Source organism: Primulina eburnea, chromosome 1 (genome assembly GCF_022965805.1).
Source record: "Primulina eburnea isolate SZY01 chromosome 1, ASM2296580v1, whole genome shotgun sequence".
NCBI classification, from domain to species: Eukaryota; Viridiplantae; Streptophyta; class Magnoliopsida; order Lamiales; family Gesneriaceae; genus Primulina; species Primulina eburnea.
In genome coordinates, this window is record NC_133101.1 from 57,870,183 (window position 1) to 58,146,611 (window position 276,429).

The 276,429-nt window shown below is 35.0% G+C and overlaps 22 protein-coding genes, 2 long non-coding RNA genes and 4 pseudogenes across 51 annotated transcripts; 17 read left to right on the plus strand and 11 right to left on the minus strand.

Moving 5' to 3' along the window:
- Positions 1-5,336: 5,336 nt before the first annotated feature.
- On the plus strand, positions 5,337-9,390 carry LOC140833870 (cyclin-dependent kinase C-1-like). Its single transcript, XM_073198351.1, has 12 exons — positions 5,337-5,633; positions 5,978-6,059; positions 6,185-6,275; positions 6,366-6,395; positions 6,591-6,700; positions 6,824-6,896; positions 6,982-7,102; positions 7,203-7,320; positions 8,032-8,171; positions 8,255-8,312; positions 8,464-8,534; positions 8,633-9,390. The coding sequence occupies exons 1-12, from the start codon at positions 5,524-5,526 to the stop codon at positions 9,183-9,185; spliced, it is 1,557 nt and encodes a 518-aa protein (XP_073054452.1). The 5' UTR covers positions 5,337-5,523; the 3' UTR covers positions 9,186-9,390.
- An 8,706-nt stretch (positions 9,391-18,096) lies between these two features.
- LOC140808884 (uncharacterized) lies at positions 18,097-19,774 on the minus strand. The gene is made up of 3 exons (XM_073166218.1): positions 18,986-19,774; positions 18,315-18,857; positions 18,097-18,192 (listed from the first exon to the last, which is right to left on the minus strand). Exons 1-3 carry the CDS (start codon positions 19,772-19,774, stop codon positions 18,097-18,099), a joined length of 1,428 nt encoding a protein of 475 aa, XP_073022319.1.
- A 540-nt stretch (positions 19,775-20,314) lies between these two features.
- Positions 20,315-24,459, minus strand: LOC140833874 (transcription factor GAMYB-like). Of its 2 annotated transcripts, none has more exons than XM_073198365.1 (4): positions 23,805-24,459; positions 22,279-22,627; positions 20,790-21,746; positions 20,315-20,629 (listed from the first exon to the last, which is right to left on the minus strand). In XM_073198365.1, exons 2-4 carry the CDS (start codon positions 22,624-22,626, stop codon positions 20,555-20,557), a joined length of 1,380 nt encoding a protein of 459 aa, XP_073054466.1. In that variant the 5' UTR covers position 22,627; positions 23,805-24,459; the 3' UTR covers positions 20,315-20,554. The 2 variants fall into 2 exon arrangements, with proteins under 2 accessions (XP_073054466.1, XP_073054459.1); XM_073198358.1 differs by having other exon boundaries at positions 20,780-21,746; positions 23,805-24,458.
- Positions 24,460-32,131: 7,672 nt separating this feature from the next.
- On the plus strand, positions 32,132-34,238 carry LOC140812991 (uncharacterized). The gene is made up of 4 exons (XR_012113808.1): positions 32,132-32,182; positions 33,727-33,791; positions 33,873-33,933; positions 34,106-34,238. It is a non-coding gene; the product is annotated as an uncharacterized lncRNA (long non-coding RNA).
- A 1,109-nt stretch (positions 34,239-35,347) lies between these two features.
- On the plus strand, positions 35,348-37,688 carry LOC140833887 (F-box/WD-40 repeat-containing protein At5g21040-like). The gene is made up of 2 exons (XM_073198378.1): positions 35,348-35,498; positions 35,904-37,688. Exon 2 carries the CDS (start codon positions 35,911-35,913, stop codon positions 37,522-37,524), a length of 1,614 nt encoding a protein of 537 aa, XP_073054479.1. The 5' UTR covers positions 35,348-35,498; positions 35,904-35,910; the 3' UTR covers positions 37,525-37,688.
- An 11,638-nt stretch (positions 37,689-49,326) lies between these two features.
- Positions 49,327-53,832, plus strand: LOC140833895 (nitrate regulatory gene2 protein-like). 6 transcript variants are annotated; one of them, XM_073198429.1, is made up of 6 exons: positions 49,327-50,714; positions 50,745-51,477; positions 51,729-51,800; positions 51,917-52,131; positions 52,237-52,451; positions 52,871-53,832. In XM_073198429.1, the coding sequence occupies exons 1-6, from the start codon at positions 50,439-50,441 to the stop codon at positions 53,565-53,567; spliced, it is 2,208 nt and encodes a 735-aa protein (XP_073054530.1). In that variant the 5' UTR covers positions 49,327-50,438; the 3' UTR covers positions 53,568-53,832. The 6 variants fall into 6 exon arrangements, with proteins under 6 accessions (XP_073054530.1, XP_073054489.1, XP_073054497.1 ...); XM_073198388.1 differs by having other exon boundaries at positions 49,328-50,027; positions 50,405-51,477; XM_073198396.1 differs by having other exon boundaries at positions 49,328-49,971; positions 50,405-51,477.
- A 217-nt stretch (positions 53,833-54,049) lies between these two features.
- LOC140833919 (NDR1/HIN1-like protein 13) lies at positions 54,050-55,122 on the minus strand. Its single transcript, XM_073198444.1, is given in 2 exon segments — positions 54,050-54,864; positions 54,866-55,122. Coding segments are annotated over 2 exon segments (819 nt in total). The 5' UTR covers positions 54,998-55,122; the 3' UTR covers positions 54,050-54,177.
- A 3,551-nt stretch (positions 55,123-58,673) lies between these two features.
- Positions 58,674-62,531, minus strand: LOC140833927 (probable inactive receptor kinase At5g10020). Of its 2 annotated transcripts, none has more exons than XM_073198464.1 (4): positions 61,093-62,531; positions 60,027-60,935; positions 59,423-59,947; positions 58,674-59,321 (listed from the first exon to the last, which is right to left on the minus strand). In XM_073198464.1, exons 1-4 carry the CDS (start codon positions 61,994-61,996, stop codon positions 58,729-58,731), a joined length of 2,931 nt encoding a protein of 976 aa, XP_073054565.1. In that variant the 5' UTR covers positions 61,997-62,531; the 3' UTR covers positions 58,674-58,728. The 2 variants fall into 2 exon arrangements, with proteins under 2 accessions (XP_073054565.1, XP_073054558.1); XM_073198457.1 differs by having other exon boundaries at positions 59,423-59,956.
- A 15,488-nt stretch (positions 62,532-78,019) lies between these two features.
- Positions 78,020-81,160, minus strand: LOC140833939 (protein ETHYLENE INSENSITIVE 3-like; annotated as a pseudogene).
- Positions 81,161-84,033: 2,873 nt separating this feature from the next.
- LOC140833945 (uncharacterized) lies at positions 84,034-94,137 on the plus strand. 8 transcript variants are annotated; one of them, XM_073198495.1, is made up of 14 exons: positions 84,036-84,309; positions 85,184-85,858; positions 86,437-86,637; positions 86,746-87,054; positions 87,647-87,741; positions 88,012-89,112; positions 89,641-89,782; positions 89,858-90,017; positions 90,148-90,311; positions 91,614-91,675; positions 92,403-92,502; positions 92,746-92,807; positions 93,425-93,584; positions 93,757-94,137. In XM_073198495.1, the coding sequence occupies exons 1-14, from the start codon at positions 84,136-84,138 to the stop codon at positions 93,925-93,927; spliced, it is 3,576 nt and encodes a 1,191-aa protein (XP_073054596.1). In that variant the 5' UTR covers positions 84,036-84,135; the 3' UTR covers positions 93,928-94,137. The 8 variants fall into 8 exon arrangements, 3 of the variants coding, with proteins under 3 accessions (XP_073054604.1, XP_073054596.1, XP_073054588.1); XM_073198487.1 differs by having other exon boundaries at positions 84,037-84,309; positions 88,006-89,112; XR_012118617.1 differs by lacking the exon at positions 93,757-94,137 and having other exon boundaries at positions 84,035-84,309; positions 88,006-89,112; positions 92,437-92,502; positions 93,425-93,582.
- Positions 94,138-97,363: 3,226 nt separating this feature from the next.
- Positions 97,364-99,226, plus strand: LOC140808897 (uncharacterized; annotated as a pseudogene).
- A 390-nt stretch (positions 99,227-99,616) lies between these two features.
- On the plus strand, positions 99,617-102,974 carry LOC140833976 (uncharacterized). Of its 3 annotated transcripts, XM_073198548.1 has the most exons (10): positions 99,619-99,801; positions 99,928-100,183; positions 100,386-100,590; positions 100,748-100,838; positions 100,920-101,065; positions 101,159-101,402; positions 101,496-101,600; positions 101,674-101,856; positions 101,928-102,132; positions 102,211-102,971. In XM_073198548.1, exons 2-10 carry the CDS (start codon positions 99,949-99,951, stop codon positions 102,696-102,698), a joined length of 1,902 nt encoding a protein of 633 aa, XP_073054649.1. In that variant the 5' UTR covers positions 99,619-99,801; positions 99,928-99,948; the 3' UTR covers positions 102,699-102,971. The 3 variants fall into 3 exon arrangements, with proteins under 3 accessions (XP_073054640.1, XP_073054633.1, XP_073054649.1); XM_073198539.1 differs by having other exon boundaries at positions 99,617-99,801; positions 99,925-100,183; positions 101,159-101,600; positions 102,211-102,974; XM_073198532.1 differs by having other exon boundaries at positions 99,617-99,801; positions 101,159-101,600; positions 102,211-102,974.
- A 462-nt stretch (positions 102,975-103,436) lies between these two features.
- On the plus strand, positions 103,437-131,163 carry LOC140833994 (ubiquitin C-terminal hydrolase 13-like; annotated as a pseudogene).
- Positions 131,164-137,087: 5,924 nt separating this feature from the next.
- Positions 137,088-138,905, plus strand: LOC140808901 (strigolactones hydrolase CXE15-like; annotated as a pseudogene).
- Positions 138,906-149,117: 10,212 nt separating this feature from the next.
- Positions 149,118-152,620, plus strand: LOC140834027 (E3 ubiquitin-protein ligase RHF2A-like). 10 transcript variants are annotated; one of them, XM_073198657.1, is made up of 8 exons: positions 149,118-149,275; positions 150,363-150,498; positions 150,588-150,634; positions 151,098-151,160; positions 151,241-151,349; positions 151,460-151,824; positions 151,919-152,059; positions 152,275-152,620. In XM_073198657.1, exons 2-8 carry the CDS (start codon positions 150,442-150,444, stop codon positions 152,501-152,503), a joined length of 1,011 nt encoding a protein of 336 aa, XP_073054758.1. In that variant the 5' UTR covers positions 149,118-149,275; positions 150,363-150,441; the 3' UTR covers positions 152,504-152,620. The 10 variants fall into 10 exon arrangements, with proteins under 10 accessions (XP_073054758.1, XP_073054714.1, XP_073054733.1 ...); XM_073198613.1 differs by having other exon boundaries at positions 150,363-150,494; XM_073198648.1 differs by having other exon boundaries at positions 149,123-149,408.
- A 1,161-nt stretch (positions 152,621-153,781) lies between these two features.
- On the plus strand, positions 153,782-155,497 carry LOC140808911 (uncharacterized). Its single transcript, XM_073166259.1, has one exon. The coding sequence runs from the start codon at positions 154,205-154,207 to the stop codon at positions 155,495-155,497; it is 1,293 nt and encodes a 430-aa protein (XP_073022360.1). The 5' UTR covers positions 153,782-154,204.
- Positions 155,498-162,719: 7,222 nt separating this feature from the next.
- LOC140834071 (putative axial regulator YABBY 2) lies at positions 162,720-167,248 on the plus strand. Of its 2 annotated transcripts, none has more exons than XM_073198702.1 (6): positions 162,720-163,184; positions 164,995-165,114; positions 165,282-165,402; positions 166,350-166,398; positions 166,514-166,589; positions 167,163-167,248. In XM_073198702.1, exons 1-6 carry the CDS (start codon positions 163,101-163,103, stop codon positions 167,229-167,231), a joined length of 519 nt encoding a protein of 172 aa, XP_073054803.1. In that variant the 5' UTR covers positions 162,720-163,100; the 3' UTR covers positions 167,232-167,248. The 2 variants fall into 2 exon arrangements, with proteins under 2 accessions (XP_073054803.1, XP_073054795.1); XM_073198694.1 differs by having other exon boundaries at positions 162,729-163,184; positions 165,276-165,402.
- Positions 167,249-183,842: 16,594 nt separating this feature from the next.
- Positions 183,843-190,659, plus strand: LOC140812996 (uncharacterized). The gene is made up of 2 exons (XM_073171400.1): positions 183,843-184,611; positions 190,493-190,659. Exons 1-2 carry the CDS (start codon positions 183,879-183,881, stop codon positions 190,531-190,533), a joined length of 774 nt encoding a protein of 257 aa, XP_073027501.1. The 5' UTR covers positions 183,843-183,878; the 3' UTR covers positions 190,534-190,659.
- A 6,305-nt stretch (positions 190,660-196,964) lies between these two features.
- On the plus strand, positions 196,965-198,996 carry LOC140813005 (protein FAF-like, chloroplastic). The gene is made up of 2 exons (XM_073171406.1): positions 196,965-197,123; positions 197,249-198,996. Exon 2 carries the CDS (start codon positions 197,291-197,293, stop codon positions 198,758-198,760), a length of 1,470 nt encoding a protein of 489 aa, XP_073027507.1. The 5' UTR covers positions 196,965-197,123; positions 197,249-197,290; the 3' UTR covers positions 198,761-198,996.
- Positions 198,997-199,499: 503 nt separating this feature from the next.
- Positions 199,500-212,267, minus strand: LOC140834083 (serine/threonine-protein phosphatase BSL3-like). The gene is made up of 21 exons (XM_073198715.1): positions 211,519-212,267; positions 210,780-210,840; positions 210,575-210,653; positions 210,421-210,500; positions 210,211-210,305; positions 210,031-210,130; positions 209,663-209,732; positions 208,113-208,214; positions 207,910-207,991; positions 207,607-207,786; positions 206,769-207,021; positions 206,428-206,665; positions 206,155-206,325; positions 205,489-205,727; positions 204,143-204,227; positions 203,965-204,063; positions 203,686-203,885; positions 203,517-203,592; positions 200,527-200,662; positions 200,282-200,421; positions 199,500-200,181 (listed from the first exon to the last, which is right to left on the minus strand). Exons 1-21 carry the CDS (start codon positions 211,925-211,927, stop codon positions 200,098-200,100), a joined length of 2,979 nt encoding a protein of 992 aa, XP_073054816.1. The 5' UTR covers positions 211,928-212,267; the 3' UTR covers positions 199,500-200,097.
- Positions 200,719-203,510, minus strand: LOC140834089 (uncharacterized). The gene is made up of 2 exons (XR_012118654.1): positions 201,510-203,510; positions 200,719-201,204 (listed from the first exon to the last, which is right to left on the minus strand). It is a non-coding gene; the product is annotated as an uncharacterized lncRNA (long non-coding RNA).
- A 1,963-nt stretch (positions 212,268-214,230) lies between the features above and the next one.
- On the minus strand, positions 214,231-219,395 carry LOC140834094 (GTPase LSG1-2-like). The gene is made up of 7 exons (XM_073198733.1): positions 218,960-219,395; positions 217,833-217,937; positions 217,663-217,749; positions 217,234-217,327; positions 216,013-216,069; positions 215,639-215,718; positions 214,231-215,558 (listed from the first exon to the last, which is right to left on the minus strand). The coding sequence occupies exons 1-7, from the start codon at positions 219,181-219,183 to the stop codon at positions 214,397-214,399; spliced, it is 1,809 nt and encodes a 602-aa protein (XP_073054834.1). The 5' UTR covers positions 219,184-219,395; the 3' UTR covers positions 214,231-214,396.
- Positions 219,396-220,529: 1,134 nt separating this feature from the next.
- LOC140834105 (outer envelope protein 39, chloroplastic) lies at positions 220,530-224,297 on the plus strand. Of its 2 annotated transcripts, none has more exons than XM_073198745.1 (11): positions 220,530-220,944; positions 221,028-221,094; positions 221,217-221,261; positions 221,454-221,598; positions 222,003-222,161; positions 222,258-222,328; positions 222,421-222,499; positions 222,606-222,721; positions 222,997-223,144; positions 223,604-223,673; positions 223,872-224,297. In XM_073198745.1, exons 1-11 carry the CDS (start codon positions 220,911-220,913, stop codon positions 224,027-224,029), a joined length of 1,092 nt encoding a protein of 363 aa, XP_073054846.1. In that variant the 5' UTR covers positions 220,530-220,910; the 3' UTR covers positions 224,030-224,297. The 2 variants fall into 2 exon arrangements, with proteins under 2 accessions (XP_073054846.1, XP_073054855.1); XM_073198754.1 differs by having other exon boundaries at positions 221,220-221,261.
- Positions 224,298-225,404: 1,107 nt separating this feature from the next.
- On the minus strand, positions 225,405-227,702 carry LOC140834116 (glycosyltransferase BC10-like). The gene is made up of 2 exons (XM_073198767.1): positions 226,534-227,702; positions 225,405-225,790 (listed from the first exon to the last, which is right to left on the minus strand). The coding sequence occupies exon 1, from the start codon at positions 227,629-227,631 to the stop codon at positions 226,546-226,548; it is 1,086 nt and encodes a 361-aa protein (XP_073054868.1). The 5' UTR covers positions 227,632-227,702; the 3' UTR covers positions 225,405-225,790; positions 226,534-226,545.
- A 7,768-nt stretch (positions 227,703-235,470) lies between these two features.
- LOC140834121 (dnaJ protein homolog ANJ1-like) lies at positions 235,471-238,179 on the plus strand. Its single transcript, XM_073198781.1, is given in 7 exon segments — positions 235,471-235,756; positions 236,394-236,559; positions 236,655-236,796; positions 236,917-237,193; positions 237,288-237,410; positions 237,412-237,487; positions 237,589-238,179. Coding segments are annotated over 7 exon segments (1,254 nt in total). The 5' UTR covers positions 235,471-235,606; the 3' UTR covers positions 237,909-238,179.
- A 904-nt stretch (positions 238,180-239,083) lies between these two features.
- LOC140834130 (probable receptor-like protein kinase At1g49730) lies at positions 239,084-242,835 on the minus strand. The gene is made up of 7 exons (XM_073198793.1): positions 242,520-242,835; positions 241,363-241,618; positions 240,780-240,832; positions 240,641-240,708; positions 239,641-239,730; positions 239,485-239,554; positions 239,084-239,418 (listed from the first exon to the last, which is right to left on the minus strand). The coding sequence occupies exons 1-7, from the start codon at positions 242,590-242,592 to the stop codon at positions 239,114-239,116; spliced, it is 915 nt and encodes a 304-aa protein (XP_073054894.1). The 5' UTR covers positions 242,593-242,835; the 3' UTR covers positions 239,084-239,113.
- Positions 242,836-266,070: 23,235 nt separating this feature from the next.
- LOC140813010 (E3 ubiquitin-protein ligase PUB23-like) lies at positions 266,071-267,704 on the plus strand. The gene has a single exon (XM_073171415.1). It carries the CDS (start codon positions 266,438-266,440, stop codon positions 267,644-267,646), a length of 1,209 nt encoding a protein of 402 aa, XP_073027516.1. The 5' UTR covers positions 266,071-266,437; the 3' UTR covers positions 267,647-267,704.
- Positions 267,705-273,030: 5,326 nt separating this feature from the next.
- On the minus strand, positions 273,031-274,496 carry LOC140813020 (E3 ubiquitin-protein ligase PUB24-like). The gene is given in 2 exon segments (XM_073171425.1): positions 273,031-273,788; positions 273,790-274,496. Coding segments are annotated over 2 exon segments (1,212 nt in total). The 5' UTR covers positions 274,354-274,496; the 3' UTR covers positions 273,031-273,140.
- Between the last annotated feature and the right edge of the window lie 1,933 nt (positions 274,497-276,429).

Genomic DNA, 276,429 nt, shown 5'->3' on the forward strand with positions numbered 1-276,429 from the left:
AACAGAAATTTGTAGCTCTCAAGAAGCCTCTGCAATCGATGAACAAATATTCTTTTAGTAGTATTTCAGCTAGAGCTACGGCTATGAAAAACAAACTGGAAAATCTGCAACTTCGATTACTGAAAGATGGGATCAGAACAGATGAATATGCCGAAGTCACAAGACACACCGAAATCTTGCTAGAGGCGGAGAGAATGTTCATAGCGCAAAAAGCAAAGATAAATTATTTGAAGCAAGGTGACCGATGCACTAAGTTCTTCCATGATGTGATCAAGAGAAATCAAAAACGGAATGCTATCTTGACAGTTATGCGAAGTGATGGCAGCTCATGTACTGTACAAGAGGATATCGCAGATTGTTTTGTTCAACATTACAAGGGTCTATTGGGTACCAAAATAGACAGATCATATTTCGATCATGATATTCTCAATGAGGGTCAGTTTGTTAGGGAACAAGATTGGGATGGTCTCACCAAAAAAGTAACAGTAAAAGAAATCGAAGCGGCCTTGTATGATATTGATGATGATAAAGCACCGGGCTCGGATGGGTTTGGGGCTAAGTTCTTCAAGAGTTCATGGAATATTATCAAAGAGGATGTTTGTTCAGCGGTTCTAGAATTCTTCTCCTCCCGGAAATTACTAAAACAATGGAATCATGCAATCATTGCTCTAGTGCCGAAGAAAGTTGATCCAAACTATGTCAATGACTATCGACCGATCTCTTGTTGCACGGTCTTTTACAAGCTTATATCTAAAATTCTTGTCAACAGGCTGTGCGTGTGTATGGATGCTATTGTAGATGATGCACAAGCGGCTTTCATTCAAGGAAGATCTATTGTTGATAATATTCACTTAGCTCAAGAGTTAATGCGCAAATATGCTCGTAAGCGTGGATCGCCGAGATGCATTTTCAAAGTGGACCTGGAGAAAGCTTATGATACAGTTGACTGGGAGTTTGTGCATGAGGTTCTTTTGGCACTGAAATTCCCTTGCTTGTTTGTAGACTGGATTATGGAGTGTGTCACAACGACATCTTATTCTATTGCCATTAATGGACATTATCACGGTCTTTTTAAAGGGATGCGTGGTCTCAGGCAAGGTGACCCTCTCTCACCCTTATTGTTTACTTTATGTATTGAGGCGTTGTCTCGTATGTTGAAGCGAATGTCTAGATCTCAAAATTTCAAATTCCACCCTAGATGTTTGAATATTAGAATTACGCATTTGGCATATGCTGATGATTTGTTGCTTCTCTCTTATGGTGATCGAATTAGTGTCTCAATGATTATGCAATGCCTTAACAACTTTGGTAATACAGCGGGTCTTCGTGTCAATGCTTTGAAATCTAATGTCTTCTTGGCTAGCGTTGATGATAATATCAAGCAGGATATATTGGACTCCACAGGGTTCACGGTTGGGACACTACCGTTCAGATATTTGGGTATACCAATTGCAGCAAAGAGGCTTTGTGCGGCAGACTACGGAGATCTCTTGGACAGTGTGACAAGAAAGGTTAGTGCTTGGCCTCGTAACTCCCTATCTTATGCAGGGAAAATCGAGTTGATTAGATCGGTCATTCAAGGTATTGATTGTTTCTGGCTGTCTATTTTACCCGTTCCGAATTGTGTTATTAGCTCGATTCAGTCAATATGCCGCAAATTCGTTTGGCCTACAAAACACCCACCGATTGCTTGGTCGTTCTTATGCAAACCACTTGCAGATGGAGGTGGTTTGAAAGATTTAAAAGCTTGGAATCGTGCACTATTAGCAAAAACTTTATGGAATATACATTCTAAGAAAGATAGCTTGTGGATTAAAAGGGTTAACCACATTTACAGTTGCTTTGGTGGGGTATGGAATTGGAGTTTGAAAAAAGATGACTCACCCTTGGTCAAGAATATACTTCTCATCCGTGATGAAATCATTAGTGCTGAGGGTACTGTGGAAGCTGCTACTGCTCGGCTTCATAGTTGGTTCGGTAATAATGGGGGAATTGGGAGAGCATATGATTACTTTGTACATGCTAAAGGGAGGTGGCCGTGGAAACCTCTCTTGGCTAAGGCTTGCATTCTTCCAAAACACCGCTTTATCTTTTGGTTACTTGCCCATTCCAAACTCTTGACTCGTGATAGATTGGGCTACCTTGAAGATCGTAAATGTGTTCTATGTCACACCAAGGATGAGACAGCCTCGCACTTATTTTTCCAGTGCAAGATTTCCAAGCTCATTTGGGACAGTGTGCGCGCATGGTTGCATATGGATAGAGCAATGACTTCTCCCACTTCGATACTTCGTGCTTTCAGAGGAATTTACAGTGGGAACTCCATGCTCTCAAAGATGAGAATTAGGGCATTATCAGCAACTATTTATCATGTTTGTTACAGTTATGTTTGAGAATGAGAAGATGAATATTGATGCTATCGGCCTTAAGATCAAGATTCACACATACATATGTGTTCCAGGGGCGACAACTTTTTGGGTGTAACTTCGATTTCTCTATGTAAACAGTTTTATATGACTAGGTGTGTTTGTATTTGTTGATCTATGATCTTATTTATCTCCTGGGGATGCCCAGAGTATTTGTACTTCTAACTCTTTTTACCACTTAATTTGAATGCATTTCATTCAAAAAAAAAAAGTGATGATATCCAGATGAATTGGGGGCAATTCACCGGATAATGAAAATAATTTTATATTAGAAAATTTGAGCAAGGATCATGGCTTCAACTGTAACCTGCAAACAAGTAAATGAACTTGTGAATGGGCGTCGGAGGGATATCCGGCGTATCCACTCTGATGCTTAAGTTAGCATGTGAAAAGGAAAGTAAAGACGACTGTATATGTAGTAATATACATGAGTGTTTGAGAATTAAGAATTCCAGAATCTTTAAATTAAATGAGAAATAAACCTGCTATTTATAATAGTAAATCTCATAATTACATTGTTTTCAATATCCACTTGCTAAGTATTGCAAGTCGGCTGCCCATACTTTTGCTTCTGATGATTTCCAAAATACGGCAAACCTATTATATTCTTATAGATTAGATAGCTCATATCGATACACACGAGTGTGGTGCACTTCTCGAGGTAGCTCGGGTAGAAAGTACTCGGGAGCTTGCACAAGAGCTTGGGCTCGTGATTATTCGGGAAGAGAATAAATTCCGGCTAATGAGGAGAGTGTCCAGCATATTAATTCTTATTTGTGCTATCCATTTAATATCTCGGATCATCCATGACCCGGACTTTTATGAGGGTATCATCATTATTCATCAATATTACATGTTCATGAAAGAACTTCCAACAAGCCAATAGCCTCAGCTTCTCTGATCACCAGAGCTTCTTCTTCGAATATCATAGTCCCGCACGCTACAGACTCTCCATTATCACCCTTCAAAACTATGCCAATTCCAATAGATTTCCTGTCATTAAACACAGCTGCGTCCGCATGGCACTTGTAAAAATTGACAGCCATTTTATGCCAGAGGTTACAAACACTTGTTATTATTAGTTCATGACTAGCGAACTGGGCATTGTTTGAAAATAAGTGAAATTATAATATTTTTCTTGTTTCTTTGACTAAAAAATTATATAGATAATTTAATAAGAATTAATAATTGATTAAATTTTAAAAATGAACAAGGGACAGTGAGGTTAGAGGAAAAAATGTGATAACTTAGTAATTTGAATCTTAACTTAAAGAAGATGTGCTTTATATTTTGGGTTAAATGAGAATAAATTTTTATGTGATTTTGACATACCAAAAGAGTTATTATGAGTTATGCAACTATATTATATAAAAGTATAGATGATATTTTATTATTATTATTATTATTATTATTATTATTATTATTATTATTATTATTATTATTATTATTTAAATAAAAGAATATATTGGTATACGAATTGATAAATCAATAAATTGATACACAAACTATTATAAATATCTTAATCGGTACATGATTCATTTACTCTGGATCTAAATTAATTTAGGTCCATTTATTCTTCTTAAATTCAATTTGGAACAATTTTTTTCAAAGTTCTTTTATTGATTTTTTTAAAAAGATTATATTTATTTAAAATTATAGTATAATAGATAAATAGCATACTATTTATATTAAAATTATTGAATAATGCAAATATAACTCGATAGATACTTATGTACTCATTTATAATATATTTATTTTTTAAAATATTAATAAAATAATATTAATTTTATTTATCAATATTATAGTATTATAGATATATATTAATAAAATTACAACTCATCAAAAAATAAATATATATAAAATATACACTAATATATCAAAAATATAATAAAATAAATATATGTCGCTGAAGCTTAGAAGTATTGTCGTCGGACGATCTAATTAATCATAATCATCGTTTTATTTTTTCGAAATATGATATCGATATGTTAAGAATCTAGATAAATATTCAACATAGGCAAAAATTTGTGTGAGACGGTCTCACGAGTTGTATTTTGTGAGACGGATCTTTTATTTTGGACATTCATGAAAAATATTACTTTTTATGCTAAGAGTATTATTTTTTATTGTGAACATCGATAGAATTGACCCGTTTCATAGATAAAGATTCGTGAGATCGTCTCACAATAGATTTACTCTTCAACGTAACAGTTTTAAATCATAAAAATTCCTAATAAAATTGGTCGCATGTGGCGGCCAAAGCATTAACACGATGACATGTTATTCTCACACTTTGTCTCGATTTATATGATTTTAATGAATGTTTTTTTATGAGCTTGGTTGATATTTTGGGTAATTTTTTAGTTATTTGAATCGTATTTTAATTTGAATATAAGATAATTTTTTTAAGTATTTTATTAATTTTTATAATTATGATATGATAATCATTTAAATATAATCAAATTATAATTATAATATATAATAATTTAAGATTTTTTTTATAACTATGAATTTTTTAATATAAATTAAATTATATATAAAAAAGATTATTCTATATCTGTTGCGTAATTGTATAATTTGTTTATATATAATTTAATTTATATAAAAAAAAATGTCATAATCCATTTGAGGCTTGGAAATCCAATTGATTATTATACGTGATATTGTTAAACCTATCGACCTTGTTTTTAAAGATATATAGCCTCAAGACATACAGCTACGCAAAGTTTCCAGCCGATATATCATATTCAAAGAAAATCAGCTCAGAAAAAGAATTATTTAAATTTTAGAATAATAATGATTGTAAATATATATATATATATATGTATATATATATGTTTATTTATTTTTTATTAAAAAGGTTATTTTCACCAAATGAAATATGCAAAAAATATTTCCGAACATTTACATGTCGACTCCATTTTAGAAAATGAAGAAATAGAAAGTATTCGAAAACCCTTCTTGCTACTCAATTTCGTTATCGGTCCTCTTTTATTCCCAAAGAATTCGGATTCGATTACATCTGCTGAGTTTGATCGAAATCAGACTTTACTAGTCTTGTAAGGAATTAATTGACCGTTATTAGAAGTGGAATATCATGGCAATAGCAGCGCCTGAGCAGCTGAATGTAAGTGAAGTCCCGGCGTGGGGTTCCAGAAGTGTTGACTGCTTCGAGAAATTGGAGCAGATTGGTGAAGGAACTTATGGGTATACTCATCTATTCTCTCCTTTTGCAATCGCAATTGTAGTGATTTCTTTGGGTACTAGTATTGACATCTTTGCAAGCTACCGATTGTATCAGAGCCGAGTAAACGATTAATTTCATAATTCCATTGTGTGTAATACTCTTTTTATTGTATTTTTCCTGTCAAAGCTTCGATCTTTATCGTGTGGTTTTGGGCTTTTGGCTTTTGAAGTACATAAATTCTCACATTTCCTTGTTAAAATGCGAAAAGTAACTAGCTTGCACAATCCTTTTCTTGGATCCGATGTTTTATGAACTTTTCCTTATGTTGTTCTTTTGTTTAAACCGAGTTAATTTTTACTTGCAGACAAGTTTACATGGCAAAAGAAATTGAAACTGGGGAAATTGTTGCTTTAAAGAAAATTCGAATGGACAATGAAAGAGAAGGGGTATAATATTTAATTTTAGTCTGTTGACACTTACTGTTACTGGTTCTACACTAGCAATGGAAGGTCACCCCCATTACCGACTGTTCTTTTTATGGCTTTTGATTTAAAATCATCTCTGGTAACAGTTTCCCATAACGGCGATTCGTGAAATTAAAATATTGAAGAAGCTTCACCATGAAAATGTCATTAAATTGAAAGAGATCGTAACATCTGCTGGTAATCTTTCAAGTTTATGATAGCTTTAATTTAAATTCTCTATCCACTGAATTTAGATTATGTTATCTGAACTTTGTAACTGTTTTACAGGTCCTGAGAAGGATGAGCAAGGGGCATCAGGTAAATTGTTGATTTTCTTTGTGCTTGATGTGTATGCCTTCTGTTCATATGCATGCTCACAGCATCAAATCAACAATATTGTTCGTCCATAATAAAGTAACAAGAATAATTTGATATCTGAAGACGTTGATTAGGCTGTGCAACAAATTTAAGGTAGATAGTTTCACACTTTTTGCATTTCGATTGCCGCTACAGATGGTAACAAGTACAAAGGTGGAATTTACATGGTCTTTGAGTACATGGACCATGATTTGACTGGTCTTGCTGATCGTCCTGGGATGAGATTTTCAGTTCCACAAATTAAGGTAGCATAGAGCGTCGTAGTATGCAAGACCATTTAATTTAGTCGCATATCAGGTGCTTCTGATGGAATTTGGAAAAGAAGAGTGACAATCAAAATATTGATTTGCATTTTGCTCTCCTTTTAGTGCTACATGCGACAGCTTTTGACAGGGCTTCACTACTGTCATGTAAATCAAGTGCTTCACCGTGATATTAAAGGTTCTAATTCAAAATAAGTACTTAACTTAAATTTCTTTCATCATTTACGGTGCTGAAATTAGGTGTCTTATATCTTGATTTGCAGGTTCAAATCTTCTGATAGACAACGAAGGGAACTTGAAGCTGGCAGATTTTGGTCTAGCTCGGTCGTTTTCAAGTGATCAGAATGCCAATCTTACAAATCGTGTAATTACATTGTGGTATAGGTAAGCTTTGTGGGTGCCTGCCTCCATGTAGTGTCCAAACTTGGTTAATTTTTGAATCGTTTGATCTCACCTTGCTGGTGATATCGACGACATATTTTAGGCCTCCGGAGTTGCTACTTGGAACGACTAAGTATGGGCCTGCTGTTGATATGTGGTCGGTTGGTTGCATTTTTGCTGAACTTTTAAATGGAAAACCGATATTTCCCGGGAAGGATGAGGTTGGTCACTTCCACTGTTAGTTGATACTCTAAAATTTGTTGCGAATATGTGTCCTTTAGTATAACTAAGCCCTGGAAAATCCCAGACTTCGTAAAACAATGTGGCACTCCCTTTGAGATACACAGTATTTAGAATCAACTTAATGCAAATAGCGCTAGAGGATAGCAACAAGTGAAAACTCCCTCAGTTCATAAATATAGATGTCAAGTTTGCACCAAGCCACCAAGTCATTTTGTTTGTTTTTCTCCAGAATTTATAGCTGCTTCTTTTTTTTGGGCAGGTGGGTATGGCTGGTATAACAAGATGAAAATACCAACAATAATCAGATGTTTTAGATACAAAAAATTTGCATATTTTATAAGTGGGGCTATTGTTTGAGAAATTAGATCTTTGTTTCTGGATAAGTGTGCATCATTAGAAGGTTAGTTACAACCTTATTTTAATGAAGAGATTTCCTCGGAATTAAATTGCCAAAATAGTTTTATTGAATTTTTTACTTTTTAACATTTCTTGGGGTTTGCCGATAATGCTGAAGGGCACTTTCAGTTCTCTAATTACAGGAACAGCTACAACAGGATGAATTTAACACTTGCGAATATGTCATAAAAACTAGGACCTCATCAATTCACCCTCTGCATATTTTGTAATGTTTAATTTAATATCAAGTATTTGTGACTGTCCACTGTATTTGTCGTTGTTTACTCTTGAAGCCAGAGCAATTAAATAAAATCTTTGACATCTGCGGTACTCCTAATGAGGAAATTTGGCCTGGAGTCACAAAGATTCCTTGGTATAACAACTTCAAGCCAACAAAGCTTGTGAAGAGACGTCTTAGAGAGCATTTCAAGCAGTACGTTATAAATTTTGTTGTCCATTGAGGTTTTCTTTCAATTTTTCCATCTGAGTCTGAATTATGAATTTTTGATCTTCTAGCTTTGATCGGCATGCTTTGGATTTACTTGATCGGATGCTTACTCTCGACCCATCTCAGGTATATCACCTTCATTTTTTTGAAATATTGTGCGTACTCCGTTCTGTCTTGATACTTGTCTTGTACGAGCACTCTCACAGTCTCACATAAGCATGCTTCAAGAGATCAGAGTGCTCATGTTTTTGCCCAACTGCTGTAACCATGTATGCAGAGAATATCAGCAAAGGATGCTCTTGATGCTGAGTATTTCTGGACAGACCCCTTACCCTGTGATCCTAAGAGGTTCCCATCTGTCAACATGTCATTTATCCACTCTTACCTGTTTTCATCCGCACCCTTATTCTCACAACACCTTTATTAAAACTAAATCATGTCATCAGCTTGCCCAAATACGAATCTTCACACGAGTTCCAGACAAAGAAAAAGCGCCAGCAGCAGCGACAACATGAAGAAAATTCCAAGCGACAGAAACTACAGCATCAGCAGCAGTACTCTCGCCTTCCACCAATCCAACAGTCTGGTCATGGACACCCTCAGATGCGCTCAGGTCCGAATCCTCCATTGAATACCTCCCAAACTCAGGTAGCCGGGGCACCTAACCATCATCATGGGAAGTCACGTGGACCTTCAGCTGGGCCACGGAGATATCCACCCAACAACGGAAATCCTTCTGGAGGATATAATCAATCGAATCGTGGCCAAGGTGGCAGTGGTTACAACAATGGTTCATATCCACCTCAAGGTCGTGCTCCTCCATATGGGCCTAGTGGCATGCCCGGTGGTGGCCCTAGAGGAGCCGGAGGTAGCAGCTATAGTTCTGGAGGGCCTAATTATCCTCACGGTACTAGTCAGTATGGTGCTTCTGGAGCTGGTCGTGGCTCGAATATGATATCTGGGAGTCGTAATCAACAGTATAACTGGCAGCAGCAATGAACTTTACTAGTCTGCTTTGTGTATCATTGCATCCCCTTTGCGTTAATACTGGAAAATTTCACGATTAGACTGAGCTAGTCTGGCTGTTGTGTATTTGTCGAATGCATTGTACTGTTGCGCTGCCTGGAAGGAGTGTTTTGCTGATGCACAGACATACATATGTAAGACACTAATTATTGTATGATGTAAAATTACAAATTATTGTTGTATTGTGGGAAATTTAATGGTTCACCCTACAACTTTGTGTCTTTTCTTTTGAAGCATTCTGAAGAACTCACAGATTTGTTTTCTCGTATTCGAAATGAAACCAAACATTATTTATTGTCCTTATGTTCATTATTTTCCTCAAAAATATATTACCATACTGGTTCACATCATCTCGCGTAGACATTATTCGCAATCTGACTTGTTCTGTTGGTGCTGTGAAATGGCTACACGTCAAAAAATGATGGGAATATTTCACCTTACATGTCGGGGGACAATATTCCCATGTGTAGATCCAAGGTCCAGATTTAACAACAAGTATAAGAAGTCCACTATTTTTTTTTTTAAATCACAAATGTAGCTAAATTTGGACCATCTAAATCCTGTGAGGACAATGTTCTCACATATAGGATCGAACGAACCGTCAAAATGTTACTTGTTACGCTATTTGAACAAGGTCATAATTGCACACTTGTAAATCAGTTTAATATTCAATAACTGCTACTATTTATTCACAATAATTAATTAGTTAGCTGTAATAAGTAATTTTCCATTTTATTGCGAGCATAATATTAATGTACGATAAAGTTGTCTATCCACGATGGCGGTACTGGTGTTCATGCATGGATAAAAAGGTAGAGTTAAAGCTATCATAAGGTATTATTTTAAAAGTTGACGTGTCGTCACATTAGTGTTGGGAAAGCTCATAACTGCAGAATTCATCATGCTAAATCATCAAGAATTTGACTGGAAAACTTAAGCGAAACGTACTTGAAGCCAAATTTCTGAATTCTTTAGAATGTGCATTGATTTTCCAGATCTACACGCTTTTTATTTGAGAGAAATATTTATTTTTTCTTCTAAACTATTTTCTTAATGGGGAAGAAAATATAGAGTATGATAATGCTAGATCTGAGGACTATGACTCATATATATAGATAATATTTATCATTATCTTTTGATATTTCTGTCTATACAACCTATTAGATACATTAAAGCCTAATAACTCGAAATCCTTAGTTGATCACTTTATTTTTTAGTTTAACTTAATAGACAACCTACAATACATAATTATTCACATAGCTCGTATAAATAAAACTGACCCAACAATTAGCACTGTCAATATTAACATTACATATTTGACCATGTACTTTTTATTTTTGGTGATCTAATTATTATTTTTATCAATATTGTTGAAATGGTATAATACACGGTTTTGGATCTTTGTCAGATCGTCGTTGTATTATTTCATCGGATAAAAAAACTAAAATTGTATTAAAAAATAAATAAATAACAAAGATAACATACTAAAATTAAAATTTGACAATATATATAATCAAAGTCACAATGAGGTAAATATACAGTGCAAAAAATACAGTTTTCACCTATACAAATTAAAAATTTCCAAGCACAACAACTCACACATTATTTGACATATTCGTTATCACTGTTATATAACCATAGATTTTAATTACTCATATGGCTAGTAAATTATTTGAATGGTATAATTATTTTGATAAAATTTAGCAAAATGAGATAAAATATAAACGAGTAAGTCTCTTGAGAGACACTCTCCCAATTCTTTATCTGTGAGACGGGTCAACCCTACCGATATTCACAATATAAAGTAATACTCTTAGCATAAAAAGTAAAATTTTTTCATGGATGACCCAAATAAGAGATCCGTCTCACAAAATACGACCCGTAAGACCGTCTCACAAAAGTTTTTACCAATATAAACAATGCGATATGAATAAGAAGAAGGGTGGTATTTATTACATAAGAAGTTGAAAAAAAAACCTATAGACTTCACATACTATTTTCAACATTGATCACGTGAATTTATTTTATTTTATTTTATTTTTGAAGAATTTATCATTTTATTTTCGTTTCAAATATTCATCATTTGGTGACGATCAAGTTTATTTGAGGATTTTATTTAAATGGATATATACATTGACACTAGATTTTGATGGCTATGGTTATTGTTTATTAGTCACACACTTCAAATATGAATAATTATGAACTTTATCCTCAAACTAAATATAATGTGAAAAAAAAAAACATAAATATAAAAATCAACACAGTAGAATTTGAAAAATAATATTTAAAATTATATTTCCTCGTCTCAAATATATATGTGTTTATTTGTTTTTTCATATTAGTTGTTGAAAATCTTACAAACAAATTTTCAGTTTTTGGAAAGAGTTTGTAAGTTATTTTAAAAAATGTTTGTTTACCCCATTGTATAAATATCAAGCAGGTTAATTTCAAATCTTATCATTGTAATTATTATAATTAATAAAATAATTGTAATATTATTATCATAACATTACTATTATTAATATATAATTATAATAATTATTTTAATAAATATTATTATAATTATTGTGATTAATATTCTTATAATTATTAGAACTAATAATAATAAATATAATTATATATGTAATAATATAATTATTATAATTAATTTCCTTAAATAATTTTTATTATTATAATAATAATTATTACTATTGTAATATAGTGATTAATAATACCTAAGTAATATTAATAATAATACTAGTAAATAATATTGTTGGTTAATATTAATATATTTATAACTGTAATTATAAATACTTAATAGTGAAATCTTATATTATAAATCAGAAGAAGAAGAATAATAATAATAAAAAATATATTATTATTATTATTATCGTCATCATTATTTTAACTATAAATAATATTTTTAATATATCATATGTTAAAATTAATATCATATTATTTTGATGACAGTGTTATACCATTTTTGTAATGATTATATACACAAATCTTATAATATCAAACACATCAACATCTTTGAAATTCATTATCATATTTTATCCAAAGATTCATAATTTATTTTAAAATAACACTTTACAACTTATAAGCTCCTAAAACAGATTATAAACTATGAAATATTAGTTATAAATTGTTTTTAATAAGTTTATGTCGGCAAGAATGCATATGGCAGACATGCAATAAATGCATGTCTGTCAATGCGTAAAACTTTGAATTGCTCGTGCAGAAAAGATTGAATTTTGAAAGTTGACAAATACGGTTTCACACGAGAAACGCGTAAAGGACGCGTCGAGGGAGCTCTATTATAGAGCTCCCTCGACGCGTCCTTTACGCGTTTCTCGTGTGAAACCGTATTTGTCAACTTTCAAAATTCAATCTTTTCTGCACGAAATAGAGCTCCCTCCCCTCATTTCAATTTATCCCATTCTGAGTTCCTCTCTCAGTATACACATATTTGAGTGTGTTCTATAATATTTGTGAGGTGTTTTGTTCTCATGTATTAAGAGAGTTTGTGTTCTCTTTGGAAACACAGTGAGTGAGTTGTACACCAGTAAAATATTATAGTGGAAATCTTTTCATCTTGCCCGTGGTTTTTACCCTAATAATTTTTAGGGGTTTTCCACGTAAATCTCGGTGTCCAGTTTATTCTTTATTTTCGGTTTTTTACTATCTCAAATTCCGCACGTGGGACCAACAAGTGGTATCAGAGCCTTGGTTTAAAATTTCTTAAAATTCTGAGTATGCTCTGTGGTTGCAGCCTAGACTGATCTTCCACATCAGAAAAGATTTTTTTTAGATTTTTTATTTAAGGCGGGATTATTTTGTCCGGTCTACTAAAATTGTTGTAGACATAATGACGGGAAGGTACGAGATAGCAAAATTCAACGGAAGCAATTTTATGCTATGGAAAATAAAGGTACAAGCAGTTTTAAGAAATGAGAATTGCTTGGCGGCTATTGGAGATAGACCGGTGGAGATTACGGATGAAGGAAATGTGGCCAGTACTTCAGGCGGTGGTAAAATATTATTCAGCGAAGCGGCAACTGTTGCAGAAGGCAGACACAAATTTTGTGACACATGGATTATGGATTCAGGAGCGACGTGGCACATGACGTCTCGGAGAGAATGGTTTGATCATTATGAACCAGTCTCAGGAGGATCTGTATTCATGGGAAATGATCATACCTTGGAAATCGCTGGGGTCGGTACTATCAAAATTAAAATGTTTGATGGCACTATTCGCACCATACAGGAGGTACGACATGTGAAAGGACTGACGAAAAATCTTTTGTCCTTGGGGCAATTGGATGACATCGGGTGCAAAACTCGGATTGAGAACGGGATCATGAAAATTGTGAAGGGAGCGCTCGTGGTTATGAAGGCGGAAAAAGTTGCTGCAAATCTGTATGTACTTTTGGGAGAAACACACAAAGAGACAGAACTAGCTGTTGCATCAATTGGTTCAGGAGAAGAATTAACAGTGTTATGGCATAGAAAGCTCGGGCATATTTTAGAACGGGGGTTGAAAATTCTCTCAGAACGGAAGCTGCTGCCGGGACTTACAAAAGTTTCACTACCCTTTTATGAGCACTGTGTTACCAGTAAACAACACAGATTAAAGTTTGGCACTTCTACTGCCAGGAGCAAAAGCATATTAGAGCTGATTCATTCGGATGTTTGGCAAGCACCGGTTGTATCCCTAGGAGGAGCGAGATACTTTGTCTCGTTCATTGATGATTTCTCTAGGAGATGTTGGGTGTATCCAATCAAGAAAAAATCAGATGTTTTCCAGATCTTCAAAGATTTCAAAGCGCGGGTTGAACTTGATTCTGAAAAGAAAATCAAGTGTCTGAGGACTGACAAAGGAGGAGAATATACCAGTGACGAGTTTGATGCATTTTGTCTACATGAGGGCATCAAAAGACAGTTCACGACGGCTTACACACCTCAACAGAATGGAGTGGCGGAGCGGATGAACAGGACCTTGTTGGACAGAACAAGAGCTATGTTGAGGACTGCGGGTCTAGAAAAGTCATTTTGGGCGGAAGCAGTCAAAACCGCTTGTTACATTATCAATCGTTCTCCTTCAGTGGCGATTGATCTGAAGACTCCAATGGAGATGTGGACCGGGAAGCCGACAGATTATTCTCATTTGCATACATTTGGAAGTCCGGTGTACGTTCTGTACAATGAGCAAGAAAGATCAAAGTTGGATTCGAAATCCAGAAAATGTATCTTCTTGGGTTATGCTGATGGAGTAAAGGGGTTTCGCTTGTGGGATCCTACTGTTCACAAGCTTGTCATCAGCAGGGATGTTATCTTCGAGGAAGATAAAGTAAAGGGAGACAAAGGCACACAGAATTCAGAAACTACTACATTTCAGGTGGAGAATAAGACAGACGAAGGTCAAGTTTCTTGTGAAGCAGTACCAGAGCACGAAGAACAAGAACATGTTGAGTCTGAGGTTTCCAATGTGAGGCAGTCAACTCGAGACAGAAGACCACCAGGTTGGCTTTCAGATTATGTCACTGAAAACAACATTGCATATTGTCTATTATCAGAGGATGGTGAGCCATCCAGTTTCCACGAGGCTACTCAAAGTTCGGATGTATCCTTATGGATGATAGCAATGCAAGAAGAGTTGGAGGCATTAGACAGAAATAAAACTTGGGATCTTGTTACACTACCACGAGGGAGAAAAGCCATTGGAAACAGATGGGTCTATAAGATCAAGTGTGATGGCAATAACCAAGTGGAGCGGTATCGTGCTAGATTGGTGGTAAAAGGGTATGCTCAGAAAGAAGGTATTGACTTCAATGAGATATTTTCTCCAGTGGTTCGGCTTACAACAGTCAGAGTGGTGTTGGCATTGTGTGCGGTGTTTGACCTACATCTAGAACAGCTAGATGTGAAAACGGCGTTTCTTCATGGAGATCTTGAAGAAGAAATCTATATGCTCCAGCCAGAAGGTTTTGCGGAAAAAGGCAAAGAGAACTTGGTTTGCAGGTTGAACAAATCTCTGTACGGTCTCAAACAGGCGCCGAGGTGTTGGTACAAAAGATTTGATTCCTATATCATGAGCCTTGAATACAACAGATTGAGTGCAGATCCTTGTACGTATTTCAAGAGGTCTGGTGATGATTATATCATTTTGCTGTTGTATGTGGACGACATGTTGGTAGCAGGCCCCAACAAAGATCAGGTCCAAGGATTGAAGGCACAGTTGGCTAGGGAATTTGATATGAAGGACTTGGGACCAGCAAACAAGATTCTAGGGATACAAGTTCACCGAGACAGAAGTAACAGAAAGATTTGGCTTTCCCAGAAAAATTATTTGAAGAAAGTCTTGCAACGCTTCAACATGCAAGATAGTAAGCCAATCTCGACCCCTCTTCCTGTTAACTTCAAGTTATCCTCCGAGATGTGTCCTAGCAGTGAAGCAGAGAGGATGGAGATGTCTCGAGTACCATATGCATCAGCAGTGGGAGTTTGATGTTCGCCATGATATGTACAAGACCGGACATTGCTCAAGCAGTGGGAGCAGTTAGTCGGTATATGGCGAATCCTGGACGAGAGCATTGGAGCACTGTTAAGAGGATCCTTAGATACATTAAGGGTACCTCGAATGCTGCATTATGTTATGGAGGATCGGATTTTACACTCAGGGGCTATGTCGATTCAGATTATGCAGGTGATCCTGATAAGAGGAAATCTACTACTGGTTATGTGTTTACACTTGCAGGAGGAGCAGTAAGCTGAGTTTCAAAACTGCAGACAGTTGTGGCGTTATCTACAACAGAGGCAGAATACATGGCAGCTACTCAAGCTTGCAAGAAGGCAATATGGATTAAAAGGTTATTGGAGGAGATCGGGCACAAACAAGAGAATGTTTCTTTGTTTTGTGACAGTCAGAGTGCCTTGCACATCGCAAGGAATCCAGCCTTTCATTCCAGGACGAAACACATTGGAGTACAATTTCATTTTGTGCGAGAAGTAGTAGAAGAAGGAAGCGTGGATATGCAGAAGATTCATACGAAAGACAGCATAGCTGATTTTCTGACCAAACCAGTGAACACTGATAAGTTTGAGTTGTGTAGATCTTCCAGTGGTCTAGCGGAGACGTAAGCAGTAGGGATGGCGAGATTGAAAGGATGTGTGAAGATGAAGGAAGTGTGAAGATGTGTTTGATTCTCAATCAAATCTCCAAGTGGGAGAAATGTCGGCAAGAATGCATATGGCAGACATGCAATAAATGCATGTCTGTCAATGCGTAAAACTTTGAATTGCTCGTGCAGAAAAGATTGAATTTTGAAAGTTGACAAATACGGTTTCACACGAGAAACGCGTAAAGGACGCGTCGAGGGAGCTCTATAAATAGAGCTCCCTCCCCTCATTTCAATTTATCCCATTCTGAGTTCCTCTCTCAGTATACACATATTTGAGTGTGTTCTATAATATTTGTGAGGTGTTTTGTTCTCCTGTATTAAGAGAGTTTGTGTTCTCTTTGGAAACACAGTGAGTGAGTTGTACACCAGTAAAATATTATAGTGGAAATCTTTTCATCTTGCCCGTGGTTTTTACCCTAATAATTTTTAGGGGTTTTCCACGTAAATCTCGGTGTCCAGTTTATTCTTTATTTTCGGTTTTTTACTATCTCAAATTTCGCACGTGGGACCAACAGTTTAGGCAAACACCATATTAATTAATCGAGGTATATTAGTAAAAAGAAGAAGAAAAAACAACTAAAATTAGAAAATTGACTGTATATTTGATACAATTGGGAAAAAAAATACAAACAATATATTTGAGAAATAGTTCTAATATGCATTCATGTAAGAAGGGTAATTGTCTTTTATAGAAAATATTGTTCGTACAAATGCAGTAAAACCTCTATAAATCAATAATTTTGAGATCATGAAATTTATTAATCTATAAAGATATTAATTAATCGATAAATTGATAATTTATTATTTTAAAAAATATTTTTTGATTAGGCGAACATAAAAATTAATGTGTTGTATTATTGTTACTAGACATATTGTCTGGTCATCTCCTTGAATTAACGTAAAATTAAAATTTATTATACATATTTACAAAATAAGAAAGTGATATTTCATCGATGCAATAATTGTATCACTACGAGTATATATGCTTGGATCATAGTGCTTGGTTGTTATATAATTTAAAAGATTGAGGTTGTATCGTTATCATTAATTATATTTTTTGGTAAAACAACAAACAATATATTATATAAATAAATTGTTTATAATAAATTAATAATAAGAATATAATATCAACAATAGGGAATTAATTTTTTAAAAAAATAACAATACAATCATGTTTTATTAAATTACTTTAATAATGGTTGTAATTTTTTTTAAAATAATTTATTTATGATATTTACGGTACAATAAACTTATATAAGAATAATCTGAAAAATTATTACCTTATTAATTTATCGAGAAATTGGCCTTCAGTCTTCAGCCGTCGATTTTTTTGTGTTCAGTCCCTAAGTACTTTTTTAGTACCACATTTTCACATGAAGTGTACTACACTTCCACATGAAGTGTACCACATTTTGTATGACATAGTACCACAATTTTGTGGGTAGGGAGGGAGTAAACCCAAAGAAATGTTTTGATTGGGGATTTTTCACCAGCTTCCCCTTAATTTATCGAGTTATTAGTTTAACAAACTGCCCAAGTCGAGATTCAGGAAAAAAATATTCATTAATTAGAGATGTTATTAATTTACCGATTATTAATTTATAGATGAGTTAGTGTACTTCTTAATTAAAGTTGAAACCAATATTATTATTATTTTTCTAAAAAAAAGAAGTTAAAATCAATATTTAATTCGAACAAGAAATCTTACATAGATAGTAACTAAACTAAGCAATAATCTCGTCAATCCCACACTCCCGGAATTTGATATCTGCCTTGGAATCATCTAACCCTAGGATATCACAGCACTCGCTTCTATCCACCTGTGCAGGAAAATTAAATGAATAACAAATACTTGCATGAACTTAATTACGTTGAATGGTAAGATCACATGCATACGTACGTATATATTTATATATGTATGTATATGCACAAGTATACGTACCCGAAGACGTTTCTTTGCTGGCGAAAACACTTGGATCTTAAATATATAATCCGCAGAATGATTCCCAGTTGACGAACAAGCCGGCAATCCCCGAGGCGTGGCTCGCAGATAATTCGTAATAAATTCATCACCCGAAAAAGTCCTGTAAATGGACTCAAAGAAGAAAACATGAGGAGCTACACAAGGATCGCTCGATCTTGGCCTTGTGTTGAACATGAAAAATGGAGGCTTGGGACCTTTGGCTGATGGCCGAAACGTCTCGATTGGCAGTTGCAGGTAGCTTCGAGGGAAAATTCTTTCATAGATATGTGCCGAGTAGCCCCAAGAAACGGAGATAGACCAGTTGCTCCGGCGGTGGTAGCATATGGTTTGCTGCAGCAAGCGGGATTGGTCCGCATCAGCTGCCTTCATGAGGTGGTGCGTGGATTCGAAACGATCCTTGGACGGGAAGATGGGATCCATTGCATCGAAGTGGTGGAAGATCATTAGGGGTGCTTTTGGGTGTGCTGACAGATATCCGGAGAAGTCGCCCCGTAAATCCACCTGCAATCAAAAGTACGTAAGACTCGAGAATGTCAGATATTTGAAACCATAAAAATTGCATATTCAATAGAGATTAATTAACACCATAGTGTTTTTCAGATAACTTGGAACTAAATGCATGCATGTACCTGATGCATCCCTTTATGAGGAGTGAGATTGACTCCAATATCAGCAATACAAGTCATCGTTATCAAATCAGCTGAGCTACTCCCTGCGTACCTAATCAAACACCCATCCATGTCTCTAACCAAAGCTCTGGCCAAAGGAAAACTCAGCACAATCCCACCACCTCCAAAAGCCTGATCAAACGAGAACCAATAATTCGCCACAACACTTTCTGAATGCCACCCAAGATAATAATACTTCGTATGATCATATTCTGCAAGAACATCAACGATATTATCCACAAAAAAGATTGAATCGTCGTCTCCCATCACAATCCACCTCATGTTCTCGTGTTCCTCCCTGAAAAGCTCAAGAATCCCATGTACCATCCTAGGCATGAGCTCAAAACGAGGTTTCGTGTATCGAAATAGTTCAGAGAGGTTATCGACTATTCGATAAGGTGGGGAAGTTTGAGGCCATGGGAGAATATTAGGGGTCGGGGGCCTGTCTAAATAGACGTAGCCTCTTGTCTTGTTCGGTCTCCACCAAGAATCTATGTATCCTCTTCTGTGAGGCCATGTTTTCAAGGATCCCATTACCCCGAAAACTATGTGGCTGAGATTGGTCGGAGAGTAGTGCTGCTCGTTCGAGGTTGTGGAAAGGGGTGAAGAAGGTGATGCCCATTTGATCAAGAAGAGATGAGGGTTTTGTGTGTTGAAAAGAGAAATGAGGATTAGATAAAGAATCAGGAGGGAAACCAGTAGGGTTTTGGTGATGGTGAATAAATCACTGCTTAGCGTTGAAGAAGCCATTGATGATATTTGAATTGTCCGTGAATCAATGAGATTGGAATTTGGATGTAAATATATTTTAATGTGAATGGAAGTTGCCTTGCTTAATTTCTGAATTGATAATTCGTGTGACGCATCACATGCTGTTCATTTTCTTTCCCCATAAACTGAGACTTTTCATGCAGCAAGTTCGATTTAACTTGTTTTAAAGTCTTCTCGTGCAAGAAACATGATTTTCGTACTTGGAATGGCAAAACTAATATCATCTTAGACGTATATACGCAGCTCAAAAAAAAAATCTTCAAATGAAGCGATTAAAAGGAAGAAAACATAAAATTTATCTTTTTTCAACTAAGGGATACAATCGCGCCCCTTAACATGGAAGCTTTTATCAACTGCAAATGCAATATTATGTATAAAACCAGAGAAACTGTTGATTCCATTGAGTGACAAAGAATCACTAGTATATATACTGCTCACGTGAAACAAATAATTAAAGTGTAAAGATACGCAAACTCCAAACAACACAGAATTGTTCTGAATTACTAAGTCATGACTTCCCGAATATCACGATATCAGTAACTAAGGAAAGCAGAAAAACTGTCAAAAGGCATGTACAAGATGAGTGCATTCCAAGCACAAGAATTGTACACGTGAACCTTAATTACTCAGGTCGAGAGCTGATGAATCATTGCCAAGAAGCATCCCAATTGTATGTTTTAAGCAAGGAATGGTCCTTTATGTGGTTTTTATGAAGACCAAATGCATTTGAGGCGAGTAAGAAATCTGGCCTCGACAAAATCAAATCGCTTGTTCTCTGTCTGTAGGAATCGTGTGACATTGACGCCAGGTAGGACGCTTCTCTATCTTTGTATCCTTCAAATAAAAGAGCAATTGTTTTAGCACAGCTTAAAACCAAAATCTTTAAAAAGAAGAGAAATTGAAATGAAAACAGAATGTTTCCACAAGGAAATAAAAACTAATGTGAAGCAAAAGAAGTCTATTTGAAAAGTAAAGCATTGAGACCTGGCACGACCTCGATAGATTCCAATTCATCCCATGAACTCCCATTGATGGGGGTACTTTCAGTGAACATCGCAGGAGAAGAATGGCCTAAAGGAGAAACAGAATCACCATATGGTTCCCATCCCATCTTTTGGAGATCCTGAGATGAAGCATCCACTATATAATCGTCCATGCCAGAAGAATCTGAAGTCTGCTGGTGGTTGTTCTTCTTTGAGGTTTTCATAGCTCGTGATTCATACAGTACTGCATCCAGAAGACCACTGTTTCGCGGTAACAGATTACATGCCGGAGTGCATGATTCATTTGGAGGGGTTTGAATTAATGTGTCAACAGACTCAAGAGAAGGCAATGGGGTAGAGGGTGAGCTCCAACTACCCATTTCATTTTGGAGTGAAGGGAGCTCCAGCTTCGTTGCCCAAGCAGGCTCCGAAGAAGAAGGTTTGCCATTTAATATGGCATGGCTGCCAAGAAGTGCACTTGCGGATGATCCATTATAAGAATTTGAATTGTAATCATATGCAGAGGAGAATTGAAAAGAATGGGCAGTTGGCAAATAACCATCATAGTGATGTTGACTAACGTCTGGGGTGATGTTACTAACAACGGGATTTAAACCATGAAGCAAACATTCGGACCCTTGAGGATGTTTGGATTGATGAGATGATGAGAAACAAGACTCGTTTGGGAAAGAAAAGTATCGATCTTGTGCTAGCTGGCTGTCAACAGAATACACCTGCTGATTGAGGTCAAAACCATTGCATTCTAGAATCTCCAAGTTGTTAAATGGCAATAAGTCAAAATACGGTGCTTCCATAGATGAGAATGTATTACTGTCATCATTTTGTTGGTTCTCATTAAATGATTGCATATGCAAATCAGGTGGATAGATTGGTAACCCGGCTCGTTGCCTTCTTTTGATTCTTGTGTTCCAGTAGTTCTTGATCTCATTATCTGTGCGTCCAGGTAACTAAACAGAAAAGGAATGCGACAGGGCGAACGAGAACAAGAAAATCAGTAAAATAGCACCGAAGCTCTTCAAATATAATGGAGCCATCATACTCTACTCATTTAACGGTAAACGTTAGCATATCTATTGTATCACATATAAAGGTAGAGTATCTGTATGACTAGAATGAAAATACCATAGATAAATGGATGACAGGGCAACGTCACACTATAGCTCATCCAGAAGCACCGATTTATAATATATTTCGCTATTCAATGTAAACCATTAGCATATATGACACATCACACGTAGAGAGTAAGATATCTACATAAGTAGAACGAAAAGACCACGCACAAATAGAAAACAGGGTGCCATAACATAAACAGACATCAAATTAACATAGCAGCTCCTTTCTATATCCTTAACACTAAAATAATTAAGTAGAAGTATATGAAATACTACAAGTAATAAGTAGGACATCCAATCAGCGACAGATAAACCACCGGTAAATATTTCGTACTAAGTGAAAACATTACAGAGAACTAATGCATACCTCAGCTGCCATTTTAGCCCACTTATTTCCCATTTTGGCATGAAGTTCAATTATAAGGTTCTCTTCCTCTAAAGTAAATGCACCTTTTTTCAAATCAGGTCTAAGGTGATTTGCCCACCTCAAACGGCAACTTTTTCCACAGCGGGCAAGCCCCGCATGTCTCTGAATTGCATTCCAGTTCCCCTCTCCGTGCTTGGTAACATATTCAACCAAAATTGCGTCCTCAGCAGCAGTCCAGGGACCCTTTTTCAGTGAAACATTTCCTCCCACGTTTCCTCCATCATTTGCATCCTCTAATGGTGAATTTTCACCATTCATTGGCATCATGTCCTCAGTGTCACTTGTCATACTAATCACCAAATGTGAAAATATCAATAATAGTATGCAAGGCAGCAATTCATAAAGAAAGCTCAAATTCTTAAAGATAACATTATGCAACTGTTATAAACACGATGGGGAGAATAACAAAATCAAACAAGATTATATTAAAGACCATGAGAAAACTTTACTCCAGTAAAATGTAACACAGGCAAACATGTTAACAAGATACGAAATAGAAAGCAACAATTTCTAGTTATTTGACAGTATATAATGTACCAAGAAATGTAGTAAACTCATAAAAATAGCTAATGCATCACTCTTTAAATAATTAAGTCTAAAGAAGGGGGGAAAACAATAGTTTTCATGTATCATCATCCAAACTAATCCTTGGAAGTGAAACTCACTATAATGTGGTGTCAAACAAAAGGTGCTACCGGAATCAGAACAGATGCACCAGCCATAGAAACTTATCACCACAAACAGGTTAGGCAACAAAAAATCAAAGCATATTTTGTGTGTGAGACTACCAGTACATACATCATGAATGACGATTTAACTAGATAAATAAAAAAACCATCACTTTTAATCCTCAATTACACAGCATTACATAAATTTCACCAAGAATGATGCTTTACTGCTGAACTGCACCGTAACCATAAAACATGCACAATAATTTTGCAAAATAACTTGTACGCTTAAGAATATTAGAGATCACGTTTACAGTTAATTAGTTAGAACAGTTAGCTAGTTAGACAACCAATTAAATTACATGCTCTTGTAATCATAAAACATAAAAGAAAAACCCAGTATTTTATTTATTTTTCTCAGAGTTGATGAATGAATAATTTTCTTCTATACTGATATTCTCCTTAATAAAGAAAACAATAGCCTCCACCCTGCACAGTAAACTTGCATACCAAAAGACGAAGTCTCTCGACAAAACAAGGATCATCTACCAAAATGACATCGAACGATGAAGGAAAAAGATTGGACTACTCAAAATAAGCATATTAATACAGATCAGCCATGCCCAAGATCTATATCATAAAATTACAGTTCTCGAGAAATTGTTCAACTGCGGTACATAAACAAACCAATATGCACAACAAAAAGTATAATGTATTCAAAGCATGCAAGACTAATTACGGAAATCGAAAGAAGCAACCACGTAGATAACAATAACAAGTCTCGTTCATGTTCGTTACCTTGATAGCAGAACTCTGTTGAAGGAAATGCAACGCGCTTCCTTGCGACGAAATCCGTGAGTACAGGTTTTCAAAAATAATTTCTTAAATCAGGGGGAAAAAGGTACAAAAGAAGATAAATGTCTCAAACCTAAATCTGAGCCTGAATTAACTCTCTCTCACACACACAGAGAGCTGAAAATCTAGAAGGGCAAACAAATCAGAAGGATGTGAGAAAACAAAAACATCTTCGATCAATCTTTCTCGGTTCTAGATTTAGATTACCCATAACGAAGGAGAAACGAACTCCAGGAACAGGGGAAGACAACAATATAAACTTATCCAAAAATGTAGTCACTGATACTTAAACAAGCCAGTCAATCGGAAACAAAACCAAACTAGAAGATCACAAGGCGAAAGAAGAGAGATGAGAAGATTCGAGCATTAATCAAGAACCCAGTTGTAGATTCATCAGCAAAATCCAAAAAAACACACAGAAACTCAACAATTCCAGCTTGATCCGCCATTAGTGCATTGTTCCTGCTCTCTCCAGGTAACCTCGCGTGCCGTGTGTGAGAGGGAAAAGAAGAAAGCGAAAGCCAACTCTCTGAAAACTCGGAAACTTATACGAAGGCACGCAGAATATAGTCCGAGGAGAGTGGGAAGCTGGAGATTTAATTCTAATTTGCCTTTATCCAAGATTAGATATTTAATAGGCACAATTAATGAATTATTATTGTTAAATTCCATACAAAACTAATAATATTTGCCATTTCTAGTCAGTTTTATTAGTCGTCTTGTATGTATAATATTTTAATAGTATGTTTTTTGTGAGACGATTTTAAGAATCTTTATCTGTGAGATATTCACAATAAAAAGTAATACTCTTTAGCATAAAAAATAATATTTTGTATGGATGACCCAAATAAGATAGTCTTATAATAAAATACGATCTGTGAGACCGTCTCACATAATTTTTTGGCCATACTTTTATTTTATGTCACATAACAATTTTGTAAGATAAATTTCTTATCTGATCTAATTTTTTGAATTTTAAAAATAAATTGAATCAATTTATTTTATGAGTGAGTCTCATGTGAGACCGTCTCACGGATTATAATCTGTGAGACGGGTCAACCCTACCCATATTCACAATAAAAAGTAATACTCTTAGCATAAAAAGTGATACTTTTTCATGAGTGACCCAAATAAGAGATCTGTCTCACAAATAATACCCGTGAGACCGTCTCACACAAGTTTTTGCCTTATTTTATATGAAATTGGGAGAGGGGCCTTGTTGTTTCAAGAAATTGTCTTCCTATGTTAATGCATGTACGTAGGCTTGTAAATTTTGGATGTACCTTTTACCCACGTACTTGTAGTCTAATTCTACTACGGGGGGCCGTCCAACTGAACTAACTATCAGTCAAGTACTTCAATTATTTACTTTTTTGTCTTTTTTATTTTAATTTATTTTCTAAATTTTTACTTTATATTTTTCATTTAAAAATGAATGATTGGATCGACTTACTTTTCAAGAGATCGATATAATGTCAAAAAGAATGCAAGAGATTACTTACAATTCATAATTTTGGTGTACTGAGGTAGATTGACAATTATTATTTTGTTAGAATATTGAATATGAAGTGAAAACTTCACTCATTCTAGAGACGTATGATGAGACTCATAACTTTATATCGATACCCAACTTACGTATACGTAATACATAATTTGTCATGATTTTCGTAACGTCTCAAATTCGACGGCTGTTCTCGACATACCAAGACAAGTACCAACATTTACGTTCAATTTTCAAAGATCATATTTTTTTATTCCGGTTTTACATTATCGTTCAAAGTGGATATATTCACTGTAATTGTGGTGATTGGTTGGGCCCATGATATTCTAGTTTAGCACTTAATTTACTTACAAAGCAATGCCTAGTTTGAAACTATTTACATCGATAATTGCTTCATATGTATCTTAACTGGAATGAATTGTGCCTGGTTCTTTGAAGGTATCAAAATCTTTTTAATTAGCCTCAATTTTGCCAATACTTATTTGGGTCATCCATGAAAAAATATTACTTTTTATGCTAAGAGTATTACATTTTATTGTGAATATCGGTAAGGTTGACCCGTCTCACAGATAAAGATTCGTGAGACCGTCTCACAAAAGATCTACTCATCTTGGATTATATGTACCTCACTAAAAGATAAATTCATTTGAAATTTTTCTTATGGACGATTTTTTTTGTGTGTGTGTTATTTTAGTATGTTTCATCGCCAAGGGATGAATCTCGGGTGGTTTTTTAAGATTGTGATTATTGAGGTTCAATTTTGAAATCAAACTGATATTATCATGTTAACGATGGGGTTAACCAATTATTTGTGATTGATACCTAAATTAAGTTTTTTAAAAAACCGAATTTGATTAAATTGATATTTGTTATTGATATAATTGTATCGTAATTGCTTTAAATTGTGATCGATACCTAAATTAAGTTAGTGATGCTCACAAGTTTTGTTTATAATTCTCAAACCGAATTTGATCTAATTGATACCAATTATTGCCATTTTTGGTACCAAAATTGTGGTTCATTTCAAACCAGTGACGATGTTATTGTATGTATTTGTTGTATGATCGAGTCATCAAGATTGAATTTTTAAGTGAATGGAAAAAATTAATAAGAACATACTATAATAAATTTGCACTAAAATTTATTTATAATAATACCAAAATCCTGGAGGTTTTGTACTCATTTTCAAGAATTGATACCCAAAAAACTAGATGATGCTATAATCTATATGAATTTTACCATTACCACACAAATAATTAACAACTCAATTCAATTTTGATCATCCTAAAAATTAGGTACTCATTTTCAATGAAGAATTGGATTTCCAAATCCAACTTAGTATATTTATGTATTTAAATTAAATATATAAAGTGATTTATAAAGGCTTCAAAGCCTAGGCAAAAACTTATGTAAGATGGTCTCAGAGGTCGTATTTTGTTAGACGAATATCTTATTTGGGGCATCCATGAAAAAATATTACTTTTTTATGCTAAGAATATTATTTTTATTGTGAATATTGGGAGGATTGACCCGTCTCACAAATAAAGATTCGTAAGACCGTTTCACAAGAGACATACTCCAAAGTCTATTGGAAATTTGACATAAAAAAAGCAATTAGAAACTATATCATGAAATAAGATTACACAATTAAGTTTGATTTCTTTTCACTGTGGTTAAAATTGAATTTTCAAAGCAAATTTTGTCGAGAGCAAGTAACCGTCCCTGCTTGAAAAGTGATCGACACGTGATGTTCAGATTGTTATACGATTTAAAATATTTGAGTTGCGCTATTACCACAATCTATAGCTTTTTCTAAAACGACAATCACTCGTTCTTATAAAAGAAAGTACATGAATAGAAGAGATCGAACAATTGTGTGGGGGGGGGGGGGGAGGAAATGTCTTGAAATGTTTGATTTCAAAGTAGAAAAATGAAGAGAAGAAGATGAAAGAGATAGTACAAGGGTATTAAGGGGTTTCCAAATATTGAAAAGGTTAATTTGGTACATGTACAGGGTATAGGGATCTGAAACAAATTAATACTAAATGTCAGGGACTGAACACAAAGTTCAGTTTTGATTAGGGATTTTTTGTAAATTACCTTTATTTAAATTAAAGTATTTGACAATGTATTGGGCCAAAACAAGGCCCACTAACGATCTATCGGCTGGATGAATCTGGAGCGCTTGAGTAAATTTCAAGATTGGACTCATAATCATAAGGCCGTGTGCAGATCAGTGTTTAGTCCACAAAAGCCCGATGAGCCCAAATCCGAGGGAAGGTAAAAGTTCTCTAAAGTTCATTTTTAAAATTTTGTATTATTAATAATAATGTTATTTATTCCTAATACCAATTTTATTGTTTGAAAAAATTTATTTTGAAAATAAATTAGATGGATTGTCATAGTTTGATAAATTCCTTCATTTTGCTATTTTTTTTAATGATCATATTGTTATCACCCAATGAATTTTTAATCACATAATTATAAAAAATTCAACAATAATATTAATCAACTATTATTATTATTATTTAATTAAAGTTGAGGTCATGTTAAAGCGTTTACTACTAGGTTAAAAACTATAATTGTTAGATAAATCGCAAATTTATCTCATTATACTTGTATAATTGCATAGTGCCACCTACTTGAGTGTTATTGAATTGTTTTGTTAGACCATCGTTGTCCCACAATGGATTTTTAATCACAAATTATAAAAAAAATAACAACAACAACAATAATAATTATTGTTGTTATTAATATTATTTATTTCATAAAGTTTTTGTCTTTATACTAACTCATAGTATCTAATGAGTCTTATACTTTATTTCACCATAAGGCCAAAAAATTTCAATGGTGAGCCAAGGTGTAACTTTATTTTCTTATACTTGTAGTAGTTCATAGTGCATTTACTTGGATGCTAATGAGTTAGACTGTTAGGCCCATGAGTTCGAGATCAGTCTTACCATTTCACTCTTTTAAGGCTCACATATCCAACTAGATCAAATGGTGTAACGTCAGCAACTTAATGTACAAAAAACTCTTAGGATGTCACTCATCTTGATAGTACTCTCACTCATGCACGCTTAACCCAATACTAACTAGTTTTAATTTATTTGATGAAGCCTTGTTTAAAGTTACAATTATACTTTCATTATATAATTTTATTGATAACTTTTAATTTCCTAAAATAGTTTTTTTATAAAAAATTTCATTCATATTTTTATCTATATTTTTTAAAACATATTATATACTAGCTAGTACACCGACGCACGCGTTGCGTGTTTGTGCGATATTTTTATAATTTATTTGGTTTATATTTAAATGAGAATCAAAATATATTTATAAGAAATAGTGAGTGTCTAAACTGTAATTTTGATATATAAAATAAAAAAATAAATAGAAAAAAAGGAATAAAAAAACCCAAGTAGGAATTGAACCTTCAACCTCATAGTTAAGAAACAAAGGCTTTATTTCCTATATTACATGTGACTTCCATTAATTTTTTAACACTTTATTAATAGATATAATTAGTAAACAGACCATGACACCAAAAATTAGTTACTCTAAAAGTTTCTTACATAATAAGATCGTATAGAAGTATATATATATTTAAAATATATATATATATATATATATATATATATATAATATAAAAGCAGAGTTTTTGCCAAAAATAGTAATTTTCCGCCAAAATGTCATTTCTATAAAAGGAAAGATTTATCATCAATATTGAAATATGTGCACTGCAATAAATAATCAATTCAATTATTGCTTGCATTGATTATATCAATTCATTTAATTCAATTTTGAATTTAATTAATTTTTATATTAATTCAAATGTAATTTATGTATTAAATATTTTTTTTTATTTTTTTACTCAAATTAAAACTAAACTATTGAAAAAGTAAACTATATTAAAAATTTTTGAATTAATTATATCAATCTGTTTAAGTAAAAACTATATAAATAAATTTAAAATAAAAATGATTGCAATGTTCAGTATCATTCATTAAGTAAATCATCCAAAAATAAATTTTGCTATTTTAAGTAATTTATTTCTCAAAATACTTACTAAAAAAATACTATATTTAATAAATGTATTTAAATTTTCTAAAAATAAAATTGGTTGAGTTTTAAAATTATCATTACAACAAAGTATTCCAATGGACATTAATGTACTATTTAATAATTATAAATTTTTTATCCCAAATACATATTATTTCGAAATTACCTTAATTTTAAAGAATTATTGCATTGTAGTTTTCTTCCAAAATCATATGTATATTATGTATCTTGATTTGTCTTCTTAAAAATTCAAATAAGATAACACAAGAAAATTAAAAGAGATAGATTCAAAAGAATTTCAAATGGACATTAAATTACTTTCGATACACATATATATTACCCTCAATAATCAGAAATGTTTGACACCCAATGCATGCAATTCGGGATTTCCATAATTTGAAAGAGTTAATGTATGTTGTAATTCTGTCAAAAGCATCCGATGTATATTTTTTGTCCTTTGAGATGTCTTATTTGAATTTTAAATTATAAATAATGCAATATTGCATATTATATTAGAAACTAATTTATTAAAATTTATCTTATTAAATTTATCTATTCCAAAATTGAATTCTGAAATGACTCTTCTTTTCAACACCATATATGAGTTGAATCCTTTCAAGATGTAATGTTCATTTAAATTTAGATTTGTTCGTTGTTATGAAATACCTACATATGGAAACAACGAGACATTAAGTTTGAAATCTATCTTTCATGATCAAGAAATAAAAAATATTATTCTTCTATTTATACAAAATTTTAATTATTATTAATTACTGATGTGATAATTTTCTTTTATATTTCAAAGTTCACGGATACATGATAGTATAATGTCCCGTAATGGAAATGATTAAACCAATTCTAAAGAAGGCAAAAACTTGTGTGAGACGGTCTCACGGGTCGTATTTGTGAGACGGATCTCTTATTTGTGTCATTCATGAAAAAATATTACTTTTTATGCTAAGAGTATTACTTTTTATTGTGAATATGGGTAGGGTTGACCCGTCTCACGGATTAAGATCCGTGAGACGGTTTCACATGAGACTCACTCTCTAAAGAAAGCAAACATCTTATTAGAAGACACCTTTTAAAATTTGTTGACATATTTTGGAATACACATAGTAAATGTTAATAAAATAACTTTTCTGATTTATACATAATCTACTTATGATCGAATGTTTCATTTTTCTTTCGGAGTAATAGGCTGTTGTGTATATTACGAAGAGATTTTGTAAATTAAATCACAACCCATTTGGATAAAGATATTGATGAAAAAATTATTGTTATCATTCAAATGTGTCAAACACGTGTCATGTCACAAAATTGTTTGTAAATGTGGATTTAGACGAAATTACTGAATTTTTAAGAAAGTATTTTTTATTAATTTTATTGAATGTGATTTAAAAATATTTTCTTATCACATATTAAAAAATAATAATATATAACTTCTCGAAAAGTAAATAATTAAATATGTATTAAGGTCGATGGCCGACATCAATACACTAAACACGATAAACATCATGTTATTGCCTTAGGCTAACACGATCTAAAATTTTGATATATGATAGTGATTATTATCCAAAAAAATTAATTGACATGCGTTGTATGTAAGAAATTTTTTAAAATTAGTGAAAAAATAGTTTTTATTTTTATTTTTTATAATTGTATTATTTTTTAAAATTTAAATATCTATTCATTTTTCACTAATTTTTAGTAACATCATCCCGTGCATCGCACGGGTTAAATACTAGTTTGTAGATAATATCCCACTTTTAATAAAAAAAAATTAGAAGGATACCTGTTGATTGTAGGTACATGCATGCATGGCGAAATTAATTACGTCTTGATAACGATTCATAAAATAGAAATCACTCACAACGGGTTAGCAATGTTTTGTCATTTTTCTCTATGTACCAAGCTATGTTTAAACACCAGCAAAAGAAGATAACATTTCACCCGATAAAAAAAAATACAAGCACTCTAAATAATACTCACCACCAACCAGATTCGTCAGTTGCTTCATATTTTTGACAAGTATTGTTCAGATATCAGCATAGTGAAAGGGTAAAGTTCATCGCAGATCCATCATTTGTTCCATTCTATGTAGTTTGTGTGCAGTAGGTGAGTGATATTGTGTGCAAGAGATGAGTGATAATGCATAGGTGAGTAAAAATACATGTTAAATTTGAAGGTATGTTGATCAAAAAATTATTAATTATTAACTTATTCTACTATTAAAAATCAAACCAATTATTATCCATCTTTCTTCATCGACCACTTTATTAAGTAGTGTATCATTAAATTATCTCATCTAAGTATAATGTGCAGACTATAATTAATATTTTTCTTTCAAAACAAGATTTAATTTTGAAAATCCTAATGCTATTTTTCGGGCGATAATCACACAGATGAGCCCGTTTCATCTCTTTCAACTTTACTTTCTTCTTCTGTCATCATCACAAAATCACAGCCAAGATATTTTCGTATGCAGCTGATCTTCCTTGATTACCCAGAAAGAAGAGAAAATGGAAATGACCACCCGGTCTTTTTCGTATGCAAAGTCTAAATCTTTGTCACCATTCATAACACCCAAATAAACTGTTTTATCCCACAAGTCTCTCAATTTTGTTGGCTACAATTGCCTACTAAGAAAATTAAATGCAGTGCAAAAAAGATGAAAAGCTTCGGTGCTGTAAGTGCTTCTGATTCTGATACCAGTCCGAGATTGATGATTCTGTACGATGGCTTCTTCAGCCTGTAGGTAAGTAAGTTACCCAAATGGATTCTTTTACTAGATCGAGGTTTTATAGGTATGCATTTATGTGTTTTATGGGATGGATTTGGTGTTTAAGTTTCCAAAATAATGGGATGGTTGTGATACGAAGGCAATGCGGCCTGCCAGGCTGAGGTATATGTTCTGGCCAATATTTTGATTTTCTTAGCCATGTGATCTCCTTCATACTTTGAACTGTGAATTTTAGTCATGAATTTTGATGGGATTGATACAATGAATTGTAGCATTCATGCATGTAGGAATTACAAACTTTAGTTGATGCTGAAAGTGATGCACGCCATAATTTCATGAACAGATCAATGAAGGTTGATAGCATATATAAAGATTATGTTGGACATTTGAATCAAATTTAGAGTCTAAATAAAAATTATTCTCATGAATGTGATAATGTCTTTTGACTTTCCACATTCTTGAGTCAATTGAAGACTTTTGGTTTTTCATATTCTTGAGTTAATAGGAAGATTAATTAAGTTAATTAATCTTACATGACTCTTGGTATGCATTTTTGGGCTTATAAATAGTGTGTTCATTTACTCATTTCAAATATATGAAAATCTTATCTCTTTCGAGCATTATATTCTCTTGCGTTTCATATTGTTAGTTTTCCATTTGGTCTCCGTTAAATTCGGTGATAAAATAAAGGTACGTTTTTTAGTTTACTGTAGCAGTGCCTCATTCTAAGTCACCGTTGGTTGTTTCGTTGTATCTTGGAAAACAGACGTCCAAGACAAACCTCGAAGCACATACAGGAGGGGACAAATCTATTTTAAGGACACTGTACTTCGTACATGTATCGGTTTGGTTTACTTTAAGCTTTGCTCTACTGTGTTTTGTTCAACATTTAGTTCATTGATTTTACGAAAGTTTACTGTAATTTATCGTTCGATATATTGTACAACAGATAATGCTTGCGAGTTATAAAAGAGAGATATGGTAAGCATGAATGGAGGTCAACTACAGGTCAATGAATCAAGGGATAAAAAGAGATTTGATGACGATATATGTTCAAGTTTTGTATGAAGATCCAATAAAATAATGAAGTACAATTTAAGAGTTTATTATTCATAGGAAAATTGGCAATTTTAGTTTTGTGGTTTGTCAAAGCTTGGTTTTCACATTAAATTGTATTTGTTTTTATCTTTTTTTCCGAAATCATATTGAATATGTTAGTTACACCGATTCTATTTTACGTAATATAATTCAAATTAAAATTAATATGATAGAAAAGACAATGAGTTAATATTGTCAAGTTTGTATTCAATAGGAGATGTCAGATAAAATTGTGGAGGATTCATTCAGGCACTCCACGGGGATTTCGTCAGATGTTCTATGCAAATTTTCCCAGTAATTAAATACTGTGAAGAATAAGCCGCTGTTGGCTTTTCAAGGGATGTGCCGTACCACATTCTTTCAGAGAGTCTCCGGTCAAATTTGAATTATGTTAGCAAGTGTGAGCCCTAAGTTCACGCATTCATGTACTGAAATATGCTCTAATATTGTGAATGTTTCAGGTGATGGAGATACAAGCCACATTGGTTATAAGATTGCGATGCCTGGTGCATTCGAAATAGCTTCTGTAAGTATTTTAAGATTATCTTGAAATTGCTCAATCAAGATGATGTCGAGTAACAAATACCAGACATTTTACATGATTTAGAGTGCAGTCACTGTTGGACGTGTTCGTGAGAAAGCAGACATCTTGTTGCCTCTTCCCACAGGTACCCACTTTTATCTGATGATGATTCAGTTTGGATAGTCTCAAACCGCTTTCTGGATTGTTATTTCTTTGTTTGTTCGAGTTTCATGGTTCGGATTCACGGGTGAAACTGTATTCTTACGAGCCTGCAGTCATTTCTTGACATGCTTGTTTCTTCATGCAACTCAATACAGTATCTGCTGTGCATGCTCGAATTGAGGATAATCTCTTGATCACAGATTTGGAAAGCACAAGCGGCACATTTATTGGCGAAAAACGGCTTCAACCTGGAGTTGTATCCACTGCATTACCAGGAAATCTTGTTACATTTGGTATGGCATTGTACTATATACCTTACTGTTTAATGGGACGACTGCACGTATCAACCCTTCAATCTTTCCCGATTCAAATGAGGTTTAGTACTGCTATCAGCCTACTTATTTGGCTTCATCAAGGGACACGAATTCAGCGATTTTCAGAATTTATAAGCTCGAGAAAGAGGAGTTTAGTCCCGAATCCGAGGAATCTAGAGATAAACTAGAAGATTAGGCCCGCAGGAGATTAAGTTGCAAGTTGATTCTTGTATATTTCGTAATGAAGGTTTCTTGTAGCTCTACAGTCTTGAACCACAATGCATGTCATAAAATCGGCAATATTGTGCGCGTTTTGTTTGGATTTTTTTTTCTTTCCTGAATATACAAATATCTGTTTGAAAATTAAAAAATATATTAGTTAAAAATTTATTTAGTTTCTAAAAAGCGTGAAGCGCCCCGAAGCGCGGACGTCGACCTCCAAGCTTTTCAAGTTTAAGTGAGATTAGCACATGCTTAAGCGTCAAAAAACGTTTTTTATCTTCAGTGTAATTGTAATTAACTCAAACTAATAAATATATAAAATAATATACAAATATGAAAATTTAAGTCTGATGCATTAATTCTCATATTTATAAAAGCATAAAAATCTCAAAATTACAACCTTTATTTGTTTTTGCAATTATATCACATTAAAAAATATTAAATATTTGTCAAATTATTATAAAACATGCTTAATCATAATTGAAATTTAAAATATAAACATCTATATTATAAATTTATTATTTTAAAATAAAAAGACATACCTTCAAAATATAAAAATAAATAGATGTGATTAATTGTACTTAAGAACACTTAATTAAACGCCTTAATTACACTTAATTCGATCAAACTATAGTTTAACCGCTTTTTTTCCGAAACGGAGAGTTTTTGTCAAGCTTCAAGCTTAAGCGCTTAAGCGGGCTTTTTAGAACATCGGTAAAACCACAACAAATTTGATAATTATCATTTGTACATAAATAAAAAGGGGTGGTATGCAATTAGAAACCCTCGAGGGGTATCGGCTGAAAAGGTAGATACCAAAGGTCCAAATAAAATATACATATGCTCCACATAATTGACCCGCAAACCCGATCCACAACCACACCTGGGTCGTTCTTATATGCTTTTCGATTCACGCCCTACGAAATTTCCCATTTTCGAAAGAAGAAGTTGCTCATAAATCTGAATTTTTTGTTAGGTTTTCCTCAATTTCAATCACACCCTAACTACTGAGGTATTTTTATCTGAATCTTAGTGACACCTTAAATTTTCTGTTCCTTGAGCTTTAGGTTTTATCAGATTTCTTTTTAGGTGTCTATAAATTTCCTATTTTTTTCTCGAAAAATAGTTCCACTTTAGTTGAATACAACCGGGTTATCATTCTTTTATTTTCCCCCTTCTTTAAGCTGATAACTTTGTTTGATTGTTACTTTCGCGGATCTAGGGTTTGAATTGTTTGACTTGCTCTCTTGTTTTTGAGGGTGTGATTGAATTGGATTTTTCGTTAAATTTTTACCTGTATTTCTCCAATTTTGTCCCTGTTGTGCTGTCGGATTGTTTGTTTCTATCCTTGAGTAGCAGCAGTTCAGGGTTTGGTTCTAATAGTTCGATTTCTATCCTATTATCAAATTTGGGAAAGGTATTTTATGGCATTTGAATGCCAGAAGAATACAGAAATTTTGTTGAAAGACACATCTACAAATTGCTCGGATAATCCAGTTGTAGAAAAAAGTGGCTCAGATCAATTGGTCGATATTAAAAAGTACTCGGATGCTGTCTCAAAATCTAATACCAGAATTGAGACCCCTTTCAATGAAGCTTTGCTGTCTCATAGTGGTTCATTTTCAGATCTACCCCCGGCACTGATTTCTGAAATTCTGAATTTTCTTGACCCCAAAGAACTTGGGATTGTGGCTTGTGTCAGCACATCTTTGTACAGACTCGCATCCGATCACCAAGTGTGGAAGGATTTTTACTACGAGAGGTGGGGACATCTGATATCTGCCCTCAATTTAAGACCAGAATATTCAGATGAGAAATCATGGAAGGAACTCTTTGTGGAGAGAGAGTTCCGGAGCAAGACCTATATGGGACGCTACAGCATTGACACGCTGTATGGGCATGCTGAAGCTGTTAGGACTGTTTTTGTGTTGGTTTCTAAAAAACTCCTCTTCACCTCAGGATATGATCAGGTACTAAGAATGTGGGACATGGAAGAAGGCCTTTCAATTGCATCTTCTCGTCCTCTTGGTTGCACTATACGTGCGATTGCAGCTGATACTAGGCTTTTGATTGCTGGTGGTACGGATGGGTTCATACATGGTTGGAAGGTGGAAAATGGGAACCCTCACTTGTTTGATATTAGGTCACCTCAGAATCAAAATATGGAATTTCGAGTTTGGGAACATGAGGGGCCAATAACTTGTCTTGCTTTGGATTTAGTTAAGATGTACAGTGGTTCTTGGGACATGACTATACGCATATGGGATCGCTCTTCCTTAAAATGCGTGAAGGTCTTGATGCATAATGACTGGGTCTGGAGCCTTGCTCCTCATGATACTACAATTGGGAGCACTGCAGGTTCAAGTGTTTACATTTGGGACACTATATCTGGGTGCCAACTTACTGTCATCAGTAACACTCATGTTGGTAATGCTTATTCTTTGGCACGAAGTCACACAGGGAATCTTTTGTTTACTGGAGGAGAAGACGGTTCTATACACATGTTTGAAATTTACAGAAATGTCAAGTGCCGTACCCTAAAGGTTGCGACGTGGATTCCTCACACGGGGCCTGTGTATTCTCTTGCATTTGAGTTTCCTTGGCTGGTCTCCTGCTCCAGTGATGGTAAGATTTCACTTATTGATGTGAGGAAGTTGTTGAAGACAGGTAGGAATTCCTTTTCTGGGAATACTTCCAAGGGTTACTGTGTGGACTTACATAATGTAGAAGCCCCACAGAGAATGCTGCACGGGTTTAGGTGCAATCTATTCTCAGTAGGCATCGGTTCGGATCGTATTGTTTGTGGTGGTGAAGAAGGTGTCATCAGGATATGGAACTTTTCACAAGCCCTGGAGATTGAGCAGAGGGTCCGGAGTTTGAAGGGTTTAAGGCTCGAAAACAGAATGAGACGTCGTAAGCTCCAAACTGAAATTGGTGGTAAAGGTAACAAAGGTGAGCAATGTTCGATTGCTGCAAAGAACAGTGATAAAAGTGGTTGGCATAGCAAGCGTAGAGTAAGCGGGAAGTTGAAAGCATAGATGTAGATTGTAGTTTCTAATTGTTTCCCTTTCACTTCCACTTCTTATCATTTTAGTATTATTCGGTCTCGTGTATGGACTAATCCTGAAGAGCCTTTATTGTTCACATGAAATTTAGATATCAAACAAAGATGGATCTTGCTTAAAATGTGATCATTATTCTATTCAGCATTTTTATTTTTTTACCTATCACCTTTGTGCTCGTCTTTTGTCTCTTTGAATATGTGCAACTACATATCTCATCAAAAAGTAAAATTAAAAATTACTCTCTTTCTTACGAAATCTAAGAACTACTTTTGAGAATATACACATTTACCAACTTTTGAGGTTATGAAATTCTCTGGTATTATGAGGTTCTTGCAATTGAAAAGATGGTTTGTAGAATATATAATATATTATCTAAATACTTGAAATTAGTTTGACCTCGTAATCTATATTATCCATCCATCGATATCGCAGAGAATACTCACAAATAGCTCGAGATTTACTTAGCTACTTACTCATTGTGAGTCGAATATTAGTAAATTCAACATTTTATATATATAAAAAAAAGTACTCATAAAAGTTGATAAATATTGTCAAAAAAAACATTTAAACTTATTGGGAAAAAATCGAGCGTAAATTTTAAAAGACCTACAGTGTGTTTGGCAACCCAGATTTGACAGAATTTCACGGAATTTGGATTTCAAAATCCTATCTTTACTGTTTGACAATATAATTCAAAAAAAGATTCGGATTTGTTTAGAATTTTATGGGATTTCATGGGATTTCCATAAGTATATCCAAATCCCATCAAATTTGATAAGATTTGGTGGGATTTGGATTTAAAAACATACAATTATTTTTTTATCCAACACATCATTCTCCACCAAAAGTTTCTACATAAATAGACTTTTTTTACTTTTAACTTTTTTTAGAAGTTGAAAGATTTCGTTTAAATTTTATAAGTTTCTTGTGTTATTTACTTATTAATATAATAAAAATTATAGTAATTACCAAAACATTTTTTTACATTTAATAATTAATTTCATGTTAAAGTTTGAAGTTGTTTAATGATTTTTTAATTATTATTTTATGCGTGCTATGGTTAATAAATAAAAATTAATTTTTGAATTTACAAATACAAATAATAGAGAAGAATTATTAATTTCTAAACTTCTTGGGTTATTTATTTTTATATGATTTCTAAGCGTAGCTTTGTAAAATTTTAAAATTCCAAATTCGAATCTTTTTTTCTCAAAACAAGAAATGGAATTGTAAATATCATTTTTAAATTTTAAACCAAACACCAAATGGAATTTCAAACATTTGAATTTCCAAATCCAATTCCAAATCCCATGAAATCCTCTCAAATCCTGGTTGGCAAACACACTGCTAAGCTTTGACAATGTCAAAAACAAAATCGAGTTGTTTCAGGCCTAACTATCAATTTTATGTAATTAGAGAAATTTAGCTACTGGACAAGTTAGGTTGTTCATTGTTCTATCAGAAGTTCAAATTACAGATATAATAAGAAGATCATCTCTTGAATATCTTTCTAACAGAATTTGACCGTTCAACTTTAATCGGTCAGAGATTAACAGATCAAGATGGATATAACCAACTCAAGCTGGTCAAATATTATCAGATAAAATCACAAGCACATTATCCTACAAAATCCTGATCAACATAAATGTTTCTTAAAATTACAAGAGTCAATATACTTTTTAGAAGTTTAAAAAACTGAAGAGCGATAAATAAAAGAACATTAAACGAGCATTTAATTCAGTGTACGATGAAGAGAGGTTGACAATACCAATCTGTCGAGAGAAAGTTCAAATGATCGCTAAATTTTTCTTATCGTTGGAACTCTTCGGGTATAAATTTGCATATTTCATAACAATGAAGAAATCAATAAGTTTCAATATGCAATATACAAGATCTAGAGCACACTTATTCTTTCTAAAATATAAGCGGCTCACCTAGCACACACTTATTTATTCATATCGATCATTAAAGATCAACTCGTGCTACCCCTATCAATACTAGTCGTTTAAAGCAAACTGATGAAAAATTTTCTATTTACGGTGAATCAAGGGTTTTTAAATAAATCCGGAAATTATTGTGTTGAATTCATACTAAGAATTTCGACTTAGACAATATTATAAATCCTAATCGAAGTGAGTTTGTAAAATAATTGTATAAATCAAAGTCTTTTAGTGAATTCTTTATTAAGTAAAAAAAATATGTGAATTCATGATTATTTAAGTCTCCGACATCTATAAAATCTATGCATTCTTTGCTTCACTTTGAAATTACTTTATGTTCCATTTTGTTAAAATTTACCTATTGAGTATATACATTATCATTTAAGTCTAGGTGTACCAATTTTCACATTCAAAATTATTGCAAGAGAATCCTAGTCGTTCAAGAAAGAGCCTATTAAAGTCAGCTCAAAATTTTCAAACAAAAACTTCATTCAATGTGCTTAGGATTGACTGATCGGATTTTAATGGATGAGGAATTCGCTGAGTAAAATGTAATGGATTAATGAAACTGGGATTTCTTGATTCGAATTTTTTATGCTCGATAATTACTTTGTGCGAAGTTCGATTAATGGGGTTTGTGGTGGAATATGTGCAAAATTTATGGCCCTTCTCTGCGTTTGTATTCAGTGACTTGAGAGCATCAGATAGAATAGTTAGGAAGTTGCGGGTCCCCGAAACCGCCAAGAATTTTGTTTATGCGATTCCCGAGCCTTAATCTCAGGCTGTGATATATGTTCTGTCTGTTCAGAACTTGTCTGGAGGTCAGCTTTGGATGCTGAGTGTCTGATTAAAGAGATTAAACCTGACGCTGTTGTTGTTCAAGTAGGGCATTTGAATTGTTTAGGTGTTGATGGATTTCCGAATGGTGGGACCGAGTCAATGAAGAAGAATAGTAGTATTGGTGAGAATAGTGTTGATATTCCGGATGTTCCGGGCCATGGATAGTGTTCGGGTCAGGAAGATGGATTATTCCTGGGTCATGGGCGATCAGGGTCAGTAATCTGCGCAGAAGTCTGGATCTCGGGCTGCCCGAGACATTGAAGGTATAGCATGGCAGGGAGAATATGTGAAGAGGCCCATCAAAGGTCCGAGCCCGGGACATATTACCCTCAGACTATTGGATGCCCGGGCTCTAAGGCCAATTCATTTCGATATCAGTGCCACATTAATTATACCAACATTGTAGGGTGTGGGCGGCCGACCTATTTCTGACACCAATCCAAGTGGTTGATAAGATCAGGTAGGCTGGATGTGTCTAGTATGAGATTTGACATGTCAGAATAATATTGTATAATCAGCCGCCCTGCTATAATTAATGAGCAGCATAAAGAACGAGGTATAATTACATCCTTAGTATAAATATCAGGTTTTCTCTTTGCAATTACTCTTTGTTCAGATATTGAATGCACACATACATTACTTATTTTACCGCACACAGTAACACCAATCTCATAACCATCACTTGGTTATATTGGTTTCTTGCTCGAGTCTATCACTTACTTAAGCATCGGAGTGGCCATGCCGGACACCCCTCCGACGCCCATTCACATGGTTACCTTTGTATTTGCAGTTCTCCCCAGCTGTTCAAGAAAAGAAGCTTTTGATTCATATATCTTGCTCTTATTCCCTACATATCGATAGCAGATCTGATAGAGTATCTGAGTCGGCTCATCCATTTCATCTGGATCGCATTGATCATTGATGAATGCAGTGTCCCAACATCGTCAGTTGAGGTGTTACAGAGATGTTATTTGCATAAGAATAACAAAGAAAAGTACGAGGACATGGCAGGGATTGTGGTGTTGAGGGAAATCTTCGGGGTGAGTTTTAACCAGCATTTTGTGGCAGCCGATGAAGTTGGTTATTCATTTTTCATGCTTGAGTTACCTTTTGTAAGAAGCAGCGTAGGTGGAGTTGGCGAGTGGGATTTGGACACGGAGAAAGAGGTTGCAACAGATAAGTCCATGTTTGTGTGGACTAATATAGATTAGATTGTGAGTTGTGTTGGAATTTTGGTGCTTAATGAATGAAAATTAAGCAAATAAATCAATGTGTTTGATTTGGAAAAAATTCGAAACGAAGAACGAAGCTTAATGAACGAATATTAAGATCGTTGGTTCTGAATAAAACTCGAAAATAGTTCATCAAATGTTGAAAGAACTTAAAACGAGTAGTCAGAACATGTAAGGGACAAAAATTGGAAAAAAAAACTCGGCAGCGTGCGAGCGGGCGTGCGCCCCTGCGCGCACAGACGCGTCCCTTCGGATTTTTTCGAATTTTCTGATGGTTTTTCAATTCCTTTGGCAATGTTTGATACTTGTGATCAGTTACAATGGCCAAGGGACACCCCCTATGAATTAAAGTTCATATCTTTTCATTTGAAAATCATTAAATGTTTGATTATTCAAAATCAAACACACATAACATATCATCTTTTTGCATCTTCTTCTTTCTTCTTCAAGAGAGAGTTTATCCATTTCTTTGTGAAAGAACTTGAATATTTGAGTGCTCATTATTCAAGTGTTGTAGTTGTATCTTAGGAGAAGATTGCCACAAACTCTAGCACATTGTAAAGGCAAATTCTTCTTAAGGAGAAAGTGTTCAACACTTGCCTCTACAAAGCCATTCCTTTGATTTCTTCTTGCTTATCCTCTCAATTTTGAATACCCCAAACAACAATCTTAAGAAGAATTTTGGTTTTATGATCATTTGCAAGAAGATTTTCAATGGCATCATCATCTACAACTCAACATGCAACCATTGCACAAGGAGAGAAACCGGAGAAATTTTCTGGTGCGGACTTCAAAAGATGGCAACAAAAGATGCTATTCTATCTCACAACCTTGAGTTTTTCAAGGTTCTTGAAGGTGGATCCTCCCACCGTTGCTGAAAACGAGACAGACATCAACACGAGGGCCGCTTTGGATGCTTGGAACCAAAGTGATTTATTGTGCAAGAACTACATCCTCAATGGGCTTGACAATGCATTGTACAATGTGTATTGTCAAGTCAAGACCGCCAAGTAACTATGGGATATGCTTGATAAGAAATACAGGGCGGAGGATGCGGGCTTGAAGAAGTTCATTGTTGGGAGATTTTTGGACTTCAAGATGGTGGACTCAAAATCTGTGATGAGTCAAGTGCAAGAACTACAACTTCTCTTGCACGAGATTCATGCGGAAGGAATGAGTCTAAGCGAATCTTTCCAAGTCACTGCAATGATCGAGAAACTCCCTCCATTGTGGAAGGATTTCAAGAACTATTTGAAGCATAAAAGGAAGGAGATGGGATTGGAGGATCTCATTGTGAGATTGGGGATAGAAGAGGACAACAAGAACACCGATGCCAAGTCAAGTAAGATGGCACCAAGGGTGAACATTGTTGAAGCGAGTTTCAAGGGGAAGAAAAGAAAGTTTGAAAAGCAACCACAACAAGGCCAACACCCACCAAACAAGAAGAAGTTCAAAGGCACTTGTTATAACTGCGGAAAACCAAATCACATGGCTAAGGATTGTAGGAAGCCAAAGAAGGGAAATCCTCAAGCCAATGTAGTTCAAGAAAAGGTCGGTACCATTTGATTTTTCTGAACTTAATTTGTCTGCAGTTATTTTGGAAGTCAATTTGGTGGAAAACTCCAATGAATGGTGGGTTGATACGGGAGCAACTCAACACATATGCTCCATGTAGTGACCCGTTCCAGAATCACCTACTAATCAGAACTTAAGCATGCAAAATTTAACATTTAAACTGAATCAGGTAAACAGCGGAAAAACAGTAATACAACCCAATCGAATCTGTAAGTACAAAAATACTTAAACAACCAGATCGAACTAAATACCAAGAACAAATACCAACAACTACAGGTCAACCTCTGCCAGCTCCCTGTCCACTCCCTCCTGGACCGTCCAACCTGAGACCTGCCCCATCGAATAGGGTGTCCAAAACAGAGATAAACCGAGGACGTGAGCATAAAACGCTCAGCACCGAAAGCATGAGTATACAAGACTATGACATGCATGTATGCAAAATGTACTGGATACCAGGATCTGGGTATATCGAAATACTGCTCAGGTAAATGACGTCAAGGTATGTAGCACTCTGCGCCGTCGCACCAGGAGGTGGCTCCCATACCAAAATAAACCTGTGGATATACCGGTGACCTGACCACCGTCGGCCAACGGGGTCCAACCATCCACAACAAACGAGGGCTGAGCACCCTCACAACAGGCTATCTCAAAAATAGTCAGGCTCAACATGATTATGCAAATGCAGCATAATAAACCATGCATCATATGACAGATAATAATGCAACATATAAACATGCAACACATAGTAAAGCATACTCAATCCTGCTATCTCGGATAGTACTTTCGTACCTCAAACCAGTAGATCCTAGCAATCAGTCCTAGAATCAAGTCTGCGTCCGTAGTCAGCCCACTGATGCCGCTAGCTCCTAACTAGAGCACAGCTCCGCTACAAGACTAGTAGCTCCCCGCTAGTGCCTAAACCTCGGGAAAAGACTAGAAACCCATCAGAAACGACTAAAACGCTCTGGAACACTCGGAATTGGCCAGTAAAAAGTGAAACCTCACGCCTCTATTTATAGACAACGATCGGAAGATCCGATCCACTTCGGAAGATCCGATCCGGCACACTTCGGACGATCCGAACTCTGATCGGACGATCCGAACCTTGCATGTCTTCCACGTGTCCAGACACCTGTCTTCGGACGATCCGAACCCTGATCGGACGATCCGAACTCTGCATGTCTTCCACGTGTCCAGCCACCTGTCTTCGGACGATTCGAACCCTCTTCGGACGATCCGAACCCGCTTCGGACGATCCGAACTCTGTTCGGTCCTTCCGATCCCACCGAAATATAATTAATCCAATAATTAACTCAAATTAGGCATCGGGATACTACACTCCAACAAGTGGATATTCTCCACATACACTCCATCGACCGAGAGAAAACTATACATGGGGAACTCCGCTACATCTGAGGTGGTGGGCACCGGAAATGTGGTAGTGAAGATGACATCGGGTTTAGAAGTAACCCTTGTTGATGTACTTCATGTACCGGACATAAGAAAGAACCTTGTGTCGGGGTCTTTGTTGGTCAAACACGGGTTTAGACTAGTATTTGAGTCTAACAAGGTTGTATTGACAAATAATGGTGATTTTATTGGAAAAAGATATCTCGATGAGAACCTTTTCAAGTTGAATGTAATGGCTATACGCCAAAATGTTGTTGAAAATAATAAAGTAAAAATTTCTATTTACTTGCTTGAGTGTTCTCATTTATGGCATGTTCGTTTAGGACACGTAAATTTTAATACCTTGCAACGTTTAATGAAACTTGAATTATTGCCTAAACACAACGTCGATCCAACACACAAATGCGAGATATGTGTTGAAGCAAAAATGACCAAAGCGCCTTACCACTCGATTGAAAGATGTACAACTCCTCTAGAACTAATACACACCGATCTTTGTGATTTAAAGTTTGTACAAACTAGAGGAGAGAAAAGATACTACGTGACATTCATTGATGATAATAAAAGGTACTGTTACGTATATCTTTTGAGGTCGAAAGATGAAGCTCTTGAAGCATTCAAAAGTTATAAGACCGAAGTTGAGAATCAACTAGGCAAACAAATAAAGAGGGTTCGAAGCGATAGATGAGGCGAATACGGAGCACCGTTTGATGAATTCTGCACATATGTGGGTATAATTCATGAAACGACTGCTCCTTATTCACCACAATCGAATGGCATTGCCGAAAGAAAGAATCAATCTCTGAAAGATATGATGAATGTTATGTTAATAAGTTCAGGACTACCCCAAAACTTGTGGGGGGAAGCAATATTATCGGCTAATCGCATCCTGAACAAGATACCCCACAAGAAAAATGACAAGTCACCTTATGAATTGTGGAAAGGTCACAAACCTTCCTACAAATATCTCAAAGTGTGGGGGTGTCTAGCTAAAGTTGAAATACCAAAGCCTAAACAAGAGCGGATTGGACCAAAGACGGTCGACTGCATATTCATCGGATATGCACATAATAGTAGTGCCAGCAATCTTGATATATTGCGACGGTCAGTCGGCAATTGCAAGGGCACAAAACAGTATGTACAATGGCAAGTCTCGACACATTCGTCGAAGACATAATACTGTGCGACAATTGATCTCTAATGGAGTTATATCTGTTGATTATATTAAATCGAAGGATAACTTAGCGGATCCGCTTACAAAAGCATTAAATAGAGATCAAATGTACTGTCTGTCAAGAAGAATGGGCTTAAAACCTACCAAATAAAGTTTTCATAGTGGCAACCCAACCTTGTAGATTGGAGATCCCGAGATCTTGGTTCAATGAGACAACTAAATTATGAGAACTTGTGGAATCACTCCTCATTCCTAAGACGACGAGTGAAGTTGCCTACAAAGGTAGTGAGTTTAAGTATTGTACTTTTAATGATTACGTAGCTTGCAAAAGCGGGGTAAGTAGGATACCTTTTTTACAAGGAGATCATCTATGTACGTGTGAGGACGGGCCGCCTCGATGAAACACGTATGAAGCCAAGATGTGTTCCAAGGCCAAAACGGACACAACCGATATCACAAAATAGAAATGGAAGAAAGATTATCATGTGGGTACGGTTGTCTGGTTTTACATGAACCGCCAAGAAGTTCAAGACATCACATTCACTTCGTGGCCTAGTAAATCCGATTGTATTCCACTAGGGCAGGTTCAAAGCCAAAAGCTACATCTCCTGATGTGATAATTTTTCGTATATACTCTCTCTTATGCATCACGAGCATTCATGCATTACTTTCATTTATGTGGGGGATTGTTGGAATTTTGATGCTTAATGAATGAAAATTAAGCAAATAAATCAATGTGTTTGCTTTGGAAAAAATTCGAAACGAAGAACGAAGCTTAATGAACGAATATTAAGATCGATGGTTCTGAATAAAACTCGAAAACAGTTCATCAAATGTTGAAAAAACTTAAAACGAGTAGTCGGAACATGTAAGGGACAAAAATCGAAAAAATAACTCGGTAGGGTGCGAGCGAGCGTGCGCCCCTGCGCGCACAGACGCGTCCCTTCGGATTTTTTCGAATTTTCTGATGGTTTTTCAATTCCTTTGGCAATGTTTGATACTTGTGATCAGTTACAATGGCCAAGGGACACCCCCTATGAATTAAAGTTCATATCTTTTCATTTGAAAATCATTAAATGTTTGATTATTCAAAATCAAACACACATAACATATCATCTTTTTGCATCTTCTTCTTTCTTCTTCAAGAGAGAGTTTATCCATTTCTTTGTGAAAGAACTTGAATATTTGAGTGCTCATTATTCAAGTATTGTAGTTGTATCTTGGGAGAAGATTGCCACAAACTCTAGCACATTGTGAAGGCAAATTCTTCTTAAGGAGAAAGTGTTCAACACTTGCCTCTACAAAGCCATTCCTTTGATTTCTTCTTGCTTATCCTCTCATTTTTTAATACCCCAAACAACAAGTTGTTCAGCCTTGCTCAGATACTTGAGTTCGGTAACTTTCTCTGTAAATAACCCGAAGATATTATAGATTAGCTTGTGAGTTTCCTTAAATATTTCTGTTAATTCCATAAGAAATGGAATTTATAAATCATTTTCTTTTTCAGTCTTTCTTCTCAGAAAGTAATAAAAGAAGGGTTCTAAGCCAAATGTAGAACTCGGGGTGTGACAGTTTCATCTCAGAACGTAATAAAAGAAGTGTTCTAAGCCAAATGTTCTACAGTTTCTAATGCAGGTGGTTCTGAGGACTCTGTATTCCCCATTTTATACCAATCCAAAGTTTATCTATTTCTTGGAATCAACCCAAATTCATAACATGGCCAGTGATAAGTCCATGTTTGTGTGGCACATGTGATCTCTCTTGTCCTCCTAAAATAAAAACTAAACAAAAATAGTCCTACAAATTAGAATCATAACAAATGACCTACATATATCTCATGTGTATCTCATGTATCGTTATCATTCAATTTCTTATTATAATGATCACGACCCTTCATTTGGCTCATCATGTCAACCTAATGATATTTTAGAGGCGATGATTGTGTAAATTATACTATATTTTTTGTATGAATAACTCAAATAGAATATTCGTCTCACATATAGGGATGACAATAGGACGGGATGGGGGCGGGTTTGCCATCTCCATCCCCGTCTCCGAATTCCATCCCCGTACCCGTCCCCGTCCCCATCCCCGTTTTTATTATTAATAGGGATGACAATGGATTCAAAGATTTTCTCAAACCAAAACTTATTATTATTTCTTACTATTAGTGATAATATTAATATTAATATTAATATCAATATTAATAATAATAATAATATTATTATTATTTTAAAAATAATATTATTATTATATTATTGATATTAATAATAATATTATTTTATTATTGATATTATTTTCGGGCGGGTTCAGGGATGGAGACTATAATCCCAAACTTGTCCCGAACTACATCAGAAATTTTAAAAAATCTCCGAACCCGAACCCGAACCCGAATCCGGAAAAATCAGGGATCTCCATCCCCGTATCGGGTTTTCTTCGTGGGGCCTCAAACTCGTGGGGAAAATTGTCATCCTTACTTACAGAATTGATCTGACGGTCTCACATGAATTTTCGTAATATATCTATGATATTGAAGGAAGTTTATGATATTACACCACCAAAATAAACTTTTGATTTTAGTTGAATTACTTATTTAAGTCCTATATTCAGCGAGGAAAAAATGGATTTAAAATCAAATTTTTAGTTCATCTATTGCATTTTAGTTACTTCTTTATACTTTAATTACTGAAGAGCAGAAGTAATGTGTCGGCATGTAAAATAATTATAAATTGTATAATGACAAAGCAAATAAATTCGTCGGGATAACAAACAAATGCGCAAGATTTTCTGGTCTCTGACTCATCACTTTGCAACAAATTTGAAGCGTACGGAGAAATAAAAAGGCGCAGTTAATTATTACAAAAAAATAAACGTTAGACAGATGTTTGTCTTTTTTGTTTTACTTTCCTAAATGTAGTAAATATGAGGCTGAAAATCTGATAAAAATTTTAAGATCTAAAAGACGATATATCCTAATAACTGAACTTTTAGATTACTTTAACTTTATTTCAAAGTAAAAATTTGTGTGAGACGATCTCACAGGTCGTATTTTGTGAGACATATATTTTATATAGGTCATTCGTGAAAATTTATTACTTTTTATGCTAATAGTATTACTTTTTATTGTGAATATTGGTATACCGTCTCACAAATAAAAATTCGTGAGACCTACTCTTTTTTTAAATGCAATGGACAGGAACTAAGTATGAGCTGACTCGTATTTATTATAAATTACATATATAATAATATAAGTATATAACGGTCCAGCGTTTGGGGTAGCTCCATTCCCTGTAATACCAGAATGAATTCAACCATGGACTAACCTATTTATATCCATACATTTTGGGAGCCCGTTCATATAACAAAATATATTTTTCTTCTTGCTATGAGAAAAATATAGGTGAAAATCTCTCATTTTTGCTGCAAGAGCACAGCAAAATCAAGAACCATCTTGACAAAAACTTAACCAAACAAATCAAGATTCAATTTTTAATATTTGATACCCCGAAAAACTAGACAAATTCCATTACTTTTGCAAAGTCGTCGATGGCCCGCAGTCCACGCTACTGTCTTTTCTAATGTTAAAGGTATTCCTATCTTTTCATCGTTTGCATGCACAGCTCGGTGCAGATTCACTGTCACTCACACAAAGCGCAATCGTGCTTTATGTATATTTGTGTGCATGATTCCTTCTTTATTTTATATGTATTTCTGCAGTGAAATTAATAACTTCTCCTCCCTACCAATTTGATTCAGAAATCGGTAAAATGTATTGTTTTTTATCCAGTTAAGGTAGATATACAACTGAAACAGTGCGGCCAAGAAATATATTTTAGCCTAAGTTTGTGCAATCCTTTGGTTTACTTGATGCGGGTGGCCTTCTGGCACGCAGTTTTGTGAGTGAGTTTCTGAGTTTTGATTTGTCAGGGTGGACTGAAGTTGGACTGAAAGGTTGAGTTATCTGGTTGCTTTTGGAAAATTTCGAAACTTGAATCAAATTCCTGCCATTACTTGTTCTTTAATTTATGGGTTTTTTGTTTTAATGCTCAGCGTTAGTCTTTACTCTCATGACATTGGTTTCGTTGTGGTTTAAGATGTGTTGACTTCGCCTTGTTTTTCTCGTAGGAATTGAATGTCATGTTTTGTTTGAATTTTGTTGTGTTAATGGACCTGCTGCAATTTGGCTAGGAAGGTCGAGCTGGCCGGAACTGAAGGGGGGACGATTTAATATTTTTGAGAGGCAAAAAATGTATTTAGAAAATGCACACACATAATTAAATATAGAGAAAACAATAATGCCAATGGGTGAGTCCCCTGGCTAGATCTCCTCTATTCCTGGATAGACGTCCTTTTCTACTTGAATTTAAGTTCAATACTTTTGTGTTTGAATCTCTCGTTATAACCATATGTTCTTGGTTCAAATGATGAAAAGGGCATAAGTATCAAGAATTGTAATTTTCAAATAGCAGTATACGGTTTTCGATCTTGGGAGAATTGTAATTTTCAAATGGCAGTATACGATTTTCGATCTTGAGAAGGATGTTTACGGAAACTGCAGTTGTTTCTTGTAGCTTAAGATTATCTTAATTCAGTTGGGTAGTGTTATTTTAATTTGATCCATAGTTTAGTGATATGGATCTGATTTTAGATTTCCCTTGTTAAATTTCTGCTACATGGTCCAGGACATGCTAATGAAAGCTTGAAACTTGTATACTAATGGGAGCCTCAAGCTCCAGATTAGAAGAAGACAAAGGCCTGCAGCTATGTCGTGCACGAAAGAAATTTATCAAACAAGCACTTAACGGCAGGTGTTCTGCTGCAGCAGCTCATATTGCTTATATAGAAGAACTTAAAATATTGGGTGTTGCTTTAAGGAGATTTGTGGAACTTGTTGCACCAGTCGAATCTTTCGCCTATCCTTCGAGATGTGGGAATCCTGAGCCATCACAAACTGATGCCGCTGCGAATATGTCGCCATCTCTTACACCTCGAGTGTGGAGTCATTGCAATTCTCATCATAAGAAATTCAGTACGTCATTTTCCAAGAAAGTTGAAGAAAAGCCTCCTGCGGCTGTTTCGGTTACAGTTACTTCACGTTCCACTGATACACCTGAAATGTCTTTTGAAACTCCTCCATGGGATTTTTTTGTCCCTTTTAATCCGGTTGACAGTCACTTTTTATCTCAAGAAGGGTCGGGAATTGATCAGAGTTCAGATTATTCTGATTGTGTAAAAGAAAAATTTCCTTCTCCTCAAATAGAAGAGTCTCAAGAATCAGAAGATGAATTTGATGAACCCTCTTCGGCTACACTTGTTCGGAGTTTCAAAAACATAAACAGGGAAATGATAAATTATGTCCATCATGATTCACCCCATATGGCACCAGAAGTACCAACAATTAAGTTACCAAGTTTTGATGTGAACAAGGCCAAAGAATTCAACGTCAATGAGGATTCAACCACTCCATCATCAGAAAGTATGACATTAGAAACCAAGTTTATGAATGGAATGAATAACATCTCTCCTGATCTATCACAATATAAGCAGACACCTGCAAGATTTGACCATTTGAATGATGTGAACACAACACCTGTCAAAAGTGAAGTTGATGGCAAGATTGTACCCGGGGACATCTTTTCTAGCATAAAAAATATCGAACAACTTTTCTTTGTGGCATCTGAATCTGGTAAAGAAGTTCCCCGAATGCTTGAAGCCCATAAATTTCATTTCCGTCCAGTCTTCCCTGCAAAAGCAAGTAAATATTCCTGTATCCCTCTTACACATTTTCACATTTGCATGTTAGAGTGATAGTGTTATTTTAGGACAATAAGAAATATAGCAGCTTAATAATGAGACTTCGAAAGAGTTTTCGACAATGGAGCAATCATATATGCTGATCTTTGAGATATACTTGAAGTATAGAGGACTGTTAGTTCTTCAACTTTCTTAATGATTTTATCGATGATACAATGGTGAAATTCAATGAAAAATTCTTATGTTTTCCAGGTGGACCGGTTGCCTTTCCATTAATAAAATCTTGTTTCTCTTGTGGGAATTATCCAAATGAGATTCAAGAAGGTAGTTTTGTCCAACTTTATCAATTCGTTGTAATTTTTCAGGCATACCAGAATTAGGAATCTTGTCATTTTCAGTAACTTATGGAATCATTTTTCGGTTTTATTTCTTTTGTTCAGAGCCTCCTCAAAATTCCGTGAAGTACTTGACATGGCCCCGGACAGCATCATCTCATTATGCTTCATCGCAAAATCTTCCAGATGCAAACTCGTTTGATAATACCGCTGATCTTAGTAACAATCTTTTTGAAAACTTCTGTATGCTATCTGGTAGTCATGCCTCAACCTTGGACAGGCTTTATGCATGGGAGAAGAAGCTTTATGATGAAGTAAAGGTATGCTTTTCCATCACCATCACAATGTCTATTTTTCGGTGTTATATCTTACTGAATAATTGCTGCTGCTGCTAAATCTCTTAGAGGATATTCCACCTTTTTCAGGCTGGACAGGTGCTTAGAAGTAATTTTGATCGGAAGTGCAAGTTTCTACGACTGCAAGAATCACGAGGACATGGTACTGAGAAAGCACGTTCTGTAGTCAAGGATCTACATTCAAGAATTCGAGTTTCTATTCACAGAATTAACTCTATCTCAATGAAAATCGAAGAAATTAGAGACGAGGAGCTTCAGCCCCAACTCGAGGAGTTAATCGAAGGGTGAACATTTGTCAATATTTTCATTGATAATTTATAAGCAAGAACTTCCTCAATAGTGAAAGTCGTCCCTCCTTACCTTGGGTAAAAGAATATGCAAGTTTAATTGTCATTGTCTCCAAATGTCAAGTATTGCCCCTCCCCCATCATTTTCAGTTCTATGTTGAATCACATATAAATTCAAGACTACGCCTTTAGTCACCCAACTATCTGCTTTCTTGGTTCTGCCCCTACATAGGGAACTTGGGATGCAACAACGATTGCTACCTTGTGGTTATCTATATGGCATAAGGATTGAATCATGAGGCTTTACTATTCTACAATTTTAAATATTTTAAGGGAGGGGAAAACAGTTATATTTTTTGGTAGAATATAAAGCATTCGAGCCTCAGATAACTAATTGTTCTTGTTACCAATGACAGACTGACTAGAATGTGGGAAACAATGCTGGAATGTCACAATCTTCAATTTCACATCGCAACAATAACGCATCGCCCTGGAAGCACAGAACCCACAGTTCACTCAGATTCACAAAGACAGATTACTATTAATCTGGAAAATGAACTGAATTATCTATCTTCCAGCTTCACAAAATGGTTAGGCGCGCAGAAGATATACATCGAAGCAATAGATAAGTGGCTCTTCAAATGTGTTTTGCTTCCACAGAATACTTCCAAGAGGAACAAGAGAATGAAACCTCCACCCATAAGAAACTGCGGCCCACCCATATACAAGATATCTGGCGCTTGGTTGGAGATGATCAATGAATTACCGTGTAAAGGAGTCGTTGATTCGATCAAAGAGTTAGCAGCAGAAGTTGCTCATTTCATACCCCATCAAGAAAAGAATAGTGAGAACAGTGTGATTCGCTCGTACAAAACATCCTTGTCAGATGCACCTGATGGTGATCATGGTATCAATATGTCAAGAGACAAAGTTTTCGAGGATCATGTGGCTGTGTTTGATCGATTTTGTACGAGGTTGGTGGGTTTTCTTGGCTGTTTGAACAGCTTTGCAGAGTGTTCAGTGAAGAAGTTTGCTGAACTCCAGAAGGCCATCCAGGAAGCCAAGAATAATCATGAAACACTTGAAGTCCCGACAGAAGGGGATTTGGTCTGATTTTAGACACAGATGGCTCGGCCCCCCTGGAAGGAGGCCTTCTTGGCCTTCCACCTAAGCTGTGCAGGAAAGGCCCAAACCCAATCTCGGGGAACAGTGAGAGCTAAGGATGCAAAAATAAGTGATAAATAATGCCTATATGTAAAATGGTTGGTTTGTTAATTGTAAATTATGAGGCGCATAAATAAAACTGCAGGACAGGACAACTTCCCAATAGTGGGATTGGATTTTAAATGGAAGTGCTCAATATACGTCCATGACTTCATATGTGTTAGCTAAATAGGTTGATTCAAGAGCTAGAGGTGTTGCAATGGGTTATGAGTGCAAACAAATTAGGACGAGCTTTTCGAGATGGTTGAATTTAAATTTATCGAATTTGAGCCTTTCTTGGAAAAGTTAGATTTATCGAATTTGAGCATGTCTTGGAAAAGTCGATCTAGGAATTGTGTGAATAATATTTTTGAATATTAATCCAACCAAAATTTATGTAACAAAATCAAACCAATAGTATTTCATCGTATGTATTTATTCAAATCACATGAACAATGTAACGGAGTATACCATCAAAATTAGCCACACAACAAATGTATGTTCACTGTAAGCAAAGTATCTACCACAATCTCACACTATAGTCGCAGTTCGTAGACACGATTTTAGCATTCTCATTTAATGTATTTGTCACTATGTCGCATTTCACCTTGACTGTAAATTTCCAGGTCTTGGCCAACCCCACCTTTAGCTTCACCGGCGCCTTCAATCTCACCACAAACGGCACCGTTCCTTGATTCTGCTCGTTGCTTAACGCCGTTCTGACGGCACCGCCTATGACGACGTTGGATCCGGTCGGGGTTACGTGGATCATCGTAGTATTCTTCTTCGGCTGATAAAAAACCGGCAAAACGCCGTCGCTGAACTTCACGTCGTTAAAGAAAACGGTAACGGCGCTATCCTCCAAGTAATAAATCCCCACCTTCCCGTTGGGGTTCTCCGCTCTGATGGTGACGTTAAATCCCGGAGAAATAGGGGCGGGTGACGTCAGGTTCATCCCCTCAATGGCGATGTTCGTCACCGTGTATTTAGGAGATTTGAAACGGAAGACGAGGTAAAGCACTCCGGCTGAGACAGCTGCTGCTATAACCAGGAATAAAAGGAGGCAGAAAGTGAAGCAGCAGCAACGGCGGCAGCAGCTCTTGCGGCTTTTGCGCCGAGTGAGGGCTTCGAATTTTTTGGCATTCTCCGGCGGCGGATATCGGAATATTTGTTCCCTGGGGAGCTGAAACACGTAAGTCGCCGGTGGAAGGGGGGACCGGTTTCGACGGCGGAGGGTTCGGTGGCTTTGGATGCTCAGCGGATTGCTTGGGTGAAGTATCGGAGGATGAAGACGAAGGCGGCGGATCGGAGGTGGTGGGATGAACACGCTGATCAGCCATCCTGAATCATGCACTAAAATCAGATGAATAAAAATTCAAGAAATCGAAGCTTTCTTATATGAAAAATGGAGATTGAATACGTAGGCAGTGTGGATATATGTTTGTGTGCGGGAGTTGATAAATTCGAAGATAATTGTGTGTAATGACGCGTGAGACATAAGCCGCGTTAAATACAGTTGTTACACACTCCTCTTAAATTTTAAATTCAAGCGTACATCACACATATATACTAACGCATATATTTCATGTACATATATTCTTTATCGCTGACGGTTTAAATATGAGTAGGTTTTTTGTGAGACGGTCTCACGGATCTTTATCTGTGAGATAGATCAATTCTATATATATTTACAATAAAAAGTAATACGTATAGAATAAAATGTAATATTTTTTCATGAATGACTCAAATAAATATCCGTCTCACAAAATATAATCTATGAGACTGTCTCACACAAATTTTTGTCTTTGTTTGTTTTTCATATACGAGATATTTCTAAAACATAATTAATAAGAACATATTGGAAAATTAATCATAATAAAATAGTAATTGGACATTAAAAAAATGATATTTCCGATTAGTTCATATCAAGTCAGATATTGATCATTTCATAAAACTGATCAGTGAAACAATATCACGTAAGTTTTTGTTAAGTTTTGTTGTCGTAATACACTCAAGCTCTCACGTTTTATTAGAAAGTAAAGATATTGGTTTTATTATAACTGTTGTATCCATTATGTCTTATTTAGAATAAATATTACATGTGTCGTGCAAATGTATGGATTAATAATAACTCTTGGTGGTAAAAGAAAAAAAAATTACGTGGAATGATTAAAATTATGGTATTTCAAAATCAATGATAATTTAGTAGCAGACAAGATTGTCATGCAGTTTTAAAATTTAAAAAGTAAAATAATGATACGCAAAGTACAATTTTTCAAATTGTTGAGAATTGGTCACACACATATACTTACAGATATTATGGACATTTATATAAACATAGATGGACAATAAATTTAATAAGAAACTTTCGATGAATAAAATTTTAAAGTTACAATTATATAAACGCAAATATAAAGTGTTTCGTCATTTTATTGATCAAAGCAAATTCAACCAGTGCGATCAACCAATTAAATAAATAAAAATTTTAATTAGGTCTCTTATGAGACAGTCTCACGGATTTTTATTCGTAGGACGGGTCAACAGTGCTTATATTTATGATGAAAAGTAATATTTTTTTCGTGATAAAATATTTGTATCACAAAATTGATCTATGAAACCACCTCACATGTGATATTTTAAATGTCTTCTTCCTAGAAATAAGCTAACTGCTCCTAAAGAGTAAAGGGCATGCAAAAAAACAAGGGTGATTTAAAAAAATAGTATTATTATTCAATATCTCAAATTGGAGACGGGTTATCAGATTCTAGACTCAATTGTTATAAAAACATATCTCGACTGATTAAAAAAAAAGTGGTATTACTTGGATGAAAAGAGAAAAGTGTACGTTGGAATAGCAGAAATCAAGTGTTTTGAACCAAAACATATATATATATATATATATATATATATATATATATATATATATATATATATATATATATATATATATATATATATATTCATGTGATTATAATAAGCAAATAAGTAAGAAATGAAAGCACCTTTGAGTTAGTACTTTGCACAAGCAATCGACGAAACGAGAAATAAGCAAATAAGTAAGAAATGAAAGCACCTTTGAGTTAGTACTTTGCACAAGCAATCGACGAAACGAGAGTGACGGAGAGAAAGAGCCAACACCCTTTAATCAAAGCCTTTGAATTTGATACATTCAAGATTCATACATTTTCAACTTTTCATTATATAGGTTTGAATTAAGGGAGTTGTCATAATAAACAATTATACAATAATGATAATTCCAGTTCACATTAAGTTGTCAAATATTTTATACTTTTAGTTTGCATTTAAATTTTGAATCAAGGTTAGGCTCAAAAAATTAACTTGCATAAAATAATCAGATGCTAGTGTAAGAACTCACAGGTAATACAACAAAGATATGTCTTAAATATATAGATTTGGAGTAGGTCTCTTGTGATACGGTCTCACGAATCTTTATCTGTGAGACATGTCAACCATACCGATGTTCAAAATAAAAAATAATATTTTTTCATGGATGACTCGAATAAGATACATGTCTCACAAAATACGACCCGTAAAATCGTCTCACACAAATATTTGACATAGATTTGTTTGTTTTTCATAAAAAAATAAGAAATTCGTTAGAAAAAAAATGACAAGAAAATTTTATAATTTCCCAAACATAGCTAAACCTAAATATATAAAGTAGACTAATATTTAAACAACCAAAAAAGAATTAAAACTTATACAATTGAGACAGACGAAGTAATTATAAAGTGTAGGAATTAGTCAGCTCAAGTTCCTTTCTTCTTGTCCTGATCAAATATCTAAGTATCGATTAATAAACTTGGCCAAATGAGTGGTCTGTTTCATTAAGAAAAGGTCCACTGAATTAATTAAATGTGTCGATTATTGTGTAGTAAACATATGGAATCAAGGCACTCATCGATTTTTTTGTAAAAAAGGACAAATTTTAGCTTATTTTTAATGTGTAATATTTTATTTTGTCCGGCTAAGCAAATTTAGGGGGGTGATGTCCACATGTAAGGGATTATATTTTTTATTTTATTTGGGTCATGTAAACCAGACGATAATATCTAAGGATGTAAACGAACCAAATTTTTTGTGAGCTATTCGAAGCTCGATTCGATAAAAGCTCGTTTGAGCTCGTTTAATGAGGCTCGTTAAGCTAAACAAGCCAAACTCAAGCTTTACAGTATTCGGCTCGTTAGCTCGTGAACATGTTCGTTGGTAAGTTCATGAGTAATCTTTTAGATGAAAAAATAATAATTTTGATATTTGATTTATTGATTTTGCATATTATTTATGAAATATATAGAAAAATCTATTAAATTTATTTATTATAATAAATTTACAAATTTTAATAAAAATAATATATTTTTCTTTAAATATATAATTTAGTTTTAAATTAATTTAATGAAAATTTAAATGTATAATTAAGCTTGTTTAGGCTCGATAAAAGCTTGAATAAGCTCGCGAGCCATGCATATATTCGTTAAATAAAGCTCGAGCTTGGCTACAAACCAAGATCAAACATTCAAGAGTTCGACTCGACTCGATTACATCCCTAACAATATCAACCTATTAAAAATATCAAATACTGTCTATATTTTAAAGAGGTGATCGAAATCAAAGTTCTTTTAAGTGCAGAATCAGAACCATTTTTTTGGGTATGATGATTTTGTTACAATTGGATCATGAATTTTAGATATCTTCTTAAATTTAAATTTTGGTGTCGGATGAGTTGTGATCTATAAGTCGTCGACCCGGTCTATATTTGCAGTGAAAATTAATATTTTTGAGATAAAAAGTAATAATTTTCCGTGCAAGAGAGATTCTTTTAGCAAAATTGATGGTGAGATTGTGTGTACCTTGACGTGAACTGATGCACAAGGTCTCAAGTGTTGAGAAATGGTAGCTTTAACCATACACAAGAACATTTAATCTCTATTACAATGCCAGACGAAAAATGAATTTCAAACTACACAACTAGAAAATTATGATAAAGGAAACTTCAAACAAACTAAAAAGTAAACAAGAAATTTACAAATAAAATCTTATTTCAAAGTTTAGGCTATGACAGAGCTATGGTAGAAAGATCTTCAAAAACCATTTTCATGTCCGGCCGTTCAGCAGCCGGAAGAATACACTTCAGAGCAATTCGAAGCATGGAGGTTAGACCCTTTGGGACACTTACCACGCCCTGTGTCCCCATAATCTCCGCATCAAAGCATTCGTTTTCACGGTTCTCTTCAGCCATTTGACTAGCCCATTCTGATAAATCCACAACTTCAGGATTCCCTGGGATAATATCAACTGATCTTCTTCCGGTCAAAAGTTCCAGCAAAATGACGCCAAAAGCATAAACGTCGCTCATGAGAGATGGGCAAGGTTTGGTCATGTTCGCAAATTCAGGTGGCCGGTAGCCAAGAGCACCTGCATTCAGCACTTGCTCGGCCGTACCCGCTGACGTTAATAATCGGTGGAGACTGTAATCTGTTAGGAGTGTATTTGTGGTGGGAATTTCGATCAATATATTGGTCGATTTCAGATTTCCATGAGGTATGGCACTTTCGTTGTGTAGATAAGTGAGGCATCGAGTGATATCAATAGCGATCTTGAGCCTTTTCTTGAGTGACAAAGGAGGAAGTGTTGTTGGATCTGTCCCTGCAATTTAAAGCTTCAATATTTTTAGATTTCAAATTTAAACAATATGCATATAGGACCGCAGAACTTGGTAGTGTTATGAAAATATTTACGAAATGTACCATGAATATAGAGTGCCAAACATGGTGCGTCGATGTACTTAGTTATGATTAGTTTCTCGTGTTCCTTGGGACCCCAATAAAATCCTTGAAGAGAAACTAAATTGGGGTGTCGAATATTTCCTAGTCTCTTTGCCTCTCTTGCAAACTCCTTTCTCCCTTTCGCAATCCCTTCTTTTAGCAATTTTACTGCCAACACATGACATGAAGCAAGCACAGCCTTATACAGCGTTCCGTGGCAGCTCATACCAATCACTTCTGCAGGCGCAGCTGATAGTTCTTCTGCAGTAAATTTCAAGGAGTTACCATAAAGGTGTAGATCTCCTGCCAGTTTTTCTGGTGAGCAAACCTTTAGAGAATTTGAATTTTCAGGTTGGTGCCTAAGCACTGTAGGTGATGTGTTAGCAGATTGGGTGGTGGATACAGGACAAGGTACCACCACTTCAGTTTTTCTTGCTGATTCTTGAAACTCGCAGTCTTTCCTTTCGTCAACTGCTGAAGAGACATACCTCCGCTCATGGCCAGATTCTGCACCCACTGCACATAAAATCATAAGGAGACTGGACCATTGATGATGAATCAGGACAACGTTTTCTAAGATGCTCACCTTTTTTACCTCCAGTTTCCGTGGAGGTTGTAATAACTCTTTGTTGATGGACTCTGCAGAAGATCACTAATACCAGTATCACTAAAATGGATGCACCACCGATCACACCAGCAATAATGCCCGTCCGAGTTGCAGATTGCATGTGAGAACCATGTCTCCTCAAGCCTAAATTGTCATCGCCTTTCACCGAAGATGCCTCGTTCGGGAGTACCAGCAAGTAATTTCCAGGATGAAATGACGAAGAAGGGAACTTCTGTAAGTTTCCAGGAACAATCCCAGAGAGATTATTGTATGATATATTAAATTCTTTTATCGTATCTGGAAGATCATCAGGGATACCACCCTCAAGATGGTTGTAAGATAGGTCAAGATTTTCCATGAGATGAAATCTACCCAGTTCAGGGGGCAAAGAACCCACAAGTTCATTGTACGAAAGATTGAGAGCTACCAGGCTGTAATTTTGTGAGCTGACTTCATCGGTAGGTATCATGCCAGAAAATTTGTTCAAAGACAGGTTAATTTTAGTCAATTTTGTTGAGTTAAAAAGGATAGGAAGAAGGGAACCACCTAGTTGATTTAAGCTAAAATCGATAACTTCCAACTCCGGATATGTTCCAAGAACAGGTGGAAGAACACCGCCTATTGAGTTGTTGGAAATCTTTATTGAAATAAGCCTCATGAACTGAGATGTTTGGTTTGGTAGGAGTCCGGTTAATTCATTTGAACTCAAGTCGATTACTTCAATATAATTTCCCCAACTCTGAATCCTGGACAAGTCTCCTGAGAACATATTGTGACTAAGATCTATTATTGCACAGTGACCTACTCGTGAAGGCAAGGGGCCGGAAAGCTTGTTATACGATAAATTTAGAATCCTTAGATTCTCAGAAGTAAAACTTCCGATTGGACCTGAATAGAAGCAAACATAAGAACTTGAGCACTATAGAAACAGAGAAAAATAAACTAAAACACCACTCTTTTAACAGTAAAAGCGTGCCCAAAAGTTCACCCTTGAACAACTGCAAGAATAATGCAAAAATTTAATCAATGCCACTGGTACACGGACCTTGAAGATGATTGTGACTTAGATCTAATTCAGACAAGAGCATCGAGCTCTCTTGCAAAAGGCCCTGCGGCAATGAACCTGATAACTGGTTGTTGCTGATTTTAAGAACTCTAAGAGATACTACAAAACTAAAAGATGGAACATTTCCGACAAAATGATTATCAGTTGCATCAAACATCTCCAGACTGTCAAAATACGGTATTCCGTCGTGAGGGAAGAGTTCTCCAGTCAAGTTATTATGACTGATATTCAGATACCGAATAGACGAAATAAAATCGGGATTTCCTAATCCTAAGTCCAAAGTTCCCGAAAACATATTGCTGCTCAAATCAACATACAATGCGGAATCTAGTTGTCCTAAGAGGCCCATTACATCTCCTACAAAACCATTCGAGCGGAAGTCCAAGTACTTCAGAAGCTCCAGACTAGCAAAACCAGATGGAATTTCTCCTCCCATGCTGTTAGATGAAACATTAGCAAGAACCAGGTTTTTTAAGGTTGTAAATTGAGCAGGGATTGAACCTGTAAACAAATTGAGTGAAAGATCCAAACTTTGCAAAGATTGAAGCAAGCCGAGCTCTTTTGTCAGTGTGCCACTCAACTGGTTACTGGAAATAGTCAAGTTCTGAAGTTTTTTGAGCCCAGAAATAGCCGAAAATTGGAATTCTCCTACTAATCCTAAATCATTCAGTTTGATTGAGGTCACACTGCCATTACTGCAATCAATGCCATACCAATCTTTAGGGCAACCATCAGATTCTAAAGACTTAGGATCCCATGAAACAAGAACTTTCCCTGAAGGATCACTCTGAATTCCCTTTTTGACCCACAATAATGCATCTATTTCTAATTCTCCAACCGATAATTCTACCAGTAACAGTACCGCAAGACAAACGAACTGCATTCTTTTACAGAAGAAAATGAGGGCTGATAAAGTTATAGACAATGGCTAAGTTTATTATGAAAAATGAAGGAAATTGAAAGACAGGAATGCCGTGTACACAAAATTTTACAAGTTAAAAATTGTGAGCAAAATCAAAATGCAAATGCGGAAGAAGATTTCCTACAAAACTAGAGGGAACCATTAGCAATAAATGTGGAACAATGAAAGCTTTTCCTCACCTTGCTGCCAATCCGAGCACATTATAGCAGAATTTAAACCACTCCAATCATTACTTCTTATCATTCAACAACCAAGAGTCCCACAAAAAAAAACCCAACTTTTTTAGCTACCCAAAACAACAAATAGCCTAAAATGAGTTCTACATCTGCATGAGAGCAACACACTCCCACTAACCCAAAAACAAAACAAACCCAGAATTCCTTAACATTGAATTGTAAAAATCCCACCTTTTTATTGCCCGAGAATCAAGAAAAAAGAGGTACTGAAAAGAATCCCATAAAGGCTATCCAGTCTTTTTTGTCTATATAGACAGACCCCACGGCAGGGGCGGAGCCAGGATTTAAAATTACCTGGGGTTGGCTCCGTCCCATGCTGTATTTAATAAAATAAATAAATAATTAATTAAAAAAATTAAAATAAAAAATATGTAAACATTGACTTCATGAAAACATAGAACAAGAGTATTTAATATTTAATACCTTCAAAAACATGGAGCTAAAACACTACTGAATATAAATTCGAAAATCCCATTTACATAATTCTGAATTTTTCCAAAATTCCTACAAAATTCAATAAATTCGCATTTATATTTTCTATAACATCTAAACATCCAAATAATAAATAATCAACACTAAAAATCGACAATACTCAATATAAAATCTGGAAATTCGAAATAATGATCAAATAAATTCTAAAATATTATCAATATCATCAATCGGCTCAAAATAGTAACTACAATAAAAAAATTTAATATATATCAATTATCGGAATTAAAAAAAAAACCAAAATACCCAAATTTTGAAATACTAAAACATGAAATCACCTTTAAAATTCGAAATCTAATGAAGAACAACAAGAACGAGCGGTAGAAAGTCTAACGTTAAGATTTTCTCATATTTTCGGTGAAAACGACGACCAATGGGCGACGGTTGATTTCAAGACGACAAAGAAACTTCGAAATTTGGTATTAAAAAAAAGCTTATTCCGTGAGATTTCCGAATCTACAATCGATTTTTAAAACTGGCGACCGATTATGAAGTTACGGCAATTTGAAGTAATCAAAAAATTGTGATGATTTGAGAGAGAAGAATAGAGAATATAAAAAAAAAAAAAAAAAGAAAAAAATACAGATGGGGGCTAATCAACAAATTTTTTAAAATAAAACATATTTATTTTTTTTAAAAAAAAATTAGGGGGGGCTGGAGCCCAACCCAGCCCCCTTAGTGCCTCCGCCCCTGCCCCACGGTGTAGTGGAAGTAAATGGTATGCGGGTGGCAAGAAACTGAATGAGACATGGCCGTGTTCTCAAGGGAAAATGGTCAACAGCACAACAAATCACTACACTAAAGAAGAGTAGAATTTTGGTAGGTGGGTTTAGTAATTGACGGTAAAAATACGGCCGCCACAGGAATCGAGGGGAAGTGATTCACTGTCGATTGAGCAGTATGGACTACGTTCAAAGGCCGAGTCAAATCATGAGAATTTACTTTTAAACTTTAGAATAATATAATTTGATATTAATCATATATAATCATATGATTAATATATTGGGATACGTGAAAATTTATACTAATATAAATATATGAATTCATATATGAATTGAATTGTGAATTTACATAAATATCTTTACTTTCATTTAATATTAATCATTAATACATATTTTCATATTAATCATTAATACATATTTTCTTTTTCATTTTCTATTTCATAAAATTAAAATTAATTAATTAAAATCTATCTATATCTATATCTATACTATACTAATATAAATATATGAATTGAATACATGTTTTCTTTTTCATTTTCTATTTCATAAAATTAAAATTAATTAATTAAAATTTAAAATTAATTAAAATTAAATTAATCTATCTATTATATGAATTGAATTGTGAATTTACATAAATATCCTTACTTTCATTTAATATTAATCATTAATACATATTTTCATATTAATCATTAATACATATTTTCTTTTTCATTTTCTATTTCATAAAATTAAAATTAATTAATTAAAATCTATCTATATCTATATCTATACTATACTAATATAAATATGTGAATTGAATACATGTTTTCTTTTTCATTTTCTATTTCATAAAATTAAAATTAAATTAATCTATCTATTATATGAATTGAATTGTGAATTTACATAAATATCCTTACTTTCATTTAATACTAATCATTAATACATATTTTCATATTAATCATTAATATATATTTTCTTTTTCATTTTCTATTTCATAAAATTAAAATTAATTAATTAAAATCTATCTATATATATATCTATACTATACTAATATAAATATGTGAATTGAATACATGTTTTCTTTTTCATTTTCTATTTCATAAAATTAAAATTAATTAATTAAAATTAAATTAATCTATCTATTATATGAATTGAATTGTGAATTTACATAAATATCCTTACTTTCATTTAATATTAATCATTAATACATATTTTCATATTAATCATTAATACATATTTTCTTTTTCATTTTCTATTTCATAAAATTAAAATTAATTAATTAAAATCTATCTATATCTATATCTATACTATACTAATATAAATATGTGAATTGAATACATGTTTTCTTTTTCATTTTCTATTTCATAAAATTAAAATTAATTAATTAAAATTTAAAATTATCATTTAATATTAATCATTAATACATATTTTCATATTAATCATTAATACATATTTTCTTTTTCATTTTCTATTTCATAAAATTAAAATTAATTAATTAAAATCTATCTATATCTATATCTATACTATACTAATATAAATATGTGAATTGAATACATGTTTTCTTTTTCTTTTTCTATTTTATAAAATTAAAATTAAATAATTAAAATTTAAAATTAATTAAAATTAAATTAATCTATCTATCTATACTAATCTATACTAATATCTATATATGAATGTGAATTGTGATTATATTGACATCAAATTCACACAAAACCACTTTATTTTTTTTTTCAAATTCACAGAAAATCACTTTATTTTTTTATATTACAATTTGTCATATTAATAGTGTTATTTAAGTCATTTTTTATTTTAGTTTAATAAGATCATTAATAGTGTATTTAACTCAATCAAACTAACTATTATTTTAATTTACTTTAAATTTAATTTTAAATACTTAAATTTATACATTGCCGTCAAATAATAATAGGAAGACAAAAGAGATGAGTCGGATTGAATAAAAATAAAGTATTAATAAATATTAAGGTCATACAAAATTTCTTTCTCTCATTTAGAATAAAAATATTTTCAGACTCCTCATGTGTCAATAGAAATATACGATTGAGAGAAATATTTTTCTGTAATAGATTTCAAACACTGTTTTTAAGTTATTTAATCAATTTTTTTATAAATGCTGCTAAATAAATATTATTAAATAATATGCTATATTTGATCATTTTTTGTTCTTGCAATGAGAGGAGTTTTTTTACCCTAGCGTTAACATGTTTGATTGTTATATGTCATTTGTATTGATCATGTAATTGTGTTTGGATTGTTTTTGTTATTTGTTTGTTTGCACAAAGAAAAGAGAAAATAAATTCAAATATCCAACATAAATGGTTATTTTTCAATTTTTTATTATTAAGATATTTTGTTATTTTTTAAACACATAATGCATATTTTCTGTTTGCTTAGATTACTTAGTTTAAAGTGAGTTAGAAAATATTAAAAAATTGAAATATTTCTTCGTTTTTACCTTATGTCTCAGAATATCAAGGAATAATATTTTTTATTTATTGAGACAAATATATTTCCAAACTTCTGTCTATAAATCAATATTTAAATTTTTTACGACATTATTATATTATCTAATCAATTTTTTTTACTTAGATTGATAGAAGGCATTTTAATTTGAGTTTTTATGTTCTTGTTTATATTATTTTTGTAATATTATTTATTATGAAAATAATAGGTAAACTACAAAAATTGGTAGGTCTAAGAGTCCTCAGGTAAACGACAAATATGGATAAATTATTAAAATATATAATATCCAGTAGATTTTTGGCATGCGCTTTTGTTCTAATTCAATGATTATGCATGATTCTAAATTTTCATTATATCACAAGTTAACGCATGTTTTGTTGTTGCTACATATATTTTGTCAATAGTCTAATATTTTTCTATGGTTTAAGAAAAATTGTGTGACTTTGTATTATATTTTTACAGCTGCTTTTCTAAATAGTTTTATTATGATTTCAAGGCACCATTTTTCATTTGTGTTTTTTAAAGAAGTTGAATGAATATCTATAAAACGATGACATTAATAAGACGTCTTCTCTTTATTTAAAAAAAATATTGGAAAATTTATACAAATTGTAAATAATATGGGTTAATATTTAATTTGAGAGTGATTTATGTTTTTTATTGTTCGTATATACTTCAATTTCTTTGTTATTGTACTAAATAAATTATTTTTAAACTTTGAGTTATCATTTTTTTTCTTATCGAGATTGTTTGTGTTATGATTTTTTTATTCGTTTTGGTTAGTATTGTTGGCGGTAATTGATTTTTCTGATATTATATGATGTGTCTTGTTGTTTATATAAAAATAAGTATGAGACTACACCAATCAAACCACGTATTTTGGGTCTTCTGTTCTATGAAGAGAATAATAAATGATTTCTGTGAATTATATAATTTCTTGGTTTTTCATATATATAGTCTACGAAATGCGTCAAATTTTGAACAAAAAAGTTTCGACAAACATAGGATGAAAAAAAAAAAGACATGTTAAATAAAAAAAATATGTTGTGTGTTACTATGTTGGGTGCGATAATTGTCTCTGTTTGGTAGAGCGGTCGAACCGTGATGCTTGAGCTGCTGTGCAGTTTAACAGATTTGAGTTGCACAATTACTACTAGCTATAGTTTTTGGTAAAGCGACAAACGCTCAGTCTTACAATTGGTATCAGAGCCAAGGTCACGGATTCGATTCCCATTGATTGCAATGAGTGCAATTATAGGAGGAAGATTGTTGGGTGCAATAATTGTCCCTACTTGGTTGAGCGGCCGAACCGTGGTGCTTGAGCTGTTGCGCGGTTTAAAAGATTTGAGTGTACCATTACTACTAGCTATAACTTTTGGTAAAACGACAAGTGCTCAGTCCTACATACTATGTCCTAATTTCTGTATGATATAATTCAAGCACATTTTTTTATAGATATTTGAAATTAGGTCCAACTAAGTAACATGAAACATATACATATATATTAAATCATATTTAAAGCAAATTTTTAAGATAAAAAATGATTCAGATTTAAATTTCAATGAAGCACAATGAAGAAGAAATTGAAGAATTGTATGTGTACATTAAGTGTTATATAATGATTATGTTGCTACTTCATGGTTGTGCGACATATAAATGTCAATATTTCTCAATAAAATAGTTTTTCAAAAAGAAAAAATTCTTCATTCAGAAAAAAAATACATGAAAAACAAATTGTACATAATTTTCATTCTATTTATAATGGTATGAGAACAATTCTAAAGCTTTGTTGACACAATATAATAGATGAATTCTGTGCATTTCATTGAGACATCGAGCCAGTTTCACTTTATTTCCTCCAATATTATCTCAATATATTTCGAGGTGATACGAGATTGTTTTTGTCTTTTTTTTTAGTCAAAGTGTCTAACCAGCTAATTCATAACATATATGATGTAGCATAGAAAACTCCTTGTCAAGTAAATTCACTTAACCAAATACTGAAATTCAAATAAAATTCTACAATATTTCATCAAATTAATTTTGACTATCGTAAAATGCTCATGAAATCTAAATGGTTATATTATTAGATGAGATATTGAATAAAACAAATACTTTGACATATATTAGAATGATATCTCATATGCATATTTTAATTACATTATTCGTATCTATTCTCAAGATTTTTAAAATACAATAAATAATTTTGTATGTCGTTCTACAAGATAAAATATTATAAAACAAAATATAAACTCGCTAGAAGAAAATTTGTTTTGTTTTAATGAATAATATAATATTATGTTCTAAATGCAACAAATGAGATTGAAACTATATCATCCTCATGACATGATGCACGCAATCATTATTGCAAAGCTTCCAAAAAATGACGATCAAAGATGATTTTCTTGAATTGTGTCAAATTAAATGAGGACACAATTCTAAGATATAGTCATTTGAAGAGATTTCAAGTAATTTTTCTCACAGTGATTGAGAAATAGTTGTTGAAAATTTATTAATCTTATAGCTATAGACGATCAGATATTTGCTGAGCATACCAAAATAGTTATATGCATATTATAACAAACTACGACAAAGACAGGGGCGGATCCACTGTAGGGCCGGAGGGGGCCACGGCCCCCCTGAATTTTTTTAATTTTTTTTACTATGTAAGATATATTTTATTATTTAGTATATATATTATTTGACCCATCAAAATTTTAAGTATCTATAATTAGTCTAATGGTTAAAGACTTTCGAGGTTTACACATATGGTCCATGTTTAATTCTTTTTATACGCTGTTTTTTGACATTGTTCTGCAATTTTTTTTTTTGAAAACCTAAATAACGGGCTTTTACAAAGTCCCAACTTAAAACCTTTATAGTTGGTTAATACAAACACAATCAAGAAAGCCATTTGAAATAATAACCTTTTGCAAAACATCTGCTATATTGTCGACTGACGAGTGAAATATTGTGGGACGCGAGTTCGGAGACACATCAGAAGGAAAGACAAGGATTCTTGGAATTTTTTCTACGTTCAGGAATTGAGGTAGACCGGGCCCCCCAAACATATCATTCTGGATCCGCCCCTGGACAAAGAGTTGTTGAGTTGTCAAAATCAACCAAGAAGCATATTGGAAAGTGTGTCAAGTGGATAAGATAATTTCTCTGATTCATATACCGTCTATGGTCATGATTTTTTATTTTTTATGGCTTAGTTTGTTTTATTTGATAAATGTTATTAACCATGTTTTAATTCATTTAAATATTATCAAAATTTCGTACATATATTTTCAGCAATTTAGGTTTTTAAGTGCAACGCACGTGCATTTTTCTAGTTATATATAAAAAGTTATATACATGTCGAATATAATTGCAAACGAGTCGCACTGTAGAGTGTGTGTAGTGCGTGTCTCGGCATGTTCGTTTGTTTTATGTGCGAACAAGATTCATGACAGCGGAGGTTAGGTAAATTTGTTACAGGCTTTGTTCCCGCTAATTTTTATCAGTTATATTATATTCACACCTTCCCAAAATAAAATCTTTTCGTATTCAGTATAATTTTTCATATTTTTTAAATCAATTTATCTCATCAATAAATACATTAACCATCAACAAATTTTTTTTTATCATATTAATGAAAACATTGTTAAATAAGCATAAAATTAAAATTTTAATTGTAAAAAAACTTATTTTTTCAACAACTTTTTTCACAAATGTTAATGTCAGACCATCTTATGGATCAATTTTGTGAGATAGATGTACTAACTCTAGGTGCTGTAGGGCCTTGTGATAGTTTAAAATACATTTTAGACAGTGAAAAATAATGATTTCAAGAGATCATAAATTTGACCAGTATTTTTTCATGAAAGAAGGAAAATCTGAGAAACAAGACGAATAGGATGTGGGAATTTGACAGGGAAAGATGATTTAATTTACAAAATGTTGGTCATGTGATAACATGCATGGCAGAAGCACAGCTCATTCTTTGCTGACTGTGGTCGAGCCAGGTAGAAGATGGCTAACTTGAACTGTCATGTAAATGACATCGATCCACGGTGAGTACATTTTTAGTATTAGAACTGTGGGATGCTTAATGGGACAGGTTGAACCGAAATCGGTTCGGAACAGCCCCGGTTAATTCTGAGCGTCCGGTTACTATATAGGTTCGGGTAGGAATGCATATCAGACGAGTCGAGCTCGTGTATCATACTACTCGAGCTCGACTCGATTTAAATTTTATTTACACGAACTCGATCAATAATCTATTTCAAGTTTGGGCTCCACTTGTATATATATCGAGTTGCTCGAGGTCGGAAAGCTCGAACATCTGAATTCTAAAATATAGATCTTGAGTTCGAACTTGAGTTCGGATTTGTGTATGTATTGACAAAAATATCATTTATTTTTCATACTTCTAAATAATATATTAATGAAGTTATTACTCCAGCAACTCTCAAGCTACTCAAGTATAAATAATTGAAACTCAAATTCGACTCGAAAATATATCTGACCTCGATTTGAGCTCGGGTTGCTTACAAACTACTTAATAATAACTTGATGGAATTTTTAGGAACGTGGAGTCAAATGTCTTCGCCATGCTAGTGCTAGGAGAATCATTTGTTGTTTTTTTTAGTTAATTTATATAAAAGACAATCAAATACTAATACATCGTGGGAAAAAAAATTCAACAACAAAAATTTTGAACTCGCACATGCACATACTAATTTGTTTCCTCGAAGGTCTTGTGGCTTGATCGACCAAATGAATTGGGCCTTTTAAACTGGGCTTTTCTAGAACAACACCCAACCTGAATACCCGAAACTGATTGCCCACTTTTTATCGGGCTTTTCCCTAAAAACACCCATATGACAATTAAATGGGCTTCGTTTGTTTTTACTATATTCTCTAGCTAAACCTTGGGCCCATTGGTCATTTCTTGTTCCATTGTGCATTTAAAAAAAAAGGATACAACATTTTTTTAAACTCTATCCAAATGACCCGATCAAAGCAAATATTTATCGGGTCACTGATCCAACCAGTAATTAAAGCCACAGGTAAATTCTAGTCCAATAAAAAAAAGATAAAAATTTGTGTGAGATGGTCTTACGAATCGTATTTTGTGAGACAGATCTCTTATGTGGGTCATCTGTGAGAAAATATTACTTTTTATGTTAAGAGTATTACTTTTTATTGGGAATATCGGTAGGGTTGAACCGTCTCGCAGATAAATATTCGTAAAAATGTCTCACAAAAGACCTACTCATAATAAAAAATGAACATTTTGTTGTTTAAAAATTAGTCATTTCTAATTTTAAATTTTATTTCATGCAAATACAACAATTATAACCTAATTAACTAACACTTATTAATTCAGACTGTTTGTTCTCCTTTTTCATTTAGGCGACGTGCTTGATCATGTAGGCTTGGCAACCATAGGAAACATGAGTAGATTAATTATAAATTAAATAATTCTTTTTGACTTTTTAAAATAACATAGTATATATTTTTCAAACAATAGTACAGATCTAATATAAATTTTATCTGTATTAAAAATGCTTGCTTGAATATTATGTTGAATTACTCTCAACTAGCCTTCGTGCTTGCACATTTAGCACTTCCTAATAAGTTTTATGTCCACAAGAATATCGATCGGATTCGGACTATTAGTGCATGGCTCTCATGAACACCGGAAACGTTTGACATTAGTTTGTTAAACTGTACTGGACAAACTTTATGAGACAAGTCTCCTTCATCCGATCAAGGGCTTAACCAATCTAGCTACTACTACCATTAAAATTTGGCAAAAACTTGTGTGAGACGGTCTCATGGGTCGTATTTGTGAGACGAGTTTCTTATTTGGATAATCCATGAAAAAATATTATTTTTTATGCTAAGAGTATTACTTTTATTGTGAATATGAGTAGGGTTACGATCTCACATGAGACTCACTCAAATTTGACAAAAACTTGCGTGAGACGGTCTCACGTGTCATATTTGTGAGACGGATATCTTATTTGGGTAATTCATGAAAAATATTATTTTTTATGCTAAAAATATTACTTTTTTATTGTGAATATGAGTAGAGTTGACTCGTTTCACAGATTATGATCCGTGAAACAGTCTCACATGAGACTCATTCCTAAAATTTTATATTAGGTAGAGCACTAAGAAAACAAATAGTAGTTTTTTCTATCGTTTTTTTTAAAACTATTCTTTAATTATTGCCAGTTTAACCCTTCATCAGAAATTGTCTACTCAGTATGAGACACTTCTTACCATACTGCGTGTATCATCTGTCTGCCAACGTGAAGGTGTTTGAGATAATAAATTGATTAGAATTCGATTAAAGTAAATTAAATTGTTATTAAATTTATAATGATGTTAATAATTGGTGGGATTTTATTTAGTATATGATATTTTTGTAAATGGATAGTGGAGATTGTGTGGGTGCATGCACAATGGCCAAATTTAGGTGCTACCGGAAAGGCCATGCATGTTCTCTTGCCATAAATGTTGCTTTAAAGTTAGATGTGTGCCCCCGTTAGTACCAATTATTGCCATATTCAAGTGGCAAAAGTTTTTTTTTTTTTTTTTTTTTTAACAATGTTTGTAAAAGATTATGTTTTTAGAGAAGTGACTAAATTTATAAGTTGGAGAAGTTGTGAGGAAAAAAACAGATGTGTGTAGTGTTTGAAAATAAAAGTGAAAAACTGCTCTTTTTTTTTTTTTAAGATAGAGTGTTAATTGCAGTACTAGTTTTTTAATAAAAACAAAATAAAACCCTTATCAGATAAAAAGTTTGATTGTGTATTGTGAAATATAATAAATGTTTATGCTACCAAAAGTTTACCTCGGGCTCGGTATGAAAAGCAGGTATTTGAATCTTCGTAATTGGATGGTTCGGATCAGTACTCTAGGATTTTGTTAGAGTAGGACTCCTGCTGAGATAGAATCCTACCTGAGATAGAAGACCTCAAACAACGGGACTTTGTGACCATGGTGGCTAGGACTTTTTGTGGCGACTTTGACTCTTGCTTTATTTTGGTTAGATTCAACTGAATCCCCTATTTATCGAGACCTCTAATCTCTTAATGAGAATATCTTCATATCCCCTAGCTGCTCCCGGAGGGACTCGGACTTCTCGACCCTTGGGTAGGCTTGGGCCTCTAGCCCAATTGAGGACTCATGGGCTCGAGCTAATGGGTTCGTACCAATGATTGAATGGTTGGGCTTGGTATCATGGCTTCTGATCAACACAGGGGCATACACCTTTAGAAAGCTAGGGTCAATTCTAACTCTGAAATGGGCTTGGGTCCGTCCAGCTATGTCACTTTTAGGGGACATCAATGGTACCCCCTCCTCTAGTCTAAAAAAACATAAACTTTATACTAGAGAAACTCTGTTAGGATCCAGAACCATATGTTACTGATCTTCTCTTCAACGACTTTGCTATCGGTCACCCAAAAGTATTTAGCATTGCCATCTTTATGGATGGATACTGAGGAAGACCGGACCTTTTTTTTTGTTTGATTGCTTTTTTTTTTTATGTTCAAAGAACAAGTGGTTTTGTTAAGTGTATACGAGCTTTCTATGAGAAATGATATGATAGATAATAGTTATCTAACAAGAGACTATGCAATAAAATAATAAGATCTTGTAATGAACTGTTGGTTCTAAGCTATCTTTGATGATTAAGTTCAAAATGAATCAAATCTCCCCAAGTAGGATTCGAACCTATGATTATGGTCGGAGGGTGGAGGGGCAGACCTCCTTCCCGCCTGGCTAACGCTTGCTCCACTATGGCAGTAATCAATTGTGTAAGTTCGGCCACAGTGAGGCTTTGGCTTCCATTATTACTTCGATTTCTCTCGCTCCCATTGACAATATCTTCAGTATTCACCGTCTTATCTCTTTTCCCTTCAAGTTCCCATAGAAGATGCCAATTGATGATACCAAAAGTTTATATCGGGTTCGGTCTGGAGAGTGAGTCATCGAATCTTCGTAACTGAATGGCTCAGGTCAGTACTCTGTGCTCTTATAACTTATTGGAGTAGGACTCATGCTAAGGTAGAATCCTACCTGAGATAGGAGACCTCAAACAAAAGACTTTGTGACCATGACGGCTGAGACTCTTGTCGGCAGCTAGGACTCTTACCTTATCTTGATTAGATTCAAATGAATCTCCTATTAATCGGGACCCCTTATCTATTAATGAAAATATCTTCATATCTCCTAGCCGCGCCCAGGCTCGGATTTTCCGACCCTTGTCTAGGCTAGGGCCTTTAGCCCTATCGACAATTCATGGGCTCGGGCAAATGAGTTCAGACCAATGATTGAATGGTTGGGCTCAATCCTGGCTCCTGATCAGCCCAGGGGCCTAGGCCTTTAGAAAGCTAGGGCCAATTCTAACTCTAAAATGAGTTTGAGTCTGTCCAGCTATGTCTTTTAGGGGCATCAAATGTTAATGATAGTTTTGGAACAGACATACATCAGAGATAAAAGTGTCCATGAAATTTTCCTTTTGTTTACCAAAAATCAGAATCATTTTTGGAAAATCAAAATAAAACCATATTTGAATTCGTATTAAATAAAGCACAATGAAAAGCAAAATATGGAGTTAAGAAACATTACAAAAAAAATTGTTTAGGTGAAAATGGCTTAATCACATTTTTTTGAAGTTACAACTACTGCTTTGTATTTTGTCACTCACAATGAATTATTAATATATCAGTGCGTAACATTTTGGTTTTTGTCAATAGATTTTCATAATTGTCTTGACTTCGTTGTCATTTTTCAACTAAAAAAAAATCAAATTTTAATTGTATGTGTTGGTCCCACGTGCGGAATTTGAGATAATAAAACCCGAAAATAAAGAATAAAATGGACACCGAGATTTACGTGGAAAACCCCTAAAATTATTAGGGTAAAAACCACGGGCAAGATGAAAAGAATTCCACTATAATATTTTGTGGTGTACAACTCACTCACTGTGTTTCCAAAGAGAACACACACTCTCTTAATACAGGAGAACAAACACCTCACAAATATTATAGAACTTAAGCACTCAAATGCTTATAAGATGAGAGAAAACTCGAAGAAGGGATAATTTCAGAATGAAGGGGGAACTCTATTTATAGAGCCTCCTGTCAGTGTGAAGACGCGTCTTCCATCTTTCCAGGAAATTTCCGCCATTTGAAATTTCCGCCTGCCTGCCCACATTTATTACATGTTTTGACTGGCCCCATTTGAAAACTATTGTTCCTGCCGACAGTATGTCGAGGGATAATTGCTTTCGGACATTTTCGGATGCCAAATTATTCACTTTAAACTATATAATTTTTCGTGTTGATTAGAAGTGTTAGTCCCCCATGTTTTAACGTTTTCCCGATTAAGTCTTCCATTTTTCAAATGTACCAAACTAGTCACGTCCTGCTTTTTTTCGAATTTCATTTAATCTAACTGTTACGTTGAATGTTATAATAAACGAAAACAAAATTTGAATATTTTTATCAAGAAAAAATATTTTGAAAAACGACCGTTGTTTTGTGATTCGAGTGTAAACCTATATTTGGAAAAAGATATATCTTTTTTTGGTTATACAACAACAATAAACGACTCCCTTAAACGGTCGAACTTGGATCAAGTCAAATGCTTTTGTTTGCAAATTGCCTTTACTTAATTGGAGGAGGACCTAAAAATAAATATTGTATTCCTCTAGGGGTCAACTCTTACTTATTTAATCATACTTCATCGATTAAATCTCAACGATTTTATCGTTTATTGACTCCCATATTTTTTCAGCGTACACTTTCTAAAATGATTTTGAGAAAAAAAAATATTTCTTACATTATCAAAAGAAAGAATCAAACACCAAATCATTTCTAATAAAATATGATTTAAAAATCTTCCTATTTTTTCTTTGATTAAAAATATATTTATAGCACTAAAGAATAGGGATGTAAACGATCCAAACCAAATCGAACAGTATCGGGCTTGAGCTTGGCTCGTTTCCGATTAATTCAAGCTCAAACTCGAGCTCGAGCTTGATTCGAGCTTTTATCATCTGGCTTGAGTTTGGCTCGTTTAAGATTGATAGAGCTCGAGCTCAAACTCGAGCTTTATTCGAACTTTTATCATCAGACTAGAATTCGACTTGTCTTGAAATTACTAAACTTGTGAAAAGCTCGAGTTCGAATCGTTAAAAGCTCGTTTATCATGTTAATCAACCCGGGCTCGAGCTTGGTTTATTAATAACTCGTTTATCATATTTAACAAGCCTGACTTGAGCTCGGCTCGTTTTCGAGCTCGTAAAACATACAATTGAGCTCGAATTTGAGCTTGATTCGAGCTTGTTAAAATTAAATATATCTATGAACTAATTTTATATTAGACATACAAGTTTAACTTTTATTAGTACTCATATTTTTATTTGTCAATTCAACAAATGAGTCAAGCTCGAGCTTACGAGCCACCTAAACGAGCTGAGTTCGAGCTCGCGAGCCTATTAACGAACATGTTTGCGAGCTCACGAGCCGAATACGCTTAGGCTTGAGCTTGGTTTGATTAAGTTGTCGAGCCCAAAATCGAGCTTGAGCTTGGTTTGATATGATTAACAAACGAACTCAAACAAGCTTTTTATCGAACCGAGCTCCGAATAGCTCACGAACGGTTTTGGTTTGTTTACATCCCTTTTAAAGAAACTCGATTTCTCTTTTCATTTTTTTATGACTATGAAACATGTAGTCACTGTCTTTTCATGTGCATTGGATAAAACTCGGACTAATGCAGTAGTATATAAACCATGTTAATCAGAAAAATCGTACTAATCAAACCATATGCGACAAGCTCGCACGAGAAAATATTGATAAAAAGAATTGAACTCACTACCACTTTGAAAATTCAAAAACATACATGACCTTTTACATGAAACTAATAATATTTTGAGACCCCATGTTTATTACAATCAAGAGTGATTCTCATGTGAGACCGTCTCACGGATCTTGATCTGTAAGACGGATCAACTTTACTCATATTCACAATAAAAAGTAATACTCTTAGCATACAAAATAATACTTTTTCATGAATGACCCAAATAAGAGATTTGTCTCACAAATACGACCTGTGAGACCATCTCACACAAGTTTTTGTCTACAAAAAATGCAAAACCCCTTCTAAACTAGACAAATGTATATCTAAAATGACATTTAATTTTACATAGGAAATTTTATCTTTTCCTCAATATTTCATAGGTTGGAAAATGCAATTTTCTCCGATTGATATTAACTCTATTATTTTTGAACAAAAACTTGTGTGAAATGATATCATACGTCGTATTTTGTGAGACATATCTTTTATTTGGGTCATCCATGAAAAATATTACTTTTTATGCTAAGAGTATTATTTTTTATTGTGAATATCGGTACGATTGACCCGTCTCACAGATAAAACTGATTCGCGAGACCGTCTCACAAGAGACCTACTTTTATTTTCGCTCCACAAGATACCAAAACAAAACAATAAATAAAATATAAATTAATTAAAAAAAAAAAGTTATTGGCCACTGCCAAGGAGACAACATATGCTTTGACAATATCTAACCATCACCACTTTGTATTTGTTAATTGGGGAACTGTATCAGAACATGGAGTCATTATTGTTTAAGGTTGTCATTGTATAAAATACTATATATTATGATTTAACATCAGCCATTTGTTAAAAAATCAACAAAATTTTTTTTGTATGCCTATTTTTTCAGAGTTTTTTTTTTGTCATGTGCATGTATACCTGCTTGATTCTTGCAGTTAATCACAGGTCCAACGGCAAATTCTCCAATAAGAAATTCAAATATTTTAAACACAACAGCAAGCTGAAATATCAAATTCTGCACTATTGAACCTTACTCAAAACTTGGTCATTTTTAAAATTTTTTACTCTACCAAGATGGAGAAATGGGGAGATCAAAGTTATTGCGTCAATGAGATGCTACGATGACGGTATATTTTTGGGCAGTTGATAGTGTCGTTTGATCTACATCGACGATAATATCTTTAGAGTGGGTTTTTAAGAACACAGGCAACATAGAAATCAACTGCACACCACAATAATAGATTTATCAACCTCAGATTATGGTTGTACAAACAATACCAGATAAAGAAACCTTGAATGAAATCGAAGATAAAATTTATGCTTTATAACAATTTGTAGGAAAGAAACATGGCGAAGTGTTTTAGGGAGCCATCCCTCCACTTATTTATAACAACCATGCCTTGGCCTTTACAGAGAACAACATGTTGATAAGTAAATAAGATGACGGTAAGTGGTAAAATTCTACCCGGTGGAGGCTGTGAATTTCTTAGTACCATATAGTAAGGTCCGGCTTCGAGAGATTGGTACTTGGAACTCCGTGAAAATGATCTGTGTAATCGATGGATGCGATATTGAAAGGAGAACCGAACATTAGTTGGAGATTTTCGGATGTGTTGGAGGCGAAAGGTGAATTCGTGATCTTGCACTGGTCGAACCGTTCTTGTGGGCCGTATATTGATGGATTTGTAGGCAACTTATTGTCTTCGAACAGGTTATTTTCCAACATCATTCCTGGACCATGAATGTAGCCTTGTTGGCACTTTGAGTTCTTATTTCCTTGGAAATTATTATCATAGAAAGACATAAGATCGTTGATGGACCTTTGCCCGTCTTCCGGAACTCCGAGCCCTGAGAGGTCAATGGGAGCTGGGTTGGGATGAACAGGTGTAGCAGACGGCTTCGGTTGGACAAAAGATTGTGAGAAGATGACTGGCTTCACGTCATTTACATTGAAGTTTGACACCGCGAATTTTGGAGAATGTTTGTGAGGGCAAGAAAGTTGTTGAATTTCCCTGGAAGTTCTGTCCTGAAAACCATGGCGCATTTCACTATTTGGGCACCCAAGAAACTCACATGTGAATATCTTATGATCCATCATGATGTTAAGTTCATTGCTTGGTTTTCTCTTCCTGGAGAAATCGAAATTTGTGACCAATTCGTTTTTGATTGCATGAGATTGTTGTTGAACTTGAACCGTTAGCCGATCTTGGAAACTCTCCATTGGTATGTTCAACATACCAACAGGACTCGGCTTTTGCTCTTGCATCTCGAAGTGAGACTCGTCGTCAGCTCCTTCGACATCATACTCGCTATTATCGTTCATAGCAAACGTCCCACTGCCACCAGATGAAGATAATGGCAGACAGCGGTCCGGGTAAAGTTCTTTTGCCAAAGCTTCCTCCTGATTGATTATAGCTAGCCAAGTTGCGCTCTCTTTGGCCGTCATCTTGTCTTGCAAGCATTTTGACTGCCTTACAAGCTTCCGAATCATAGCGATATCTGGAAACATATGCTTGATTACCGCTGTTAAAACTGCCACCTTCCAGGCCTTCTTGAGATCATGAGGCTTCTTATATGGAGGAGGTGCATTATCCTTCTCCAAACCTAACTGTGGCCACCATTCCTCCTTCCCACTAGGCCACCAAGGAGGTGGCACACCTTTCTCCAATGGAAACCGTCTCTGTGGGGGTTCACAGTGCTGCATCAGAGCAGACAACAGCGAGCCGAGGGTCGTATCTTGGAGCTCTTGCAAGGTGTGTGGAGTAGGACCGAAAAGACTAGAGCCTTCATCCTTTCCAGGGATCGCATTATCAGCCTTGTATTTCGCTATAGCGGCTGGCCCGTTACGTATCAAATCTGACTCTATCCTTCCACCACTCTCTGAGATTATCAGAGGCGCCACTCACAGGCTTGCCTTTCTCTGGTATAATCCCATAGACAAAACCCTGAGCTTTGCAAACTTCCATCATCTTCAACATGTATTTCAAGATCCCATCTTGTGCCCTGGACATCTTCTTCCTTCTCGCCTGCTCTTGCGATTGCCGTTGTTTGTCAGAATCAACACATTCTTTCCCCTTGTTCATTTCCTTCAGCCTTTTTAGCCTTATTTTATCCCTCCACATCCTCCTCTCCAGTTCATCCACGTCCATCTCTTCATCCGTGTAGTCGTCCTCCATGACTTGCTCCGGTTCTGGTTCTGGCACTGGCTCAGCAGATTGGGGGGGAAAGAAATCTACCCCCTTGATTGGAGCGGAGGAGTAGAATTCAAGATCACCACAAAACCCCATATCTTCGAACATCATCATTGTATATGACACAAAAACACTCTAAAGTTGGAACACGACTTGCAGAATCTGGAAGGTTATACACGGTAGATTCTAATGGAAGGTCCAAAATCACACCACCAAATCAAGAGATTTCGCTGCTGGTGTGAAGAAGGATCTCTAATATATGATGACCTGCAAATATGGAGGCGCTGTAAGGTCAGGGAAATATCAATTCAGACAGTCCAATTGAAATAAAATATTTCTGAAAAAGATGTGATTTCACAGTTTGAAAAGATACACAAACCAAGTTGAAAATTTACACAAACACCACCTTGATCACATGATTCACTGAATACATATAACAGTGTAAAAAGCAAACTAAAAAATTAAAAACATCACAGCAAGCACATGAACTTCAACCGAAAAAAGCAGGATAAAGAAGCTTTCAAATCCCAAATCTGTAATATAAAACTCTGCAGAATTTCATAAAAAAAAGGAGACAGAGAGAGAAAGCAAAAAAAAACAGACGAACAGGATACATAGCAAGGTAAGAATGAATTTAACGAAATCTTCAACCAGATTTCCCAAGAAACTGGCAGAATATTTCCAGAACCCGCAGGGAAAAAATAATTTTTTTTTACTTTCCCGTATCCACATATCATTTCAACACCTTTGTTAAACAAAACTTTTGATATCTTCACCACCAAAACATCAAATACGCAGCAGCATAAACAAGAAAAAAAACTACCCAGAACAACTAACCCCCTCATAATAAAAAAAAAAACAAATCAGAAACCAACCAAAAACTCGAATGCAATCCAAAAAGAGAAAGCAAAAATAAAACGAAAATCACAAATATGCAACCTTTGAATCATTAACAGTAAAGAAATATCATGTTACTTACCCAACAAATAAAAAGAAAAAAAGATTTATCCCTTTTCTCTCGATATTTTACCTCTTATGTGATGTATTACCACTACAACTCTCTCATCCCGTGCAGAATAATTGACCCTCTACAGAAATAGAAAGAGAGAAACAAGAAGGCAGCCAGAAGGAAGCCAAGAAAACGATTGAACAGTAAATTAAGTATTTATTAAAAAGAATTTATATTTTCCCACTATTTTAAATATACCTCATATTTATCCCATAACAACGGAAAGAGTATAAATATCAATTTTTATTTATTTATACATGTATCAGAAGAGTAGGTCTCTTGTGAGATCATCTTATGAATATTTATCTGTAAGATATGTCAATCTTATTGATATTCATATTAAAAAGTAATATTTTTAGCATAAAAAGTAATATTTTTTCATGAATGTTCCAAATAAGAGATAATATTTTTTCATTATTGATCTAAATAAGAGATTTGTCTCATAAAATATGATTGATGAGACCGTCAAACAAGTTTTTGTCTTGTTATAAACTACGTAAATATATACACACAATATTATAGTTCGTGGGTGGTGTAGGTGAAAAGTGTCGTGAAAAACACTGAGCTATTAATTACACTGTCCGTGTGAAAATATTTATGGGATTGGAGAAAATAAATGGGACCGATTTAATCTGGGATTTGGAGAAGTGTTTATGGCAAAAACTTTTGTGAGACGGTCTCACGGGTCATATTTGTGAGACGGATATCTTATTTGGGTTATCCATGAAAAAGTATTATTTTATATGCTAAGAGTATCACTTTTTATTATGAATATGAGTAGGGTTGACCCGTCTCACAGATTAAAATCTATGAGACGGTCTCACATGAGACCCACTCAGTGTTTATTTTATGGATTCCTCATATATGACTGAGAATGAATTCTTTGAAGCGTGGAAGTTTGAGCGTATGGTGTATCTAATACACATGGACTTTTTTCAACTACTTCTCTCTAAGACTAATCCTAATAAAGGATACTTTATTTATTTTTCTTTTTTATATATTTCTAATTTGTATTCTTATATTTGAGATGTCTAATCAGCAAATAAAAATGGTGAAATCTTCTCTTCTATCATATGGATATAAAAATTTGTTAGAATGTTTTAGAGATTAGGCAAATTTGTAAAAGACGGTTTTAAGGGTCATATTTTGTGAGATTATTTATCTGTGTCATCCATTAAAAAATAGTACTTTTTATTATGAATATCGATAAAGTTGACCTGTCTCATAGATAAAGATTGTGAAAGCGTCACACAAGAGAACTACTCTTAGTATTAATAGAAATAAAGACAAGAGAAGATGAACAAAAATCTATAGAATAAGTTGTATGTAAATTTCTCAAGAGAGACGCTGAGACGTTTAAAAAGAAAGTCAATGTACTTTGCTAAATAAGGTTTTTGCTGTGATATGTGCAGTTTTCCTATACTTGCTAAATTCAATACTCCCACAATTTTGTATTTATATATAATATATATTTAATTTAAAGTAAAATGTCTAATTAATTTACACAGGGATATATACACGTGGATTTATTGATTTTTAATTTTGATCAAATCCCAGTTTCCTATTTCGAAATAGTAGGGTCGCATTGGTTGGCAAAAATATCATCATCCAATTCAATTTTTTTTTGAAATAAAAAATCGAAATTAATTTCAGGTGCAAGTCAGTATCAAAACCAAATATTTTATTAAAACTCTATTTTAATCAAATTGGATAATCAATCAATCAATCAAATAAAACGTATAACATGCCATGTGGAATTAAAACTTATACTATAAGATTAATTTGTGTACATATTTTGATGTGCTAATATGTATATCAACATTGAATGGAAAATGATCGGATTCCATAAATTATTGGGTTTCATAAGATTTTTTTTATTAAAAAAATCAATACTTGAAGAATCAAAATGGAATAAGTAGTTTATGGATAAATACTTGAGTAGATCTCTTGTTAGACGATCTCACGAATATTTATCTGTGAGACAGGTCAACCATACCGATATTCATAATAAAAATTAATACTCTTAGGCCTTAGCATAAAAAATAATATTTTTTCATGGATGACCCAAATAAGAGATCCATCTCACAAAATACGACCCGTTAGACAGTCTCACAAAAGTTTTCACCTAAATACTTTTTTTATGCGTTGTGTACATATACAATTAATTTTTTATATGATTTTCACGTAATTTTTATTTCAAATTATTTGAAAAATAAATTTCAATCCCTCTCCTTATTGTATTATAATTACAATTATTTTAATTCTAATTTGGTCAACGTGATGATTCCAAATATTTAGAAATTTGAATAATTTAAAAATTCAAAGTATTCCCCCACTCTTGATCATATGTAAATTATTCAAGATACAAATACACAATCTATAATTTACTTGCAATTATATTTCATGACTTTTGATGCATAACGACAATAATTAACTCACATCTGAGAATATATAATTATATTTCTATTTTAAAAAAAAATTCAAAGTCAAATTGCATTAAAATAACTCAGATTATCGACATATTGTTTGAGCACGTGATTAATTATTTCAAATCGAATCAAACCAAATTAAATAAAGTCCTTTTAATAATCTTATTACTAATAAGGTCGACGATGACTGTTAGGGTAGTTAATACATACTTTTATTTCTCAATTAGCATTTGTTAAATTGTTTTCGGATAGGATTAGATATATTTTGTTTAGAGTTAATTTCTTGTCTGACGGTCTCACATGTCTATAACCGTGAAACAAGTTAACTTGATTCATAATTATTATGTATAATAATACTCATGTCATAAAAAATAATATTTTTTCGTAAATTAAATCGAATAGATTGATCTCACATCAGTTTTTATTTTAATTTTTTTTTAAGTTAGCTTGAAATCAGAAAAGGACAGATATCTCAATAAAGAGAACATAATTTTGGCCAAATATTTTTCAATATATATATATATATATATATATATCCTGTTATGGCCACAGAGTGGGCCAGTAGACTTGGGTCCAATACAGAGTTTCTAACAATTTATCGGCCCAATTCCCCTCGTTTCTCCATCTCTTTCAACTGTCGACTTCACTACACCCCCGTCGTCGCGACACACCGTGCCGGCGTTTTAACGGCGCTAATGGCTGCGTTGCAGGCGTCGACCGCTGCAATGTCATCTCTCCTGAAGAATTTTAAGCTCGAAGATCCATGGGTTCCACCCAGATCGTGGGACTCCCTCACTTCCCAAACCGTCTCGTCCACTCGACCTTCTTCCCAAGCCTCGAGTGATTTTTACCCAAATTATGCCGTCTCTGTAATTTATCTCTCTCTCTACATATTAATATGTCGTGCACAATTTTTATTTTTATGAGCGGAGAATGGGAATCTAGTTTCGTAGTACTTGCAAGGTGGCGAATTTAGTGACCTATTCAGTGAATTTATACTTCTTTGGTTATATTTCGGTAGAAATGAGGTGCTTACCAACTTTTAGAAGATACTTACTGGTTAGAGAGTCATGAATCAAGTTGGTTCTTCACGTGATGCTGTTAGTGGTTTTTTGCGCTTGGTTAGAATGGGCGATGAGCCGATGACAGATGGCATTTAAAAAAAAAAAGCTAATAGAGAGGGTACCAAAGGTCCATTTTTAATGTAAGGATGATCTGCGAGATGATAAAACTCAATAGAGAACTGGTTTTTGAACCGCAAATTATGAAATAAACAATGTCCTTGATTATATCAACAACTTCTTTCCCAGTGTCTGGATGGAGTTATCTAATTCTGGAACCGACATGAAGGCGTATCAGATTGAATATTCAATTGTCATCTCTCTTTCTGAATAATAATACAATTTTTGGAACTAAAGTTGGAAGATTTGTTGTGTCTGACTGGACATCTGAAACCTATGTGGAAAAGTCTTGATATGTGTATAAAGATTAGACTGTGAAGATAAATGTTCTACTCTTTCTAAGCAACACTCTATTAATGCATTTATCAACTGACTCTAATTATTTTGTGATGAGTAACTCCGCGAAAATAAAAACTCATTCCAACGACTTCATTTCATCTTTTCACTTTCTTAAATTTAATTGCATATAAAGGAGCCACTTTTCTAGTTCTTTTTCTTGGATCCTGCTGTAACATAATTTCTCATTTTTTGGCTCTCTTAAATTGTCTTTTAACTGTTTTAGGAGCCCAGTTTGGTGAGATTGGCGATGAATGCTCTTCACGGTGGGGAGTCGGCTTTGATGTCCATCGAGAAACTCTCTTTATTACTTGGTTGCAGTTCAACTGACAGAACTTCTCATAGAATCCCAAGTTTGTGGACCTGGTGTTCCAGTACATCTGCCGTAGGGAACCTACTTACCTCTATTGGACAATTTGGTTGCATAGTTTTTTGTCTTCGGATTTTTGCTAATTATTTTGCAAGGCCTGATTTGGATGAATTCAGAGATCTTGATCAAAATCAAAACAGTCATTCTTGTGAAGAAGGAAAATGGCCCCAGAATGGACACACTCTTACCAATCAAGCATTTGCTGTTTGTGTTCGAAAGGTTTTAGATGGTCATGATGCTGCACTCAATACATTATCAGCATCTGTTAGTTTAAGGCGTGTGTCAAAGACGAATGATGGGGGATGTCTTACTAGCATCTCACATTCTGAAATTACCCTTTTGGAGGTATACCTTCATACCAGGGGAATCACAACTCAGATTGAAGCCCTTGGAAACATCTGCAATGTCAATCATCTTGCTGTCGGTTTTCCTGTGTCATCTTTGGAAGACTTAAAGACCAAAGCGAACTCAGAGTTGATGGACTTCCCAAGAGGTGCTGATTTACTCTCATTTCTATATTCTCAGCTAAAGGTCAGCCGTCAGCCCATCTAAAACGGCTTTATTGCTCTAGTTTGTTTACACATAATCTGGACGTTATTATCAACTTTCAGCTTTTATGCACTGACATTCTTAAATTGAGGTTTTTCCCTACAAATGTGCTTTCCGGAAGTCTTAAAACACCAATGCATCAAAAAACTGTGTATGAGTATCTTTGACTCCTTAAATGGGCCTTTTTTTTGTTTTTGATCTCATGTACATGTCCTTCTACTTAGTAGGATGACTTAGAAAAGCTCGATTAATGCCTTCAAACCGTCTTCTTGAGATTAAATTTTCCAAGAAAAATAGATCAGATTTTTCTGCCGCTGGAAACATCATGCCACAATTTATTCTTTGAAGATTTACCCGTGTATTCCCGAAGTGGTTACTGAACTTATCTTTGATATTTTTGCCATTGAAATGTAGAACTAATGGTCCCTCCCGCATATTCCTCTGATTTTGGGTAATAATTGGATAGTTTTGAAAATTTTACGTGGATATATGTAACTGCCATTTGTTAACTACCATTTGTGAATAGTCTATCTTACAGTTGTTTTTTCTATTCCTTTTAGGTTGCTGATCCAGACCATCGAGCCTTCCTCAAGTTCCTCTTTCTCAAGTCTTGTGAACCGTATTGTGGCTTTATTAGGTCGTGGATTTATGATGGCAGGATTAGTGATCCTTACCAGGAGTTTGTTGTGGAATACGCCAGCGACTATCCAATTTATGCATCAGAAGACGTGGGAATCGCCTCACCTTTGCCCACTGTCAAGGTAAAGCAATCTGTAGTGCTCTAGATCCTGGCACTCTTTAGAAATGCTTCATTTGGTTTTATTCAAGGGCACCCCTGTCATCTGATCTGGTGGGTTAATTTATCTCAGGTTAGAGATGGAGTTCCTTTACCCTGTTTTCTGGAAGAGTGCCTAATTCCACTCTTTAGAACTGGCCAGCAACTTCAAGTTTTGATGAAACTGCTCGAGCTGTGTAATACCAATGGCACATATGATGCACATGAAGAGATCCTTCCCAGTTTGATAGAGTTGTCCAGCATATATCCATGGTTTGCGATCCCACTGATGTTTGACAAAGGAGCCATCGAAACAATGGTGCTTGCAAGGGCCACTTACTACCAGAAAATGCTGGAAAAGATGGATGACAAGTTAGCTAAATTTGAATTTAGTTCTCGACCGGTAACGGCATTATTGAATATGAGGTTTTTTAATTTGCTTTTCCTACTAAATTTTGACTGGTATTTTCCTGTCTCTTTTGCATATTACTCAACAAATACATGTATGCATACATCCATGTAAGAAACATGGAATTATAACCTTTTTGATGATTGATGAAACATTATAGGTAAAACTGAAGTTATAATTAACACATTTGAGTAATATTTGATTTGATAGGGTGCATCTTCTAGGCATTTTGGAGTATTTTAATGACCACCTCAAATCTTTTGACTTCTGTTAATTTATTGACTTTGCTCTTGAAGATACTGAACCGCTGAAAGCGTATCAGAATTTTAAAGACATGCACACTTCGCGTTTTTTGGTTGAACCATTTTGTTCAAGGGCTACACTGCTACTGTTTTTACGGACACATCCCTATATTTCATTTCGTTGCCTTATTGGTAGCATGTTTAATTTATTTTCAGGCTTGGTCGTGAAAATGACCGTTGAGTTTTAATTTTGTAATGGTAATATTTGGCGGATTACTTATCCGCCTGATGTACACAACCGCTTTATAATATAATTGTTTCTTTTCAAAAAAATTTATTTTCAGGCTATTTCTGAAGGTATTTCCATGAGAGTAGGGAATATTATCCGAAAGGACCTTAACTTTCGATTATCTTCTGTTGATGGAAGAAATCAAAATATGTAAGTTCTTCATGGTTTCTCCCCTTTCCCCTCTTTTCAAGTATTCCATTGCTTGAATTTCGCTCTGCTGTGGCCATAACTGTTGAGATAGGACTTTGAATATTTCTTGATTTATTCAATAAACCCTCTCTAAAGTTCAGTGCTTACCTGAAATGTCCTATTTTTTCCCATAATCGTCAATTTTGATAATATTTTTTTGCCTTGTTTATTTTATGTTATCACTTATCACCTTCCATATTAAACAGTTCTCTATCTGATTATCAGTGACAGTACAGTTGACTCTGAGGTATCCAGTATTCTGGATGAGTATTCTTATGTGGAAGATCTTATGGAGTCATCTGAATGTTCGTCTTCTGAAATCTTTGAGGAGAAAAATGAGGTTGAACAGCTGCTTCATAATGCTCAAACTAAGGAGCAAGGTTATTTAGATGCCTTAGATTTTTCCTTGAGTTTCTCCCCCATCAATAAAACTCCAAATCTTTCCCCAAGTGAGGTTTCATGCTATGCGGATGATGTTCTATTCAAAATGGATGACACATCTGGTTATGCATTGCATTCTTTCTACAAGGAAACAAACCTTCTGGTTACTGAGCCAAAATCTTTACAAACTCCTGGAACCCAGGCTCCAAGCATCCCACATAGTCGATGGTTTTTTGATATTCAGCACATTCACAAGGGGGCGGATGGAAAGTCATGGTTGCCTTCACATGGTGGTGGACTGGAGCTGAGCATGAGAAACTGTGAATTGCTCAATGCAGACTTGGATCTCTCTGAAAACACCTCCAAGGTGAATAGCAGCAATAAATATTGGCATCCTCAGGGAACTTGTGCGTCCTCACGGACATGTAGTTTACTGCCGTGGAAGCTTAAGTACGACTCTTCTTTTTTCAGTATGAACCCAGCACAGGACAGAAATTCTTTATTTAATCTCAGGACCATGCATGGAGGAAGAGGTCTTGCAAATTATGGGGATACCTACTTTGACTTTGCTTCTGTAAAAGATCCACTTAAGGAGTACGCAGACAAGCTGTCCGGCCACAATGTGCTGAACTGTGGGAATGATCGTTCAGTTATACCCGAAGCTCCTGAAACTTGTATCGATATCATAAATCACCACAATATAGATAAATTCAGCGATACAGGTGTACAAAATAACGCTGAATCGAACAATGGTTTTTCACCTTTTCTTAAGAAAGAAAGTGATCCGCTACCAAATATTTCTGACTGCGGTTCCTGGGAGAGCTTGCTTGGAAGATTTGGTAATGTTGTCGATAGATCCGATAGAGACCACATGTCGAGGTTGGTGGCTGCAATTGAGATGCCGTTGGATTTTGTGATCAAAAAGTGCTTGTTGGATGAGATTTTACTCCAGTATCCTCACACTTAAGAAACTTTTGATAAATGCGATAAAAATTTAAAATTTTGCCTCTCAAAAAATACTACAAAGAGTCAAAGACAATTTCCCTGCCTCTAGTTTCAACAACATGCAATATGAAACTGTTTGTCGAGTGGAACAATTCTCTTGATTTTGAGGTTTCACCTTCTCCTAAATAAGCTTTTTCCCTCTTGACCATATTTGCTGATTCAAACCACAAAATGCAGTTTTTCTGTATTTTTTATCATTTTCCCATATCATGCTCTTAGGAGTAGTCCAATTCTGCTCGGATGCTACTTGTCTCATGAGTGAAAGCTTTTACCCTCTGGTTATTGAGCTTTCTGACTCTGAAAGAAAGAACTACTTGTTTATGCTTTCAAGTACTGATTTTTGTGCAACATAAAGGGATTCCTCACTTCATTTTCTGGAATATAATATGATAGTAAATTTATTGCTGAATATATATGGGGTGTGTGAACATCAGTACTCTTCATTTTCTTGTGACTTTTTCTTGACACAATTAGATACCGATATTTAAGCAAGTTGGCTATCAAGTTGCTTGTAGAAGGATTTAAGCTGCAAGAACATTTGTTGGCGCTGCGGCGCTACCATTTCATGGAATTTGCAGATTGGGCTGACATGTTTATTTTGTCTCTTTGGCATCGTGTATGTTCCTTTTCTTTTATGCAACCAATTCTTAGAAATTGAAGATTACTTACTATTTTACCTCCATCACATCAGAAATGGCTTGCCAAGGAAGCAGATAAGAGGATACCAGAGATTCAAGGGTTGCTTGAGTTGTCTGTTCGAAGGTCTTCATGTGAAGGAGACCCTAATAAAGATAGGCTCTATGTGTACCTAAAAGAAGAAGGGACCTCACATTTATCGGCTTCTACCAATGGTACAATATGTCTTTTAATCCCTTCTTTATTTGGGACTATTGTACTATCACATATCATTTGACCTGCCTGATAGTGACTGGTTCTCCCTGTTCCTCTAATGGTCTTGATCGAGTATCTTTCGTTTTGCAGGAATCAACTCCTTTGATGTTTTAGGTCTGGGTTATCGAGTAGATTGGCCAGTCAGCATCGTTCTGACTCCTACCGCATTAAAAATATATTCCCAGATCTTTAATTTTCTAATACAACTCAAGCTTGCTGTTTTCTCTCTGAGTGATGCATGGTTGTCACTGAAGGTAATTGTCTCGCATTCATCTTACTTTCTTTGCATTAAATTTTCGCATGGACACATGATACCACGTCCCCTTCTGAGTAGGCTTGGTTAATGAGAAGCTTCCTGACAAATGGCCGAAAGTTGTCTGGTTTCTTTATATTTTGTGTATGTTACTTTGGAAAAAAGAATGGGTTTCTTTCTCAACATTCTGAAATGTCTTTTATTATTTGAATTATGGCCTTACACAAGTTGGAGACAAAAGTCGATGGTTTAGATTGTCCAACACATTTAAGACAGTTTGTGATTTCTGAAGTATTGCTAAATGAGTTGATTTAATTACTGCCAATAACAGGCTGAACTAATGCGTTTTCTGTTCTTTGACGTGTAAAATTTCATGGGGAGTAGCTTGGGCTTAACTAGAGAGTACAAAAGAAACGTCACTAGAGCTTCTGAGCTTTTTAATTTGGTTTCATATGCTAATACTATCAGGTAGGGTGTAAATGTGCCCAAATCGAGCCCGGTTTTGATCTTCTGGATCTACGCCAGACTTCTATATTATGAGATCCTGATTCTATCCGGATTGGGATGCTTATTTCAATATTATGACCATATTTAAATCCAACAAAAATTAAATGTCCAAATAGAAGATCCGAATCTGAAGTTGCTGGTGAAATTTGAAAAAAGACATCTACTTTTCAGTGCTCACGGGCAAGCCTGTGATGATAAAAATTTAGGAAGTTTAAAAACAAAACAAGAAATCATATGCATTTAGAAGAGCACAAGTAAAAAGGAAAAGAATAAGTCAGAAAAAGAAGTGTGAAAGAGAAGGAAGAAAAGGCTCAGTCGCCGAAGTTGCAAATGTTAATTAGGGTTATAGATGTGATATGTTTATACTGTTATATTTTTTATGAGGCTGTTCAAATAAAATTATAAAATGTAAGTAGCTATGAGGCTGCAACTTTCAGTTGAAAAACAAGTCAGCACAATGATATGCACCAAATGTAGATGTTTATGCCTTTATGGGCAAAAATGCTAATTAATCCTCTGTTACAAAGAATAGCGTGATTAAAAATATATGGATCCAGTCTTTAGAAGGACCAAATTAGTCAATTCTATCATTCCATGTGTTCCAGTGTTGAAGTTTTTAGAAATCTAGTTCACGATACGATAGATAGGATAGTTCATTTTTGTTATTATGGCTCTGGACTCTGGCTAATATTTTTTGTGTAGTAGATATAAACCATCAGGGAAGATAAGTTTTTATTTTTTTTGTTAGTAAATATATTTTTCCTGAGTACTTATTTTCACTTGATTTCCCATGCAGAGCTATCGTGCGGAACAACAGAAAGGAGAAGTGCTCTGCTTTTCAATCTTAACTGATACCAGGTACACCATTAAAAATTCCTTTCGTGGTGTTGGGAATAACGTCCTTGTTTTGTTTGTGAAAGAAAAAATTGGGTCATGTACCTGAATATTAATTATATAATATTCACGGTTGAACTGAATGTTTCAACTTTCAACTTCCTTTTCTGAGAAATAACAGAATGTTCCCCTTAAAAAGTGATATTTGGTTGTTATATTCTGTGGTTGGGAATAACATCCTTGTTTCGTTTATGAAAGAAAAACTTGGGTCACGTTTCTGAAGATTAATCATATAATATTCATGGTTGAACAGAATATTTCACTTTCAACTTCCTTTTCTGATAAATAACAGAACGTTCCCCTTAAAAAGTGATCTTGAGTTGTTATATTCTGAATGAAACGGGTTTCTTTGTCAGAGAGCTGCTAATCTACCTATTAAATGGCCGATATCTAGGGATGCTGGTGTCCTAACTAATGACTATTATTAGTCATGGCTAAGGACAGAAAATTGGCGATAGGCAGGAAATCTTCTTGGTTAGAGAAAAGATGAGACAGGCATTTTTTATGGTTCTCTAGTGTTGCCGAATCTTTCTTGATTCACCTCGCCCCCTTGGCAATTGATTGTTAAGTATTCTACAAAAGTATACTTTTATTTTGAAGGTTGCCACTTCATGATGGTGATTTAGCTTGCTGCTTCAACAGATAAATGTTGGTCCTTCTGTTTTATGATTGTCTGCTTCCTTTCTTACAGGCACGAGATAAATCATTTTGTATCTACTTTGCAGCAATATGTGCAATCACAACTATCCCAAGTATCCTGGTTCAGGTTTCTAAACTCGATCAAGCACAAGGTTTATATTTTCAATTTTAGATTATATATCATCGACTATATTTCTTTTCTCTATTGAATGGTATAGCCTACTTATCGAATGCTTTATTTGTAACTTGTAGATGCCAATCGAGTTGAGTTCTTTGGAATTGTATCTTTAGCGTTTCTCCTTAACGTCATCTGTCATTTAGACATTTTTTTTGGATTTGAATCTTTGGTCAACATTGTTGTTTCCACGAGTGATTCCGTCTCGATATGTTTTCAGGTTGAAGATATGTTGGATCTGGAATCTGTCCATATGCTATATTTGACCGAGTCACTGCACATGTAAGTTTAAACCTTGTGTGTGCCTCCACCATATTGCTCGTCTCAATCTCCACAAGTAACGTCTAGTTTTTACACTATTGCTGGTAAAAAGAAGCGAGCAAAAATCATAAGAACATGCATGATACAATGATGTGATACAAATCTGAGTTAAAATATATGATTATTGTGGAAGGTTTTTTGGTTCACTTGTATCAAATCAGTGAACTAGAGGTTGGCATAGTTTAGTAGTGATAAGCTTCTAGTTGTGCCATTGATGCCTAATTTATGATTGATTTGATATTTTTATCAGCTGATATGTAGGTTGGATAAGGTGTCCAGGTACACGTGCCTATCCTTTGGTCTTCGTTTTTGCTGTTCCTTTTTCCAAATGTGGCCACATATGGGATATCTTTTATTGTGCAAGAACTGAATGTGATCCATTAAACTCACTCAGAGTTGTGGAAGTGCGCATAGAAAATAACAAGAACTAGCTAAAAATTTTGTGTGGATCTATTATCTGAATATGAAATCTTGATAATGTTGAAGCCACTTGGCCTTTACCATACGGCTGATTTTTTTCCTGAAGGAAAATTTGTATTTGATGATGTTTCCGTTGAATCAATACATACTTTTTGCAGATGTTTTTTATCCAATGAAACACAGTCTACTGCTAGAATTATCCAGAAAATATTGCAATGTGCAATGGATTATCGGTCTTGCTTGACTGGACGAATTTGGGAGGGCAGATCTTGTGATGAAAGATCAAGCAATAGATTTTCTGAAATTGATGTTTCACAGGTGATTCTTTAAATTTTTTAACACATTGCCTACATGAGCTAACTGCAGTTACCCAAGCATTGACTATTTTAACAAACATGGGCAGATTTACTAGTTTCTATTGTTGCCTTGCTAATAATAAACCAACCATTTATCAATTTTCCTATGAACGACTCTCATACCCTTTTTGCAGGTTCACATCATCAGAAGAACATTCACTAAGAATCTTGAGGAGTTGCGCTTACTTCATCTCCAGTCACCTAAACATGGGGAATTTGGTATTTCTCATTTCTGGGATTATCTAAATTATAACGAGTATTACTCCGAGGCTATGGATAAACAAATAGGCCACTCTATCTTTTAATCACAGAGATTCAGGCCATGTGAGACTGGTATATACCTCACTATCTCCATATCTCATGTGTGTACGTATGCCCGTGGAGATATGTTTATGACTGCATAATATCATAGCATAATGGTTTCAAAAGCGAGTTTGATGTTCCGTCTTGTATGTTATCTTTGTATGTATGAGCATAGATTGAGGTTATTCATTTATTTTAAAAAAATTGTTCCCTTGCTTTGGCTGCTTTGGCAAGAAGAATATGGATTGATTTCGATTATCAGGCTATGTATGCGACTTTAGGATTTGGACCCTGGTAGTATTGTCTTGTAAAGCACCCGTTTTGATGATCTCATTCACTTCAAAAGCCAACTACTCACATGTTTTCTAGTTTGTAATGCTATTATCCTAAGAAGTAAGTGTTGCATCTTGGGAGATGCTTACCAGATATCAAGAAAAAAAGTGTTTCAACTTTTGTATCGACTTTAAAATCAATGTTATTCCCATATAAATCACTGCCATTTCCAAGTAACAAAATCAGATGATTTAGTGCAATACCTCCTTTTATGTTTGCAATAATTACAAAAACATTGATCTGAATCTGAAAATTACATATATTCCTTTATTTTAGTTGTATCAATCTTACATTTATATATTTTGTACTGGTTCGACTTTAAAAACTATATGTACCTAATATTCTATTTTAATTAAAAATGGTGAGTTGAATTGTGCATTGTCCCATATTGTCCTTGTATCCATATTGCGAGTTATTATGTATCCACTTTGTAACTTGTGAGTTGTCTTTAATTTATTGTCAATAATTATTTTTATGTTATTATTGTCATTCTTTGCGTTTGACGTGGTGTTATTATTTTTGTAATATCAGTATGGACATATTGTTAGTTGTCTATTATTATTATTATTATTATTATTATTATTTGAGTTAGGTGTTGCGTTACATTGTTTTTGTAATAAACTATTTGTAGTAGGTCTATTATGGGATGGTCTCACCAGACTCTTTATATGTGAGATGAGTTAACTTTACTAATATTCACAAAGTAATACTCTTAGCATAAAAAATAATATTTTTTTATGAATGATACAAATAAAAGATAGACACAAAATAACTCGTGAAATCGTTTTACACAAGTTAATTCAATATTATACACATAAAGAGAATCAAAGACAATCATCTTCCAAAAAAGAGTGGGAGTGACGATTGAAGATCATTTGAGCTCCGGTGGGACGAGATGACGGATAGATTTCCGTTTTTCAGTTGGTAATTATTTATACTTATCATAATATTAGCCAATCAAAAAATATTAATCCGTGAATATATAAATCGACACAAACTTTTCATCATCGACTACATACACACATCTTGTCATTTGGATATACTCCTCGAATTAATAGATAAAACTATTTAATTCGAATTTCTAGTACACAAATTCAAATTTTTTAAATTACAAACGCTTAAATAGAAGAATTAGTAAATCACGGATTTTTAATATTAAATAACCCAAGAAAATTCTAAACATATATTAGCCATAATTTTAAGGTTTGAAGAGTCAAAATAGTAGTCCTTTGTATATTATTAAGAAACGAATGATCAAGAACCATAATTTTAAAAAAAATTTAAATTCTCTCCAATTTAATTTGTTGTTTATCTCATCTTTTTCATCGAGTAAAACCCGCAACCACTGCCCTTTCATGCGTGGTGGAGGAGTCACATATGACCACTTGGGTGGTTAATTTTTAATTTTTTTTATATATATAATTTTGGATTGATTTGATATTAATCGGACGAGTTATTTAAAAAACTAAAAAGATTTACTATTTTAAAATCTTACTCATCTTAGATTAATAATTTGACTGTAATTTTCATGCGTGTGAACCTTAGACTCACTCCTCTAATCTTGTAGATGAACACAACACAACAGCATCTAAGTCAATTCGTCTTTCTCGCTTCCAGCTAAAGTATTATAACGAAGAGTGAGTCTCATTTGAGACCGTCTCACGTATCATAATCTGTGAGACTGGTTAACCCTATCCATATTCACAATAAAAAGTAATACTCTTAGCATAAAAGTAATACTTTTTCATGGGTGACCCAAATAATAGACTCGTCTCACAAATATGACCCGTGAGACCGTCTCACACAAGTTTTTGCCGATAATGAATACCAAATGTTGTATTTTTGTTAATAATTATTTGTGTGATTCAAGGTCATGACATGTGCCAATGATTTTTTTTTATTTGACCAACTTACTCAATCATGGTTTCATAATTTCAAAATTTTCAAATGATCTCTCTCAAGCTCACGTCGTCTCTCCTCAAAATTCACAAATAATTATAAACAAAAAAAAATTATGCATTTTTTTAAAAAATAGAATTTACTTGTTAGGTGTCAGCCATGGTTAGCCGGAACGGTTGCGGTGTTTGGAACGGCAACGACTGTTCCAGTTCCAATGTTATGTTGCGGAACGGTTGTATAAAAAAATTGGTAAAAAAATGTAAATATAAATTACATATGACAATATATAGATAAAATATATATCAATGAAAATAGCTAATTATCAATAAACATGGCTTATATACATATATTCATCATGTGAGTACAAGGAGAAGTTTCTACTTACTACCCAACCAAATGATTGCTTAGATGTTTTTGAAGGGAATCCTACAACAAAAGACATGAATTCAACCATTAATCTTTCCCAACAATCAAAGAACTCAACGAAACCATCAATTACCTTCAATTTCTTAAACCCTCTATCAAGTCAAGAATATAGACCTCTTACCTTGAAGCTTGTAAATTGAGATAGGAAAATCTAAACAATAAACTAAAATCCTTGAGCTTGAGGTAGAAGATGAGGGAGAGAAAATCATGGAGAGAAGACGGCTTGAATCGATGGAATGATAAGGAAAGAAGAAAATTATTAGAAAGCCCTAGCCAATGCAATATATAATTCTTTTAGTGCCTACAAACACGTTTCTTTTTTTTTTACAGATTGGGGGGCACATATGCGCGACTTTCCGGGCGCATATGCGCCCTCCTTTCTGCCCAACACGCGCAAAGGCGCGAGATTGGGGGGCGGATGTGCGCGACTTCCTACGGATTTTAGCGACGGTTTTACCAAAACCGCCACTAGTAGCGACGGTTCAAAACAAATCCCTCGCAACTTGCGTTCCGTTCCGCCCGTTCCGTTCCGCTTTCCCGTTATGCGGCCGATAAAACGCCACATAACGCCGCTACAATACAATAAACGATTTGGCCTGGAACCATGGTGTCAGCCATCGGCTGGTTCAAGGCAGTGCCCGCTTCGACTGAACCCTAGGTGGGGACACTGTTACCAAAGCCATAGTGAAGATCATAACATTGTTCGAGCTATGACTGAGATTGTACCTGGTTTACAAGGAGACGCTCCATCAAATAATACAAACAAATTTCCATTTGTGGATGGAAGGTATATCTATAAACTATATGAAAGCTTTTGATCTGATCTGGGATTTTGATTTCTTACTTATTGGTAGCTGTTTTTCATATTTCCAAAGAAAAAAAGGTTGTAGCTTGTGCTAAGCACTTTGTGGAGCCGGTGAAATGACTAATGATATCAATGAGAACAACACAATTATAGGCTGGAATGGAAGCTAAGCATCCATATGCGTGCTTACCTTGACTCGATCAAAAAGGGTGTATCGATGGTCATGGTGTCATATTCAAGCTGGAATGGGATAAAGATGCATGCCAACAAGGATCTCATAACAGGATACCTTAAGAATAAACTCAAATTCGAAGTAAAAAAATGCTGCTAAACATGTTGATTTACTTGAAAAAATAGTTCGGAAAAACAAAAGTGTGATCTTCTTTTCTTGGTGGAACTTCAGAGACTTGTCATATCAGATATGTGCGGTATAGATCGTATAACGACCCCGTCGCGTGCTAACTATAATTACTCTATTCAAGCCGGTATACTTGCTGGAAGAGACATGGTAAATGAAAATGAGTATTTTTTATTGTTGAGTTAATCTAAATGAAGTTTGGCAGGTCCGAAGATCGATTTCTTGATTTGGGTTCCCCTGTTCAATTGTAGGTTATGGTCCCGACGGAGTTCATAGAGTTCATTGACGATTTATCCTTACTTGTGGAGAAGAATGTGATTCCTATGAGCAGAATTGATGATGCTGTGAGGAGGATTTTGAGGGGTCAAATTTGTGTGAGGCTGTTTGAGAATCCAACGGCAGATCTTAGCTTGGCGCATGCCAGGTCCATTTTTACAGCAACCTTACGAGTAATGAAATTAACATCGCAAACTTAGTTTTTTGCGCAGAAATTTTCTTTACTGCTTAAACAGGAGCACAGAAAATTGGCTAGAGAGTCAGTGAGGAAATCACTTGTACTTCTGAAGAATGGTAAAATTGCGGTGAGCCTTTACTTCCTCTTCCAAAGAGATCAGAAAAGATACTTGTTGCTGGAACTCATGCAGATGACACAGGCATTCAGTGCGGGGGATGGACTATTAATGGGGCGGAGGAACTGGAAACACCAACATTGATACCAGCTATTTTCATCTTTTCACGTTACAATACCAAATATTTGTCGTTTTACCAAAAAGTTTCAGTTGATGCCATAATACAAATATTTTATACTGCATAATGCGCCAAATGTCACATTTTAATCAAGAGTTATAGCTAATCAAATCTTTAGAATCATACAACAATTTAAATATCTTATTTGTGCTATACAAAATTCTAGTCAATACTAATGGTAGAACAATGTGTTTCACCCTTTTTTTTTTCATAAGCACCACGATCTTGACTGCTGTAAGAAACACCGTTGATCCCCTCACAGAAATCATTTACAGCGAGAATCCTAGTGTCGAATACGTAACCTCCAACAACTTCTCTCACGCCATTGTAGTCGTCGGTGAGCTCCCTTACATAGAAACATTTGGTGACAGCAACACTCTGACCGTATCCGAGCCTTGTTACAAGACGATCTCAAATGTCGTGGAGCTGCAAAATGTGTGGTGATCATCATTTCAGGACGCCCCATTGTAATCGAGCCTCACCTAGAAAAGATGATGCACGAGTTACTGCTTGGCTTCCAGGCACAAAAGGTCAAGGATGGCTGATGTTCTGTTCGGTGACTACGGTTTTACAGGCAAACTTGCACGGACTTGGTTCAGGACAGTCGACCAGCTCATTCGGATACGGCCTTACAACCATGCCTAGGGTGCTAAAAGCATAACAGTAGTAAAAAAATCGTATGATTTTTCTTCATTGTTGATGATATTACTTGATCATCCATTTGATCAAGTTACAGTCCCTATTATTCATTGTATTGGATTCGTGTAGAAATCTTGGGGGTAAACACCTCACAATCCTGGATTTACCAACAAAGCATTAGATTTAAAAAGTATTTTATTGAAATGAGGTTTCAAGCAATTTTTTTAAAGAGCGAAAATTAATCAAATAATTTATTGACAAAAAACAGTTCTCATTAATTTAAAAATGTATATATTGTGGACTGGTCTTTGTTTTTGAATTTGAAAAACAAGCAACGTGCTCGGCTGAAACTGAATTATTGAAGATCGAAATGAAAAGTAATAATTATTTGATATTTCAAGAAAATATCCGTTACATGGGCCCAATCACATCACAGATCCGTCTACCCTCTGCTTTCATTGTTAAAAAGAAGACATTTTTCCTTTCCTGTCTCGAACTGCTCAAAAGTTGACTCGATTCGTGTCGTCTCGTCACCCAAGCTCACACATAAAAACATACATTATCTTACCAACGAAACAGACAAAACATTCTCTTTAAATAGTAAATGTTAATCTCGTTTTTCTATTAAGCTCGTCGTAGAGTTCTTTTCTTGCTTCTCTCCCGAAACTGGTACGGCTTCAGATATTTAGCACTCTGTTTCTTTCATTGTGTTGTTTGATCTTTGTGGGTTTTGTTTGCTTTTTTTCTTGTTGTTTTATAATGACGATTTTCTTGATTTTGCTGGTGGCACAGCAGAGTTTCCAAGCGATAGTGAAAATGGGGTTGGCTGGAGGAAGGAAGCTTTTTATGCTCATCGTGTGTATGGTGGTGCTATGCTTTTTTGCTAGCTTTACAGAAGCGGGGTACTTGAAATATAAAGACCCAAAGCAGCCATTGGGCGTTAGAATCAAAGATTTGATGGGGAGAATGACCCTTGAAGAAAAGATTGGACAGATGATACAGATTGGGAGGGAAGTTGCCACACCTGATGTCATGAATAAACATTTCATAGGTACATTTTTTGTATTTTATCATCTATGTATAGAATAATCATCTTGAGTTGCAAGAATTGTTCGAGGTTTCAAGATTCGGTTTTCCGCAAGATTTGTTTGGCCGTGTCAAGGTTTCAAGCATGTTTTCCCATTTTTTAATGACATATGTTGGATGTCTTTGCAGCTTATTTATTTTGATGTGTGAACTATTATAATGTGCAGGGAGTGTGTTGAGTGGTGGAGGCAGTGTTCCAGCACCTAAGGCCTCTGCGGAGGCATGGGTGAACATGGTGAACGAGATTCAAAAGGGAGCACTTTCGACCCGACTTGGAATTCCTATGATTTATGGGATTGATGCTGTTCATGGTCACAACAATGTGTATAAGGCCACCATTTTTCCTCACAATGTCGGACTTGGAGTCACCAGGCAAGTCTAATACTTCGTATCTGATTCTTGATGTTATATGCTAAAGATTTTGGTTTAAAGACTGACGTTTTAACGCATAAAATTGTATATAGTTAGTTTCCAAATGTGATTTCGAGCCTTCTATTTTTGTTAATGATTGTGGTAGTATGTAAAACAGAGATCCAAATCTTGTGAAGAGAATAGGAGCTGCCACTGCACTTGAAGTCAGGGCTACTGGAATTCCATATGTCTTTGCTCCCTGCATTGCAGTAAGCAAATTAAAGTTGCTCATTTGTTCCTCTCAAATTATCCTTCAACTTCCATTTTATATGTTCATTCTATTTCTAAAGGTCTGCCGTGATCCAAGATGGGGTCGGTGCTACGAAAGCTACAGTGAAGATCATAGGATTGTTCAAGCCATGACTGAGATCATACCAGGTTTACAAGGGGAGCTACCGGGTAACTCTGGCAAGGGCGTTCCATTTGTTTCTGGAAAGTATGAATCTTGATTCTTAGTTTCACTGTATGAAAATACAATATCCTCTGTAGTATATTTTTTTATCTGATAAATTTTTCTTTTGTTATAAAGGACTAAAGTTGCGGCCTGTGCAAAACACTTTGTTGGGGATGGTGGCACAGTTAGGGGTGTCGATGAAAGCAATACCGTGATTGATTATAAAGGGTTATTCAGCATCCACATGCCTGCTTACTTCGATTCAGTTCAAAAGGGTGTCGCCACAGTTATGGTGTCTTACTCAAGCTGGAATGGCAAGAAAATGCATGCGAATCGTGAACTAGTTACCGGCTTTCTTAAGAACAAACTTAATTTCAGGGTAAAGTGTTTATCTCCATTGTTTTTGAAAGCTGCCAGATATAAATCAAGAGATTGTTGTAGCTCAGAACTATTCTTTTTAAACATATTTCAGGGGTTTGTCATATCAGATTGGCAAGGGATTGACAGGATTACAAATCCTCCTCATGCAAACTATTCATATTCTATTCAAGCTGGAGTTCTTGCAGGAATCGACATGGTTAATACTTTGTTTCAAACTCGCTAGGATCTTTGTGATTGATTTTGCCATCATAACTGTTAAACCTTTCCAGGTCATGCTCCCGAATAATTTTGCCGAGTTTATATCTGATCTAACTTCCCTAGTGAAAAGCAATGCTATCCCCATCAGTAGAATTAATGATGCAGTGAAAAGGATTCTTCGGGTCAAGTTCGTTATGGGTCTTTTCGAGAACCCCATTGCTGATCTCAGCCTCGCGAACCAACTTGGCAGCCAGGTTAATCTTGTTTCCCACTCTGGTTAGCAAAAAATGTCCATATATTAATTGAAAGACGTGCCTTTATACAGGAGCATCGAGAGTTGGCAAGGGAAGCGGTGAGGAAGTCACTTGTTCTTTTGAAGAATGGGAAAATTGCTAATCAACCATTGCTTCCTCTTTCGAAAAAAGTGCCAAAAATACTAGTAGCTGGTAGCCATGCTGATAACCTGGGAAACCAATGTGGAGGCTGGACTATAGAATGGCAGGGTGTAAAAGGCAATGACCTCACAGTTGGTATGTCGGAAAACCAATAATATTTTACTCACGGTTTCTTCAGTATTACAAATACTGAAAGATACTTGATCTTTGCAGGAACTACGATTTTAACCGCTGTAAAAAATACAGTCGACCCTTCAACAAAAGTTATCTTTAACGAGAATCCGGACGCTAACTTCGTGAAATCCAACGGATTCTCTTATGCTATAGTAGTTGTGGGGGAGGTTCCCTATGCAGAGATGTTTGGTGACAGTGCAAGCCTTACTATTGCCGAACCTGGTCCGAGCACTATCAGTAATGTCTGTGGAGCTGTAAAGTGTGTTGTTGTTGTTATCTCAGGCCGACCAGTTGTGGTCGAGCCTTATGTGGGAGGAATAGATGCTCTAGTGGCAGCTTGGCTTCCTGGAACCGAGGGTCAGGGTGTGGCTGATGCCCTGTTCGGCAACTATGGATTTTCAGGGAAGCTGGCTCGGACGTGGTTCAAGTCAGTGAACCAGCTTCCTATGAATGTGGGTGATCCACATTATGATCCTCTTTTCCCATTTGGATTTGGCCTCACCACTCAACCAAGAAGCGGGAACTGAGATGTTGTTCATTTGTGGCATTATCTGCTGCTGAAGCCATAAATATTTACTTCTGGATCTTCACTTTTCTTGTTTATGTCCCTATTAAGACACACTACGTGCTTCTGAATTAAGGGAATTGGATCGGACTTGGCAAATTTTGTACTGGGCCAATGTGTGATGGTTTGGAAGATCAATTTGCATTCTCAAGTGGGCCTTAGAACTGCAATGGGCCAATATTTTTCTATGATGTACCGTAAATCGAATATGTGGAATTGGCTTGGTTTTAATAATATTTTTTTAAAAAAGAAATATAAATGTGAAACTTGAATTTTATCTGCATGTGTGGTAACTTTCTGATATGCGAAACCTGTGACCAGATTCACTTAAATAAAAATTATACCTCTTAAAAAAATAGAAATCCAAATGCTATGTTTATTTTGCTTCAACAAATCATGTAAATTGAACGAAGTCGATGATTTACATGTAGCTATCAAAATCATAATTTTTTGGTTTCGACAAATCATTTAATTAAACGAAATTCAATATCGTCGATGATTTATAGCTCATGTAATACAAAAATCATAAGCTTGGAACTAGATTTCGATTTAAGATGGAATGTAGCAAAAATATATGTAGTTCAATAACCGGTTTAATATTTTATGTCAATTCTGTTTCGGGAGTTAGCTCCCAGTCCACACCCCTAAAACTTTAAATTCATTTCCCACCACCTCCATTCCCCATCTCTCCTAAACTGAACTAGCATTCTCGTGCAATCACACACAGCCATGGATTCTCCGCCGCGCGAAGAGGTGCAGAAACTGCTCCCCACATTCATGCATGGAAGTAGTTACGCAATCGATTCGCGCACACAGCACGCTTCATGTGTGTGGATTGGTTGTTTCAACTCAACAGTGCGAATTATAATGAATCGAAAAACTTTGAATTGTTTGCGATTCTTGCTCTCTAGCAGTTTCGTCCGAGATCAAAACATAGGTCACGCAGTACGACTAATTGATATTATGTGTTTTGTGTTGGTTTTGGCAGCAAGAAGATGTGGACTCGTTGTCTCCACAAGCTAGTTCGGAGGAATGGACTCTGATCGAGGAAGGTGACGTCATTGGAAATTGATGATGATAATCGAAGAGAAACACACATACACACACATACATATATATATATCCAGGGAAAAAAATTAGTAACCAAACCAACATATTTACATATTAGAGTTAATGCGATAGAAATCTCATATACGTTGATGCATATGTGTTTTAGTTTTAACCAACATATTTACCTATTAGAGTTAATGCGATATAAAAGTGATTATGTAAAAAAAATTGTGATAAAATCATGATTGAAATGGTATAGAGAAAAATATGTGGTTGTGTTATATAAGCATAGTATTTTTTAGAGTTGCTTTGAGTTGTTAAATTGATTTGATTGAAATTTCTTTTGAGTCGAGAGATTGAAGATTTGAACAAAAAATCTGGTGGAATTTTTAAAATTATAAGTAACGTCAGCAATTTTTTGTTTGAGTTGGGTTGGGTCGGCAGGGGCCCAACAAACACAAGGGCCCCGAACTTCTTTCTATTTTATCTTTGTTATTTATTTTATTAATTTGTTTGTAGCACCCGAAGCAACATGTAATGCAGCAGGAAACCAAAAAGCTAAGGATTCTTGTACAACCAAGTTCACTTGGAGGATTGAAAATGTTTCTGGGTTGACAGTGAATAGGATCTACTCTGAAATTTTTGAAGTTGGCGACTATAAATGGTAACTTTTAATTGGATTTAATCCTGGAGCATTAGTTCATTGTTTTTAAATTTTTTGCTAGTATAGTTGAAATTTATTTTTCCCTTTGATAATTGTCAGGCGGATTATTATTTGTTTGTTGGGTAACGAAGTAGATGATCTGGCCGTGTATCTGGAAGTAGCTGATTCTGGTATTTTACCATCTGGCTGGAGTAGATATGTTCATTTCAGTTTTGCCGTTGTTAATCAAGTTGATTACAAACACTCAATCAGAAAAGGTAATGAAATCCTGTTATAGTCAGAGGATCGAATTGCTTCCAAGTTGAGTATTAAATTCTGGTCTTGATTCTTGTGCCAGAAAGAAAAAATTTTCTTTTTATCGCTGGAAATTCAAATTTAATCTCATTCATGATATTTGGTGCGGCTCCTTGCTGTAGTCATGTCGACTGCATTCTAATAAGCAACTGCTGTAAGCTGGTTAGTTGTAAGGAGGTTTGCTGCTACAACATGACATTCTCGTGTCTATGAACAACAGACAAGTACTGTTTTGATTCAGCTCCTACATTAACTTTTTCTATACTGGTCCAACAGTAAGTTGATTTTATGGTCCGTAGCACTATATATAATGTTCACAAAGTATACCATTTGGCTTTTGACTAGCACAAACAAGAAAATTTTGATTCTGCCAATATTGTTCCTGTTTGATGGTTAGTCTTAGCTAGTATAATCAGTTGTTTTTTCATACTTAAAATAGAACATTTTACAACCACTTTTGCTATCTTATCCAATTTACTTGGATAATTTTGTTTTCGTTCGTGTACGATCAGTTAAAAAAGAATATCCCCATATCAAATATCCTTCTTTTTTAGGATCGAATACCACATTTATTTGATCTAACTTTTAGTTTCTAATTTCAAATTTTTTTAAAAAATACTAAAAATATAAAGTTGAAAAGTGAAATTTCCATTCTCATTTGGTGCCCATAATTTTCATCTTACCAGTTTCAAAATTTAATGGTAAGCATGCATCTAGAATAAGTGAAACTATTATATAAATTTCCTATAACTTGATTGTCTAAACGTAAAAAATTCCTTCGAAAACTCTAAAATATATCCAATTGGATATCCGCTAATTTGGGGTCTGATATATGTTTATGATCCAGTAAAGGCATATATCCAGAAAATTTTGATATGCTATTAGAGCATTATCTGATTGAATGGATTTCTTCGGATCGTTTAGTGTCAGATACGCATGATTTTCGGACGTTGAGATTTTGCCGCTCACCTGTAAATGTTTTAATTGACAAGCTTAGGAATATTTAGTTTCATTCTTTGGCTTTTTGCTTTTACCATCATGAGTTGATTATGTGGATTGCAAATCAGAATACGAATCTACTTCAAATGTTCGTAGTACTTCTAAATATATGTTGTACTTGCTTGTATTGCTAACCGATATATTTCATTTTCTGTTGATCTGAACCTTTTACGATTCTAGATATACTATACACAGTGTTAACATTAGAATGTGCTTTTTGCAGTGCTAATTTTAAAATTATTCTTTTCTGTTATAATATATGACAGAATATCGTCGATTGTCATCTGTTTAGTCCATGCAGGTACAACAGAACAGTTCAAAGCTGGAGCAAAAGATTGGGGTTTTGAATCCTTTATGCCACTCATTGAGCTTTATGATCCAAATAGAGGTTATCTTTACAATGATGACATTATAGTTGAAGCTGAGGTCGCTGCTGAGGAAGCCATAGGTAACATCTTATATATCTCAAAGAAGGAAACTGGTTATGTAGGACTAAAAAACCAAGGGGCTACTTGTTATATGAACTCTCTTCTGCAAACTTTATACCATATTCCCTACTTCAGAAAGGTTGGGATCTCTCTCCAGGGACTACAACATCTGTACAAGTTGTTTATATGAAAACCTATTGTAAATGTAATATTTCCGTTGCTTGTACATCCAGGTTGTGTATCGCATGCCAACTACTCTTAATGATAAACCATCCACAAGTATCCCTATGGCTCTTCAGAGTTTATTTTACAAGCTTCAATACGGTGATGAAAATGTTTCAACAAAGGAGTTGACCAAATCCTTTGGTTGGGACACAGACGAAGCCTTTTTACAACGTGATGTTCAGGAGTTTAACAGAGTTCTTTGTGAGAAACTCGAAGAAAAAATGGAGGTCCTCAGAAATATAATATCATCACTGTCAAATACTCAATTTGTCTTGTGCTTCACTGATTATTGTGATGCTGTCAATTAGAGAACTGTTGTGGAAGGCGAAATACGGAAATTATTTGAAGGGCATCACATGAGCATTATAGAGTGCATCAATGTTGAGTACAGATCTTGCAGAATGGAGTCATTTTATGGTATTTGATGTGGATCTGCTTTACACCTTATCTGTCTCCTTGTATTAATAATTGAACTGATCATATTCTGTAACTTTGTGTGGCAGATCTTCAGCTTGATGTAAAGGGTTGTCGTGATGTCTATGATTCCTTTGATAAATATGTTGCTGTTGAACATCTGGAAGGCGATAATAAATATCATGCTGAACAGTATGGTTTGCAGGTGCTATGTTTAACTATATTTTGCAACTTATTTTTCTTCATCGTATCTTTGGTCGATTTTTTATCACCCTGGTTCAAAGTAGTCATGATCTACTTGTGCTTATGTTTTTCTTTAGTCTGGATGATGCTGGCATTTTTTTTAATGATTTGTATTCTCACTATAGGGATTTACAATTAGAGTTTTCATTTAACTCTAGATAGACTTATGGTTTACTTGTTTCAGGATGCTGAAAAGAGGGTCTTATTTAGTGATTTTCCACCAGTTCTCCAACTTCATTTAAAACGGTTTGAGTATGATTTTGTGCGGAACATCATGGTGAAGGTGAAGTCATTATGTTTTGTGCATGTAGTCTTTGTATTATTTTTCCTTGCATATGAGTAATGTAATTTTTTTCGTTGATCGGTAAGTTATGTTATGTCCTTTTTTTTATTTGTATGTTACGTATCTTTTCATGTTGCTGATGGTGCACAGATAAATGACTGCTATGAATTCCCTCTTCAACTTGATCTAGACCTAAATAACGGTAAATACCTGTCACAAGAGGCTGATAGAAGCATACGCAACCTTTACACACTTCACAGGTTAGATAATGAGATGGTTTATACCATCTATTTATCGTTTTTTGGCGCAAATCACATGCAATTTTTGAAATCACTTTAGTTCAATCTCTAGGAGGATGCCAAATTTGGATGGTTGTAAATGGGACTTTGATGAATGCTGAAGAAATGGATGCTTTTTCAGTTAGTTCAATGTTTAGAACGTTAAAGCACTTAACCAGGAAGGAGAAAAAAAAAGACCTGTTCAAGGAAAATTTTGATCCTTGTGACCATTTTGTTTCGAAACAAATGATCAATGGTTTTTTACACCTACATGGTTGATGTTTCCTTTGGCTGGAGGTCCGTACACACTTATTTCCTGTCTTTGCTCGCGTAAAAACCAGACTTTTCTTTTGACCACAGTAGAATTATATTCTGATTGGAGTGCCAGGATAGCAAATTTTGCGGTAATCTGGCCTTCAGTACTGTAAGAGATTAATATGGTTTGGTTTTAAGTTTCATAATTCAAACCACATATTAATGCCTCCTTTCAAAACTAAGGGTTGTTTGATAGTTAATTTTCCACTAGCCAAAATATGGTTGTGGAGATGGTTGAAATCTGTAAATGTGGCTTATAGTTTTTCTGTGTTTCTTAGAATTAACATTTTGCATATCAATGCATCTGGTCTGTGTTAGAAATACTTTTTTTTTTTTGATAAGAAACAAACTTTTTATTGATAAAATATCTTAGAGTCTATTACAGGAAGTGGACTAGAAATCCACCGAACGAACTAAAATAAGACTTCTACCAATAAATGGACTAGAAATACTAACATGCTGAAGAACTAGATTTGATCTGCATATGCACAAATATTAAACGTAAAGATCGATATGCGGAAATATAAACAAGAATGAATTCTAACCTCTTGTCATTGATATTGAATTTGAGACATGAACTGCAGAGATCCTACGAACACGAGAAAACAAAGATCATCTAAATCTCTTACAATTGTATAGATGATGTATTTCTGAATAATTGCATTGATTTAGGGACCCTGTAACCACTATTTATAGATGTTCTCTAACTATCATCGAGAAAGTTTGAATTGATTGTGACGTATTTTAATGATATTTATCCGAGATATTGTAAATCAAATATCAAATATTTATCATCTTAATTCAGATAATATTCTTGATTTATCTTCTTTTAAATATGTTGACCATAATTAAATTATTTTATAGACTTTAATAAAATAATCTAACATTCTACCGGTTGATCAATATATTTCAATTGATCTGAATAATCAAGAAATTAATCATCATACAAAGGTAAGAAACATATACATGAATCATGGCAATAAAAAATCTTATACCGATTATTATCTCCCGTGTATCACATATATCATATTACTTAATATAACTTAATGAATAAAACCAATGTTTTATTCTAGGTCCAACTTAATTGATATTTTTATCAAAATAACTAAATATGTACATAACTGAATATGAGAAATATCATATTCGACATATTTAATTCTGCTGCCGCTTTAGTCACAAAGACTACAACTGAATTGTCGTACTATAATCTCAAAGGCTTAGACATAAAATTCACATTTCTAAGCCCAAAAATAAAACTCATTAACATACACCATACAATAGTGCTTAAAATAGAAGATGAGTTTAGACTCCATAGTGGAACCAATAAATTACTTCCAAATTGTTAATTCGTCCATAAATAAGTATGTAACATTTAGTACCATGAAGGTACAACAAAAATATTTTGCAACTTTCTAGTGGTCAATACCTAGATAACTCTGATAATTTACCTACAATTCTGCTCTCACTAATCTTCTCGTATACATAATAGCACACAATGTTCTCAACAAAACTCAAGGATGAGATAACATTGTGAAAACTTAAATACCACTAATGCGAGAATTGTTTCAATCTATATAGCTTTCTTTATCTTGTAACATTAAACACTCAATGTCACTAGATAAGATTTTATAACCTTCTTATTTTATATCATAATTGAAAATATTGTTTTCATATCCGTCTAATGCAAAATCTAAATCAAATGGGCTATCAATGTTATGATCACATGAAGAGAATTTTTCTGAATACTTGAGAAAATATTTCTATTTAGTTAATTCTCTTCCCTTGAGTGAATTCCTTAGCAATGAGTCTATCCTTACGTTGTTCAATGTTGCTTAATGAGAATTTATTTGTTTTAAGGATCATCTACAACAAATGTCGACTGAACCAACTTTTAGACTACATTATTTTCTATTGAATTCTTTATTATTCACAACATTATACCATAAATTAGATTTCTTGACGCTCATGATTTGTGAAAACATCTCATGACTATTTTCAGCTCCAAATATATAGTCAGATTCAAGATACCCAATATAATCACTTGAAATTATCTCTTATTACACTAGATCTTTTTAATGTTTGCATCAATATCTTGATGAGCATTAAGATCCATATGATCATGATCAACGATTTGTAGATGTGACTTATTCCACAACACAGTATTTAACTTAAGGGATGCAGTTAATAACAATCAATATATATAACTTATGTGGATGAATGTGCATCATAATGATCTATATTTTGAATTTGATCGCTCCCACCAATCAATTCATTCTCAAGATTTTGCATCTTTTGATTCCACAAACCTTATGATTTGTGATGGATAGCAAAATATATATCCCTTTAGACTTTTTAGAATATCCAATGAAATACCCATTAATGGTTATCGGGTCTAACTTGTTTTCTTTTAGATTATCAACTCTTACCTTAGACAAGCATTTACATGTCCCAAACTCGGATGTCAACCTTCCCATAATTCAAATGCTGTCTTATGGACAACTTCAATTGGAATCCGATTTAACATAGACACAGTAGTCTTAAGGGTTTCAATTAACAAGAACTTAAGAAATTTGGAGGTGCTAAACATGATCCACACAATGTTCATCCTCAATGTATCTATCATAGTACCTTTTACCTTATCTAATCTCACAACTCTACTTTTCTACTGCCACCTATATGTTTTATCGAACATCCAACACTTCATAGTTACAAAGCAAGTAGAAATATATATGTCGTGAGAAATCATAAATAAAGGTAACAAGGTATTTATGACTATATAAATCCATAAATATCCATAAGAATGATCTCCAATATGTCTAAATCCCTCTTAACATTTTTCTTTGACATATTGGTCTACTTACTCTTAATGTAGTCCAAATTAGTGTCAAAACTAATAAAATACATGTCACATAACAAAGTAATATTAATTCATAACATATTTCTTAATCCCAGTATTTTCTTAAACATGCAATAGTGGGTATTCTTTGTAAATTAATGCAAAAAAGACTATAAAACAAAGTATGTATCATTTCCAAAATTTTCAGATTTATGCAACAACGACAAAGTATGTATCATTTCCAAAATTTTCAGATTTATACAACAACTAAATGATAAATCTGAAAAATTAAGGAATATCCAACAATAATGTAAAACCACTACGCAAGTCTCGAGAACCTCTACGTGTGAGATCATCTAGTTTACTAAATAGATGATACGTGAATCATTTCCTAATGGCTTCCTTGAGCCTTGCAATCCTCGCACAATATAGGTAACATGGATTGTAGAATCATAATCAATCCACCAAATGTTATGACTAATATTAACCATATTGGGTGGGTTATAACTAACGAGAGTTGAGTAGTCATACTCACACCTTAGCTCTCCTCCACAAGAGTACACCCATTTCTTAAACACATATGATCATAAACTCATTTATTGATCATTTTAACTTTATGTGCGTTTTTTATTGTGATACCCTTGTCCCACATCTTAAAAATGAAATATTTAAAATGAGTTTATAATGTCTTACAATGGACTTCTATAGCAACTTGGGTTAATCATTTTCGTAAAGCAAGGACGAATACGAAGTAGTTGCTATAGGGACCCATTGTGCAGTCACGCAGGCGCGGGCGCGGGACCGGGCTCGGGGCGTGACAAAATGGTATCAGAGCCGGTCACCGGCATGAAACACCGAGAAATAAGTGCTATGCGGGGCAAAGTGCTACGTGCATGAGAGCCACCTCTTGAACCTGCGGGGCAAAGTGCTACATGACAGGAGCCACATCTTGAACCTGTAGGAGCCACCTCTAGATTCTCGGTGCTGGTGGATCGAGAGGTCAGGCCGCGACGAGGACGTCGCGTTCTGAAGGAGGGTGATTGTGATACCCTTGTCTCACATCTTAAAAATGAAAGATTTAAAATGAGTTTATAATGGCTTACAATGGACTTCTATAGCAACTTGGGTTAATCATTTTCGTAAAGCGAGGACGAATACGAAGTAGTTGCTATAGGAGCCCATTGTGCAGTCACGCATGCGCGGGCCCGGGCTCGGAGCGTGACATTTATGATCTTAAATAGGCCATAATGTTGATCGATAGGTTATTAAAATAATGTAGATTAGAAATATCTCAAAATATCTCAACCTCAATAGTTTAAAACTAGGTCGTTATATCTCTTTATGTGCATGACATAGTCATGCACTGGAATATTGATAAGCTTTAAAAAAGCAAAATATATAATTAAAGTGCTTGTGATTATAAGAACGCTATCATACTGTACGATTGAACTCCTTATCTCAGCAGAAATATCGATATTTATGAAACTATTCGAGAAACAATTATATCTCTCCCACTTTTCATAAGATAGTCATATGAATAGCTGATACACTGATGACAGATGGCTCATCTTTCCTAATAGTAAATAAGTGTTCATTAAGCCTAAACGAAGAATAATCTTCTCCTTCTGCACCATATAATTATAACTTTGAATCTCGGGAATTACAAAACAAATATTAGAGTAATTAACATGAAAAAATGCGGCAAAATAAATAAATAAATAGAATACATGATAATGTTAATAGATGAAGTATTGAACCATATGTCATGTTTTACCCATGTAATAATGCGATAAATATGAATCACTGACATAAAAATTGCATTTGGGCTAAGTTTTTAATTCAATTAGATTTATGTAAATTATACTCTATTTTTATTCCATGTGGGTAAATTAAGAAAATAATTCAACATCATATTCTAATTAATAATATTTAACATAATGAAATTTCCTAGTGAGATAAATTTTACTATTCAAATATAATTAATTACAATTTATAGCCCTTATGACGAAATATGAGTTTAATAATTTATGTACATTTTAATTCAATCGAAGATGATGTGGCTACTCTTCAATAAATTAAAATCATACGAATCACTAGGATGTTGAATTATTTATGCATGAAATATTTATTTTCCATAATTATTCATCTCCAAGTATTACCAAATAATGAATAATTTTATGTAATTATGTCTGTTACAATTAAATGTGATTCAAAATTAATTTGTAATTTTAATTCAATTAAAGATGTCATGGCTATTCTTTAATAAATTAGAATTATACAAATCATTAAGACATAAAATCACAAACATATATATATTTACGCTCTTGATAATTTACCATAATGAATGTCCTTTATGTGATACTAAACCTACTTAACGTATAATTTTGATTTTGCATAATTAAAGATGCTGATGATAAATCTTACTTATTTAAAATTATACGGGTTTACTAGACATAATTATGGATTTGCTTAATTCTTTATATAGTAATTGTTTAACAACACAACCAACACTTTTCCAGAATGCTCTCAGGAAGAAGAGGTAGCGTTGAGGTCCTTTAAATACCTAACTTCGAGACAAAGCAACGTTCATCAGGAAACCAGTGGCAAGTCAAGGCAATTTAAATTGGTCTATGAAAAACTCCCCTAGATTATTTTTGCATGTGTATTTCATAATTATTATTACTTAATTATCCATATCATGGATCTTTATAAGCCAAAATTTTAATTTAGTTTAGTAACTTTCACATTTTTAGCTTAATTTGTTCATATAAAATTATGTGAAATTAAATATGAATAAGATAAGAATTTCTCCATGAAAATTATTAAATTTTATTTGCATGTATGATTATGAGAATAAATATAATCATAATATTAAATTTTCCATTATAGACAATTAATAATTACCCATAATTTTGGCATTATATATTTCATGCAAATAAATTCTAAATAGACTATTAATCATAATTTTGGAGTGTCAATGTTTCTAAAACCAACTTTTAGAATTTTTATAATTTCCATAAATTAACGATCCAAACATATCTATAAATCAAAAGTCCGAAATTTAAAAATTTGTTAATTTAGAAATGCCCTATAATGAAAATTGAGAATTAAATTCTCAAAAACAATTTTGAATCTCAAAATTAATTCTGAAAAAATTTCACTAATAGCCAGTGATGGGTTTTTTACGGTGGCGAATTTCACCAATTAAAGGCTATGATTTCTTGTCCAATTTAGTTGATCTTTGAAAATTATATTTTCAGATCTTAATTTGGTGCTGATTATTAATTTCGAAATCATGTTAAAATTAATGATACAAATATAACTCGCATCAATATAATTTTACAATTTTTCAATTAAAAAAATATCAAAATATCAAGGTGAAGTTAGAACCGCTATGATAACAATGGTTAGAAATACTAATATGCCGAAGAACTAGATTCGATCTACATACGCACAAACATAATACGTAAAGAATGATATGCGAAAATATAAACATAAACGAATTCTAACCTCTAGCCATTGATGTTGATTTGAGACATGAACTGTAGAGATCCTATGAACACGAGAAAACAAGGATCAGCTAAATCTTTATGCAATAGTATAAATGGTGTATTTCTGAATAACTGTATTGATTTAGGGGTCTTGTAGTCACTATTTATAGATGTTCTCTAACAATATTCGAGGGAGTTTGAATTGATTGTGACTTATCTTGAGAATATTTATTCGAGATATGATTAAATTAAATCTCAAATATTTATTATCTTAATCCAGATAATATTCTTGATTTATCTTCTTTTAAATATGAGACGTCTCTTGTATTTATCTTAGTGAAAGTCTGAAATATGTTGACCACAATTAAATTATTTTATAGATTTTAATAAAATAATCTAACAGTCAGAGCTTCAATATGTTGTTTAAGGTAGTATACCACATCTTGAATTTTTGTAATGCCCAGCAGAAAAATCTTAAAATTCCATTTTTCATTTCTGTCCTGACAATTTAAATTGTTATCAGTGTATTGGTCCACAGAGGTGATGTGCATGGTGGGCACTATTATGCTTTTATAAGGCCAGCTCTTTCTAGTCAGTGGTATGTATTTTATGCCAGAACTTGTAATACAACAATTATATGCACATCATTACATCGTGTTAGCTTAACAGCTTGTCTTAAGCCTATGAATTGTTTGCTTCACTAATATCATTGCTTAATGCTGTTCACATGCCGGTGTAAACGATTGTTACTGTTTTTTGTTTGGCGGGTATCTAACGTATTTTTACAGGTGTCTTACCATTCTGCTTTATTGTTAAGGGTCTTCTTCCTTGCATTTTGGTCTTCCCTACGGGTCCTTGTTCTGTTACATTGGGATGGTTGGCTTAGAATTTCGAAAGAAGCTCGTGTAAACTTATATTGTCTAGCATCCATGTGGAAATCCCACTTTGTCAAAAGTTTCTTTATTTTCCTTTTTTTTCTCCTTCTTTTGAATTATGTCCACAATATTTAATTTGATGCGGAGATGGGTTAAATAAGCGGAATAAGAAGCTACGAGGATCAAGAACCACTTCATATTGCCTTTAGGGAACATTTCCTTAAAATTCAAGCGCCCAAGATTTGTGAGAGATTTTATCCACTATAGAACCATTTTGCCAACGTACCAACAGCTACATAACAGACCATAAGGAGAAAATTATAGGTTCTTAGGTGTGACGAGGCACAACTCTAGGCAAGCACAAGACAAATGGACTTTAGTCTATTTATTTATTTTTGCGTTATATTTGTTAATTTACTCGCGTACTCTACATGTGTGGGAGAATGATAGAATAGGGAAGTAAATTTTATCTGTAAGATTTGAATTTATGCTTAGAGTAGTTGTGTTGGAAAGGATTCTTGTAATTAATTATAAGATGATGTTAGATAATAAAATAATGATAGCTGAAATTTTCCCCCCAAAAAAAAGATTGTCTAAGAGATGGAGATGTTATCTCATAACGAGCCTCAAATCCAAATATCAAAATACTGTCTGACAGGCAGCAAACCTCACAAGTGGTAAGCATAACCGATCTCCACGATTATCCAATTAATCAATCCTTAACACTAACCATAACATTAGGTTCCTTGGGCAGTGAAATTAAATCCTTATAATTTTTAATTATTGAGCTCATCTTATTATCAAGTTTAATTCTACATTATAAAATTAAGATCACCTGCTTTGGAAAGTCCAATGAGCTGCGAATCATTTGTTGCAGAATGTGATTTTTTCCCTCAATTTTCCTTTCTATTCAGAGATTGGTATTTTTCACGAGTGATTTGGCATATCGCAAATATGTTTGAATTGTATGTCACAATTTCTAGTCAATTGTATAAACTCAGTTACGTTAAAGGTGGTGGTGGTTATTTAATTTTGCAAGAATTATCATTGAGACAAATTACTTGGTCAGCAGCCCTGAGTATGTTAGACCACCTAAACCCTGACATTTTACATGCCCCTCACCGAATGACGTTTTCCTGACACACTAAAATTGTTTGCAGAAACTATAACTGTTACATGTAGATCTCCATTATAAACCTCAGGATGTGAATCATTCTGAATGGCTTGTAGGTATAGATTTGATGATGAACATGTGACAAAAGAAGACACGAGAAAGGCTTTAGAGGAGCTGTATGGTGGTGAAGAAGTATGTTTATTTACCTTTTTTTTTTTTGCCTTTCTGGATAGATTGCTTTGTTTTGCATGTTCATTTTCTTATATGGTCATTTCTTCTCAGCACTTGATGAAGATAATCCCAGGAATTAATAATGGCCCCTTCAAGATTATGAGGAATTCAAGAGGAATTCAAAGAGGAATTCAAATGCTTATATGCTGGTATATGTACGTGAAAGTGACATGGATAAAATAATGTGTAGCATTGATGAGAAGGACATCGCTGAGCATCTGAGGGTTAGCTACCGATATTATCCTAATTGCTTCTTGCATCTTATGAAAAGATATTAGTTGTGTTTGGCCTTACTTGGATGTGATATCAAGTAGGAGACATTGCATAGTGAACAAAAAGCTGCCAACATCATTCTAATTGTTTTTTGCATCTTATGACAAGATATCAATTGTGGTTGGCTTAATTGGATGTGATATCACGCAGGAGAGGTCGAAGAGAAGAAAAGAAAAAAAAGAACGACGGATGAAAGAAAAAGAAGATGCGCATCTGTACACTATTGTAAAGGTAATTCATTTCAATAAATCTGGTACATAGCAAACTCTCTCTATTTTAATTTTTGGCTGATTATGGGCGATTGACATGATGCTTTCAGGTTGCACGTGAGGAAGATTTTGATGAGCAGATTGGAATATATGTATATTTTGATTTAGTGGATCACGACAAACTTAAAGGTTTTCGTGTTTTGAAATCAACACCATTTAGTGTTTTAAAGGTATGTAAACTTGTTAAACTCAAAATTTTCAAGTCTTTTTTCATTTCCTTTGCGTTTAAGTTCGGTGGTAATTATTGGTTATCTGTTGTATGCCTAAATTGTGTAGTGAGGGATACAAGCCTCACTCCTTTTCTGATTTCATACTTTGGACTCAATTTGTTTTGTGCGAAGTCAATGCATAATTTTAAAAAACGAATTTTTTTAACAGGAATGTTGTTAATTGTGTGTCAGTAGTCAGAAGGTGGTGTTATGCTCTCCGGCCCTATTATATATGTGAGGAGATATGTATAGAATGTAGGTATAGATTACATATCTTCCTCATGTAACTTTCTGAACTTGTTGGAGTTAAACATGAACGCTCGAACTAAAACTTCTGTAAATTATATATAGGTAGTCTGTTGGCAAGGGAATCGCCGTTTAAAAGTGTAATGTTGTTTCAAATTGGAAACCGAATTTCAATGTAAGTTAGATCTTTATGAAATATAGAACAGGGAAAGCATTTTGATGATTCCCATGTGCTAACAAACATTGTTTGTTTTTGAAGTAAATTAAAGAAAATATGTTGGTGCCTTAACCAGGTGGGCCCAAAGGCTTTATTTAGAGTAACTAAAAAAGAAAAAAGAGAAGGGAGGAGGGAGAAGACTCAGGCATGCTTTATTATGCTTATGTTTTTCACACACTCGGTTACAAGCCAGTTTCTAAAATCTGATTGTTCGAAATTTAAATAAGAGAGTTATTAGTAGCTGGTTTAATCTCTTTTTTCTTGTTATGTGCTATATTTACTTCTTTTATATTTATTCTATTTTTTAATAGACATGTCTATGTTTCATTATTCTTTTCATATTCTGTAAGTGAAGTTTATATTAAGTAGATTCACACTAGTAATAGAAAAATTATTTAGTACTCTTTAACCATTTTAAAAGTTAAATTGAACTTGTGATAATAATTGTTCTTATTGCATTATCACCTAATTGTGATGGCTTCTGCAGGAAGAGGTTGCCAAAGCATTCGGTGTTCCAGTTCAGTTACAGAGGTTTTGGCACTGGGCAAAGCGCGAAAACAGCACATATCGTCCTGCCCAGCCATTGACACACCTGGAGGAAACAAAAACTGTAAACATTTTTAATTTATTCTGATTTAGATGACTCGCCTTCTACACCAATTAATAGCTTCGTAAGGTACAGTATATCATTGGCTTCTTGTTTTATGGTGTTGTCGAAGTCTGCAAAAGGGTTTATGTTTGTGCTGATAGTCTTTTCCCAAATTTAGCTTCCTGGAGAGCATTTTGCATTATAAAGAACTTTTTCTAGGTTGTCATTTGAGTATTCAATTCTTGATATTTACACACGGCGCAAAATGTGTTGCTGCTGTTTGATTTTAGCATGACCTAGCAAGTGAGATTTCTCACGTCTTACCCTCCTTTTCCCACCTCTCCATTATTTGTGTATGTAAAACTACCACACTTAATCACACATAGCAGCTTGTCACGTCACATATCACTTTATTTTTATCGTATGCAATCATTACTGCTTTACATATATTGTGATCTTTGTGCATTATATAATCTTTTTGTTGGAAATACTTACTCTAAAGCCTTTAAATTTGGCACTTTAATTTGCCATGCCTCAGACATGTGACTGACTTGTCATTGAACATAATGTCATAAAATTAATTTTTTCTGCATGTGGCACGACTCCATTGCTCTATAGCAAAACCACATTTGGCATTGTCATATTCCCTTTTCTTGTTGCAGTATTTTTCTCTTTTCAGGAACTTTTTTTTAAAAATAAATATAAATTACAACAATATATCCAGAACACCTTTGCATCATCCAGTTTTAACCTGCATACTGCTATAAAAGACGTGCTACGTATCTGTTGACTTAATCGAAGAAACTTTTGAGAGTGAATCATTGTGTGCTTAAAGCTAGTAGTTATGTGTCGAACACTAAACATGCCCTTTAAAAGATAATTAACGGTGTAAAACAATTTTGATATTGGATGTTGTTTCCGTTTGTATAGGTGGTAATATGATACCCAACTCTACTCAACTTGTACAAAGTTGTTAAAATCATCTTTTCCATGTGGTGGTTTCTTGGTGACAATACTACTGATGGTGATGATTGTTAGAATAGTCGGTTTATTAGAGTTCCTATTTATTATTCCTTTTCTTGTTCTTTTTTTTACTGTTTTATTCTCCTTGATTTCCTCCCTGATTGTTAGGAGGTTGTTGGCTGTTGAGTTTGTTCCTAGTTTAACGCTAGGTTTAAGTTTCTATCTGTTCTCTAATGTAATATATAAGGTAGGGCTGATGATTAATAAATAAGAGAATTTTATTCTAAACTTACATGGTATCAGAGCATGGTTTCTAACCTCTCATGGCGGCCAACAAAGGAATAAATTTTGGCTCGTTTGGGCTAACCTCTGAATCGAACCTCTGAATCGGAGGTAACCTCTAGAAATTCTACCTCATCCTCTGTTCACGACATGACATCTACTCGATTCAAATTACTGTCCATCGTCTAACTGGGCAGAGTTTCTTGGAGTGGTCACAGTCCGTAAAACTTGCAATTGATGGGCGTGGAAAACTGGGGTATCTGACTGGAGAGGCAGCGAAACCTGCTGAGGCAGAGTCAACATACAAAACATGGAGATCAGAAACTCTCTTGTGATGGCGTGGCTTCTCAACTCCATGGACACCTCAATCGCCAGACCACATATGTTCATGAAGACTGCGAAAGACGTGTGGGACTCTGTAAAAGAGACATACTCAGACTCCGAGAATTCATCTCAGATATTCGAGTTGAAGGCAAAACTCTGGAATCTGAAACACGGTGATCGTGAGGTAACCATTTACTACAATGAGATGACGGCTTTGTGGCAGGAGCTGGATCAACACTACGATGATGTCTGGGCCAACAAGGATGATTATGCGAGACAAAAGAAGAGAGAGGAGAATGATCGGGTATACATGTTTTTGGATGGAATGAATCAAAATCTCGATGAAGTTAAAGGACGAATACTTGGAAGAAAACCACTTCCGTCAATTAGAGAAGTCTTCTATGAAATTCACCAAGAAGAGAGCAGGAAGAAGGTGATGCATAGCCAGGTCGAGAACAATATTGGCCCGGTGAGTGATAACTCAGCTTTGGTGTCTCGAGACTCGGACTCAACTCCGAATGCTGATAAGAAGAAGAAGCCCTGGTGTGACCACTGCCAGAAAGCCTGGCATACTCGAGAAACTTGCTGGAAGCTTCACGGAAAGCCACCCGGTTGGAAGAAACGGTCTGAGAAGGCACTACAAACGGTGACTGAGATTTCTCAAGGAACTCCAATCAACTCTGGACAGTTTCCATTCACTCAGGACCAAGTAGATCAACTTGTTAGGTTACTCCGAACCTCAAATCCAATCCCATCCTCCACCAACTGTTCTGTCGCACAAAATGGTAAACCTCCTATTGTTTCTCTCATGTGTTCTAAACCCTAATGTACCTGGATCATAGATTCAGGTGCAACCGATCACATGACTGGTTCGTCTTCTTTTTTCTCCACTTACAAACCGTGTGCAGGTAATAGAAGAGTTAGGATTGCAGATGGTTCCTTCAACCCGATTGCAGGAATAGGAGACATCAACTCTCACCATCTATTACCCTTTCAAATGTCCTCCATGTTCCTAAATTGTCTTGTAACCTTATATCTATTAGCAAGCTAACTCAAGATCTTAAGTGTCAAGCTAAATTTTCAAACTCTCATTGTGTTTTTCAGGAGGTGGACTCGGGGAAGATGATTGGCAATGCTAGGGAATATGGTGGACTCTACTTCCTTGATGGGGAAATCGACTCTTGTAAAGTTGCTCAAGCATTCTCTGGTTTGGAGACTACCTCTATTGATCTGAATAATGAAGTCTATTTATGACATTATCGTTTAGGGACACCCAAGTTTCTTTTATATGCAAAAGTTGTTTCCAAAGTTGTTTCTGAATAAAAATCCTTCGTTGTTTAAATGTGAAATTTGTGCTCTAGCTAAACATCATAGATCTGTGTATCAACCAAAAATGTATCAACCTAGTAGACCCTTCTCACTAATCCACAGTGATGTTTGGGGTCCTTCTAGAGTTACAGGTCTTCTCGAAAAAAAATAGGTTTGTCACTTTCATAGATGATCACTCACGTGCTTGTTGGGTTTTTTTATTGAAAGAAAAATCTGAGGTTGAACCGATTTTTAAAACTTTCCACAACATGATGGTCAATCAATTTCAAACAAATATCCAAATGATAAGAAATGACAATGGATGGGAATATTTTAAAGAGACTTTAGGCAAATATTTTAGGGAGCACGGTATCCTCCAACAGAGCTCATGCACTGATACTCCACAACAGAATGGTGTGGCTGAGAGAAAAAATAGGCACATATTAGAAGTCACTTGAGCACTTATGTTCTCTAATCAGGTCCCGAAATATTTGTGGAGTGAAGCAGTTCTAACAGCACGTCTATTTAATTAATATATTACCATCTAAAGTCCTCAATTTTAAAACTCCGTTGGGTATTCTCAAAGACATTTTTCCAAACTCGAAATTGTTCTCTTCTTCTCTACCTCTGCGAATGTTTGGATGTACTGTTTTTGTGAGAAATCTTGATCGAGACATGAGTAAACTAGATCCTAGGGCTAAAAAATGTGTTTTTGTTGGCTACGGTTCCACTCAAAAAGGGTACAAATATTTTGATCCAACGTCAAAAAAACTGTATATATCTTTTGATGTTTCTTTTTTTGAAGAAAAACCGTTTTTTGGGTCTCATCTTCAGGGGGAGATAAGGACTAGTGAAGATGATGATTTAGGTTTTTTGTCGCCTAATTCGGTTTCTAACAATCAGGGTGATAAATCTAATTTTGGAATAAAATGAAAATAATAAAATTCCTAATATTTCTATTGAATTAACTTCCAAAAATAAGGAAACTATCCCTGGATTACATGAGGACTTGGTTGTTATACCAGCAAGTCCTAAAATTGTGAGAAACATTGACCACATAAATGTGGACCACTCAAAAATTTCGCATAATAAAGAATCTAGTCCTACTAGCCCGAGTATTCCTCAATCTTCACCAATTGATAAAGGTAGTACCCAAAGAGGAAAATTCTATGAGCAAGTCTACCAGAGAAGGGTTTCACATCAAGGAGGGAGAGACATCATATCTCAACTTGACCATGAGTCCAACTCAGAGCCATCTTCTGAAGGTAAGTTCCCTACCCCTCTGGATCTCCCAATTGCCCTACGAAAAGAAAGAAGATCATGTGCCAAATACCCTATATCAAACTTTGTCTCCTATTCTAGATTGTCTCCACAATTCTCAATGTTTTTAGGTAATGTCTCCTCTGTCCATATTCCAAGAAATATTCAAGAAGCTTTAGAGAGTCCTGAGTGGAAGAAAGCTGTACACGAGGAACTTGGTGCACTTGAGAAAAGTCAGACTTGGGTTCTTGAGAAGCTGCCTGTGGGGAAGTCTACCGTTGGGTGTAAATGGGTATTTACACCGAAATTTAATGCAGAGAGGATACTTGAAAGATACAAGGCACGCCTTGTGGCCAAGGGCTTCACACAAACATACGGCATCGATTATTCATAGACCTTTGCACCTGTTGCGATAATGAATACTGTCCAGGTGCTGCTGTCCATTGCAGTAAATTTGGACTGTCCTCTTCAACAACTCGACGTGAAAAACGCCTTCTTAAATTGAGTGTTAGAGGAAGAAGTCTTCATGGATCCTCCTCCCGGATTTGAAGGTACATGTGGTAAGAAAGTTTGTAGGTTGAAGAAGGCTCTATACGGTCTCAAACAGTCTCCAAGAGCCTGGTTTGGAAGATTTACCCAATTTGTGTTGAAACAAGGCTATGTGCAGGGGCAATCCGATCGCACTATGTTCACCAAGTTCTCGGGATCGAAAGTCTCGGTTTTGATTGTCTATGTGGATGACATTATTCTCACAAGTGATGATATTGAGGAGATGAGTTCGTTGAAGGAAAAACTATCAAAGGAATTCGAGATCAAAGATCTAGGTGGGCTTCGGTATTTTCTGGCTATGGAGTTTGCTCGGTCGAGCAAGGGGCTGGTGGTTTCTCAGTGCAAATACATCATGGATTTGCTAGAAGAGACACGCATGAGCGACTGTAAACCCGCTGAGACTCCAATAGATGCAAATAAAAAACTCGGGGAGACCACCACTCAGAATGCCGCAGTTGTGCATCAGTATCAGAGACTCGTAGGTAAATTGATTTATCTATCTCACACTCGACCAGACATAGCATTCGCTGTGAGCCTAGTGAGTCAGTTTATGCACGCTCCCTCTAGAGACCATCTTGAAGCCGTTAACAGAATCCTAAGGTACCTAAAGGGGTGTCCAGGAAAGGGCTTATGTTTCAAGAAGAGTGAGAGCAAGAAGTTGGAAGTTTATACAGATGCTGATTGGGCTGGGTCCATTACTGACAGGAAATCAACTTCGGGCTACTGTACTTTCTTGTGGGGGAACCTCGTCACATGCAGGAGTAAAAATCAGAACGTTGTAGCGCGTAGCAGTGCCGAGGCCGAGTTTAGAGCTATGGCTAATGGTATATGTGAGGCTATTTGGGTTCAACGAGTGTTACAGGACCTGAGAATTGAGGCTGCTCTTCCGATTAGACTGTATTGTGACAATAAGCAGCGATTAGCATAGCTCATAATCCGGTTCAGCACGATCAGACTAAACACATTGAAGTGGATCGACACTTCATAAAACAAAAGCTAGATACTGGTTTGTTTTGTACTCCATATGTTCTATCATCCGAGCAAGCTGCTGACATCTTCACCAAGGGATTATTTAGACCGATGTTTGAGAGTTGTATAAGCAAGTTGGGCATGATAGACATTTATGCACCAACTTGAGGGGGAGTGTTAGAATAGTCGGTTTATTAGAGTTCCTGTTTATTATTCATTTTCTTATTCTTTTTTTTACTGTTTTATTCTCCTTGATTTCCTCCCTGATTGTTAGGAGGTTTGTTGGCTGTTGAGTTTGTTCCTAGTTTAACGCTAGGTTTAAGTTTCTATCTGTTCTCTAATGTAATATATAAGCTAGCGCTGATGATTAATAAAGTAAGAGAATTTTATTCCTAAAACTTACAATGATTCTTGTGATTTCATGATATAATTTGTTTAAACTACATCAATGTTCCGATTGTTAATCATGCTATGTCCATCAAAACCAGGGATTGAGGCCATGTCCCTACTATATGATAATTCCAAATTTCTATAAAATTGTTAGCACATTTAAAGTTTATAAATGCGAAGATTCCCTAGGCTAACCTATTGGGGAATTGAAGTCTCTCTGCAAACTTTGGCCAGACAACAAGATGATTATAAAAGCCTAATATTGTATTATATCACAAAATTAAATATATCAACAATTTCAACATAATGTCAGCCAAATGTCCTAGTTTGGTAATTAATTTTCATTTAAATTTTTATGTTGTTGTAGATTGAACAATTGATGGAAGTACCATGTGAGTTTAAGACAGCTGAGCTGAAGTTATTCTTAGAAGTGGAGCTTGGACCGGTAACTAAACATCAAAACAAACAAAAATTATCGGCAGGAAACTTCTTTTTTTATCATTAATACTAACGAGCTTCTACTTTTAATTTAGGATGAGAAGCCAATTCCTCTCCCTGATAGGACTGAAGATGACATTTTGCTATTCTTCAAGTTTTATGATCCTGAGACAGAAGACCTAAGGTATTATTGTTCTTCTGATTAGCCTGTTTTCACGGTACAATATATTTTAAGAAAAATATTTAAAATATCAAAGAAATAATTTAAAATATCCAGGCTGATATGGAAACAACACCTTGCATTTTATGCCAGATATGCTGGAAGACTTTATGTGAAGGGCATTGGCACACCAGCAGATATCCTGACTGAGCTTAATAATAGGGCAGGCTATGCTCCTGATGAAGAGATCATACTGTATAAGGTTTGTTCCATTGCTCTGTGCTTAGTTTAATGAGAAGGACAGTACTTCTGGTCCTTTGCCAATGTTTATATTTGCAACTATATAAATAACAAATTGAGTATTAGATAACAGATACTGTGGCCCAAGTTTTTTGTTTTCTGAGTCAAATATGACCATTTTGTCCTTGCTGAGTCTTCTATTGAGCTGGTTTCCCCAATCTTTCCCATAAAGGTGATGATGGATTAAGGTAGAAAGGTTGTGACACCAGACAGCTTGAACCACAGTATTTTATCTGTTATTGGCTTTTAGTTCATGTAGCAGATCTTCCTTCACTACTAGATACTAGGCACAATTTGTTAGTGTTTTGTGTGATTAATCTACTGTTCCACAGTCAAATAGGAATATTACAAACCAAAACCATTCCATGAGCTTTTTTGTTTGTTCTTCAGGAAATAAAGTTTGAGCCCACTGTCATGTGTGAATGCATCAACACAAAATTTACATTTAAAGCTTCCCAGGTAATTTGAAACCATGTCCTCGTGTTCACTTTTTGTTAGAGACATTGTTTAAATGACTTTTGTTCGCCTTATGTTGCAGCTTGTAGATGGGGACATTATTTTCTTTCAAAAGTCTCTTTCGGTCGAAACTAGTCAACTAATTGATTATCCAGATGTTCAAACATTTTTGGAGTACCAGCATAATCTCCAAGTACTTTTCTAAGGACATTGGGTGACCTTCGTTGCATATCTTTTTCATGGCACTACTTTAGCTTGATGTAGTTTTATGTGTGTCAAGTGATCAAATTCGTTAATGTCTATTAAATTTTGCTTATTTTCATTTGATGGTAAAGAGGGTTTTACTTTTCTTTTTCGTTTTTGGGAGCATAGGACTGAAGGATTTTACCTTAGGTTCACCATTCACCTTTTTTGGCATGTAGTTACTGTTCAACTGCTCATGAAATTTGTGAATTGCTGAACGTGTAGAACTAGCAGTTCTTCAGATTTCCCCTTGCTTTAACGCCCTCTCTCCATTCATTATACTATCCAACAAATTTCATGAATTATTTCTATTTTCAGATGCTCCATTGACAATCTGGACAAGGAGAATCTTCTGACTTTGTAGCTTTCTCTTCTATACTGGCAGACTATCACACTTTTTTAAGGCATTTAATTGTTTTTGCATCTTGGAGAAAAAATACACCGTTTCCTTGTGTCTCTTAGTTGTACCAAAATCCCATATCAAGCAACTGACTAATATGGTTAAAAGTTAAAGGGAGGAAGCCTAACCAAAGCGAAAAAGTAAAAAAAAATGTTCTTCTCAGTTTGAATTTGACTCAATAGCTGCATTATTCAACTGTCCAAGACATTATCGGCTTAATGCTTCTACGAGGTCTTAGTAGTAGCACCTGAACTAGTTTCAGCATCTTTAGTGTATTCTAGTATTTAAATTAGTTCATGCTCTCGAAATTTCTCGCACTACTCTTGCCTTATGTTTTGTCTTGACATCATTTTTTAAATTTATTTTATTAGCCCTAGTTCAATTTCACTGGAAATAGTTTCTTTTGTAACTTCTGAAACTTTATTTATTGAGTAGGTGAAATTATTTTTGTGTCAACTAAACAATTGTAAACTATATTATTGTTCGGAAACTTCTTAATTTTAATCAAATGTTTTGACTTTCTGAACTGAATATTTGTCAGGTTGTTTATTTTAGGTCTCTGGAGAAGCCAAAGGATGAAGAATTCAACTTAGTACTGTAAGCGTTTTCTAAGAAACTTCGTGTAATAGAACATGCTATTTTGTTTTACCTTCAGAGGTCATGCTAATGTGGGTATTTGCTGTTCCGTTTACATTAACTGAATTTGTAGATCAAGGCTTGATACATATGATGAAGTTGTAGGAAGAGTAGCTCACCGTCTTGGTGTAGATGATCCATCCAAAATCCGGCTTACATCACAAGATCTTTACACTCAACTGCCAAAACCTTATCCCGTAGAGTATTGTGGAGTAGATAACTTGTTAGAGATGCTGCTCTATCACAATCATGTAAGTGACACACTATCCTGGTGGTCAGAGTAAATTTGGCGAGGACCTGAAACATTGACAAAGACTGTTCTTTTTGGCAGATTTCAAATATATTGTATTATGAAATATTGGATATGCCTCTGTCGGGATTACAAGATCTAAGAACACTTGAAATAGCTTTTTGTCATGCAGAAAACAATGACGTAAGTATGAATTGACTTTGGTTGCATAAGCATGTCAAATGTACTCATGCACAAAATCAACTCATTTTCTATTTTATGTTTAACAAAGACCATCTCCCATTTTTCATATTCAGATGGATATCAACTGTTTGAGACTGCCGAAGGAAAGCACTGTGGATGATCTACTTCATGATCTTAGGACCATGGTAAGCCTTCGGACTGTTGTTAAGATCATAAACACAGACAAATATATAGCTTAGCCGCACATACACATTAATAAATGCATACATCGTACATACATACATATGTGTGCGTGTGTAAGGTAATATATCTTTCGAATATCTTGAATGTTTCTTTTTGTCTTTTGTAAGATCAACACATTATTTTGTACTCAACATTTTGTCATTTGAATTTTCTGGCATTATATGGAGTAGGTTGAGGTGTCTCATCCAAATGCAGAGCTAAGATTGATGGAAGTGTTCAGGCACAAGATCTACAAGGTCTTCCATTCTCGACTCAATTCTATATATTTAATCAGTGTTCTAAAAAGCGGTAGGCGGACGGTCACTCATAGCCTGACGCATATGCAATTTTTTTTTTTACCTAAATATCTAATTCTTCTTGTTCATCTCCATATTTTCTCAAATAATTCATCGTTATCGGATTCAAACTCGAAATCAATGACATATTCATCTTTTTTATCCAATACAAATTGATTTAAAAATATCTCGAACAATTTTTTTTAGAAAATAAAAAAATATATATATTACATTAGGCTACAACTAGGCAGCCTAGCCAACGGTTTTTTAATAGTCTTTCTAAAAATGAGATGGTGGGCGACCGCCCAGCGCATTAGCAATGTCTTTTAAAACACTGATACTAATAAAATAACACAGTAGGAAAATCATCTTCGTACCAATTCAACTTAAATGGTTGAGCTCAATTAACTATATGTATAAAGCATGGACGTTCACGGAACACAAACATTGTAAAAAGTAACTTGCAACAGTCAAGGCAACTATATCTTGTTGAGGAATTGTTCCCTGGTTTTATCCAGGTTTGAGTCACATGTTCCCTATTCCCGCATCCTTTAAAAACTCAATCCTGCACTTTGAGAACAAAAAAACTGTTTTCTGCAAACCTGAATTCCTACCTTGTTTGAAGTGTCTAGAGCATGTCTATGTCCTATACTTTTCAGATGACAGAACCATTGACTCTGAAAGATCCAAGAGGCTTATGTTATGACTTTCTGGTCTTACATCACTTCTAGTAATATTGTATCTTGTGGCTAAAATTACTTCATGTTAGAGCTCTCACTGGTGGAGGGAGTAGGATGTTGAACCTTGTTAATTTGTTTTTTTGCTTTTTTTTTGGCCTTTTCAATTTCCATTAATATTCTTGTTCTTTGTTTTCTTTCTTGGGAAAGACGTATATTTAACCATGTGATCTTAAGTTCTAGTTGCTAAAACATCATTTTTGCAGATTTTTGCAGCCAACGAAAGCATAGAGAGCCTAAATTACAATGGGACATTACGGGCAGAGGAGGTTCTCTCTCTTACTCCCCTTCTGTGTGTGTGAGTTTGGATGATGTGTTCATAAGTGCTTTCCTTTTTTAGGTTGTGCATGCAGCAAATAATTGGAATCTTTTATGCCAAGTTAATTGCCTTTTTTATGTGGCTTCATATTCACAAGTCCCACCTTGGCAATTTCTTGTTGCAGATTCTGGAAGAAGAGAAAAGTCTTGGTCGACTTGATTGCATGATTCATGTATACCACTTCGAAGCCGTGGAAATTGAGAAACAAATGGTGACATTTGTCCTAACTTAGTTTGAAGTAGATCAGTATAAACATATTTTAGACTATAATCCATGAAATGCACTCATTCTACCTATTCTTTTCAATTACAATAGCATTTAACTTTTTTCTAACAGCAAATCCAAAACTTTGGTGTACCATTTTTGTTGGTCATTCACGCAAATGAAGTTTTATCTCACGTCAAAATTCGTGTACAAAAGAAGTTAAATGTACCAGATGATGAATTCTCTAAGGTATACTAGGCTCAAACCTAATCCTAATTCTATGAGTGGATTTTTATCTGGCATTGAGTGAGTCTACGTGTTACTGTCTCTTTTCTTTAGTTGCTACACTCTCACTTTCTGTTCATTTGCGTGTTTTTGGCAGTGGAAATTTGCTGTTGTGTCAGATGATCTGGCAGAATACCTCCAGGATTCAGAGATTTTGTTCAGTTTTTTCCAGGTCTCTCTCTCGGTGTTGTGCATTATTAAGGAGACTTGCTGATGCACTTACATCATAGGTTAATAACCACATTTCATCGTTATGAATGTTTGGATCCACAGAATAGTGACAGCAGCGTTTATTGTGAGCGGTATCTTGGGTTGGAGCACTTATCTCCAGTGAAAAATCAGGTATCATTATTCTGGCCATATATTATGCAATTGTATTCTTTTACGTTTGTTATTCGTTATTTATCACCTTGTAGAATCAACTTGCTTAGATAGACAATCAAATGAATTTCAAATCCAATTCATATCAAATTATGCAATTTTAATAGGAATTGTTGTGGATTTCAAATACAGTGCAGATGGCTGTCGTTTGAATCCGTTCAAAATCTTTCCCTCAAATTCAAATCCATCAATCCAAACACAAATCATTTTACCTTTTAAATTGAAGGAAACTGGATATCCTATATATGTATATATATGTATATATGTATATATATCTCCGGTTAATTCTAGACTGCTCACAGAGATATTGGTGTTTAGTAAGCTAACAAATCTCATTCCTCTTAGATGAGCTCAAACTGAACTGAGATTCCATAAAACCCTGGAGTGAGGTTTGCAGGCCTTTGAAGAAGGTTTGTGGTCGGCTACATGGGATTTTTTTCACCTTTTGTATAGTTGTATTAGAAGCCATGGGATCGAGAGCTTTTGCATATGACTCCACTAATGTTTTCCGGTTGGTCTTGTTAAATGTGAAAAGTGGACCAATCAACCGGCAATCTCTTTACATTGCTGGAATTGTTAGATAACTGTGTTACCTGCCTGCCACAGATAATAAACTTGTGAAACTAGAGTACAACTGGAGGATAAAGTCCATCCGCCCTCGAAATCCAAGAATGCAATATTATAGGAGATGTTAAAATCCTCCTGGCCTCTAGTTTGAAGAGTAGTGCAATTTAAAAGCTCTGTTGACTATGGAAATAGAACACAATTGGAAATTAAAATCCACCTCTCCTTATATAATGATAATGTGTATACCTGTGACCAAAATTACCCACCGATGATCTTTTCCAGGCCACTTTCGTACAAGTACCCGGTCAGTTAGCACATTAACCAATATTCATGCAGGACCGTCCCTCATCTGAGAAGCCTATGAAGATATATAATTAGAAATGTGGTGTCAACCAGTCTTATACGTTCGTTGAAGACATGCCATTCTTTTCCGGAAAATGAATTGCGAGGTAACGTTCTTACCACAACTGAAATCAGAATTGAACTATTAAATACCGTTGGATTCAAGTACTGCAAGCGTTGTAAGCCCTGATGTGGCCTTTTGCTGGTTTTACTTGTCATTTTCATTGATCCAAAGGGTTTATGACAAAAGAATATTTGATGTGATTATTACAGAAAGGGGTGGTCACCAAGAATTTTTATATCTTGTCATCAAATTTTGTATAGTGTTTGTACATTTTCAAAGCAAATTTTGTGTTCACATGAATTGTTACAAGGGGGATGAAAGGATTTCTTTGACGCACCGTTTGTTGATAATTCTGGTCTTTTCACACGATTCATTTGATGTGTAATTAATTGGTTGTTTTGTTAATTCTATGTTGTGCAGTATTATTTTATTGGTTTTTCATCTAAATTCTCTTTTTGCAACGAAATGAATTTAATTTCCCATAGTTCCACAAGTTTAAGAACATTATGAACAGTCTAATGTATCAATTCGACTATTGTATATGCTATCTATATTATATTCTTGAAGTTGAAGAGTGTGAATTAACTCACTTTGAAGTCGTCATCCATTGATGACTAAATTTGGACCAGTTCCTAGTTTTTCAAATTCACACTTGAAAAATATTGTCTTCAATTCACTTTTTTTTTTCTATTCAATGTTTATGAATTGACAAAGTTAAATAGCTTTCTATCCACACTTTTATGTGTAATAAGCTATAATCTATCTCATAGATATTTTGATCAATCTATTTATGTTGGTCTCACGTGCTGAATTTGAGATAATAAAACTCGAAAATAAAAAATAAACTGGACACCGAGATTTACGTGGAAAACCCCTAAAAATTATTAGGGTAAAAACCACGGGCAAGATGAAAAGAATTTCACTATAATATTTTGTGGTGTACAACTCACTTACTGTGTTTCCAAAGAGAACACGCACTCTCTTAATACAGGAGAACAAAACACCTCACAAATATTATAGAACTAAGCACTCAAATGCTTATAAGATGAGAGAAAACTCGAAGAAGGGATGATTTCAGAATGAAGGGGGAAGCTCTATTTATAGAGCCCCTGACCGTGTGAAGATGCGTATAAAACGCGTCTTCCATCTTTCCACGAAACCTTTGAGCAGCCCACGTTTTTTTTTCTTTTGCTGCCACTTGTGCATTTAATGCACCTACCGACATTTCTCCCACTTGGAGATTTGATTGAGAATCAAACACATCTCCACACATCCTTTCAATCTTGCCATTACCTGCTGCTTACGTTTCTGCTAGGCCACTTGAGGATCTACACCACTCAAACTTATCAGTGTTCATTGGCTTGGTCAGAAAATCAGCTATGTTATCCTTCGTATGGATCTTCTGCATATCCACACATCCTTCTTCTACTACTTCTCGTACAAAATGAAATTGTACTCCAATGTGTTTCGTCCTGGAATGAAAAACTGGATTCCTTGCGATATACGAGGCACTCTGACTGTCACAAAACAAAGGAACATTCTCTTGTTTGTACCCGATCTCCTCCAATAACCTTTTAATCCATATTGCCTCCTTGCAAGCTTGAGTAGCTGCCATATATTCTGCCTCCGTTGTAGATAACGCCACAACTGTCTGCAGTTTTGAAACCCAGCTTACTGCTCCCCCTGCAAGCGTAAACACATAACCAGTAGTAGATTTCCTCTTATCAGGATCACCTGCATAATCTGAATCGACATAGCCTCTGAGTGTAAAATCCGATCCTTCATAACATAATGCAGCATTCGAGGTACCTTTAATGTATCTAAGGATCCTCTTAACAGTGCTCCAATGCTCTCGTCCAGGATTCGCCATATACCGACTAACTGCTCCCGCTGCTTGAGCAATGTCCGGTTTTGTACATATCATAGCGAACATCAAACTTCCCACTGCTGATGCATATGGTACTCGAGACATCTCCATCCTCTCTGCTTCACTGCTAGGACACATCTCGGAGGATAACTTGAAGTTAACAGGAAGAGGGGTCGAAATTGGCTTACTATCTTGCATGTTGAAGCGTTGCAAGATTTTCTTCAAATAATTTTTCTGGGAAAGCCAAATCTTTCTGTTACTTCTATCTCGGAGAACTTGCATCCCTAGAATCTTGTTTGTTGGTCCCAAGTCCTTCATATCAAATTCCCTAGCCAACTGTGCCTTCAATCCTTGGACCTGATCTTTGTTGGGGCCTGCTACAAACATGTCGTCCACATACAACAGCAAAATAATATAATCATCACCAGACCTCTTGAAATACGTACAAGGGTCTGCACTCAGTCTGTTGTATCCAAGGCTCATGATATAGGAATCAAATCTCTTGTACCAACACCTCGGCGCCTGTTTGAGACCGTACAGAGATTTGTTCAACCTGCAAACCAAGTTCTCTTTGCCTTTTTCCGCAAAACCTTCTGGCTGGAGCATATATATTTCTTCTTCAAGATCTCCATGAAGAAATGCCATTTTCACATCTAGATGTTCTAGATGTAGGTCAAACACCGCACACAATGCCAATACTACTCTGACTGTTGTAAGCCGAACCACAGGAGAAAATATCTCATTGAAGTCAATGCCTTCTTTCTGAGCATACCTTTTTACTACCAATCTAGCACGATATCGCTCCACTTGGTTATTGCCATCACGCTTGATCTTATAGACCCATCTGTTACCAATGGCTTTCTTCCTTTGTGGTAGTGTAACAAGATCCCAAGTTTTATTCCTGTCTAATGCCTCCAACTCTTCTTGCATTGCTATCATCCACAAGGATACATCCGAGCTTTGAGTAGCCTCGTGGAAACTCGATGGCTCACCATCCTCTGATAATAGACAATATGCAATGTTGCTTTCAGTGACATAATCTGAAAACCAACCTGGTGGTCTTTTGTCTCGAGTTGACTGCCTCACATTGGAAACTTCAGACTCAACATGTTCTTGTTTTTCGTGCTCTGGTACTGCTTCACAAGAAACTTGACATTCGTCCATCTTATTTTCCACCTGAAAAATAGTAGTTTCTAAATTCGCTGTGCCTTTGTCTCCCTTTACTTTATCTTCCTCGAAGATAACATCCCTGCTGATGACAAGCTTGTGAACAGTAGGATCCCACAAGCGAAACCCCTTTACTCCATCAGCATAACCCAAGAAGATACATTTTCTGGATTTCGAATCCAACTTCGATCTTTCTTGTTCATTGTACAGAACGTACACATGACTTCCAAATGTATGCAAATGAGAATAATCTGTCGGCTTCTCGGTCCACATCTCCATCGGAGTTTTAAAATCAATCGCCACTGAAAGAGAACGATTGATAATATAACAAGCGGTTTTGACTGCTTCTGCCCAAAATGACTTTTCTAGACCTGCAGTCCGCAACATAGCTCTTGTTCTGTCCAACAAGGTCTTGTTCATCCGCTCCGCCACTCCATTCTGTTGAGGTGTGTAAGCCGTCGTGAACTGTCTCTTGATGCCCTCATGTTGACAATATGCATCAAACTCGTCACTGGTATATTCTCCTCCATTGTCAGTCCTCAGACACTTGATTTTCTTTTCTGAATCAAGTTCAACCCGCGCTTTGAAATCTTTGAAGGCCTGAAAAACATCTGATTTCTTCTTGATTGGATACACCCAACATCTCCTAGAGAAATCATCAACGAACGAGACAAAGTATCTCCCTCCTCCTAGGGATACAACCGGTGCTTGCCAAACATCCGAATGAATCAGCTCCAATATGCTTTTGCTCCTGGCAGTAGAAGTGTCAAACTTTAATCTGTGTTGTTTACTGGTAACACAATGCTCACAAAAGGGTAGTGACACTTTTGTAAGTCCCGACAGCAGCTTCCGTTCTGAGAGAATTTTCAACCCTCGTTCTGACATATGCCCGATCTTTCTATGCCATAACACTGTTAATTCTTCTCCTGAACCATTTGATGCAACAGCTAGTTCTGCCTCTTTGTGTGTTTCTCCCAAAAGAACATACAGATTTGCAGCAACCTTTTCCGCCTTCATAACCACAAGCGTGCCTTTCACAATTTTCATGATCTCGTTCTCGATCCGAGTTTTGCACCCGATGTCATCCAATTGCCCCAAGGACAAAAGATTTTTCGTCAGTCCTTTCACATGTCGTACCTCCTGTATGGTGCGAATGGTACCATCAAACATTTTAATTTTGATAGTACCGATCCCAGCGATTTCCAAGGCATGATCATTTCTCATGAATACAGATCATACTGAGATTGGTTCATAATGATCAAACCATTCTCTCCGAGACGTCATATGCCACGTCGCTCATGAATCCATTATCCATGTGTCACAAAATTTGTGTCTGCCTTCTGTAACAGTTGCTGCTTCGCTGAATAATATTTCACCACTGCTTGAAGTACTAGCCACATTTCCTTGAGAATTTTTATCGATACTCGTACATTCTTTATTGAAGTGCCATTTACCGTCACATTTAAAGCAGCAAATATTTTTCTTCTTACTTCTTGACTTTGATCTACCTCGTCTTTGGCTCCCACTGGAGTCACGGTCCATAAATCTTCCTCTTACCATCGGTAACGCCTCTGCCTGCTTCGAAGTTACCAACCTATCTTCCTTATTCTTGCGCCGGCTTTCTTCTCCGAGAACCGCAGTTAAGACATCGTCGAATCTTAGAAAGCCCATAAGAATATTGTTGGTAATGTTGATGATAAGTTGATCATATGAATCTGGTAGACTTTGAAGTAGAAGCTCTGCACGTTCATTTTCCCCTATTTTATGCCCCATGGAAGTGAGTTGGGCAAATAGAGTATTTAGTGTATTGATATGGTCGGTCATCGATGAGGATTCCGTCATCCGAAAGTATAAAGCCTTCTCTTTAGGAAAATCATGTTGTGTAGCGACTTGACCTCGTACATCTTTGTCAAAGTATCTCAGATAACTTTGGCTGTTTTTATCTCAGAGATACTTGACAAAACTTCGTCAGCTATAGCCAAGTGTAAATTGGCAACAGCATTATCATTCATCTCATTCCACTTTCTATCATCCGTAATCTCCACCGGTCTATCTCCAATAGCCGTCAAGCAATTTTTCTTTCTTAAAACTACTTGTATCTTTATTTTTCATAGCATAAAATTGCTTCCATTGAATTTTGCTATCTCGTACCTTCCCGCCATTATGTCTACAACAATTTTAGTAGACCGGATAAAATAATCTCGCCTTAAATAAAAAATCTCAAAAAATCTTTCTGATGTGGAAGATCAGTCTAGGCTGTAACCACAAAGCATACTCAGAATTTTAAGAAATTTTAAACCAGGCTCTGATACCACTTTTTGGTCCCACGTGCGGAATTTGAGATAATAAAACCCGAAAATAAAGAATAAACTGGACACCGAGATTTACGTGGAAAACTCCTAAAAGTTATTAGGGTAAAAACTACGAGCAAGATGAAAAGAATTCCACTATAATATTTTGTGGTGTACAACTCACTTGCTGTGTTTCCAAAGAGAACACGCACTCTCTTAATACAGGAGAACAAAACACCTCACAAATATTATAGAACTAAGCACTCAAATGCTTCTAAGATGAGATAAAACTCGAAGAAGGGATGATTTCAGAATGAAGGGGGAGCTCTATTTATAGAGCCCCTGACCGTGTGAAGATGCGTATAAAACACGTCTCCATCTTTTCACGAAACCTTTGAGCAGCCCACGTTTTTTTTTTTCTTTTGCTGTCACTTGTAAATTTAATGCACCTACCGACAATTTATGTGTTAAAAGGACATATGAAAAAAAATTGTAACTGAGAAATTATTTGCACATTATCCAATAGTTTCTACCTACGATAATATGAGGAATCAATAAAGACGAACAATTAAAAAAAAATTCTTCATTTCTTCCATATAAACGTAACAAGATGGTATATAGTTCAACTTCTTTCATAGGCGTCCTTTATTATTTAATTATGAACAACATAATTTGATATAAATTAGCATGATTATTAGTTCTCATTTACCTCCATCTAAATTATCATTTTTTCTTCTTCTTTTTTTTATTTATTTAATATATATGATACGTGGATGGATAAATATTTTTTAAAAAAAATTATTTCAATACATAACTGTATCAAAATTATATAGATGTGTATTTTAATTTCTCGAAGTTTCTTCCATAAACCCAAAAAGATAGAAGCCCGCCGGCCCAAAACCATAAATATTTCATTTTCAATATCTTCACTTTGTATTTAAAGTAATGACACATACACTGGTACACAGAACAATGGCTCACACAATTGTCAAGGAAAGCGCCAACGACACCTACTCCGCCACTCCTCCGCCGCGGCATTCCGCCGCATGAGGTGGACGAATGCCGCGGCGTTCCCCGATTGTACCGATACGGCTCGATTTGGCGCTCAAACAAGCCGAGCTATGAAGTACCTGTGCACGATGACGGGTCGGTACTATGGAAAGATGTTCCCTTCGACTCCACCCACAGCCTTCAGTAAATCCGGCTTCTCCACTATACGCCAAGCTCCCGATCTTCTACTACACTCATGGCGGAGGCTTCTGCATCGGCTCCAGGCAGGGGCGGAGCCAGGATACAAAATTACCTGGGGCTGGCTCCGTCTCATATGGTATTTAATAAAATAAATAATTAAATAAAAAATTTAAAATAAAAAATATGTAAACACTGTCTTCATGAAAACATAGAACAAGAGTATTTAATAATTAATATCTTAAAAAACATGAAGCTAAAACACTACTGAAGTTGTGCTCTTCGATTCTTCTTAGAATAAAACTCATTAATTATTAAATCGTTATCAATTTTTTCAACCAAATCTCGTTCGATGTAGATTACCATAGAATCTCCAAAAAACTCTGCTTCCATTTTGTTACGAAGAGCTGTTTTAACAAGTTTCAACAATTCCTACAAAATTCCATAAATTCACATTGATATTTTCTATAGCATCTAAACATCCAAGTAATAAATAATAAAAATTAAAAATCGACAATCCCCAAAATAAAATCTGAAAATTCGAAATAATGCTCAAATAAATTCCAAAAAATTGTAAATACAATCAATTGGCTCAAATATAGTACTTACAATCAACAATTTAATATATATCAATTATCGAAATTCAAGAAAACCAAAATACCCAAATTTCGAAACACTAAAATCTGAAATTACCTTTAAAATTTGAAATCTAACTAAGAACAACAAGAACGAACCGTAGAAAGTCTAACACTAAGATTTCCTCATGATTTTCGATGAAAACGGCAACCGATGGACGACGGCTGATTTCAAGACGACAAAGAAACTTCGAAATTTCGGTATTAAAAGAAAGCTTATGCCGTGGATTTTCCGAATCTACAATCAATTTTGAAAAATGGCGATCGATGATGAAGTTGCGGCCATTTGAAATAATGAAAATTGTGATAGTTTGAGAGAAAATAATAAAGATGGACAAGTGAAAAAAAGAGAATATAAATTGAGTTTTGGGACTAATCAATAAAATTTTTAAAATAAAACATATACATATATATATTTTAAAAAATTAGGTGGGGCTATCAATAAAATTTTTAAAATAAAATATATATATATATAATTTTTTTTTTAAATTAGGTGGGGCTGGAGCCCAACCCAGCCCCACCATACCTCCGCCCCTGGCTCCAGGACGTGGCCCAACTGCCAAAACTGCTGTTTCAAGCTTGCCTCGGAACTCCAAGCCGTGGTCATCTCCCCCGACTATCGGCTGGCATTAGAGAATCGGCTCCCGGCAGCCATTGAGGACGGCTACGCGGCTGTTAAATGGCTCCAAGAACAGGCTACGGCAGATGAGCCGGATAAATGGCTGACCGACTTGGCTGACTTCAGCCGCGTATTCATTTCGGGTGACTCGGCTGGCGGGAACATAGCCCATAATCTTCGAGCGGGACTGGCCGAGTTGGCTCCGGTCCGAGTGAGGGGTTGTGTGTATTCGGCTCTATTCTTTGGTAGAACTGTGAGGACGAAGTTAGAAGCTGAGGACCCAAGATTTCAGGCGGTGTATTCCATTTTAGGAAATTTATTATTTTTGTAGTTTTTAAAAAATCTTAATTTTTCGTATTTTTTCATATTCTATAGAAATTTAGTGGTATTCAACATAGATTTTATAGAATTTTAAAAAGTCGAATGATATTCAATATTGATTTTTTAAAACTTTATAAAAGTCTAGATGTATTCAAATTTTCTATAGATTTTTAATAATTTAATGAAATTCATTAATATACAAACATTAAAGCCTAAAGTACAACTATAAATTGTCAAAAATTGTATTAGGTTCAACCCAAAGATTTGGATGAATTTTTAAAACTTCTAACTCGTACACAAGTTATTTATTTCTCTCTGTCGTTTCACATCATTTCTCTTCTTATCTTTTTTTCTCTCATCTATCTCTATCACTTTCTCAAATTTTCGAAATGTGTCTGTATATATATTTTCATTTTTCCTTTCAAATTTTTCATTTTTTGGCTGATTGTTTATTTAATAATTTTTTATTTTAATATCATAGGATGTTTTAAATTCTAGAATTGATTTTGTGATTTTTAATTTATGATTTATACATATTAATGTAATATTCAATAATAATAAAAGATGATCCAAAAAAATGTCGCTTAATTCTTAATAATTGAATAGCCTCGCAACAACCATGATTTTTTAAATTTTTTTTAGCATTTTCAATTAATATGTAAGCTATGATATTTTTATACAAAATTATATCCACACAATGATAAATAATATTATTTTCACATGTATATTATCAATTCAAAAACAAGGTTACAGATTAATCATTGATTTATTTTTAAAAATTTACAAACATGCATACAAATCCATATATATACACATGTAAGTATTAAATGATTTTATTTTAAAATAAGTAAATTTATTTATTAATATAAATATTGAAAAATTATTTCAAACTGAATATGTTATATATGTGAATTAATTATTGGTTCAAAGAAATTAATAAAAAAACAATCTATTATAATTAAGTACAAAATTTATAAAATCTTATAAAAAAAATTCACAAAAATCTATAAAAATCTTGTAAAAAAATCTAAATGAATCCACATAAATCTGTTTATAAACCTGTGAGATTCTGTAAAAGTCAATAAAAATCTTGCAAAAAAATCTACATGAATCAACATAAATCTGTTTATAAATATGTGAGATTCTAAAATTCAATAAAAATCTATCAAACCAATAAAAGTCTATTATTTGAAAAAATCATTAAAAGTTATCAAAACTCTTGGATTGAATACACCTCACATATATTTATCATCTTTTAGATTATGATTTACGTTCTCATCCAACATTTATAAACTTATTACTATTATTTAATATAGACATGAAAAATTCAAATTTCTCATTATAAAATTCAAATTTAACACATAATGAAGAACACGCATAGCAAGAAAAATAAGTATAATCCTTTATCACTTGATTTTTCATTATAAAATTCAAATTTAACACATAACGAAGAACACGCATAGCAAGAAAAATAAGTATAATCCTTTTTCATTTGGCAATGGCTATTTCAATATCGGTTTTGGAGGCTGTCAATTCCAGCAGGAGAGACCACTGATCATCCACTTGTGAACCCATTTGGACCCGTTAGCCCGAATATTAAATAAATGGAACTGGACCCGATTCTGGTAATGGTTGGTGGATCCGACCTACTCAAAGACAGAGCCCAGGACTATGCATGGGGAAAAAGGATTGAATATGAGGAGTTTGAAGGACAACAGCATGGCTTCTTCACTCTTCTATGTAGCATGGATACCTTAATTTTTTTTTGAAGTATCAGATACGGATACGACACGCGGGATACGTGTGTCGGATACTTCAAAATCCGTATCGTTGACTTTGTTTAGTATTGACCAGCTGGATATGTTTTGGACACGGCGAGGACATGTCATGGATACGGCGTGGATACGTTTTTCGGATATGCTTGGGCAAAATCGCAAATATTTAAAAGTTTTAGGGGTTAATTTTAAAAATTTAAAATTTCTAGGGATTAAAAGGAAAATAATTTAAAATAAATTGGACCGGGCTTTTAAATCCCTAAATATATTTTTCCATCTCTTTCATTTCATTTCTGCTCAAGCGGCCCTTAATTCAATCAATATGGATGTTTGATTTCTTTTTACTTGCTTAAGATGGATTTTGCATTTTGTACTTAAGATATTATGATTAATGAAATATTACATCAATCTCTATAATTTTTACTTTTCAATACTAAATTTAAATATAAATATATATAATATTTATATCTATTTTAATGATTGTCGTATCATAGTCGTATCGTGTCTTATATTTTCAAAATGTGAGGTGTTGTCGTATCCGTATCCATGTAACATTCTCTACCTTCCAAACAATTAATGCTGCGAATAAAGAAATTTATTATGGAATACTCTTCTGCCTACATTCCAATTTCCATTCGATTATGATGTCTTTCTAATATCTTATTCAATCGTACAAAATCATATTTTGCCTATTAACCATGCTTTTCAAGTAAATATGCTTGTAGTGACCCGTTCCAGAATCACCTACTAATCAAAAACTAAGCATGCAATTAACCTAATCGATTATAATCAGAGAAAACAGCGGAAATATGGTCAACAACAATAGTTATACAACCCAATCGAAATCGAAGTCTAGACTAACTCAAAATGAAATATCCAGTACAACCATATCGAATCAAATGGAAAACACTGAAAACTAAACCAACCAGCTACTCAACGTCCTCCTCCTGCTCCTCCTGAGCCATCCAACCTGAGGCCTGCCCCGTGGGAATGGGGTGTCCAAGAATAAACAAAACCGAGGACGTGAGCGATAAGAACGCCCAGTACAAAAGTATGAGTATACAGACCTATATGAAATGCACATGCTATGATCATGATACCGGGGTAGTCAAGAAACAGGAATCACAAAGGATCTCAAAATGCTCAGTCTAGAGGCGCCAAGTGGATAGTGCCGCGCGGTCCAACCTCTGGGTCACTGCATCCACTACAAGACAGACGTGGACCTAAAATGTCCCGGACCACCGAAGCCCTCCCGACCCGTCGGCCACTGTGTACTCTCGGTGTCCATGCGTCCACAAGACAGGGCTGAGCGGCCCCAAGATATAGCTTATCTCGAAAGAGATACAGCTCAACAGTAAAGGCTATCTCGAAGGAGATACGGCTCAACATGATATGCAATATGCATCATAACTCGTGACATAATAGCATGCATCATATGACATATAACAATGCAGCAAATACTCATGCAACACATATAAGAATGTATACTCAACCAGGATATCTCGGATAGTACTTTCGTACCTCTATCACAGCAAGCCTAGCCTTACGCAACACCGCTAATCAAGTCTAGCCCAAGCCTACGCATCAAAAGCATACTCAATCAATACTACCATGCTCGACTAGCAAAACCAGTACTCCCTAGTACTACCAAAGGTTTAGGGTTTACCTTCGTCCGTCGACAGCCCTTTGATGTCGATTGCCTTGAAACTCAGGCGCCGCTACGCTACTACTCCTGGCAGCTCTTGGCTATCGCTCGACCAACAACTAACCCTAGAAACCTTCCAAATCCTCTCAACTATGAGGCAAAACTCAAGAAATTGGCAAGTCACAAATGAGAAATCCGAGCACTATTTATAGGCCATGTTCGGATCCTCCGAACAACACTTCGGATCGTCCGAACTCTTCGGTGCTTCCGAACCCTCTTCGGTCCGTCCGATCATGACCATAGCCAAAAATTACACCTTAAACCTTCTTAATCACCATTACTCCGTTAATTACCCAATTTGGAATTCGGGCTACTACATTCTCCCCCCCTTAAAAGATTTCGTCCTCGAAATCAGGCTTAGAGAATGAACAAAATGAAATAACAACATCATTAATACATCTCAATTGTTGTTGAATACAACTGATACTATGATTACAACTGAAAACACAAACTTATACAAAGCACAACTCAAAAGAGCTCTGGATGCTCCGAACGCATACGACTCTCTAACTCCCAAGTGGCTTCTTCAGTGCCTCGACGCTGCCACTGCACTAAGACAAGAGGAATGATCTTATTCCGCAACACCTTATCTTTGCGATCTAGAATCTGAACTGGTCGCTCCATGTAAGACAAATCCGTATCAAGTTGAACTTCAGATGGATGTAAGATGTGTGACTCATCTGTTACATAACGTCTCAACAAGGATACGTGGAACACATCATGAATACTTGATAGGTACGGCGGCAACGCAAGTCTGTAAGCTAAATCTCCCACACATTCTAGTATCTCGAATGGACCAATAAATCTCGGAGACAGCTTACCCTTGAGACCAAATCTCAAAATCCTGCGAAAAGGCGAAACTCGGAGAAACACCTTCTCACCTGGCTGAAAATGAAGAGGTCGACGCTTTGTGTTCGCATAACTAGCCTGTCGATCCTGAGCAGTCTTAATCCGATTCTTGATTACTGCAACCTTATCTATAGCCTGCTGGACTAACTCCGGTCCCTCTACCTGTCGTTCCCCGACTTCATCCCAGAATAATGGAGTACGACAACGTCGCCCGTACAACGCCTCAAATGGTGCCATACCAATACTACGATGATAGCTGTTGTTGTACGCGAACTCAATCAAAGGCAAATGATCCTGCCAAGCGGGTCCGAAATCCATAACACAGGCTCGCAACATATCCTCAAGCGTACGGATAGTCCTCTCTGATTGACCGTCAGTCTCCGGATGATAAGCAGTACTCAGACTCAGTGTAGTACCCAAAGCTGACTGGAAACTACCCCAAAACCGTGAGGTAAAACGAGGATCTCTGTCACTAACAATACTGACAGGCACTCCATGCAAACGTACAATCTCCTGAATGTACAATCGAGCCATACGATCGAAAGTGAAATCACGATTATACGGCAGAAAATGAGCAGACTTGGTGAGTCGATCCACCACTACCCAGATAGCATCGCTGTTCCTCGAAGATAATGGCAAGTGAGTAATGAAATCCATCGTAATATGCTCCCACTTCCATTCTGGAATAGGTAAGTTCAACAACAATCCTCCCGGTCGACGGTGCTCTGCCTTAACCTGCTGGCAAACTAGACACTTGGAGACAAACTGATACACGCTGCGCTTCATCCCTTTCCACCAAAACCGCAGCCTCAAGTCTCTATACATCTTGTTGCTTCCTGGATGAACACTTAACTTGCTTCGATGCGCCTGAGACAATATCTCGTCCCTCAAAGTGTCATCCTCTGGTACTACAACCCGATTAGATAAGCACAGAAGACCATTGGACTGATAATGGAAATTACTATCACCACCAATTAACCGAGCTAATCTCTGAGTCTTGAGATCAGACATCTGAGCTTCTCGAATCCGAGTGAACAAATTGGGTTCAGATAAAATGGTAGCAACACGAATGCTCTCCATACCTTTCCGATGCTTGAAGTTAAACCCCAACGAGCAACTATCCTGGATGGCACTAGTCAAAGCACAAGTCTGAAGTGCAGAGGCTCTCACCTTGCGACTAAGCGCATCAGCTGTGAGATTCGCAGAACCTGGATGGTACTTGATCTCGCAATCATAATCCTTCAGCAAATCCATCCAACGACGTTGCCTCATGTTCAACTCAGCCTGAGTGAACAGATATTTCAGACTCTTATGATCAGTAAAGATTTCAAACTGAACACCGTACAAATAATGACGCCAAATCTTCAGCGCAAACACAATAGCTGCCAATTCCAGATCATGAGTGGGATACTTCTCCTCGTGAGATTTCAGCTGTCTGGAAGCATAAGCAATCACATGACCGTTTTGCGTCAACACACACCCTAAGCCTTGAGTGGAGGCATCGGTGTAAACACTGAAACCATCAGATCCTGACGGTAACGCCAAAACAGGTGCGGAAGTCAGAAGTCGACGAAGCTCTCTGAAACTATCTTCGCACTCGGATGACCACTCAAATGGAACATCCCTCCGAGTAAGTTGCGTCAATGGTCTGGCTATCTGAGAGAAATTCACGATGAAGCGACGATAATACCCTGCCAGACCTAGAAAACTACGGATCTCAGCCACGTCGGACGTGACCAATTCAGCACTGCTTCAATCTTGCTGGGATCCACAGAAACTCCTTCCTTGGAAATCACATGACCAAGGAATACCACACGATCAATCCAGAACTCGCACTTACTCAGCTTAGCATACAATTGCTTCTCGCGAAGAATCTGCAACACAATCCTCAAGTGTTGGGCATGCTCTTCCACACTGTGGGAATAGATCAAGATATCGTCAATGAAAACCACCACAAACTGATCCAGAAAATCTTGGAAGACTCGGTTCATCAGATCCATGAACACCGCTGGCGCATTCGTCAATCCGAATGGCATAACTAGAAACTCGTAATGCCCATAACGAGTACGAAATGCAGTCTTGGAAATATCATCATCTCTGACTCTCATCTGATGATAACCCGATCGCAAGTCGATCTTGGAGTAAACAGAAGTACCCTGAAGCTGATCGAACAAGTCATCAATACGGGGTAAAGGGTACTTGTTTTTGATCGTTACCCGATTCAGCTGGCGATAATCAATGCACAACCGCATCGATCCATCCTTCTTCTTGACAAACAAGACTGGAGCTCCCCAAGGCGAAACACTCGGGCGAATATAACCCTTATCAAGAAGATCCTGCAATTGCTGCTTCAGCTCTCTCATCTCTGACGGAGCAAGACGATAGGGGGCACGAGAAATAGGTGCAGTCCCTGGCATTAAATCTATGCCAAATTCCACCTCTCTAACCGGAGGAAAACCAGGAATCTCATCTGGGAAAACATCAGGAAATTCACAAACCACTGGAATATCCTCTAGACCAACACTACCTGTGGATGAATCAATCGCATAGATGAGGTAGCCTTCCCCGCCCGACTCTAAAGCACGACAGGCTTTCAGAGCAGATACCACTGGCATCGGAGGTCGCGCTCCCTCACCATAGAAAAACCAACTAGAGCTTTCAGTCGTACGAAACTGAACAAGCTTCTGGTAACAATCCACAGTAGCTCGGTAGGTAGTCAATAAGTCTATACCCAAGATACAATCAAAATCTTCCATCTCTAGGATCATAAGATTCGCAGTCAACTCGTTACCCTCAAAATCTAAAGGACAACCCATCACTAGACGCTTCGCTAACACCGAATGACCCATCGGAGTAGAAACAGAAAGAATGACGTCTAGAGAAACATAGGGTAACCTATGACGCTTAACAAATCGTGCAGAAATGAAGGAATGAGAGGCTCCTGTATCAATAAGAACAAAAGCAGGAATACCGCATAAATGAAAAGTACCTGCTATGACTCTCTCCGTCTCATCTGCAGCCTGATCCTGGTTCAGCGCAAAAACCTGACCTTGGGCACGAGGTCGAAGATTCGAACTACCCACTGCCTGACCCTGCCTCCTCTGCTGAACAGTCGTCTGAGATCCAGAACCGGATCCTGCTCCACCTCGCAACTGAGGACAATTCTTCTTAATATGCCCCATCTCTCCGCACTGATAACAAGCTCCTGCGGCTACTCGACATTGCTCCGTTGGATGGTTCTTCCCACAATGCGCACAAGACTCCTTCTTCTTACCAAAGCGGAAAACACCACTAGATCGAGATCCAGATCCAGAAGAAGATGAACCAGATTTCTTGAATGACTGAGATCGAGGCCTCAAAGTACTCGGAGGTCTAGAAGAAGAAAGAATAGCCCTACCACGCTGGAGACTGATCTCTGCCTGGCGACACCGGTTCACTAACCCATCATAAGAAGTAGGATTATCACAGACAGTGACTCGATCAAAGATCTCCTGATTAAGGCCCTGGAGGAAATGATCATACTTGGCCTCAGAACTGCCACTGATATGAGGAGCGAAGGGTAACAACTCAAAGAATTTCTGCTGATACTCATCAACAGACATACTCCCCTGCTTAAGGTTCAGGAGCTCAATCGTCTTGGCCTGGCGAAGGGCTGGAGGAAAGTACAACTGCATGAACGCTGCACGGAAATCGACCCAAGTCGCTCTACCCTGCGACTGAACTATCGGCGCAGAAGTCGATCGCCACCACCTGCGAGCACGGCCCTCGAGAAGAAAACTAAGGGTCTCCATCTTCTGCTCATCGGTGCACTGGAATGCGCGGAAACAACTCTCCATGCGCTCTAACCAATCCTCCGCATCATCGGGAGTCTCACCGCCAACTAAAGGCTTAGGCCCCATCTGCATGAAACGATGCATATCGAAACGCCTAGGACCATCCCGACGATGACGATGCTCACGATGACGTCTATGATCGTCCTGGTCACCCCATCGACCTACACTCCCCTGACTACTCCCGTCATCAAAATAGTCAGCCATCGCTACAAGATAGAATAGGGAAAAATGGTAAAATGGTCAACGGAAATCCCAAAACAGAATCTATATCCCAAAATCATACGCATGCTCTGATACCATAAATGTAGTGACCCGTTCCAGAATCACCTACTAATCAAAAACTAAGCATGCAATTAACCTAATCGATTATAATCAGAGAAAACAGCGGAAATATGGCCAACAACAATAGTTATACAACCCAATCGAAATCGAAGTCTAGACTAACTCAAAATGAAATATCCAGTACAACCATATCGAATCAAATGGAAAACACTGAAAACTAAACCAACCAGCTACTCAACGTCCTCCTCCTGCTCCTCCTGAGCCATCCAACCTGAGGCCTGCCCCGTGGGAATGGGGTGTCCAAGAATAAACAAAACCGAGGACGTGAGCGATAAGAACGCCCAGTACAAAAGTATGAGTATACAGACCTATATGAAATGCACATGCTATGATCATGATACCGGGGTAGTCAAGAAACAGGAATCACAAAGGATCTCAAAATGCTCAGTCTAGAGGCGCCAAGTGGATAGTGCCGCGCGGTCCAACCTCTGGGTCACTGAATCCACTACAAGACAGACGTGGACCTAAAATGTCCCGGACCACCGAAGCCCTCCCGACCCGTCGGCCACTGTGTACTCTCGGTGTCCATGCGTCCACAAGACAGGGCTGAGCGGCCCCAAGATATAGCTTATCTCGAAAGAGATACAGCTCAACAGTAAAGGCTATCTCGAAGGAGATACGGCTCAACATGATATGCAATATGCATCATAACTCGTGACATAATAGCATGCATCATATGACATATAACAATGCAGCAAATACTCATGCAACACATATAAGAATGTATACTCAACCAGGATATCTCGGATAGTACTTTCGTACCTCTATCACAGCAAGCCTAGCCTTACGCAACACCGCTAATCAAGTCTAGCCCAAGCCTACGCATCAAAAGCATACTCAATCAATACTACCATGCTCGACTAGCAAAACCAGTACTCCCTAGTACTACCAAAGGTTTAGGGTTTACCTTCGTCCGTCGACAGCCCTTTGATGTCGATTGCCTTGAAACTCAGGCGCCGCTACGCTACTACTCCTGGCAGCTCTTGGCTATCGCTCGACCAACAACTAACCCTAGAAACCTTCCAAATCCTCTCAACTATGAGGCAAAACTCAAGAAATTGGCAAGTCACAAATGAGAAATCCGAGCACTATTTATAGGCCATGTTCGGATCCTCCGAACAACACTTCGGAACGTCCGAACGCTACGTGTCCATTGGCTCTTGACAGCTCATGATCGGATCCTCCGATCATACACTTCGGACCGTCCGAACATGCATGGAAAATGACGTGTCGATCAACACTTGACACCTATGATCGGATTCACCGAACTACACTTCGGATCGTCCGAACTCTTCGGTGCTTCCGAACCCTCTTCGGTCCGTCCGATCATGACCATAGCCAAAAATTACACCTTAAACCTTCTTAATCACCATTACTCCGTTAATTACCCAATTTGGAATTCGGGCTACTACAATGCTGGTCTTGGAGTTTTCAATTTTTTATTTTTTATAAAAGTATGCAAAAGATTATGACATATATATAATATATGCCATTGCTTTGAATTAAAAAAACACAAACCAATATCTATCTTATCAACTCCCACTCTACTTTTTTTCCCATCTTATAAATAAAGCCATGGTGCAAGATATCAATATTATCTATTGCCATTAATTTTATTAATACATGATTTATAATATATTGTCTTAAGGAATAATGTAGTTTTTAAAAAATATGAAAGCCATCAAGATCTAAAGTCAAGAAATTTATCAAGTTTGTGTAGTTTATTTCCTCCCTAAAAAAGAGAAAAAGAAGAAAAAGGAGCCCAAAAAGGACGAGAAAAAAGGGCAAAGGAGAGATATAATTCTCCATAAACCTACAAAAAAGGGAAGTCCATTGTACTATTTCCGGCTCTTAACCCAAATTCTTGCATCAAAATGTAATCTTGTCTCCTGCCCTTTTCTCCTATCTTTTGACTCTACCTGTAATCGAATCCGTTCTTTAATTACTTTGATCTGTTGCTGGATTTATCATCTTTCTTGATTGTATTTGGATGGAAGAGTCTTTTTGAGGTAATTTTTTATTATTTTTTTCGATCATGAATTTTAATGGACTGTAGAATAAATTTTATGTTTTTTTTCCTGTTTTTGTAGGTGATTAATATACTCTCTTATGTGTTCTGTGTACGCAATCCAATCGTTTCTGGGTATTTTTTTTTTCAAATGGAAGAGAATTGAATTATGGGGTCTTATTTGTGTTTTGGGATGCTTAAACTTTGCACGTGGACTCTTGGAACGGGAATTTGTGGAATTTTATTCGATTTTGATGGGGAAAAGTTTTAGTCACTTAGAAGGTCAATTCCTTGCTAGGGGGGCTGCAGTTTTCTTGTAATAGTTTTTGTTTCTTGCCTCGTGTTGAATATGAATTATCATTGATTTTGCTGTTTTCAAGGTATAGTTCTCTGTGTATATGCTGGATCACTTCGTTTGGTTTTCGAACTTTTATACTGTTTTATGGTTGTGATTTTTTGATATAGCAAGCCCATGAGGTGTTAGAGTATGACCTTTGTAAGTTTTATATCTGGGGCTTCAGCTTAGTTACGGTCATATTGGACCTCACCTTTTCTTTTTTCTGTGCTCTTAGCTCTGACTTATTCAAATGAGGCTTCATAAGATTTTATAGTTTTTTTTTTGTTTGCAATAGAGCCATGTCTTGAATTTATTAACAGATTCTAATTAAAACTTTTATGAAAGGAAGAAGGAAAATGAAGTAAATAGTTTAATTTAAGGTGATTGAATGATAAGTAAAGTTGTATTATTGAATTTTATTCTCTCTGTAAAAAAAATTTACTCTACATCACGCATTATTTCTATCTTTAGAAACTATATCAATTTGGTAAAGTTTTAATTTTGTTGAATTATCAGCTCAGTATATCGTGCAAGGATAATATTGTGCATGTTGCTACCCAATTTATAGTAGTGCTTGAATTATGTATATTGTATTAAAGATTTCCTTATCTCTGGTAGATGGAAGAGGGAAATAACTCGGAGAATCATTTGACATCAGCTGCAGCTTTTGTGGAGGGTGGGGTTCAAGAAGCATCTGATGATTCATGCAGCATATGCCTTGAAGTTTTTTGTGATATCGATCCTTCAACAGTATTTATAAGGCTTATAACTCCAGGCATTGTCGATTGGTATTGGCCTGTTGTCAAATTCTGAAATAATTATTTTTATATTTTTTTTTGGCAGGTGACAAGTTGCAAACATGAGTTTCATCTTCATTGCATTCTTGAATGGTACAAAAATCAACTTGCGATTCACACAACTTTTCCCTGACATTGTATTGTGATTTTTCATGCCTGCGAAAACTATATGCAATATTCCATTTTCTACCAAATAGTCCCATATTGACATTACATTCATGTATGGTCCTGCTACATGCAATCAATTGAATTCGGTGACAAAATACCATTATTGAAGGGCATTGATATTATCACCTTCTATTACAGAGGGATCCACCTGGAAAAATTAGAAGAGGATGATAGTCTAGCTATGTTGTGCCTTCCGCCACACACACACAGGACTTTGTGTGTTGTATTGACTCTTTCTTTACTAAAATAAACATCCACATAAAGAATCGTTTAATGTTTGTTGCATGGTCCAGTACCATTTGAATTATTCCGGGACATCTCTTATCAAGCTGTACCAAATGATGGATGTTGGACATTGTCGATCATTTGTATATAAATATATCTATAGGTGCCAGAGAAGCTCCGAGTGCCCAATGTGCTTGCAACCTATCAGCTTTAAGGATCCCACCAGGTACATGGATTTCCCTTTGCGATTCTGTATCTTTCCAGAAAGTTTATTTTGTGAGGTGGACTTGTACGCTTATTTGTTAGCCAGGAATTGCTTGATGCTGTGGAGCATGAGAGGAAATTGCGAACAAACCGACCTAGAAATACCTCTATATTTCATCACCCAACCCTGGAAGACTTTGAGTTGCAACATGTTTGTTCACTTCTCAATCTACTCATATTTTTACTATTCTAATTAGTGCCTTCAGTTCAAATATATATTTGGTCGTGTTAACATAAAATTTTCTTGAACATCTGGTGCAGTTGGCAATTAGTGGGAGTGATTCTGAACTTGAAGAGCGGATTATTCAACACTTAGCCACTTCTGCTGCTATGGGCAGGGCTCGTCAGCTTGCTAGGATTGAAGGCCGGAGGAGCAGGTCATATGCTCAAGGTCATCCACATTTCTTGGTGTTTTCCACTCATCTTAATGGACCTTCTGCCACGTCGGTTGCTTCTTCTGCCAATGAGAGAGATGGTTCCAGTACTCCCCATATAGTAAGGATAGCTGCCTCAAATTCTTCGTTACTTACTATTGGAGAAAATTCTACTTCACTTGTTCCACTTCCATCATCTGACCAAGGATCAATTGTTGGTGCAAATCAACATGGAATATCCTCTACCAATAGGTATATTGTTCTTTTCCTTCATTGAAATGAGTCGTTAAACCTTTAAAGTGATCATACTCTTGGTTGTTCACAATAAGGTTATTTTGTCCTACAGGAGATCTCCTACCCAGACTTTCCCGAGTAGCCCAGAGAGAGTTGGATCGTTAGATTTCCAGTCATTCTCGGAGTCTCTGAAATCTCGTGTTAGTGCATGGTCAATGAAGTATGCGAAGAATCAAACATTGTTCTTGATATTGTATCCCCCTTAAATTCTAAATTTAAAATCATATTCCCTTTTGTACTCCAGCTTAGCTGAAAGTATAAAAATATTAAAATACAAGCAACAAGAAAGCAGTGGACTGAACTTTATGGATGGATCCTATCTATGTCCGTCGTCCAACTTTAATAGGAGCTTTTCTTGGAATGGCTTTATGAATTTTTATAACAAGCCTTCTTTCTTTCCGTTTCCAGGTACAAAGAATCTTTAACTAGGAGCACACGAGGATGGAAGGAAAAATTGTTCACTCGCAGCAGTTCAGCCTCTTGTCCCAGCGCTGAAGTTCTTAGGGAGGTTGACGACGGTATTGTTCATGCATGTCGACTCATGGATCATCTTGAAATACGAGACGAAGATAGAACCAACGTAGCTAGTATATCAAGTGGCATAGTGGATAGCTTGAGTGCAAATTCTACTGAATAGCAGATTATATAGATGAGTGCTAACCTTTCTGTGAATGATAACAGCACTCAAGCTCCTTGTGCAGCTAGTTCTGCTTCAAGCTAAATTATGATTCCAACAATGCTCAAATTCACAGTACTCCTTTTGCCAGTAAGCTTCATAGATAGCTTCATAGGTTTAGTAACCATGCATGATAATGGCCTTGCAAACGTGGCTTCATCGATAGGTATTTTCCTGGTCAGTGTTTGATCTTGTGGTAATTTTTGGGCTCATCAGGTGAACTATGCTGTCTACTATGTCATCACTATCGCTATTATACTAGAAGTCAGTGCGGTTTGGAACAATAAAAAGAACTGGTATCCGTGCAGTAAAAAATGAGAGAGAATGAAAATTCACAGTAAAATGATCAAAAATGAAAAAAGAACGAGTAAGTTACAAGAATAAAAATGCAAATTCATCATTAATATGACCAAAAATACAAATTATAGGACAAAAATATAGTTTTCTCAATATTGTATCTAATTGGGTATATTAAATTATTTATGTGTGTACGTGTTTTATTTAGTTAAAAAATAAGCCTAAATTGGGAAAAATTAAATAAAATGAAAGGTTAAGTCTGGACAACGGAAAGACGAGGATTGAATTGGGAAAGCATGATAAAACAAAGGACTAAATAGAGAATTAACCCTTGAAATTCCATCCATTTTAACACTCAAATTAAAGGAAATATCAAATCCGGAAAATAAACAAAAAATGGAGGACTGATTAGCCATTAGGGACAATTCAAAAGTGGAGGTTTGCATCTGGAATATGAATAAGATGAGGGACTGATAGGGAATTAAGGACCTAAAAAAACAATTGTCAAACAGAAATTATCGAAATATTAAAAATTAATTTATAGATATTATATTTTGTGTTTGGGCCAAGATTTGGTTGAGTCGGAGTTCGAGATTGGTTATGTTAGGGTTATTAGAGTTAATGTTGAAGTTGTCAAAGATGTTTCAGTTAATAACTCCTATTATTTAGGACATGTAGGTAGAGTCTAACCATTTCATTAGCCAATTACCACGTTGTTAGATCAAGTAAAATGTGGGCTGTTTGTTTCCTATTTTTGTGTCATTGTAAGGCTTATATAAGCCAACTGATTTGTTCTAATAAAGAGTGATTCTTCTGTGAATTGATTTGTACTTGGAGTTTCCAACATCTGGTATCAGAGCCCTGTCACAGGGCCTAATTATAAAGAAACCACAGTTTCTTGAGAAGAGAAAGAGTGAGAATCCAAGCAACATGGCAGCTGAAAATAACTTCGTTCAACCTGCAACTCCTAAGTTTGATGGCCATTACGATCATTGGTCCATGCTTATGGAAAATTTTCTTCGCTCAAAGGAATATTGGAGTTTGGTGGAGACTGGAATTCCTGTTGCAGCAGAAGGAGTGGAGCTTACTGAAGCACAACAAAAATCAATGACAGACCAGAAGCTGAAAGACTTGAAGGTCAAGAATTATCTGTTCCAAGCCATTGATCGAATCATTATGGAGACGATCCTCAATAGAGACACTGCCAAGCACATTTAGGACTCTATGAAGCAGAAGTATCAGGGTTCTACAAGAGTCAAAAGATCACAGCTCCAAGCTCTTCGGAAGGAGTTTGAGGTTCTACAGATGAAATAGGGTGAAAGTGTTGATGCGTACTTCGCTTGAACACTCATCATAGCAAACAAGATGAAGATTCATGGTGAAAACATGGAGCAAGTGGTGATCATTGAAAAGATCCTAAGATCAATGACATCAAGGTTCGACTATGTTGTATGCTCAATTGAAGAGTCTAATAACTTAGACATCTTAACTATTGATGAGTTGCAGAGTAGCTTTCTGGTACATGAACAGAGGATGAACGGGCATGGAGGAGATGAGCAGGCATTAAAGGTTACATATGATAATAGAGTTGGTGGCAGAGGAGGCGATCGAGCTCGTGGAGCTTCTCGAGGAAGAGGCAAAGGAAGAGGTAGACAAGCATTCAACAAGGCTATAGTTGAGTGTTATAAGTGTCATCAATTAGGGCACTTTCAATATGAGTGTCCCAAATGGGAGAAGGAAGCAAATTATGCTGAGCTTGAGGAGAAAGAAGAAATGTTGTTGATGTCATATGTGGATCTTAGTAAATCAAGGAAAGAAGATATCTGGTTTCTTGACTCAGGGTGTAGCAATCATATGTGTGCAAATAAGCAGTGGTTCTCATATCTTGATGAGGAATTTCGACAATCTGTAACACTCGGGAATAATTCCAAGATGGCTGTGTTGGGGAAGGGTAACATAAGAATGCAAATTGCTGGAGTTATTCAAGTAATCACTGATGTATTCTATATACCAGAGTTGAAAATTAGCTTATTAAATATTGGACGATTACAAGAAAGAGGTATAGCTATTTTGACACAACATGGAGTATGTAAAATCTATCATCCCAAGAACGGACTTATTATGCAAACAACAATGTCTGCAAACATGATGTTCATATTGCTTGCAAGAATTCTATCGACAGCTACCATTTGTTTCCAAACAATTCTCGAAGACAACACTCATCTTCGGCATTGCAGACATGGGCATCTAAGTTTCAAGGGTCTGAGAACATTACAAAATAAGCAAATGGTGAGAGGGTTACCACAGTTGAAGGCACCATCCAAAATATGCACTGATTGCATGGTGGGAAAGCAACACAGGGATGCAATGCCAACTGAGTTGCATTTGCAAGCTGCAAAAAAGGTATCAAGATACTTGAAAGGTACTATGGACTTGGGAGTCCTTTATCGAAAGGAAGGCAGTAGAGAATTGATGGCATATACAGATTGTGATTATGCAGGAGATGTAGATGATTGGAAAAGCACCTCTGGTTATATGTTTCTACTCAGTGAAGGAGCTGTATCCTGGTCCTCAAGAAAACAACCAGTAGTTACGTTGTCCACTACTGAAGCGGAGTTTGTGCAGCTGCATCTTGTGCTTGTCAAGGGGTGTGGATGAGAGAGTATTGGAGAAACTTGGTCATTCTCAAGGCAAGTGTACTACTGTGTTATTTGATAACAGTTCTACCATTAAGCTATCCAAGAATCCAGTCATGTATAGACGCAGCAAACACATTGATGTAAGGTTTCATTTCTTGCGTGACTTGACTAGAGATGGAGTTATTGAGCTGAAGCACTGTGTCACACAAGAACAAATTGCAGAAATCATGAAAAAACCACTTAAGCTGGATATGTTTGATAAGGCCAAATCTTGCAAATATTTTAGGGATCTAATTTTATAATATTTGCCCTTATCTAATATTTTTATCTCTAATTATGAGCTTAATTGAATTAATAATTTTAGATTTGAATAAAAGTGAAAAAGTGTTTAAATTGAGATATAAAATAAATTTTTACTAGATTTCAAAGGAAACAAAATATCAAAAGAAGGGAAATAAAATATCTTTATTCCTTGATGATATTAAAATCTTGAAAAATCTATGTAAATTTTGATAAATATCTTATTTATATTTTCTTTACTTGACATGGGCTTAGAAGGAAAGAAAGAAGGAGGCCCATTGAGTAAGAATAAAAAGGAGAAGAGTCAGAGACGTGAAAGGCGGCGCAAAACAAAAGAAAAAAAACCAGCGCGGAAGGGAGAGAAGAGAGGAGAGAAGAGAGAAGCATATAGAGGGAAGAGACAGAAGAAGGCATCACAGAAGGAGAGGGAAGGAAAAGAACAGAACGTACAGGAAGAAAGAAGCGCAGAAGACCGCGGAAGAAAGGAACAGAAGCTACTGTGAAGTAGCACCAGCGCGGAAGAAGGAAAAGAAGGGAGGAAGACAGAGACAAAAGCTGGAGGAATTCCTCACACACGTCTAAATCATAGAGAATTCCTCTTATTTATTTCTTTATTTTGTTTGCTTCTATGAACTTAAATATGACTTTTCACTTCTATTTCGAATTCATGGAATAATTTTCTTTAGACTAAGACCACAACAGGGCCAAACAATATTTTATTTGATATTTGTTTTATTTTCAGTTTTATTTTTCTAGATTTTAATTATTGATTGATGTTAGTTTAATATTTCTTGTTAATAGCCTGATCAACTATTTACATGTATGTTGATTAATCACGAATCGGAAGATGATTGATTAAATATAGCAACAAAGACGTCATCTACACATGGTTTAACTGACTAGAAATAGTATTCGGTTTCAGTGTGCGGTTTTAGGTGAAAACTGAAATTCCACAAAGATTTAATGCATTTAAATCCAATTAAATTCAATTAGAAATAATTGAACTGTTAGACTTAAATAGGTTTATTAACTCGAGGAATCGTTTAATAAATAAATTTGGGGATTTCACCGTGATTGTCAAGAATTAAATAATTAATTGGATTTTAACACGTGTCAACATAGTAGAGTTTGGTACCGTTGTGTGTCTTAGTTATATATTTGAATTTGAGTCCCTCCTTTGATATCTGAATCCGTCGTTTTTAATTGCAATTATTTTATTTAAAGTTTAGATTAATAATCCACATATCATCTTTTTATTTATTTTGTCTAGCTTAAGTTAAGTGATATAAATTCTAGTAATTAAATATTAGTCTCTGTGGGATCGATACTTGGACTCATCATCCATTTATTATAACTTGACATAGTCCGCTTGCTAGATTTATTCCCAACCGAAATCGTCGGTCAATGTTCTTAAAGTTGCGTGAGTTAATGGGTATATGTGTGGTACCACGAATAAACTGAAAGCATTATTGCAATCAGTTTAGGGAAGGAATTGTTAGGGTCATTAGAGTTATTGTTGAAGTTGTCAAAGTTGTTTCATTTAATAACTCCTATTATTTAGGACATGTAGGTAGAGTCTGACCATTTCATTAGCCAATTACCACGTTGTTAGATCAAGTAAAATGTAGGCTGTTTGTTTCCTATTTTTGTGTCATTGTAAGACTTATATAAGCCAACTGGTTTGTTCTAATAAAGAGTGATTCTTCTGTGAATTGATTTGTACTTGGAGTTTCCAACAGGTTTTGTTGGGAACGAAATCATTTATACTAGTGCATCCACGCACGCGTTGCGTGATTTTATAATATTTTTTTAATTAATTTGATTTATATTTAAATGAGGATCAAAATATAATTATAAGAAATAGTGAGGGACTACACTGTAATTTTGATATATAAATTAAAAAATAAGTAGAAAAATAAAAGAATAAAAAAATAACATCAATAAGAATTGAGCCTATAACTTAATTCTCAAAAAACAATGATTCCATCTATTAAACTATATATAATTTACATTAAAGTTTTAATATTTTATTAATATATATGATTATTAAAACAGACCACGAGACCAAAATTAGCTACTCTAAGTGTCTCAAACTTAACAGAATAGTATAGATTTATTGTCCTAAAACTTGTTATACTTTTCTCAAACAAACGTTGTTGATATGAATTTTAAAAAATTAAATGCACGAAACATTATATATAAACAAAATACAATAAATCACAAATATTTATTTTTCTTTGTAAAAAATCTCAGCACGATAAACGATTAAAATAATTTATTGTTTATTTTTTTAAAAAAATATGAATCAAATGTTTTGTCTGTGATTTATTATATTTTGTTTATATATAATATTTGATACATTTTATTTTTTAATTTGGCACAAACGGAAGTTGTTTGAGCAAAATGTAACATGATTTAAAATATCAAATATAGCAGAGAATTTTGTCTCGTTTTTTGAAACCTCCAAAAAGATTATTTATCAAAATTCATTTGATTGATAGACAAGATATCAAAGTAACCTTTCTTTTTGGTCCATAAACTATAATGATAATTTATCAATTTGGTATATGAATAGTTAGAAATTGTTAATCGGGGTGCTATAAACTATAAAATAGACTAAAAAAAACTTCACCTGGCTTTGTTTTATTTTAAAAAAATACGTTTTTTTATGTGTTGTTACTTGAGATAATTTGTTGTTCACATAAAATACCCAAAAAAAAAAACACTTTATGGTGCAAAATTATAGAATGAGAAATGTCTCTTGAATATTTTAAATTTATCTATCGGGAGATATTATTTATTATATTTACTACATTGTCTAGGTTTTCAAATTAAGGAATTTTAACGTCGAGATAATATTTTTTAAAATTGTTAAGGATAATTAGAATATAGAGATAGAAGAATGAATACGGATACTTTATTCATGACTGAAGACTTCCATTTATAGAATATATTGACAGAGTTTGAATAATAAATAAAATGATATCTTAATTCAAAATCTTATTACAATAATAATCTACAACTTATCTATAATACTTCTCTTTAAATGATTAATGATTCAACAAATTATTTCCGAGATATGCAAATAATCGAATGATGTCTTGTTAAAACCTTGTCAGTAAAACTTATTAGATAAAAAAACATTAACGAAAAAAAAAATTAAATACAACAATAGATACTCTAATTATTTCAATCATCTAAGATCTGTTAATTAATGCATCACTATCTTGTGTACCGGTTTCTTGAATGTTGAAGTTGGTAATGTCTTGTTGAATAAATCAGCTATATTATCACTAGAAAATTTGATGGACATCAACATCACCATTTTCATTAAGCTCATGTGTATCGAAGAATATTGGTGAAATATGCTTCGTTTTATCTCATCTGTTATAACTTCTTTTTAACTGTACAATGCAAGCAAGATTTTAATGGACAAGCTTGTTAGGACCAATGGAATCCAGATATCTCCACACTGGTATGAAAAGACCTCATACTAATGGAGATATCATTTCATCTTTATTAACCCATGATCTTTCTCTAGATCTTTCAATGTGGGACTTTGGTCACATCCCAACAATCCTCCCCTCAAACGAAGTTCCACTATTATTCTCATGGTCCGAGCCTCCCCTCAAGCCTTATTCGTCCTCCAATCGAGGTTACTTCACTTACTGCGTTGGAGTGCATGCCTTATATGAATACTTGGGAGCATAAACCATCTCGAGAGTTTAATCAAGAATTTTTACCGGGAGCCTTCACCTCCTTCGTTTAGGTATCGAGGATTCTACCCACACGGCTCGATCTAGACCATGGCTCTGATACCACTTGTTAGGACTAATGGAATCCGGATATCTCCACACTGATATGATATTGTTCACTTTGGGTTTTAACCCACATGGTTTTGCTTTTGGAACCACCCAAAAGGCCTCATACCAATGGAGATATCATTCCATTTTTATTAACCTATGATCTTTCTCTAGATCTTCCAACATGGGACTTTGGTTGCATCCCAACAAAGCTTTCCAGAGCTTCAACTATAGCTTGTACATCAACTTCATCATCACTACCATCCGTTCTTCCATCACCATTGGTATAATCTTCCTCATTACCCGCCTCATTTTCATCCCCGATTTCAGACTCTAATGTGCAATCTTCAACTGATTATGTGTAGTCCTCATCCAATTCATTTTCAGATGAATTATATTCAGTAGAATCCTAAATAATCACCCACAAAAGAGTATTATCATAATCTAGATCATTTCTCTAAATAATCACCCACAAAAGAGTATTATCATAATCTAGATCATTTCTCCAACTAATAAAAAAAAAAGAAACATGAAAATAGAATAACAGAAAGTCAGTATCACCGAGCATGGAATCAATGGGAATATACATTATCATGGAAAGATAATGTATTTAACAAAAATTAGGACAGGTAAATCCTCATTTTACTACTAAATTTTGAAGACGTAGCATTTATATCGAGTAAAATAAAAACTTGTAAACTCTTGCACACGGGAGAGGCAGGCCTCATCGAATTGGCACATGCATTGTGGATCCATCATGTAAATCAAACACAAAAAAATCTTCAATGCAAACTTCTGCAAGTATAGCTTAAAAGCAGATAGTATGAAGAATTCAAAGCTGTATCAGCCAAAAACTCTATGTTTTGATTGCAATATATATCAGAGAAAATTATTGTACCCAACGAAAATACATTTGTTAGTTGTCCCACATCGGTGATATTTAATACCTGAGAGTTGTATATATGAGCTTGGACAATCCTCTCTCTTGAGCTAGTTTTTGGGGTTGAGTTAGGTCCAAGTTCCAATCTTAACATGGTATCAGAGCTCACGTTACACCGTTATGTGTTGGACCACCCGTTCTGCCCATAATTGGGTAATTTGTAAACTCTACGCTCCAGATGTTTATTCATAGGTGTGAGAGGGGTGTGTTTGCTCATAGTTGGGACACTCGTTCTGCCCATAATTGGGTCATTTATAAACTTCAAACTCCAGATGTTCATTCCTGGGCGTGATGAGGGTGTGTTAGTTGTCCCACATCGGTGATATTTAATACCTGAGAGTTGTATATATGGGCTTGGACAATCCTCCCTTCCTGGAGCTAGCTTTTGGGGTTGAGTTAGGTACAAGTTCCAATCTTAACACATTAATTGTACTTGAGAAACAAATGAGCGAAGGACAGAAAAGTAAAGACGTATAATTTTTCAAAATAGTTTTAACCACACTGTTAACAAGATTAACAAAACAAATAGCATAAAAAGATTCGGCTATGGTTCTAATCCTCCTCCTGGCGCGCTTCGAGTCATCGTTTCCTGGCTCAGATTCAGCAACAATTTCGGCTTGAGGAGCAATGTCACTTTTCAGAAGAGCCGCAAAGCGAAAATCGCGATCGAAGCCCACTGATTGAAGAAGAAGATAGCTCGATGATGTCCATTAACTATTAAGGTTAAAAAAACAAGAAGGAAATTAAAGTTTAAACTGAAACAACATTTTACTTCGACATTTAAAGTTTTAATTTGTTTTTATCTTATTACTTCAGTAAATAAAAATTACAAAGTTAAATATCACTTGAAAATTAAAATGAAGTTCCTGTTTTTTAGCTTATGAAGTCTAAAATGATATTTTACTTCGTCAATTTTATATCCGAAGTTATTGACTATGTATAACTTCGGAATTCAAAATCGCCAAAGTATCCATTAGCCAAGTATATTAACAAAATTGTACTACTGTTAGCATGTTATCTTTGTGTTTTCGTTAGTTTTTTGTCGACGTGAGGTTAACTTGTGGAGCATTATATCAACATTCTCAATGAAGAATGAATAAAATTATCAAAAATCGGAAGATACATAACTAAGACTTAAATTTGATAACATAAAAGACTAAAATCACAAAAACAGAAACATACATGACCAAGATGTAGTTTTGCCTTAAATCAATTAACTTATTGATAATTATCAAATCTTTTGGATTTTTCCGATTTAAGAAGGCATTAATTTATGATAATGTAAACTTGGATTAGAACATCTTAATCATACATATTCGATTATAAATTTATATTTTCTTATTCTCCTATATGTTATTATATCTATGGGTATTTATCCATCAATTTCTATTTTTTTCCCTCAAATTTTTCTTCAAGCTTAATTTCGGTTCGTTAATTATAATATGCATTTTCAAAAAACTAAGATACAAAATATCTTGCAATTGATTAATTAGTTAATTATATAAAACTCCAAATATGATTAATTAAACTAATATTATTAATTTATTAATATAAAACAAACATTCCAAAGAGTTAATTTATGTCGTCCCCCTAGTCCGCTGCACAAATTGCAGAGTGGCCACAAAAAAACAAACGATTCCTACCCACTCAATCTCTCAATCTCCATACTACCTATGCCCCGCCACCCCAAATCGACCATTCACACTCTTTCTTCATCTGTTTTTTTTTTTTTTTGGGTATTTAATTAGGTTACACTTCCTTCGGAAAATCCTTTTTTTTGTTTAAAAAGTACTAAAATTGTAGCATAACTAGCTAGTTGGCTCATAACGACTTATTCTAGCTAGGTACTAACCATGATAGTACAAACATTAGATAAATATAACATCAAAATTTTCAACTTCAAGTTTATATCGAATTTGAGGTCGAATAATTCGATATCGCTAATCCAACTTTAAAGAAAAATTCCTCCAAGTTAAAAACAAGTTGAGTGATTACTTCACAACAGATCGATCGATTAATCTTTGTGTTATTTTATGTATTATTAATCCAAACATATATATATATGTAACCAAAAAAAGAAAATAATATTAAAATTGGTGGACATATATATATATATATATGTATATATGTATACAGTGATTAATGTGAGAGACTATGTTTCGTCATGTCAATTCCGGAATACCGACCAGTCATGATCTCATAAAATAAGGACCAAATTTCCCAGTCATTTCTTTCTTTCTAAATTAACTATACTATGCAAATTTACGTGTACTCTTGTTAAAATTATATCTATATATTGATCTCTTCTTCATTAATTTAGCTTCTTTCTCTCATTTCTTTACTTTTTGCTCCACTCCCTAGTTAATTTTCAGCTTGTCTTGCTTAAGCCAGAAGCGGATGAACTCAAAATATTCCGCAGTTCTTGATCTGCTTTAGCTTTGTTTAATTTAATTTCTTGTCCAGTTCAGCTGTATGATTCTATAGGAAAGTTCTTAGATCTTCTTTTCCTTACTTTTGCGAATTGCGTATATATATATATATACTTGAATTATAACTGCAGTACTGATCACCGGCGATTCATGGAACCGGCTAAAATGTCAGCGGAAAATTCCTCCGACCGTGTTTGTTACGTTCACTGCAACTTCTGCAACACCATTCTAGTGGTAAATACTAAGAATTTTTCAATCTTTCAACCCTTGGCGAGCTTAGGAGCGTGTCATAATATTTCTTGAATTGATTAATTTATCTTATAGATATGATATGTGACGATTTTTCTTGTTTGAATTTCTACAGGATTAATTTCACATGGCATTTTATGATGATTTCTTCTTCTTCTTTTTTACTGATGAATGTTTCTGTCATAAAGCTGGCTGCTGAAATACGAATATAGATATGATATATGAACGAAAAGCGATCCAAAATTTTCATTTGGACAGTGGACTTATATGTTACAAGATTCTTGAACAAGGATTTACATATCAGTCGTACGTACTTTGAAATTCTGCGTGATTTTTATGATGGAATTTGATTTCTCGTTTTATTTTTTCTTCGAGTGGTCTTCTACTCTTCTGATCAGATGCTTCCGTGTTTCACTCAGAACCCTAATGAGAGATCTACAAAAACAGCAAGAATCTTCGTACCTTTTCAACAAACAAAAACCCTATTTTCCATTTTGATACATGGAGCTTATGGTTAATAAGCTGTATTTTGCTGTTTAATTTTTTTTTTTTGGGTTCTTAATTTTTCTAACTTCGGCATCCTCAGAGTTCCCCGCATCTTTCTTTCCAAGATTAATTAGTGATCCAGATTTATAAGTTCCATGGCAATGAAAATATAACTTCGAGGGTAGTTTTTATTAATCTAATCAGATTAATCAATGATTTCTGTTATGTAAATTACTATCAGTTGTCTTTTCTCCTGTAAGTTTTCTTTCCTTCTTCGTACTGGTGCAGTTGCAGCGCCATTAATGAGTCGTAACTTTGATGCCGACAGACACGCCAACGTGTGCTACTGTGTCGAAAATGGGTGCTTCTGTTCTCGCCAATTCACTTCACTTTTTTCCTGATTTTTTTCAACTGTTCTTGCTCATTTCATGATGTGGGATCTGAGATTCTCCGTTGCTCGGTTCTTTCTTTAGCCAAGAACTTGCTGCAGAGACCTGCCAAAACTAAATCATTAACAGCAAAATTTTCTTTTTTTAAAAAAAAGCCGTGACCCCTTTTCTTTTCTATATCGGCAGCTTAATTAAAGGAAGATTATGATTCCATATGATCTCTCTCGTTCCAGTCACGTCGTTTTCCTCTCTCTCACACATGACCTCACTCAGTGAAGGTGTCAGAGCACCAGAAATTAAAGTCAGAAGCACTGATTGGAAAAAAAGAAAGAAAGAAGCGCAAGCCCCTTTGGGTGTCTCAACTAATCAATCACCCATGTGAAAGCCTTTGTGGTGTCTTTCAATTAATTACCTCCATTAATTATCCAAGAATTGGCCTCAGTCTTTCGTACATTCTGAAAGCTACACATGTATTTCCCGATTTAACTCCTTAGTAATTCCCATCCGTCTGCAAGATCAAGCGCAACCAATTTTCACCCATTTCAGTACCTTTTTTCATCAGAATAATTAATTTCGTAGCAAGGATAAATCTTGAATTTTTTTCCCTTTTGTTTGCTGAGCGTAGCATGCATGCCGTTTCTTGCAGCAACTCCACTCAAAAACCGTTTCTTGTCATGCTTCTCGTATAGTATTTCATGTGCAATTGAGGTCATGATGTATCAGCAAGATATGAAGATTTTACACGTTCTTTGATCTTCTTCTGCGAAAGTACTTCTGATCAAACCAAGAGGCGAAGGGTTTATTTACTGTTTAGGCTTTGCTTTTGTTTCTTCAAAGAAAAGTTTCCATTTTGGAAATAATCTAAACAAGAACATCAAATATATGAAAATGTACTTATATATATACGTGGTGATGGGCAGGTTAATGTTCCATGCAGCAGCTTGTTCAACATTGTAACAGTGAGATGCGGACACTGCTCAAATATGCTGTCTGTTAATGTAGGAGCATTGCTTCAGTCTTTTCACCTTCAAGATTTCCAGGTTTGCTTCCCCTGGAATCACGGATCACAATTAATATATGGCCAAATTATAATGCACAAGTTTCCATGTTGATCTCATGTGTTGTATATATATATAATATAATACAAACATGCCTGATTTTCACTGCTACAATTAATTTAATTTGTTTATTCATGATGAAGATACAGAAACAACATTCCAGCCATATTCCTGGTGGTGTTAAGGACAATATCGGATCATCTTCCAGGAGCAACATGTTTGCTACATTCCAGGCTGAACATGTACAACCTAAGACACCTCCAATCCGACGTAAGCTCGTTCACTTTTCTGTCTATTTATCCTTTTCACGTTGTTAAATCTGAATAGGGGAATTTATGTAAAATCTTCAGTTTTTTTTCTGAAAATTTTATTTGATGTGATGAAATTTGATATATATTATGCTGTTTTAAAGTGCATTAGTTCTTAGTTTTTTAATCTAATGCTTTTATTAATTACAAAATATCAACATATTTGCATCAAGTTGCAGGAGTATATTACCCTTTTGTTTTCATCATTTCAGGAGAGAAAGATGTGTTCTTTGAATATGCATTAAACAATGAAATTTATGTCTTGGTTTTTCGGAGCAAATATAATTTACTATAGTTGCTAAATCGTAAAAAATTTATAGCATTGATTGAACATCTAAAGGGAAAACAACAATTTTGGTCATGTATGTTTGTTTATTTACGATTTTGATTATATATATTATCAAATTTTAGTTTAATATATTATCTTTGTTTTTTTTTTTTTTTTTACAATTTTAGTCATTTCTAATGCACTCATATTAGCACTAATGATCTATTATGAGTTATGACACATACAATGTCATGATATTAGCAATAATACGAAGAAAACTACTGAAATTGTCAAAACTTAAAATAATAGATGACTAAAACTAAAATTTATCAATCAATATAAATTAAATACGGAAAAAAGGACTTTTGATTTTTCGATTTTATTTTGTAAATGTACCATTTTGAACAAGTGTCTTGGGAAGTGGGGAATGTTGAGAATTATCATTATATTTGGTATTCATAACTCATAAGAAAATTGTATGGTAATTTAGTTTTTTCAAAATTTGTTCTAAAAAAAATAAAAATAAAAAAAGTACGTACACTTTAGTTCCTTGAAAAATAAAAAGAGGAAATGATCAATCAAACAGCTATTGTTTCACTTTTCCTGTTGTCAGATTTCTAACTAAAAATGAATTTGTACAGCTCCAGAGAAAAGACAACGCGTCCCGTCTGCATACAACAGGTTCATAAAGTGAGTGATATTCCTCAACACTCTCACATATACTTATTCATTTCAAAATCAAATGTTTCGACGATAACAGAAATCACATTATTTTACATTAATCCTTAATTAATAACAATTTCAGGGAGGAGATTCAGAGGATTAAAGCTAGCAATCCTGAAATTAGCCACAGAGAAGCTTTTAGTACAGCTGCAAAAAATGTAAGTAATCTTTATTCAAATATATATACCCCTCCATCATCCATTCGTCGCGTATATTTAGAAAGATTACGGGCTTAATAAATTTATTCGAAAAATAAATTTCATGTAGAAAATTTTTCATCTTATCTTTGTTCAAAGAATGATTTAATACTAAAAAAGAATAAATATGAAAAAAAAATTGCACTATATATTGGAGATATATGAAAAAAGAAAGACGAAAATGTCACGCCCCGAGCCCGCGTGACTGCACAATGAGATTCTATAGCAGCGACTTCGTATTCGTCATCGCTTTACGAAAATGATTAATTAACTCAAGTTGCTATAGAAGTTCATTGTAAACCATTATAAACTCTTTTTAAATTTTTCATTTTTAATATGTGAGACAAAAGTATCATATATATATATATATATATATATATATATATATATATATATATATATATATATATATATATATATATATATATATATAAAGGTGAGAGGGGAGGTGATTTATTTTCACTTGAAGTTACTTTGTGAATGAAGTATGAACGATTAATGTGTGAAGTACAATTTTGTGAATGCATGAAGCAGTGGGCACATTTCCCTCACATTCATTTTGGACTCAAGCTGGATGCCAACAACAAACAACCAACCAATTGAGCTGGAGAAGATCACAGTACTAGCTCCTCAATAATCTTTTGGATTTTGCTACTTAATTTTACATATGCAAATTAAATAAATTAAAGGTCCATTTGTACTTTTCCAGTTCCAAAATATTTATTATTTAATGTAAAAAGGTTTGTTGTTTTTCATAAATAAATCCAAATCAAGATATATTATGTGCTTCAAATGGAATGGATTCGACCGATCTGTAACTCAAATTGATTATATAAATATATAAATAGTTTCGAAACTGTGTATTATTATTATTATTATTATTATTATTCTCATTCTCTTCGAAATCTTTGAGTTTGTCTTTCTTTGGTCGCACATATATTAATATTTATTACTAAGTAAATAATAACATGAGAGTGAATTAAACATATTTATATATGTGAATGTATGTATGTGTATAGTGTGGTGTCGGGATGATAGGAACAATTCATTTGCTCATACATCACACTCAGCTATATGTGAAATTCAGACCCAAGATCACGAGTTTGTTGATGCATTATTTAATATAATAAATGGAGACCACTTCTAACTTTGTCAAATGTGGTTAGATAAAAATAAAATTAATATTACTGTAAAAAATTTTAGAATAAATTAATTTGGACATGCAATATGAAAGGAAAAATAATCTTGAATTTCAAGATATAATTTATTCTTGAAAATAATATATTCCTTAAACTTTGTTTCTTATTGATATGATTTTGGAATATTTAAATATGATTTTACCTTTCTAGATATGGTGAAAATTAATAAGATATTTATGCTCAGATTTTTGTGATATGGTGTTTTTGTTTAAAAAGAGTTTGTTCCTAATTAAACTCATATTTTCCTTCTGTAATATGTTTCCTTATGGAGATAAACTCTATGAGAGATGCAGTCTATAAGTAAGAGAGACAAGGACAGTGTTTGGAAGCTCTTGGATTGATCATTCACGCACTTTGCACGTCATGGATTTCAGAGAAAAACATTCTACAAGGACGTTGTTGTTTTGAAGAGTGATATTTCACGTGTTGCCATGATTGTTGGAGACATCTACAGATAACATTCGTGATGAAGTTGGCTAAACATCATTTTTGTTGCTCCGGTTTTTGGCATCACATTTTTGCTTTCTTGAATAAGTTTTATTCTGGTTATTTGTTTTTATAAATTATTTATTTTCTCAACGTGTTGAGAAAATTGATTTTAGTAATAATCACTATTAGTATTGTTTTCGTGTAAACTCATTGGTTTTTATAGTGATTAATTTGTGCATTGTGGTACCGCACAAGTATTTATACTTGTTCAAATTTAATCTTGATCATCCTATTTATTTAAAGCTAATTTGTGTTACAAACTTTATTATTCCATTGCATGTTGTCTGAAATGTTGTAACATTCAATGCAACACTTAATTCTGATAAAACACAAACTTACAATCTTATACTACTACTGTTATATACACTCACATCTATCAAGCAATTAACCCTAACACAATATAAATGTTTCGATGCACACAATGAGTCCGTGAATTTGATTGCAAATCATTATAAGAGAGAGCTTAAATTTTTACCATTAACAAAAGAAGACATCAATTTTTTTAAAAAAAGATCGACATGGTTAACACTTGTGGAGTTTGATGTTACGGTGTTACATCACATAGTTTGAAGCTTTCATAAAATTATATAAGTTTAAAGTTTTATCAATACATAGTTCACTAGTAACTTATTTAACATTAAAATCCGATTCAATTAATTTATAACAAAATAATCTTCCTCCCTCAAACCTAAAAAAAATATTTAAAAGGATAAATTGGTGAAAAAAGTCAATCAAAACAATAAGTTCATGTCCAATCTCCATGTCCCGACTGATACAAGAATTTTTTTCCACTCCCCAACTCATCACATATTTACTCATTTTCTCCTTTATTATATTTCACTTGATATTTAACTCGAATTTGTTTTCCTTAACACGACAAATTTCTTCCCCTTCTCTCAAATCCTAAATTCATGCCAAAGAAATCTACCACCTGCAGAGGAACAAACAGATGAAATCTTGAATCTTGTTGTTCCATCCCCGATTTCAGAGAAACTAAACCAATTTTTTGTTTCCTAATCGTTCATAATCCTCGGGTAATAAAAGAGGGGAGTAGGTCTCTTGTGAGACGGTCTTACAAATCTTTATCTGTGAGACGGGTCAACCATAACGATATTCACGATAAAAAGTAATACTCTTAGAATGGATGACCCAAATAAGACCTGTCTCACAAAATATGACTCGTGAGACCGTCTAACTCAAGTTTTTGCCAAAAGAGGGCTACAAGTGAAAAAATATTTTGTTGTGGTTTTGATTGTTTTCTGCGATTTTTGCTCGATTGTCTTATTTTGTGTCGATTGTTTTGTTGATTTATTGTGGTTTAATCAATTTTTGTGTATATTTTTTTCCTTTTAATTGTGTTCAATGTATGTAGTGTTAATTCATGACATCATTGGATGGAAGTTGAAAAGAGTTTGTGTTTACACGTGCGAGAGGACACAAAAAGATATATTAACCAAGTTACGAACTAGTTCACTAGACATCGATGTAACAGTCAAGACCAATCTTTTTCATATCCACTAGGTTATGTTGGGATTTGAAATATTTTTTTTTTCTAATTTAGATACCTTTGTTTGGTTTACATTGATATGAGAAGATAAAATTTGTGATGAGACAAAAAAAAATCAAGATATTCAGTATCTCAGATAAAATATCAATTGTCAAAAAATCTCTGAATTTTTTTGACAATGTATTCGTGACTTTTGGAATAAAATTTCATAGATTTTGAGCAAATCTCCTATTTTACATGAACCCCGGACCATCTCCCGATAGACGAATTCCATCCAACGATGGCATGACTTAACAACAGAAAAATAGACAAAATCAATCATTTGAATAGCAAAAATACCTTGAAAATAATGTAAGAAGTTATAAGCTCGAATATCATATTCATATCAAAAAAAATTTATCATATGATGTGTTATTAAATATTATTTTCCATTGCAATTTTTCAGCCACTAAAATAACACATGTTTTTGTTTGATTTGTTGGAGAAATTGAATCTGGATCATCAAAATTTCATTTCTGGGAAGCTATATTGAGTAGGAGTGGGAAAAAATATCGAATTTTCGGTATATCGAGATTACCGTACTGAAAAAATATCGAATTTATCGAATTTTCGGTATACCAAAGATTTTGGTATGCTACGGTAACAATACCGAATTTTTCAGTAACGCTATGCAATTTGAAAATTTCGGTATATACTAGAATACCGAAATAATATGTAAAAATTTTAAAATATATAATATTTTTTTAAAAAAAAATTAATATCTAAAAATATAAGGTCTTTTACCGTAACGAAATTTTCGATGTGCAGTATAATTTCGGTATAATCGGTATGCTAGTTATATGTACCGAAATTTCGATATATCGATTTTTGGTATACCGAAAATTTTGGTACGGTGTCGGTATGAATTTACTCATATCATAATTTTCGGTACGATACGGTATATCACCCCTAGCTATGAGTATAAAGATGAGCTCCATATGATTTCATTTTTTAATGGCTCTGGTCTAATCGAGTTGTTTATTAAATTTGGAAGAAAATGCAGGGAAATTGCTCCACAAATTGTGACCTTGCAATATCTAGCCCTCCATCTGAATCTTAGATCTGATATGTACATTTGAGATGGATGAATCCAATACCTATGCCCCATTCATAATCATTCCTCCCAATATTCGAAGTCAACCAGGCCGAAGAAGAACTCAAAGGATATCATCTCAAGTTTTACGTGCGTCAAAGTGTGGTCGGTGTCATAAGCAAGGCTACAACCGACGCAGTTGCAAAGAACCCATAAACTAGCTTTTGCTTTATGTTTTGTTAAATAGTTGCTATTTGACTTACAAGTAAAAATCTTATACTCATCGGAAAAAATGATGGTAGAACGAATAGTTTGTGATGGCACATCTACAAAAAAATGTACTCGAGCTTGGGGAAGTAATAGTGGCGCATCGTTTCCTTGATGTTCTTGTTATTTTATCATATTTTGTTCGGCTTTTAAGTGATGTTCTTGTTATATTTTTTTGGGTTGTTAATAAGATTAGTGAAGCTACATACTATTGCTACATACTGAGATTTTGGACATAATGTTATTTATCCATTAATCCAAAGTGGAAAAAATACTTTTGAAGATATGTGTTTTGTGTTGTTGGAACTTTTGAGATACGACTTTGCTGGTTGTGGTTGTATCTTGGAAGTAACATATTTAATGCCAGAATTATAATGAAATTGTTGTGGTTGTATGCTGGAATTAGCCTATTTTATGGCGTAAATTATTTTGTTGTTGACTTGTGTTTAGTATATTAAAATCATGGTAAAGAGTTAGGTTTTCCCAACTCTTTATTACTCATTAAATTGATTATATGAGTTTGCATTTTTTTTTGCTAGTGCCCCTATTAAGATATGCTCAAAATTCTAATTTATGTGCCTAATAAAATACGGAATATACTGAAATTATTGTAGTTGGATGCTGAAATTAACCTATTTTATGTCAGAAATTATTATGTCATTGACTTGTGTTAGGTAGATTAAAATTATGGTAAGGAATTGGTTTCCCAAATCTTGCTCATTAATTGAGATCGAGTAGTTTCCATTTTTATGCTAGTGGTTCCTTCAAATCAGTGTTTTTATAACCGGACCGTTAATCGAACCGGTCTAGTCTTAAAAAATGGTTCAACCGGTTCCACCGAACGGTCGAACCAGATCAATAAAATTAATATTTTTTTATTTTATATAATACATAAAATAGTAAAACACTGCTTGGAACCGACTGCTTCCGGTTTTTTCCGGTTTAACCGGGTTTTAACCAGTTTTTTCCTGTTTAACCGATTTTTAACCGGTTTTTTCCGGTTGAACCGGTTTTCCGGTTTTTTCCTTATATCCGGACCGGTCTGGAGGCCGGTTCACGGTTGAACCGGTCCGACCGGCCGGTCCGGTCCGGTTTGGAGAACACTGCTTCAAATATATGCTCAAAATTCTAGCTTTATATGGAAACTAATGAAAATTGAGCAATAAGAAATTATATATTTATAGGGAATTTTTTTTAAAACTATATTTTTTCCTTAAATTTATCTAAAATTTATTTTTAAATTATATATACAACACTATCAAAAAAAAAAAAATTCTTAGTCACCAATAAATCCGATACTAATCCAACGTTAATCGGCCAATTTGTGATCATGGGTAAGTTCTTGGTGGCAAGAGTTTTACTCCGAAATTTGAGATGGTAATCTATATTTGTCACTATTTTTTACGTTTTTTAAGGGTGTTTATTTAAAAAAGTTTATAAATTCTCATGTTTTATAAGCTGTTTTATGAGCTTATAAGATGAATGATCTTATTTTAAAAATAAAATTTTAAATTATTTGGATAAAATATAATAAAGCTAAAAGTTGTTGATGCGTTTGATATTATAAAATATTTTTGTTATGATAATTATCTAAATTCTTAACATTATGAAATTGATAAATGTGAGTAACATATATATATATATATATATATATATATATATATATATATATATATATATATATATATATATATATATATATATATTACTAATTATAATTATATAAATATATTTTTTATTATTATTCATATATTAATATTATTTATTTATTAATATAAAAACGATAATGATGTTAATAATCACATTTTAATTAATCATTATGGTTGTTAAAAAATATTGATAGTAAACTTAATTATAATAATATTAATATATTATACTAAAAAGAATCATCAATATAATATTAATATTTATTATTATCTATTAATCAATTTATATAATATTTAGACGATTGTATGTTCGATATGTTATAAAATATATGAAGATAATTGGTCTTTAAAACACATTCAAATAAGATCTTTTAAAAAAGTGGGGTGCCGAATGTTTTTTAAACAACTTATAAGCTGTCAAACTACTTATTTTGATAGCTTATAAACTGTTTGTTGTATTTTAAACAATTATCAAACAAAATTTAAGAGTTTATAAACTTTAAAACAATTTATAAATTGTTTAAGAGATCTTATAATATAAATACTATATAATTTGTTTGCATGGATTGCTTTCAATATTTTCTTTTTTTCTTTTGATTTTACTTTTCCAACCTATCTTATTTATGAGTAGGTTTTTTGTGAGACAATCTTACGAGTCTTTATCTGTAAGACGGGTCAACCCTATCGATATTCACAATAAAAAATAATATTCTTAGCATAAAAAATAATATTTTTCATAGATGACCCAAATAAGAGATCCGTCTCACAATCAATGAAAATGAATAAAAACAAGAGTAGGTCTCTTGTGAGACGGTCAGACAAATCTTTATATGTGAGACGGGTCAACCCTACCGATATTCACAATAAAAAGTAATATTTTTAGCATAAAAAATAATATTTTTCATGGATGACCCAAATAAGATATATGTCTCACAAAATACGACCATGAGACCGTCTCACACAAGTTTTTGCTGCAAAAACAAAACATGTACTTGATCTTTTTCGAGAAAACATATATTAATTTTCATCCAAAGTTTACGCTTCCTAATATTATTTTTACAAGTCTTTCGTCAAACTCTTTACAATCTACTCCAATAAATTTAATCCTTCCATCCGTTGTTCGTGACGACACTTGAACTACGAGTCTGCATTAAAATTATTTACTTTGAATACGGTACAAATTACAATAGAACAAATGATTAGACATTAATTAACTAGTACATATATTGAAAAATATAAATATTAATTTGAGAAAATAGCTAATTAGTCCTCTATGTTGTCTTGTTCGTTTGTTTTTTTATTATCTAACTTGTCAAAGTTGTGTTTTAGTCATGCAACTTTGAGTTTCGTTAGAGAGAAACTCGTTTTTAGCCGAGTCAATTTACAATTTCGCATGATGTGGATTTGGGCCCAACAGGCTCGTTTGGGTAATGCTGCCCCATATAACATTGAAATGGGTGATGTAGTTTGAATTTGTGTGATCACTGGAAATCATATACATTTGGAAATTCAAAAAAAAAAAATATGCACACAAGGAGAATAGAATGCAATCAAGATGTATTTTTAGCCACCTTGTCTGCTAAATTTATCATAAAATATGTCAAAAAAACACATCGGTTTATTTCATCCTACCCATGTGAGCATTGCCCTCATTATAGGATTGATGGTCAAGATTTGCTCATACATATATAGGACCTATTTTTTTTTGAATTTGTATGTGTGACAAGATTTTACCTGTTGAAATGAAGTTAGGGTAGTGCCCACACAAGTAGGATCTCATCTACCTTCTCATGCAGTGCATGATTACCTACCTTGTCAACCAATATATTCATTTACGAATTTAATTGGTCTTGCCAAAATTTGTTTCCCCCAATCCCCGTCTATTCCTCTTCGTCTGCGAGTCAAAATTATGGAAATTGGAATGCTTTGTGTTTGCCCACTGTTTGTCTGTTTCCATTCCATATAATGTAGACATATTCTGCTGTAATTTAAAAAGTATTCAAATTTTTCATGTAAATATTTTTGGGAGATTTTTTATGCTATATTTTGTAAGTTTGGTACTTTTATGTTGTGGAAATTGAGTTTTGTTAGGATCAAAAATAAATTTAGAGGGGCGATGAATAAATTTATCTCAAATTTTTTTCGGTTGGGTTACCAACACTGAAATTTTGTTCTTGTTGATTGAGCTCTCAGTATGTCAAGCATGTGGAAGTAGGCTTACTGAAATTAGTTTAACAAATGGCTTTTCAAGAAAATCAGTTGAGGTTTGCTGAATAATAATAAAGTATGTAGACTGAAAAATAAATAAGCATAAGGTTATCTCTGGATGTTAAGAGATTCCAAAACTCTTATATAACATCTTCTTCCTCACGAAATCCTCACGGAAGAATTACACTAAAAGACTTTGGTAATTACAAGCAATTTGAAATCAGCTGGTTCAGTAAGATTTAAACTACCTAACTGAAACTTTTAGTAAAATTTCAATCTAAACACTTTGAGCCGTAAAACTTTTTATTCTCAATTACATAGATTTCACTGAGAAATCTAAGCACAAATTTAATCATCAAAGTGATCAGATAATGATTTATTAGCGTATGTTGGCAGCCAGTTGGCTATTTCAGTTTGGCCCACGGAAAGCTTCTTTGGAGAAGATCAATTGGTTTTCAATAATCGAGAGATAGATCGTGTAACTTTATACCCTTCAGAGCTTGTTCAAGTGATCTATTATATTAATCTGCAACGTTAAGATTTTCAAAATAATGTATTTGTTTCCAAATATATATGTCATTGTTGTCATGTCATTGTCATTTCTAATATACTCGAGTTGTGCACCGAAACCTGACATTTTGTTAAGGTTCAGTGACTATTGGTACTGAAAGCTTTATCTGTTATTTCAGTTGGGTTCTGATCCATAATCAATTATTATAATTATCTTCAGAGAATGTATGGATTTGGACTGGCTGGTCAAGTAGATAGACTGTCAGTTGGTTTCATCAGTCAACCTTGAATCGGTATGGCTATCATTATCCTTCTTATGCTTTATCAGTATAGCTTCGTAATCAATTAGACTACTTAGAAAACTTTTTTTTATGAAAATTCAGTTTTCCTCATTGAATTCAGTTTGGTTAGATTTTGTAATTATCCGTTGGATCAACAACCTTATTCAATCACCAAAATTTAAAATGTTCCAAAAATTTTAATCATATATATTTCAATTCTTTATGAATTTGGTAGTTTTGTTTTCTAATTTTTGTCTTTTTTCATGAACGTACTTACGATTCACTTGACATATTAGCTATGCGCAAAAATGATTAAAATTAAATTAAAAAAAAGTCAATGCGTGGTTCAAATTATGATATGGTGAATGATTTGTACGTAACATATTGATGATAATTTCATATGTATGAACAACATAATGATTAATACTCTAATTCTTTATAAAAATTGAGTCAAATATTGGATTAAACAATAATATGCGTAATTAATTAATATCTTATAATTTGCACCAAACAATATATTAATTTACATGTCAATTTTTTTGACATTTTTTATTAGTCTGCACCCGTCAAGATTCTCGGTGCATGCAACCGGCCGTCCACGGCTACTTAGATTTTAATTTGTTCTTGCTGCTGCACTTAATTAATCCCTTGGAAATAAACACTAGATAATCAAAAAAACTTTGTATTCAAGGAATTAATTAGCCACAAAAACTCTTATTACATCATTTCACATATATATTTCTTACCCGACCCGACCCGTAAATCAAGTCAATTTGTCTCAAATATATAAGTCTGATATATCGTCTCACATTAGACATATTCATTGATGCATATCGAAGAATTCGATGCGGGTGCATAGCTAGATCGATTAAACACATTAATTAGGGATGTCAATTCTTGTACAGCCATGAATATTCCTACTAATCGATAGTTGGAAAAACGAATGGTTTTGATTTTAATCTTATCGTCTGGCGTCCCATCAGGCGGAGCATCTGTACAAGAACCCTGGCATAGCTTTATGCCTTTTGCATGGTATACAACTGTTGTTCCACAAATGCCTGCCCCTTTGCATTTTCAGATTTGGAAAGACAACACACACATATGTACACCCTTTGCATTTGCGGTTGTTGCACTTGATTTGGAAAGACAACACAACACATGCATATATAAACATGAATAGATCTATTGTGAGACGGTCTCAAGAATTTTATTCGTTAGACGAGTCAACTCAGCACATATTTACAATAAAATAATATTTTTGACATAAAAAATAATTTTTTTTCATAGGTGACTCAAATAAAATATTTGTCTCACAAAATCGATCTGTCGGACCTCTCACATAAATTTTTGTGTATATATATACACACACACATATATTCTATTAAAGTTGAGTATCACTAATTTGCAATCAATTTGGAGAAATTTTATTTAATTTTATATCCATATTCACAATAAAAAGTAATACTCTTGGCATAAAAAGTAATACTTTTTCGTGGGTGACCCAAATAAGAGATCCGTCTCACAAATACGACCCATGAAACCATCTCACACAAGTTTTTGTCTTTTATATAAATACCCTTAAATCTCTATCTTCTTTTAAACACTCCTCAAACTCATCTCCAATAGTGTTTCATCATTTAAATTGTTATAATTATTCGTATTTTAACTAAATGAGGTCATTGTATAATTTTGGGTTTCCCTAAGTTACCCTCCAACTTATCAAACTAAAAATGACTTTACTGAATTATCTTTTACTGGCAAACCTCTTTCCATCCTATCTATTATCTTCTATCATTTCAATTTCAAACTTTATAAATTTCATTTTAATTTTTTTTAAAAAAAAAACTTTCTACTTTTTTGCTGATCACACACATCGTTTGTGCCGCGACTCGCTAGTATATAAAATATGGTTATACAACACACAATACACTAGAGAGAGAAAGAGAGAATGTGTGTTAAAAGAGATGTTTGAGCTTTCAAGTGATATATGACACTAGTAGAATTTATGGATTTTACTTCGCCACTCGTTACTTCGGCGATTATTAATTACGAAGTAGTATATATCAATCAACTTCGGTAATAATATCAGTGAAGTAAAACATTATTTTTTACTTTACAATTTAAAAAATACGGGCTTCGCTTCTAATTTTTTGTAACATTTTATTTCGACAGAGTATTTTTTATGAAGTGAAAAATTAAAAAAGGTTGAAATTTATATTTAGTGAAGTAAAAAATGAATTATAATTTTAATTAATTTTTCTAAAATGATGAAGTAATAAAATATAAAATAACTCGTCATATTAAAATTGTGTCGAACATGGTTTGCAAGCTTATTACTCATGACTTATCCAGTGTGGTTTACCTGACTAACATGGTTTGCAAGCTATTGCATCACTCCTAGAATTTACCCAGTGTGTATCAAAAATAGAAAATGAGGTTCCCATATCATAAAAAAAAGAAGTTCGATTTTATATTTGAGGTTGCTAATAATTTTCTTGAGGTTTCATGAAATTCACAACAAATGCAATTTATGTATGTAAACATTGCACGTAGTGTACGATTGAGGTTTAGAGCAAGACGAGGAATATACACTGAATGGGATTCCTTCTTGGCTGGCTCCAAATTACTAAGAACCAAAATGGCACATTAGCAGCCCACACCAAACTCTTAAATTTAATTAAAAAATATGGAGGATTATCATATGTTTTCGCATATATTACAAAGAATAAGAAAATAAAATATGAAAATTTACAATTTTAGTCATTTTCCATCTATGAAGCAGTGACATGGCGTCGAGATACTGCTGATGTGTGCAGTTTCATATCAACACTTAAAAAATAAAGAACTAAAATTATCAAAAATTAAAAGATACTCGACGAAAATTGAATTTTATAATATAGACAAACAAAATAACAAAGACACAAACTTGTAAAATCAAATTTACAATTTTTCCCAAAATAAAATAAAATTCCCTTCAGTTCATTGCCAAATTTAAATTTGATTCTGTAGCAAAAGTATTGTTTTATCTTTGCCTTAATTTCATAAAAAAAAATAGATTAATTGTAAAAAAAAACGACAATCATTCCCATGAGTCTAATAATGGAAAATGAGAGTGACCAGAGAATCACCAAGGTGAGTGAGTGCTCCAACCCTTTCTCCAAAAAGCAAATTCCTATAAAGAAGCTATCTCACTTTCCGGCCATTTCTTTATTTCTTCCTCCTTTCCCACCAATTGTTTTCTCTTTTATAAAATAAAATCAAATGAAAATCAAATTTCGTCCTTCTAGTAATTCAAATTTTGGCAAATACTTTCGTTAAACAATGCAATTACATCGATCATTTCATTAGCTAGCCAAATCGTTTTTCAGAGAAGACATCGAAATTGTTGTCGGTCTCCTCGGCCCCAACCGTGACCGGCGCTGGTCCATGTTCAAGGGAATGCTGACTTCAGCCATCCTATAAATATAAAGGAGACTATGCGTGATCGTTTCGTGCATGATTTGTATATTTTACGTACAAAAATGATTTATGGTGTCCTCTCCATAGCCACGGAGTGAGAATGACCACGGACAAAACAAAAATTTCAAAAACTTAAAAGGAGAATATATAAATTAAGTATATAAATCTATAATTTAAATTATATATACATACATATAATATATATATATATATACATACACTAGGGTTTCTCCCAGTGAATAGGGTACAGAAACAAGTTGGAATGACAGACCAAGAAAAGTTTGTGGAGTTAAAGGTGGTGCGTAGTGGGCAGAACCATATGCTTTCAATTTAACAGCAGTTTAAATATAATATAATTAATTTGTACGAAAATATTATACTTTAATCTCACCAGTTCTTGTTTATATTTCCCACTAATGAATATAATATAAATAAGAATTGGTGAGTGTGTGTGTGTATGATGAATATAATATAAATAAGAATTGGTGTGTGCGCGCGCGCGTGTATTATCATATTGAAATTTCTTGTGGTGATATATACGTACAGCGTGTATAATGAGCATATATGCTTGATAGCAAACTTCGATCATTTGTTGTAATAAACCATCGAATATGCCGGAAAATTAGAGATAAAACTAATATTATATCATATTATTTAAAAAATTATAGCGTAACAAGCCATTTTCTTTTTGTGTCAAAATCAGAATTCACCAAATAAAATAAAAGTGATCGAAATTTTTATGTATCACGATCGTTCGTGATCAAACTTATTGAAGTGATCATGGGGATGACAATGTTAGAGTAGATGTCCTGCAAGTCAACGGTTGGTTAGTGGATTTATCGACTCAAGTAAAATAAACAATCTTTATTTTAATATAATTTAACTTTTCATAGTTTCGTTTTGCTTTACCTTTATACCCATGCAATCAGCATAGATAAAGTCCTTGATTATACTTTAATACAAACGAATCGTAATTCGATGTTGAAACTAATTTGTAAACACTGTATGATCTAAATTCGTTGATTCAGCCGCCTAAAACATGGATAAATGACGCTTGAGCTCGAGACTAGCATCTGTGATATTGTGTACCGCGTTTCTTGATAAGTGCATAGAGATGTCCGAACATGCAGATAGGTAGTCATATGATGATTATACCAAACTACCCTCCCTCGGACTTTCCAAGTGGTTATCATTCATCGAGATGATAAGTCCGTGATTGTGATTGTACACCATTAATCCTTATGACCCGGGACAACATTGAGGCTCTACATGCTAGGGCTGTGCTTTGACTCGTTTACCGACTCCAGGAGAGTCATTAGGTGGCGAGTTAGGTTGGGTACAGTTGCGACACATATAGGAGCCGGTGCATTGTAGTCAGGGATTCACCGCTCACCTACAGGTGTGGATATCCTATGTGATCTGATGAAATAATAGTGCGTGGAATCTCTGGCCAGAGTATGAGATGCACATTGGAGAAGGAGTTCTTCAATGGTACATGCAATGACACTATTTATATGTATCACATAGTTATCGATTTATTATGCAACCCTCGATGAATCAATGGTTGCAGATTCGATTGAGATATATGAGATGAAGGGACCGTACTGTACGTTAATCATAATCGACTGGTTCTTGCAGGCACTATCTGTAAGGTCCAGGAACTTAATTAGCGTAACCTAAGTGCATGCAATCTAGGATTTTTATTTTTTTAATTGTGCTTAATTATTTTATGCATAATTCATGCATGATAGGATTTAATTCATGAAATTTTAAAAGTTCATGCATTAGGGTTTCTAGGTGCATTTCACGTTCGATCGAGGATCGGAGTCCGGAGATTTCTCAGGAAAATTATTTTATTACACGATTTATTTTATATATTAAATTAAAAACATTTTAAGTGTATTTTTCAAAAATGGGATTTTATTTGGGTATTTTTACCCGCATTGTTTTATTTTTAACAGTACGCAAAATTTATCGAGTCGGGGGACTTTTTAATAGTTCGGTTAATATTTTCAAAATCGTTTCAACACGAAATATTTTTCGGGAGTGCGTTGGGATTTAATGGGCCCACTTTTAGGCTTGTTGGGCTAAATTTCGGTTTTAAATCTTTGAAATAATATTAGGGCCCATTAATAGGTTAATTAGTCATTTAATTGTTATATAATGCACTCTTAAACCTAAACCTAGCCACTTTGCACCTCTCAGCAGCCGACACCCCACTCAAAAATTTCCTCCCCCTCGGTTTCAGAGAACACACCAGCTCAAGGCCACGTTTTTGGCCTCTTGTTGCAAAGAAATAATCTCCGGCTCCCTCAAGTCATTCTTGTTCTTCCACGCATCATAAGGCACGCATGTATCATTTATTTCTACATCATACACGCCATATATTCACTTTAAATTTCAGTACTTTAGGAAAAGCTTATGATCTATGTCATGCAATATCTTTGAAGGAACTTTACATGAAAACTTGCATGTTTCATTGTCTTTCTCACGTTTTCTTTCTTTCTACTGATTTCCTGGTGCGAGGGGCCGCGGTTCTTGAGTATCTAGAGGTTGCTGGTGGTGTCAAGTCGCTGGTATAAGGTTTAGAAATCTTCTGGACGTGCACGAGTGGAGAGCCGAGAGTTTGGAGCAAGAGGGGCGATCGGGTCCTACGTTTAGTGTGCAGCCATTTCATTTTATTTTATTTAAGTTTGGTTTTAGATGAGTCACTAAGGTTCTAATAGTGTGTCTTGAGGGCTGGACATGTGGTGTTGTAGGGGAGGACCGATGTGTGAGGGGTTGGGTCATGAGTAAGTTGGTGATTGCTCAAGGGAAGGGTGGCCGAGAAAAAATCATTTATTACAGCAGGTTTATCCGTGAGTTAAGGGCTGATTTTGGGGAGATTAGGGGCTGTTAGAGTGTGTTTTAAGGATGGGTTAAGTTTGGGAAAATTTGGTTTAGTTTCGGTTCAATTCGGGTTAAAACCGGGACCCCGGTCCAAGTTTTAAAACGAATCGATTAAGTTGTATTATGAACTCGAGTCTACGTCTAGGAATACTTTTAATTATGTTTTGGGATATTTTAAGAAGTTTGGTAAGCTTCGGGTCAATTTTAGAGGTTCAGGGGCGAAACGATAATTTTTGGGTTTCCAGGGGTAAAATGGTCATTTTGCGTCCAGGGTGAGAATTTGGTCCTGGCAGCGCCCTGAGCACAAATCATGATATTTTAAATGTTTATGCATCATGTTTCTGATTTTTACGCTATTATGATAATTATGGTGCATGCTTGGTTTAAAGAAAAAATTATGTATACGCATTCTTTTTATTAAGTGATGAACATGATGACACGTTTTGAAGGAAGTGATTTAGTTGTGACTAACACGATGACACGATGACATGTAAGGCCCGGGCTCAGTGGGCGGGTAATGCCGTCGCTGATGTCCCTCGCCGCCGGGTACCGCGGTTACACGTAGATGGATCCATCGACTGACATGATGACACGATGATACGAAAGTCACAGCTAATGAACGGAATTCAAATTAAGAAATTTATCACGTATATGCTGATACGATTATACATGCTATGATTTTTACCATGCTTTGACAGGACACGGTTATGTATACGATTTTACTGCTGACATGAAATGTATGTTCATTATGTTATTTTTCACTGCTGTGTGCTACGTATATGTATTCGTTACTATTGGTACAGGCGTGTTGAGTCTATAGACTCACTAGGCATGTGTGATGCAGGTGAACATGTTGAGCAGGAGACAGGAGGTGCTGAACTCTGAGTAAGCAGTCCTGGTGCGGTGACATAACCCGAGGACCGCACGTCTTTCCGCATTTTGAGTGATGGTTTTTGGGAGAGGAGTTAAACATTTTATTTACGTTGAGGATTTTCATGACTTTTACTAATTTACATTTACATTGATATTTGTTATTTTTAATTGCGATATTTTCATTGCTAAATAAATATGATCTTTTAAATGTTATTTTTAAAATGATAGCTCAAAAAAAAAAAAAAAAAAAAATTCCGCATTTTAAAACGAGCAGACGTTACAGTTGGTATCAGAGCAAGGGTCCTGTATAGGGTTATGCCACCGCCAACTTCTGCCGCTCAGTCTTCAAAGCCTCAAGTCTGTAAGCTTTACGATTTTACTGTTTTAAAATGATTTATTGTTATCACCTGCATGATTTCATGATTTATGCATTATGATGAGTTACTGCTTATGTTTAACTGTTTTACGATTTAAAGTTCTTTAATTTCAAAACTAGATTAATTGCATGATGGGTTACGTGTTGATTGGACTGTATTCAGATATGCCTCCCAGACGTGAGCCTAGGATGGTCAGGGTGGACGATATTCCAGAGGGTGGCAGGGGTCCTCCACCACCACCGCCAGGGGACCCAGCTACCCGAGTCTTAGAGGGTATGGCCAAACTTTTGGAGCAGGTGCAACAGGCTCCTAGACAGCAGACTGACATCTTTGAGCAGTTCCGTAGGCTCAACCCGAAGGAGTTCGGGGGTACTACTGATCCGTTTGTTGCAGAGGGTTGGATCAGGTCGTTAGAGTTGCATTTTGATTACCTGGGGGTGAGGGATGGCGACCGGGCCAGATGCGCCATTTATATGCTGAGGGATGATGCGTCCTTGTGGTGGGAGGGAGCCGCACATGCAGTGGATGTGGCTACTCTCACATGGGCCAGATTCAGAGAGTTGTTCTTCGGGAAGTACTTCCCAGCTGACGTCAGGGGCCGCCTGACGAGAGAGTTTATGAGCCTCAGGCAGACAGATTTATCAGTGGCGGAGTTTATCCGCAAGTTCGACAGGGGCTGCCACTTCGTGCCCATGATAGCAGGGGATGCCGCCCAGAAGCTGAGGCATTTCCTGGATGGACTGAGACCTACTCTCCGCCGAGACGTCATGCTGATGAGGCCGGCGAGTTATGATGAGGCCACTGCCTGCGCTTTTCAGGCAGAGCAGGCACTGCGGGACATAGATTTTGAGATGCAGCGGAAGCGGCATCAGGCCCAGTCCAGTGCACAGCCACAGAAGAAGCAGTACACAGGGCCACAGAGACAGCAGGGGCAGCAGAAGCCCCAGGGACAGCACAGGGGGCCAGGACAGCAGCGACCACCCCCGGCACCAGGGGCTCCTAGGCAGGAGGGGGGACCGCCGTGTCAGCAGTGCAACAAATATCATTATGGCAAATGCATGTGGGGCACCTATAAATGCTTCGTATGCAAACAGGAGGGGCACAAGGCTGCAGATTGCCCTCAGAACAAGGGTCCCACTACCGGCAGGGCATATGTGATGCATGCCGAGGAGGCTGAGGAAGAGCCAGACTCGACATTGATTACTGGTAACCCTTTGGTTTAAGATTTTAAATTATTGTACTATTACATGGATTTTATGCTTGTTTGAAGACTCAATTGGGGAATTTATAACCTAGAAAGATTTAGGATGCATGTTCTACTTGGTTGGGAGTAAGAATTTAATTGTTTAATATGAGAAATTTTAGGGACCTGATTGTAATAACAGATAATTTAAGGACCGAAATGCAATTTTCGAACTTTAAGAGGATTAATTTGAAATTTTTGAATTTTCTGAGGAGGAATGTCAAATTTTGGGGAATGACATTTGGGTTAATTCAGTGAATTTTCAAGGGTTTTTGGATTGTTGCCGATAAGAAGTTCCTTAAGTTCAACTCTATCAGATTTGATGGTATGTTTTGTCGCAGGGAGGATATGTATTGCAGGTGTAGCCACGCATGGATTGCTAGATTCAGGGGCTACGCATTCATTTATATCCGAATCTTTTGTGAAGCGACTAGGAATCATACCAGCAGCGATGGATTTGGGTTTCAGAGTATCGATCCCATCCGGGGACCAGATGTTCACCTCCCGGATAGTGAAGAGATTGGAACTTCGGTTACAGAAGTATTCGGTGCACGCAGATCTAATAGTGCTACCACTGCCGGAGTTCGACATCATTTTGGGTTTGGACTGGCTCTCTTCTCACGGAGCAGTCATAGACTTTCGACAGAGGTCAGTTTCTGTCAGACCGCCCAGTGGGAGGCCATTTGTTTTCGAGGCAGCTAGACACCAGCAGTTCCCGCACGTCATTTCCTGCATATGTGCGAGGAAGCTTATCAAGAGAGGCTGTCAGGCGTTCTTAGCCAGTATAGTGTCAGTGACAGAGCCAGCCAGCCAGAGACTGGAGGATGTGGAAGTAGTCAGTGATTTCTCCAGTGTGTTCCCTGACGATGTTGCAGGCATTCCACCAGACAGAGAGGTGGACTTCTCTATTGAGCTCATGCCAGGGACAACGCCAATATCTAAGGCGCCCTATCGATTAGCGCCTGCAGAGATGAAGGAGCTCAAGGATCAGATTCAGGATCTACTGGATAAGGGTTTCATTCGCCCTAGTTTCTCCCCATGGGGCGCGCCAGTGCTATTTGTTAAGAAAAAAGATGGCAGCATGCGACTGTGTATCGATTATAGAGAGTTGAACCGAGTCACAGTCAAGAATAAGTATCCACTGCCGAGGATCGAGGATTTGTTTGATCAGCTTCAGGGAGCTTCAGTGTTCTCCAAGATAGACCTTCGATCCGGATATCATCAGTTGAAAGTGAGGGAGGCAGATGTGCATAAGACCGCCTTCCGGACGCGTTATGGGCACTATGAGTTCTTGGTGATGCCCTTTGGTTTGACGAACGCGCCAGCGATCTTCATGGATCTCATGAATCGCGTGTTTCAGCCATTCTTGGATCAGTTCGTCATAGTCTTCATTGACGATATTCTGATCTATTCGAAGAACAGGGAGGAGCATAGTCATCATCTAAGGACAGTATTGCAGACTCTACAGGATAGACGACTGTATGCCAAGTTCAGCAAGTGTGAGTTCTGGCTCGATAGAGTGGCATTTTTGGGCCACATCGTATCTCAGGATGGCATAGAGGTCGACCCCAGCAAAGTAGAGGCAGTCAGAGATTGGCCAGTTCCGAAGAGCGTAACAGAGATCCGCAGTTTCTTGGGATTGGCAGGTTATTACAGGAAGTTCATCCAGGGCTTCTCTTCTATTGCGGTGCCTATGACCGCTTTGACGAAGAATAACGCCAAGTTTGTTTGGGGACCAGAGTGCCGGGAGAGCTTTGACAGACTGAAGCAGGCCTTGACCACAGCGCCAGTACTAGCTATGCCATCAGGGCAGGGAGAGTTTGTAGTATATACAGATGCATCGAAGCTTGGTTTGGGCGCAGTTCTGATGCAGCAGGACAGAGTGATAGCCTATGCGTCCAGACAGCTGAAGGTTCATGAGAAGAATTATCCGACTCATGACCTAGAGTTAGCAGCAGTGGTTTTTGCCCTGAAGATCTGGAGACACTATCTGTATGGGGAGAAGTGCAGGATTTTCACAGATCATAAAAGCCTGAAGTACTTCTTCACTCAGAAGGAACTGAATATGCGACAGAGGAGGTGGCTTGAGCTGGTTAAGGATTATGATTGTGACATTTGCTACCATCCGGGTAAGGCTAATGTGGTCGCAGACGCTCTGAGCAGGAAGCACGCAGTGATTGCCCATCTGTCAGTGCAGAGACCGCTACAGACTGAGATTCAGAGGTTTGAGCTTGCAATTTATGCCAGGGGCGAGGCTCCAAATCTTGCTACTCTGACAGTACAGCCGACTCTGAGGGACAAAATCCGAGCAGGGCAGACTTCTGATGAGCAGCTACAAAAGTGGAGACAGAGAGACGAGACTAAAGGCCAGAGACTGTACGCAGTTGTGGATGGCATAGTCAGATATAGGGACCGCCTATGGGTTCCTGACAGTGATTCTCTTCGAGCAGATATCCTGAGTGAGGCCCACAACACTCCGTATTCCATCCATCCAGGGAGTACGAAGATGTATAAGGATCTGCAGTCATTGTATTGGTGGCCGGGCATGAAGAGGGACATTTTGCGGTTTGTCTCCGAGTGTTTGACATGTCAGCAAGTCAAGGCAGAGCATCAGAAACCTGCAGGGAAGATGAGACCACTCCCTATTCCCGAGTGGAAATGGGAGAACATTACTATGGATTTTGTGACAGGGCTTCCGAGGGCTACTGGGGGATACAATGCCATTTGGGTGATTGTTGACCGGCTCACTAAGTCAGCTCATTTCTTACCGATCAGGAAGACATTCACTATGACTCAGTACGCAGAGCTGTACATCAGAGAGATAGTCAGACTGCATGGGATTCCAGTGTCCATCGTGTCAGACAGGGATCCGAGATTCACGTCTGCGTTCTGGAAGAGTCTTCACCAGGCCTTGGGTACGAAGCTACTGTTCAGTACCGCTTTTCATCCTCAGACGGACGGTCAGTCAGAGAGGGTGATTCAGATTCTAGAGGATCTACTACGAGCTTGCATGATCGACTTCCAGGGCAGCTGGGAGCCGAAGTTACCTCTGGTGGAGTTCACATACAACAACAGTTATCAGGCATCGATAGGTATGGCTCCATACGAGGCACTGTACGGGAGGAGGTGTAGGTCGCCAGTTTACTGGGATGAGGTAGGTGAGCGAGCAGAGTTGGGCCCAGATATTGTCAGACAGACGGCAGAGTTAGTGGCCAAGATTAGAGACAGGATGAGGACTGCACAGAGCCGTCAGAAGAGTTATGCCGATCAGAGACGGCGAGATCTTGAGTTCGCAGTAGGGGATCATGTTTTTGTGAAAGTCGCACCGATGAAGGGTGTGATGAGGTTCGGGAAGAAGGGCAAGCTCAGCCCTAGATTCATCGGACCATTCGAGATCCTAGAGAGAGTTGGGACACTCGCATACAGAGTTGCGTTACCGCCGAAACTGTCGGGAGTTCATAACGTGTTCCACGTCTCCATGCTGCGAAAGTACATGTCGAATCCTTCACATGTGCTTAACTATGAGCCACTTCAGCTGACACCGCACTTATCATTTGAGGAGAGACCTACGCAGATTCTGGACAGACAGGAAAAGAGACTCCGAAATAAGGTCATCCAGATGGTCAAAGTCAAGTGGCTGAATCACTCCGAGGAGGAGGCCACGTGGGAGACAGAGACCGAGATGAGGAGTCGCTATCCGGAGTTATTTGGTATGTTCTAATTTCGAGGACGAAATTTTGTTTAAGGGGGGTGAGAGTTGTAAGGTCCAGGAACTTAATTAGCGTAACCTAATTGCATGCAATCTAGGATTTTTATTTTTTTAATTGTGCTTAATTATTTTATGCATAATTCATGCATGATAGGATTTAATTCATGAAATTTTAAAAGTTCATGCATTAGGGTTTCTAGGTGCATTTCACGTTCGATCGAGGATCGGAGTCCGGAGATTTCTCAGGAAAATTATTTTATTACACGATTTATTTTATATATTAAATTAAAAACATTTTAAGTGTATTTTTCAAAAATGGGATTTTATTTGGGTATTTTTACCCGCATTGTTTTATTTTTAACAGTACGCAAAATTTATCGAGTCGGGGGACTTTTTAATAGTTCGGTTAATATTTTCAAAATCGTTTCAACACGAAATATTTTTCGGGAGTGCGTTGGGATTTAATGGGCCCACTTTTAGGCTTGTTGGGCTAAATTTCGGTTTTAAATCTTTGAAATAATATTAGGGCCCATTAATAGGTTAATTAGTCATTTAATTGTTATATAATGCACTCTTAAACCTAAACCTAGCCACTTTGCACCTCTCAGCAGCCGACACCCCACTCAAAAATTTCCTCCCCCTCGGTTTCAGAGAACACACCAGCTCAAGGCCACGTTTTTGGCCTCTTGTTGCAAAGAAATAATCTCCGGCTCCCTCAAGTCATTCTTGTTCTTCCACGCATCATAAGGCACGCATGTATCATTTATTTCTACATCATACACGCCATATATTCACTTTAAATTTCAGTATTTTAGGAAAAGCTTATGATCTATGTCATGCAATATCTTTGAAGGAACTTTACATGAAAACTTGCATGTTTCATTGTCTTTCTCACGTTTTCTTTCTTTCTACTGATTTCCTGGTGCGAGGGGCCGCGGTTCTTGAGTATCTAGAGGTTGCTGGTGGTGTCAAGTCGCTGGTATAAGGTTTAGAAATCTTCTGGACGTGCACGAGTGGAGAGCCGAGAGTTTGGAGCAAGAGGGGCGATCGGGTCCTACGTTTAGTGTGCAGCCATTTCATTTTATTTTATTTAAGTTTGGTTTTAGATGAGTCACTAAGGTTCTAATAGTGTGTCTTGAGGGCTGGACATGTGGTGTTGTAGGGGAGGACCGATGTGTGAGGGGTTGGGTCATGAGTAAGTTGGTGATTGCTCAAGGGAAGGGTGGCCGAGAAAAAATCATTTATTACAGCAGGTTTATCCGTGAGTTAAGGGGCTGATTTTGGGGAGATTAGGGGCTGTTAGAGTGTGTTTTAAGGATGGGTTAAGTTTGGGAAAATTTGGTTTAGTTTCGGTTCAATTCGGGTTAAAACCGGGACCCCGGTCCAAGTTTTAAAACGAATCGATTAAGTTGTATTATGAACTCGAGTCTACGTCTAGGAATACTTTTAATTATGTTTTGGGATATTTTAAGAAGTTTGGTAAGCTTCGGGTCAATTTTAGAGGTTCAGGGGCGAAACGATAATTTTTGGGTTTCCAGGGGTAAAATGGTCATTTTGCGTCCAGGATGAGAATTTGGTCCTGGCAGCGCCCTGAGCACAAATCATGATATTTTAAATTTATGCATCATGTTTCTGATTTTTACGCTATTATGATAATTATGGTGCATGCTTGGTTTAAAGAAAAAATTATGTATACGCATTCTTTTTATTAAGTGATGAACATGATGACACGTTTTGAAGGAAGTGATTTAGTTGTGACTAACACGATGACACGATGACATGTAAGGCCCGGGCTCAGTGGGCGGGTAATGCCGTCGCTGATGTCCCTCGCCGCCGGGTACCGCGGTTACACGTAGATGGATCCATCGACTGACATGATGACACGATGATACGAAAGTCACAGCTAATGAACGGAATTCAAATTAAGAAATTTATCACGTATATGCTGATACGATTATACATGCTATGATTTTTACCATGCTTTGACAGGACACGGTTATGTATACGATTTTACTGCTGACATGAAATGTATGTTCATTATGTTATTTTTCACTGCTGTGTGCTACGTATATGTATTCGTTACTACTGGTACAGGCGTGTTGAGTCTATAGACTCACTAGGCATGTGTGATGCAGGTGAACATGTTGAGCAGGAGACAGGAGGTGCTGAACTCTGAGTAAGCAGTCCTGGTGCGGTGACATAACCCGAGGACCGCACGTCTTTCCGCATTTTGAGTGATGGTTTTTGGGAGAGGAGTTAAACATTTTATTTACGTTGAGGATTTTCATGACTTTTACTAATTTACATTTACATTGATATTTGTTATTTTTAATTGCGATATTTTCATTGCTAAATAAATATGATCTTTTAAATGTTATTTTTAAAATGATAGCTCAAAAAAAAAAAAAAAAAAAAATTCCGCATTTTAAAACGAGCAGACGTTACACTATCAATAATACCTAGAGAATCTTGGAGCGATGCTACTAGACGCTCTTACCATGGTTCGATGGATTTAATCAGAAATATGATTTCTGACATTCTCATGATTAATTGTTGATGCATAGAATGAGGCAAATTAGGGTAAGCCCGAATAAAAGGAGTATGTCCTGAATCACAAGGAGTTGTGAACCCACAGCTAGTTGTATCCCTGAACCATTGAGGGTCACACAAGCACTGGATCATTTGTTCCGTGGAGAGAAAATAAATTCAAGTAGTTGAATTTATATTATGATATAGTAAGTTCAAGGAGTTGAATTTATGATAATTAAATTTTGAGAAAATAAATTCAAGGATTTGAATTTATGAGATAGTAAATTCAAGAAGTTTAATTTATGAAATTTGGATATAATAAATTCAAAGAGTTGAATTTATAAAATTTGAGAATTTAATTTATTAAACTCAAAAGTTGAGTTTACTAAATATTAAATTTTTGGAGGTAATATAATTTAAATATTAAATTCAAATATTGAATTTATAATGGATTTAATTTATTAAACTCAAAAGTTGAGTTTATATTAAATTAAATTAAATACAGTTGGAAGCGTGTTTAATGGGCTTGTAGGAGCACAAGTACAACATACTAAATTATTAAAGTTCTTAATAGACTTTGATTAATTAATTAAACTAGTTAGACTAGCTCAATTAATTAATCAAGCTCATTAAAATTAATTATGTGTATTAGGTCATAGCTTAATTATAAAAGATAGTAAATAGTAATCAAGCCATAAACCTAGTCTCCCTCTCCATCGTGATTTTCAAAAATCACTCTCCTCTCTCCCTCAATATTTCGGCCACCTTGATTAGATTTAGGGTTGATCCGCCTCTCGATATTTTTCTCTCCAACGTAAAAATCTCTTCTAATTTTTCTGGTGCAAATTAGAAGATGAACAAATCTTCTAATCGTGGACCTGATTAGAAGGATTGAAGGAAAAAGTTCTTGAAGAAAGTTCGTAGAGAATTCATCAAGAGTTATATTCGCTAACCCGGGAATAGTTGGAGTCGTGTGAATTTTTCATCAAAGATATTAAATTCTAACGTCCAATGATTAATGTTTAATTATAAAACCAGTGCTCAAACAAATATATTTTTATTGTCAAAATAAAAGAAAAAAATTTTAAATTTCTATTGCTTTTGGGCACGAGAAAACCGAGATCTAACAGACAAAATGCGAATCGGATTTGCTAAGACCCGAGACCAGATCCGTTAAGATTATGAATGACTCCTGCACCAACACGTTTAAACACAAATCCAAACCGTCCCAACTCAGACCTGAAAGTAGTTTGACTCGTCAGACCCATCAGACAATTATATTCATAATATTTTTTATATAATTTTAAATATTTTTCCATATATTTATTACAAAAATTAAACTAGAAAACTTCAAAATTCAATGCATTGTAATTTGTAATTGTTGAAAGTGTAGAATATTAAGTATATATCAACATAGAGAAACAAAAACTCACGAAGAATGGGAGTAAATGCTGCGGAAATAATGAAGGAATTGAGATAAAAAAAGAGAGGCTTCAATCATCCAAAATTAATATTTAATGTCTAAAATCTATTAAATTCGACAAATAAGTTGGATCATACAAAATGTACAATCAAAAACATGTTTTAGTTGTGAAAATATACGAAGCAAATTTTTATAAAAATATAAATTATTAAATAATAAATCTTCGTTAAATCATTTCTATATAATAATAAAGATGTATATACTGATTTTTCGGCGAAAGTAATTATATGTCTCCATAATAAGTTTAAAATGTTATAACTGATCGAGTAACATATAAATAAAGAAAATTACTTACATAGATTAATGGAATTCATGTAAAGAATTAAGTATCTAACGATAAGTTTAATTATAAAAATCTCGAGTTTTCATGATAATTAATCCCAAAATTGTTGACTTGATTAGGATTATTTTAACAGCACTATACATAAAATATATCTATATATATAGTCAAAGCACAAAGTAGCTCTACACACATTAAATCTAATCCCTAGGCTTTGTGTCTAAATAATATAATTTTGCATATATCAAGAATCCAAATGACACGAGGATTAGCTAATTAAGCATTAATTGCATTCTTAGTGTGGAATCAATTTATTTAATTGCTAGACTAGATTCCTTTCGTTGATGAACATAATTTGGTCAACTAGGAATAAATCCATCGCTTTCGTATAAATTCCAATATTTTTTTGCGAAAAAAGTTGCAGTACAATTATTTATTTATTTATTAAAGTAATAAATTTTTTTTTTTTTTGGTTTCTTTTGCAGCAAGATCAGCATCTAATGTGACTTATGAGTAGAAGCCACGTATATCATTAAAGAAAATATTCTAAAGTTTAAGAATATAAATTCTATAATCTCAAAATATATATACAAAAATTTACTATAAATAATTGTTTGATCGATCGCATGCAACTACTAGGAGATTCTCTCCTACCTGATTATTTTTTTTATTGTACTCCGGCTATAAAGAATGTAAATTTTGGTATGAACTTTAAAATGTTTATTGTTGTAAATATAATAGACATGCACCATTTACATTTTAAAATGTTCGAGGACATATATGTTTGGGTGCAATTAATTGCTCATGCTAAAAGAGTAATCGAAACATAATGCTTGTGATGTTGTTCGATTTAAAAATATATTGAAATTTTATCCTTATTACCAGCTATATATAACTTTTGATTTTTTTAAAAAAAAAAAACTAATTGTATATGATAATCAAACATAGATGTTGATTATCATATATAGATTGTAAGGCATTGTTTCTTGTGCATGATAAAGGGTGATTGATTTGTAATCCTTCACTTATCATGTGTTTGGTGTGCATGAATAAGATTGTGATTGGTCTATTCAGCCTGCACCCGATCTGCACTGTATGCATTATTATCTTCTTGTTGGTGGTTATATAATTTTTTGTGAGAGAAAAGAAAATGTTTGATTAATTTATATTTTCCTTTAATTTTCTAAACTTTAAAATAATGATAAATTCAACAAATTCAATAATATTTGACTTATAAATAATTTAATTATTATTGATCATATTTTAATTATTATTATATTATTTTTAACTATAATATTATAATTGTTATTAACATTTATTTAATATTCAAATTTGTATTACTATTTTAATTATCGTAATAAATGCATATTTATGTTATTATCAAATTTTAATTAATTTTAATAATATTAATCGATTTTTAAATGAAATTAATGAAAAATTTAATAATTAATATAATATTTTAATTTTATTTATAATTTTTTAAATAAATTAATTCTATATATTTTATTTATTTATTCAATATTTTAAGAATATATTACTAATTAATAAATGATGAGGACATTTTAGTAATAATAATATATTAACAAAAATAATCAAGCAAGTTAAAATCATGTCAAACATCATATAATTTATCATAATTTGTTATTTATCATTACTTTTTATTTTATAATCACTCTTATTATATATCATTTAATTATCATATCACACGAACCAGACGATTCTTTAGAGTATAATTAAAAGAATGAGGATTGTTGTGATGCAATAATTTTCCTTATTAAAATAATAATCGAAACATAGTATTTATGATGTTGTACGATTTAAAAAAAATTAAATTTGCACAATTATCACTAACTTTAACTTTTGATAAATCGACAAACATTAAATATTAAAGTATAAAACTAAAAACTGGGTATGGAAAAAATTAAACATTTGAATTTGAGATTCAAAAAAATTTCCTCTGAAAGGTACGATAATATTTGTCCGAGTTCCACCTAAAACAAAATTCGGTGTTCAAAATTTAAATTTGAAACTTTGAAATTTATTCAATTTTTTGGGAGAAAATTTTGAATATAATGTTATTTTTATAAGAAATTTATAGCCAAAATGGCTTGACTTGGATCAAAGTAGATATAGAAAATTTCGAAAGAGTGAGTATCATGTGAGACCGTCTCACGGATTATAATCTGTGAGACGGGTCAACCCTACCCATATTCACAATAAAAAGTAATACTCTTTGCATAAAAAGTGATACTTTTTCATGGGTTACCCAAATAAGAGATCCGTCTCACAAATAATACCCGTGAGACCGTCTCACACAAGTTTTTGTCATTTCAAAAATAATAGAAATTAGCAGATAAATGTTTTTTTTAAGGATATTAATTTTAATTATAGTAGTGAGGGGACAAGTATCATCAAATTTTTTCGTTTCTTTTACACTTGGTCTCATGTGACAAAGCATATATTGGATTTTGGCTGACATAAAATCTATATCACGCGTCGTCATCAAAATCCATTCTCCGAAATTTACTGTCATCTCAGGATCTAAACTTTTTCGATCCTTTTTTTTTTTGTGAACTTTTTTTATAATTTGAAAAATATATGGTTGTGAAAAAGATGATGTCAAAAAGAAAAAGGAAGATGTTGTTAAGTAACTGCTGCAACAAATTTAAATGACAGACAACATTAAGTTATGTTTGAATTGATTGATTTTAAATCCATGAATTTCAAATGTATTTTATTTTTTAAAAAATAATATTATTAACTTTAAACCAACCTCTTACATGCATCCTCAAAGGCATAGGCTGTGTGGTAAGGACATGGAGTGAAGGATACTTTAATCCATGTTGGTGAGGGATCGAGTCTCGGCTCCTCCTTTATGGAGAATTTTTCTTGCCAACTTCTCTTCTGGGTACCTGCTGCCGGTGCATAACCTGCTTTACCTCCCTTCACGCCGGGGCTTGGGACGGCTCTGCGTGGGGCCCTCGGGGGTGGGGTTCACTCCTTTTTTTAATATAATATTTCATGCTAATTAGGATGAATTTTAAGTTCACTCAAATATGATGTCATTTGAAATTCAGTTTACTTTTTACTAATAAATTGTAAACAAGTAAGTCAATAAAACTATAATCGAAATCAATTGATTTTAATTTCATCTTCACAAACGCAACGTTAGACTGAGTTATTCAATAATTAATTACGATAATTCTAGAGTTTTGATATTTAATGTTATGATACAAGTTGCAACCCTAACTTGTAAAATGAAAATGATCCTTACCTTCATAGGTAGCTGAGTTGATTAAGTGTACGAAGTTTGAGCACGAAGTCTCGAATTCTAATTTCACAAAAAGTATTCTCTGCAGATTTACCTTGTGTCGATGGTGTTTGCAGGCTATACTATACATATATGAGGTTCTTTGTCATTGGGGAAAAAAAAAGGTTCGCATTGAATTGGAGGGACTATGCGTTCATACGAATTACTCAATTTTTTTTAGCATTATTGTATGTTTTGAAGTATTCATTGATCGTAAAGCTAATCTTTGAAATATAAAAACAAAACGTGAATTAAAAAAAAAAATTCAGTAAGTTCATATAACAAACTGGCCCCATATTCACTAAAAAACCTATTCATGATTTAAAACAAACTTACCGCAAGGAAAACAAATAAAATTAACAAAAAGAAAATTAGACAAAAATTTGTATGAGACGGTCTCACAGGTCGTATTTTGTGAGACATGTCTCTTATTTGAGTCATCCATAAAAAATATTACTTTTTATGCTAAGAGTATTACTATTTATTGTGATAGATAAAGATTCGTGAGACCGTGTCACAAGAGATATACTCAAAGAATTTTTTTTTTTTAAGAAAGAAATTAACTTTCATTACAAAGCCTTGAGAGAAAGTCCTTTACGAAAAATAACCTTTTAATGGCGGTTTGTCGTATTCTTACATACGTATGCCATTCTTTTGAATAATATATATTAATTAATACGTTGAGCTTTAATCTTTATTCGTTTGTGGATGGATGCATAAATATAAATTTCTTTCCAAAATATATATACATTTTTTATTCATCAGACGTCCATCTTGATTCTTTATAAAAATATGAATAAAGCACTAATTAATTTGTCGAGCATTTTCATTGCTTTTATTTATACCTTTTTTTTTAAATAATTGCTCCAGCAAAATATATTCTACTGACGTACGTGTTTTAAACATTCTTCCTAGTGTTCATATATTTAAATAATAACATTATTATTGATAATAAATACGTACGTTAAATAAATGAAGTAAAATCGATGTTATGAAAAAAATATGATTCTTAGGGTGATGGCATATACCCTTTGGTCTCCTACAAATACCCGAGACCCCGACTCCTTCTCTTGCGTCAATCACAAATACACACCATTTATGTTCAAGACTTTCCCTGGAGACACCATCCTCTGATTTTGGATGCTGTTTCTTGATTGTTTTAAGGTTATAATTTCACTTGTATTTTCTTTGTTGTATCATGAATGTCGTCAGAAAATTGGTTTAGTTATTGCTGCATGTATATTTGTTTTCTGGTGTTTCTGTGCTGATAATTGAACCACTTTGTGCAGATAAAACAAGTGTTTTTGCTCACTATTTTTTGAGTGAAGAACATGTCTGTGAGAAAGAGCCTGCGTCACCTTTCTGCTTCAGTGCTATCTGTACAAGTTGAGGGGAAGGAACCAATGAAGCAAGGTATACTCACCATTCTTTGCTCAGATTCTGAGAGAAGTTACAAAGGATCCTCCTTGAGAAGAACGCTCTCAGCTGATATGTCTTCCAAGAAATGGCTTTCCCAAAATGGGTTTCTCTCGCCTGTGAAAAAGGTCTGTTCTTCTCAAGAAGTGGTGGTTGTCCCGGATAATGATTCTTCTTCATCTGAGAGTGAAGAAGAATTTGAGAAGAATCCGACACAAGACGACGTTTGGAGGTCAATTCAATCTCAGAAAAAGGTGCATAAACGAGAAGAAACAAATATTTGGGGAACAATTCTTACACAAAAGAGTGAAAATTCAGCTGCCAGAAGTCTCTTGCCACCACCTTATATTCATCCTCTTGTGAAAAGATCAGCAAGCGCTATGAGTGAAAGGAGTCTTAAAATTTGCACTGAGAGTCTTGGATCCGAGACTGGGTCTGATGAGTTCTGTTCATATGCTTCTTCAGCAACTCTGAGCAATGGGGATGACGCTAAAGAAGAGAGGGAAAGGGCTGTACAAGAAGCTGCTAGAATCAAGGCGGTGGATCCCTTCGAAGATTTGCATATGGTGAAGTACAAGAATTCTCCGGCACGGCCAATTCCACCGGCACTGTCTTCCATTTCTGGTGGAGATGGAGCGCCTTCACTCTACATGCATGCATACAGGAAAAATGGTAGGTTGGTTCTTGAAGCTGTTTCTGTCCCAGCAAGAAAAAGTTTCCACGCTAAACGTGAAGACGGGCGCCTTGTTTTAACTTTGATTGATCGTCTCCATTCTCAAGTAAATGAAGCAGAAAATAGGGGGCAAGAATTTGAAAATGTGTTTGATGGTATGGAGGAGGATGGTGGAAGTATTGCAGAGGGGAAGTTGGATCTCGGCAGCCATGATGATGATAGTGAAGAGGTGGATGAGGAGGAGGAAACCCCGGAGGTGATGACTGAAAATTTCGAACTTTCAATGCATCAAAACGAAAGTTTGCAAAAATCAGCTCTGCTGATGAAAAAATTCATGGGATTAGGCAAAAAGAACACAAATTGCTGCCCCGGGTTCAACAAGTCAGCCAAATTAATAGAGGAAGAACTCACTATCCCACAATCACTCCCACCACGGCCGCCATCAGTGGCACGTTTCATCCCATCTTCATCACCACCACAGCCAGTACCTGCCGCTACAACATTCAATGCTTATGAGTACTTCTGGCGGAACAAGACCAGTACCGTGCAAGCCACGGTCCTAAAAAACTACACGGTAAATGGTGAAAATCAAGAAACGGAAGTCAAGAAAGGAAACAAAATAAGGTGTTTTGTTCCTAATCTGAGGGGCTGCAATAAGGAGCCAAGAAGATCTCTAGTAATATGGGAGCCATGCTGCATTGCAACCTCCTAATTTGCAAAAAATTACTAGTGCTGACATACATAAAATATTGATTAATCCCTTAAAATATTAATCTGCCTGTCTTGTATAATCATGTCTAAGGAGCTTTGTGTATCCGAATAAACATGAATTAAGAGAGAAAAAAAAAAACAGAATTACCTAATTTTCCTTATAATTTGAGTCAGATATATGTTTTTCTTTGGTTTTACCTGTATTGTTTCCTCATGATAATGGAATTCTATTACTTTTCATCACTCTTTCGTATCAATTTTACTTTTAATCTTCTGGGCAACACAATATCCATCAAGTCATTCTGGATTTGTCTTAGGCTCCCCTTGGTTTGAGGCTCATGAGTGATATGGTAAATTTTTTGCAATTTTGGAAATGAATAAGTGAACGAGACATTAATGCACCATAGATGTATTTGCCCTCAAAATTAACTCCTACCAATGGCAGATATGCCCATTATATATTTTAAGACTTCGTGATGAAATCTTGTATTTCTCATTTCAAGGGTTCGATTCCTCATCTCCCAGAGTACAGCCACGTTAGGGTAGATTTAATGCCCATAATTAGTCCATTATTTTATTTTTGGATTTTAACTATCTATACAATTTCATTATAAATACGACAACACTTCACAATGTATGTTTAACTATCTATATAACACTTCATTATTTTCCGAACTTCACCAAAAATAGCGCTAAAGAAATATATATGGAACCAGAAGTTCAAATGAAGCCCAAATGCAAACAAGTTAAAGACCATCATATTTACTCGGAACACCAACAATTATAGTCGTTCGATGCTCCAACACGTATATCGAATTAGGCACCCAGCCAATGCCAATGGCGAGATATCACCACACAACTTTTACATTATATTATATTATACAGAGTAAAAACACGAATTACACAAGCCAACACCGTCTATAATTCATCAGCCACCAAGAAAATATGGACTGTACCTGATATATCTCAACGATCATGTATACAGAACACAAAATCATACACCTAAATGGACCAAAAAAAATATAAAACTACCAAGAAATACCCATCCAATGAAGAAAATAACACTGATTCTACGGGTCCAAGAATCATGTACAGAGGATGTCACTTGTAGACCATTAACTCTTTCAGCGCAAGAATCAAGAGTGACTCTTCGATCAATCAAGTTTTCATCTTCCGAATGCCACTCAAGAGTACATACCAGAAGCTAATAGCCTTCGTCTAAGGAATGTAGATTTACCGGGAACTCTCCATATAGCATCATGCTATGTACAACTCAATGGAAATTCCAGGTATTAACACAGGCCTGGAAGAAGTATAGGAAAAATCTGGGAGCATAATCTAAATCCAAGCAAGAGAAACTCGGTCATTAGCAACTTGAGGACGGCCTCTAGTGGGTGTAGGTGGTCTGTTAGCATTGAGTTCCTATGTCCACGAACAGGCACCATATCAAAATCAATAATAACAGCTTGTTTAGTTAAACAAGTGACGAGTTTCAAAAACGAGTACGAGTTAACTGAAGCACCTGCATCCACGTGTCTTCTATATGGCGTTCAGGAGAAGTCTCCGGAGATGAAATTGCAGGGGGTAGTGGATGAATTAGTTTTGGAACAACCACTAAATCTCTGCCCAATACCAAGATAGCACCGGCATTATTTGCAGTACCTGAAGAAACAAATCAAGAAATAAACAAGTCAACTTTAGAGGATCAAGTCAAGATTTTTTGGCGAATATACAAATTATGTACATATCTAGTGAATTAGAACATACCACAGTAGTTCGTCGCTGAGAAGAGAGTAATTAAATGCCCTTGAGCAAATCGTTCAAATCCATCCATCACACATTCATGCGCTCGAACAATTAACTGAAGATCGTTGTTATTACAAAATTCCATAACACGATCAGGCTGCAACAAATCGAACAGCAATGAAACAAAATGCATCAGCTGCTGTTAAACACGTGATGATTGAAGCGCCTTTCAATCTGTGCTGTGAAGAATAAACATGAACGTTATAACATCCAAATGGAGCAGAGAGAGTCATGGAATTCATGATGTCATAGCAAACATTTTTTGTTTTTAAAAGGGGTAAAGACTAAGAAAAAAAATGTGAAAGAAACAATGCTGCATGGCCAACCATGCGCAAGCTATTACGGCCCATGGAATTTGAAGGTGATGGGACGATTAACGGGTTTATCGTATAGATCAGTGATCCTTTAGAGGTTTGGAGTCCCTTTTTCCCCATTGTGATGAATGTGGTGAGGCTCGTTAATGAGAGAACCTTTCGATCTTATAATACTCTTTAGAAGGAAATTTCTTGATGAATAAACTTGCATTCATACAAAAGTTCCGACCAGCGGTAATGGAAAGTTATCCCTAAACTTAAGACCCCTAATTTAATTTGGTAATAATGAAGGATTTCCTAAAATGAAGACCGCTTAATCTCCTACCTAATTTATACCCAAATTATAGTGAGTTATCCCTGTTTGAAAGAAGATAAATAAACAAAAGTTTATCTAGGGAAGCTGATAAATATCTTAATGTCCTTGGGCTCTTGGATCGAGTTAGTCTATCCTCTACCGAGATTAATTCTCCCAGTACATATCTTTATATAACGTGAGTCCTCACATTTCAATGGAAATTGACATCATGTGTTAATGATCCAAAGGCTAAAATTTCACTACATCAAAAGGAATAAACACTCCCAAGTGTAAGAGTAGCATAGAAAAATCCCTCTTGGTTGGGCTGCTAGAACCGTACATCACTTCCCTCCTGGAAAACGTGCTTACCCACAAACGTGAGAGCCGGGAACCAAACGGCCGCAAACATCATTTTTTCCATGGTCATCTTCCACGCGATTAACATCTTCGATTCTTTCCAGCCAAATTAATTTTTACATGGATGGCAGCGATTATATATTTCATCAGATTTGAAACAGAGCCCTTGGCCCTCCATTCCTCAATTTCAATTCTGCTTAGCCTCTTGAAAAATGGGGGCTTCGAAGAATTAGCTGCTGGCTGTTTTGGTGCTTCGTTGAAAATTCTGATCCTCCTTTTATAGTGTCTCGCAAGGCTCATGCCACCAATAAGATAAGGAGGATGTCGCTGCTCAACTTCTTTGGCGATTTGTTCATAGAGCCCGCTGATAAATATCTGAACCTCCAGTTCATTGGACAAAGATGTTGCTCGAGCGGCTACTTGTTCGAAGCGGAGTTCTTAATCATCTACGTACCATCTTGGTGCATTTTGGACAATTCCCCCAGGTTATCGATTTGCATGGACGGACCACGACATAAATTACATTTGAGTTCCTCCCAATGTAAATTTTGGCAGTCACGCTCTAATTTCAAGAACCAGAGTTGGCTGTCTCCATCTAAACGGAAAGAAGCCAACCCAACCTTATCTTCATCTGGAATTCTCTGATGGAGGAAAAACTGTTAGCACCTGTTGAGCAATCCTAGCGGATCGAATAGGCCATCATATTTTTGGAAATCCAGATTGGCATAGCGTGGGACTGATGAAGGGATCTCCTCTCCCTGGTTCATGTGTGAGCTGCTGGAAGGATTCACGAGTGTTGCTGTTCTCCCCTCCTTTGTTCGAGAGTTCCACCTTCATATATGACAAGTTTCTGGACAATTCCTCAGGTTGAACGGTCAATGCTCGCTGCTGCTGTTCGGTTGTAACTTGGTCCTCTTGATATGCCTTGAGAAAGGCTTCAAAATGTTGGAGTGTGCTGTAATCTCCCATGGTTGCTGGCTCTGGAAGCAATTTGTTACGGCCAAGGGATATTAATCGGGTTATGGGACGATTAATGGGTACATCGTATAGATCGGTGATCCCTTTAGAGGTTTTGCATCCCTCTTTCCTATTGTGATAAATGTGGTGATGGTTCGGTTAATGAGAGAACCCTTCGATCTCGAAATAATCTTTAGAAGGAAATTTCTTGACATTTTTATTCATCATAACTGGCTCACATACAAAAGTTCTAACCTACAGCAATGGAAAGTTCTCCATAAACCTTAAAACCCCTAATTTAATTTGATAATTATGTAAGATTTCCTAAAATGAAGATTCCTTAATCTCCTACCAAATTTATTCCCCGAAAGCAGAAAAATAAATAAAAGTTTATCGAGATAAATTTATTAACTAGTTCACGCAAACAGAACACAAAAAGATAAATAATAAAAAGAATCTGCCAGGCTGACTAAGCTGCATTTACTCAGTATTCCAGCAGATTGATTAGATAACCAAGTGAGAACTAAATTCCAACAGTTCATCAGACTCAAATCATTTACTGATGTAAATTTATAGTCTCTTTCAACTAATCTTCCTTGAGTTTCCAAAACACAAGTTTTCTCGACTTGCAAGAAAGAAACCACCAAAGTGGAACCCCAAACTAGAAGATTATCAAACCTATGATCTATATCATTCTTTGCCAAAAATAATGTGCACAATATTCATAACACAAGGACCCATCCAGTTTTCCTGACTCTAAAAGCTAAAATGTAAAATGGAATTAGCACGGCCAAAGAAGCATAATTCTGCAACTATAAAATGACAAAAAGGGAACAAGCAAAAAAATGCCTGAACAAATAACTTGGCATATTTGCACTCAAACACAAGAGCATAAGCATTAACAGTAGTAGCGAGAAGTTCCAAAAGTGGAGAGGTCTTTAATGGTCCCCGCAAGGGTATTAGAAGCAACCCCGTTCACTACAAGTTATGATTGAACAGTGCAGCAAACTGTCGAGAGAGACACCTACCCCAAAGGTAACCAAACCAGGACCTCTTGCATTCGGTCGCAGTCCTTCCACACTATCGTTTTCAGTGGGATCGGACCTACAATGATAGATTTACATCAACAACACGTCATGCACATATTTAGAACAACGACAAGAATTAAAAACACAACAAGAACAGGCATGCACTAACCACAACAAGTCCATTAGAATAATGGAACCTGCTTCCATTGTGATTGGCCGTTGAATATTCTCGATCTGTTCCATATGGTTAATTGATCTCCCAATACCACCATGCATGCAAATAATTTTTTTCTCAATCAATGCAGCCAGAGGAAGCCAATTAAACAGTCGGTTTATACGATGCCAGGCCCATATTCCATCTCGCTCACCCTGCCCGTGAAACAACCACAAGGTCCACATTTTGTTCAAGATAAAATTGCAAAACCAAAAAGAGTTAACGATAATTCACCATGCGCTCTATGCACTCAATTCGAAAGCCAAAAAGTGCATTGATATCTGCAGCTTCATGATTGCCACGGATCAAATGTATTTGATGGGGATGTTCAACCTAAAATAGATCCAACAGTTTATTTACATTAGAGCAGTGCATTGAGGGTAGATGCAGCATTTGAGACTGTGTCAGGCACCTTTAAAGCCAGGAGAAGGGTTATGGTCTCCAAGCTGTGTTGACCCCGATCAACATAATCTCCCAAGAAAAGATAATCAATATATCTGATGGGCATCTATAACAGTCAGAATCCCATGGAAACGAACAACTCAAGAGTCAATTATATAGACATCACAAAATGTGTTCCATTAGATTTAACTCATCAAAACCACCATTATCGCAAAACAATGCTGACGAATTTGTGAAACGCGTTAACCTTTTTGACAAAACTACTGTGCTGCATTCTAAAGCAGGTAGACTATGTTCACAAAATTAACGACAAAAAGGTAAATAGCATGAACAGATATCAATGGATAACTGAGGATATCAGATTCCATGGAGAAACAAAGAAAACATTCCCATCATTTGTAGTGTGTGAACAATCTATTTTCATATCTTCTACCAATTATCCATTCATTTTTTCACACTCCATTGTATCCAACTATATTTAAAATGCTTTTAAAATTATGTTTTCAATAGATTGAAATGGTAAGAGCAAGCGAAGGAAGTTAATTAACATTGATACTACTTTTCCTTTCCCAGTTCTGTAACAAAAAATCCTTGAACTCATACATACTGAAGCGGATTCAGAATGGATAAGCGCAGATTCAGTGACAGAATTTCACTACCATGCAACAACTAAAAGCCCAATCAGACTAATAGTAAAGCAAGTATTTAAAATGGGAATAATGAGGCTCGTCATCAGAACAAGAAGTCATGAGGTGCTTTTGGAAAGGACATAAATGAAAAATCACTAATGCAGTCCGTCACATGGTATTCATAAAGGAGGGTTGACAGCAATATCAATTCCAACACCTAGATATGTACCCTTCTGAACGGAACCTGACAACAGGTACCATCCAAATTCCAAAGTGCCTAATAAATTACTGATGAAATCAAAATCATATTCAGATGTTTCCATAGCATAATTAAACAGAAAATACCCGTGAAGGAAAAACATTAGGTATGAGATGAGAAAATGGATATTGATGCTCGCGGTTTAGGAAGTTACAACACCAAATCAAAATAGTAGGCAGTGTCTATATAATCTTACAAACATGAATACATCACTATGAAAACCAAGGTGAGTTACACAAACTAAATTTTAAACATGTACAGCCAATACAGGAGTACATGCAATAGCATAAGAGGTCGCATAAATTCAGACAAAGTTCAAATTTCATGGTAAAAAAACATTTTCAAAAAAGAGACATCAATAAAGATGTCTATCAGGAAATAACTTAGACAACAAACAAAACAATTTCTGAAAAAATTAATTGGGTCGACAATCGAGAGCATGGACTCAGATGTGAGTTTAAAACTTACGCAATATCACCAGCAGTTGAAGGGGATCCATATTCATCAAAAAGACGCATGAGATCCCCAAACTGCCCGTGCAAATCCCCAAATATTTTGATAGGAGCCTTCAGCTGCAATACACTAGGCTCACTGGCAAATATCCTCTCAGCACTATCACAGAGATCTGCAATCTCATTGCAATCCAAGAAAAATTGCCGCCGAACTGGAGGCTTCCAACCACGAGGTTTCAAAAGGTGAGCAATCACCTGAGAGATAAGCAATCATGAGGCTTCCTAATAACCTTTTAGTACGAAATAAAATATATAAGCTGCAGCGGTCATTATTTTAATTTAGCAACCAAAAACATATGATAAAATAGCTACATAAATCACTGAAAACAAATTTAAGAACCTACCCAGACATGAAAAACATAATTATGTGATTGATTTTTAGAGCATTCACATTTTAAAGAAAATAAATTCCCTCTTATGTTGCAAAATGCACTTTGACTGTACATGCATTATGAAATTGGTCAACAAGCCATCCAACACTACAACTACAGAATCTAAAGTGGAAGAAGAAAGAAATATCATTCGTCAAAAATTTAATTCAGAACTCATCACCAACATCCTCTATTCAGATCGCAATAAACCTCATGTTAACGCACATAGAATTGTGAGGAGGCCAAACTACCTTCTTCGGTACACTGTTAATAGACATTTGTCTGTCCAATAGTTTCCTAGCTGCTGTTGCACTTTCTGGAGTTCCATAACTAACCCGCCTGCCTTCATTTTCAAATTGATCAATTGAAAGCTGCCTAACCATACCACCTAAAGCACCACCAGTTTCTGCAGCTACAACAACCTGCAAATGTAATTACAGCAATTGAACAAATTATTGGCAACTAAAACAGTGGTGATTATAAAATGGACATAAGCAATATATTTAAGTATCATAGATACTCACAGCACGATGATGAAGCCTAACTCCAGCTGGGGCAGAAATATTTGAATCTGCAGAATCAGGTTTAATCAAGGAAGATATCTGTTTCCCACTCGGGGTTGCCTCCGCCCCACGATCTCTCTCTGGCAGTTCAACTTCCCCATTAATTTGTCGAGCTTTAGCAGCTGCTAACGTAGCACTAATAGCCTCTGCTTCTGCTGCTGCTGCCTCAACTAAGTATTCAACACCTCTGCTTAGTCTCCTGCGTGAGATATTCTATTTAGTATAAAGCATTTGCAGCAACCAGCATAGTCGAATTTATGAACAAAATATACATCACATATAAAATACAAATATATTTTTACCGGGAACCTTGAAGCATTGCATTTTCTGTACTTATATCTGTATACACATCACCATTTAGAGGGGTAGCGACAGGACTTCCTACCACAACTGAACTATCAGCATCTTCATCAGGCAATGATGCCCTGGTTCGATCATCATTGAATCCATATCTTCCTTGTTGCATATTGGATGCAGCAGCTGCATGTGAAGCTGCACTCATCGTTTCAGAAGCGGACAGATCTTCAGCAACTAGCAAATCATCAAGCAAAACCCCTAAAGCAACAACCAATCCAATTGTTAATAAAAGTAAACGACATATCCAAATTTGTTAAATTGTGTCAGGAGCAATAACCTGTATAAAGTTCTGGGTCAAGGATCGAAAAGCCAGAAACACAATAAAAGAATTAGCAACAAAATCCAGCATTTGATTCCAAGTTACATGTAACAGACGGTTAACGAGTGAGATTTTTAAAAGGCCGTAGTATTGCTTAACACGAGAAATGCTCTGAGAGATGTAGTAGAAGGCAACTTAGCTAAGAAGCCTGCAGCAGCTCTTCTTTGTTGTTACACTTTTTTACTATTATGCGCTCTAAAAATTGAACTTATTTTGAAGACATGGAAAGTTGTTCATAAGGCAATCATTTACCATGCATACATAAACATACAAACCAATTACTTCATTCTCATTTGTTTCCAACAAAGTACAGAGACACCGGAAACAAATGCAAGCCTAGCCACAGCGTTTCACATGATCCATTATTCTCAAGAGGCTTAGCAAAATAACAAACCATTAATCCCTGGTGCGAACTGCAGAAAAATTTAAAAAAAAATTATTTACTTAGCAATACAATGTCTCACCACCACGTAGTCCACCATATGTGAAGATCAAATCACCGACAGCAGCAGACGCATGTCTACAACGCCTCGTCAATTCAACTGCTGCATCCCCACCAGCAGCATCGGCACTATATCTGCCAGTTCTGGGACTTGTAACAACAGAGTTTGTGTCACACCAAACTCCTGCTGCAGTATCCAATACTGCGAAAGGGATAAAATATCAAAAGATCATTTCAAGATATAAATGAACTTGAGATTTGTTTTGAAATAAAGTAAATTTTGGTAGGTGAGAAATTATTATATAAAACGTGTATCTGAAAATACCAGCAACGCTTGATGAGTCCTCTACCATGCGCCCGCCGCCAAGTGCCCCTCCAGATACATGAAGGCGTGCATTAACAAAAACCTGAAAGGACAATATAAGCTGTAAGTTTTCTCCACAGAATAGAAGGATCATTAACCCTTATTTATCAATGATAAAAAAAATGAAACACTATTTTGCTAGACTAATTAAATAAAGAGCTTACTGCCGCGTGTTGATATCTGGGAGATGGTGACACCCCAGGCGCGATGGCCCATTCCCAACGACCATCTCTGTGTTTGGCCAGGCCATATGCACTAGCCAGTGGCTGTGCGATATCATTTAAAGAAGAGCAGTAAACAGGGAGCAAAGAAATGCCAAAAAATTATTGTTAAGGAGATTACAATGTTATTCAGCAACTTAGCAAAATCTATCATTAGTTAAAAGTGTAAAATGAATGTATTTACACGCAATCGGTGCTCAAGCTTGCGAAGGCTACTAGATATCTTTATGTCAAATAAACATTTAAATTAAAATTATTCACCCACTGAAAACTAAGAATTACCCAAACCAAGATCTCAAATTAAGAATTAAACAAGTCAAGATTTATAGCTGGATAAGACAGATATGATAAAATACAGATTCAAACTGTAAATGTTATCTAAAATATGATCAACCCTGTCAAGGACAATAGTCCCTATAGATAAAAAAAATCCTACGGTTGTGCTTGGTTGGAGGTTAAGTAAAGAATGATTGTTTATGGAATGATATATAATTTGATTTGAGGGGATAAGAAGTAAAATGTGATAATTAATTTATTTTTTTGTGTAAATAATTGGATGTGATATTAGGTTGTGATTGTAAAACAAAAGATTATTACGCCCTTCTCCTGTTACTTTTTGTTTTTTAGGGTTTTGCTAAGAAACTGATCAGGAAAGGGGCACCATTGTAAAAGCATACTGTAATTCAAGGAACTGTTTAATCATGGCTTAGAGATAAGGGGAAATAGGAGTGCAATTTGCAGGCACAGGATTTTAAGTTATGCAACTATATATTGGATCTTACCGGATGCGGATAAATTAATAATCAGATTCTAATTCTGCACAAGAAACCAAGCCTAAAAGAATAAAGTCCTTGTCTACCTTTAGCAATATTAGCCCTTACTCAGAACAACTGGAACTAGAACTACATTAATTGCCTCGAATTGTAGAGAATCTATAAAAATAAAAAAACAATGATCAAGGTGTTAAATCTACTGGTTAAGAAGAAAACGAACTCCATCCTATAACAGATGCCATAAAACCTTCGCCTATAGAATTATCTGTTGTTTTTTCTTTTACATAATACAATTGCTTTTGGGCATTTAAAAAAAACAAAAAAAGAAACATAATCATCCTTCTTGGGATAGAGTTCGAAAGCCGGCACGAAATAGCAGACATAGAGAGCCATTAAGTTGCTGCTACAACCATGGAGATTTTCTAATTTTTGGATCTTAAGTAAACTTGGTGTCAAAAAGGTAGGAGTTATTTTGAGTACCCAGGGCACTGCTTTATATGGAAACAAGTGCATGCGAGTAAACTATTGGAGATTCCGTTCCCTTAGTCTAAGCAAACCATATCTAAGATTCACTTGCTTTTAAGAAAAAATTATGATGGACCAAGGAAATAGAGCGAGCAAAATAGTTTATTGAGGCAAAAAACATGGATTTAAGTAAAGCAATAATAAGTCGATCCCTTAAAACATGATGATACAATTATTGATAGAAATCACACTAACCACACTATTTGCATCCCTTCCACCGCAGAGTAAAAGAAGACCATCAGAACGTGCACTTGCAGTTGCATACCTAGGTCAACACACAAGCAAGATGAATAATCAATGAGTGGACAGAAAAATAATGCAACTGAACCACATTCATACCACAATCCTCCACGTAAAAACAGATAGAAGCTTCTTTTCAGGAAAAATAAAGTCGAATAGCATAATCAGATGAAAACTTAATTTAATACAAAAATCATATACGTATGTTAGATAAGCACTAGAATATAAAGTACTCAAGTAAAACCTAAAGCCAGAGTGAACATAAAAGGTAACAAAAAATCTAAACATTTACTCAAGTCTATGAGAAAGTATCTGGAGCTCACATGCATGGAGGTGGACCTTCGCCCTCAGGTTCCAGTTTACGCCATTCATATGGCTTAGCAGCGGTGTCCAGAGCCCATACATCAGCTAGAGGCCTCTTTCCTAGTAAATATGCACAGATATATTGGGCTACAGATATAACAAAGCAGAAAGAAGACGACCAAACAACACATGATACCAACCATCATTTCCGCCAATTGCCATAAGATATCGTTGCCCCACCAAAGCCATTACATGACCATATCGAGGTCCTGGTCCAGGACCTTGGACGACAACCCTAACAGAAATTTCAGTCCAGCAATTGTTTAATAGATGAAATTTTCAGAGTGGAGCAACAATTACTCACAAGTTAAGGTGCCAAACATGCATAAATTCACTCTTTCATGACTGACCTATGCCATCTTGGCCGTTGTTGCGTAAGGTCGAGAACATGAAGATCTTCTGCAGACAAACCAGCTGGACCAATCCCACCCTATGAAGACGAACGTTGAAGCATCATATCCAAATCACAGTTGAGTATTTAAACATCATTCTGCATCAACATACCTGAATTACAACCATTGTACCCACAGCAGTTGCAACGTGAGCTGCCCTAGGTGTTGGTGGTTCTCCAATTGGTGTGATTCTGCTTGTAGTAAAGTCCCATGTCACAATTACGAAAGTTCAAACTAAGACAAAGAGCGAGCAAGCCAGGAAAAGTAACCGATGAAGCATAAAGGCTCCAAATAGATGAATAATCGATTCATCGTACCGAGACCATTTATTTGTCAACACGTCATAAGAATGCACATCAGCAGTAGCTCCTGCTAATCCTGCAAATAAATGCACGCTTAAATGTCGTTAGCATCCCTATAACAAGGTAATAATCCATTTTAACTATTAAGATCAACATAACATAATAACAAGGGAAAAAAGTTGGCCTAAGAACTGAAACAATTTTAAACAAACATAGAGAGGAAATTCACATTTAGCTAGATAGAAAATAGAGTAGACAACATTCTGCAGTGCAACTACAATTTAAATTTGTATCAAAATATATAACTCCACAAAGTGAATGAAGATAAAACATTCTTCACCTCGTAATTGAAAATCTACAAATCTCAAAGCAAGCAGGCACACTCAGGATTAACACACAAGCAAGATAATTATTCTAGAAAATTGAGGCAAATAAACTCCATCTTGATCTCTACTGTCTCAGATACAAGAGAGTCGATTCACTTTTCAATTCCTGATTTACTACATTATATTTGAATTGACGCAGGTTAAATCCTAAACAATAATCCAAGAGACAAAACAAAGGTTAAAACTCTATAACTTTCCAACAAAAAAATTAGTTAAAATGCTATAAAATTAAACTCAAACTAAACACAACACAACACCAGAATTCGGTGAAAAACATCATCTTCCCATAGTTGAAACAAGAAGGGAAACGCGAAATGAATTGAAAAAAATAAAAAATCCTCCATAATTCCTAGGTTGAAAAAGCATACGAATTCCGGCACTTCCGGCAGAGGAAGGGGTTCCAGATGCAGAATTCCCTTCAAGCGCTGTAGCCCCGCCGAACAGAATCAATCTAGGGCCAAGATACCCGGAACTCCCCTCCTCCCCGACAGCTGGCACAGCTGTCAGAGTGTGGCCACACCGAGGCCCTGGACCATCTTCCTTCTTCTCGATGACGGCATTAACCACGCTGTAATTAGGGGCGCAGCGCGGCCCCGCCAGCAACGCTCCACCACCACTATTATTATTACTAACACTGTTGTTACCATCAGTCTGCTGCTGCGGCGGCGCATGTAACGAGGACACGGATTCCGTATGCTGGTCCTCACCGTTAGCAGTGGTTGCCTGTTCCAACGGATCGTGATCTTTGTCAGTAGCCATAGCAGAATCCACGTCCATTCTCACTCAAAACCCTAAAGAATCTTGCTACAAGATCGGAGCTTGAATTCTCAAGAATTCGCATTACCGAAAACCACCAACGATAAGCCCTAGCTCCGATCCTCCAAATTTCACCAAGAAAATAAATTCCTTTTCAAGCCGCTTTCTTGTGAAGCGGACACGAAGAATACAGGCGAGACGGCCAATCCAATTCCGAGCACACACTTCCTCAATCCAAACACGTTACTTTCTCTCTCTGCAGATATATATATACTGTGTGTCTCTCTCTCTTTCAGAAAGAGCGCTGGAGAAAAGGAGAGGAATTTACCATTTTCTTTCGATATATTTTCCGCTTTTATTGACTGCCGTAGACTTAATACAACGGCGGCGGAATTTAGCTAAATTTTCGGTCCAAACTAAAGGGTTGTACCTCTTCAGCAGTATATTGTACGTTGCAAAATTAATTACTTTAATTGTGTCATCTATCATATAACCTATTAACCAAGCACTTATGTAAATTATAATTATGAATATTTTCCTTTCAAAAAAATAGACGAATAAATTAGATTGAAATTCTAAGATTAACAAATTAGGAAAAATAAGAAAAAAATAAGAAATGAAAGACGAGGAATTTTAATATTAACAATTAGCAGAGTAAAATTTGAAATAGATATATTTTTGATATTTTATTCATAAATTATTATTTAACAAGAACTTTGATATCCTTGGGATCTTTGCCCCATCCTCAGTTAGGGTGGAAGGCTCATCGGACCCAAATATTTTCTTATAAATATCAAGTTTGGTTGTCTAATTTATGTATTCAATATATTATTTTTCAGCAGCCTTCTTAGCCATTCTCCTCTTATATTCTCAATTTCTGACTTGAGTATTAAAGGGTCTACGTCGGGATACTCTCTCGACCCCCTTCTAACGATTTTTCTTCATGTTTCAGGCTCAGGTAAAGAATCATGTATTTGGACTAATCTCACTTGCTGGAATCGAACCCTAAATTTTAATTGAGTATCAAACTTTTTTCAAAGTTACATATAGAATTTGACATGTAATCAGATCGGACCAAAACAAAATTGTTCAAGTGTTATAATATAGCAAAGATAAGTAAAGATTCTTAAATTAGTTTTGCTATCCTCCAAAATTCGAATTATATTATATTATTAAAAAAAAAAGGAAATGCTAGTTTTGGGTGTGGAGGGACGCGCCAATGTGGAGCGTGGAGGAATAAATGTTCGACAATTACGGCTGTGTCTTATCATTTAAAAATCAACTAGATTTTCGTACATTACATTGTATAATGATAATAGATGTCTCCAATAAGTTAAAATTCTCTATTACAATCATTTCTCAGAAAATTGTCCCACAACGTTGTGAAACACACACCCATCATTTTTTTTTAAAGCTAGTGTCACGCGCACAAATCGTATATCAATTAATATATTATTATTTTTTAAAAAAAATATACATTTGATTTCGACCTGGTTCATTTATTTAATAGTAACTTTTCATTTTCACACATTTTCATTTTTCAAATTAAATTGAAAAATAAGAATACACTTTATCTTATTAAGTTGAGAATATATCATTTTTTTAATTATCAAGTTAAAACTTTCGTTTGTTTCAAAATTAAACTAATAAAAACAAAATATAATAAGGGTGAAACCATTTGTCTGATAAATTATTTGTAAAATATTTATTTTTTAAAGTGAAAAAATATTATTAGACTTGAGGTGATAAAAATGCCAGTGATATATGAGTGTAAGTGTTCATTAATTTCAAAATGGGATTCTCATTGTTTGGATTGACAAAAACTTGTGTGAAACAGTCTCACCGGTCGTATTTTATTAAACGGATTTCTTATTTGGGTAATCCATGAAAAAATATTACTTTTTATGCTAAGAGTATTATTTTTTTATTGTGAATATCGGTAGAATTGATTCATCTCACAAATAAAGATTCGTGAGACCGTCTCACAAGAAACCTGTTATTTCAGATTATATAGTGTATCCTACATCATATAATTAAAGTTTGGTGGTCATAAAGTTCGGACCTAGGAATAGTAATTTTTTAAGACAAAGTTAAAATCTTTTATGGGGAAAAGCCAAATCGTTTAATGCAAACGCATTCCTTTATATATAAAAAAAAAAGATGGGAAAAAAGGTGTTTAAATAAAGCTTTCACGAAGCATTAAACATTGTACTTTCAAAAGATTTTTAGTCATGATTGCCTCCACGAGACTCCACTCCTAAAGAATTTTGTTGGGGTAAAATCATGATAATTAAATGAACATTCCTCGATTTTTGTAAAAATAATTGACCTTTCAACACTTTGCAAAACCATATTAATTCAGAGTTTATACGTACTAAGAACAGGAACGCCCAATTAAGATTCGAGAGGTAGCAGCATGTTCCCTCCAAATAAAAGTATGATACAGTAACCAAGCTGGAAAAAAGGTCATCTTCAAGAAAAAGAGCTTCTTCATGCAGCATTCAAAGGACCTGCATTCACTGGTTTGTGAAAAACCCTAACTAGTGGCATTCCATCACCTCCATCACCTCTTACTCTCCATGTTCGATCTTTCTTTCTCTGAGGCTTCTTGTGCTGTTTATGAGGCGCTCTTGAGGACTTCTTTGCGAGTTCCTTACTGGGATATAGGTCACTGGCCATGTCAAATGAATTCAGATCGTCCAACGCATGCTTTAGACTAGATTCTGGTTGGGCAGATTCGTCTTCTGTCGTGCAAGAGTCATCTTCATCATTGGATGAGTCTGATTCGCCCATCTCTGATGAGATGGCTGTCGTTGCAGCAACCTCGGAGTCGTCCATGTGGTCTGACGTTCCCGGTGGCTTCTCAAAGTGGGGAAGCTTTCCGTTAATATAGTCCTTCAATATCAGTCGGGCGGCTCTAGTTTCATCTGGTAGTCCACTCGAGGCAACATATCCACGGGACGCGCAGTATGATCTCAAAAATTCGGCAGCCAAAGGAGGCCGAGATTGTGATTCATGAGCCTTAGGTTGTGGTAAAGAGATTTTGTAAACATCTTCAATAACAGATCTTGGCACTTGGTTAGCCACAACCTGAACGGCTTCTCGGTGCTCAGTCATGCGATCAATAGGCAAGACCCCTGATGCAATCATATGATATCTTGAACTGGTAAAGGAAGGAAAAACCAATCCAGGACAATCACAGAGAGTAAATTTTTCAGATATCATCAATGTTTGGAAATGCTTTGTCTTTCCCGGAGTCGAGGTTACACCTGTCCTCTTCTCTCCAACCAAAGCGTTGATTGTGGAACTCTTTCCTACATTAGGATATCCAACAAATCCTACAACTACACCGCGAGAGGACACACCTCCAATACCATTCTCATAGTCTGGATGAATGTGAGATAGTGGTCCTGCAGAACTCGACCTCGTTCTGTTCCGCGTTGAAACTATATCCTCGGCTTCAGATTGCAAACGAGCGAGTAGCTCCTCCCTGCCACATACTTTAGCATCCACACAGGCCAACTCTTGCTGTATATTTTGCATACCAGATGAGAGACTTGGAGTTTTCCCCTCTAAAGCTGCAGAAGCAGCCTTAGCTGACCAGAAAAGAAAGAGAATCCCATTCTGATGAAAGTATTTAGCCCATTTTTCTCTGTCATGACACATATTATGTATAAGTATCAAACGAGGAAACAAGTCAAGGAACAGCATTAGAGCATTAAAAATGCTAACCTAACTGAAAATGGTAGAAGATCTGCCTTGTTGATGAGAAGCAATGTCCTTTTGTGCTCATCTATTTCTCGTGCATATGCCTGCAAATTTGTAAAATTATCATTCTGCTGGTAAACTAGCCAATTCAATATGGGCAACTTAGCTTATTTTTGGCATCACGGTAAATATTTTTTTCTTCTTTAAACATAATTTTTTGGTGTTTCAATTCTGATCATGCAGCAATCCTGAAAAGGTCTCTGCATTAGGGACAACCATGTGCACAGCCATTATTCTATGCTGCCATTAAATCATTTTGCACATTTCTTCATATTACGGTTACATCTAGTTATATGTGTTCTAAATTACCAAAAGAAATATTTAATTCTCAGTATCACCTCAAGGTCTGGGCATCGGTAAAAGAGTGGATCCCTTGCATCAACAACCATTACCAACTTCAAGAAGAGATGTGAATACAGATCAGTATTTAGTTAAACCAAATGTCACACTAAAAAAAATTGCAGATCAACATGTAAAAAGAACAAAGGGAAAAGGAAAAAATAATTATGGTGCTCAAAAAATGAACTACAGAGGACACTTTCATTGAGGCTGCACTCTTATCACCCAAAAGGGCCACTACCGAGACTTGTAGAAACATTATTTCTTAGCAAGAAAGATTTATTAAACACATTCAAGACAACTAGTTTCTACAGGAATTCAACTCATATAAACTACACCAGGTAAATCCCCTTAACACTTCCCCTTCTTGCCAAGACTGAAGAATGTTATTGTGAATGACTGTCAATACTGGGTTTATATAGCAGTGATTTGAGATCCAGAGTCTAATCATACTCTGGCAACTTTTACGTAAGGTAGAGTTTGGTGTTTCGGGGGTGATAATGGAAAAGTTAATAGATAAGTGAGGGAGCAGAAGGACAACCCTAAAAACAAATATCACAGTTTCTCTTGAGATTAAAGGAGTTGGCTTGTTAGAAGGCACAAAAACATAAAAGTGACAATGATCAAACATGGCCAGGTCATTAGGTAAAAAACCAAGAATGATTAAAAATAAATCTTCGAACAACGAATAAATGGACTGAAAATTGTGAATTGAAAATAAAAATCAACTTCTATTGGCACAAAAGATTGCCAACCACCAAAAGGGAAAAAATTAATCTTGTAACTGATATCATACCATCAATTTAAAAAATAAATAAAAATCTAGTTATTTTGATTCCTTACCCCAAAAAAAAAAGACAAATCTACATTTCAATACTAATATAGGCCACTAATCATTAGCATTCAGATGAAGAAACATGCCAAAGATACAAGTAATCTTAAAATTTAACCCCGTAAAACAACAAAATTTGACCCAACAAAAATGGTAGCAAACAAGCAGTAATACGGGACCATATGTTGAAGAACCAACCCGAAAAAGGTTCTTACTTAACCTTCAACACTAGAATCCTGATACTTTCACAATACTCTTCAATACTAAATTGCATTACTGAATGAACAAACCACTAAGATTAGACTTCACACCATGTCAATATGCCAAAATATGTAAATCAAGCTTCAAATTTCTAAAAGTTTCACACAAAAACTTATAGTGCACTCACCAAATCACTACGTTCAAGCACCCTCCAAAGTTGTCTCCAGATATCAAGGTTCTTCTCAAATGGAGTCAGAACTAGCTTCTCATTCTCTTCAAGCCTGAAAGGGCAATAGACAATGCATTTTTGGTAAATCGAGGGGAAAAAATGCACAAGCAAACAACCATGATTTTTAGATTTCCCAAAATCCTGGGATCCATGCACAGATGGTTCGTGCTGATCCAATAATTCTACAAAGACGAAAACGAACATCTCTTAACCTGAAAAACCAGATATCATAAAACAAGATAATGAAATAAAAAATATGAGTATCTTACAGATAGATAAAGGTGCTGGGAAACCATAAACAAACTCAGTTATACAAATGTATTTCACGCATAAAAGCATAGATTAATCATTAATGTAATTGGTTCTTATTTTGTCTAGACAGCTGACCTTGCAAGACTGCGACGCCACACAAGGAAAGCTCGTTTTTCATTAGCATCAAGCTCTTCTACAGACATTTTTGCATTCCATGGCGGCCTAGAAATACAAGTATTATCGTTAGCCTCAACATGTAACGTCAGATGATCCATCCCATATCAAGATAAGAAAAAGAAGTATGCCTGCGTGGAATTCTTAGGCTACTAGCATGCATAGCTTCCTCTTTCTTTTGCTGCTCCCTTCTTTCCTCAGGTGTCGTCTCGTTATTGGTCCTAGAAACCGAGTCCCTGAGCAATCAACAAAACAAAACGTTAGTGTAAAAGATAACCAGAGAAATTATATAATTTTCATGGATTTTGTAATATATTGTAGGGATAACAAAGAGTGATGTTGTAATAATCTTTAGCTGAAGGCCGAACAAAAAATTGAATTGTTATACGCTAACCAAATTGATGCTTTGATATGGCATTATCGTGAATACAACATAAGGGCATCCAAAGAGGTAAAGAAATCCAGCTGCTTGCCAAAAGGTATTTATAATGACTCATAAAGAGAGAACCTTGCAGCATCATTCTAGTGCGAGAAATTAAGCAACTTGCCATCTTTGAGACACAGCTGCTATACAGTTGAAGGATTTACCACCTAAAAGATTCAATTTAGATTTCTAAGTTTTTCCTAGTTTTGACCTCGAGGACAAGGCCTAATTTCAATGGGGAAAGGAAAATGGTGGATATGAAATACTGAAGAGGGAGTGAAATACATTTTCTTGGAAAAGGAATTTCTAACAACTCATGCAGAGTCACTTGGCGGCATCATATATATCCACTGAGTGCTGACAAGTATTATTGTTAGCACGTCTGTAACTGAGTTATTTGGCGGTAAACTAGGCAACTACTGTATGGAATTATAGAATGAAACGGGGGTATGAAAAATTTGGTTGTCTGCTGTTTCTTTTCCATTTTTCAGGAGTTGCAGGCGCCTTGGAATTGCCTATTATTTTTCCCTTAAATTTAAACAGATAACAACTTAGATAACCATCATTCTTACGCTGCGCCCTGACATCAGGAACCGACTTTGCGAGCCCGTCTACTATTTTCATGCTTGCAAATGAAATTCGAATTTTGTCTTATTTTCCTAAAATTAAAATTCATAATAGTGATGTTTATTCAACAAAATTTGAGCACATAAGCTCCTAATACACCCCCGCCAAATCCGTGGGTTTGAACAACTCATGAATTTCGGGTAGCGGGGCATGTTCATAGCAAGCTGACAGATGATAGCTAGGCTGTTGATAAAGCGCAAATCTTACAGATTGATAGCGAGGTTAGCGGGGCTGTTGATGGAGGAAAAGAGGCGGTGTGCCTCGTCGGCTTGCTCGATAACTGCATCGATATCATTAACCTCCGTCACCGATTCCAACACTTTCTTTTGCTGGCTCCTGTAATAATTCCCCTTCTCCTTCGACTGCTGTATCATCTGATTATGGTGCTTCACCAGAGCCCGCCCCAGCCCCGTCTTCTCTCCCTTCCCCATCACGAAATACTCCCTCCCCCCTGCTTTGTCCTTTCTTTTACCCTTTTTCTGCAATTCAATCAGCTAAAGACGAACGCAGAAATGTAAACCCTCGGCGGTCACTCCGGCTGGGCTCGGTTATATATATTTGTGTGGACGCGCAAGGGAAGGACGGTGTTCCAGGAGGGGAGCTGAAGAAGTAATCGCGACGCTTTCTTAGAATTGTTAATTGTGCCTGACTCATGCTCAAAACCTACTTCAAACGGCCCATATCTATCTAAGGCCCAGTGTAGGGTAGGGTTCTATGACTGATCACGTGGCCCAAAAAGTTTTATTTTGAAACATTTGATTTTCTACCACATTAGATTTTGATTATAAACACTGATTGAGCTTCTAATTCATAAAATAAAATGAGTTTTAGCCTTTTTGATCTTGACGTTGCTGAAATCTTGAATGGTAGTTGGGAGATCGAATCTTCATTGAGAGAGCTCGGATCGGACCTTCGAAATATGGAAACACAAACAAAAACATTAGAAGGAGGACGGAAGGTTGTTCCGGCGTAGCCATTTCAACGCTCAAGTCAGATAATAGAAAACAGAGATGATACTATGTGTGTACAGTGAGTGAGTATATGAATGAATAAACAATGAATAGAACGTGGTATTTATATGAGAAGAATAAATCTTGATTTTGCAAGGTCCAGATTTTCAGAATCTCGGACAAGATTAGATTAAACATTTGTGAGCTTTACTTTTTTGGGTTTTATTTTTGTGGGCTACCATGTTAATGTCTGAGTAGAAGCTCTCCTAAGCAGGAGCCCATATATCGATCTAGACCATGTGGGAGCTGGATCGAGACATTTGCAATCAACACGTTACCATAATTTGGGAGGTCGGCCTAGATGACCTCCCACCAATTTTGTGCGAATGAGGTGCCCTTCTGACACGATCTGTCATGAATATGACCTTCCGAGACTTTGTGAATATTTTTTTGGGCTTTCAAAAATGAGTTAAGCCTATCTCATAGGGTATCAATGCCCCTCAGGGGAGTTTTAAAGTTCGGCATATCTTCATTCTTAAAATAACTTTATATGATTGTTTAACAAAATAGTAATTGCGAGTTTTTTGTTGTAAAAAAATTTGTGTTTTAGAAGTGGACGTAATTTTAGTTTAAAAAATATTTATTTTTGCCAAAATGAGAAGTGGATAAAATCTTAATTCTACATAAGATCGAAATCATAATCGTTCCTTCATTTATAAAAACCAAGCGACTTATTAAGTATCTAATTTCATCATTAAAGAATAAAGATAATCACACACAATTGGTAATCAATTAACTCCTATCCCACATCGACCCAATAAAATGTACCCAGCCATGGAGTCCAAGTCGACGAAAGAAATGCGAAAAGCCTGAAATTGTCCACGTGTGGGCTATTCAAGAATCTCGTATCCCGTCCAGAGAAAGAAAGAGATAACTTGAGAATTAGCAAGATTCTGCGCAGAGTGTGTCTGTAATGTGTTTGTGTAAAGAAAGAGATAACTTGAGAATTAGTAAGATTCTGCGCAGAGTGTGTGTTTGTGTGTGTTGGTGCTGCCTTTACCAACCCAACATCTTAACGTGCCCCTTTAGGCAAATCTCAGCTCAAGATTTTCTAATATTTGGTTTCCGAAGGTGAAATATAGGGAATTGGAATTGCTTCAAAATGTCAAATGGTGGAATGGCACGGCAGTTTGTGAATTTGTAACGGGATGGGAGCCCAGAAAAGCATTCACGCTGGCAATGGTTGGGACCAAATTCAGAAATTTTCAAGATTTTCCTTGCGAATCATTTGCTTATCGTCGTCTTTTTTTTAAATGTGTTTGTAGCGAAGATAGACTTCAATGTAGATTTCACCCACAAGCTATGCGCCGCTTTGATGTTCCATCCCCTGAGGTTTTTTCTCTATCTGAAATATGATCTATTTTCAAACGTATATCGAGTGTATTTATTGGGCAAGGTTCCATTTTATTTGCCTTTACTGTTTGTTGAAACCCCCTTCGTTTGCTTTATGTCAGCAGGGATGCTGGTGTGGGGAGTCCACTTTCACTTGTTATTGGAAGGTCACCCCTTTTTTTTGTTTTTCTGAATGCATAAGGAAATTATATAAATATTTCTGTGTTTTTGGATTATTGAGGTGGGGTGAGGACGGGATGGGTTTGTACTGTTATTATTTAGTCAGCGAAATGTATTTGTTTTTGCAACGAAAATAAGAGACTGAGAATGATGATTGTTGAATTTTCATCCTTTGGCAGCCTCTGCGTTAAGCACCCAAATCTGTTCGGAAGGAGTGAGAAGCTTGATGTCTCGTGGGATAAGGGGCTCTGTGATTCCAATGTCTTGGTTACCTACAGGAAGCCAAGGCCAGAATGGCTTCCACAACACGCATTGGTCCTTCAGGTTTCTACTTTTAGCAGTTGTTTATACTCTTTTTCAGTAGGGATAACGAACTATTTGGTTGATGTCAGATATTTGAAACCACATTATACAAAGTTTCATACTTTAGTTTATATTAAATGATTCTAGGTTTGAATGAATTTGTTTTCTATTTATAAAATACTCCTTTTTTGTTTTTTTTTTTCATGCTGTGATTTGGTAGTGAAACGGTTGTTTTGGAAAATTTGGCTTTTATACCAATGCAAGAACAAACATGGAGTTTTGTTATCAAGTGATGGTTCTCTGTTACAATTCGTGCAGTAGTCTAGGCTTACTATTTCGCATGTTCTTCTTACTGTTTTGAAAATCTAGTTTGATTTTGACCACGATATTATAGGGTCTAATTTTAGCATTACTTTACTCTCCAGCACTGCATTTCCCCAGAGATTGGGATTCATGGCCTACCGGTTGACAATTTCTCTCGTACAGCGAGTGGAGGTGTCAATCTTTATCGTTTGTCTGCTGGAGTCGATCTGAGAGAGCCTGGAAGTTCCAATTGGAGTAGTAAAACCAGCGTAAAGTTTGAGGTGTGTTCCATGTCAAGTGGTGCTAATTTGTTTCTGAATGACAGTTCTATCAACCTCTCTATCTTCTTATGCCAACTGAAATGGATATCAATGCAGCATATTCGTCCTGTTAATGATGATGGGCACACAATAAGCAGAGATCTTCAAGGATTTCCAATTACTTGCAGGTAGCTGAAGCCGCTACTTTCATGTTCTCTCCCTCTCTCTCGTTACTGGGATAGTAAATAAAAAAAATTCCTCTCTGATGCTTTTTCTTCAGTGGTGGTGATCATGATAGTATGGTAGTGCTCAAACAAGAATCTCGATTTGCAAAAGCAGATGACCGCAGTTTTACTCAAGTACTACCTTTTGCTTATCCAACCGGAGTAGATCTTACATATGTGTATATATATAAGAAATCAGTAAGTGCAGGTTGTGATAAAGTACTTGATGGAATTTTTGTAGTTTAGTCTGCAAATAGAACAAGGGGTTCCTATTCTTTCTAAGTGGCTGATCTTCAACCGGTTCAAGTTTGCTGCATCAAAGGGAATAAGGCTTGGTCCAGCATTTTTCTTGACAAGGTGAGTACCTTTTGGCCTGTCAACAAAAAATTAGTAAGATTTTAGAACTTGGGCCTAAATCTTGTAAATGAGGAAGAGGGAGAGAAGATATTTGATAAATTATAAAAGTTTTATTCCGAATAGTTAAAAGACAAACAGCTATGGAAATGCAAGCCCTGGACTAGGAAGCATTGCCATTACATAAGATCATAATTTATCGTCCTTCCATTGTGTTTCTCTGTTTGTGAATTTGTTTTAGTGTTCTAATTTGTGCTCCTATATGTGCCCTCTGGTAGCCTTACAGGTGGCTCTATTGTGGGGGACATTGCTCCTTACCAAGCCTTTTCAATTGGAGGACCTGGTAGTGTGCGAGGCTACGGTGAAGGCGGCGTTGGATGTGGTAGATCATGCCTCATTGCAAACAGTGAACTGACAGTGCCACTGGTTTGTGATTTCATAATTTCGTATGAAAACGCTTGTTCTTAACGATTCTGTGAACTACATCTATTATATGTCCAGTGATCCTAGAGAATTTAAGCCCTTTACTTAATTTTCTCATATCAAAAGCTCGGATGTTTCAGGATTCTGGATAGTCCACATTTTACAATATATATATATATATATATATATATATATATATATATATATATATTTATTAATGACACCTTTTTTAAGAAAATATAACTTTTTGTAGTTGTTCTTGTAGTGATAGCTGCTCAGTTTTTTCAATTTCTTCAGTATGCTTGAATTTTTTTTCCTCCTGCTTTTCAAAAAGACGGTCTGGCGATTCTTATGGACATTGGCCTGATGATAATTTAATTAACCACTTCTTCATGTTATTTCTACATCAGTTACTTAAGTGTTGCTCTTTGTCATTGATGTCATGTATATCATTGTATCCAGAGCCCAATTTTAGAAGGTGCAATTTTCTTGGATGGAGGATCTGATTTGGGATCTGGTCGTCTCGTGCCTGGTCAGTTTTGATCTCTTAAACATTGTTTGTCAGACTGTTGTTTAATGAGTCTTATCTGAATGTCTAACAAGATACTGTCATGGCTTAAAACTGGCGCACACATTGTTTTCTTATTGTACGGTGATATCAAATCTTTATTACATGCAGTTTGCTCCAAATTCTGTAAGCTAAAGGGTCTTTGGTTTTTTTTTTTTCCAGGAAATCCTTCTCTTAGGCATGGTAAACCTGGAAGGGGTGTCGGGTTTGGATATGGACTTAGGTTTAAGTCTCATTTGGGACACTTGCAGGTCGACTATGCTATCAACGCTTTTAACCAGAGAACCATATATTTTGGGTTCAGCAACCTTGCTCGATGACCCTCTCTGCTTGAGGTCATAATATCCAAAATGGAAGTAACATTTGAACTGGGTTTTGCGTAGAAGAGGAGGATTCAAGTGGCTGGTGTAGAAAGAGTTTATCTTATAATGTTCCTCCTTCATGTTTGTCCTATTATTTAGAAGTAACAGTGGTAGCCTCAATTTCTTCAGAAAACTCAAACCATATGTCTTTTTTCCTTGTATTTAAAGCATTATTTTAAGAGATTTTACATACACAACCATAAATGATACTTTTTGGTGAATTCAGGCAATTACGTCTCTTTTAATTGTAAAAGGTATGCAATATAGAATGGGAAAAGAAGAAGATTTCGACAGAATGTTTTAAATGCAAATTATCTCTAAACACTTGGGGCAATGTTGTAGGTTATGATAAAATAAATAATGATTGATTTTGTAGTTAGAGATGTCAACTAGACGAGTCTGAGATGGGTTTAATTGATCCAAAAGTCCGTCTCATCTTAGTTTTAGCTTTGTCGGTCGTCGTCTCAAAAATCTATGAATCCGACCGGGTAAGACATGTAAACTCGTTGATTATTAGATGTGATTCCATAAATATACAATAAAAAATGATATAGCGTTCAAACAATAATAATTTAATAATAAATCAATATAGATAATACTGTGAATTTAACATACGGTGAAAATTCTTTTTATTTTGGGCTTTTATTAAGCTGTTACCAACAATTCTTTTTTCTTTTTAATTAAATGGATGTGTTAAACTTATATTCTTCCCAAATAAACAAATAAGAGTAGATCTCTTGTAAAATGATCTCACGAATTTTTATCTGTGAGACATGTCAACCTTACCGATTCACAATAAAAAGTAATGCTCTTAGCATAAAAAGTAATAATATTTCATTGATGACACAAATAAGATATCTGTATCACTATTTGGACTTTTAATTCAGGCAATGAAAAATCGAATTCGAACTTTCAATTTTTTTTTTCATATTTGGCTCGATTCAATTCGTTTACGACCATAGATAACATCGAAGAAACCAATAACCTTTAACGGATCCACAAATTGTGTACTTTACAAAACATAGGTTTCATGCATCAATATATCTAGAGAGAAAATGGATTAAATTTTATTATTTCATTTCAAGTAGCTACGTTCTTGATCACTATTCGTTTTACTCTTTCCAAGTCAAATTTTAAATAATATTCAATTTCATAGTATTTAAAAATGACGCAAGTACACATTTAAAATATGATGATGATAATTAAATAAAAAAATCTGAAGAATCAGGACATGGAATAAGTAATTACCCAAAGCCAAGACAAAGCAAGAAATTGTCAGATGCTTTTTGCTAAAGTACTACCAAGTTGTCAAAAAGGGCCTTCACAGCTTTGAAATTCATAAAGAATTTTAACGTATTTTCACCTCAGAAAGCAGGGCATTCTTGATTCTTTACATACTAAGCCAGTTATTGTTCATTCCCAAACATGAACACTCGTCCATCCATTCATACATATGTACAGATAACAACAAAAAGGGAGCAGTCACAACTAAACCACCATTATTTTGGGTGTTAAAAACCCAATTCAAACACCATAAAATTACATATCGGAAACATAGTTTCGACCTACTGAATTCGTCTCCGAAGTCGGACCCTTCGGGTTACCTTAGGTTGAGGGCACCATATTGTTAACAGCCACTCAAAAGCCTAATCCCATACGGGCACACCAACTTTCTTGAATTCAAAAGCCTCAAACTCTTGACGTTCGCATCTCCCATTTCTGCAACAAAATATGTGGTAGAAATCAAAATTAGATCATGATCATTTGAATTTTTATTCAAAGCCAATATTTAAACTCAAAAGCACATTATGTGGCCATTTTTGCATATTTCTGGAATCGAAAACTTATGAAAGCCTGAACTAATAAAATCAACTCACCAGCTATAAAAAGAAATACAATCAACCTCTTAAAAGAGATATTCCTAGAACATCCTCTAGAACTTTGAATAAAAACAAAGGTTTGAAACTCTTAACCATTCCAAAAACCAAATCCCAAGAAAACACATGATGCATCCATCCTGCACATCACATGAGGTATGCTCAACGTCTCGAGGAAGGATCCTCACTGTAGAGTCGTTAGATCATGCGGACCATGATTTTGGTGGTGCTCAAATCCAAAACCCGAGTTCTCACCGTTGGATACTATCCGCTCGACCAAAAGCAATGACCAGAGAACAAAAAGTGAAATTTTACTTCGCCTTTTCAGCACCACAGATTTTCCAAATCGTACAAAAGTTCACAATTAATAAACTAGACCAGCTCTCTAAAAAGAATAAAAATCATGACCAGATCAACCTGTTAATCATCAGATTACTTACTAATCATCAAACACCAAATCAACACAAAAAACATGTCACTGATTTTATTGATAACTCATCCAAAGCGCTACTGAATCAACTCACTTCACAAACTATGTTCAATGTAAAAAAGCACAAGGCACTAAACGTAACTATCCTTACTCACCAGAGACAAATATTAGTCCTTGAAGATAACTGATTCCGCAATTTCCATCAAAGGGTTCAAGCAATCAGGGGAGAATTTACGTGCAAACATGTAAGAGTAACTCGAACTCGATTTCCTAAGCGTGTGAATCAGTTCAGGGGAAACTTCAGGAGGGTGGTATGTATGCGGATGCCCGTCCACACTATTAGTCCAGTTCACCCTCGTCAATGTATAATGCGTACAACCATTCGGATCTTGCATAGACAACATTGTAGGGAAATAATGCTCTTCCGGATAACAAGAATGTACGTTCAAACAGGGCAACTTGAACTTCCTCCATAACTTCCTATCCCTAATCACCATCAGAGCGTGATTTCGCGTCAGCACAAAAAACTGCGAGCCCACTCGAAACTCATGGAAATTTACTTCAGGGAGCATCACATTCTCCCCCCTGGCGTTATACCTATCCCATAAAGTAGGTTCCTTGTCAAGAATCTCGATGTAACTAGAAAACCTCAAATTCCTCGACAGTCTCCCAAGGTCGAAAAGAAAGCTGTAAAAATACTTGAAGGAGTGAAGCGGTATGCAGTGCTGCGAGATTACCGCGAAGTACGTGTTAGCAGGGTCGTCGAGCATCGCATTGGCGAGGAGTCGGCGCGCCGCCGAGATGAGACTAGGCGACGCTCTTTGAGTTCTCTCGGAAGGTATTATTCTGTCCTTGAACACACCCTCCGAAGGACTGATTTTGACAAAAGGGTCTGCGTGTATGTAAATATTGTAGTGTCTGATGCTGACATTGGAGAAGAAGCGCTCCCAAAGGGGAGCAAACTGGAGATCAGAGTTGGTAAGGAAGAGAAAGGCAATTTTGGGGCAAAGAATGGTGGATGCGAGGCGGGATTTGGCAGCGGGGAGGCGGGTGGGACCGCGGGAGTAGTTTGCAGTGTCCATGGATACAGCTTTCTGAAAGAGAGATATATCATCCATCTCATCAAGAAGGGAGGCAGTTTTTTGTCGAGAGGGGAGAAAATGAGGGGCTAAGAAGAAGAACAGAACGGGCAAAGAGAGCAGGAAGACGAGAGTAGGGATCACGGGGGAAGAGGGAGAGGTAGCGGAAACCATGGTTTCGGGGGAGGAGAGAATTCGTGGCGACGGGAATTGGATATCGGACTTGACGGCGTCCGCGTGTCAGTTTATATAAAATAAATATTACATCTTTATTTCCTATTACGTAATATCTGGCCACCGTGTGGATATGACTCCGAAATTTATTTGCAATTTTATCCCTACATAATTTCGATATTGTGAGTTTATCCTTAATCTCTCCAACTTATTTCTGTTATCTCTCTATTTCATCTCAAAATTTACTTATTTTTTTCTCTCTTATTGTGGAAACAACTTACCATAATTATTATTATTATATTACTTCATCTGTTCCAAATATAAAAAAAATAATTTTTTGTATTCATCAATCTCAAATATATAATCCAAATTATTAAATATATTAATTAATTCCAACAAATTTTTTATTTTAATAGAACATCAATTAAATAATATTAAAATCAGAAATTTCATTATAATCTACATCTATATTATAATATGTATCATATAACTTAAATATGATAACTTTTGTCATTTTTTAATTTTATGATTTTTTTAAATTAGTTTTGATTCTAGAGAGGTGATTATTTAAGGATTCAAAATTGATAAAGATAATGCTTTTTTGATAAAATATATGAAAGATGGTGATTATTAATGAAACTTACAAATTTATTAAAGAGCATGTCTGATGTGAGATCGTCTCACGGATCATAATCTGTGAGACGGGTCAACCCTAATCATATTCACAATAAAAAGTAATACTCTTAGCATAAAAGGTAATATTTTTTTATGTGTGATCCAAATAAAAGATCTGTCTCACAAATATAACCCGTGAGACCGTCTCACACAAGTTTTTGCCTTTATTAAAATAGATTTTATAATATTTTTTATTAAATAAAAATGATTATATTGTAATTTGAGAGGATTATATTAATGATTTAAAAATTACGCCACAACCTGACAGTAGTAACTAGTAATTGCTCTACGCCCTCTTTGTAAAAAACACAAAATTTTGTTAAGACGGTTTGAGTCATTCTATTACTTATTATTATAGATATGAATATGGTTGGTCCGTCTCGCGGATAATGTCTCACATATCATAGTAAAAATATGGAATATATATGTGTATACTTTTATATTGCATCATTCTAATGGTTTATCATACAAAAATCTTTTAATATTTTAAATTGATCTACCCGGACTAATATCAAATTTATCCAAAATTACAAAAAAATTTACATATAAATGTTTTAAAAAAATTTTGGAGCCGGATGAAAATGGCGTGGCTCCGCCCTTGCTTGACAAGAGCTTAAAGTCACACCAATCCTTTCGAAGCATTTGAAACTCGTTGATCCTAACAAACAACACCACTGAAATAACTCAAATACGTCTTAGAATTCATATATATGTGCTTACAATGAAACTGTAACGAAGCAAAAGATTTAAATTACATTATATTGGTGCTTTATGTGTGTACAACTGATGACTTCAAATCACTTTGACGTTTGGAAAGTCAACAAGGAATAAAAATGAACAAATTCACCTTTGACATCGTTCGTATTAGCTAGGATGAATTGGAATTTGTTCGACCTTTTTGTCATTTTTATGTACCTTTTAGTCCAACAAACTCATTCAGTGTAATCAGATGGATAAAAATTTCCAATACTTCTCATATATTTTCATTATAGAACTTTCTTCTATAGCTAATAAGTACATCAATAGCTTAAATCATTTTTGCCTCACATAAATTCCAACACCCTTGTGCAACTAAATCAATTGTGCAGATCAAGTACATTTCCCATCTTGTATTTTTGGCTGAATCTTTCGACGTATACTCACCAAGAGTTATGATAGACCATATCACAGGATGACAAAGAAAAAGGCAACAACTAGAGATGAATTATTATATTTTGTTCTACAAACCTCTGTGTTGAAGACAAGAACTCAATTAGATATATTGCAGCTTGAACAAGTACTACCCGTGAAATGCAAAACTTAAATCGAGTCGGTTACAGGAATCCTCTAAAGGCTGCTCGGATTCATATAGTTGCACATTCTGTTAGATGGATTTTGCACCAGAAGTGAAGTAGAAAGGAAGCTGGCTGAATATGAAACTGATTGGAGGTTGGCATATTTTAATGCCACTTGTTGTCCTCCTTTCCTACTCGCCATTTTTCACAACCCCTTTCCCGTCCGTTTTTATTCGTTGTTGTTCTAAACAATTTGCTCGGCCAAAAAACAAAAAAATCGATCGGCACCCCCATCCCCGAGCACTAGTGACATTTTCGGAAGTGAAAGAGTTCAAGATGACAACAAGAAAAGTTTAGGGCTACGATTTCCGCAAAGAATCTTGAATTTACGCAAGAAAATTTTATTAAACAAACACTATTTGCGCAAAGAAGCTTAAACAAGGTAATATGCTTGATAAAATCCAATTTAGGGTTATTTTTTGTCAATAAATTTTGGCGCATTATTTTGAACTCGATTAGTTGTCTAATTTCGTTAGATAATTTGATATTTGCGAGATGAATTATTTGTTTTGACCGAAATATTTGTCTAATTTCGTGTTTTATTCATGTTTTTACCGAATAATTTTTTTGATTAGTTGTTCATATTACTATGACTTTTGGTGAGTTATTATCTATTTGTAACATTGCCAAATCATTTTATGGTTAACATTGTAATATTTTTCTAATTTGCCCTTCTTTTAAAATTTAAATCATGTAAAATTTGAGCTAGTACATTCCCTCTAAAAAAACCAACAATTTGCAGGAGCATACATTTGCTTAATAAAAAAATAAAGTTCATCCCATTATTGGGTTGGGTTCCCAAAACCTCGATAACCTATTATCTCGAGATCATTCATGCGATAAAATAAACAAACAAAAAAATTTGATTTTTTCCCCTTACCCATACTTCTTAAAATCAGTCCCACACTCAGGAAAATATGTTGATCCCACATATGACATATTGAGATATAAATATGAAAATAAAAAATAAAATTGAACATAGAGATGTACGTAAAAAAAAAAATTATTTAAGTAAAAATGACGAGCAAGATGAAAAGAATTCACTATAATGTTTTATGGTGTACAACCACTCAATGTGTTTTCAATGAGAACACACACTCTCTTGATACATGATAACAAACATCTCACAAAAATATTATAGAATTAAACACTTAAATACTATGAAATAAAGAGAGAATTCGAATGAGTTGCTCGGGATGTTTTTAATAATGAGAGAAAACACATATTAATATGTGATTTATCATGTTTGAATGTAAAAATTCCTCATATCTTTCGGCCAAATTTGACAAATACCTTGCCAACTCTTTTTGACCAAGTGACATCAACCCACCATTCAATGCATTAATTTTGCCGACATTTTTCTTACTTGGAGATTTGATTGAGAATCGAACACATCACAACTCATCCTTTAAATCTTGTCATTACCTGATGCTTACGTTTCTGTTTGGTCACTTGAGGATCTACATCACTCAAACTTATCAGTATTCACTGACTTGGTCAGAACAAAGTGAAATTGGACTCCAACATGTTTAGTCTTGGAATGAAAAGACGAATTCCTTGCAATGTGCAAAGCGCTCTGACTAAAACAAAGAAACATTCTCTTGTTTATACCTGATCTTCTCCAATAACCTTGTAAATCATATTGCTTCATTGCAAGATTGAGTAGGTGCCATATATTCTGTTTTGTAGTGAATAACGTCACACTTGTTTACAGTTTTGAAACTCAGCTTACTGTTCCCTCTGTAAGTGTAAATACATAGACAGTAGTAGATTTTCTCTTATCAGGATTACCATAGCAAATTGTGTCTTCAATCATTGGATCTGATCTTTGTTCGGGCCTACTACCAACATATCGCCCACATACAACAACAAAATTTGATATAATCATTATCAGACCTCTTAAAATATGTACAATGGTCTGCACTTAATCTGTTCTATCCAAGGCTCATGATATATGAATCAAATATCTTGTATCAACACTTCGACGCCTGTTTGAGACTGTACAGTGATTTGTTCAACCTACAAACAAAGTTCTCTTTGCCTTTTTTCGCAAAACTTTCTGGCTGGAGCATATAGATTTCTTCTTCAAGATCTCCATGAAAAAATACATTTTTACATCTAGCTGTTCTAGATGTAGGTCAAATACCGCACACAATGCCAACACTATTCTGGCCGTTGTAAGCAGGACCACAGAGAAAATATCTCATTGAAGTCAATGTCTTCTTTCTGAGCATACAATTTTACCTCCAATCTAGCATGATATCGCTCCACTTGATTATTGTCATCACGCTTGATCCTATAGACCCATCTGTTACCAATAACTTTCATCCCTTGTGGTAATGTAACAAGATCTCAAGTTTTATTCTTGTCTAATGCTTCAAACTCTTATTGTATTGCTATCATCCACAATTATACATCCGAGCTTTGAGTAGCCTCGTGGAAACTAGATGTCTCACCATCATCTGATAATAGACAATATGCAATATTGTTTTCAGTGACATAATATGAAAGATAACCTAGTGGTATTTTATCTCAAATTGACTGATTCACATTAGAAACCTCATACTCAAGATGTTCTTGTTTTTCGTGCTCTCGTACTGCTTCACAAGAAATTTGTCATTCGTCCGTCTGATTTTCCACCTGAAATATAGTAGTTTCTGAATTCAGCGTGCTTTTGTCTCTCTTTGCTTTATCTTCCTCTAAAATAACATTTCTACTGATGACAAGCTTGTGGACAGTAAGATCCCACAAGCGAAACCCTTTTACTCCATCATCGTAACAAAAGAAGATACATTTTCTGGATTTAGAATCCAACTTAAATCTTTCTTGATCATTGTACAGAACATATACAGAACTTCCAAATGTATGCAAATGAGAATAATCAGTCAACTTCTCAATCCACATCTCCATCAGACTCTTCATATCAATCGTCGCTGAAAGAGAATGATTGATAATATAACAAGCATTTTTAACTAGTTTCACTCAAAATAACTTATCTAGACCCGCAGTTTTCAACATAGCTCTTGTTCTATCAAACAAGGTCATGTTCATCCCTCCGTCATTCCATTTTGTTGAGGTGTATAAGCCGTCGTAAACTGTCTTTTGATGCCATCATTTTGACAACAAATTATCAAATTTGTTACTTGTATATTCTCCTCCATTGTCAGTCCTCAAACATTTGATTTTCTTTTCACAATCAAGTTCAGCCCGCGATTTGAAATATTTGAAAATCTGGAAAATATCTGATTTCTTCTTGATTAGATACACACAACATCTCCTAGAGAAATCATCAATGAACGAGACAAAGTATTTCGCACATCTTAGGGATACTACTTGTGTTTGCTAAACATCTGAATGAATCAACTCCAATATGCTTTTGCTTCTGCATTGGAAGTGTCAAACTTTATTCTGTGTTGTTTACTGGTAAAACAATGCTCACAAAAAGGGTAGTGACACTTTTGTAAGTCTCGACAACAGCTTTCGTACTGAGATAATTTTCAACCCGCGCTCTAACATATGCCCGAGCTTTCTATGTCATAACATTGTTAATTCTTCTTTTGAACAAATTGATACAAATATTTCCGTTTCTTGATGTGTTTCTCTCAAAAGTAATATAGATTTGCAGCAACCTTTTATGCCTTCATAACCACAAGTGTACCCTTCACAATTTTCATGATCTCGTTCTCGATACAGGTTTAACGCTCGCTATCATCCAATTGCCCCAAGGACAAAAGATTCTTCGTCAGCCCTTCTCTTGTATGGTGCGAATGATGCTATCACACATTTTTATTTTAATAGTATCGACTCCAAGGATTTCCATGATATGATCATTTTTCATGAACACAAATGTTCCTGAGACTGGTTTATAATGATACATCATTCTCTCTGAGATGCAATGTGCCACTTCGCTCTTGAATCCATAATTCATGTGTGACAAAATTTGTGCTTGCCTTCTACAATTGTTGCCGCTTCGATGAATAACATTTCAATACCGCTTGAAGTACTGACCACATTTCCTTGAGAACTTTTCTTGATACTCGTACATTCTTTTTTGAAGTGTCCTTTACCGTCACATTTAAAACAGTAAATATATTTCTTCTTAATTTTCGACTTTGATCTACCTCATCTTTGGTTCTCACCGGAGTCATGATCCATAAATCTTCCTCTTATCATCAGTAAAGCCTCTGCCTGCTTCGAAGCACCTATCTTCCTTATTCTTGCTCCGAGTTTCTTCTCCTAGAACCGCAGTTAAGACATTGTCGAATTTTAGGGAGCCCATAAGAATATTGTTGGTTAAGTTTATGATAATTTGATCATATGAATCTAGTAGACTTTGAAGTATAAGTTTCGCATGTACATTTTCCTCTATTTTAGGTCTCATAGAAGTGAGTTGAGCAAATAAAGTATTTAGTGTGTTGATATGATTGGTCATCGATGATGATTACACCATCCAAAGAGCGTAATGCATTCTCTTTAAGAAAATTTTGTGGTGTAATGACTTGACATCATATATCTTTGTCAGAGTATTTTAGATAACATTAGTTGTTTTTATCTCATATATACTTGACAGTATTTAGTCTGCTATAGGCAAGTGTAAATTAGTAACAACATTATCATTCATCTCATTCCATTTTTTATCTTCTGTCATTTCCACCGGTCTATCTCCAATAGCTGCCAAGCAATTCTCATTTCTTAAAACTGCTTATATATTTATTTTTCACAGCATAAAATAGCATCAATTGAACTTTGTTATCTTGTATCTGCCCGTCATTATGGCTACAATAATTTAGTAGACTGGACAAAATAATCTCGTCTTAATAAAAAACTCTCAAAAAATCTTTTCTGATGTGGAAGATCAGTCTAAGCTGCAATCACAAAGCATACTTGGAATTGTAAGAAATTTTAAACTCATGCTCTGGTATCATTTGTTGGTCTCACGTGCAACATCTTGAGATATAAATATGAAAATAAATAATAAAATTGGATACTGAAATTTATGTGGAAAACCCCTAAAATTTATTAAGGTAAAACTACGGAGAAGATGAAAAGAATTTCAATATAATATTTTATGACATACCACCAGTAACTGTGTTTTTAAAAACAAAACACACTTAATATAGAAGAACAAATATCTTACGAATATTATAGAGCTAAACACTGAAATACTATGAGATAGAGAGAAAGAACTCGAATGATATGCTCAGGATGTTTAAAAATAATTTCTCACGTCTGAATGCAAAAATTATTCATATTGTTCGGCCAAATTTGCAGCCAAATTTAACAAACATCTTGTCAACTCTTTTGACTAAATGACATCCATCCGTCGTTCAATATATAATTTTGCCGACAAGATAAACCAAGGGATTGTAGCCTTTCATAAAATAGATGCATTTTCCGCCATGAGAGGAAAGAACTTTTTTTCCATGGTTGATTACAACTTCAAGCTTCGAGAAATTTCGAAACCGGGCGAACAAGGAGAGAAATGTCGACGAAAGACGAGAAAATCAAATTGCTCCACACAAAATCTGAAATCGCGTTTAGGTGAAACGTTTTCGAGAACCAACTGGCCGAAGACTCGTTAAAACGTGGTTGCTTGAATAATTTATCTACTGAAACATCTACACCGTTGATTTCAATCGACGGTTCAGAAATTAATAATTAATTATATTTTTTATAGAAGGGAAAGCGCAACGAAAGAGGTCGAGAATTCGAGATCCTTCTACTCAATACAATAAAGTAAACAAAAGAACCCGCCCGTCTAAAATTCAACGGCCAGGATACGTTTGTTTCTCAATCTCTACCGTGGAACAACAATATATATATAAAGCCATATACGCCTGCCTTACTCCAAATTCTGTTCGCAGCCTCTTCCTTTTCTTCCTCCGAAGAACGCATTTCAGTTTCTCGATCTGGTTGCGCGTTAGATCAATTGATTCGATACTAGGTGAATTTGACTGAGATCAACGATGTTTGGGAGGGCGCCGAAGAAAAGTGACAATTCGAGGTATTATGAGATTCTTGGGGTGCCTAAAGCTGCGACGCCTGATGATTTGAAGAAGGCGTACAAAAAAGCAGCTATTAAAAATCATCCTGATAAGGGAGGTGATCCAGAGAAGGTAATTACACTCAATTCCTTTCGACGATCTAGGTTTTGTTGTTATTTTCCGGTAATTGACTTAAAAATTCACACGGTGGATTCGTTTATGATTTCGATATATACGCGATTGTTGTGCTTGATTATTTGCTGATTTTTAATGGGCAGACGTGATCTATGATTGACGAAAGTTTTTGCATTGACGAGCTTTGGATCTTAAATATAGTAGTTTACAAGTTTGGTAGTTGCAGTGTTATGCCTATTAAAACTTAAGATCGTTCGAGAAGTATGATGGATATTGATCGAATTGTTTAGTAGCAACTGCATGATGGATATTGAGCGAATTTTTTTAATAGCATCTGTGACGGACAATACATCTTCACATCAAGATTCTGGCGAATCCAATAATTTCTTGTTTTCTTTTCGGTTTTAATTTCGGTTTTTGCCTTTGTTTAGACATTCTGTGTATTGAATCTATTAGCTATGCGGTATGTAGCTTGTGATTGTGGGCATTTTTTGATACATCCTTCTCTTGGTTGTTGTGTTGTGTGATTTAAATTTCGATTGAGATTATGACATTTCAATTTTCTCTGCCAGCTGTTTTTTATTTATATTTTTTGTCATAATTGAAACCTAATGTAGTGGGTTTTATGATGCAGTTCAAGGAGCTTGCCCATGCTTATGAGGTGCTCAGTGATCCTGAAAAACGTGAAATATACGATCAATATGGAGAGGATGCACTTAAAGAAGGAATGGGAGGCGGTGGCGGCATGCATGACCCGTTTGATATCTTCTCATCCTTCTTTGGTGGGAACCCGTTTGGAGGTCGGGCACGTTTCAGTGAACTTTGATTTGACACTTGCGTTATTGCTTTAATTAGCTGTTTATATTTCTCTGAACGCTTGTTTTGTTGGTACCAGGGGGTGGTAGCAGCAGAGGTCGAAGGCAAAGAAGGGGTGAGGATGTAGTACATCCGTTGAAGGTTTCTCTTGAGGAGCTTTATACTGGAACAACTAAGAAGCTTTCGCTATCCCGAAACGTAATATGCTCGAAATGCAGTGGGTAGGGATTCATCCTTTCTTTGGGTTTGAGTGTGTTGCGGTGGATTTTTTCGTTTGTTGCAGAGTTTACATCTTTCTATCTTGTTTTTTTAGCTTAACTGTCAATCTTCGAATTCTGCAGTAAAGGATCAAAATCAGGAGCTTCAATGAAGTGCTCAGGGTGTCAAGGATCTGGCATGAAGGTCACAATTAGGCAGCTTGGGCCTGGAATGATTCAGCAAATGCAGCATCCTTGTAATGAATGCAAAGGCACTGGAGAGTCTATTAATGATAAAGATCGTTGCCCCCAGTGCAAAGGTGAGAAGGTCTCTCAGGAGAAGAAGGTCTTGGAAGTCCATGTTGAAAAGGGCATGCAGAACGGACAGAAAGTGACATTCCCAGGGGAAGCTGATGAGGCGGTATGTTGGGATTACCTTAAGTGTTTTTTAGGATTAATATTCTAGCTGAATTTCCCGGATCAAAATGTCCTCGAATTTGTGTTTTTCATTGCAGCCTGACACAGTCACTGGAGACATAGTATTTGTGCTCCAGCAGAAAGAGCATCCTAAATTCAAAAGAAAGGGTGACGACCTTTTTGTGGATCATACACTTTCTCTGACTGAGGCATTGTGTGGATTTCCAATTTGTATTAACTCACTTAGACAGTAGACAGCTACTTATCAAATCACAACCTGGAGAGGTCGTGAAGCCAGGTAACATATTTCGTTATACGCTCTGCTTCATGAACAATCAGTGTACTATTGTTTATACGAACTACTCACACAGCTTCTCTTTATGCTTAATATTCTTAAAGGTTCTTACAAGGCCATCAATGATGAAGGAATGCCGATGTATCAAAGGCCATTCATGAGGGGTAAACTTTATATTCATTTCAACGTTGAGTTCCCAGATACACTAAATCCAGATCAAGTTCAGTCCTTGGAGAAAATTCTTCCTCCCAAGCCTGTTTCGCAGCTGACAGACATGGAGATTGATGACTGCGAAGAGACGACTCTGCATGATGTCAACATTGATGAAGAAATGAGAAGGAAGCAGGCTCAGCAGCAGGAAGCTTACGATGATGATGATGATATGCATGGAGGAGCCCAAAGAGTGCAATGTGCCCAGCAGTGATGTTTTAGTGGGGACTCAGAGATGATGTTCTGAATTAGAAGTGTTGCCAGTGTTATTGCGGTTGTTTTTATTTCTTGAAACTGTGTTTGTTTGGCCCCAAGTATTGTTACCTTTATGACCATATATTTCTATGATATTTCCCTATAAATTGCTGGTGTTCTAGTTTTGGCTTTTTGACAGAAAATGTGCGATATGGCTCGTAGCTCCTTTTGTGGATTTGTTTGGCAAGTATTGAGAACCATGTTTACTGTGATCGACATCATTACGTAAATTTCCGAGTGGCTTGTCTATGCTGCATTATTACTGTGATGTTTATATGAACGTCTAAGGGAAAAAATAAAATTAAAAAATCATGGATCTCGTAAAGTTTGTTATACCGGAAGTAATATAATATTGTGTGTAGCGTAGACAAAGTTCAAAACAATAGTATCAAATACAATTTTCAATCCATCTCATTAGATTATTACTCTAAAAAATTTATGGAATATTTGTTTCATTTTATTTCCAAGAATTCTTATTATTTATGTAATATAATTCATAAACTTAATAATGTAAAAATATTTAAATTATAATTAAAAAAATTATACATTTAATTATCTTATATTAATTTAATACTTTTAAGTCATTAAATTAATTTTCATATAAACTTTACATTTATAAGTTATATATTATATAATATTTGGAGCAGGGCCAAATTTGGTGCAGGGAGGAGTGGAGGTGATTTTGCCACCATTTGATATGATTTTACATGACTCCATAACGCTCTTGTATAGAATATCTCGTGTAGCATAGACCGGATCGGATGAATATAACATTGTAAGAAAAAAATGGAATTAGTCTTGAGTACGCCCCCTTGTAAAGAAATCAGAGAGCATTCTTGCTTGACTACTAAAATCAATGCATGTAATTAATGGCAAAATGGAACTGATTGATTAAATAAACAAATATCTAACGAAAATCCCTGAAGGATACAAGTGATCAAGATCTTAAATGGTTCTTCTTCTAAAGCCGCGAAATAAATATTCTCCTGCTGCTCATTGCGCTCTGCTATCTGTTCTCTGGGTGATAGTTTGGTATTGAGACCTTCACTTTTGGATGAGATAAACGATGCCAAGTCCATCTTGGATCAGCGGTAATGTAACATGTAGGCCACCGAGTGTATGAGTAGGTATGTCATGTTGCAGAAAACAATGCAATTACACAAGTTATTTTCGGATGATTCCAACCTTCTTCTGCAAATACCACAGTATCCGGGGTGTATGGATCCTAGTTTTATCCACAGACCGAATGCACAATCTTGCAACTTTTAGAAGACCAATGAGTTCTCCTTGATCATAGTTGTTACCAAGATCAGGATCTATCATCTTATGCATTGCTCTTGGAAAATTGGATTCTTGAACCCATTGGGCTAAATCAACGCCACCCGTTTCTGAGGATTGACCAGTAACCAGCTCAAGAATGAGCAACCCAAGTTGAAAGATCATGTTTTTACATTCTTGCTTCGTACATCCTGTAATAAAACGCGAATTAGAAACTGTTAGAGCCCTAATTTGCATCAGGCGAGTTAAAGTGATACCTTTTGAACAGCTAGAAGAGGTTGGCAGCACATCATTTCCAGCAGAACCAAGAAAACCAACATCAGAAATCTGTATTAAGGGATTGGATAATTATTCTGAATGTCTGTTTTAAACAGTTTTATCAATGATAGTGCACTAAAATCTTTTTAAACTACCTTCGGAATCAAGTTTTCATCCAGCAAAATGGTTCTTGAACTCAAGGAGACGAGATAAACTGGCGGATCACAGAAGAAATGCAAATATTCCTACATCAATATACAGTTCATTATTAAGATTCTAAGTGCGAACGACAATCTGGTATAGACAAAGATCAATCATCGATTTAAATATAAGTGAAGAATGCAATGTGATACCCTAGGAGATAAGCTCACCCACTCTCGATAGCCCGTGGGAATTCAGGCCCGATATCCACATAGTTTCGGGTGGTCATCTTAATGGCTAGGGTTCATCAGGAGGTCACCTCATTCATCTGGGAGCTCACCTCAGCCGACCTCGCATACTTCCATAATCTCATCGATCAGTAAGACGTGGCCGACCTCCCAGCAAGGTCTTGGCCGACCTCCCATAATATACTATAGAAGCGATTGAGAAGGTCTCAGCCGATTTCCCGAGCCGAGGTCCCACAGAAATCCTGGACTCGCTCAATACATGTTAGACGAGCTCATGTCTCAAGGAGATCTCACTCAGATATACGAATATATAGTCCACAGAATTAAAGCTCGTAGAGATTTAATCTAATCTTATCTAAGATTATGAAAATCCAGAGTCCAACAGATTTAGAGCTCTGCAAAGATCAGAGTTTACTTGTCAAAAAACTCTAGTCACACAAGGACTCTTCTCCTATATATATCATGTTACAGTCATTATTTATTCATTCATACATTCACTCATTTTGAACACACAATAGTTTTTCTATTTTCTTATTTTCTGACTTGAGTGTCGGAGGGACTACGCCGGAACAACATTTCGGACCCTTTCTAACGTTCCTACTTGTGTTTCCAGATTCGAAAGTCCGACCCGAGCTTCCAAAGCGAGATCCAACCTCCCAGCACCTCTCGCGATTTTCATCAGCATCACAATGCAAGTGTAAATTGTATGGTTGATTGATGAAGTAGAAGGTTACATACAAGGGGGTAATAAACTTTAAGAACTAACCAATGCAGCTGCTACACCAATGGCTATCTGCAGCCTTGCTCGCCAATTTAAGGGAGTCTTAAGGGGATCTGAAATGGGAAGGAATTTTCAAGACAAATGCAAATAGGGTGATTAAGAAGATGTTTTTCTGCCAAATTACCTGATAGATGCTCCATGAGACTTGTGTCTTCACTGTTTTGAAAAACGAGAAACCTGTAAATGCACAAATTAATGCTAACAGACTCAAAATTTTACCATTTAACCAGGTATACCATCAAAAGATAATGAAAATTAACTTTGGGAATATTTGCATCTATAATGAACGTGAAAATCAGTAAATCATTGACCTCTTTGAGGCAAGAACATGAAGAAAGATGTGTTTGCCGAAGATTTATTTCATTTTAACATGTCAGTCCCAAGATCAGATGATAAGTTCTTCGAAAATACAGTACATAATGGTAAAAAATTGACAAATTATATCCCTTTCTTAAGTTGCAACAAGAGCATTCATCAGATGAATATAAATTTTCTATAAGTCGATCTAATCATAAACAGAGTGTGGAAGACTTAGAAATGTAGTATGGAAGCTTACAGATAACAGAACACGGAGATAATAGATCAAAGACAAATACATGATTCAGAATATTTATCCGAGAAAGCATCTAATTACTTATGACTAATCCCATCATTTAGAAAATCAGAGCTCAAGAAAGAGAAGAAATACACCTTGGCCAGATTCATACCTCCTATAACCAGTGGAAAACCCAATCAGTGCAACTATGTGGCGATGATTCAAACATCCCAAGAGTTCAACTTCCCTATAGAAGAAATCATCTTCTTCTTCAATTGCTTTGACTTCTTTTACCGTAGCGACAAGACCATTTCGAAATACAGCCTTGTAAGAATCTCCTTCAGGAGAGTTATGTATAACTCTTTTAAACCCATCAGTCGCCTTCTTTATATCATTGTAGGAGAAGCATTTCACAAGAGATGGTGAGCCTTGAATATATTCAACGAAATAATCTATAAGATTATTTAGAAACCTACACTCACCAAGATCAAGAATATGCAAAAGCTGCTATGAAGCACAGTTAAAAACCATGCCACCATATTATGCAGAGACGTCAAAGTAACCATATAAGTAGGTCAAAAAAATATTGCCAAAAACAACTTTCAATAAGAAAATTTACAACAGACAAATATTGAGAACATATCCATGGTGAAATTATGAGCCTAATGAACATCCTCACTTCTACAATACTGTATAAAATAAAATCTTCCACACGGATGACTTGTGCTAGCTACCAGTATCGATAATGCCTGTATATAAACTTCAATAAGGTTCTCATTTTATATACAAGTCTGAACATGCCATTTTGTTTCGCAAAACCTCCTGAAATGGGTTCAAGACAGAAGTTCAAAGAATCAACTCTACAATGTTGGTCATAAAAAGAGAGTCAATTACTCAATTTCTTGCTCCACCATACAGTTCAAATCAATAAAACACAAAATAAATAACTCCACCACATTTTTAGCACAATTGACATTGCAAGGTGGCAATTGAATCAATTCATACATTAACGATTCTGAAAACTAATATTCAAACGCAGCAGAATATGCCCATGATTCAAACACAATTCTTGAAAACATAAAACTATCAATCACCAGTTATCAATTTTCTTCATCACAAAAAGAACAACAATAACATTCTCAAATATATATATATATATATATATATATATATATATATATATATATATATATATATATATATATATATATATATATATATATATATATATATATATATATATATATAAAATAACAAGGAACTTACCAAATAACCCATAAAATTAATGAAGAAACAAATCCCACAAAATTTTCAAAATGAATAACCTACCGAGTTTGGATCGGAGGTGAAACCAAGAAAATAGCAGCAGTCTGATCTTCAGAACCAGGTTTTCAGAGCCCATTACTTTTCATCCAAAAATTAATTGTTTCTGATGGGAGCTACGGACGACAGATATAGAATATGAAAGTGAAAGTGATTGGAATTATTGTGGGAATATAAGCTGGCACTGTGAATCGTTGGATCCATGGCTTTCGCCTTAAAATCTGAGCAAGAATGTTAACTTTTCCTCGGCAGCGTCAGTTACTTTTCTGTTTGTTCCGTTAAAAAGAATTCCGAATTTGTGAAATTCAATTCAACTTCACTGGCGTGGCTTCGAACTCCAAGATATATATATATACGTATATATATGATGATATTCCCGACATTTGGTATTCATTATAATATTTTAATTCAAATTTTTGAGAGTATAATAAAATTTAGTGGGAGGCCCCTTGCCTTTTCATTTTATAATTATTAACTTTTTGACTATTGAATTCGTGGAACCGTAATTTGCAAATTATGTTAGTTCGATAAATTGTATTATATGAAACAAAATCGACAACAACTTACAAATTATGTTAATTAGATAAATTATATCGTGTGAAACAAATTTGTTGAGAAATTATTGGCAGAGTTGATTGAATACATACAATTGGTCAAAAGTTTACATATTTAATCAGCTTGGGACCGATGAGCTGAGGATATCTTTATTTTTTTTTATCGAAAAAATTTTTGTGACCATTACTTATGTTTTTTTTAAAAAAATATTAGAAGAGCTTTTCTTTAAAAATTAAATGATCATTTTATTTTAATGAACTTGAATTCTACTTTCCACATACATCCTATTCAAGGTTCAATATCCAACATGATACTTCTACATACAGTGGTTTCAGAATCTAGAATCTATGTTCCACAGATCACTGAAGGACTCATCGATATAAATTTTGATAATATAAATGGGTGTGAGATCAATATATCACTGGCTCATTGGAACAAAATCATGCTCCATATTGGCCAAATACGACATTAGATACGAGGGCTCGTTGTCCGTTACTGAACCTGATATGTCATATAACGAGTCTGAAGGAGAAGAAGGGGAAGATGATGAAGATTTGAATACACATCCTGATGAGGGGATATAATCTCGTCAACCATCTCATGAGATTTTATAGAGGAAAACCGTATCATTTCTTTCTAACACTTCTGAAATGCCATCATTTTCAATAAAGTTTTTGGGGAAAAGCCTCCTGATTCTGTCGGTGTACCTTCTGGAATACAAACAAGCTATTATAATCCGGGAAGCGGTGAATTATGCATAAATATGTTATTTAAAGATAAGAATGATCTCATTGCATCTGTGAAGCATTATTCTGTTAGGGTTGTCAAGCATGAGTATCGTGTCGTGGATAGCACACGTAGTTTATGGAAATTACGTTGCATAAATCATTTTTCTACAGTCATTTGTCGATGGGATCTACGCGCTTCTTTTGTCACGGCCCAGCCCACTTGTGATATTGTCCGCTTTGGCCCGAGGTCTCACGGCTTTAAAACCCGTCACAAGGGGTTGCTACTCGCTCATTTAAATGCCCAGCATCTCTCAGGTTGTTTAACGACTGCGCATGAGTTTGGGATGGTGGGGGTAAACTTCAGCGAGGACGTTGAGCTCCAAAAGGGAGGTGAGAAGGCCCTTAGGCGAAATCTCACGTCGTTAAACAACATGAGAGATGTTGGGCATTTAAATGAGCGAGTAGCAACCTCTTGTGACGCGTTTTAAAGCCGTGAGGCCTCGGGCCAAAGCGGACAATATCACAAGTGGGCTGGGCCATGACATTTGACATCAGAGCGACTCCGCGTGAGTTTAGGATAGTGGGGCAAACTTCAGCGAGGACGCTGAGTCCTGAAGGGGGTGGGGGGTGAGAAGGCCCTTAGGCGAAATCCCACATCACTAACAACAGGAGAGCTGATGAGCATTTAAATGAGCGAGTAGCAACCCCTTGTGACGTGTTTTGATGCCGTGAAGCCTCAGACCAAAGCGGACAATATCACAAGTGGGCTGAGCCGTGACATTTGGTATCAGAGCGACTCCGCGTGAGTTTGGGATGGTGGGGCAAACCTCAGTGAGGACGCTGAGGCCCGAAAGGGGGGGTGAGAAGGCCCGAAAGGCGAAATCTCACGTCGTTAAACAACGAGATATCTGCTGGGCATTTAAATGAGCGAGTAGCAACCCCTTGTAACGCGTTTTAAAGTCGTGAGGCCTCGGGCCAAAGAGGACAATATCACAAGTAGGCTGGGCCGTGACACAATTTGTGTTTCGATGACATGTCATCGTGATATTATGAAGACCATCGTTGTCGAGAACAGACCCTGGAATAGATTGTCGTCTTTTGAATTGTCGCATCACCCGATTAGGACGATGCATGTGAGACCCCGAGAATAAAATAGTATTGATGACATTTTTGTAAATAAGTTGAAAAATATTCAATTTATTTTGATGGCATTTTCGTAAATAAGTTGAAAAATAATGAATTAATTTTTAAGAATAAAATATAACATATCTTGGTCATATGAAGTCCAAATGATTTAAGATTTGGATATAACGTAGAAAACTCAAAGATATAGAAGTTTCATGTTTTGAATTTTGGAAAAATTTGATCGTTTAACTGATCTAAAAAAATGTACCGATGTTAAAATTTTAAATATTATATATTATATTATAATATTATAATATTTTATTAATATAATATAATATTTTAAAAAAAGGATATAGTTGAAACTCACGTATAAGTGAGTTTCATTATTTCACGTACAGAAGGCGTAAGAGAGAGAAAGGAGAGAAAATATATTTAATTTTTCTTTGGAAAAAACTTGTTTGAGACGGTCTCACGGGTCGAATTTGTGAGACGGATTTCTTATTTGGGTCATCCTTGAAAAAGTATAATTCTTTATGCTAAGAGTACTACTTTTTATTGTGAATATGAGTATGGCTGACCCGTCTCACAGATTAGTATCCGTGAGACGGTCTTACATGAGACACACTCTTTTTCTTTTTGATCGTGTGAGATTTATCTAATCGACGAACCGATTTCAGTTCTGGGATCGTTGATACGAGGTTTTCGATTTGAGATATAAATTTTATATTTTTGGTGAAGTTTGAAATTCGTCGATTTCTGGAATAAATCCGATAAATTGTTAAATCATACAGAAATTGAAGATCGTTGAATAGTGTATGATTTTAACTAAGAATAGATGATTATAGTGATGCTATTTTGAATTATTCTTAATTTATGATAATTATGGAATTTTAATCGTTGGATTGATATTGAAGAATTATTTGTCAATTATTATTAATTCTGATAAATATATGCGGTAGAATAACCAACAAGAAACTAAGTTTTGAAGTCGGAATTGAATTATGTTATGATTTTGATTTGATATGAATTTTTGAAGTTTCAAAAGATATTTGAAACTTATATTGTTGATTTTGAATGGTGTTATTGATTAAAATGAATATGTTATTGATGTAGATATCTAAAGCTACATCAACTGGAAACGAAGAATTGAGATATGTTGCGACCGAGTAAAATACGACATGTATCTGTATTATATGATATATGTTTGATTGATTGGATTGAGAATATGTGTCTATACGCCTTATGTGATGACTAGATGTGGCATACATGACATTGTGATTGGAATATCGATGTATAAAATAAATATTTTGTTAACACACATCGTTTGATGCATACATCAATACATGACATGCACGTTGAGCTATTATCCATGGATACCCTGATATGATTTGATTTGATTCTGGGGTTTGTGAACACAATGCTATGTTTGGTATTATATGACCCTTAAAACATAGACATTAGTGGCCCCGATGATTGATTGAGATTTGATGACGCTTTGTCGACGTTATCATTTGAGTATCCTTGATTGAGGTCGGTGTGCCAGCTCGAGCATTGATTTGATAGCGATCCGATTGATTCTGACATGTGCTCAGTGGATGCGCATTTGACCTGATACCTCCACGACATACATGCATTGCATATCATATATCATTGTTTAGATATCTGTGGTATATATGGTGGTTGTTCCATACGGAGCTTTGCTCACCCCAAGAGGGGCTGTTGTTGTCTTTGTGTGTAGACAATGGCAGGTACTCCAGGATATCAGGAGACCAGAAAGGGTGCTTCTGGAGGGAGTCACTGTTGAGTTGAGGTTTTATGCTTTGTTTCCCAGTATATATGTATATGTATCTATATACCGGGGCATGTCCCGAGGATACGAGTTGTTTGTATCTGATTGGTTTTGATTATGTGTGGGTGTGTTTTATGATATGAAATTAAATACTATTTTTTGTATTCAAATTGTAGAAGAGATATTTTGGGTTCATTGTAAAGTAAACTCGTTTTCCGCTGTAATTAAGTAACTCTAATCAGATTGTGTTGTAATAACGATTAGGAGTTAAGTGCCCCACAATGCATCTCCACGATGTCAAAGCAAATCAGGGGACAAACATCTCACCATCTTTTGTTGTCGTATGAATAAATAACCGTCTTTACATTTTATGTCATTTTTTTATAAACGATATCAATTAAATTGTAAAAAATATACATGTTAAAATTTAAAATTCACTTAATCATAATAAATTATTAAACATTCAATAATACCTCATTATTGTTTATACGATCTAGAGAATCCCTTATAATTCTTACAGCATGTGTGGGCGAATGTGTGTAACTAAATCCAATTTTCCATCTACAATTTAACAAATACAATTACATATCAAAAATTATATGAGATATACATTATATTACGACAATAAATTTTAAATATTATCGTGCACCATATGGAGAAACATGAATAATAGCATCTGAATCAATGAGAGGTACAGCTAATGTTAACCATCTCGGTCAGGGTTAACAAATTTAATCATGCTTCATGCCCATATCTGCTTATAATAATAATAAAAAAAGTAACAAAAAATGTGTTAAATAATTGCAATACGTTATTTATACCTGCATGATATATAAAAGTCAAGTCATTGTAGTTTTTTCTATACGTGTTGCGTTACACAACTCACGGTATAGAAATGTTAAAAACGCATTACCCCAACTATAAGACTTTGCATAATATCCCGCAGCAGTTGCAAAAACATGAGTCTAGCAGACCCTTCTTAATAATCAAAGAACAATATTCCTCCAATAATCATTAATGTTACACAACGGGTATGTTTCACAACATCTACTTCTGAACTATTATCTTGAACAAGGGTAGACATGCAATGGTTGCGTAGTACAGTCATAGACAAATGACCATCTTTAAAATATGTTGATGGTGGTATAAATCCTAACAAGTCCAAACATATATGTTGACATTCCTCAACTGTATGTGACACATCTATTCCAGTGACTGCTTCACCATCAATTGTTAGATCTCAAATGATTGAAACATTTTGTAACGTGACAGTTGCTTCATCACATGTAAAATGAAATGCGTGTGTCTCGCGTTGCCAACGTTCAACAAGAACAGTAATCATATGATTATCAAAAACTTGTGAGCCACATTCTAAAACTCCATATGATTCCAGTATGCAAGTACACAACTGTGTAAATAATTATCAGTATATAACTTTCAAATCAAATTGTCTAACCTCTTAACTTTGACAATATCATCAGCGGTTACGAAAAAAACTGTAAATGACATATGTGACTCTTGTAAATAGATGACATTGGAATCTTCTATACATTGATTATCAGTCATTCTGAAATAAGTTGTCAAAGTTAGTTACAACTAATTGAAAATAATAATATAATGATGAATGTTTGTTTGTGAGAAAAAACATATAACTCATATATTAAATAATTACAAACCTTCAGCCATCATCATAAATTATCGATTCTCACATACCTCAGCCGACTAATTGCCAATAATATAATTCCGCGAGAAAATTTTGGAATAATCATCTCAAACAAATGACATGAAAATTAATTTAATGACTTTTTATAATCATAAACAATTTAATCATGAACATTTAATCAAAGGATAATTACTTTAAATCAAAAAATAAAAATGGAAATTTAGAACAACCGACCGGACCTAATCGCCGGAATTTTGCTGGAAGTTGTTGGACACGTCTAAAAATTTAAGAAACAAAAACAAGCTTCAAAGACAACATCAACTAATAACAAATCAAACAAAAATTAAGCCAAATCCAATAAAAAATTACCTTAAAAAAGTCTCTAAACTTCAATCTAAGGCAAAAAACGAGCTCAAGACTCTCTAAGCAAGACGATTCACGGTTGTGTGGTGGTCACATGCGGCGTGAGAATCGGCGCATATACGACGCAAAATATAGATCGACCAAGTTGTGAGTTCTTTGCAAATTTTTTTTTTATCAAAACATAACTCTTCTTGAATGCTTTTCAAATCTGAACTCGGTATGAATTTCTATAACATATCGTTAAATTATGGCCGGTCAAGAGAGTGAGGAAGAGAGAATTTTCGAAGGCGAGAGAGAAATGAGAGTGAAGGAAGAAGGAGATAAGCCACATGTGTGGATAGTAGGGAGCATCTGTGCTTTGTAAGCACAAATGGAGTGAGGTGGTGGAGCATCCGTGCTTACAAAGCATATATGAGATGAAGTGGAGGAGTAGTCGCTCCTATAAGGTGCGGATGATGAGCCACGACGATGCCTACTATACAACATTCATTTTTTTTAATAGCGTTTTAAAGTAATTTTGAAATTATTTTATTTTGAAGTATTTTTGAAATAATTTTTTTATTTTTAAATTAATAATAATAAAAACTCCTTCTAAGTACTCTATTATAGACTTTCTCTAAGTTTGATACAATTACATAAAAAAATTTAAAAATTGTATGGTTGTCAAATTATAATTTTGGTAGTTTTATCGATTTCAAATCACTACAAAAAAAAAAGTTTCTAGAAGCAGTTTTTGAGGAGCACTTCTAAAACCGCTCGTGCAAACTGAACAACAAAATCGCTTTTACTTAAACCGTTTCAATTTCCTTACTTTTAGGAGTGGTCGTATAACCGCTTTAGTAGCGCAATTTTTAGTACCGATTTGTATCAACCGCTGCTATAAATTGCTCCTATTGATTTAACTATTAGAACCATTCTGGAAACTACTTTAATTGAATATTTTTAACAGTAGTTTCACAAAACCAATGTTGTGGACCGCCCTTATAGCTTTGTTTTTTAGGTTTGATTTGAAATGTGTACCTATTAAATTAAACCGTCGCTAATATTGTCGCGTTGTTCAAAAGGCGACGGTCTTAATGACACCCGTTGCTTTATTTAGCGACCGTTTTATCAAACCGTCGCTACATTTAACAACGCTGTTCCCAACTGTGGCTACGTTTAGCGACGGGCGAAGTCAAACCGTCGCATGTATTAACTTAGCGACGGCTTCCCGAACGCCGTCGCTAATATTAGCGACGGTTACAAAAGCAAACCGTCGCATATTTTAAATTTTGAGAAAACCGCCATAAATAGCGACGGTCAGAAATAAACCGTCGCCAAATATTCTATAAATACCTCGGCTCCCGATCCCTTTTCTCACACCACTTCACAACTTTTCATATTTTTCTTTCTTGCATATTTTTACCACTTCACGATAATAAATTTTTTTTTACACGATTTTAATTTGGATTTAATGTAAATTTTTTTCCTCTTTTCTCGCACTATTTCACAACACTTCAAATTTTTCTCTCTACCACTTCATGATAATAAAAAAAATTTTACACGATTTTAAGAGACCCGTCTCACAAAAATATGGCACATGAGCCTGTCTCACACAAGTTTTTGCCTTTTTCTGTTGGGTAATATCTATCTGGTTCAATATTCTGGTATTTCTTGACTGATTTTTATCTGGAAACCATAATTTTATAATCAAAATAACTATACTTTTCGGATAAACGATATTTAGAAAAAATAAGATAATGAAACTTAAATCAATCTTATATATTGAAAGAACAAATATGATAACCCACAGAAACTTGTACGAACTATTTATAACTACAAATTGAAATCCATGCAACGCTATATATCCTAAACTGTAGCCAAATTTTCAAATTCTCTGACGACCTAGGCATTATGAAACGGCATAATGGGCAAAAATGGCTCGTCTTCAACCACGGGATAACGCAGTCTCCATGAAATACATGCGAGCATGGAAGCTTCGTCACCTGCTCTCCCTCCCGCAATTCTCCCAAGCATATAGTGCACGAGCTTCTCTCAGAATCATCAACTTTTTCCAATGTCAACTTTTCGAGTGATTCAATGCACGACTTGGCCGCGGATTTGTATGCCAGCAAAGACGATTCATACCACAATTCATGCACAGTTCTCGGAACACTGATGGCTGTCCAGTATTCCTTCTCGAAACCATCTGGATTCACCCTCTTCTGCTCCTTGTACCAACTGGTCCACGCCTCGAACTCCTGATCCGGGATCGTCACCGATTTTTCCATCGTCAAGGATATCGTTAGATTCTCGCCACCTATCAGGCTGAATTTACTCATCGTGCAGAACAAGAAATCAGCGATACGGCTGACCAAGTCGTGCTCACTGGGCAATAGATTGTCGTAAGATTTATCGAGCATGGGTTCGAGTTCATCCGTCTCTCTGTAACACTTGATTTTGTCGAGTTTAAACGGCACACGCTCCCTGTTTCCAAGAATTCGTTTGACCCATTTTCTTAACTTTTCGTCTGAGGCTGGTGGAACAGGTTGAATCTTGATTCTGTGGCTAAGCGCAAATCCACTGAAGGGGGATCGATTCTTCTTGTTAATATTATCGGAGTAGAATTTTACATCAACTTCGAACATGATGCTGATTGACTTCAGGTTCTGGGGTGATTGCGTTGATATTGGAAAAAAGTCGAATTGATGAATACCAACATTGATTGAATAATTCTCGTGGGAATTCAAAGGTGGTAGCCATGCGGGTCGCGGCATTTTCTTGAAACTTTAGAAGAGATTTACGAACGAACAAATATTAAAAGTTGAATGAAGGAATATATTGAAAAAAGTAATGAATGGGATATATAATATATATAACTTTGCATCCTAATTGGTTTCTAATCGTGTTTTGGATTGAATTTGGTCGGATTTGAAGTTATCTGATCGTATGAAAATATACTAAATAAAAAATTTATTTTCCCAATTCATAGCATATATAATCCCTTCTTTAATTTTTGAATTTTAAATCAATGAAAAAGAATTTGGTTAATTTATTCCATCGTTGTGTGTAGGCATGTCAAATTATAATCAAAGAATTTAAGGATTCTAGCCAATTTCAAAATAGGATTCTTAGAAATATCTTATCTTTTAAATGGTTTGCAATATAGCTTCTAGCTTCCCATATTTTAAAAATAATAAAATGCCTTTATTTAATAACATTTTTCTAGCTCTCATAAAAAATAATTGATGTATTATAATAATTAAATTTATAAACAATTTTTATGAGATGGCTTTTACAAATTTATATTTTGGAGTTTGATTATTGTAAAAATAATATTTCTAAATAATATTATTTTTATTGAATTTATTATACATTAGTTTATTTCAATAACTTTTTTTATATCAATACTTATACATACATGCATACATACATACATACATACAAATATATACATACATACATATATATATATATACATACATACATATATAATACATACATACATACATATATATATATATACATATATATATAGATATAATACATACATACATATATATATAGATATAATACATACATACATATATATATATATATATATATATATATATATATATATATATATATATATATATATAGACACTCAGAGAGACATATAAGTCCTGGTAAATTGGTATATATGGACATCAATATCGGTCCTATTATAACAACAAAAATAATTTTTATAATAATACACATTATTGACAAATGAATTTTAATATATTTATAATAAAAATAAATTGGATATATAAAAGATATTTTGACATTACAAAATCTATGTGCACACCTTACTTATATGAGTTTTTAAATGTAAATAATACAAAAAAATAATTATTTACCAAAATATCATATAAATTCTTTTTATTAAAATTTTATAACAAAGTGAGATTTCAAACCGCAAACCCATTATATGGTTTATTTAGATGTATATTGAAAATAGATTTTAATTAACAATTTTTAGCTCAATAAATATAATGCTCCGCCAAAAATTATTTCCACCATCTCTCAGTCATTTCTAGTTTAACTATTGCAAAATCACCTGAAATCTTGATCTGCCCTACCGGCAAACGACTATGGGGGAACTAAACTAAGACATGTGAAATCATATCGACCAAGAGCTAAGTGAAGAAAAATTAAAACCATGGATATGATCAATACGGTATCACAGGTCGTATTTGTGAGACGGATTTATTCTTTGGGTCGTCAATGAAAAAGTATTACTTTTTATGCTAAAAATATTACTTTTTATTGTGAATATCGGTAGGGTTAACTCGTCTCACAGATTATGATCAGTGATCACATGAGACTCACTCCAAGACATTAAAAAATTAAATCAAATTTTATGTGAACTCAAACGTATCGAGAGAAATTACTCGGATTTGTCAAATAGGGATCGGAGAAGGCTAAACCAAGAATTTCATTAATCGTTCATACCAAAACTTGATCTAACTACGAACAAAATCAACTACAAATTGAAAAGAGATTTTCAAAAAAAAATTTCGTCAACTACGACGTAGGCAACATGAAACGGCATAGAGGGCAAAAATGGTTCGTCTTTAACCACTGGATAACGCAGTCTCCATGAAATACATGCGAGCATGGCAGCTTCGTCACTTGGTCTCCCTTCACCAATTCTTCCAAGCATATACTGCACGAAATTTCCTCAGAATTGCCAACTGATTCCTCCAGTGCCAACTTTTCGAGTGATTCAATGCACGAATTGGCCGTAGATTCGTACGCCAGCAACATTGATTCATACCACAATTCTTGTGCAGTTCGCGGCACACTGATGGCTCTGTAGTATTCCACCTCGAAACCATCGGGATTCACCCTCTTCTGGTCTTCGTACCAACTGGTCCACGCCTCGAACTCCTGGTCCGGAATCATCACCGATTTTTCGATCCTCAAGGATATTACTAGATTCTCGCCACCCGCCTGTCTATATTTACTCATCGTGCTGAACAAGAAATCCGTGATACGGCTGACCACGTCGTGCAGGCTGTGCAATTGATTGTCGTAAGTGTGATCGAGCATGGGTTCGATTTCATCCGTCTCTCTGTAATACTCGATATTGTCAAGTTTAAACGGCACAAGCTCCCTGTCTCCGAGAATTTGTTCTACATGTTCTCTCAACTTCACGTCTGATGGTGGAACAGGCCGAATCTGGATTGCGTGGAAAAGCTCAAGTCCATCGAAGGGGGGAAGATTCTGCTTGGTGAAATCATCGGAGTAGAACTTTACATCAGCACAGAACATGATGCTGATGGACTTCAGGTTCCGGGGTGGTGATCGCGTTGATGTTGGACAATAGCTGAATTGATGAACATCAAAATCGATGGAATAATTCTCGTGGGAATTCAAAGGTGGCAGCCATGCGGGCCGTGTCATTTTCTTGAAATTTGAGAAGAAATTTATGAATGAACAAATACAAAAAGTTGAATCATGAAGGGGAATATATATAATTATTTGTATAAGTTTGAATCCTAATCGGCATATAATTGTGAATCTATCGGTGGTTTGTTTTGATTGAATTTGTCCGATCGTACGCTGATTTGAAGTTATCTTATCGTATTAGTACTTACGAAAATTTACTAAATAAGAACTTTTAGATCGATCGGATGTGTATTACAAAGGCAGCTTTGTATTAAGGAAAGTTCTGGATATAATGCAATCTTTGTCAGTTGGTGGACTTTTGATTAGATGGGAAGACTTCATTATCACATCAGTTAACAAATAATTTATCGCTTGACCAATATATATATATTGAAAAAACTAGGATAAATGAGATACAAGATTCTAGCATATATACAAAAATTTCGAAATCAGGAGATTTGTTTTGTTAAATCTCTCCTTCGATTTTTGTAAGATATATCAATTATCTATCAGAGAGACGGATTTAGTTAATTTGAATGGGCCAATTTATCAAAATATAATTAATCTATAAATGTAACTAACTAAACGAAAGGAAAAATCTTAGTCGTGATTTGTTTTGGGTTTTTATCATGTGACTTGTCGAAGTTTGATTTTCATATATTAATTTGGATTTCTTTAGAGTTTTGGTCATCTTTTTGTCCAAAACAACTAAATCTACTTTGCTTATTTGAAATCGTATGTGGCTGATATGATCAGAATAAAATATATAGTACACACATTAAAATCTACCTAAAAGAAAATAAAAGAAAGAAAAAATCTTCTCATTTTGTAGTATTTGGAGATAGATTTGCTATATTTTTTCTCTTTGTTCATTTAGATAAATTTTATTGTGTGTAATATATAATTATTGTCTCCACGTGTATCACGTAAAAGAGAATCAATGTCAAATAAACTAAATTTCGAACAAAAAAATCAATTTACTAGATGAAAACAAATCTTTGATAAGAATAAAATTTAAAAAATATCAACTTACGAGACTAAAATCGTTATTTTTCTTAACAAAATCAACAGTTTGGGTAAAGCTGATGCCCATGTCTCAAGTTATAATCTCACAAAAATTATTTTAAGTTGATATGTAGTCTTATGTGTGTTTACCCTTTACGTACTGGTGCGTATGGAAAGGATTGGCTCGGTCTTTATGAAAATTTGAAGAATGAGACCAATTCTGTCAGCTTTGCATAACGCATAATTAAAAATTAAACCAAATTATTAATAATTTAAAACCAAACCTAAATTCAATTCTAGTTAGGTGCGGCTTTGTTTGGATTATCTAGTTTCAATTTTAATTTTTTTCGAATGAAATATTTATAAACTAGCTACTTTAGATAGACAAATATCTATAGTCATGCCGATAATAAACGATTTATCAATGTTATATATGATAATGACATTACAAATTTTCCATTCAAAAATATAATTTATTCAAGTAAATTTTTGTAAGTTTAGAGTAAGCTGAGAGTATGTCTTTTGTGAGACATTCTCACGAATTTTTATCTGTGAGACGGCTCAACCCTATCGATATTCACAATAAAAAATAATATTCTTAGCATAAAAACTAATAATTTTTCATGGATGACACAAATAAGAGATACGTCTCACAAAATACGACCTGTGATATCGTCTCATACAAGTTTTTGTCAAAAGATAAAAATAAAAGGTTATTAAAACTTTTTATATTGCAACCTAAATTAATGGGCATATATATATTTTTTTGCACAAATAAAATGGCTCAACTTAAATAAATGTAAGCCTAAAATTTATAAAAGAAAGATCAATTATCAAGTTATCGTACTATTAATAAAGTTTAAACAAAAGATTATACATTCTTCTTAAAAAAACATTATTATATAATCGATTGGTTCTGATTATTTTAAGGGGAAATTGTCATTCAGTACCTAAAGTCCCACCATCTTTCTTTCCACTCCCTATTTTTTGTTTTTACCCTAAAACACCCTTTAACCATATTTTGATTTAAATGATTTTCTTATTAACTAATGGCCCATCATGCTTCCGTAAAATAAATTAAATTTTATACCTCTTTGACCGGAGTACCACCGGGTTGTATCCACCGTATTTTACAGACTGCTCCTCACAGTCCAACCACACGATCGCAACCGATGGTTACGAACGTAGATTCCTTCAGCAGCACTTGGCACAACTCTAATTCGTTTCCTATCTTAGAGTGTACAGTATAAAATAAAATTTTGAAAATAATACATGAGAGGGGCTAAGAGCAAAGTTCTCTTTATTCAAACACAGAACATTTATTAGTACATAGTAACCTCCTGTAGAGGAGGAGAAACTTGTTTAGCTACTCACAGTAGCTGAACTCACTACGCACATAAACTTGAAAAATATTACAAATGATTTAGAAGAAAAACGAAGAGGTTGATCGATGACTTCATCTTCCTTCTGCTTCTTTATTTATAGAAGGCTTCCTTCGGATTTGAAATTCGGACTTCAAATCTTCATAAGCCTTTACAGCTTGCCTGTGGACCATGCGGTGGTTGAGTGGTCCCTTCTTGTCTTGTCATTTTCAAGATTATTATTCTACACATCAGTTTCTCATCTTCTTTTATCTCTTGAAGATACCATTGGCGATGAGTTTCGAAAATATCAGCTGAGATCTCTTTTCCATCTTCTTGGTACATTTGAACTATGGATTTTAGAGCTTCAGCTTGTTTCCTCTTGTGTGTTAATCTCTTTTTCAAAACTTTTAAATATGCACGATACATTTTCAAGTTTTGATTCTGGTTTCTTTAACTGGTTCCATTATATCCTTATTTATAGATAAATTTTTCGGGACCAGTTATTTTACTTTTTCTTCATTGGATTCTCTTTATTTTTGATATCCAATGTTCTCTTGTCTTCTTCCACTTTATTATTAGTGGTTAACGAGTCACCTACCACCTATTATTGGTGGTCCTTGTCATTCCACTCACATGAATTTCCACATGGTGGTTCTTTTAGTTAGTGGATGAGTCACATGTCCACTATTAATTTTGTCGAGGAATCTTTGGCTTTCGCTGTCCTCGAGAAAAACGTGATTGTGGTCCATCCCCACTTGTGCTTGTGTTGGTAAAGTGTTTCCGATCAGATCTCGGCTTGAATCCTTTACCGAATTCAGGTTCCTTCTGGTTTTGGCATTCAAGGCAGATGTTTTCTGACCATCTTCCTATATGTGCCATGTTACAAAATTTTCGGCGAGTCTCTTTACTAGCCGGCAGCTTGCTGTTCCACAAAAGATTTCTCTTTTTCTCGAATAAATCTTCTGCAAAGCTTGTAGTTTTTCCTGTCATGGTGTTTAACAGGAATGATCCGTTCACTGAATGATTATAAAATTTGAACGGAAACTTGACCTTATCCATCTCACTGAGACAGACCCATAGACCCCAAGCTCTTCTGTTAGACATATCATCTTCAGAAATTGAAGCAACTAGGGGTGTTTCTTCTGTTGGAGGATCCTTGATAAATTTTTGAACATTTGTATCCGGCCTCCTTAACTTGATGAAATGAAAGGCTTCATGGGAGCCTTTTCCTGCTGGTTCTGGGGCTGCACTAAAGAAGTATAGCTCCAAAACATCTCCTCTAGACAAATAATCATTGTTTGCCCAAGTTTCGTGCACAGCTTCTTGGATCCATTTTGGTAGACCTGATATTTCTGGAAAGCTGGGTGATGTAGTATAAACTGAGGCAAGAGCCCCGAATTCATACCATGCTTTGACCTCCTTTGGATATGAATTTTGTTTCATCCATACCCTTGGATATTTTCCTGAAACATCAACCCTGTTGGTAGCTGGGTTAATACCAATTCTTGTTTTCAATTTCTCCCAATTTTGTTGATAAACCTGAAATGGAGAAATTACACCTTCATTAGTACCAACCTTAGCTTTGCCTTTGTCAATACGAGACCTAAGGTTGATCTCTCCCTCTTCTATCCCCGAGGTGAAGGGTTGACTTGAGGACTCAAGATAAGGATCAGGAGTCTCAATTTTTGTTTCAGTCGACTTATCTGGTGATGATCCCGACTTAACACTTGTGCAAGGGGTATTTGAATCCCCCGCTACAGGTATAGATTCCTGTACTCGAAAACTCTCCATTTGGGAAACCAGTGGTTTCTCAATGCCTTGGAGGATAGGCCTTTGCATTACAGACCATAACTGAGTATATGCCTGTAAACATCCTGTAATTCGATTAGAGACAATTCTCATATCAACTTGTTGTAGCCTTCTCGCAACTTCTGCGTTAACAACTAACTTGTTGAACTCGGTTTGAAGCATTTCAAGGTGTTCCCTCAAATGCCTCTGCATCTTGATAATAGCATCTATGTCAATGCTGTCCATCTCTTGTTAAAAAATCTGCAAGAATATTTTCATGAGATTTAATTATCACAATATCAAAAATATAATTCTGACATAGTGTTTGCCATCGTAATAGTCTATCCTTCTCAGGTTTAGACTCAATTCTATTTCTTAAAAAACTTTTTACTTGTGTATTATCAACTTTCAAAGTAAATTTCTTTGCAAGTAAAAATAATGGCCATTTTTCAAAAGCCCTTTTTACTGCATAAAATTCTTTCTCGTTGATATGCCATCTGATGGCTTCTGCATCTGAGAATAACCCACTACAATACCGGCAAGGTTGTTCTCCATCTGGTGTAAGCTTTGTTAATACTGCAGCCCACCAATGATCACTGGCATCGGTATACAATACCAGATCATCCTCATCTTGAGGAATAGCCATCTTTGGAAGGTTTTTGCAAACCTCCTTTAAATGGATAAGTCCTTTTGTGTGTTCATCTGTCCATATAAATCTAGCATCTTTTTTCAACAATGGACTGAACACCTTCCTTTGTTTTGCTAGGTTTTTGATAAACATCCCAGCAAAATTAACAACTCCTAAAAAGCTTTGAAGTTGCTTCTTGTCTTTGAGATTTTCGGGAAAATTCTGTACTTTTTCCACTATGTGTTCTTGCAGAATTATTCCTGACTCATCGATTTCAATTCCGAGGAATTCAATCTTCCTTGTGGCAATGACTACTTTCTTTTCAGATAAAACCAGTTCTTCTTTCTTGCAAACATTAGAGAAAATCTCCAAATGTTTAACATGTTCATTCATATCTTTAGATGCTATTAAAACATCGTCGATGTAAACAAACATAAACTTAAAATAATCTTTAAAAAGATTATCCATCTTTCTTTGAAATATCTGTGGTGAATTAGCCAATCCCATTGGTAATACCTCCCAGATATAATGTCCTTGAGGTGTGGAGAAAGCTGTGAATTTCTTACTTTTTTCCTGCATCCGAATCTGATAGAATCCGGACTTGCAATCAAACTTAGAGAATATCTTGGCGTTGCGTATGCAACTAATCCAGTGTTCTCTACTAGGTATAAAATACCCATCAAACTCCAGAATTTTATTAATTTCTTGATAATTAATAACCAATCTGGGTTTTTCTCGTTTAATCTCACCATGATTTCTTACCAGAAAACCTGGACTGCTATATGGTGACATACCTGCTTTGATCAAACCAAGGTCCAAATGTTCCTTGATTATAATCTGCATATCCCTCTGATCAATGATGTTCATTGGGATGGGTTTACAACGGACAAATTCATACTCTTTGCCTTCCTTTATCTTAAGGCAAGCCTTGAGTTGATTTTTGTCCCACCATGCCAAGGGATCTTCATTATAATTTTCTTTGATCCTCTTCTTGACATCTTCCAGTGATACCTTGGATTCGAACTCTACTTCATTTGTTTGTAGAGTTATCTTAAGGCATTCTATATCTTCTGGTTGGAGTTCTTTATCAGCTCTCAACTGGAGCATTGTGTCTCCAAACCGTCTAGAATCTTTCATTTTTGGGTTCAGAAGTTTTCCTGAATCACCACGCTTGCTGCGAAACTGGATTGGCAGTTTTCTGTAAAATGCCTCTCGTAGTCTCTGGACTATGATTTTGTGAGCACATGGTGTTGTGAACACTAATCTTCTAGTCTCATTTTCTTGGGAATAAGACTTGAACATCTGTAGGAAATTATTTCCTAACAGTATGTCAGCTCCTGTATCATGAAAATAAATTGGTGGTGTCTTTACCTTGTACCAAGGTGTTTGACCAGCACCGCCAATCATGATTTCAGTCATCTTAATTCCTTTACATAGAATTAAGATTCTTCTGGAAAAATCTCTTCCAGCAATCTTTGGTAATTCTTCTTCCAAATTATCTGGAAAAACTCCTCGTTTTGCTGTGCAAATTCCAGTACCCGAATCAATATAAGCTGCAAAATATTCTGCCTTATATTGTTCATATAACATTCCTACTGGAATGTATATGGAGAATGGACTTGTGGTCATTGGATTTTCCACATTTTATCCTCTGTCATAAACTCCATTCCATACTCCAGACGTTTCCAAGGTTTATGTTCCTCGAGAAACTCTAGTCCAAGAATCAGTCGATCTGATTCTTTCCCTGGAATACCTTGAATATAGACTTCCAATTCTCCGATATTAATCAGTCCTTGGTAAGTTCCTATAGTAGGTTGTTCCAAATAGTATATGGTATTACAAGGAAATTGATTCTTTTGTTTCGTAATATCAAATACTATTTCTACTTCCTTCCACCCTTCTGGGCATCTAAGTTTTCCTATTGTAGAAAAACTTTTTAGCTCCTGTTGGGTTTCTATGACCAGCTTTTTATCCCATCTGTAACTTGTAATTCTATCTCCTTGAAAAGATAGTCTTCTTGATTCCAATCTAAGACTTTGATTCCTCTGTAGAATCGGTTTGTCTTGGATCTGGATATCTGTTTCCTGTATTAAGGGAAACTCAACTCTTTCTGGATAAATTGCCTGGGCAAATTTTCCGAATATCTCAGGGACTTCAATAAACTCATTTATAATAAACAATTCAGAATGATGTGTATTAGATAGAGCATATGAAATCTGATAGGTAATAGAATATGGTCTATTACCTTCTTTCATCAACCTTTTTTCCTTGAAGTTCTGATGCAATGTCAAGGCTCGGCTGAAATCTCGATCTGCCAGATTGTAGGCTATCCTTGGATAAATTACTCCTACTATTTTTCCTGCACAGAGGTTTCCTGAGATTGTTCCCAGTACTGAATCTTGTAGATTTCCCATTATTTTATCGCATATAGCAATATCAATCGGTGAATCTATCTCTTCTTTGAAAGTAGCCTTTATCATAATCTGGATTGCTCCAATATGAATCCAGGACATAGTCCTTGCTACTTCTATCTTGAGTTTTTGTAATTCCTCCTTAATTTCTTCGGAAGGAATTAACTGCATCTTCATTCTATTTCCTGTAAGTTCCATCGGGATTGCCATTTCCCTTCTAGAAACTTTATAGATTAGATGATGCTTTCTGTTTCTTAGGCCAAGACTTCCTAAGAACTTTTCTACCTGTCCTGCAGAGAAACCTTGATATCTCTGTAGACTCGGATTTTCTCTCATGATTCTTTGAACCATGTTATGAGATATTGTTGTCTGGCTGAAAAACCCAGACAGATCTTCATGTGTTTCGTGTCGAAACACCTCGTCTTCAGTCAGATTCCGATTCTGTTCCATCGGATTCTTCCTGACTTAAGACTTCTTCTTCTTCATATATACTTTCATCTGAGGCGATGTCCTCAAATCGGTATACTTGAATAAGATCTTGGTAATAAACCGCTTCTTCAATATCCGGGGTAGGATCAAAGCGTTTAATACCTCTTTTTTCATTTTCTGGACAGTTAGTCGAGATATGACCTCTTGCTCCACATGTCCAGCAATTACAGTCCTTGAAACTTTCATTGGCCCGAGTATGAGCTCTTCTGAAAGTTTTCTTGGTAGGTGTTCTTCCTGTGCTTCGAGATGTACTCGATGCTTGGGATGATGTCCTACTTCTTGATGGTCCACTTCTTTGTCCAGATTTGTAAGATCTGGCTTTCTGTCTAGACCAAACAGTTCTTGGTTTCCAAGAACTTCTTCCACTTCGGGCATAAGGATGAGTCCTGAAACTTTTTCTTTTATGCTTCTGTGGTTTGCTTCCAATAATCGTTGGAAGATCATTTTCTTTACAACACAAAGGAGTTCTTTTGTTGATACCCCTTAAGCGTTTGTAATTCTTTTGTAATGCTGCCATATGACACCATTCTGCCAAATTTCCTTTGAGGAAAGAGGCTCTTCGTGCCAGCGTATCTGGATTTCCAGGTACGTATTCCCTTATGAGCATTTCTCTCCAAGGGCTTGGCATTTTTGCGAAGAAAAGCTGCATAGCTATATCTTTTTCGACTCCTGAATTCCATCTATATTTGGTAAATAACATAATGTATTCATCTACCAAACATATATAATGTAATTCCAGACTATACAGAGCTTGAGTATATTTTTTCTTCTTCTCTGTATCTTGACTGTTGAAATAGTCTACCCCTATAAAGTGTGCTTTAAATAGGATAGCCATCTTCCCCGCAATCTCACTAAGAGATTCACCAGCTAGGACTGATTCTTTCATGTCTAAAGAAGTCATGTCCCAAGCAATTTTCAATGATCTCATAAGAGTCATTTCTAATAGTTTAATGAATCCTTTTTTGTTGAGATCAAGTGTTCCGGCTGCAATCCTCATAGCAGATGTCCAATCGTCTATGAGATCTTCTCTGTTTTTGAAGTCTAATACATCAAGGTTAAGCATAACCCCACAAGGATGTATAGGATCCAAAACAGCTTTCCCATAAGGTGTTTGGTGCAAAGGAATTTGATTTCTCCTTGCCCTTGTTCCCGCTGGGTGTGATCCTCCACCAGTATGGAAATAAGTTTGAGATTCTCTCATATTTATATTATGAGATCCCATACTTTCTCTTGGTGGTTCCTGCGAAGATGACCAGGTTATAGCAGGTGGTGTTTCACCTATTGCTGTGTTCATCTTTAGATCTACTACTTTGAGATATGCGAACGATTCCGCAAGCTCTTGTAGATCCTCTAGACCAATCCTTTCTAAAGTTGTCATCGGATTAATTTCTTTTCTGAGACAGACTTAATCAGATTGATCATATTTTCTTCTTCAGTCAAAGGTTTTAACACCACTCTGGCCTTCCCTTGTTGGTGTAACAAAGGTTCAGTACCAAAGGATGGTGGTAGCCAACCTCCTGAAGTTCGTCTACTAGAACTTGGTTGTTGTTCTAGTTTTTGAACTCTTGTTTGAATATCCTTTAATATTCCAAGAATTTCTTCCTGGGTTTCAAGGATTTTTTCAACTCGTTGTGGTACAAAATATAGCATAATACCATAATTTTGTACTGTCTTCTGAATTTCTCTAAGATCTGAAGAGAGCTTAGAGGAATCTGGAACTATTTCCAGGAACTTATTTGTTTGAATCATAAGTTTACCTGATATTTTACCTGAGGGTTCTGAGGCTTCCCTTCCGGCTTCTGAGATATAACACTAGTTAGATGCACTTGTTTATATTCCAAAATATTGGAATATTCCTTGTAAATTATTTTTCTCGAACCTAAGTTCGGATTCATAATTTTTTCGAAATTCTCCTTCTCATACAATTAGTTACTAGTAATAATAAAATTTGTGTTTGAAATAAATTAACCATGCTCTGATACCATTTTGTGTACAGTGCCCCAACTCAGAGCTCCGGCTTTCGGATAAGGAGATGAGGGATCCAAGGATCAATCACAGGGTGACACCCACAAAGATACCTATCGATTTGCTAACCTCATCTCTGTAGCAGAGCAAAGGTTATCCCCTACGGAGAGTCGTGCTTCGTGTCAGATCACACGATAGAGGCTCGGGGCTTTTTATAAGCTCTGATACCATTTTGAAAGCGCGGGATCAATTTAAATGAAATAGGGAATAAAGGTAATATGGGTATTAAGCTAGGCTTTTCTCTCTCTAGGGAGTAAGGAACAAGATGGGTTTGGTTTGAGGACTGTCCACCAATTTACCCTTATTTTAATCTAAACAAAATTTTTTCAGAAATTTTAAAATCAACCCAAACCATCTGTTTGATTTTATTTTCTGATTTAAATATACAAATGGGCAGTCATGTTTTAAATGAATGACATAATGATAAAATATGATTATTATTATTTTTTGTATATTTTATTTTTTTTCAAACGATTTTCATAATGTGTATGAAAAAAGCTAGTATATAGTTGGTACAAAGTGACTATTTATATATTAAATACGCGTAATTCATGATGGTGTAACTTATTATAATATCCGATAATAAACGTAAATGATACCCCCGTAAGAGCCCGGGTCATTTATGATCCGGAATATCAAATGGATTCCCAAATCCGAGTGAGTCTGTAGATGGATTCTTCTGGAGCCGGGCAGGTGAAAGCCCATGCTCTACTCTCCGGGCAGTCATAGGCTCGGGCTCTTGTACAAGGCATTCTACCCGGGCACCTCGATAACAGTGTCGCATTCAAATTGTTCAGAAGATAAGATCTTGTCTCGAGAAGCGCACCCGACATAATCCTATTGATGTGATACGATGGGAAAATAGGGCGGCTTGACAGGAAGTCAACATCAAATGCTATGAGTGGTAGGTGTACACGCAAATCGAGGTCATCATTACTTCCCCTACTATAAATACCAGGTTCTCTCTTTACATTTACATTCATTCATTCACACCAATATCACAGCCATCACTTGGCTACATTGGTTTTATTGCTTGAGTACACTGCTGACTTAAGAATCGGAGTGGTCATGCCGGACACCCCTCCGGCGCTCATTCACGAGTTCATCTACTTGTCTGCAGGTCACAGTGGAAGCTATAGCTCACAGATCCATCTACTGTGCTCATTTTCCTGAACAACATTATTGATTCGATCCGATGGAGCACCCGACCCTGCTCATCCATTACGCCAAGATCGAATCAATAATGATAAAACGAAATTTTATTTTTCTCTTATTTTAATTTAATTAATACGAATGAGTAGGTGCATTTAGACGATGCTTCGTTAAATTCAAACCACGTAATTTAAGAAATGTTGTGAAGCTAATTAACTAAAGGAAAGATACGGTATCTATAAATTATTTTCTTGAAATTAAATTAATTTTATAAAAACCAAAGTCAAAAGACACCCATCCATGCCTCTTCCAACCAGGCTGGTGCAAGTTTTCGTTCATGTTGTATATATCCATATTTTTTTCTCTATATCGGATTCTATATTTAATAATAATTGATGGGTATATTTATTTAATTATTAATTATTAACAATAATATTAATATATAGAATTTACAGTCACGAATTACGCCGCGTGAACCCCGGCATGTGACGGCACGCCCTCGAGCATTAAAACGATGCATATACATGCAGCAAAATCGAGGCTTTAGTTGGTACATTTCCCATTAATTTAATTTAAAATTAATTAAGTTTTTCTTGTATATTTCGTGAGATTGATCGATTTGATTAATATATATAATGAAAATTAATACTTTCAATATAAAAATAAATATTTTTCAAGATTCAAATTCGAGATCAATCTCGTAAAATCATCGCATATTTAAAAATTATTATGTACAGTCAACCAAAGAGTAAAACAAATACTGGTTCCGTGAAATCAACACCGTCGTCTTGTCGTCTGCCCCCACACTTATTTTATTATTATTATTATTATTATTATTATTATTATTTCCTGACGCATTAATACATCTACCAAATTGAATTATAGAGTAATTACTACATGCAAAAAGAAGTTGACAAATCAAATTTCAACATTAATTCTTGTACTACCTTCCATGAAAAAATAATAATAATTAAATATCAACTTTATGTAGAATAGAGTAGTATTTTCTACGTACATTTTTTAATTATTTCTGGAAGTTTACAATTGGAGTTCAATTACGATAATTCAAAATGTAGCATTTGAAGCTTAGAGTTTTTCCAAAACCTTGGAAAAAGTCAGCTGTCGACTCTCGTTTCTTCCTGCTTTCTTTGAATATCGGCGTATATATCTGACTTGCTCAGCTCTTAATGACCCAATCGGTTCTGCAACTTGCATGGATCCCTTCTTCTTTCACCATACATAGTCATAGATATAAAAACCTTATCTTCCCCACTATTTGTGTGTGTCTGATCATAAGCTGCATATATTCCAAATTCTGAGACCACTCAAGTAATTCTTGAAAATTATAGTTGGATCTGTGTTTCTTCATTTACCATCTTTTTTTCGTTCATTTTGCGATCTGCTGAAAGCTAAGGAGTGATCTTAAGTTTCCATATATAGCAACAATGGAAGAAGCACAGGAAATAGAGGTCCCTTGTTACTTCGTATGCCCGATATCGATGCAGCTGATGAAAGATCCAGTCACGGTCTCCACTGGCATAACCTACGACAGAGAAAGCATCGAAAAATGGCTGTTTCTGTGCAAGAATTCCACCTGCCCGGTGACGAAGCAGGACCTTTCGAACACTGATCTCACCCCAAATCATACTCTCCGGCGACTAATCCAGGAATGGTGCACTTTCAATGCGTATGAAAGATTCCCAACGCCGAAGGCCCCTGTTGAAAAATCCCAGATTCTGAAACTCCTCCAGGAATCGAAGGCTTCACCAAAATCACAGATCAACTGCCTGCACAGGCTCCGATCCATTGCGCACAGAGACGAGAGCAGCAGGAACCATCTGCAGCAGACTGCTGGAGCAGTTGAATTTCTCGTAACAGTTGTGAGGAAGAACGAAGATGCAATGTATAGAAGTGAAGCGTTGAGTATTCTTCATCAGATTCAGTTATCGGAATCGGATTCAAAGAAATTCTTATCAGATAATGGTGGGTTTTTGGAGTCACTAATGCAAGTATTGGAAAGCGGGAATTGCCAATCCCGAGCACACGCTGTTATGCTATTGAAATCTGCATTATATGTGGCTGATCCGGAACATCTGATTGGATCCAAACCCGAGATTTACAAACAAGTAGTCCGTATTTTACGCGACAAGATCTCTCGGCAGGCTACAAAAACTGCGTTGAAGCTTCTAGTGGAGCTCTGTCCATGGGGAAGAAACCGGATCAAAGCGGTAGAGAACAACGCTGTCTCAACCCTGATCGAATTGCTTCTTGAAACCGAAGAAAGACGGATATGCGAGCTAGTGCTAATAGTGTTGGATCAGCTTTGTAGCTGTGCCGAGGGCCGAGCTCAGCTGCTCGAACACGGAGCAGGCTTGGCTATAGTATCCAAGAAAATCCTCAGGGTTTCTAACTTGGCGAGCGAGAGGGCGGTGAGAATCATCTGTTCGATAACGAAACATTCCGCGAATTCGAGGGTTCTTAATGAAATGATGCAGGTTGGGGTGGTTTCAAAGCTGTGTTTGGTGCTGCAAGTACTGGAGAGGAGTCACAAGACGAAAGAAAGAGCTAAAGAAATTCTTCGGTTGCATTCTAGGGTTTGGAAGGATTCCTCGTGCATCCCACCTCATTTGTTATCTTCTTATCCATCACCATAGATGATTTCTGTGTTTTCAAGGATTTAGTTTCATGAAATTATGTTTACGAAATCTGAATTTGAATGGGAAAAATATATTAATGTATATAATTTGAAAGATTTTTATCGAGTTAGCTTCTTTTTATTAGTAGTGATTACATGCACGCATTAAATTTTAATGTTCGTCCCGTTTAACATATTCCCGAAATATAATATCTCAAGTTGAAGTTCTTTAATTTTTTTCCAATTTTAAACATACACATGGATATAACTTTTAAAAGTTTTCAACATAGAAGTTGATTCGAGAATTTTTTTTTTTTTTTTTACTAAAATTGCCATATAAGTACCTCTATTTTTAGTTTTGATCGTCCAAGAGCACCTCCAACCCTACGCTATTTTAACAAAAAGCGCTAAAATAATGCAGGAATTTCTCTCCAACAGGGGCTGCGCTATTTTGGCAATTTGGCGCAGCCCCCTTCTCTACACCAAATTTGGCGCAGAGGTTGCTATCCTCTGCGTGACTGCGTCTGCGTCAAATTTGGCATTGAGCTAGCAATTTAATTTTTTTTTTTAATTTTTTAATTGTATTTTAGTTTTAAATTATTATTATAAATATTTATTAATTGTATTTTAGATAATAATCTATTTTTATTTTATTAGAGTTGGGGTTAGGATAGAAACTGATTGCCCATTATAATAATTAATTCGTATTACATATAATTTAATTAATATATAATAATTAATAAAATATAATGATAATTATAATATTAATATTGTTAAATTTATATTTTTATGTTAAACAAAATAAATTATGTAAAACGGAAGAAATATTCTAAGGATATATTTTTTAGTGTAAGATTTGAAGTAAATGTGTTGGAGATGGAAGTTGTATTTGGTGCAGAAATCACATTATTTTATTACAGAATTTACTTCAAAATAGATTCTTGGGTTGGAGATGGCCTAAGTAACTAAAATTTGGTTTTGATCACATCGTAAATTGCTCTTTTGGACTTTTTAGTCATGTTTTATCGGAGTGTTGGTATATAACATGTCGACAATATCTGATTCTACGTTAGTAATATCTAATGTCATGTCAGTAATGTTTAGCGTCACTCCACCACTCAAACAAAATGAGACTAAATAAATGCCATAAGTTCCCAATTAATTTACATTGCTTAAACGACCAAAACCTAAAATAAGTTAAAATGATGAATTTGAGCATTCCCCCTTCGATAGACATACAATCGAGGGAAAATTATAACTCTCGAGATCACCATTCAAAAATAATAATAATAACAACTCTCAAGATGTGTCTAGTCCATGCATTTCGTTGAAATTTCAAGGGAGTTATTTTTACATATATATGATTGAAAAATTAAACTTTAAAAAAAAAACTAACATAGTTGGAATTAAGTGTACATAAAACTAATGTAGTTAATTAAAAACAATAGTCGATGATTGTATGCAGGCGCTGTGCGAATGGTTAGCTGGTAATAAAATTCGACGTGGTTTTAATTATTGTGGGTACAAAAGCCAGGCTAGGCCAACCGGTAGTTGAAGCATTCAAACACTGAAAATCCACAACAATTGGAGATGGAATGGACCACATTAAAATCCAAATTAATGATACATCAGACCACTTCCAAGCATGGAATTCTTGAACTATAATATCCTATAACTCATGGATATTATATATGTTGGAGATATTATTACAATATCCATACAAATTTTATTTATTTCATAGCATATGTACTAAAAAAAAAGAACCAAATGACTCTTAAATAAAAAAAAAAGAATTATCTATATTACAAAACGTGAAACGAAGTATAATTTATGAAAGAGCGTCAGAGTGATTCTCAAGAACTCGTGAACCAGGAAAACAAATAATAAAGATTTGAGGTGAATTAAATGGACCTAACTGCAGAATCGTAGGCCCATGGTGGACATTGTTGGGCCACATACGGGCCCATTTATTAATTCGTTCATACTTTTCACGAGAATCATATTATGCTCTTGGCGGCTCATTATTGAAGTGGCGCATGTCTTTGCTTTATATATACCAGCTATTTTGCACACGCGGTGTGTGTAATTTTTTTTTATAATTATTTATGGATTAAAGTGAAATTCGACAAATTATCGAGAGACTAAAGTGCTATTTGAATAGTTGTAATTTTTTAAAAAAATAAAAACAAAAATGTTTTTTGAAATAAAACAAAAATGTAGTTTTGAGACCAAATGGGGGTAAAATTGAGAAAACAAAAAAAAGGCCAAGGGCAAAGTTGGAAGATAAAAAAAGAGACCAACAATTTTGTCTATATTAGACATATTCTTAATAACAGTACTAGATATTTTGCACACGCGGTGCGTGTGTACAGTTTTTTTTATAATTATCTATAGACTAAAATGAAATTTGATAAATTATCGAGGTACTAATTGCTATTTGAATTATTGTAATTTTAAAAAAAAACAAAAATGTTTTTTGAAATTAAAAACAAAAATGTAAATTTGATATCAAATGAGGGCAAAATTGATAAAACAAAAAACAGACCAACTTTTTATCTCTATCAGGAAGATTCTTAATAATAGATAAAAACAAAAATGTTTTTTGAAATTAAAAAAAAAAAGAAGAAAAATGTAATTTTGATATCAAATGAGGACAAAATTGAGAAGCAAAAAACAGACCAAAGGCAAAGTTGGAAGATCCAAAAACAGAACAACATTTTTGGCTCTATTACACAGATTCTTAATAGGAAGATAATAGTATATAGTAATATATATATATATATATATATATATATATATATATATATATATATATATATATATATATATATATATATATAACTGTAGTAAGGTTATTTTGGATATTTTTAAATTTTGTATCAAAATATTATCATTCATGTCTTCATACTTGTGATTCCATTACAGTATATTGGATGTTTTGTCATTTTGTGATTTTTATCTTTTATATTGTCAAGTTTCAATTTTAATGATTCAGTATTTTTTTTTTGCGACGAGTTTAGGCTTTTTTGCAACGTGGTACTGATGTGATATCAAGAAGAGTTTAGTCTTTTTTGCAACGTAGCACTGATGTGACATCAATGCAACACTGAGATATATAATGTCATGTCAATACTCCCAATGAAATATGATTAAAATAACCGAAACATTGGATGACACATGAATAAAATTGAGATTTTGTAATTTAAATGATCAAAATCATAAAGAGACAAACATACATAATTAAAACGGTAGTTTTTCCTATTATATTATATATTAAAAGGATGGGGAACTTAAAATATGATTATATATGGCTTTAAAAAACAAAAATTCACGTTAGATCATGTCAGAAGTCAATTTTATGTGACGAGTTTATGACTCGTATCATGAAAAGTGATAGGTTCTATGTCTAAAGTATTATTTTTCACTGCAAAAATATCATTTTTTATTAATTATATTACGAAGAAATAGCATTTAATACAGATTGATTTGAGTGAAAAAATTATTTTTATGTCCAAAATATATTGTATAATAAATACTAATTTGAGTGAAAAATATTATTATTTAGGTCAAAAGTGTTACTTTTTACTATAAATATAGATCAGGTCGATCCGTCTAAAGATTTGTAAGATCTTTGCATAGTAAAGCTACTTAAATCAAAAAACTAGTTAAATAAAGTCGGAAACTCAAAATTTGACCACTTACAATTTACAATACAACCAAACAAAGAAAAAAGACCAAATTAGTTTACAATATTTCGTATTGTCAAAATAAACTTACTAAAATTCAGTCACTCAAAATGGCATTTGCTATTCTTTCCCAATAAAATGGAGCAACAGCGCCGTCGGCTACAATTCAAAGAAAACAATTTGACAATTCAACACAAATATACCAAAGTATACATAATTTAATCATTCAAATGCTGATTATTATTATTGAGCAACTGCGAACCATCCAGTTTATTTAAAATAATATTCAATGAAAATTTGTTTAATTTTTTTCTAAAAATAATAACAATAAAAGTTCAACAGAGTGTACTTATTCAATTCTTGGTAAGCACCGAAGAGCGAAATAATAATTAAAATCTACGGCAGACGTTCCAGATGTTCGCCTCGCAGTTATGATCGCCGGCTGAGACCCTCATTCATCACAATTAATTTTATTTTAAAGTCCTGTTTTCTATTTTTTTTTTTGGATTTAAAAATGTTATTAGTTCGAAACAATTTTCTTAAAAAGAAAAAAAGTTCCTGTGTTGCACCTACATTAATTTCAGATTATTGTGGATTTATCTTACATTTCAAGCGGTGTCTAAGGCACTATTTGGATATCCTCCGACGGATATAAGGATGATGATGATGATGATAAAAATTGAATATCAGACGAAAATGAGGTGAATATAATAAACGAGGATGAAGAGAAGAATGTGAAATACTACGTACCCGAATCCATTCGATTCATTGTCATCTATCCTTATGTCTAAGTGTACTTTTTATAATTTCAGAGATTAAATATATTTCATGCATTTTTTTCCCACTTCATAATAGTTAAATTTTGAGCTTAAAATCTAAACTTCTTCTAAGTATAACTGAAGTTTATTTCAAAGTAAAACGATAGCAAGGAAACAAGCTTGATTGAAAATTATTATTATAAAATTTAATTAATAACTAATACCATCAAATTTCTAAACCTTAATAGAGAGATTGTCTTCGCTTAAAGTCGAACATGTTAGGAGACAAGTAAATAGAGACGCTCATATATTGGTTAAAATGGCTCTCCGACAAGCTTGTGCAACATACCCTAGGAACATATAACAGAAATCTTCTCCTTAAAAAACTTTAAATTTTCATTAAATAATTATTTTTAGAATTTGTTATTTTTTATATACACATTAGTACATATAATCTATCACTAGTAATAATAATAATATACTAAATATGAGGGGCGCCTAAGATGAACGATTTCACTTTTTGGAGCAATAATATACTAAATATAAGATTTCCTTTTTGACTGTTGACCACGAAATTGGTTTGTCCAGTAGAGTTAAAACTTGTTTGCAGAAACCCATCTAATTTCCTATAAAAAAGCAATAGACCTGATCAATTAAATATTAATTTTTTCAAAAAATAATATTTTCTTATAGTTGAAATGTTACGTCAATTTGAAATGTAGCATTGGTCGTACATTAAAATTATATGGAATTATTCATTACATTTGATAAAAGCAAATGGACAGAAGTTATATTTAATTACAATATATCTTAAAAAAAGGTTTCTTGATCAAGTGTTAGGATTCCAAACGAAAGATTGAAGAAAGAAAACCCAACACATGAATTGATAAAAAAAATTAACGAAACAGATATAAAGTGTTCAATATTCATATTCCATTAAAAATAAAAAAAGGAAAATAAAAAATCGAAAAAGGTAAAAAAAAAAAAAAAAAAAAAAACCAGAAAATATCAAACGTTAATCAATCGACGCTTTGTTTTCCATGTCCTATCGAGGATGCATTGTCAGGAGTTAAACTTGTATACAAGGTGAATTGTTCCAGGCATTTGAATGCAGTCTCAAAATCTCCCTAGCTTTAATCTTCAAATAGCCCGCACAATCTGCCTGAAGCGCCATGCATAATTTGGACACAGCACTCACCCTTAACATCTCCGAAACCACCTCTCGTGTGGCTGAGAATCTCGCGAGCGATTCGATTATGCAAAGGGCTCTGTCGTCGGTGGCCGGGGAAACCCTCAGCAACCGCTCCGAAACCATGGCTATCCCGCCGGCGTGTTCAAGAAGTTTCTGCCGGCCATCGGCACAAGAACATAAGTTTGCTAATAGGGTGAAGATTAGCTCCGTTGTTTTCTTATCCGGGATGCTTAATTCGAGCTCGATTATTTCGAACACTGCCCCGGCTTCGACTATTTTCGTCCTGTTTCTTCCGGAAGGAGACGTCTCGTTTAACACATGAAGAACAGATTTCATGGCCTGCGGGGATGTTTTCTTCCTCAAAATGGTCACCATTTGTTTGAAAAAATCGAGGTCAAATCTCTCCATAACACTGGAACTGGCTACTTCTGTGATGTTTTTTAAGACTGTGAGAGCTTGATTCTTTGAGGTTCCATTTTCTAACTCACTGTTCAAAACCCACAAAATCGATTGAATCAAATCCATGTTTTTCTTCAACAATCTTCTTGTTTTCTGCACTGGGAATCCATGTTAGCTGTAGAATTCTCAGAGATTCTTCAATTCCCGACAGTTTACCTTCTCTAAATCTTTTCAAGATTAAGGAAATCATAGCTTTTGGCACACCTGCTTCCGCCATGCATTTTCGGTTCTTTTCATCCTCAGCAGCTAATTCATCCAACTTCTTGAGAGCATTTACATGTAATAATCTGTCACCACTTCTCACATCCCGGATGAGTTTGAATACTGCAGATTTCTGAACCGGATATTTCGGTGTTGGGATTCGATCGATCCCGCTTTTAGCATTGGCAGTGCACCAAGCCTGGATTAATTGTCTTAGAATATGGTTGGGAGTCAAGTCGGAGTCCCTGGGCAAGGGCTGTTTCGTGACAGGACACACGGCGGAGCAGTTGTCTTCTGCCGTGGCTGTGAGCAGCCATTGCTGGATGCTTTCGCGGTCGTAGGTGATGCCGGTGACGGTGATGACCGGATCTTTCATGATTTGGAGGGATATTGGGCAGATGAAATACTGAGGTATCTCAATTTCATCCATATCTGTCAACAAATTGGAAAACTATATACAAATTCAAAGAAATCAAATAAAATAAAGTATTTACAGAAAATTGGCGCAGACTCTATCTATCTCGACAGATAAGATATCACTAAATAAAAATGTTTTTTCTGTCTTCGCATTCATCGTCCGGAAGCAAGAATTTATATGATCATTACTCAAGAAAAAAAAAAGTTATCTAAATATATATATATATATATATATTTATATGTATAACTATTTTAAATTTTAAAAAATTATATATTATACGATCATATTATATATAATATGATAAGGTTCATATAATTCGCACTCTTTCTAAAGTCCACTTAATGTTCTTATATTCGATATAACTATTTTAAATTTTAAAACTATTGTATAAAGTTTAATTTTTAATTAACGTGAGAAAATTAAACTAGATCCACATATCAAAATCACTTGCTTCCTCAATAATTATCCACAAAGTGGTAAGAGAAAGCAGCTAATTTGCAAGAAAATTTTGAATGACGAAAGAGTCTTAAGCAAATAATAAATAAATTGAAGTTTCTGACCAAAGAAAATTCTAGTAACTCGTTTGGATTCAAATTGAATTATTCAGTCATATATATCTTTTTTTATATTCCAGCAAGTATCCATTTCGGCGGTCAACGCACGGGGACAGGTGAGTCACGTCAGTTGACTTCAAATGAACACATGGCACGTCCTGAGTGGCGAAGCCGGCAGCTGCACAGATATACTGTTCATTGAATTTTAATTGCATTTTACGTTCAAACAAAATATAAATTGCAAAATGTTGTAAATAAAAATATATATTATATATAATATTTTAGATATAATAGAGACAAAATATTGTCTTTGTATAATTTTTCGAATCCCAAAATATCCCTCTTTTTTTAGCTCTTCAATTTTTTTCATGAAAAATTAAATTTACGTAAATAAAATCTAAAAAATCATTAAAAATACAAATAAAAAAATATTTTCAATTTTTTTAAATTTATATATATATATAGCTTTAATAGAAAATTTTATGTTTTTTAAAATTAAATTGGTAACTTCAATACTACTACTTACACAAATTCAAATGTCTAAATCCACTATGGAAAAGTATTTTTAATTATATCGTATTTATTGATTTACGCCTTCTAGAAATTTGGGCAGGACTCTCTCCCCCATTTACGACTTCTGGAAATTTAATTTGTAGTCAAGTTAGGAAGGTTTTGAGATATCGATTATATGACGATTAATATTACAACTTTGAAAACTGGGTAGTGATATAGGATCCAGGGACCAGGGTTGTTATACTTGAGTTTAAATCGAAAAATCTTAAATTTGAAAAAAAAAAAAAACCAATTTTTTAAGTTGGATATAAATATTAAAATCTAATTTTACATGTTTTTATTTTTTATTATATTTATCAAAATCGAATCAACCGAAAAAATCAAATTTTATTTTGATTGATAATTTTATTTATATTTTTATTTAGATATACTTTATGAGATTATATTTAGTAAATTATGAATATTTTGTTAGTTTTTAGTTTTATTTATTTAATTCATTTAAATTTTAAATTTTTACTAAAAAATTAAATAAAAAAAATATTACATTTTAATTATTAATTAAATAATTTCCAAAACCGAATAAACAACTGAACCATTTTGTTAGAAAACCGAATCGAAATAAAATGGTTCAGATAACATATTATATATTTTTATAACCGAAATAAAAAGTTGAAAATCAAACTAAACCGACCAATGAATATCTCTAATAGGATTTTTAAAATCGAAACAATAACATCGATTTGACTATATCCTTGTATATTTCTATTTTTAATGTTATCGGTCAATTTATGGTCTTAATTTCTTAGTCCATTGATTAGCATTTTTTCATTTTTAATCATATTTCATTGAAGTGCTAATGGGTCGTCGAAAAATGATGACGTGAGGATTGCTATTGCTAATGTAGCATCGAATATATTAGCGCTATCGTGAAAAAGACTAAAATTGAAAGAAAATGCAAGTGTGTGGGGGTTAAACCATGAATTGACTAATAAAAATATTCACAATTTTCCCTGAAATTATA

Coding starts and splice junctions, on each gene's coding strand:
- LOC140833895 (XM_073198388.1), top strand. CDS start 50,439: ATGGGAGCCTCAAGCTCCAGATTAGAAGAAGACAAAGGCCTGCAGCTA. Junction 52,132..52,236: donor AGCTTTATGATGAAGTAAAG/GTATGCTTTTCC, acceptor CACCTTTTTCAG/GCTGGACAGGTGCTTAGAAG. Junction 52,452..52,870: donor CTCGAGGAGTTAATCGAAGG/GTGAACATTTGT, acceptor TACCAATGACAG/ACTGACTAGAATGTGGGAAA.
- LOC140833945 (XM_073198487.1), top strand. CDS start 84,136: ATGGCTGCGTTGCAGGCGTCGACCGCTGCAATGTCATCTCTCCTGAAG. Junction 87,742..88,005: donor GATGGAAGAAATCAAAATAT/GTAAGTTCTTCA, acceptor TCTGATTATCAG/TGACAGTACAGTTGACTCTG. Junction 92,808..93,424: donor TTGACCGAGTCACTGCACAT/GTAAGTTTAAAC, acceptor TACTTTTTGCAG/ATGTTTTTTATCCAATGAAA.
- LOC140833870 (XM_073198351.1), top strand. CDS start 5,524: ATGGCAATAGCAGCGCCTGAGCAGCTGAATGTAAGTGAAGTCCCGGCG. Junction 7,321..8,031: donor TATTTCCCGGGAAGGATGAG/GTTGGTCACTTC, acceptor TTACTCTTGAAG/CCAGAGCAATTAAATAAAAT. Junction 8,535..8,632: donor TTACCCTGTGATCCTAAGAG/GTTCCCATCTGT, acceptor TCATGTCATCAG/CTTGCCCAAATACGAATCTT.
- LOC140812996 (XM_073171400.1), top strand. CDS start 183,879: ATGCTGAGGGATGATGCGTCCTTGTGGTGGGAGGGAGCCGCACATGCA. Junction 184,612..190,492: donor AGACTCGACATTGATTACTG/GTAACCCTTTGG, acceptor TGTGTGATGCAG/GTGAACATGTTGAGCAGGAG.
- LOC140834130 (XM_073198793.1), bottom strand. CDS start 242,592: ATGGGCTCTGAAAACCTGGTTCTGAAGATCAGACTGCTGCTATTTTCT. Junction 240,833..241,362: donor TTTTCCACTGGTTATAGGAG/GTATGAATCTGG, acceptor GTGCATTTACAG/GTTTCTCGTTTTTCAAAACA. Junction 240,709..240,779: donor TCTCATGGAGCATCTATCAG/GTAATTTGGCAG, acceptor TTCCCATTTCAG/ATCCCCTTAAGACTCCCTTA.
- LOC140834083 (XM_073198715.1), bottom strand. CDS start 211,927: ATGGACGTGGATTCTGCTATGGCTACTGACAAAGATCACGATCCGTTG. Junction 205,728..206,154: donor TTAACAGTGTACCGAAGAAG/GTAGTTTGGCCT, acceptor CTTATCTCTCAG/GTGATTGCTCACCTTTTGAA. Junction 204,064..204,142: donor CCCTTCTCCTGGCTTTAAAG/GTGCCTGACACA, acceptor GATCTATTTTAG/GTTGAACATCCCCATCAAAT.
- LOC140834094 (XM_073198733.1), bottom strand. CDS start 219,183: ATGGGGAAGGGAGAGAAGACGGGGCTGGGGCGGGCTCTGGTGAAGCAC. Junction 217,938..218,959: donor GCTAACCTCGCTATCAATCT/GTAAGATTTGCG, acceptor TTGATTGCTCAG/GGACTCGGTTTCTAGGACCA. Junction 217,750..217,832: donor AGCCTAAGAATTCCACGCAG/GCATACTTCTTT, acceptor TTGTATTTCTAG/GCCGCCATGGAATGCAAAAA.
- LOC140813005 (XM_073171406.1), top strand. CDS start 197,291: ATGTCTGTGAGAAAGAGCCTGCGTCACCTTTCTGCTTCAGTGCTATCT.
- LOC140834116 (XM_073198767.1), bottom strand. CDS start 227,631: ATGGTTTCCGCTACCTCTCCCTCTTCCCCCGTGATCCCTACTCTCGTC.
- LOC140833874 (XM_073198358.1), bottom strand. CDS start 22,626: ATGACAAGTGACACTGAGGACATGATGCCAATGAATGGTGAAAATTCA. Junction 21,747..22,278: donor GGGCTAAAATGGCAGCTGAG/GTATGCATTAGT, acceptor TTTTCTGTTTAG/TTACCTGGACGCACAGATAA. Junction 20,630..20,779: donor ATCTATCGAGGTCGTGCCAG/GTCTCAATGCTT, acceptor TTTTATTTGAAG/GATACAAAGATAGAGAAGCG.
- LOC140834105 (XM_073198745.1), top strand. CDS start 220,911: ATGGGAGCCCAGAAAAGCATTCACGCTGGCAATG. Junction 222,722..222,996: donor CCAGCATTTTTCTTGACAAG/GTGAGTACCTTT, acceptor GCCCTCTGGTAG/CCTTACAGGTGGCTCTATTG. Junction 223,145..223,603: donor GTGAACTGACAGTGCCACTG/GTTTGTGATTTC, acceptor CATTGTATCCAG/AGCCCAATTTTAGAAGGTGC.
- LOC140813010 (XM_073171415.1), top strand. CDS start 266,438: ATGGAAGAAGCACAGGAAATAGAGGTCCCTTGTTACTTCGTATGCCCG.
- LOC140808884 (XM_073166218.1), bottom strand. CDS start 19,774: ATGGCTTCTTCAACGCTAAGCAGTGATTTATTCACCATCACCAAAACC. Junction 18,858..18,985: donor CTCATAAAGGGATGCATCAG/GTACATGCATGC, acceptor TTTTGATTGCAG/GTGGATTTACGGGGCGACTT. Junction 18,193..18,314: donor CAGCAAAGAAACGTCTTCGG/GTACGTATACTT, acceptor TTTCCTGCACAG/GTGGATAGAAGCGAGTGCTG.
- LOC140834071 (XM_073198694.1), top strand. CDS start 163,101: ATGGAACCGGCTAAAATGTCAGCGGAAAATTCCTCCGACCGTGTTTGT. Junction 165,403..166,349: donor TAAGACACCTCCAATCCGAC/GTAAGCTCGTTC, acceptor GAATTTGTACAG/CTCCAGAGAAAAGACAACGC. Junction 166,399..166,513: donor GCATACAACAGGTTCATAAA/GTGAGTGATATT, acceptor TAACAATTTCAG/GGAGGAGATTCAGAGGATTA.
- LOC140834027 (XM_073198613.1), top strand. CDS start 150,363: ATGGAAGAGGGAAATAACTCGGAGAATCATTTGACATCAGCTGCAGCT. Junction 150,635..151,097: donor CTTCATTGCATTCTTGAATG/GTACAAAAATCA, acceptor ATATATCTATAG/GTGCCAGAGAAGCTCCGAGT. Junction 151,161..151,240: donor AGCTTTAAGGATCCCACCAG/GTACATGGATTT, acceptor CTTATTTGTTAG/CCAGGAATTGCTTGATGCTG.
- LOC140833887 (XM_073198378.1), top strand. CDS start 35,911: ATGGCATTTGAATGCCAGAAGAATACAGAAATTTTGTTGAAAGACACA.
- LOC140833976 (XM_073198539.1), top strand. CDS start 99,949: ATGGGGTTGGCTGGAGGAAGGAAGCTTTTTATGCTCATCGTGTGTATG. Junction 100,839..100,919: donor TCTTTGCTCCCTGCATTGCA/GTAAGCAAATTA, acceptor CTATTTCTAAAG/GTCTGCCGTGATCCAAGATG. Junction 101,601..101,673: donor TTCTTGCAGGAATCGACATG/GTTAATACTTTG, acceptor AAACCTTTCCAG/GTCATGCTCCCGAATAATTT.
- LOC140808911 (XM_073166259.1), top strand. CDS start 154,205: ATGAAGATTCATGGTGAAAACATGGAGCAAGTGGTGATCATTGAAAAG.
- LOC140833927 (XM_073198457.1), bottom strand. CDS start 61,996: ATGCAGTTCGTTTGTCTTGCGGTACTGTTACTGGTAGAATTATCGGTT. Junction 60,936..61,092: donor AAGTCACAATCATCTTCAAG/GTCCGTGTACCA, acceptor GCTTCTATTCAG/GTCCAATCGGAAGTTTTACT. Junction 59,957..60,026: donor GGAAACTGGAGGTAAAAAAG/GTGAGCATCTTA, acceptor TTTTATGTGCAG/TGGGTGCAGAATCTGGCCAT.